This window comes from Cyanistes caeruleus, chromosome 5 (genome assembly GCF_971803275.1).
Source record: "Cyanistes caeruleus chromosome 5, bCyaCae1.hap1.1, whole genome shotgun sequence".
Taxonomy (NCBI): Eukaryota; Metazoa; Chordata; class Aves; order Passeriformes; family Paridae; genus Cyanistes; species Cyanistes caeruleus.
The window spans coordinates 10,860,309-11,104,101 of record NC_141705.1 but is presented as its reverse complement, the minus strand read 5'-3'; the positions used below and the strand labels follow the sequence as shown (position 1 = coordinate 11,104,101).

The window sequence follows — 243,793 nt, the reverse complement described above, 5'->3', positions numbered from 1 at the left end:
ATCTGTGCAACTCAAAGTACTTTCCTGATTGCTTGAAAGTGATTTGGTAACATGGTCTAGGAACTGCTGGTGGTTTCAAGACTGGTATTCCACCAACTTGGTAAAAACTGGCTTATTTCCCCTAATAGACTGTAGGCATAGAATTAATTTCATCCAAGGTTAGATAGCCTGCAATGTGTACTTCTGCAGAGGGATTGCCTTTCTTTATATTCAGTGGACAGGAATATGATAGGGGCAATTTATCTCACATTTGGAACGCTAGGATGTGAATGAAGAGCTTTTTTTTCTCTTCACTGACCATAAAAGGAAGCACAGAATGACAAAGGAATTTGCCAGCAAATATAGAAAGAAGAAGGGGTACAACTCCTCACAGAGTTGGGCACTGTGAGAAGAACTGATGCTTGTCAGCTAGAAAGTCTAGATGGGGTATTTAAAATGAGAGTTGTACCTAATTTAGCTCAGGTAGGACGAGGACCTCCAAGAGACACTTTAAAGGCTTGGCATTATAACAGATGAACTGTCTCAAGACAGTGTAAACAGGTCAAACAGCCCACATGAGCTCACCACCCTCACTTGTCATCAGCCACACTTCTGCTGGTGCACAAAACAGTAGAGCAGCATAGAGCTCTTGAGTGCCTGTGGTGCTCAGTAATGCTCTTTTTCCTTAACAGCATAGGTTGAATCCTACACTGGTACAAAAGCTGTTGTGGTTAAGAAATTTTCAAATTATTTATGAAAATCCATACTGAACCTGATTGGCACTGATACATGGATTTCTTTGATCAACCTGTGATTTCCTTATTCACTGAGAAGATGCCTGTAATCAATGTGATGTCCCAGGAGTGCATGGATGAGAAGAGTGGTCACCACCAACATCAAACTTCCTCATAATAGCTCTCCAGCCAATTGTTCCCCTGGGTTTAGGTTTTTGTAGTTGCAATGGACCCTGCTGGTCACATTTAGGATTGGCACATTTCAATGGGGTGCCAGTTTTCACAAAATAACACAGGAGGTTGTGTTATTTTGTGAAATAACACAAACATGTGACATAACACTACTCTGAGGTTGAAGAGCATTATGGATGTGGTCTACATGTGATCAGGATTCTCATTTGAAACTGCCTAAGGGTTCTCTACACAGGCTGATGGTTCTGTACATCACCCGTGAAGCAACTTTTGTTTGGTGAGATGTGACAGTTGCTCGATGGATTGTTTAAATCACGACCAACTTTACAGTAACTTGACATTCAGAGGTACACTCAATGCTCTCCTCAGTGAGCAAATTTAATGCAAAGGAGATATTATTTACATTATTATCATGGGAAGACTCTATCCAGAGCAGCAATACGGTATAAAAAATTATACACACATTAGCAAAGTCATTGAGTTACGTCTTTGTTTTAATGAATTTTTTTAAACATTTGTATCATCAGACAAAACATTTAGGTCATGAGAAAATATTTATTTCCAACAGCATGGACTTTGAAAGTTAGTTGGAAGAAGGCATGTTCAATGCTATGATTTTTCCAATGCTGGGTCAGTTGAAACAGTGTGTTGTAGTGCATATATTAACCAGTTACCTTAAGGAAATGCAAAAAGACAGTGAAGTAGGAGGTGAGTACAAACATCCAAGGCCGTAAAAATGCAAATACTGACACATGGCTGAAAAATGTACTTTTTGTAATGCTCATTTAGTATCACACAAAACTAGCAACTCACTTTAAAACATTCTTTGTCAGCAACCATACCTCTGACCAAATGAAACTATTAAATTTAATACAGTCTTTCAGCTGGAAGAGATATTAAGGTCTAACACTTAAATGCTTAGATTTTGTTAGCTTTACTTGTTATTTAAGATAGTTTCAAGGTACTGCACCAGTATCACATAGTTTGTTTTTTTTCAAATTGGTTTGTACAGAAACATGCAAATAAAAATGCATGAGGGTTTTATGTATTTGATTCTAATTGTCTGTATTATTGATAAAGCACACCAAGCTTTTTTTGTTACATTTTATGCTGAACTGTTCCATTTCCACATCTACCAAATGCCATCACAGCTCTCATGGCTTACTGTGTAAAGCTGGAAAGTTGAGAAAGTAAGAATGCCTTCACTTCGGACATATATTAATGAAAATAATTCTTTTATAGATAGATGTATCTATCTACATAGTAATTAAGATTACATGGTATTTTATCAGCATGAAATGTAAAAAAACCCATTCTTCAAACACCCCAAACTAGAAGGAAAACACAGTCAACTGGCACAATACACTCTTAAACCAGTTTTGTATAAGGCTTCAGCTTTCCTGATGAATGGGACTAAATCTTAGTAGGTCTGTATACATTTTAGTAATTATAACTGTTTTATGTCACAATATATTCTTAATAAAATAAAAACTCTGATGTTGTAATTAAAGATAGCTAGTTACCTTCTAGACAAATATGATCTTTTAAAGAGTACGCTGTGTTTAAATATAAGAAGTAGAATTAAGGTGCTTCCATATTTCTGCTTTCATTCTTAAAAAGTACCACAGATAAACGATTGCAACAATTGCTTGCGGATATGCTTTTCTTTGGCTTCTACCATATTTTTAGTAGCATCTGATCCCCAGCTGGAAAATTTCTATAACAATTACTTACTTGATTTTGTAAAAATTACGTTATAAAACTGAATGGAGCAAAATGTTGGATGCATTTCCTGTGTACAGCTACACTTTTTTCTCTTCCTATCAGAATTTCCATTTGCATCAAGCAACAAATGCAAGCAACAATAAATTTAAAGCTAGATTTTTTTGCACACTGTAAACTGGGTAGGACCAGGAGTTACTGACAAAACCAGCTGGAAATGCAAGATTAGCAAATTCTCTGTATCCCAACACATTACCATCTAATCTGTCTTGTTTCCCTGACACATACTAACACAATGAAGCTGGACAATGGTTCAACAGCAAGTGCATGTGATAGTTCTGGCAAGACTATTTTTGTTTTGATTAAGCACATATTTTATCCAGGAGGGTTTAGAAAAGCAGGGCCTTTTTCTTCAGGTCATTCCGCTTCCAAAGTGCCAGACGATCAAATTCCTCAATACTCATTTTGAAGACTTCCTGGAACTCTTCAGGGGACAAATGCCTCTTGAAAATGAAAATACAGAAGATATCATTAAGCTTGTCTGTGCACAGGAATATTTCTGCTCTAAGTTTTAAAACACACCACAAAACAATGCATATTAGGGTTTGCACTTAAATTCCAGAATTGTTTCTGGAAAAGGCTGCACTGAAACCAAATGAGCTCAGAGTAGCTGGGAAATGAAATTATTGATGGCAGTAATAACTTGAAAAAAAGTAATCTTTTCTATAAAGTTCTAACTGAGCAGAAACTATGTTTTTTGGGAAAAAGTATGTTTATCCAGGGTGCCTGATGACAGAGCACACTGAGACAAATTTAAGTTATTCCAGAACTTTAAAGAGATTGATAACAATATAATTTTACAGTTGGATTTGTTTTGCCTTGAACTTTAATGAGAGAAGTGGACACCACATGGGTCCACTAATAGTAACAAAGTAGAGAGCCTTGTAACAAAGGAGAGAGCCTACTGCTAAATTCTGAAATCTGAAGTGTGCTTATCCATGGGGAGGGACTCTAGTCAGAGGTTAAGGCTGGATAAAGGGGTTTTTAAATGTCAAGAAATATGCTTCTATTTGATGTTTTCATGCTTTAATATTAAAAAAAAAAAAAAAAAAAAAAAAGATAAAAAGAGAAGAAATCCAACATTAAGAATTGGAAGGAGGTAGGATAACAGTTCCCTAGCAACTATTAGTATCCACACAGAAAAGACAAAAAAAGTAAATATGTGAACGAATTTCGAAGTAAAATTTCACTTTCCATTTACTAACAAAGACTTCATCTTTGTAATGCCATTTACTCAAGAAAACTAAAGAAATTGTTTGTAAGAAGTCATTACATATAATAAGTTTGAAAGATTATCACGGGTCCTTGTTTTTTAAGGACAGCCAGCCTTGGGGTTTTTTCCTCTTGAGATTCCACATATTCAAAACAACAGTGACCAAGATCTTGGAACTGAGCCTTCACTTTTCATTTGACAAATGACAGCAGCCCACCATGAGCGCTGCTCATAGCATGGAACAAACACACCATGCATATTTAGCAAAGGAGATAATTTTTCGCATGAAAATCAGAGCAACATCTGACAACGTATTTTAGAAACAATCTCTCACTGACAGAATTTAATTCTATTGGGTTCAGAAAGAAAAAGTAACTTCTCTCTGCATTGGTTTTTTAAGAATATTTTCCTGGTAATCCAGTGGACAAATGCCAGTAAGTTTAACATTAGCAACTTTCCACAGCAAAGGACATGTCTGTAGGCTGTAGGATTGCAAAAGAAGTCTGGATGAGCAAAGTGTGCAATATTTTATTTTATTTTACTTTCTAGGTTGTGGATAAGACTTGAGACATCTCCTCACTCAGGAGAAAGCAGTGGCAAACTGTAGTTCTTACTCAAAGAGAAAATGAGAAAGCCTAGAAAACTTTACAGGTAAAGCTACCTTGCCAATCTTCCAAAACCATAGAAAATTACATAAAACTTTAAAAGGACTATGTTTTCACTATTTTTCTTTTCCTGAGGCAATTTACACCATGTATTAGAAGCCCATCAGATCTGTTCCAGTACTGAAGGTCAATGGAGGAAAACCCAATGAGCTCTAAATCACCCCTTTCCTCCAGGGTGCCAAACATTTGCTACATCTTCCCCTCCTAATGAAGCTTGCCACCCATCTCAGTACAATCTGGCCAATTCCCCCTTCCCTCTCCAATGCTGTACTTTGCCATTTATCCTTTTGCTTTGCCCTCAGGCTTAGTGAGCTTTTGATCCACATACAGCTATCCAAGCCAGAACGAATTAGTTGTGCACTGTGCTCCTCTGCCTGTGCCCAGATGACACCACCTTCATTCTTTGCATACACTCATTTTCTATTTCTTACGCCTAAGTTTTGTTTTATAACAGCACCATTTTTTTCCTCCTCACAAAAGGTCTCATTTGGTGCTGCCTGGTCAGAAAGCAATTGTTAGTTTCCAGCCCAGGATCAAAGTGACTGAGATGGGGGAAGCATAAGCTCACTTATTTCCACATCCATTCAATTAGAGAGTTTCTTTGCTTTTAATTTTCTTCCACATATGCCATCTCAAGGACTAACAAACTGACTTCCATAATAGCAGTTTCTTACTCCATCAATGCTTTATCCACATGCAAAAATAATTCTGGTAGAAGGGAACATTTTCCCTTTGGTCTGAACTCTTTCTGAGAAGGCCAGTCTGTCCCCAGTGTAACATATTTCCTGCTATTGCCCCTGCATCTTAGAAGCTTTCACCGTATCGTTCTTAAGCACCATGGGATCTAGATTTGGGACTGACCCTAGAAGCAGCAATGACTTCAGTTCTGTCTTCAAATTTGGAATAAAACCTTGGTCCCAGAAAGATGTCATCAAACTGGCTTCAGATAAAAGCAATGGAAGTAATCATGGGTTACAGTTTGATTTATGAGGAAAGACTAAAAGGCCTAAGTATGTCTAAGCTCAGCCAAATGATGACTAAGGTAAAATATGATAATATCTACAAGTATTTGAAGGGTCTAAACACCAGAGGAATACACCAGTGTGACAAGTTTATGGTCACACTTTTCTGTGTATCTGTGATGCTAAATTTGCCCTGCACTATGGTTGGGACTTTGCTAACAGCATTCCTTATAGCTTTAAAACCTAGAGCTGTCCCCAAACCTAAAGGCATAAAAAATGAACCAGTAAGAAATCCTGGACTGATTCATCTTTCTTCTCAGCTATTGGAATATTAATTTGTCTTAACTGAAGTGTTACCTTCTCTCATTAGTCAAATAAAAGAAGGGAAATTGAAAACTAGGAGCAGGGAGTATGAAGATATTCATCTTGAGGTATGAAAGAATATGTGTGAAGCTATGCTATACAAGGCCAAGAACATGAATTCCTTTTTCTTTTTTCAATAATGGGTCAGCTTAAAATATCCAGTTATGTTAATAGTGCATCACTGGGCCATTAAAGGAAGGAATGGCCAAACTTACTAGTAAAAGCAACAGTCATTCCTTTTTTTTTACTAGAGTTGGCCTTGTTTACATAGGAAGTCTGGGTGTTTTACAGTGTGCTAGTAAGTGATTCCTAATTCCCTTTGTGACAGTTTGGCCATATTAAGGCAGCTTAACTCAATCTCCTTCTCTGCTCAGTATCAACAGCAAGGCTGGGCACATTGCAGACACTGAGGAGAGTAGAGTGGACCTCCCAAGGTCCTGTTCTGCCCACACTCTGAACTCACTGTACGTAAGTGAGGTCATTTTGGAAGCTACAGAATGATTTTAACACGATGCTACCTGAAAAACCTTGCTAAAAGATAAGAGAAGCAGTTTAAAGATTATTCTTCACTACAATGACTGCTGTACTGGACCTCACAGCATCAGCATATCAGCATTTGTGATATAGTTAAGTGTGATACTGCTACAATAGAAAGGATGATGGCATCATGTTGTTTTGAAAAGATTGTATTAATCTGAGCCTTTTACTAGGACATACAGAACTAAGCAAGGGCTGAGCTAAACCTCTGCACTGCATTGCAACCACTAGAACAGAAAATCCTCATCCTCTGTGAAATATGAACATGAAAATGAGCAGCACAGACATGACCTCATTTTTTACTCTCTCAGAACAAAACTAATTAATTGCACATTCAAATACTTGCTCCACAGTGTTATCTCAGAAAGAAGTGGTGCTGTTTGCTATAAATTGATGGGGCTTGTCTCTATTTCTGTGGTTTGCTAAAAAGCCAGTAATAATTCTAAATAGAGTAATAATCTTTATTTAATTCAATGATATTTCTTTTCCCCAAGAATAATTTAGTTAAGGAAATTTGGAGATGCTCAAAACTAATACATAGTGTCATGGTTTCACCCCCACTGGCAACCCACACAGCCATTCACTCACTCCCCCACCAGTGGGATCAGGGAAAGAATTGGAAGGGTGAAAGCTGGAAAACTCAAGTATTGAGATAAAGACAGTTTAATAGGGAAAGAAAAAGCCCCACACACAAGCAAAACAAAACAAGGAATTAATTCATTGTTTCCCATGGGCAGGCAGGTGCTCAGCCATCTCCAGTACAGCAGGACCCATCATGCACAGCAGTTACTTAGGAAGAGAAAAACTCCAAACGTTCCCCCTTCCTTCTATCCCTCACTTTATATACTGATCATGATGTCACATGGTTTGGAATATCCCTTTGGTCAGTTTGGGTCACCTGTCCTGGCTGTGTCTCCTCCTAGTCTCCCATTCACCTCCAACTTCTCTGCCAGACTGGGGTGGGGAAAAGCAGAAAAAGCCTTGGATTTGCCTAAGTTCTGCCCAGCAACAACAAAAACATCTCCCTGTTATCAACCCTGTGCTCAGGACAAATCCAAAACACAGCCCCACACATTCCACTGTGAAGAAAATGACCCCAGCCAAAACCAGCACTCAGGAACATGGCATTAGTATGAATAAGTCACAGGAAGATAAAATTGCAGTTCACCTGCAGCCATCCTGCAGGACATGGTGACCAGGGTGTGCTTCACAAGCATCTCTGTTCTTTGTCAGTAACTGGATGGGAGTCCTCATGTTAAAACCTGCTGAGGTAGGAAGCTCAGAGGATATCCTGTTTCCTCATGAGTCAATATTGAAGCAATGAAAGAACTCAGTGGATGGCATGAGTGTGATGAGGTGATGAGTTCAAGACTAGAAAAATCAAGGTCCTAGTTCCTAGAGGAATTTAAAACCTCAGGTTTGTCTCTCTTGCTTCTTTGTTTTTCTAAAGTCATGGGAAATGGCAGCTGAGCCATTGCTGCCTTTGCTTGGATCTGTAGTGACTCTTTCAGCCAGTCTCTCTGAGGCACTACTGTGCACTCTGTTTTATAGAGTGTAATTTTAATTAGCTGTCTAGGTCAATTCATTTTTATTCAAAGTCCTTGCAACACTTCCAAGTTCTGATTCATCAAATCCAGAAATAAAAGCTACATGATCTTCTCCAGAGATTTCAGTATGAGAAATACTCAAAATAAACAGGGATTTATTGAGAAAGGTTTATTCACAGGTAAGCATTCATGTAAATAACCAAGCCTTAGCTCTTCAAGTTGGTGCACAAGGTTGGCTGTTGAGATTACTGTCTTTTCCTATAGTAAGATTCAGGATTGTAGAAGTATCTCAACATGTAGAAAATCATAGCTTCTTCCCCTCTCCAGTTTTTCTCTTCTGAACTGCCCTTCCACTCCCTTCTCTCATGCCTCTCAAGGTTAGCCCAAACAAAATTCTCTGATGGCCAATCAAAATTTGCTGGAAATTTTTTTCTATTAACTTTTGAATCCTCATTTTGCTTTCACAAGGTTTGCACTCTTCACCCCTCTTTCTGTTGCACTGCTGGGGCTCAGCAGGCTTTTCAGAGGTTTCTTCTAAGCCTTCTGCATGGCTAATTACAAAGCTGTAATTAGCCATGTGCCACATTCCCGAGGGAGTATTGAATGTTATGCTCATCTACGGCCTAATTAAGCTTCATCCTCAATAAATATTTTAAACTATTAAGTAATTATGTGATCGGGGAGGGAAAGTTAATAAATGGCATGAATTGCCACCCTAATGAACTTTAAAAGGTATCAAAAGATCACTAGGGCAGCTCTGCTGATCAGTGGATAAGGCAGCAGGCACCTGCAGTTACCCCAGATAAGGGCAATTAGTGGCAACAGGAATAATTAGAGCCCTTGTGCAGCCAAGCTTTGCAGGAGCCCTAGATCCCCCTCCACACAGCAGTGTGGGTCCCCAGAAAGGCTCCCAAGGAAAGCAGTGTAATAGAAGCAGTGAGCAAAGGAGTCTGAGACCCTTCCTCGTGCCCATATCACCCCAAGCACCTCTCCAAGGCTGCTGCATCTGTGCCTGTGCCTCGTTCAGTTTTTTGGGGTACCAAGGAGCCTCACAGAGAAGCTGCATTCCACTCAGCACTACCACTGCAGGGTACTTCCAACCTAACCTCCTGGGAAATACCACAAGGCACACAGAAAACCTTCTGTAGAAGCATTCTATAGTCAGTATTTTTCCCAGCTGAGTCATGCATAAAGTTAGAAAAAGCTGGGACGATGTATTTCTCTCAGGTATATGAATATATTATCTAAATAGCATACACACAGAACATCTCTGATGACAATCTATGCCACCATCCTGTCACTCAAATGAGCTTTTTCATCATTCATCATCAACATAAGTCATTGCCTCCAGTGACAGCTGATAAAGAATTCTGTATAATGAAGAAAATAATTTATAAATAAAAATGAAACTTGGAATCCATAATAAATTATGCAAATATAAAGAAGATAATGAATTTCAAAGATTTCATTTGTTTTAGGCACAAAATACCTTATTCTTAAAGCAGATTTTTCAGTTACCTTTCTTAGACTTTAGTACACCTATAATGTAAATGTTCCACATCTAATCTCTGTTCACTCCTACAGTGTTTCCACTCGTACAGAAATTACTTTTCACATCATATCACATCAGTTCTAATGCGTATTTTCATTTTATAATGGCTCCTTTTGTGAAAGGCTTTGAAATCTGATATAAACATGCATCACTGATCACAACACAAGCACATGCCTAGAATGAGGAACACCACACATGTATTTTTCAACTTAAACAGGGTGAAGTAGTTCTACTGAAGTCAGTGACCCACACTTTTTCACCCCAGGTTACGAGCTTTATTGTGAAGTGAGCCCATAATTCAAACCCAGGCCCAAACTACAAACTGTAACACACACAGCATTCCAGTTTTGCTCTGCTTTTCCCCATCTGAGCTGCAGAGGAGGTAGAACACACAACGCTACTTGTATGAATGACATCCAGGAGCTTGGGCTCTTAAAAATTCAGGCTCAGTTACTGGAAACAAGTCCTAAAATGTTTGGAGCCCAAATGGCTGGAACCCAGGGTGATTGTTGAATGAAAACCAGTGGAAAAAATGTTATCCCTAAAGCAATTCCAGACAGGCAGTTCCAGGACGAAAAGCATGTTTGACTTAAAGTGAGTGCTCTGTTCAAATAAGACCGCACCCATGTTTAAATCTCTCATTTCTGTTTACAAGAGAACTAGGTGGCAAATGAAAGTTTGCTACTTGGCATTCCAGAGTACTTTTTCCTTAGCAATTGTCTGAGTTAAAAAAAAGAATTAACAGGCTCAAACAAAAAGTGGAACAATTTACTTTCGACTACATTTGATAGGCATGAATGCATAATGCTTTTAAGCCTTGACGTTCAAAAGAAACAGCTAAAAAAACTGAGACACATTAAGATAAGGAAATCAAATGAAAACACTAAAACATGGTTTCCAAGTGGGAGATTCTAACTTCATTGGCTTTCAAAACTACCAGCCTGTGACCACAAGAGAAATCTTATACTCTGTGATAAAAGCAACTGCAGAAATAAAAAAAATATAAATCTATGCAGTTGGGCACAAACTATCAATTTGAATGTGCAAATACTGAACCACACTGTTGTGACTGAAGAACAGGCAAACAATATCCAATCTAAGATAAAAGTATCAAGTTCATGCTTTTAGGAGCCCCTGGCTCAAATGATAAAGGTATTCAACTACTTAAAAGAGGTTTCAAAATATTTGAAAGCCCAACTTCCTTTGCGAAGCAGCAGGTAAGGAATGTGCCAATGTGTACCAGCCAAAGGTGATGTCTTAGTCCTGAAAACTCAGGACTTAAGTTGTCCAAAATGGGGAAGTTTGGCAAGTTTGGTCCAGAACACTTATATTTTAACTGTTGCATTACAAAAAACAAGTTTCAAGACATACCAAATTGTCTATATTTTTTAAATGCTATTGCAGCAAACTCACCAAATAATCACATTTTGTAACTATACTGTATCTTCAGAGAATATACCAATCTAAGCAAATTAGAGATTTACAGAGGTCTTCAAAGCAGGGGCAACTTTAAAGGCCATGAAGCCTGAAAAGACAAAACAGACCATGTTCCTCAAGGCCTTGTCCAGCTGTGTTTTGCATGCCTTCAAGGGCAGAGCCTCCACAGCCACTTGGGCAACCTGTTCACTGCACTACTTTTCCATTCCCTTCATATCCAATTGTCAGTCCCAGTGAGGACCATTCCCTTCATATCCAATTGTCATTTCCTTCCCTGCAACTTGTGACTGTTGCCTCTAGGGTTTCCAGTGCCACCTTCTGGGTGGGTTCTGCCCTAGGGGTATTCTAGGGATAGAATATCCCTAGAAAATTCAGGCACTTTTCCTCAGAGCTGTGCTCCCCATTTTGTTCGGATGGATAGTGTTACTTGGTCACAAGTGCAAGAATGTGGATTTATCTTCACTGAATTTCATGAAGTGTCTGTCAACCATTCATTCCTGCAGCCTGGCCAGGTCCCTCTGAACAGAGGCTCTGCTCACCTCAGCACCTGCTGCAGCCCCCTCGGATTCATGTCATCTGCAGACAAGGTGAGGGTGCAATTCCTCTTCTCCACCCAGGCTGTACAGCCCACCCCTGTGTTACTGCTCTGCTATTCTGTAGTGTTATGTGAATTAACTTCTCCTTCACCATTTCCTGTTAGAATAGTTCATGGGAATGCTGCTCTGCTCATCTAACATTACAATAAACAGCACTGTGGAAGAGAGAAACTCCTAAAAAAATTCCTTGGCCAAATCCTTATCTACTGCAAATTCCTTGCATTTCTGATCAGCTTATACAGAAGTGAGCTCCAGGCTTTTTATTCAAAAACCAAAGTGCCAGTAATGTATTTAAAAATCAGCAGGCTGTTCATTATAACCGCTTCTTGGTGCTGCATGTATTAGTTCACTGCTGGCATAAACATCTCCTTGGATGAGCACAAGGAATCAAGGAATTGGCTACTTCTGTCTCACTGCTGCGTTAAGACATGCAAACAAAAACATGCTGAGTGTTTCTACGCTTAGTTACATGTACTTTTGAGGAAAGAATGACTATTATTTGAATACACTTATTACCAGTTGAGCCTTCCTAATCTCTAGATATCTCTTGGGCTTAGAAAAATACGCATTTTTTGCAGGAAAATATTTTTTATAATCCTTAAATAAATTTTTTGCACAAGAGTGTAGTTGTAATCTAGAAAATACTCACAATGGGAGTGAAGTTAGGAAAACACTACCACCCATTAAACCCCCACCCTCCTATGGTCCTTGAACATTAGCCAAGGTTTCATTGTAGCCTCCCTTAATTTGATCCCAGGAGCTAATACCATTGACTTGAGTTCACTTTTCATGATAGGAACACTCAATATAGGAGACTTGCCTTGGAAGAATGACTCATAGACAAACAACAGTGCCCCTTCCATGACATCTATGATGGATCATTCAAAGTTCACAACAAACTGTTTCACAAAGAGGAGGCTGCTTCAAGTCAAATTGTGAGACAGCTGTTAAACAAATCTACTCCATGGAAATTTAGTCAACCTTACTACTCCTAAGTGGACCAGGAAATCAGAAGCATCACATGTGAGAGAGAGAGACCCTGTTGATACCAGACCCAGTAAGACTCTTTTCAGGTTTGACAGCTGATATGAAGCACAGAAGCTCTAGGTCTCCTTTCACTGACAGCTCCTGTACCCAGGCCACAGCCATCACACCCAGGAGCTTGCTCTGATTCACAGCAGCAAGGTGATGCTTCAGCCCACACAAATAATCAGAAAAAAACTGGTGTATTAGAATATGGATCTTTTTCTGACAAGATTTTCCTAGCTGTATCACTCTACAGTATGGACAATACATGGACTTAGCACTGCTACCATTTCTGTAGGCAAAACCCAGCCCTCTCATAAGTGACACTGGATGTGCAAGATGGAAACAGAACATCAGCTGGAAACCAATTCAGATAGGAAAGAGCACTTGCCTCTTAGAGATCCCAAGCATTGAATCACACCTTCTAGAAAGTGTGAAATGGACCTCAAGAAAGAGTGAAATATTACCTTAGTACATGCTTTCAGTGCTCCCAGTGCTGATACCAATGTGCTGATATGTTAAGTGGGCTCTCCACTGACAGACAGTTGCCTGTATCCACATTTCTAAGCCCAGTATGCTTCTGTGCAAACCTATAAAACCATATTATTCCTGGGCTCCCTGAGTCCTGGGTCCTGCCCAAGCCTGAAATCTGCTGAGTGTACAAGTCAATAATTTACTATCTTCTAATTCTGCCACAAAAGGGAAATAACGATAAGCTGCTTTTCTGTGTAAAGCTACTTATTTCCAGCAATTCCTTAATACAGAAGAAAGGGTCAGGAAAAAGGGGAAAAGGCTGACAGGGAAGGCAATGGTTTGTGCCTCTCACTCAACTCTGCATATGGTTTGAATGTGTAGATGAACAACTGCCTCTGTTCCTACAGTAGTTACAGTGCTATTAAAACTCTGCTAATTTGTTTAAAAAACTACCAATCCCTATTAAATGCAAGACAGTCTACAAAGGACTCCTTCCTGCAGACACATGTGTTTAGCATAGTGCAGCAATCAGCAGGATTGGCCTGGTCCCCTCACTGCTTTTCTGGTGCAGGTTTGAAGCAGATCTTGTTTATTGTTCTTTTTTGCAAACCTCTGTGAGATCTTTGAAGTGGTTGGGCTCCTTGAGCCAACAGGCCCTGTGCTGCACCTGGTGTGAGGCAGACTGAACAGCTCCAAAGTTAAACAAACAGCCATCCCAGCCGAGCACGGGGCACGAGTCACAGATAACAGCAGCCAGGGCAGCCATGATCCATCCAAGCCAAACTATATCTTGTCTTGAAAAAGCAATTTAGAGCTGCACTTGCTGTTCAGACCAGTCTGCTGTGTTTAAACAAAAACCCCATTCTTTAACACACACATGAAGAATCCTTCACAGGATATGTCCAGAGGAGCATCCCTCCAACTCCCTGCTCCTTTTTCCAGACTCATCATCCTTTTTAGTATTGTTATCATGCCTTGCTGTAATGCATGCTTTAAACAGCACGTAATTGAGGCTCTCTTTTCCTTACAATCAAATCAACACTACTTGTTGGGAAATCAAATGACAAGAACATTCAATTATTCAAGAGCGTAACACCAATTTCAAAACATCCTACATGTATACACATTTGGTAAATTAATTGTTTTCGAAAACTAGTCTTTAATGAGGAACTTTCTGCTCCTTCAAAGTTTTTCTTTTTTTCTTGTTTTAAAAGTAATTTTTCTTTCTTCTTTTCTTGTCATATAATCAAGTTCAAAATACAGTAAATTTATTAAAATATAAATCTCCCCTAAAAGTCAAAAATTGTTACCACAGATTTTTTTTGGAGCTATCTCTTCTTATTAATAGTAGTTCACAGAAAGATAGATTAGTTAAGGTGAATCTTTATTCAGTCCTGTCATTGAACAGTCAAAAAAATTGAGCTTGGGAATTTTGCTTGAACATCAGCTTCAGGATTTGATCTCTTGAAACTCAGCTTTCTGATATGATAAATTATATCTGCATTTCTCTGTCTTAAGTGAGATGTGGATATTACAGAAAAGCTGTAGTAGAGTGACCACAGATCACACAGCCAAAGGAGAGGCTGAATAAGGCAACAGACCAAACACAGGTTTATGTATTTTCAGGATAAATGGAGCCTTTTTGTGAGATTTTGTTTATTCTATGAGCATGTTTTTTATATGAATTCAAACCGAAACAAACTCTACATTTTCCCACTCCCCACATGAACTTCCAATACCCTGTAAACTCATCCAAAACTGACGAGTTTCATCAGTATTTTTGTAAAACACCACTTGGTCAGACATTTGCCAGGTTTTTGGCAATTTTTTAGTTAAATTGCCTACATACTGACTTTTTCGAAAAAAAAATATAATACTTAATGTTATTCCTCTCTTCTCTCTTCTTTGTTGCTATTACTGAGACACAAGGATATTCAAGGATAGTAAGCAAACAGGAGAAAATGCTTGCAAAACTGTCGAGCAAATATCATTCCTACCTCCAGCCTGGTCCTGTCCACATCCTTAGGCAATTTCACACGAACTCGGTTTGTTACAATAAGTGTTTCATAAGGATAAATCTGTTAAAAAGACAAGAGCACATGACCTCCAGCTGAATCCAGTTCTGAGGCATGGAAATGGCGGTATGGGGAACTTACTAAAAAATGGTACATACTTGCATCCTGATTTGACAAATATTTCACTGGGACAAAAATTAACAAAATAAAATAAAAGAAAGGAACCCATGTAACCTTGCTAGGAAGTGCTGAATCTGATTGTTCTTCCAGTGTTGGGAAAGCCCTTCTTACCTTGTATTCTGCAAAAGAACGAGAACAGGTTCACAGTTTAGAATTTATAGCTGTCTTTTGGTGTCACCACAATGAACATTTAGGTACATCACAAATGTGCTATGCTACTACACTTCTCTCTTCTCAGTAGCTGTTGGATAACTGCATGCATAGTAAGAATCTGACCCCCATGCCCTGAATGCCTGTAACACTGTCTATTACCAAAGCAATCGTCCGGGAAATCAAAGGCTTATTACAGAAAATCCATCTCCCGATGCCATTGGGTTACACGGTGAGTGTGGCTGGCAAAATTGGGCATCTCTTTATACAGGAGCCTTATGTGCAGAGTTAAGTCAGTCTGTCATCCAAAACTCCTGCCTTTATTGTTCTTTACTGAAAATAGTTAAAATATACGGATTATTAAAGGCATGTCAGTTTGGAAACATATATGAAAACCACTGAGATAATACGATATTACAAGATGCCACCACCCTGCACTTGGGCTGACTGCAGTGGGAATAACAATAGGGAAGAAAATATGATTTGTGGATGTGGTAATAATGACTCCTGAATCTACACTAGCACAAGGGAATTCTAGTTAGGTCAGTGTATGACTACATATGATATGACTACCACAATTATCTATTCACAATGGTGATTAAACGTGATCGGGATAGCCAAAATGTTTTCACAGACTTCTTTATGGTCTGAAATTAAACCAGAGATTGAATCTACTTTTCAAAATCTGTACTTTAACCTATTTAAACAGAGACAAAGATTTTTATCAACACAGAGTCATGAAGTGAAGCATTAGAGTAAGATTTTTAAAATGAGTTAAAGTGTCTTGGAAATAAAATTTTTCAGCTCTTTTGAAAATTCCAACCCAAGTTCCATATGGGAACAGCCCACTTAAAACTGCAATGAAAGAAAATACTGCAAATGAATTCTGCTTTTTGAACTCTGTATATTTTAACCACACTGTAGCACAACCAAGAAGCACAATGGACCTTTTCCAACTAGACTTGAAGGAATGATTATCTTAAATTTCCTTCTGTCTTTGATATGAGACCAACACCACAAGGCTGTTGCCACACATGGAGGATCCTGCTATTGACTCAGCCTGGTTGCACCACCCTATGATGCAAGACCTCTGTCAGGCTCAGGTTAAGGTTAAAGTTGGGCTAAGTAAAAAGAAGAGTCTGTGATATTAACGATACTGAGCTATGTCTCTAGCTAGTCGTTATTATGTGAACTACAGGAAGAGCTCAGAATAGTAACCTTTATAGTAGTATGTTAATTAAAATTAAGGGAGTAGAAATGGTATTGCAAAAAAAAAAAAAAAGTACCTTTCATCCCCCAGCTTGCCTCCTGGTCCGTTTCATATTGGCCCATAGTTTCAGGCTGACAGAGAAAGAAAGAAGCAATGTAGCAGCAAAATACACAAAACCCCCACTCTGAACATTGTTGAGAGAAAAAAGACATAGAACCAGAATACAGATCCTTGCGTGAGAGAAAGAGAAGTAAGTCTCATTCTAATTTGACCTAACTGCTCAAGTAAGCAAGCTAACACTGGAACTGTCACTATTCTGTGAGGCTGATGTGTTACTGCCATCATCACAAATCACTTCTGCTGCACTGCAACTTTTCTCCTTCTGCTTCACACTGCTGATGCCTCTGAACAGGGAGAACTCTCCATGTGCCATATATGTGCTGTGTTTGAACCACTGTCATCTTTGCTGACAAACACTATGATGATAAACAGTACAGGAAATCAGAAAAGCACTATTATATGATTTTTTTTTCCCCCCCAAGTCTCATTTTTGCCTGCAAGGGTATCAACGGTGTGCACAGCTATGCTCACAATAACCTGCAAGGCTCCTTGTTTGCTTTTGGGGTTTTATTTATGCAGCACTAGGATGGCTGATTAAAAATAAACCACAAAAGCTGGTACCAACCTACAGTCCAAAGAGAGGACATCCATTCTGAGAGGAATTCTGTCCTCAAGGATTTGACCATGAGCAACCTTTTCAACACTTAAACAGGTTTGGGATTCTTTATATGGGACAGATGCTGCCATCTGCTGCTTTCCCATCACATTGCAAGGCATCCTGAGTGCTTTGGCCTCATCTCTGGGAAGTCTTGGGATGGTTTTGGGGCCTCACCAGCGCAGTGGCTGGGAACAGATCAGTGTCTTGCTTGTTTCAGGTTACTGGCAACACATATTGTGAAAAGAGAGAAAAACCTCTCTTGACTCATAGGTGGGATTAGTTTTCTATGGACCCTCTTAAATTCCTAAATATTATTCACTAAAATTTCAGTGTCATTCCTTACTTCAGAGAAGAATTCAAGAAACCAGGTATTGAAGCAACACAGGCATAATTAGTCTTGTAATATTAACTCAAAGGGATGGACATTTCAGCAGCTACTGAAAAATCCATTTAGCTACTCTCTGATAATTTCCTTCTTGTAGCTCCTTCCAAATGACTCTCAGTTTGACTCTTGTCACTGGGTAAGTTTAATCTTCCTCATGTGCTTTTGCAGGTTTCACATCTTCCTCTGGAGACAGAAAGGCATTTGAACGAGGTCCTCTCCATGCAATTTGGACACCAAAAGGTAGGTGCACATGCATCTATATATTGACAACTCATTACTATAAACCACGGTGTTTTTTCACCTAATAGTATCCATACTATCAGGTATAGTATGGATACTATTAGGAACTGAGAATCCATAATGCTAGATTTCAGAGACAGAGAAGCCACACTACCAAAGCTTCCTTTTTATTAAAGACTAATAAAAGTTGCAAAAAAAAGGATTAAAAAAAGAATTCCTAGTCTGTTCTGGTAATAATTTTGTTAGACAATTTTCTTTCTAGATTGCTGCTTGTCATTCAATCTTCACTGATCCCTCCCTGCCTTAAAAGCACAATGGCTGTGTGTGAATACACACACCACACACTGACACACATTCATACTAGGAAGAACAGAGCAGAGGGTTCAAGGAATGCAATGGATGTGGGCTGTTCCACCTTTGCTTTAAGACCATTACTTGTCTAATTATAGGCCTAACTGTCTCTATCATTAATTCAAGCTATGCTATGATTAATATGTGCAGTCTGTATGTACATTTTAGATTTTTGTTTGTTCTGGGAGGAGAATCAAGATTCCCAATGCTCACAATGCACACAATTAAAAGGAGAAGCCAAAGTCAGTCTTACTCTTGCAGAGAGACAAACTGTAACCCACATAGGGAATGAATCTGCCAGACAGGGATGGAAGCCGAAACACCTTTGAAGTGTTATTACTGTGCAGATTTTTAACTAGTTAATGAGTTGTATATTTACAAGACCTTATTTCCTGGAGAAAATATTTAAGTGTGTACCTACCTGATGTAAGCCATTCTTTCCATAGCCAGGTAGAGAAGCAGACTTAGAATATGGAAATCCTGTAAAAGACATAATATATAGCTATATTTTTGCAAATCTTTTACAGTCTACAAAAACAGGGAATCCAAGAAAACATCCAGAAACAGAAATTACAAGATCAATGCAAATATTCTATCAATGAGATGAAATACAACTGATCTATGCTCATCTTTTCTCCATATTTCATGCACATAAACGTGTGTAACAGCAGCATGCCAGGGGCACAAAGTGGAGGGAGCTGTGGGGCTTACATTTTGAAAGCCTCGTGCATCTATGTGATTTGATTGATTGTAAAATCTCTGCCTTCCAATTTGAAACTGGGATGATTTGAAATTGGGATTAAAGGGTTTTAGATTATCACTTCTGAACGTGCTATATGAGTTCTGGGTTATGGTTTTGTTTCTTAAAAAAGACGGGTTGATACACTACCACTTAAAAAATAAAACTTTCTTGTTTTTCTTTCTGTAAAACTTCTCTTGGAAAAAAGCAAAAATGAAGATGCAGCAGGGGATAAAGTAAATCAGCCAGAGTATACACACCCAAGCGAAAGAAAGTTTTAAGGTGGAATAAAATTGGCCAAGTGGTGTTGCCATGAATAAATGATGTAACACAGTGATGAAACTGTGTGTGGCCATTACAAGACAACTGAAATGCCTTAATTTTAGTATTAAGACTCTAATAAGAAAGTATAAAAGTTAAACAGTAGAAGAACAAACACATGTGTAATAAACATTCCTGATTCCAGTATAGGAAATTATGTAAAACTGACACAAAGTATCACAGAAGTCAGCTCAAAGAACTGAATGTACAATACTTCTTTCTGTCAAAATTGTTAGCAGTCTGTGTCCAAAGAGGAATGCAGGAAGGGAATCCAGACCCCACTGGATTAATAAATACCCTAAGGAGATTATTAGGAATAAGCATACAGAAAGAAAAAACAAAAGATGGATCAGCAGAGAGCTCAAAATGTGCTGAGATAAACTGAAAACTGCCAGAAGTCAAGCTGAGTTAAACATTGAAAATGATATTAAAACAAATAGCAAAAGTTTCTCCAGCTATCCAAATAAAAAGAGAACAAGGAAAAAAGAAATGGGATCACTGGGAGTTGCACTGTGTCAGTACTCAGCACTCAGCAAAGGTGAAAGAAAACCCAGGTAAGGCTTGAGCACTGAAGGAGTATTTCATCCATGGAACAGAAAGTGGAGTACTGAGCAAGCATGAAAAGCTAATGGAATAAGGGTAGGCCAGTGAATCACTGTCACTATGGACAAAAAATTCAAAGCACTTAATGTACTGAAACAATTCAAAGCACACAATGTACTTAAACAGGGAGCAATAAGCTCATATCGGATTGCAAGCCAGATACCTCCTACCATTAAAGAAGGGCAACTACAGTTTTTGTATTTAAGACAGGAAAAAATAATGAAACAAAAAACCTATAATTGCCTGTTGTGTGAATGGTAGTGCCACCAGACAGCCAAGAGTAAAATACCTGTGCGACAGAAAGCCTGGATCTGCAACAAAGCTGTCATCTCTGCTCCTGCCTGGAAAAGCTGCTATGTTGGACATGAGTGTGGAGATCAATCTCTTGGCCTTTTGTTTACAGAGAAGGTGGGCAAGTGTCTTTTGTTCTGTCACTAAATAATACTCAGTGACAAAGGAGCAATGCCCCAGGGTAAACACACAGCTGCAGCAGGATGGATGCTCCAGGGTAAAGACAGGGCTGCAGCAGCCCCGGGCAGGATGGATGCTCCAGGGTAAGGACACGGCTGCAGCAGCCCCGGGCAGGATGGATGCTCCAGGGTAAGGACACGGCTGCAGCAGCCCCGGGCAGGATGGATGCTCCAGGGTAAAGACACGGCTGCAGCAGCCCTGGGCAGGATGGATGCTCCAGGGTAAAGACACGGCTGCAGCAGCCCTGGGCAGGAGGATGCTCCAGGGTAAAGACACGGCTGCAGCAGCCCTGGGCAGGAGGATGCTCCAGGGTAAAGACAGGGCTGCAGCAGCCCCGGGCAGGAGGATGCTCCAGGGTAAAGACAGGGCTGCAGCAGCCCCGGGCAGGAGGATGCTCCAGGGTAAGGACACGGCTGCAGCAGCCCTGGGCAGGATGGATGCTCCAGGGTAAAGACAGGGCTGCAGCAGCCCCGGGCAGGATGGATGCTCCAGGGTAAAGACAGGGCTGCAGCAGCCCCGGGCAGGATGGATGCTCCAGGGTAAAGACACGGCTGCAGCAGCCCCGGGCAGTATGGATGCTCCAGGGTAAAGACAGGGCTGCAGCAGCCCCGGGCAGGAGGATGCTCCAGGGTAAAGACAGGGCTGCAGCAGCCCCGGGCAGGATGGATGCTCCAGGGTAAAGACACGGCTGCAGCAGCCCTGGGCAGGATGGATGCTCCAGGGTAAAGACAGGGCTGCAGCAGCCCTGGGCAGGATGGATGCTCCAGGGTAAAGACACGGCTGCAGCAGCCCCGGGCAGTAGGATGCTCCAGGGTAAGGACACGGCTGCAGCAGCCCCGGGCAGGAGGATGCTCCAGGGTAAAGACAGGGCTGCAGCAGCCCCGGGCAGGAGGATGCTCCAGGGTAAAGACACGGCTGCAGCAGCCCCGGGCAGGAGGATGCTCCAGGGTAAAGACACGGCTGCAGCAGCCCCGGGCAGGATGGATGCTCCAGGGTAAGGACAGGGCTGCAGCAGCCCCGGGCAGGATGGATGCTCCAGGGTAAAGACACGGCTGCAGCAGCCCTGGGCAGGAGGATGCTCCAGGGTAAAGACACGGCTGCAGCAGCCCCGGGCAGGAGCTGCCGGGCTCCGGCGACACCGTGTGGTGAGCTGAGCGCGGAACTGCGCCCGAACGGCCCAAAACAGCACCGAGACCGGCTGATACCAGCAAATTCCCCGTAATTAGACACTATCTGAACACCAGCTCCCCTCTGCAGGGGTGTGGCTCCTGCTTTGTCCAGTACGATGGAGACATTGTCTCCAGTCTGAAGTTGCCTCTCAGCACATCACGGACAGGTGAACTGCAAGGGTTACGTGCCTTCCTAGATGTCTGCTTTCCTAAATACACAACACTTAAAATCACGAATTATGGTAAATAATGAACTATTACACACCTACATACACAGAAGCAAGACGCATTTTCACAGCTAAGGAGATACAAGCTCCACTCTTGCCTGTCGATTGCACAGGTCTCACACTGATGTGCTGTGCTGTTAGTTGTGTTCTTCTGGGCATTTAAGCAATGTAATGTGGTAAGATGTCTTCCAGAGCAAAACAACCCTTCCCTGGTTTGCTCAGAGACTGGACAGAAAAATGCAGGCCTTTTTGCTCAGTATATCTGGAAACATCACTACCAATTCACAGCCTGCTAACTCCCTCCACACTGCATGTTACCACTTGGCACCAAACCTATACCTAACAAGGTTATTTTCTCTGATAGCCACTGACTATGTCACAGGGATGGGGCTGAAAGCCAGAGTTCCCAAGCATAAGTGCAAGAGGCAAAGATGCTACTTTTCTGTGGCCAATGTGGGCCATATGACAGACTATAAATATTCAGAACTAAATAGGGAAACACTGAATAGAGAAGGAATTACTTAGGATGTACACAGGTACTAAAACAGTCAGGTAAGTGAACAAAAACATAAAAATAGGAAATAATAAAATTAATTTTATTAAAAACAAAAAAGGAAATAAAAGCATAAAGGAAAAGTAAGTTTCAGGAAGATAAACTTCCTCAATGTCATTTCTGTGTAGCTGCTAATTGGGTAATGGGGTCAACTTTCATGAGTGACAGAGAAATGCTGACAAAAAGCAATGAAAAATGAACAACAGAACCTATATCAGTAGAAATGTGGTATTGACCCAGACACAGAAGTGTGAATTATCTATTGCTTTTTTTAGTATCAATAGTTTCAAATTGCCAAGATAATAAAATATATTTTATTAGAATGCTAGTATAGCATTCTAAAACAGTATAAAGTATAAAATATAAATATAGTGTGTATATATATATATATACTACATACAGTATAAAGAAATGCTAGTGTAGCAGAGTGACAGGTATAGTAAAATTCTCAGGGGAAAAAATGAACACCATGTGTTGTTCCTGTATGAGAGTTCTTGGCGTGCTATATATGTCTCCCTGCTTAAAATCTGCACTGCAGAACTGGTCTCTCAAAACATGTGTAAAAGAGCAGCAGATCTACTCCCTAAAGCTTCCAGACATACCCCATGTGTGTATGACAATAAAAGGTTTAGGTATTCATTCCTGGGCAAGGATTTAGGTGTGTGAGGTGATGAGATTGTTTTCCCCTGCACAGGAAATCCTGCAATACACCTTGTGCACATGTTTGTGATTTCTTGTGAGGATCAAGTTACCAAATGCCTTACAGCTAGACCAGTGAGACTGATCTAAAATAAGTTTTCTTCTTTATCTTCTTTATCTTATTACAGCCTTTTGACAGCATATGTTTTCCCTCTTCCTTGCATAGCTAAGCCATAATTTCCTTAATGTAAGTTGATGGAGCCAACTATCACATTACCAAAATGCCCACAAGACTGACATCCTAGCCCTGCTGCCAGACATGCCTTGCATTGGGTGCATTCTTTTGGAAAACTGCTTCCCCAACTTGTTTACCCTGGATGACCTGCTACTGCTGCACGGTATAAAGTGGAGGAAGCAGGGAGAGGAATGTCCCAGTTATCTCTTCAAATTCATTAAACTTATCTTTTGTCATGTACGTAACTTAAAAGTAAAATTCAGGCCCAACACTGATGCTTCTGACTTGCTGAAATGTGTCATAAGAAATAGCATGGGCATATGGTCTCCAGGCCATATGTAATTCAGTTACAAAATTATTCCCTTTCCCACCTGGAATATTTCTGTGACCTTATAACTGTGAGTGATAACAGATAAAAAATGCTTAAATTAATCTCTGGAACAATAAAATCTTTATCTGTATCATGATAAGAGAAGAAATGGCTTCATCAATATTCAAAATACATTGTTCGTGTCAAGGACTAATTAGCACAAATGAAAAATCTTCTTGATACTGCTATCCTGTCTACTGAAAATAGGTACCATACAATAAATGGGCACTTTTATGAGGAGTGGGTTTTTGTGGTAAGGCATCTCTGCTCTCCCAAGAGACAACAGCTCATTTACACAGGCAATGCTGCTTCTTTCACTAATATGAAACTATAAATAGTTTAATCAGCATAGTCTGGAGGCACTGAACGCTCACAAGCCACGGCAGAGCCAAGTGAGCAGTGGGGTAATGATGGCAGAGATGAAGTGTGGGTGGGCTGCAGCAGGGCCACCTTCCCAGCACTCACGGGAGTAGCCGGCGGTGGTGCCCTCCTGCGCCCGGTCGCTCCCGGCAGTGAGGGACAGCGACCGCGTCTCCGAATCCGGGGAGTTGGTTCTGGTGTCCGTATCCCCCTTCAGAATCAGCCAACTGGTCTTCAGCTGCAGAGAGGAAAAGCCTGTTACCAGATACAGGATGCAACACCTGAAGGCAGTTCTCCCACCTCAGCTGTCTCAGATGCCTTGTGATCTGCTTGTCTGTTTATGCTCGCTGCAGCTCCAACCATCCTCTATCAAATTATAAAAACTGACTCTTTGATGACTTAAGACATCACAGCTACCAGAAACTCTTAATTTTTAGCTGAGCTGAGGACATTTTCTCCGTTCATGAAGCTGCCCACACCACCCCACTTTAGAAGATGCCCTTTGTCATTTTCTTATAATTAATCTGCTCTTGACATTTTTCTTCTAGGCCAATATGCACGCTAAATCTGCAGGATTAGCTTCATCACCGAGGTAGATATTGAGACCAAGTGAAAATCCATCAGTTTATTGCTCTTAATCTCAATATCCCTCCTTCTCTTTACTGTAGAACATACATTCTAAACCCTCTGGGGTTAGCTTTTCCATGTCTTTACAGGAAGACCTAAAAGTAGTAAATGATTATTTCAATTATTTAAAAGAATATGTGAATGTGTTCTAGAAACAAGTTACTTCAAGAATGATTAATACTTCCTTTTGTCCTTTCTGATCATTACCTTCTTATTGTCCTGATCCAAGCTTCCATCCTCCCCATCTGATCTTCTTGCTGCTGTAAGATTAAATTAATTTTAAAAATTTGAACAGAATGCATCTTATTTTTTGACTTCTGTTTTGACTGTAGTTATGGTCCAAATATTTTTAAGAGGGGGAGAAAATAAATTAAAAAAATAGAGTTTGACAGAAAATTTGATGTGTGGAGCTATGGTTTTACAGAATTACTAAAATGATTTTGAAATTATTACAGTAATACTCATCCTCCATATATACAGTAAATTCAGAGGATCTATTCCTGCTGGATTTTGAACCCACATTTTCAGGAATAAACTACTTTTGGGGAATGACTGATGGGAAGAAGAACTGTACATCATAACTTAGGGACAGATTTCTTTGGCCTCCACTCACAGGGAAGCCATTTCCCCCTTCTGTGTTACAATGACCATGAAAGTGCAAGGAGTCACACAGATGTTCTGCAATCAGCACACCTGGATCTCTTGGGTTCCTAAAGAGGGCAGACAATCATGGTAAAGAAAATGATGAACAAGCTTGGCACTGCCTCTTTATAAAATTCTATATAAATTATAAAATCTGCAAGAGAGATTATGTCAGACTCTAAAATTGAAAATTCTTGACCAACCAATGTTATCACTGTATTTTCCTCTTCTACCCATATTCTCCTCTTGAAGAGTGTTCCCCAAAAACAGTTGCTGATGTTTTACCATTGGGTTATTTCCTTGTAACTTTTCAACTTGCATTTAGAATTTAGAAATTCTAAAATCTTTTCATTAGATAGTTCCCAACCCATAAATGTGTTTTTCCTTCTCTTCTATTTCCCAGGCTATTGTTCCAGACACCAAAATCTTAGAGAAAGCGTTTTGTGCCGAATTTCACACAATTTCAGATAAGTTCTTAAAATGTGAGCTCTACTTGCCTTTGTATCCCTCTGGGTAGTTTGGGGAGAGTTTTAATGGTGCAAAACTGGAATAATGGAAGGACATAGCATAACTTTAAGCCCACGAGAAACTAATGTAACAAGGTGGTTCCCTGCAATGCCTGAGAAAAATGGCCCTGTGCAATGCAATGCAGACAGAAAATGGATTTATTATTAAAGGAAAGAGTATGATAATACAAAAGTTAAGGCTCAGATGAGATTCTTAGAGACAGAGATGGAGAGGAGATTAAATTGCACTGTTACAAGTGCTGCAAAACTCCCAGCAAGTTGGGAAAAACTCTGCCCTCTCCAGTTCTCCAGCCATCATGTCTGCAGAGGATCTGCCCTGCATCAAATAACACAGGCAAAAGGCCACCACCAAAAGCATGTCAGTGTTATTCTGATTCAATTTCTGGTGCCATCACACGGCTCACATCCAGACCTTAACTGGTTTTGCTGAGGAGGTGTAGTTAAAAAATGACAAATTGCCATAAGGAAAATATCTTTAGGCTTAGAGGTGAAAATCTGGAACTGTAGAGGAGTTTGGCTGCTTCCCCCCACTTCAATTTAGTGAGGAAAAAAAAAAAATATAGGTTAGAAAATATGAACAGCATTAGGAAAAAACACAAGGTTTTCACAGTTACAGCATCCTGACAAAGGGTATTTTCCCAAGATGGCAAGCTGCTTCTCTGAGGAATAAATAGGAAGGAATATCCAAACATGACAGATGATGAATAAAGTCCCTACATTGCAAGAAGGACCTAAACCTGGTTCAGAGATATTTTGGGAGCACACCCTAAACTGCGAGTCAACAAGTTATTCCAGGTTATGTGTATGGATCTAGTTCTCATTAAGTCAGAAATCCATATAGAGGATGTGATGCATTTTTGGAAATTTTATTTTTGTTTCAAGACACTGATGTTTTCAAAGGAAAAACAAAAAACAAACATGCTTGATTCAAGGTTTCTATTGAGAAATTTCAAAAGTTCCACAAGATCTTGAGAGCATCTGACTTCAAACAGATGCAGAGGGTTTCCAACTAAAACCAGTAAGGGCCATGAAGGCCAGCCCCTCCCAAGCTCCTGAGAAGGCTTCATTTAACACATTGCTGGCAGAAAATTGCAAGTGCCCTGAACTTCATCAGTACTGAGCATTCTGAGCATACTGCACTTCACCACTGCAAGTGATACTCAGTTCTGCCATGAATCTCAATGTGCTTTCAAAACTTTTTTAGTAACTTTGAATGGTGTTCAAATATTTCTAAAACACAAACACACACACAACCATGCAGGCTCCTACACTCCTCACTTTCCAACCCCAGCTCTGAGCCTGATCTCTTCTTGCATGTCCCATTTTTCCACCACCTTTTTTTCATTCTGAAGTTGGTTGTTTAGAATAGAAACACCGAAGCTGTAGCTTCAGCAAATCTGTTGGGTGCTGATGTAACTAAAACCTTTTAAAGCCAAATGTTTTGGAAGAGCTTCTTGCACTTCTTGTTTTAAAGAACATTTTTGTGCTTGTTTGTTCAAACTTGGTCTCTTCAACAAAGGAATGTTCTCTGGCTCCTTTTCAGCACGGATTAGTTCAGTGTCCCATCAGCTTGAGGAGCTGAATAATCAGCTACTCATGTGTTCATGCTTTAGCTGGGAGTCCTTCCAGAACAAAAGATAAATCTTTTAAAATTTGATTTTAATTTATATTATTTTTATTGGAAGGAAAGTTTATTGATTTGTTTGAGTTGTTGTTTCTGGATTTTATAGTTTTTGGGTTTTTTTGGTTAAAGGAAATTATGCTTTGCTCTCTGGTAAGAAAAAAAAAAGCATTTCCAACACAATCTTTCAGAACATCTATAATCTAGAAAAGAAAGTTTAAAACATATATTCTTGTTAACCTATTGAGATTGCTGACTCGCTAGTTTAATTCTCTGCTCACTTCAGTGGTTAAGAGGATAACTCCATACAGCAATACCAAACTGATATAATCCAGACTTTGACAGACAGCAAACTGATATCAAAATGCCCAGCCTGCAAATATAAAGCTTTTGCTTAGAATCCTCTTTGCAAACCGAAAGTATCTATTAAATTAAATTACACAGCTAGGATACAGGATATTAAGAGTCCTATCATTAGCTTCTGTAAATGAGTGAAACTATGCTGATTTACACTAGATGATTGTTACTTTGCATTTGTTCATGATTTTTTCCAAACACCACTACAATATTCACCTTTTTTGTTGTCTTTTTTTTTTTTTGCTCAGCCTGAGAAGTTGCATTTAATGATTTATATTGATGAGCAGGCACAGAGGGGCAGGAGAGGGCAAACAGGGTGAGAACAGCAGTGTAGCACAGCAGTTTATGTGGCACTTGTGATCAGCTCTAAATCACCATGATATATCAAAATACCAGTATCCTAGTTTTGGAGAACTCACCACATCCTTGGACATCATGTTATACAAAATGCTATTTAATTTTCATGTTACACCTTTTTCTCCTTTCCTATTTGAGGTTATAGGGACATAATGAAACGCACAGACTACAGCAAACAAATTTGAGAGTCAATACACATTTTTGTGCAAAGACACACAGATAAAACTGCAACAGAGAAAAGCACTGTACCATGCTGTTTGTAGATAGGAGGTTTCCTATAGATGTTATCTTTTACGCCAGTGTCTGAGGAAGAGGAAAGAGAAAGGAAAGAATGAAAGAGTAAGCAAGCAGTTCAGACCGCGCTGCTCTTGTCTCCTCTCAGTAACCATAACAATGCAAAAACTTCAGCAAAGACCATGCATTCATTCAGTGGTTATTAAAAGAGAATGGAACTTTACCCATCCTGTGCTGAAAACCTTTATAGCTACCTATGCATCATAATTCCCACTGAGGCCCTCAAAATGCTCTAAAACAACTTGAGTGGCATTCATTTGGTGATATGTACGGGTTTCATCTGCACTACCAGCACATACCTACTTTATAGACAGCAAAAAAGAAACTGGCACACTTACCACTACTTAAAATTAACACAGGAGTACAACTATTATTGTCAGACTTGGAAAAGGATTTTCTCCATTATTTACACAGTGTAGATGTTCAGGTATGAATGATTATACTGGAAATACAAACCATTCTTTTAGGAAATCCTAAAATTTGTCTTTTCATTGAATTGTATAGCTAAGCTGGCCTTCCAGGAGTTTTCTGGAAGCCCTCAGAGCCACAGTCCAGGGTTCCCATTGTACAGACATCAGATTTACTCAGTACTCTGGACCTGAGAAGATACAATTCCTAAAAGTGCTCTGTTTACAGAAACATTAACCACAGAAGCTAAATGTAGATAAACAAACAATTACAATGAGGAGGCAGATGTGTCCAGCAGTCAAAAACTTGAACAGTGTGGATGGGATGTAAGTTTAACGTGCTTGACTGAATTTGAAAACAGTAGAGTACATATACAAAGATAGCCAAAATGAGCGTCCTGCAGTTCTGAAGTCTTCCAGCTTCAAGTTTATATTAATATTACTTAAATTCAGATAACAGACTGATAAGAAAAACAAACAAACAAAAAGAAAAAACCCAACAAAAACCCCTTCAGTCATTCCTCCTGCATACAAATTCAATACATCTATGCAGCTATGGCACATAAATCATAGGCTCTTATAATCATTAGGGCTGAAAATGACCTCTAAGATCATCTATTTCAGCCACTAACCCAGCACTGCTGTAACTTTGTACTCTTGGTAACATTTTTCATTCTCTGCCTTCTGTAAAGCAATTTTTTTAACATATAGGTAATATGAGCACACAGCTCTCTTTTATTTTTGAGATAAAGTTTAACAACAGATATTCACTCAGTAGACATTTTCTCCTTCTGCACTTTGAAATTCACAAATCAATGCCAAAAAAAATAAAATAATACATTCAGGAGAGAATGAACAGGTGCCAGAAATTGAAGATCAAAAGCTAAGCAGTTAATGCCTACCTGGAATATGGAAATGCCTAGGAGCCTGCTGATAGACAGAAGGTGAAGATTTGCTGTCAGAGTACATGGATAAACTTGGAGTGCTCCGACCACTTTCACTGCCTCCAAGGGGAAGAGCAAAGAAAGCAGATAAAAGAAAAATGGAAAGCAAAGTAGAGTATTTCAAGCATAAAAGCTTGTTTAGAATGACTTGTTAATCCAACAGTTTTAAATATATGTTTTTGTAAAACCCATTGTTTTTCAGCATAGTATATTGGCTCAGACTCCAAACACCTCATCAAAAAATACTATCTGATAGATATCAGATTAAGATGTCCTACTTTGAAGTGAAAAATTCTCTTTTAATGACACTTTAAAAAAGAAAATCAAAGGATAAGAACATCCAGAATCTTGCAGTGTGTTTTCCATAGCCTTAACTGAATAACCTATTGATCAAGTGTTTTAAAAGTTTAATGCTATGGCTCGTAGCCTGCCCCTGAAACTAGAAATACATAATTCAGTAGTGTTTAAATTATCTCAAAGCAGGACTAGACCAAAATATAAACATTATGGTCAAGTCAAAAAATCCTGCGTATATCAGTGACAAAAAGAGACGTTGAAATTCGGCTTTCAACTGCAAACTTTTCCCACAGGTAACATGCCACAGCATTTTTATGCAAACGAGGTTGGATTATCAAGTCATGAAGCTATAATGCCATAGTCACTTCACCAAATTTCAAGATATACATAGGATTTTTCCATATTCATTTTTCCACTTTTTTTGTCAAATGCTTATCAGGTGCCATCCATCTCCTCTCGGCTTATCTCCCTGAAGCACACTCTATGGCATTATAGTGCTGCTTGGCAAACAAAAAAGTAAAGCTCTACTTTTTTGGGACTTGTAAAATCCTTTTAGTTTACAGCACTGTTAAGCAACTGGAAGCAAACATGACATTTATTCTTGCATCAAATGGTTGTTAATTTGCTGTTACTGTTTCAGTGTGGATGAAGCACAAATTTAATGGCTAGTAACGATGACGTTGTAGCAAGTTTCTCTGGGGTAAAAAAGTGCAGCAGCCCAGGGCATTAGATGTGCAACTGAGTTCTGCCTTCATGAAGGGGGTTTTTCATAAGCACAGAGCTGTGGGGTCACCAGAGCTGTTGAGGCCATGCCCATGGTCTCTGCTGACAAGCAGTGGGTGCATGGCCATCCCACTGTCACCAAAGCCAGCCTTGCCATGCACCACTGAGGTCAAGGGGACAGGGCCACTGAGCTCAGCAGGAGCAGAGACAGGACAGACAAGGTCAGAGGAGGAGTGTGCTGTGTTATCTCATGACAATACACTAACTAATCCATCCTAAATTTTGTGTATGTAGTGTTCACAGTAGACAAAAAATGAAAACTCAAAAGCTATTAAGCTGCAACTACTCATTAACGGTGATTTCTTGTTGAAAAAGTGTAATCTGGGACACTGACTGAAATCCCAACTACAGGTGCTGATAGCCTATGGCCCTTCCAAAATCTTAAGAAAAAATTATGGAATTACTAAGAATGTGGTGCATCACCATGACTTTGCAGGCAAGCAGTCCTCAGACAAGAAACCAGTTATTCAGTTTCTTGATTCCCACTTTGCTCTTGGAAGGAAAAAAGTGGGGACAGGTTTTCACTCTGCACTTATAATTCCCTTTTTCTTTGCTCCTTGCTGCCCAGATTCCTGCCCATCCCTATTAAACAGGAGAAGCCTCCATGTCACTGGTAGATACTTATGAAAGAAAGGTCCCTTCCACCTCCAAAATTCTTAAAAATTTTGTAATGTCCTTCACTGAAATAAGATCCTGTTATTGGAGTTTTCTAATTTAAACAGAAAATGAAAGTTCTCAAGCAATTTCCACAGTGTATTAATTCCTCATTTATTTAAAAATTAGCATATTATTAAAATGTCTGTTCCTATATGACCTGCATGAATAATCATTGAGCAGTGACCTAAGGTGCTGGTATTGTACACACACAGAAAGTCATTCTTCAGTGATAGAGTAGAATGTCAGCAAGGAATCAGGAGGAAGCATTAATTAGGAGGAATAAACTTGTAGGAACACTAGATATAAGTGCAAGTACCAGGGGATAGGGAATCTAAAATTTCCTCAGTGCAAGGATCATCTGTGTGGAGCAGTTTGCAAAGCCATCACCTCTAACTTGCTCAAAATGGAAGAATTAAGGATGAAATGATGGAAAAGGTTCTTCTTGGACCCACTCATACAAACTGATGCACATTTCAGCTTTAATTCTGCCACTGATTCAGAAAACATCTGAGTAGTTGTATTTCACATTTTGCATACAAAAATAAGTGTTTAAAAATAAAGCAAACTGAGGACCCATGTAGAAAGTTAATGAGTAGGAACTACAGACAGCTGCTTAAGCTAGGCTATAATTTAAATCTCTAAAATGAGACTTTGCCAATAAACTATCTGTTTCAAGGTTTGCCTAGTATAGACTGAAGAAGAACTTCAAATAAATTCTAAGAGAAAAGGCAATTACCAGAGAGAGCAATTTTTCAAACTTTTGGGTTTGCCTTCTGCCATAAGTAGCCACAGGCTGTGATCTTGTCCACTGATCAGTGGAGAGCAAAAAACCATAATCCTGAACTGTTCTCTGGATGCTGTTTAACTTGGAAAGAATCTGGAAAGGCTTTGAATTTGAGTGTAAACCACAAAAACTTCCTTGTGTCTTCTGGTTGCTGACAGGGCAGGCTGTACTTTTAACCCTGTGTGTATAGAGCCAGCTGACCAGGGCTCAGACCATGCTCCATCTTAAAGAGACTGTCAGGAAAAGTGTAATATTGCTTGTATCTCCTACTTAGTCAGCTTCTATCTTATTTGTGAGGATGGGAAATTTTATAATAATTTGCAGTAAGAGCTGTCTAAGTTCAGGACTGAACAAAAAACAGATGCCACCGGTTTAACGAGGGAGCTGTCCAAGCCTACTCACAAAACTGGATCCTTTTAATATCTCTGCCCATGGTGTATTAAATTAGAAAAAGTTTTTTAAAGTCTGATGACTAATTCTATTCCATTTTCAAAGCCAAGAAAAAGGGCTTTGGAAGCTATGCTCCTGCACTAGGAAGGTGAGATAATTTCTACCTGATTTAATTTCTGTTATTATAATAGATAATTTCTATCTGTTTTAAGCAAACATTTTTTCAGCAGGGTTCAGCACACTCAAAGACTACATCACCTCAAGAGGAACTGCTACAACAAGCATGGGTGCTTGGAATCTCACACCTATGACTTGCAAGGGCATGAACTGTGAAGCTTTCTTGAAGTGAAGTTGTCATAGGACTTATTTTGAAGACCAAAATCCTTAGAAGAGCACAACCAAATCATTTGCCTTCATGAAAAATAACAGCTCATCCCATTACACTTCATGGGAGCTAGACTGCAGAAGAACAGGAGCTTAGTAATCATATTTGTCACTGGAAAAAATGATGAACCCTGTCATTCTCAGGAAGAATATGAGGCAACCTCAGTGAAATCAAAAGGAAGATTTTGCTTGTCTTAATTTCCCAAGGGTAGTAATGTATCTGTCTACTGGAAGTGTAATGAAATCTCTTTTATGACATATGTGGAGTGCTGGTTTTAAAAATTCTAGTATAGTAAAGCAGTGCATTATTTTTGGATCTTATAATTTTTTTTTTAATAAGCAGAATTTCACTTTCTTAAAAGTGAAGTGGCAACATTAGGGTTGGTCTGGATACAAACCAACTACTGCTACAATCTCACTCTTCCCACACTAACCACTTTGAAGGGAAAAAAATTAGTTTTTCACTGTGTGGAGCACATCCACACCATCTAAAGGATCCTTAAGATAAGGAAAAAAACACATTCTGGAGCTCTGAATTCAGAGACCTTGAAGAGGATGAAGCAAACCTTCTGACTCATTTTGGACAGATATTATCTCAGTGTAAACCAGTGAATAATCTATTCAGCCCTTGCAGGGCTCAGGATTACCGAGTTAAGAAAATTATGAAAAGGTTCACCTGCCTCACAGGAACACCGTGAGGCACTGTAAGGCACTGTCTGCAAAATATTTTAGCTCCTTGATAAAAAAGTGCTGCAGAATTGCAAGATATTGTAATTTTGATCACACTAATAATTATTTGAGCACAAGGAGCTACCACTTGACAATTCCTTCATCCAAACAGCAGCACTTAATAATTGCTGCTGCTGTGAGAAACAGCAGGTAGCACTGAGCAGAAACCCATTTGCACAGGAGTGCTGCCAAGAAACTGCCAAAGGGACTTTGAGAAAGAGCTTTCCATACACTGAAATCATGTGCTGCAGCACACCAAAGAAGTTTCTCTTACTCAGTCCATCAGGTTGGATAATACCATCCAAAATGAGAGGACAGATAAAAACCAGTTTAAGCAGTGCCTCAGAGAATACCAGGGATTGTGCCAGCCTTTCAAGAAATGTGTGGCAGGCCTACTGCTTCTGGTTGTGGAAAAGAGCTTTGCAGGTAGCCTCTAAAAAAACAACAAATAGTTTAATCTCATCAGCTCTTTCTTCCAAAATTTTCTCCCAAGGACCATATTTGGCTGTCTCAAGCTTGATTCTGTTCCTGTTTATCCTAGTAAAATTCAGCTGAATTTGAGCAGCATCAGGGCCCAAAGGAGATTAGCATTAGCTATTATTCCAAAGGCAATGAGTACCTGCTATTCATTTGAATGTGCAAGTCTGGCTCCTGCAGAGGGTCATTCCCTTTTCTTTGCTGGTTACAACCTCAAGAACAAGAGTTTTACTTCACATCAGGGAGTATATGAGAGTCAAGGAGCAGGCATTGAAAGCGTTTGCCATTCATGTGGCCTCACAGTTCACACTGTCACTAAAGACAGACTCAGGGGAACACAACTCTGGTAGGTGAATGCCTTCTCTCTCAGACATTTAAACTGACTAAAAAAAAGCCTTTGTCTCAAAAGTTCCTGCCATTCCTCAGCACTCTCATCCACAACATGGAGGTTGCTAGAAGTTAATATCCACTGCAAAAAAATTTAATGGCAAGAAGAACATATTCAGTCATTGTTTTATAAGATATGGCACAGATAGCCAGTGCAGCTGCACTGATGCAACCAGCTGTCATAATTTTTGGCAATGCTACAAATAATACAAATAGTATCTAAATGTATGTTGGAAGGTTAGATAACTAACCATCCTATGTTGTATCAAATGTGTAAGCTTACTATACTATTTAGCATCACCAAAAAGGGCAAAGGTATTATAGAACTAACAGATTTTAAATATTTCTCTTCCTTAGTTTCATTATAAAAGCTAATTTCTTCCCTTTATCCCTTTGAAAGACACTGAACACTCACTGAAAAAGCAAAAATAAAACACCCCATACCCACTCAGTTTGTAAAACTTACACAGTACATCAAGGAAGCACAAAATTAAGACAAATTTTATCCAAGTGGAAGCCATGCTTGCACAGACATAAAAGTGAAACACAGCTGAATAAATCTACATTATCACAGCACGGTTTTGCATTCCTGGACCTTACCTTTGAAGAAAGGGATGTAATGATGTCTGAATGTAGATGTAAGGCTTGGGTGTTGGGGCAGGGAGATGCAGCTACTGGTACCAAGACTGTGAGTACCAGCTGGGGGCAACAGAGAGTAAGTGAAAATAAACTATTTAGTTCACTTACTGAAAGCCACAAATTACAATGCCATCCTTTTTTTTTTTCAGGAACATTTTCCTCCTGATGCTTAGAAAACATACAGTTTACATTTAAGTCTTCATCTTTCTCTGGTTATTGCTAAAAACATGCCAGTGGCCACGCTATGGGGTCAGCCAAGGGACAGGGGCTGTCCGCAGACAGAAGGCACAAAATGCTGTAAATGCATCAGAAAATATTCCAGAAAAGGCACCACAAAAAGCATGGCTGCACTCAGGGGAAAACCTGCATATTAAAAGGCTGCAAGAGGGAATGAGAAATGCTTATAATGGACCTAATGAAATGAAATGGGAAGAGCCTTGTCGCTGCAGAGAACTGTGCCACGAGTGGGTCCAGTTCTCACTGTCGGTGCTGCACCCTGGTAGGATTTGGTTCACAATGCACCAGGGCACTCCAGTGCACGGCTAATTTAAATATTTGACAAAACATCCTGAAGTTATTTGAGCTCTGAAAGTTAGACATGCCATTAAGTACCTTGAAAAATATTCTCAAGTCATCTCTGCTTCGCTGCGGTAATTTCCTGATAACATGGTTTGGAGGACTAGTGGCAATTATTAAAAATGGTGATTATGAAGATTATTTTCTAAATTTTAAAGCATTAGAATTTATTTGGCATTCCTTGTCTTTCCTCCTTGCTTTAACATTGTGCTACTAAGATTAGGTGTGACAGCTACCAGACCTTCAGCAGAGATTAATGTCACTAATAGATTTTTTTATACTCCACCTCATTTCCACTTTGTGAAAGACTTTGTGTTGTACAAATATTCAATTCCTGTAAAAACTGTCTGTGTTACCTCTAAAATCTTCATTTCCCTTGGAAAGGTTAAGAACTAGCAAATTTCCAAAGCAGTTTAGAATTACAATGTATCTCCAATGAAATAAAAAGACAACAAAAAAGTAATATAAATGCTCTGTGTTCTTTACCTGAATTATGGAGTAGAGAAAAAATACAATTAATTTTGAAAAATTTCACTGATTATTTCAAAGGATAAAACCCTGTACAGAGCCCAAATATGAATGGGGTTTAGTAAAGCATTCCCATGCAAGCATCAAAAGGAGATGATCCTCCTGTCTATCTGACGAGAACACCAACACAGCTACTGCTACAGTCCAAAGTTGCAAGAAACACTCTGTAAACTTCTCAACTAAAGGAACCTGGCCTTCAAAATCCAGCCATCAGGACTAGTCATTCCTCCAGCTTTTGCACTGTGGACCCTGTGGTACAAGAATGTAACACAAAGTCACTCCATCACCCTCTTGGCTTTGTGTGCATTCAGTGCTACTGTGCACACCTTGGGAGAGCTGTGGATTGAGTGTGTACCTTCAGGCAGGATGAGACCAGGATTCAAACCCTTTAAACCCCCCTATCTTGTATCCACATAAAATAAATTTTTATTAAATGCCTAGTTTTCTTTTCTTTTCTTTTCACAGTAAATAAATCACTGCAATGAACTGCTATTCCACCTTAAACCCTTGTCTTCTGGAGTCAATTCTTCTTACAACACAGCACAAAGTAATGGAAAAATCTGGAGAATAAGTAAGGCTGCTTTTGGATTACCTGGTCTGCTGTAATGCTGAGGAGAATGGGAGGTGGGGGTGTACCGACCATAGCCCAGGGAGCCAGCAGAGCTAGGACTTGATGTCCTGTACTGCTTGAAAGATCTGTCATCTTGGTCACCCTTAGAGGAAGAGAGGAAATACATGTTATTAGGGAAGAGAAGTAACTTCTCCAACAGGCAGAATATGCCATCTCACGTGTTTCTGTGATGTGTAGATGGGAGTCGATGCTGTCCTAAGATTCTGTGCAATCCTAACAAAATGAGGTGGCTTTCAGCACATCCACCTGTGTGTGACTGAAAGAGCTCTGCCAAGTGCCAGAGAACAGCCATGTTGCCAAGAAAGTCAGTTCAGACATAAATTAAAAATTACAATTTAATTTGAAAAGAACTGTAGAAGTGTTGCTTCAGGACAGTGCAATTTCCTGAACAAATAGAAGTGGGTGGAAGACAAGCTCAGGTCAGCATGATAATATTATGGTCACTTTGTACTCATATGAACGGATGCATAACGGTTACAGACAACACAAAAATCAGCATTTGCCGGTTTCACTACATCATGAAAATGACTGTGTATACATTGCCCAGTTTGCCACACTGTAACATGGTCATTACTCTAAGAAACCCAACATTAACACTTGTGTAGCATTAGCATTAACACTGCACCACTGTGCAGAGCCAGCCACACAATCCAATTCCCATTAAACCCTTTAAACCAGTTAAAACCATGTACACACACTCCAAGCCTCTGATTTTCAACAGCTAGTCAAACTGCAACTGCAATCTACAAGTAGGGTCTTCTTAATAGTAAAAGCACTACTGAGTGAAACAGAGGGGGAAGTGATTCCATGTAAACTAGCTATAAAAACAAATTCAAATTTGCCCTTTTTTAAGGCACGTGAGAATTGCCTTGAGTTAACTTCATATCAGAACAAATCAATGTAACCTGCAGATGTTCTTTTATGGAAAATCATACTCAAAAAAATGCTTCCCCTCTTCTAGTCCAGTAGAAAAGCATGAAGATATGCTATACTGCATCAGGTGTTAGTCACTTATCATGAATATGGGGATGCCTTTAGGCATCTGTGTGATTCCCAATGGATCATTCATCATTGAAATGAACCACACATCCTACTTAGCCTTACCATTATCTCCAAAATTCCTATCAGAATAACTTGATTATGTCCATACATGCATCTTTAAAAGAATTTGGCTTCTTTGTGACTATCCTTGATTCTACAGAGATGTACAGTATTCTGACAAGATATGCTCCATCCCTTCAACATCACCCCAGACGTACCAGCTGCCGGTTTCAAAAGTGGAAAATCAGTTTAGTATGGTGGCCAGCAGCATTATTGCTTTATTATCAAGTTCAGAAATAGTTAACAAAAAGCAAAGAAGAACTGATGCCTTCCCAAGAGTGCAGTATTCTGCAGGCATTCTGCCACCTACTCCTCTATGTCCAGCTCGAGGTGTTTCCTTCCCAATGTACCTACATTGTGTAAAAGCCACTCTAACCTTTGTGAAGAGAATTACAAGCAGCACTGCAATGGCTCTACAAACTCTTGTGATGATATTAAATATCATATGAGTGTCAGCTAATGGTCTCTGATGTGTCCAATTGTATGACACAGTGGAACTCTCCTCCAACAAAAAACCCTGCAACAAAACTGGTGACAAGTTTGCAGATGATGACACCCGAACACCTGACCACAGACTCCTTAAAAAGAGACAGCAAGCACAGAGAAGCTGGAGAACATGGGAGTACACACAAATCATGGCACTCCCAACCTCCACACCAGCATCACTTTTGGAAATTAATATTGGCAGTTTGGTAACTGAATTTAAAGGACATTATTATAATCTTCCAAAACACCAAGTTTTCATTTTGGTTTGGACCTTACCTTTGTGTACCTTGTGTCTCTGCAAGGAACAGTCAACCCAGTTCGTGTAGCCCAATACTACATAAAACATGCTTTTATTTTTAAATTATCGAATAAATTACATTTCTACTGGTTAGCTCCTCTGTTAACCAGTTCTTAAAGTGATTTACAGTCCTTAATTCTCCATGATTACCAAAGTTTTGCAGTACATAGAATTGGGATAATGGAGAAATTAGCCAGACCCATTATATGTAATTGAGTTACTATCTGGGAAAATACATGAAATGCTTTCACTGCTTCCAAATTGATTTTTCTTGAAACAATGATTAGCTTAATTAATGCACATCAAAATACACAGAGCTAGAAGTTCAGGTATGTGCAAATGATTTAGAAGTAGGTGTACACAAATAGTATAAGTAGTTTAACTATTTGTGGAATAAAAAATGAGAAAGAAGAGAAATCTATGCTGAGCATTAATTCAAATCAGCTCACACTGGCAGCCTTAAATGTGAACATAAATCATATTTCCCAATATAATTTATTTAGTAGAGGTTGAAGAAGTGACCACCATACAACCTTTATTTTGGAAAGCAAAAACATGGGTGATAGTGGAGACAGATGCAAACAGATGGTAATCCAGAAGCAGAGCACATATTGAACACAAGTAACACTCTGAAAATCATAAATTATAAACCCCATGCACTGCAGAGGCAAGGGGTGAACCCCACATTTCAGACATTGCTGGTTATCAATATGACCAGGTTTATGCATCACAAAATGTGTCAGAATAGGAGAACAAAGGCATTGGGGATTACCTCAGTAGGTGTTGGAGAGAGCAACTGAGGTGACTGCAAACAGCAACACACAACAAATTAGTGATACAAATTCATGCATGATGTTATTTGTGAGAAGAATTACTCTTAAAATATCACTATCCATGTATAACACATGATACAGCTAGGAAAAACACCTGTCAATTAAGTTAGGGCAACTTTTCTTATTATCTTTTTATAATTAAGTACTTATGTACTAATATACAAATAATTTCATATTAGTCTTTGAGTGATTTCTCTACTACAAAATCCTGGGTCTGGTAAGGCCAGTTCTGGGCCACAGAGAAGGGAAATAGGTAACTCCCAGATAAAGCAGTAGTAGTCTGAAACTACATACAAGCCCTAATTAAATCTGCATTGAAGGACCTCCAAAATCAGGACTAGAACTGACCATTTTAAGGGAAAGAAAAATGTCTGTACTAATTATTTTCAATTAAACGTCAGGTAATTTGACAATTTGCTGCTCATTTTCCTTTCTAAATCAAACACTATGTTTGTTTAGTTTAGCAAATTGACTGAAAGTATTGCAGCTGCAGGTAACAAGCCAAGATGCTGAAATTTGGGAGACAGGATTTTTCTTTTTAACCCCTGGTAATATCAAGGATAAGAAATACTTGGAGCATTGGAAAATGTCACAAACACAGTCCATGTTTGGTCTTTGCACTTCTGCCAAGCCTGTCAGATGTCACCAGGCACTTGAGGAAGGCCACAACCATCATCAGCACCAACAAATTTTGACACAGAAAGGAAGTGATTATGCTCCACAGGTTCAGGGTGAGGCAGCAGCTTTTGACTTTGTGAAATCAGAAACCTGAATACCATTTAAACCCATTACCAAATACAATCTAATTATTTTTGAATACCTTATAATGGAACTACAGTGGTTCAGCACTGTGCAGAGAGGGCTTGGGAGAAAGTCTGCAAAACCTGCACTGCACTTCACCTGACAGTGGTACTGAGACCTTAACTGATTGAGTGTTAAAAGGTTCAAGTGATAGCATGACTAGGACTATTATAAATATCATGACTATTAATTATAGCATTTATTTCTGCCCATTCACTTCCACCTGGAGAGAAAAAAGCAGACTTCTGTGCTAGACTGTATGTATCTTGCTCGTATCTAGCATATTGTAAAAATTTAATTTGTAAAAATGTATATAGAATTATAAAAGCAATCAGAAAGTTAAACAGAATGTAGGTATGTTCAGAGAAGAAAAGCTAACTTGCATGACAGGAGTTATATACCAGTATGTTTCACAAAGCCTGGAATTAGCATTAGTTATTAGCATGTTAGTATTATGTTAAATTAGATTTTATTAGCACAAACCGTATCATATTAGCTCTGCATATGAAAAGGCTGAAGTGCATGCATGACATGAGGATGAAGTTAAGTAAGGGACAGTTGAAAGAAATTTGTACACAGGAAAGTGATACCATTGTTGTGTTACCAAAATAACATGGTACTCTTTGATTAAAAAAAAAAAAACCAAACATGAAAAACATTTGGCTTTGCTTCTCATTTTTTCATTATAATTAGCAATGGTTCCTGTTTCCTACCACATGCAGAACTACTCCCATGGAAAAACATTTTAATTACATGTCATCTCTAAAAAATGATCACCAAAAGCAATTTTTGAAGTTCTACAAACTAAAAAATGAAATGAACAGAAATGAACATCTTGGGTTTGGTTGTTCTTTTTTTTTTTTTTTTGGAAGGCATTGTGAATGAATGGATGACATGACTCAATTAATGAGAGCTATAAAAGTCACATTTTTTAAATAAAAGTTATGCACACGTTAACAGTTTTTGGCAACATGTTCAATGATGTTCATAAAACCTGAAACTCATAGTAAAAAAAAAAATACCCATGTTTCAGTACCTCCCCGTAACTATGCCTGTCATCTGAAGAGTAACTGATATATGGAGAATAGGAGATCATATCTGGGCGGTCAATGTTATAGATGGCTTTATTTTTAGGAAGAGCAGCCAAGTCCCTGTAGTCAAGAATTTCATCTCCAAGCTTTGCCTAAGAAAAGGAGGAAAGAAAGCAGTGAGAATAAGAAAGAATATGAGCAGATTGCAATCAGACAAGGAAAGATAAATGCAGGTAGGAAAGTCATAATCATAATAAACCACTTTTTCTGTTTGTGAACAGTTATATCTCTTGTATTTACTACACAATGTATTTACTACATTCTTGCATTTACTACTATAATATTACTGCTGTTTTCTTTTGTATACTGTTGCTTTCTGCCTTGTCACTGGCATCTGGCTAACCGGAGTAGCATGACATCATTCCAATTCCCTGGTTATATCCCACTTGCTCCTGGATGCACAAACAGATATAGGGGACAGATACTGCAGTCTTTTTCAGGCAAAACACACAGAATTTTGAAGTGGTTTTGGTGTGCAGAATTCCCCTGCTGTAAGCAGGAGTGAATAATCAAACATGTATTTCCAGCACATACTCTCCAGATGCCGAAAACCATTAATCAGCTCTTTGATCTTTTCCACTCAGTTGTGTCCCACAGCTTCACCTCCTTTCCTGACTGTGTCTAAACAGCCTTTAATTAGGGGTCACAAACCAGCAGATGATGGATCTGCACCATGGTGGAAGATCACAGAAGCCACTTTACTCAAGTAAAGTTCAAATCTCCTTATAAGACTCATGCAACCAACAGAGGGAAAGAACTGTGCTGGTCCCTGTTCTCCTCCTACTACACATATTCCAAAAGCATAACTTCAATCAAGCTGCCACATTTGCACAGAATATCCTTAGGATAATTGCACCAAAACAGTATCCAGCACATACTGTGTTGTAGATATGATGACAAGTTGGCCACATTGAGAGTGGAGAAATGGGCAGCATAATTGTCTCATTCCCACTTCAAGTTTCACAGAACGATAAAGTCTTTGTTGGCAACAAAATGATGAGTGAATCTTGCTGTGCTCTGAAAATCTCAGTATGATCAGCTATAAAACTGTAATAATGTTTTCCACATGCAAAAGTACAAAACTATCCAGGATTTATGTGTGCAGTAATTCTCTGTTTTTTAGTATGAGCTAAGAAAAGTTCATTAGATTTTCCAGCAGAGTTTTCTATCACTTTAATAATCCAGGAGATTTCAGTCTGACAACTTTCATTATCCCTTTTTCTAAAACAATGCATGAATTTGTGCAAACATAAAGTACACAAGAAGAAGGAAAATGACTCAAACAAGAAAGCAGAACCAAGCTGCCATAACCATCACATATTCCCATCCTCAAAACTAATGAAAAAAGTGTTTTAACCAAGTGTGTGATTCTTCAGCAACCTACAGGTCTTACTTTCTTTGCAGATCCTTTAAGAAGCGACAGAGCAATGAAATAGTCCCTTAATGAAAATAAGTCCCTCCCTACTGAGAAGCCACTGGAGAGCTCTGATGCAGAGACAGTTAATGCAAAGGTAAAGAATCTGTCTGCCTCATCTGTCCCAGAAATACTTTGGGCAGCTTTATACCTACAAAGAAAGCCAAAGAGGCTGTGATTTCAGTTAAGGTATCCAGGCTTTTGGCCATTATTCTAGTGAATCCAAAGTAGTTCAGAATTGGGAATATTTAAATGTGAATTACAGTCATTTTGGCTCTTTTTCTAGATGTGCAACTTCCTGTTAGATTTCAGATCTGTCAGAGGAGTAAAACTTGTCTTGTTATGCAATTTCTTTCAATTTAAATATAACAATGTGGGAAAATTTGGATGAAGAAACACCTTAGGGATACAGTTGCTTTCAGAAAACTCAATTCTCCACACATTGAGTCTATACTGTGTTTTTGTTTTATTTGTTTCACCTACATTCAATTATGTGAATGGAGTCCAAATCTGCTCAGGAAAGCTCAAATTACAGCTGGGAGGCTTCAAGCCATTTCTCCAGTAATTTGGTATGTTGGATGGTAAAACCATGCTCTAAGTATAGAGTATCTATTTCATTTGGAACATGTAATTTTACAATCGTATAATTGTGAATATGGTCTGCATAAAAATATAGTGTGATTTCTATTCCTTGTATGAGAGCACATATAACACAGCTATGTAAACTAAATGTAAGCCTTCCAGCTGGATATATTAGATTGGAGCATCGAATTCTGTCTTAATAAAATTAAGGAAAGTATAAAGCCGGACTTTTATTTAAACCTTATTTAATGGCATATTTACAAATCAACAAATTTTTAATTAGGGACTCTGAGGTTTTGCCAGCACTAGGGCAAATTTCAGTCTGGATATAATGAAATCATCACTACAGGTCACAAAAAGATGCCCATTACCTTGAAAAGGCACTGGCCTGTGCCCTCTCTCAGTGCAAGAAGACATCTAAGTCTGTTATCAGTAGATGAAGAAGTGGTATAGCTTTAATAAACCATCTGTATGATGCACATTCATGTTTATGTAAAAAAACCCAACTTTCCTCACCTTTCCCTCTGTGGCCAGGCCACCACAGCCCAGAAACACACCTGCCCTGCCATGGGGCAGTGCCCACGATGACGTTCAGCCTTGCTCTGACTCGATGGCTTTGGAACTGTCAGCACCATGAACTCACAGTTCCCAAGATTGAACATTTTTCCCTAAACCCTTTTGTCCACGAAATACTTACTTCACAGAGCTCAGCAGCTGGTAAGGTACAGTTTTACTGTGGGTTTTCATGATCTGAACCTATGCTGGTGCTGAAAGCTGCTGCCCTGTGTGCACCATCCCAGCCTGCTCTGCCTTCTACATTAGCATTAGAAGTCATCTCTAGGCTATATTTTTTTTTTTTTTTTTGCCTCTTTGGTTGTCTGGAGGTTTTTTTTCCTGGGTTATTGTTTAGCTCAATCTGGCCTCAAATTTGACTGCATATCTCTGTGTACACACTAGTATCAGCAGCAAAGAGGAGATGGCAAGACATGGCCAGAGAGGGACAGGGCCACGTGTGGGTGGGACCTTCCTTTCAGTGGCAGTGAGAACTTAGGTTTGGCAAAAACCAGCCACAAACGCACACAAGACAAATCTTGAGCATGCCTGTATGTCGTAACATTCCTGTAACAGAAAACACATGTAAAAACATATAGCCAAGGGACCATTCTGATAATAAAGAAGTCAGTAACATGTTTTTAATTCTTTTTACTTTCCTGCTCATGAAAGCTAAAATAGGATTTAATCAATCAATCAAAATCAAGTTTTGACAATTAAGCAGTGAGAGACGGGATAGACAGAACACAAACTTGCACTCCTCTGGGGAATCTTTTTATCTAACTCATATTTGCTAGACAACTTTATTCTTTCCCAGTCCCAGCTGTATATCACAGAAACAAATATCAGAGTTGTGTGCTGATTTAATGATAGCCTTTAAAAACAAACAAAAACAGAAAAGGAGAATGGAGGTTTGTCCTTGACTTTTAACAGCCATTGAAGCATATTTGAAGTTGTTACCAAAAACATCAATAAAAACAGTACCGTCCTGCAGTTAGATAAATGTCTCTAAAAACATATAAATTTTAGGAGAATTCTTATGCTTAAAAACACAATGAGATGGTGCATGCCTGAAAAAAAAGAGCTCACCTGCCCAAAGAAAGTGCTTACATGATAATAGACTCCCAGCACAATGAACTGTCTTCACAATGACGTTTTCTGGCTGGTAATATTCCACTGATATTCACCAGCACTCACAGCCACTGGTGAGCATTTAGAGAAGAGGCACTTGTTCCACCACAAGTTCAGTCTCACTCAGATAAAGCGCATATTATACTCAAAGTAACTTTTATTTGAGGAAAAAAGACAAGTTTGGACCCAAAGCACTCTTTTGCTTGTCTCAGTGCAGGAGATAAAAGCCCTTAATATTTGTATTAATATACAAATAATGAATATGAACCTCTGGAAGTCAACTGCATCTCCAGCAATTTTCTCACTCGATGGTTCTAACTAATGAGGGTGACCTGCAAACCTGAGGGATACTTGGCCAGGAAAAAAAAAAGTCCTGAGAATACTGAAGCCCTGCAAGAGATATCTATATGGATCATACCACATCTGCATTTTTTCATCAGTTGCTGGTAGCCTTGAGAATTTGGCCATGAACACTACACTACAGCAACTTCAACCTTGTATTGGAAAAAAAAAAGCAACAAAAAAAGCAACAAAACACCCTAAGATTTTATTATACTTGTTAATTTAAATTCTCTCAGTGAGCTTTCCAGAGCTGTTCATGAGCCATAAACACATCAAATGTCCTCTGAGCAAGGGACTGGCATTTGGCAATGCAGAGTCCTGCAATGGTACCCATGAGTGTTTTCATAAGCAATCAGATGCAGGCTCAGGAGCTCAATTTAAAAAAGTTGTGTTCAAATCTAAGCTTGTAATCTACCTGTGGGTTGCACTCTTTACTTAAACTTTTCTTTTCAGAAAGAACTGTGGTGCTCTGTATGCTTTGGCATAAGCCAGCTCTATCTGTAGTGTAAATGCTACAAATACTCCCCCCAAAATAGGAGGAAATGCCAAAATTCTGTTATAGCAAATGCAGTATTCAAATATTTTAAACTTGAGAAAATAATTCCACTTTAGAGGAATCACCAACTGCGGAGGTTTGGAGACACTAACTTTCCATAGAACGTGCTAAATTGTAGGAGGAAGCACAAGGTTTTCACCAGCCCACGGAACAAATTTCACTGGGAAATACTCACATAGATCACACGGCTTGGGGAACCTGATGTACTTGAAGCAGGTACAGAAATAATACTCTCAGAGGAAGTCCTAATTTCCTATGGCAGGAGAAATGAAATAGATAGGAAATACAGGAGAGTCAAAGATAATATAACTGTTATTTCAAAAAAAGCATAGAAGACATTTGACTTAATTCCATCTTTACCACTCAAAAATGATATAAAGAGCTCAAAACATGGAGTTAAAAATAAAAGACCACTTGCAGACAATCAATTTAACCTTTTGAAAATGCAAGAATTGTTTTACACATGGCTTTCTTATTCCTGCTCTTCAGAACAAAATGTCCCAGAGCACTTCTGGGGTACCAGGACAACCTTTGGGGACTATCAGAGACAGGTCAAGTCACAAGAGGATACATGTGCAATCAAACCATTCTACATTGTGTCTGAAACATGTCCCACTGCCATGGCATTCACTCACAGCAACACAATATGGAAAAAGACCTGGAGAATGATCATTTAAGGCAGACAATCTAATTAAACACCTCTTCTGCATAATTAAAGTGCTTTTCAGTTTTCCAGAACTTGTGTAAATGACATGAAAACGTCACTGCTACACTGATGTCATGTGCAAACTGTATTTCTCTTTCATGATGTCCCTACAGGACAGTCCATGCAAAAGGGAAAAACAACTTCAGAAAATTGTGCTATTCCAATGTTCTGAAACCTGTTAAAGTCAAATGACAGTTTTGGGTTAAGCCCAGGATTCCCAGATAAAGCTTCAGAGCTTCCTTTGTGTCCTGAGCATGGTCATGGGCATCTGGCCCAAGGCAGCCAAGCTTGTGCAGAAGGGCTGGACAAGATGAGCTCCAGAGGCTCCTTTCAAGCTCTGGGTCTTTCCAAGGGCAGACAAGGGGCGAGTCCTTTCTTCCTGACACCCCTTGGAAGAGCCCAGTCAGGGCACCAAGGTTACTGGAGCTCCCAGCATCTGCCCTGCACATTTCCAGTAAGCTCTGTGAACTGCCCAAGTGGAAACCAGTAACAAGTGGTGCTCCTCAAGGGTCCGTACTGGGAGCAGTAATGCTTGGTATCTTTATCCATGACCCAGACAGTGGGATTGAGCCCATCCTTGGCAAACCTACAGATGACACACAGCCGTGTGGTGAGGACAGCACACTGGAGGGAAGGGATGCCATCCAGAGGCATCCTGACGGGCTTGGGAAGTGGAGCCATGCAAACCTCATGAAATTCAACAAGGCCAAGTGCAAGGTCCTGCACCTGGGTCAGGGAAACCTCCAACACCACCTGCACAAACTGGGTGGTGAAGGGAGAAGAAGGACTTAGAGGCTAGGGGTGGCTGAAGAACTGGGTATGAGTCATTCCACATCTCACACATGTTCTTTATTCTCTTCATGATCCATTACTCCTTTTAGCATCCCCATCCATGCCTGCTCCACATCTTCTCCCAGCTTTTTCAATAAAACCTCACACCTTTGTTGACTCTGTTAGCTCATTTTCTGCACTACACATTTTTCTTCCTCTTCCACCTACATCTTTTTCCTATATGGAAATTTACAAACCTTACTTTCCCTTGCTGCTTTGATTTCTCCTGTCTTTTCCAGCTTCCTCCCTTCTGCTTAAAATCTCACTCTCCCATCATCTTTCTTTATGCTGTCATTCTCTTTCACAACTTCTTTTTCCCCTCCACTCCATCTCCAAAGTTTTGAAGCATGCTGCCACTTTCTCCTTTTGCCTTTGTCACCTACTTTAATTACATGCTGTTCATATATCTATATATAGGAAGATAACTCAAAAACAACAAACTGCAAGGTCAAACAGTAAATTTCTCAAGCAGTAGATCCCATTCCAGACTTTATAAGTGATGTTGAAAAGTTCACTATTACTCTCTTTGAAATGGCATCATTCCTTCTGGTTTTATTTTTTCAATAATGAACATGAAGATCAGAAAATGGGAAAAACTGAAGGATAAAGAAAAACTGCTAGGCTCGGAAAAACTATTGATATTCAGAGTTTGTCATAAAGAACACCAGAGCAATCACTTTCCAAACACATGGGTACAAAAACTACAGCCAAGATCCTTCAGGGTAAAGCCCAAACACTTTTTTTCCCCAAACTGTAACTTAGTCAAAGTTGGACTTTCTAACACACCAGATTTAAAAATCTTTTTATGGATGCTGCCTGCTGCTCTGACTTATCCCATGTGCCTTCCTCCAAGCCTTGAACCAAAGCAGAGCTTTTTTGAACAAGGATACCAAGGGTACCACTTGGAGCATCAGAGAATATCAGAAGTGAAAAACCCACACTTGGCCTCTACATTAAATGAGATAGTTTTAACTCATTTCCACCACTTCAGAAGGATGATTAATTCTTCATGTCCTACAGACAGCTTATTTATCTCATAATTATTCAAGTTGCCAGAATTCCCCCTTGCACACACAGAGGTGCACAATCATCCAATTTAAGGAGGTACTTAAAGCCAGAGATTAAATTAAATTGTGGCTGGCTTGCCAACACTTTAGAAACAAATAATAAAACAGAAACTCCAAGGAGATTTCTTTTTTTGCATAAACAAATAAAGTGAAAGTCTTCTGATCTTTTTAGTTCAGAGCCACAGGAAAAGAGGTCATGAACTGATAATATCACAATCAGACAGAAGTTAAAAATTAACTTTTTCTTTTTCTTATTCATATTTTCACATTTTTCCTTATTCAGCTTATATATATATATAACTCTTAGGTCATCATTCTCCTTATTCTGTAGCTTTAATCACTGATTAAAAGTAGAATATTTATATTACATGATTACATTTCATTAGCCAACTGGAGTCCCATAATTTAAAATTTAACATTACAATAGTGAAAAAATTTCCAAACCCTTCCATCCATGATTGCTGCTGCAAATAAAGGATAGAGAATAATATGTCAATTGAATAACATTGGGTAAAAAATACAGTTTTTTACCTTGTTTTTTTCTTCAGCCTTTGCAGCCTGTCTACAAACTGGATGCCAAATGGATGTTCCTGTAAAGTAGATTTATAGTTCTGCTTAATTCAGTTCCTGTAAGAACCTTAAAAAGTTCAAAATAAAAACCTTATTAAACCCTCCTATAAGGTGTTTTAAGACATAGATTACTGACTACTTCCCCTGCTAGAGCAGGATACTTTCAGAGGTCAAGATGACAACCTCTCAACACCAGTAAGCCTGATCACAGACACTTAAAAGACTTCAGAAAGCGACATGTGCTTCCATATGGCAGATCAACATCAAAATCTGAGTCCTAACAAGTGTGATATGGGATCTCTGGAGCTCCACTAGCCCAACCTCCTGCTCAGGACAGGCCCCAGTACAGCAGGCAGGGCTGTGTCCAGCTGGGCTTCGCCTTTCTCCAAGGATGGAGATTCCAACCACATCTCTGGGCAACCTGTTCCATGGTAATTTTTTTCTTTACATACAGTTATAATTTCCTTAATTATAATTTATAATTTATAATCTTATAATACATATTCTTGTAATAGCTGGGCTTGGGTCACACACAGTAGCATGCTGTGGTGGGATGGAACAGCATTGTGCTATGTAAGCCCAGCTGAAAATCCCGTCTGTCCATCACTATTTATTTATACACTGTTCTCATCTTGCACTTCCCATGTTTGTCTCTACTAAGTCAGTTACTAAGGAACTGCATAAATTCAGGGGAATATCCATCCTGGAGGAAGCAGGAGATTCCAAATGAACCAACTCTCTATTGCTTACAGGTACTGAAATGAGGATCTTGATGAGATATAAGTAAACAATGAGTGTGAGACAGAAACTTGAATAGCTTTGCACTAGTCACAAAGGAAAAAATTGTTTCAAAAAGTCGAACGTGATGTTCAAAACAGTGTTCAGTAGAAGTAGAATGTGTCTAATGATACAAAATAAAAAAAACTATTTGCAAGTTTTAATAGTAAGAAGGAACCTTTATGTTTATGCCAGTCTGAGCTCAGACCCGCCACAGATAAAAGCTCCAGAGTTAAACAAAGTGAGTGCACTGCAACTTCTGCCTGACTAAACTGGAATCTGAGAACCTTTGCATAATGAATATTTAATGTTTATACTGGGTGGAGAGTATCAAGAAGACTTATTGGAAATGCTTTGTTTTCACAGCAGTTTGATAGTTTTCTAACTAGTGGATTTTGGAAACAAGATAGAAACAGAAAATATTTCCCAGAAGACAGATGGAGATCATTAGAATTTATTACACAAAAATAACCCAGATGAACTCAGACTCCTGCAGTAAAGGAATGCCAATAAGTACAGACCAGATAAACTATGTTTACTAAGTTACTGATTTTTTTGTTACTGAGGAACTAAGAAACATTTTTATAGCACCTTTAAATTCAGTGCTAAGTTATCTTCCACTTACAAGCAGATCTGAGCTTGCCCCATTTGTCCCATAAATTGCTCCAAATTATCCCAATGGATTTAAGAAGTATTGAGATCACTTGTTTATTTTGTTGGTTTTTTTTAACTACTCCTGTCTGTAGCCAAGCTACACTGGGAAATGTTTTCACTCTGAAGAAAAAAAGTCCTTTCACCCAAAAGCTGTCTGTTGGATGATCACTGAAGATTTCTGCTAAGGAACAGCAACACCTAAGGTAACTTTACAGTGGTTTATTAAGAGAATAATGAACACATTATAAAACCCTGGGCTCCAACGTTTTTTATTATTTAACAGGTTTGGCAGTCCAAATAACTGATCATAGATCTTTCACATCATTAACACCAGTTTCTAATGGAAACAGCTCTCCATGTGAAGACAAAAGAAGTATGACAGTAGCTGGTGTAAACATTCCATGAATCAGAAAATGAAGTAAGATGGATCCAAATTAATAGAACCTGAGCATACCCTGCTATTATTTGAAATTTTAATCAGAAAAAAACACACCCTTACATCAAATGAAACTTAAAAAGAAGATTGACTTGCAAACAAATTTCAGAAGGTTTGAAATCTAGAAACAAATTTGTAGTTTGATGTACTTTTTAAAAGCATTGATGTCATATGGGATTTTAGTACTGCTAAGATCCTTTTCAACTGGAAGAACTGCAGTATTTTCTGGCTCCTGAGGGAAAATTCATGAGCACAGACAAGTATCACTATGTCCTTAAATGAGCTAGTTCTTGTTGCAAACCAAAGTGACAATAAAATTGTCATTTAAAATAAAGTACTAAACCATAATTAGATCTTACTGAGACCACTGTTGTGTTTTAAATAAGGTCTAACTTTTCCAGCTTAAGGAAAATTTTCCAAGTACACTTCTAGAAAATCATGGACAATTCAAAGCCATAAAGAGATCTGGGCAGGCATGTGATTTTAGGATAATACACCAGTGCTGCAGTTCCCACAGCCTACTGAGTTTCTCTTTTCTGTTTTACTTTAAAAAGATACTGCCAGTCAAAGACATATGCAAAATTTACTTTACTTTCTCTGGTATTTTTCCCTGTATCTACCAGTATAAGCAGTTTGTTTTGATCAGTTTAGTAGAGGTAGAAGTTGCTACATACAAAGGATTGCAGCTCGTATTTATGTTAAATGACATTTTTTCCCATTGCATACTTTATCACACAAACCTTTCTGTAACACTGAATTTCTCCTGTGTAAGGCTGTAGTGTAGGCAAGAGAGCCAAGTGTAACTTTCATTTTTTGTCTGTTTGATTTACCTTGGAGATACATTTCTTCTCCTTCTGCAAACATCTGATTGCACCTGACACATCGTGCGCAGGTTGGGTGATAATGCTTCTCTCCTGCCTGTTCAGAAAGAGGGTACAGATGATTAAATATATTGATCAATTTAGCAGTTTTTCTTTCATCCTCTTGAATATGAATAATTTAATTAGTTAATGATAGTCCAACAGTCTCCTACAACCACAACGCTAATTTTTCATTCTAGACAATTCATGCTTTAAAATGTAATTATTGTCTTGCCTACACAAAGTAAAAAAAAAAAAAAAAAAAAAAAAAAGAAAAAAAAAAGTTTATGTGCAATAGTTAAGTCTCTGAGTTTATGGGATAGAAACAAATTTATGCAACAAACACATTTCCGTAAATCAAGTGCAGGGTAGCTTAGGACTTACCTGCAGGAGGAATTTGGGAGGTCATAAGCTTGAGCATGAATTTGCAGCTCAACCATATGTTCCTCATGCATCAACTGAATACATCATCTTAGTGCCCAGCAAGAACCATACTGTGCAAGGAATGTTTGTAGCTGCTTTGGAAGTGTCTTGCAGGTGATCTCAAGAGTTTCCATGAGGAATGTGTACAAGCCTGCCTACAGGAATGAAAGTCCAGACCAGGCAGTTCTGGGTACTGTGCACTGATACCCTCATATGGACAGGCCAAGAGTTTTGCCATCTGTTCAGAGATTAATCCACATAATTTATTATCGCCTTTTTCATTGACTGAAATGAGAACAGGACTGAGCCTTCAATTTGCTCAGGATTGCTTAGTAACTTACCAATTTTCATATATTTAATTTCTCAATTACCTGCAACGTTGGCTTGAGCCAGTGACAAAAACAGCACCCAGGGAGTTGTGCTCAGCTGAGTGAACAACATGGGCCAGTCCCTCCAAACTGCACTCCAACCCCATCTTTCAGATGGCTCTCACAAAACAGAGTTCAACATCCCAAAGACAGCTCTTGCAAAAGCTCCCAGCACTCCTCACTCTTCAAAACCCCTACAGAACTGAAAGCCAAATCTTGCCATCTCCTTTCTCCTCTTTGACCCTACATTCTTCCACGCTAGACAGAACTGCCCATGGTTTAAATGGTTTAAGGTCAATGCCATTTCCACTAGGAACAAGCCAGGAGATCAAATAATTCTACAGCTTAGAGCTGTAACTAAGTTTAACAAGATGAAGCTAAGGATGACTTCAATAAAAATTCTCCTTAAGTTAAAAACATGCAAATTTGGTCCATATAGAATGTCTCATAACCTGCTTACCTGAAAAACACTGAAAGTGCTACTAGGATTGTGGGTGCCTTTAAGAAACTACTATCAACTATTGCCCCACTGCCTTCAACATGTAAATAGGCTCTCACAGCACTGCACTGCAAATCTAGATTGACTGATTCCATCAATCTAGAAATTTAGCTCTGTTACTACAAAGGTGACTTTTCTAACTCTTTCTTATTCACTAAATTTCAAAGCTTTCATAGGCATTTATATTAAAGAATGTAATCTGTGTATGGGGGCTATTTTGGCATTCACAATACCAATCATAGGAATGCAGTAAACTAGGTTAAAGACTCTCTGGTTTTACTCCATCAGTGTTAACTTGATTCACTCTTAAAAACCTGCAAATCTCAGATTTGCAATAAAGAGCAACACATCACATCAGAATTGCCATTTTGAAAACAGATCTGCTCCAGTTCACTCTTTTCATGTTATCATTTATACAGATTTCAGAGTGATTTTTGCACTTTTAGACATGGAAGATGGTCACTACTATCTGTGATGACACTTTTAAAGTACCAGACCACAAAATATCAGTATTGAGCTTAAACTTCAGGTTTAAAATTGCTTGCCTTAGTGCAGGTGTTTAAGCACAGAAGAATATTTAATTATTACCAGATAAACTTAAGTTTGGCAGATCAAATTGAAAAGGAACATAATTTCCCTTGGAAGCGCACAAGCATTGCTGATGGAATGCACAGCCTCAGTAACTCAGGGAATCCAATTACTTCTTTGCTAAAATAAATTGCCAAGACAGATTCTCAGGCAACCTGGATGCACCACAGAGCAAAGTCTATTTCCCTGAATTTAACAGTACAACCAAATAATATAATTTTAATTCACTTAGTGAATTCATAAGTTCATAATTCATTACTGGCATGAGTAATATTAACTAGGTATAGAATGGCACAGAAAAACCTCTTTTATGACACAGACACAACTGTAACAGAAAAATTAGGGGAGAAAAGTAGAGTGATCCTTTTGCTAATGATCACACCAAGAGAACTCCACTGGATTTTGTCTAATTATCTCTGAATTAAAATGGCACAAACTCAAAAATTTTCACGTAAGTCCAAGTGCTGACAGTGGCTTTTGTTGCACCTTTTTTTTATTTTTTTTGTCCTTATTCTAATCAAAGTACAAAAGACAAGACATAGCAGACACTCCATCACCTGGAAGTACTTAAAAAAGACCACACCATATTTCTAAATCAGAGGTGCTAGCTGAACCTGAGGCTAGGCAGCTGATGCAGGAATTAACTAATACTATTTATTGATATTGATATGCAGTTACCCTGATCAGATACCATAAATTATATTCAAACCTAGGACCTGAGCCTGAATCATAGAGTCCCTTGGGTAAATGCCAAGGAGACTTTTATAGTGCCCCTTTCTCCTGTCCCTTCAATTTCAGGGGCTTGCTCTCATAGATGAACAATTGGTTCCAGCAGAACCCAGCTATTTTATAAGCTTAGGGATCAAATATTGTATTGTTTTGGTTTAGTTGTAATAAAAGCCTCATCATTTTTTCTCTTCTTGCTTATATTGATGTGAGGTAGTTCAAGGCAACAAACAAATTCCTAACCATATGGTTACTACTTCTTTGCACAGTTTGAAAGCTTAGTTTGACAGATTGTTGTCTCAGTGTTTAATAAAATACCAAGATACACAGAGCACAGAATAGTGACATTCATCTCTGAGATATCTGTTATGGTTGAAGTGATAAGTTTTAAAAAACCTCCTCAATATGCTGCATTTGCTTCAAGACTGCACCAGGTCTTTGTGTCCAGGAACCCAGATGTGAAGATAGTATTATTGTGATGTGAAGATAGTATTATTGTGAAGATCAATTTGAAGGCTAATTTTCAGCTGAAATTACCTCAAACCTGAATAGCAAAGTCCTTAGTAATACAGTAAATTACCAACAATTCAGTTTTCCTTCAACTGACCATGAACCAGCTTTCCACAATCACCAAATTGCACTCTTAGTACATAATTTAAATTGAGTCAAAACAGTCCTCAACACTCTGAGATGAAATATTATGAGTTACTTCTTTCCCTCTAGGTTTAAGAGACTTGGTTAAACATGAAGTCTCCTCTGCAGAGAAGGAAGAGCCTTCTGGGCTGATCACCATGAGGAATGTTTAACCAGGGGAGCCTCCTGGACCTCCTGCAGTCCTTGCCCTGAGCACAGGGACCATCACAGTGCTGCAACCTGTCCCACAGCACATCAACAGACAAACCCACACTTCACTTCAAACAGACAAACCACACTTCATTTACTGCAGACAAACCCACACTTCACTTCAAACAGACAAACCCACACTTCACTTAATGCAGAGAGCTCTGCAACAAAGTACATACAAACACCTTTCCTCATTTCTCATCACTTGAGGGCTTGAATTAAGAAAAAGGAGAATAAAGCTGATGTGACAAACGTGAATTGCATCATCCAAAGCACAATTTGAAGACAGTATGGGGTCTTATTCAAAAGGCCTCAGAGCAGATCACCAGGCTTGGAAAACATGCAGTGCTAGCAAAACTAGAGTAAGTCATACCAAAAGGAATAACCTTAATTAGTTAAGTTTGAGTTTTATATTAGCTGTCATCACCCAGGAAAAATGTATTACATTACTGCAGACAGCTCAGCAAAAAACTCTGCTCATTTTCTGGCTATGGCTGCCATAACTGATGAAGTGGTAGAATACAGAAAAGATGATATGCACAATAAGTGTAACTCTACCACAATGACATTGCTTGTCTGGTCTTTCATGCTGTTTCTAGAAGTGTGATATGATTTTTTACTGCACTTGATGAGCGACAATTGCTTATGGATGGACACATGAGAAACTGAGCAGCCTAAAGCTCAGTGTGAGATGAGTCCTGGAATGAAGACTCCAGATTTCTGATGTCTGATTCATCACTGAAGTCTAAGTACATCCTATCTCACTGCATTACTCAGTGAAGAATGAACTAGTTAGTAAAGGGAAGACAGAAAGTCCAAAAAATCATTTAATATACTAGAGAAACTTACGACTACTGATTCTTTTCCTGAGAATTAAAAGCTATTAGTAAACTTTTTCCTGTAAAAATGAAAAATAACAACACTAAAAAGAATCTATCCTGTTATCAAAATGCACAGGAGTAATTGATATCTTTTATTGCTGGGAGTAAAGAGCTTGTGGAAGTGACAAAAGGTTATATTGCTGCAATGATTCAATCATATCAAAGCATATTTTCCATTTTGAGTGCATAATACAATATAGTTGCTGCAATAGTTCCTCATTACCACTAAGTGATGTCTACTGAAGTAGATCCAAATTCTGCCAACCTTGTACTCTAAAATCCCCAAATCAAGTCCTAACTGTACCCTATGCTGAACAGAAACAATGAGAAACAGCCTACAAAACACTGAGCTGGTGGGTATGCCAAGGCATGGGGCAGCTGCCTGACCCAAAAACAAAGCCCACAGAAGACTGGGATAAAGCATTCTTAGTTGAAAGCTTTTCACATGGAACAAATTTGTTGGAGAGTTGTGTCATCACCAGACAGCCACCTGTCCAAGCAGAGGGAAACAGAATAAAGCACAAAACCACTGACAGAATAAGCCCTTCCATCAGGCAGCTTCTCAAGCTGAAATGAAGTGTTAAAGATCTTATAGAAGACATATGACTTGACTACTGTTGCTTTTCATGTTGAGGGAAGTTACCCTTTGTATGGGATGGGAAGGGGGAAAATACTTGGGCAATGTAGGGATGAGTGAAAGTGTAAAACTTTGATTAGACAATAAATTATTCTCTTTTGTATATTTTGTCTCCATTTCCTGAGTAATGTCCATTCACATGGACATTCCCATTTGTTCATTAAAGGGCACTGATATTCCTTCAGGCAAACTTCATAGTACAGGCAACATAATTCAGTTTAAAGTCAGGAAATGTGCAAGTGACCACAGAATGGAAGAATAATTCATCTAACCCAACCTCCTGCTCAAAGCACAGTTGATACTCAAGTCAGATCAGTCTGCCCAGGAATTTTTTTCAGCTGAATACTGAAATCCTTCAAGGATGGAGGCTGCACAACTTCTGAGAAATACTGCTCCAATGTATAGTTATTAGTTATTCTTAGGGATTTTTTTTTTCCTTTTTATCCAGTCAGTGCTTCATTATCAGTCATTTTAAATGCAATATGGACGAGCATGTACTTTCAATGCAAGTATTTTCTTTCAGAGTATATAAATAAAAAAAGGTGGAAAATCACTGAACTCCTTTAGTGGATATTTAATTAATCCTGTTTATACTTCTTCATTCATTCTCCAAATGATTGTTTTTACTGAGAGATTAAGCTATTTTGTGAATGAATTGTGCTTTTTCTTAGGTGCCAGGAGTGTACATGGAACTGATAATGAAGCACAGGTACAAAAAGGAACTCCACATATTTATCTTTATGAAATTTAATAAAGTTTTTTGAATGAGATACATAATTTTGTTATTAAATAGCCCAATCAGTCAGTGCATTGATTTATAAAGGCAAATTCAAAATTTCTGGAAGCAAATGCAGTTCCCTGAATTTAGATAAGGTTCTAATTCCTCCTTCCAGAACTACATTAGATATTATCTAATAACTTTCTGGCCTAACAGCATAGAACAGGCTTAGAAAACTTTCCTATCAAATTATTCCATGACAGACAAACCCAGTCAGGGGTTGTTCTTGCTTATTTCCAAGTGTTAATACAACCCTCCTGCTCTTGGCCAGCACTTCAAACCACATTGTACAATGTGCATTTAATCTAAAAGGCTGTGTAAAACCTAGGACTCAGATGTTTGTGCTGTCTTTACTCAGGAGTACCATGAAGAAGGTGCCCAGCACTGCACCATCAAGTGTTATCAATGGATGCACACACTGATAACTCTGATAACTGATAACTCTGCCACTGGATCCACATTCTGGCATTTTACAAGGCCTATACTGGCTTCCATAAACTGAATTCTAAGGGGTGTATTCAAATTGGAGTGATGCTATTCAGAAAAATAACCTTTGATCTTGGAATAGAACACTGCTCAGTTATCAGCTTTAAGTGGAATCACATAAAATCTCCACTCACATTTCTAGCAAAGCCAGAGTTTTGCATATGCAACAGAAGGACTTGAACAATTACTCAGTAATAGTTGTACACAGTAATGGTGAAGTTAGCAAACAGCTGTCATATCATCTACTGGGTTTGAAGGGACAGGCAACATTGTCAAGGCAGAGGTATTTTGGCAAGATATCTATTGTTTATGTCACACAACAGTGTTGAGGAGAAAAAAGTGTGAGAGCCAGAAGTTAGAGAGAGAATTCTGTGGAGAAAAGCTCTAATTCTCTTAGTCACAGTGGATCCACTGACTCACCACTGACTCACTTCAACAGTGTGCCAGGGCAAATGAACCGTTTTCATCAGGATTTACACCACTGTAAATGCAGTGTAATGTTTTGTATCAATCATCCTCTTAATCTTCTCCTTACTGGATTCATTTATCATCCTACTGGATGCCAAGAAACAGTCACATGAAATGATCACTCTGCACACCTGCAGCATTACCTACGGCTTTAGCAATCTCACGTGTGCAGTTATTTCACGTTGTCTTGGTTCTGGCTCATCCTGCTGTGCTTTGCAAAGCCTTGAGAATTCCCACCCATATTTGAGTCATTTTAATTGCTTCCCACATACTCCTTATTCTTCCAGGTATAAGGTGCAGATCAAATGTACCAACAGGAACACTCATTTCAGGATGGTAACAACTTACTATAACACCGGACTGTCAGAGGAAGAAGTTTCTAATGGTTGTGAGAGAAAATAAGAGTAACTAAAAAACTGTAAGGGCGGATAATTGAGAAAAAATAAATAAAAGAATAAAAATTAGCACTATTACAACTGTAATCTTATTCTGTGACATCTGCAAACAAGTTCTGGCTCAGGAGCAAATTCAGCCCTGTCACAGTCAGGTAAAATCTGGAAAAGGATAACAGTGAATTTTTTCTACAGAATTTGGTAAATGTTCTTGTAAATCAAAACAGTTTGTCATATCTAAAACCACTGATTTTGCACTCAGTTGTTTCTGTTATGGAGTGAATGATCTGCCTCTTTTGTCTTTTTCTTCTCAGCTTTGCAATTTTTCTTGCCACCCACTGAGACTGGAAGAGGCTTCTGTTTTCCATCTGCTCAACAAATCTCCTTTATTTCTTTTCCACTTTCCTTTCCCACTCTTTAAAACCCACCTAGGGGCCAAGACAAACTGCAGCTGGCTCTCACTTATGCCAACTCTTGATAGGAGACAGGGAGTGAAGAAGAAGGATGACTTGCAGACATAATCCCCTTAATTTTCGACTTTGCAGCTGTGTATTTAGCACACCCATTTCAGATTGGAAGAATGCAGCTCAACCAACACTGAGCAGCCCTGGAGAAACAGCCCTATGAGACATTCCCCTTTTCAAGCTGAACATGGTGATCTGGGATGTAAACATTTAAGAACAGAAGTTGTCTCATTCTATGCCTGAACAAGGACTGCTATTCTGGATCACCAGATTTACCTGGGAGTGGAAAATCTGCTGTCACACACAGAACTGACATTAATAATCCTTCCTGAAAGTAGGAAGTTTCTGCTTTCAGACCTAATCCATGCATTTTCAGTTCAATGTACCATTCAGAAGTTCTTACACTTTGGGAGGAAGAAAAGAAATTTGAGAAAGCACAAAAAATGCTGAAGGTTAATGAAAAAGCTTAAAGCTACAAGAAATGAGTCACAGGCTGCTCTCCTGCTATCAGCAGACAGGCTGAACTATTTTCACATGGGCCAGAGCATCCTGGAGATACTTTATTAACAAAGGCAACTGAGTGCACTTAGTGCTGCACCACTGCCATGGTTACAGATGGAGCTGGAGGCAGGGGCTTGTGCTGCTGACTGGGTCAAGGGAGGTCCAGGGCTTTGCAGAGCTGTGCAACAGCAGCAATCCCCTGATGTGGGTCAGAGGAACACCAGGAATGAGAGAATACACAAACTAATTGGATGAGGGACTGAAGACATCCATGAGGTGCAACTTTTCACATTGTAAGGACACCCAAATGCTGGCAAAGAGCACTGGATGTTAATGCATCACCACAGCAACACATGGCTTAGAGAGACTGGCTGGGGAGAGAGACTGTGTGCTGCTGGGGTCTGAGGCTCAGGAGGGATCGGGGGACTACTGGAATCACTCCTTTCATCCTTCAGTCAGTCAATCCAGACAATTTATAATAATATTAATATTAATAGTCAACTGGTACTACATTTTGGGTGAGGAAAGGAATTGGCCACCACAAGTCTGCCAGGCTCAAAAATCAAACTATGCACTAAAACTAACACATACAAACCCACACAAGCACAAATGCACAGCAGCACTGCTGAGGACTTTCCCCATACATGTGGGAGGAATTCTCAACAGAAAAGCAAGTAAGCAGCTGAGAAAAGAAATAAAAAAACCCTCACAAAACCTGCAATAGTCATTCTTTTCTGTTATTCAGAAATAGTTTGCAGAATCCCTTACTTTGGTAAAAATATAAGTTTTAAGCTATCATCAAATGATACTCAGTGCTCTTCAATAAACCTAACAAATTATTTATAGGGTAAAAGCTATGCAAAAAGTTTGGTTTAATGTACAGTTTTCTCCTGACACATTGACAATTTGTGAGTTTTTAGAAGTTCAGATAATAAATACAGATAGGCGTAGCTCTGTATTTCTGGAGAGGAGGCTAAAAAGGGGAAGGCTGAAAATGAGAAAGATGAGGTGAATTCATCTAGACCAATATAACTGGGCTACAGAAAAGACTAAAAGATATGGGAAAAAGGCATTTGCATTGCTATTTATTTGCTTGCTGACAGTATTTTTAATGATGCCTTTCTCAAAGCAGAAGGTCTAGGTCAACTGTCAAAACTTACCCAGATAAATTCAGATATAATGCACTGATGATTAACCTGCCTTTGCAAGCCAGCAGCCCCAGATAAATGCAAGTGGCATCAAACCAGAGACCATTCCCAAGCTGCAAAATGCCCTGTATCTCAGCAAACACTATGCATTGAAAGGGCTAGTTAATGTTTCCTACCTTAGATGGTCTCCTTTTGCTAATGCTGATTTATTTAGATGTGTCTTTCCAACAGTTTTCTTTCTTCTGTGTTGAAGGGAGGAAAGTGGCGTAGAGAGCAGCTTCTGAGGAAGGCAGCACTGACACTTGGATCCTTCTGCTGCTCTGACAGCCTTCCCGAGGCTGCCCATGCACAGGGAGCCCTTCACTCGTACAGACACAGCTGCCTTTATTGCATGTTTCACTATTAATGCCTATATTAATAAGCTGCTCAAGCACCTTTCACACATCAGTAGGTCCTGTTGTTAATGAAACAGCGGGATTACAGACATTGCAGAATGAACCATTCTCCCACACTGCAGGCAGAAATTTGTACTCCCTGCTGTAAAGAATTAGTATCGTCTCTCGGCTGTACTGAGACTCTTGCAAAGGGAAAGGCAATCGATTTACAAAGTAGATATGGCTGCAAACAAAACCAGCTCAACCCTAGGGCAAAGCAAAAAACAATCTACGAAAAATAAGATTCATGCGTTAATTAATAAGTCACTGAGGTATAAGTGACATTTAATTGACATATAAATTACTGACATTTCTAGGCTCATTCCTAGTGCCTACTGCATTTGCTCCCTTACTTCAAAATAACATATGGTTATGATTAATAGATTTTAAAAACATATATTGATTATGTTTTTCTAGACATTTACACATATATGTAAACTAGTAAAATGCTAACCCTTTCTGCCCCCACATAAACTGAGTGCCATGCTGCCCTGTTAAGATGTCACATACTAAAAACATAAAGATGCTTCCAACTGCTGTGATTTTCAACAGCACCTGTAAGGCACATTTACACTAGTCATGTAGCTGTGAATCATGGGACAGTTGTAGATAAAATCAAGTGCTGAAAATATCCCTGAGGGGTATTTTGGCCACTGATGGGATGCAGTTGCCTACCCAAGCAAATGTGACCCCCTCACCACCTATACTGTGTTTGCCATTAAAACATCCCAAGAATGATATCTTTGGCTATGGAGGCTTCCTCTAACAATGTAGGAAACCACCAGCTGAAAGAGCAGATGAAGAGAACCCCTCACCTCAAAGTAACATCTCACTATGGGCTGTCAGTGTTAAATAACTCACAGAAAGAAATCACACCAGTGTAGGGTACACCAGGAAAGTGCTTTCTTTAGAACTGGTGGAAGGGATTACTATCCCTGCACAAGACTGTGGTGAGGCATTGTCTGGAGTACAATGTTCATCCATGCTGGGAGAAGGTGGCTCCAAGTTAGGAACCCACAGTGGGAAAGTCCACCAGCATCACCAGAAAAGCCTGGAGCTGACTTTACAAGCAGAGGAGAATTGGGTTCACTCAGTTTTGCAAAATAAAAGCTGAGAGGGACTAAAACTACTCTCTATAAATCCTCCATAGAGCTCAGCAATTAAAGGGGACAACATTTAATAAAAGCTAAAAATCAATCTTATCCAAAGCATTTTTAACTATTTTAATGCAGACCACTTTAAAATAGAGGCTGGAATTGAGATGATGTTTCTAAGCATCAGATGTTAAGGAAACCCAGACATGCCTCCCAGAAGAGGACAAGGAGGAGTCACTGGCTGTCACACAACTTTGTCAGGCACCTCAACAGCTTTCCAAACCTTTTACACAACCTGCTGTGTGGGAAGGACCAGGAGAGAGACAACACATCTCTGCCTCCTCCAGCAAAACGTAGCTAAAAGACTGATTAAAAATGAGGAAAGAAATGGAAAGTATTTTCTTGAGTGAAAGGGCTTTACAGCAGACTCTGAATTACTGTAAGAAATATAGTATATTTTTTAAAAAAGAGACAATGACATGTTTTTTAGGACATTAACATTAGAACAAGTTGAAATTTTAACTAATAAATTACTGCTTCTAGTAGAAAAGAAAAGTGCTTTTAGTGCTAAGTGCAGAGAAATAGATTGCAACACGACAAAAGGGAAATGGCTGGTCATAAAAATCAATGGCTTGTTATTTTAAAATGTGTGTTATTGCATGATCATAACTATTGCAGGACTGGCAGCAGAAATACAGCATAAGCACTGAAGTAAACCCTTTCTCTCCCTAGAGGTTTTCAGGCACAGTGTATTTTAAGTCAAATTACAAAAGTAAACTCCAGCAACCTCTTGCTCCTCGCTTAAGCTGGCAGGTTTATCAATATATATGGTCAGGGACAATACAACACAACTTCTATGGGAGGACTGACTTGCATTTAAGAGTGTTCTGTATGCATCACAAACAGAGCAAATCTTGCCCATAAATGCAGTGGTGGATTGGGTTTAAATAAAAAAAAAAAAAACAAACCCAAAACCACAAGAAACAGCAAAATCATTGCTTTTAAAAGTAATAAAATTCATCATCTCTATAAATGACCTGCTCAGGCCCTTTTATAGCTTTTCCAGTACAAGTTCCCTGGGAGAGTTGGTGCAAGACAAGGTGGACTGAAGGGGAAGAAAGAAACTAGAAAGGAATTACAAACAAGGATGTCTTATGTTAAAGCCCATTTACTACTGCATGGAATGAATCTGGCCCTCAGAAAATGGGCTGAGAGAATAATTTAGGTAACTAAATCATCACTGTATTTGGCTGACAACCTACAAAAACAGCCACATTTTTTTAACTTATCAGTAATGCACACTAGTTGACTCTCCCTTCCTTTCTGCTGAATAAACACTTACAATGAACAAGTGTTGGAAAGGGAGACAAGATTATAAAATCTGGACACAGAATAGTTGTGGAAGCAGCTGTCCTCCTGACATTATCACAGAAATGAGAGATGGAAAAAAATCCTATTAGGTCATACAGTCCCTCCCTTTGTCATCGCAGGACGTTCCATAACAGATTTTCCAGTGCCTTGTCCAATCTTGTTGTAAGACTTTTTAAGTGATAGTTTCCAGCAGCTCCCTTGGGAGAGTATTCCTCTGCCTAATAAGTATTGCTGTCAAGATTCCCCCCCACTTTAGGAGCAATTTCCCCTATTTCTGTTTCTCCAGACAATATTCAAGATGGTAAAAAGAAATACTGATTTGAAAAATGTGTCAGTATTCCAGACAATTCCACAAATAATATGTCCTACAACAAAAGAACAGGCACTGACTACCCTGCATTTTTTCTGTCCTCCTGACCAGGAGATGCACAAACATCAATTAGCCTGCTACTGACAAACAGACATCGAGCTCGATACCAAAAGCAGAGAGGGAGTGAAGTCAGCCCAGTTCCAAGCCTTTTGAACAAGCCCATCTGCTGCACACAAACAACAAATGCCTTAACCACGTTAGCTGCAGACACGGCCTCTGCATCCTTTCAGATCTGTCTGCTCAGACCACGGCTTTTTGTTTGGCTTCTGACTGAAACGAGGTGTGTGCATTCCCTCCTCACCCAGCTGCTCTCCACGGTCCACACCAAAACTCAGTGGCTGTTTTAAGTGATCCCTTACAGAGTTACAAAGACTGGAAATCCAGGCTGACCACCATGGAAGAAGGCTCACAGTGTGAGTCACCTTTTGTAAGCAGGGAATGTAAAGAAAGCTCCTGAGATATGTCACAGAGAAACAGAGGGGATGAGAGCAGATATCTTGGGAGACGCCGTGAGGAACAGGACCTACTGTGACAGCAGAGGGCTAGGACATGTGACATGCACTCATGTTCAAGCTTCATTAGCTTCATTGCTGCATACAAACCAACAAACTGTTCTGTACAATTCTACAGAAAAAAAGTTTACAGATCATAAAATTTCCAGGTTGTTCCAACAAGTGTCCAGACACTAAATGTCATTGTAACTGTTCAAATCCATTTCCTGCTCCATCCTAACTTCAACTTATGTTTCCTGTTTCACAGTGATGCTATCTGTGCTTTTACAGATGGTGAAAGTCCTGTCTCCTCACCTGTTTTTTTTTAAAAGGTTTCTGAATCTTACATCAGTATTTTTTCCACAGTTAAATGCCACAGGCCGATGGAAGTAGCTCCCAGCCTGAACCAGTACCAAAGCAAGATGAGAATCAGTGCTACAGAGCTGTCCTTAGAGCAGCACTGGGGAATGGAGGGGAGAGGGACACACACTGACCAAAACCATCATATGGAATCTGTCATGGTAGAATTTCTACAATAACTTTCCCCAAATTTGTTACTGGCCCATCAACAATAAAAACAAGGAACTGTCTCCCTATTCAGTACACTCTCACCAAGCAGTCAGAAGAATCAGCTACAGTCACATCTGCTCCCAGGTGCCACAAATCACACTTGGTCCTGTTAGTATGTCTAAATGTTAAATTATGCTACTAAAAATCTTTAAGACTTTTTTTTTTTCCTTTTTATTACCCATAGAGACAGTAAGAACACAGTTCTTAATCACATCACACCACATGCTATTGTTTAACCATACTGCAGGTAAAATATTACCACATAAAAAGAGTATTCTTGCACATATTTCAAGGCAAGCACTTGGACAGGAAAACAAAATCTTGTGAAGCCAAGAGTCAGTACAGAAACTGGAGTTTCTGTTCTTCTTCAGCTCAATATTAATCACTCCTTGTAAACTGCTCTGAGGAAGTGCACTCCCAATTTGCCACATTTAACTCTTCTCTCTGTATTCACCTCTCTTAATCACCTTCACCTTCAAATTTCATCCCCTTTTACTCCCTTTCATTCAGTGTCAATGGCTGACACCTCTGAAAACATATAACAGCTTTCACTGGTCACCTTTTACGTTTTTGAAGGTTTTAAGATATTTTCTTTTGTTTTGCCTCTTCCACTTGAGACAACCGTGTGCAAAAAAGTGAGAAAGTTGTCTTTTTTACTCATTCAAATTCCCTTTTAGAAATCTCTCTTCAGAGAGCTCTGTAAAAACATTTGTTAATGGAAAAGTCTCTCGTGCCTACGTTAACACCATATCATCCTCCAATACAGATTCCCATCTGGTATGGATACTTGCTCATCAGTTCCTAACAAGTTATAATTGTCCACCACTTGGATAGTTAAGTCTTTGTGTAACATCAAGCAGCTCTTTCTCTGGTGGAAGCCCTTTGGGACCTCTCTCCAGGCTTTCTTAGCTAAAGAAAAGAGTGAACTGACAACTCTTCCTACTCCTGTACTGCTTGGACTTCACAGAGAAAAGTAGAAAGAAAATGCAGATAATCGATGACACTGACAGGGTAACAATACACTTAGATCCAAGGATTAATTTTATTCACATCAAAGGGATGTATTCATTTTGTGACACCGGGTCAGTTACATGGAAATTTTTGCATAATGCATAAACATACACCTACACTAAACAACCTCCTTCCTCTTACAGCAAGTACAAAAAAATCTCTGTCACAGTTCATTTCTGGGTGCAAAAACACAGTTCAAATAATTCATTTTACTTTTCAACAGCTTCATCCTCTCTTAGGGGAACATAAAAGAGAATCAAAAAGCAGAAATTAGAAATTAATTTAGTGCAAGTTTTAAAATGTGCCTGATAATACATTCATTTATTACTTCTGCTGCCTGAACATTCCCCAGTACCATAAATACCCATTTAGGGAGTTTGGTGTGCCAAATCATTAATAGAAGAGATAAAAAACCCGATTACAGAAAAAGTTCCTGGTATTTAATAAAAAGTAACAGTAAGCTGTTGCATTAACACTCATTTGTGAGCACAGGACTAAACCCAAAAGAGCTACTCTTTTTGTAGACTTTGAGATGTGCTTGAACAACAGGTTCTCCTTACCTCGAGCACTCTTCCTGTGATGTACTTTTCACAGTTGTCACACCTGATCCCAAACTTGGCGTGATAGTCCGTTTCGCAGTACGGAACCCCATCCCTAGGGAAGAACAACAGGCTGTACAGATGTGGCTTTAAGTAAGCTTGCAGTTTACTGGGAGATTATGCATACTAAATTTGTCACTGTTTCAACACTTCATAGGGTATTTATGGGCCTTCCTGCCTCCCAAGTATCTCGTTTTTATTAATATTGCAAAAAGCTGAATAGCGGTGAACAACTATTTTTGTCCACTTTTCTCCTTTGTTGCTAAACTCAGTTGTCAGCCTTGAAACAACACTCAGTCTCTGAGACCCTCACACCACCTGTCTAATTATGTTACCTACTAACCTCTTTCACATGTTTCCCCCTCTGTGGAAAAGATAGTTATTTCTACATATTACTCTTCCCCTCTTATCTAATTCATCCAGCTGATGTATCCAATATATTTATTACCTAATCCTTTAGCTGAGACTGCAGAGAGTAATTTCTCAAATATCTTGTCTGCAAACCAAGTTTTGATAAACATTAAATCTACTGGCACTCTTGACTGGACTTGCTTAAAGACAGTCATGGACCAAACATCTTGGGAATGTGCTCCACAGAAGCCAGCAGTGACTACAAGAATTCAGCCTGAGCAGCGGTGTGTTCATGCATGATGTGATCAGCCACTCCTCCACCACCAGTGCATTAAGATACAATTTACAGATATGAAGAAAAAAACCCAGAGTCTCAGCTTTTATTTTAATGCATCAAGACCAGAACATTTGGACTATTTCCCTGACAAGAACCTGTTAATTTTGCATTTTACAACTTTATTAAGTTGTACACGTAGACCATTAAACTGATGAATAAAAACAAATTGCTCTAAGAAGAAACGAGAATCTTCCCATGTTTCAAAGTTCAGGTTAAGCAAAGTTGGGTATGTTATATCTTATAATATCTATATGTTATATTATCTTATATATATATTTATTTATCTTATATATATCTTATAATGTTATAAGTTCAAACATAGTTAAATATATTTCATTTGTTATACTAAAACAGCCTGTGATCAGACAGATTTGTTAGCAGAGGCATAATTTTATCAGACATTTCCCTGGAGAAACATAGAAATTAATTTTATAGCATGGAAGTCGGATTTATTAGAGATTAACCTATAAGTTTATCACAATAATTCATTGAATTAAAAACAGGATATTTCTTTTCTTTAGTTATTTTGTTTGGCATTTAGCCTTTTTAAAAAGAAGACTTTGTAATAATTATATCTTTACGATTTATGGGAGGGTTACATTTAATAACAATAAAAAAAAAGGACTGCACTGAAATACAGCAGACTAGAACAACATTGATACAATGTAAAACCTTATTAAAGAACATACTTTTAATGAATATTGTTCTCCAGTGAGAGCCGTGAAATTAAATGTTGTACTTGCATTAATCAAAATCCAAAAAACTGTTGAAAGTCAGTGTGACATGGACTCTGAAACTGCATCATCTCTGGGCACTGGTGAGTGAGTTACTTTGCTGCTTAAGAAAATTTCAATGTAACACACTTCTCTGAAGCAGAAATTAATCCCAGGTGCCTTGGCCAGTGAAAGGCCTGCATGTCACTGGCCTGATGAAAGTGCTGACATGGGACGTGGTCTGTGTGCATACTTTGTGCTGTCACCACATGCAGTCCAAATCTGACACCACAAGGGTCTGGAGCAGCATGAAAACATGGTGTGTACATCCTTAATGAACTGCTGGCTAACATTTCTTCTTATGTAATATATACAGAAAGAACAGTACCTGCTTGTTTATATTACAGCATCACAGAGAGCAAAACCATAGATAACTAAGGGCATACATTTGGGTCTTGGAAACATGTTCCACCTGCTGCCTCTCTGTAGCATAACTGCTTTGTCAAGTCCCATTCCAGGTAAATGGAAAATGTGACTTTAACCTTCCTCCGTTTCATTTATTTTAATACAATTTAGATAATAATTTAGACAATAATCTCTAATATATTATATATCTCTGAACATATATATATAATAAAGGGTATGCAATGATAAATTAATTATTTAGTGTTAAAAGAATACTGAAAAGAAGTGAAAATACTCCTCTACTTACTTGCTGATGTACTCTGCATTCAGTAGCTTGCCACATGTATTGCACTTAAAACACCCCAAATGCCAGTGTTTGTCCAAGGCAACCAAGGACTGACCATTTTTTATTTCTGAACCACAACCCCCACAGTCTGCAAGAGAAAAACCCAAATTAGTGAATCATATTCTTTAGGTGGTCGTGCAGCAGTACCAGGATCCATCAGTGCCCCAGTAACAGCTCAGGAGGGCTCTGAAACTCACTCCACCTCTCACTGATGGATGGCAAATGTTGCAGCCCTTAGAAAGCTCTGACATTGCTACAAGGCATGCATCATTCAAAGAAAAAACCTGATGACTTCAGTTTCCTACTGAAATTTTATTCATTTATACTGTGTTTAAAAAATACGAAGTTTTGCTGATTAATTTTTCAAGCATCAAAATAAGACAAAAGATAATAAAAGAAATAAAAAAGACAAAGAGTAAAATTAATAACTGATTCTTCATATTAGCCTTTGCCTTTGGATCTGCATGCTCTACTTATTTCAAAATTCTTTCTGCAACCATGAAAAAACTCCAAGCTGAAATTCCGGTACGAAATTTCCTGTAACCAGTAAAAACACTCTGATACTTATGAGTTATTAGTGATATTTCAATATGTGAAAGTAATGGCTGTCTATGTATTTATTCTCTATAACAATTCACTTACATAAAGCCCCATGGGTGCTAACAAATAATACATGTAAAACATGCAATAACTGGGTAACAGAGGTTAGTTTGTGCTGGTTAAACAGGCTGTAGGTGAGCTAGCTATACTCCCCAGAAGGAGTAGCTGAGAACAAGACTGGTTGGGGGCTTGGTTGCCTTATTTTTTAACAATGGAAGATTTTGACTCAGCTAGTAAAAGCCAAATCTACACTTGGTTTCCACATGAACAGTGCACCAGAGTGCCCTCTTTGGAGATGTTATGTAGCCATGGGATTTGGATCTGGTTCTCTATATCCCAAATGAGCTCTCCAGTACAATACAAGGTCCACCTCTCACTCTACAGATTTCCTGTCTACGTAGGTTTTCTTACTGAATGTTTTAACAGTCAGAATATTCAGGAAAAAAAGGGATAAGTGCCAGTGATAAAATGATTCTAATGCCAGTATCTCAGTAACCCTTCTAACCCTCCATCAAATATCTTCCATCTCATGTGGAAAAATCAATAGTACTTTTAGGAATTCTTCGGGTATATCAACAATTTTCTAGAGAAAAGACAAAACTTGAAAGACACTTAATCATTCAGAAATGCCAGGAGAGGAAAACCACAAAACAGTGTCTTGCATGGGAGAGAAAGCTATGCAAAAACATTAGAATGATTTATCTAGTTATTAAGAAAGAACTCTCAACCTAGGATCTCATTAAAACATTCAAACAGTCCTTTTAACAACTTTCTGATTTAAGACTGTATTTAGTTGGTTACCTGACCCTAATGAGTGTAAGTGAAATTGTAAATGTTTCACTCCTGAGCACACGATGATAAAGCATAGTTTATATTTTCCTTTAGTGGATTTGGAATGTATTGAGGGAGCAATAATGTGTCTCTTTAATGTTACCCTCCAGAGCACCAATACATGGAAACAAGCCTAGCACAAAAGCATGTGCACTACAGATCAGAACACTTGAGTTTTGCTAATAAAAAAGAACATTTGGGTGTGTGCCTGGTTTTAGTCCCTGCAGTATTCTACAGTATCTATTGTTTAACTGCAATCAGAAATTTGTTTGTGATCTCCCCTGTACTGGGGATTCATCTGGAAATCTAATTTATTCTGACTGCTTGAGGGTTTATTTCACAAACTGAATACAACATCATGTGCTCAGATGTCATTCACCTTTCATCTGGTTTAAGCTTGGGTGGGCAGAAATGCAGCATTTTGTGAGCTTTTTTTTTATTCCCGCTTGCTGTTTTCTCTGCAAAGTGCCAGATAATTACAAACAAATATTTTGGTTGCTATGCCAACAGTGCCTACTGATGCAGTGTCCTTGTCTTCCCATCCTGGATGCAGCATCCTTTGGTGACTCAACTAATTTCAAGCAATAACTCTGCAGAACACATCAATTTGCTGCTACATGTTGATATTCCTCCTTGAGTACTCTCTCAAAATCAACACTGTCACAAGAGGTTTTCAGAGTTATTGTTTTATGAAACAAAACAAAACAGAGAGGTAGGCACTTAAAAAATTCAAGGACTCAGGCAGAAAGCAAGTATTTTACATTCTTCATTTTCTTCCAAATGGAATGCATGAAGGAGGTTAGAAGCAAAAGGGGAGGATGAGAAGAGAAGGACTTGTCAGAGGGGTCAGTGATGTTGGGAGCTCACTGAGTCCCCAGGAGATGTTCTGAAAGCACTGCTGAGGTAAATAGGCTGCTGAACAGCACACCTGGTACACATCAGACAGCTCTGAGACAGGAACAAACCCAGTGTAACAATGGGTCAATGTACTACTCATTCCTTGAAAAAATTTGCCTGAAGTCATATGTTTTTGTGCACTCCTAACAAGAGCTGATTGTTTAAAGCATTAAGGTCTTTCCCAAGAAAGCTGTTAGGAGATACACCATTCACTGCTCTATGTAATTTGGGGAAAAGTTAAAACTTTTATTTTCCAAGGTCAGGTTTTGCCACAAAGATGTGCTCCCAGTGCTGTTTCCCTCTGAGGCAGGCAGTTTGCTGAGGTTTGCAGGTAGCTTTGCTCTGGGGAGGCTCAGTGCAGTGACCCAAGAGAGCTGGGGAAGTGCAATGACAGGAAAAACTCTCCATGGTGTGTGTGTGTGCACAGAGAAAGGGAATGTAAATACATTAAAGGATTCTGTATCACAGATAATCAAATGAACTTGATCTGTCAGTACTCAACCAGGCAAATAACGTCTATTATAGTAAAATGTATTTTCACAAGGAGACAGCAAAGATATCCAAGGAGGATCCATCTGTGGAATAAATGAAAGAGAAAGCACCTAACAGAGAGGGGCAACCTATCCCCAAAAGAGAATGGCATTAGCAAGAAGAATCAGTAGAGCATCTCACAGAGCATTCACACAGCAGCTTTTGATGATGAACTGTAGAAAGGAGATGGTGAAAACTTCTGTGAAGAAATGCAGGGTGAAAAAGAAAACAGAATTAAAAAAAGGAGATACTTCTCCCAGAAGTGGTCCAGATTTCTTAGACAGGAAGATGAGCAATCCTTGGGGCTCTTCCTCAGCCATGCTGAATCCAGCTTGACATAACAGTCATTAAAAATTTTTCTGTCTTTGCTGTTTAATTGAATTGCTGCTGCTGTTTAATTACATAAAGGTAGTGGTGGACTCTTAAAGCATGGCAGCACTTCATGAACAAAACAGCAGTGGGATGGAGTTCAGAGCAACACCACCACTCTATGATCTACAGCAGAAATGTTGGTGTGAAAGGACCACATTTCCTTTCCATAGTGTTTGTATCTTCTGACAGTGTACAATAACCTGAGGTCAAGGTGAATGTCCCCAGTGACATTCCATACATTGAAACCCTTGCTGTGTAGTATTTAGCCATGCAGTCCTGCCACTGATATTTTCTGAAGCAATACAGGAACACTTACAAATCATTAAATCTTGCATTGGATTTTATCTCAGCTGAACTTGGACTAAATCATCAGAAATATTAACATCTATATTATGTTTTTCTCCAAACAATTTGATTTTGTTCATTTTAACCACATTTTTGAGAGGTTCAATGTATTGTTAATCCTATAATGGCACAATCTGTGTTTCTTTTTAATATCAGACTTTCTTGAAAAACCACCCTATACTTTTTCATGTGGCTACCTCATACTTTATGACACCTCTTATACAGCAGAGTAGTATAAGTTCCAGCTGTACATACTGGTATGAAATTCTGTCCTTTAAACCTGTGCAGACTAAGAAGTACTGACTGAAAAGAGCAGAAATCTGTACTTACTTCGCAGGTTCTGTACTGGGAAGGAGCCAGTGCTGCTGGAAGGGGGCAGAGAACATTTCTGGCAGATGCATTCCTTCCCATTAAAAGTTACCCGGTCCCCTGCAGGGAAAGGCAACCTGCAACAGCAGAAAGAAAAGCAAACTGGTTACAGTCTCATGCCTTTATCGAAATGAAATATCTTTCCATAAAGGAACTGATTATACTCTGGCTTCTTTTTCTCTGCTTGTCCAGTTCTCATTCAGTTTTCCAGCCACTTAGAGGCCTAAGTATCAAAGGGACATGTCAACAGACAGCTTCAAATGCAGATGGTTACAGCTTCTTAGGAAAAAAAATAATATCTAAAGATACAAAAACACAGTGAGCACTCAAGTCTGAGTTGTTGTGTATCTAAGAAATGTAAGATCAGCCAGGGTTCATCACTAGCAGGATCAGTTACAGAATGAAAATAAAATTGGCATTACAGGGAGTTAAGTAGAGGCAAATGCAGCTGCTTTTATGTTGTTAAATAGCTGCACAAGAATTATGACTTTTATGCATTAAAAACCAGCAGTTCCCCTCACAACTTTTACCACATCAAAGTCCTTCTCTCAATCTATGTGCTCAGAAGGCAAATGTTCATGAACTCTCAAAGGGAAAAACTTATCCCACTTATAAAAACCCACAGGGTCTACATTACTTGTTTTCCCTACTCAATAACAGCTCTCCTTACACTTCATTAAATAATCTCTTTTTATCAACGTCCTTAAAACAAAAGCTCTCTGCTGTGCATTTCCTTATCTGAACACAGAAACCACTGAGCCTTTTTTCTCTGAGGGAACCAGATGGACAAATCATTTCACGTGCAGTGAAGGATGGTGAGGATTTAGAAACACGCTTCACTCCACCCAAAGCTCGAGTCCAACTAATTCTCTATCCAAGATATCAAAATATGGCTTAAGTGGGGCAAAAACATAACACACACCTTCTGCCTCATGCTGAAGTCCATCTGACCAGATTATTTCATTAACATTTCATTAAAGCTCTACATGGCATTCCCACACAAATGCTATCTAATTCATACCAACTGTCAGGTTGTTGTCACCAAAAAAAGCTACATAGACACCCTGTGCTAAACTTAAAAAATATTTTGCTCCCTTAACTGCCCAAGAGACGCTTAGTCTACATTTGAATCACATTTAAAATAAATTTTTTATTAATTAGAAAAAGAACAAAAGCAACGCTGTCCTTTGTTTCTATATAATGTAACTAAAATATATTTGAAACCAGCTAAATAAGTGTTCAGCACTGCCATTCATTTTGGACCACTGGTGATAATTTAAAAAATCATGAGCACACATGGAATGTAACTATTATGATCTTTTTTGATATCTGATAATGAATTCTGCTTCTCACTTTTTTTTTTTTTTTTCCTCTTTCTCAAGTTTTTATAGTGCAGAAGCTTCCTACCTGGTCTTTTACCTAAAGTTACAATACAAAAAAATAATTCATGGAAATAGCCTTTAATATTGCCTTACTGTCTGACCCAACTAAATGATCTGTGTGTGACTCTGGTACAACGAGGTCCAACACCACGTTAGTACAGATCCAGGAGGCCGAGATGTCCATCTGTGTCAAAGAGGATTTTGTACCATGGATTTTACTCAATAACCTAACCAGGAGACAACACTGTCTTTCTTGTGCCAGACAGGAATGCAGGATGGAGCTGCACTCCAGTGAGCAAACCTGTCCTGTCTTGCAGCAATGCAGCAGCAGCAACCTTCTGTGTTACATATATTCAAAAATCTCACAACGCTATCTTTTTAGGTCATAACTGTTGTCTGCAACAGATTTGGATGCTTTTTAAAGTCAAAGATACTTCTAAGACATGAAATAATAGAATTTTTATGAACTCACAGAAGAGTTGAGGTTGGAGAGGTCATTTGGACCAACCCAAAGTTTATTCAAATGAACACATATTTATTTTAATAAAAATTGGTAAACATGATACATTTCTACATAGATAATATGAATTCATGACTAATTACCAAAAACTGTCTCAAAAATGGAGTGATAGAACTAAAATGCTGTTCTAGTTTTCTACTGCAAATGTGAAAGAAACCATTTAATCATGCCTTCATTTTAACAACGTATTACAAAATCAACTATAACTTAGCCCTACTAATTGACCTGGAAATACACAAGCCAAGGGATTTCAACCATTCCAGAAGTGAGACAAGAACTTGTCTCCTGCATGTTTTCAGGAAGACATCTCATCTTGATTTACAGATGAACACAGACTTATTATAACCACTGGTGATCTGCTCCAAATTAAACCTCCACAAAGCCAGCACCTGCTCCACCGCCACCCTCTCTGCCACACAACTACTCTGGCATCTTTCACTCCAATGCACAGTAGCATGCCCTGGGCAGTACCTTCTGCTGTGTTTTGTCACAGTCTCTATGGGAACCAAGGCTGGGTTCAGCTCATGACCCAGCTGGGCTCTCATGAGATGTCTCAGTAAAACAGCAGGCTTTGCACCATTAATAATCCTGGGAATGGTGATGGGCTGGAGCTCTGAGCAGTTCACTGCTCTAAAGAATGGCTGTGACTACTGAACAAGCTTGTGCAATACATAAGGAGCAGTAGGGAGAGGTAATGTAAATATATCTTCCTGACTCAGGGATCTACCTAATAAAGATCCAGCTGAACTTCCAAATGAACACAGAAGCCCATCTCAAACAGATGCACCAGGCAGCAGCTAAAGTAGAAGCAGTGACCACCCACTTCAAATTGGCTCATCTCATCACTGTCTAAGCAATCAGAAAATCTAAAAGGAAAGAAGTTAAAACTGGAAGAGAAGAATGGGATTATTGACCTGCCATGGCACAAAGACATAACCAGGCAGATGACACCCCCAAACATGCCAAAGCTCACAGGCACCACAGCAAGTCACAGAGCCTCCTCAGAGGGGAAGGCACACAGGGGATTTCCTAGCCTATAAAAATACTGTACCTGGTTTATTTTCTTAAAGTTCAGTAATCACCATGCCTTTCCATTCCAATGGGAGAGATCAACAATTTTGGTTGGTTCCTTATTGTACTCCAAACAACATGCAAGACATTTTGCTCTAAAACAATCCCAGAGAAATATTCCTTGGAGCTGTCCATCCCATGGTACAGACAGACAGACGTCTCCTCCCCTCACAGGTCTTCTAAACCCATAAATAAGTCTCAAAGTTTGTTTCACTGTCTTGTTCACTGGGAACTCATACCAAACACATTTGTCAGCTTTCCTGTACCAGCTGACCTCTCCCTTTCACAAGCAGCTCTGCTCAAGCATTTCAGTGCCAGTATGAGTGAAGGCACAACAGAAGGTGGTAACAGTCAATTAACAAGGTTTCAGTTTCTGAGCTCTGTAAGTTGTGAACAGGACTATAGATAGAATTTTAGGCTAAGAGCAGCATATTTGTCTTCAAATACAATGATATCTCACCACCAGTCACCCACTGAACACTGCTAGGTATTGCAAAAACCAGGACAGGGTTTTAATTAGCTACTTATCCTTTAATAAATATTCAGTGAGATTTTCGCAGTTGGATAATCTATTTTTAAATGAGAATTAAGAGCATTTTTAAAGCAGCTCTCTCAAATGACTTGTAGAATTTTAACACACCTATGATTCATTTCCCAACAAATTTTGTTTTATCCACCTGCCTACAATATTTGCAAACCCAGAAAAAAATCTGGAGGTGACCAACGAAACTACACTGTAAAACATCAAATCACCTGTAACTGTGTGCTGATACCAAAAGGTCAGGTCATGGTCTCATCTTTCTCTGCACCACACCTCAATCTATGCAGCTGTGGGCAAGTCATTCAAGCTTTCTTGGAGGGACAAAAAAAAATATTTTTTTTTTAGAGCAGAGGGATGGCCATCTTTAAATGGCAATTCTCTAAATTGCTGATCTGACTCTGTGGCTGAACAGTCAACTAAATTTGATACATGAAAATTAACAGAAGACTGTGGTCAGGTTGAGGAGAGAGTGAAGCTATTCATTTCAGTAGCTGGCTGCAGTTACACCTGGTCAGGTCTAATGTCACACTGCAACCTAAGGGCCAGCAGGATCAAATTCTGCTCTAACTTGTACCTGGAACAATCACATACCTCGAGGTGCTCCACAGGGATGAATCCCCATGGATTAAAATGGTGATACAAAGTGGACACTGAATGCTATCTACCATCTACACATATTTCAGCAAGGGAAAATGCTAAATCCTGCAAGCAGTGAGGAACAACCCCATGCACCAGTGCAACACAGGGGTTAATCAGCTGGAAAGCAGAAGAAGATGTGGGAGTCCCAGTGGACACCATGCTGGACATGAGTCAGCAGCGTGTCCCCACGACAACTGACCAGCCACATCTTGGTAGGCATTAGTGTTGCCAGCAGATCCAGGGATCTGATCTTCCCTGCCTTCATCATTTAAGAGACTGCAGCAGCACCATCTTGGGGTCCTCAGGACAAGATTTACTGGAGGGAGATGAGGGAAGGTGGCCAGGTCCAGAGCTGCAGTACAGAACACACAGGCAGGCAGGGGCTGCAGGAGATGTACCTGCATCTCCTCAGGGGAGATCCTATTGCTGTCTAGAGCTACCTGATGACAGTACACAAAACTGGAGCCATGCTCTTCTCACATGTAAAGAGTGAAAGGACAAGAAGCCAGACATAAGCTGGAACACGGGAAATGTCAACTCAATATAAGGAAAAAAAAAATACCATGAGCTTGTTCAATGCTGGAACACACTGTTCAGCTTCATCCTTTGAAATATGTTAAAGGAATGCCATCAGCTGTCTACTCAAACTGGACCTGCTTTGAGCCAGGGGCTGGACCACAGGACCACCACAGATCCCTTCCATCTTACATTATTCAAGGGCTATAGGGATAGCCATACAGAATCAAAGAACCCTAGAATCACTAAGGTTGTAAAAGACCTCCAAGACCATCAGTTCCAATCTTTGACCAAACACCACCATGCTCATGTCATCACACAGTGCAACGTCTACTGATTTTGTGAACACTGCCAAGGATGGTGACCCCATCACCTCCCTGGGCACCCTGTTCCAATGCTAAACCCCTTTTTCAGCAAAAAAACTTTTCCTAATTTCCAATCTGAGCCTCCTTTGGCACAGCATAAAGACACTTCCCCTTGTCCTATCGCTGGCTGCCTGGGAGAAGAAACCCCCAAATCACAACAACCTCCTTTCAGGCAGTTGTAGAGAGCAGTAAGTACCCCCTGAGCCTCCTTTTCTCCAGATAAACAACTCCAGTACCCTCAGCTGCTCCTCACAGGACTTGGGCTCCAGATTCTTCTCCTAAAGAGCAGCAGACCTAAATCTGAAGCAGCCCCTTGTTCCCCATCCCTTTGTTCAAGAAGAGCTACATATTGATAAATTCATCTGGTTTAGAATCAAAATGCCAAGAACACTCAGGCTGATTTCAAAATCAGGCTCAACACCCCAGGTTTCTACAATACCTAGCAGTATTCAGTGGGTGACTGGTGGTGAGATGAAGAACACCATTTCATGAGATGCCTTAAGAAGCACCTTAAGTGGGAACCAAACCCTTTCCAAATTTAGCAGGAGTAAAAAAAATTAAGCAAATAAAAAGCTTTAGCATATTCAAGAAGTCTGTCATGATTGCTATGTTTAAGAAGAAACTGAATTTGAATTTCTAATTTTCATTATTAACCTAATTTCATAAGACATACATACACAAAAGATCTCCATTCTTTCTAGAAGCAGCAGTGTTATATATATATGTAGGACTATCTTCTGTTGAAAAAAAGAAAAGGATTTTAGCTTTCTGATATTTTATATTGAATCACCTGGCTAATGTGAATTACCTTCTTGACAGTAGTAAAAGTACAAATGGGTTGAAAGAGGTTTTATAGCTGGGTTTGGCACATGACCCTTTGAAGAATATGTATCTGTCTCTTTCCTCTCCACTCACTATTCAGCTCTACATGGCACATACTCAGCTTTTGTCAAGATTCTGTTTTAAAAGAAAACTTCCTAAGCTCAGAAAAATGAAATATAAAAATTTTGTACAGCAAACACAAACCTGTTTCCTTATTAATCCGGGATATATGTGCTAATCTATCCTCCATCCATGGGTCAAGTTGTCCTCTCTTTATCATTTACACATCAAAATTATTTTCCAACTTTTAAGTACAAGAATACTGAAACTAAAGGGGTAACTATTACATGTACTCCTCCAATTGGGTACATAAACACCAATCCCCCCAACTTTACTAATTACAATAATACCCATAAAGCCAAATCCCAGTTCTGTGATATCTAGAGAACACACAGCCCATCAGTAACAGAAATCATACTCTAGGTACCACATTAGATGGACCACACATCTTACATAAGCTTACTAAATCTGTATGACTTATTAACACACTAAGACATCTCCTGAAAATTCCAATTCAGAGTATTATCAGAGGTATGACAACCCATTTCTTTTTGAAAGACTCAATGTCCTGCCCTCTCCCATCCTACCTAAGATTGTCCTATGACAGCCATGTAAGAAGTGTGTGCACAATTTTAATAAAACTAAGCTTCTATTGCTACAGCCAGTCTCAATTTTCTCCCTCTTTCTATTTCACTTTTACAAACAAATTAAGCTTTTGAAGGAAATGTCTTTGGCAGCCCTCTGGAGGACACAGCTCCTTCCAATTAATGAAGCTGTAAGAAGATTGTTCAGCCACTTCCTGGGAATTCAGAGTAAGCATTTAATCTGGAACAGTTTTCAATCTATGTTGTTATTCTTTCACTCATTCCTAGTTTTAGGCATTATCATCACAAAACACAACAGCAGAAAAAAGGTTTCACTAAGCTATGAACAGCACTAGAAGAAGAAGGGATTAAGCCCTCAATCTTTACTCCAGCAGAGCAAACACACAGTCAAAACCTGATTTTTTTTAAGAGCCACTTGGTTAACATAAGATAGAAACAATCAAATAGGATGGCACAATATATTGTACTTTTACCAGTTTTTTTCTCTAAATACTAATTTTTATTTTTTTTTTTCAGAGTTTAGCTTGTGGCAGCCCTGAGCAGTAGTATCTGACTCCAGAGATGAGCTGGATTTCTCTGACACTCCAGCTTTTTCCCAGAGGAGGGTAGCAGGTTCCAAATGCAGCACAGAGGGTACAGGAATACAGCTCCCTGTAACACTGGGCTGTGTGGCATCAACAGTAGTAATATCAGGAGACAACTGGGCTTGGACTGCTTTTTCCCACTGCTCTCACTAGCTTGATTTTCTCACTGATGCTACCATACACTTCCCACATGTTTCTATTCAAATCTTATATTCTCTGAAAGTAAGGGGGGAAAAAAGTAGTTGCTACTGACACTGGCTTACTACTCAATGTAGAAACAGTTTAGAAGTGTTACTTCAGCAGCTACAGAAACAGGGGGTGCAGAAGTGCTCATTTACAAGAATTCACTGATCCTACAGCATTCTGGAGAAATGTGTCATGAGAGCAAAATGCCTTCTGCTGCCAGTGTTTTCATCCTGGCTTGGTTTCCATGAGAGCAGGATCAGCCCCACTGGCAGGCAGTCACCACCTCTCAAATTCACACCATTCTGGAGGTTAGATTTCTAACACAGCACCCACATTGAAGTCTGGCTCTGAAAGGTAATGCCAAATGCAGTTTGTAGTTTGGCATCCACCAGCTACTACTGACAGTGTGCTTTGGCCCAGTATTTAAGGTTTCCACCCAGCTGTAAAAAATGAGGGCACAAACGGTTCTCCTGACTCTTCCCACCAAGGGAAGTGTCTATGTAGAGAGCTTTACACCTTTCTCCCCCTTTATTATTACTGTTTTTTCAACTCACAGACAAGTTCCTTCTTTTGCTTTAAACACTGTCTTTACAGTCTACCAACCTTATTTTTAGTGAGGATATCAGTCAATAAAATAAATGCTGATGATGTTTAGATAGGACACTCTTCCCCATAAAAAACACAGGTAATGTCTGGCTTGCAATGACAAGGGTAATTGAAGCTGATTTAAAGCATATAAACACATGACAGGATTCTTCTGCTGCTATGCACCACAAATCAGTGTTACAACCCCCCTGGGAGACACTAATTGAATCCTGCCAGTCAGCAGGGCATCAGTTGGCTCTGATGAAGACAATATGAATTTGTGTATCCTCCCAAGAAAAGCAACAGAACTGTCTCTCTCTTTAACAACTAGAAACAGTGAAATAGCATTTAATGCAACTATTTAGTTATACAGAAGGTTAGGGAACATCTCTGATTTTCCTTTTTATATGATATTTTATTTTATCTTATCAGGAACTTCATTTTTAAAAGCTTTATCACATCTTCATCACAATATTTGTATTGTGATATTTGTAGCATGAATAATTTCACAGCGCTGCAATTTAATCCACCTGAAGTTAAATTGTCAGATACTTAATAATAAATATTTTAGTCACAAGGAAAATCATTCCAAATTTCCAGGGGGACAAAACAAACTGCATCAACAAGCTCCAAGCTATCAGCTGAAGGACTGACTAAACACAGCAGGAGCTGGTATATCCAGTGGCCTGAAACCCAAGGTAGGCAGTTGCACAGTTACTGCGACACACAGTTAAATAAATTTCCTCTAAGCTCTAGTGATGTGAGTGAGGACACAAGCATGTTTAGCCAGAAAAACAGATTCAACCAGTTCAGTTTTTTGATTTCTCTTAAATGAAGAAATACCTCTCTTTACAGAAGGTACTAGTGCTGAGAATAAAGGTACCAAAAATTTGCTCTGCTCGTCTCTAGAAGAGCTGTAATACTGCCAGGCCAATAGCATGTGCAGCCAGCAGTTAACTCAGGGGAAACACTTTCTGAGTATTTCTGAGTAATTTTCCTTACTATAAAAAGAAAAAAATAAAATACAGAAAAGATTTTAGAATTTTTTTCTTATCTTTACTCTTCACATTTGTTTTTAAGTAACCAAAAGGACTGCCTACTAAACAGAGGAAAACTTAGAATTTAATATTATAAAGGCTTGTCCATTTCAAAGTTTCCCCACTATCACAGCTATTATTATTATTATTATTATTATTATTATTATTATTATTATTATTATTATTATTTGCACAGTTGCTTTATTTAATTGAGATTCTGTCACAAGGCATGGCTGTTCTGGAATTTGAAGTCCTGCTCCTGCATCAGCACAGGGGGATTTCTGAGCTCAGCAGCTCCATGGGCAGGGCAGGCTGGGCTGGCAGACAGCCACAGCGACATGGACATGCTGGTTTGGGACTGCAGAGTCACCTGCACGAGGCAGCAGCACACAGAGCATCTAAACCAGTGCCTCCTTGGCCTTTGAAACCCTTTCAAAGGGGGTTGCTTTTCTTGTATCCCTAAAAGCTCAAGTTTAGCCAGAGAAACTATGGCAGCATTTCCATTTGCTCCAAACTGCCACAACTGTGTTTTTTCTGAAGGTTCAGTGCACTTCAAGCTTCTTCATGAAGTCTTCAATAGATATGTTTGTGTTATTTCTACACAAGAGAATTAAGATGCTGGCCAAAATGACATCAGTCCCTTGTATTGCTGAGTTTGGGACCCATGTGGGAAATGATCCCACTGAACTACACTGGGCTTTAGCAGCAGCCTGCTGAGGACTCAGCCACTGGCACTGCAATCCTTTGTAACTCCAGGCCAACAAATGACTTAAACAGCAAACACCAGAGAAATGAAGCAACACGTGGGGCAAAACATCTTACAACGAGGACAGTGGCAGTTTCTGGAGTACTTTGAGAACCTCACACAGAAGATAATATAAAAAAGAAAAACACATTTGGAAAAAAGGGAGGTACTCAAAATCACAGATTTTTTTTTTCTCTTCACTTCTACAATTTTTTGAGGAGTAACAGAAAACCTTATCTCTAGGCTAAAGGTTTGAATGTCTGGCATTCAGGGCATTCTGGCATCAGAAACACAATTTCATGTAGAAAACCTACCTGCAGACAGCACACACAAAACAGTCTGGGTGATAGGTTTTGCCCAGTGCTGAGACCACTTCTCCCTCAATGAATTCCTCACAGCTGAAGCATCGTGTGCCATAGAGTCTCTGGTAGTCCAAAGTACAGATGTAGTCTCCCTGTCTCACAAAAAATCCTCCTTGAGCCAGGTCACATCCACAAGCTGCAGAAAGAGAAAAGGCAGACTCAGAAGGCAAGAAACAAACGCTCTAAGATTAGAGTGATTTTGCACCTATGATCTGAAGGGTTCCTAGTGGAGTATTTAAGCACTTCAATGTATGGGCTTACGATCACAGAGCAGATGTGCATCTGAAAGACACTACTCTTACAGTAAATTTCATCACTCATCTATTTTGGACACTAACAGCCTGGACTTATTTGAGGTAAAAATGTCCACCTCAGGGCAGCAGCTGTGAGTACAAAGTTGAAGTCTGTAGGAGTTGAGTTCAGGGTTACCATATACAACATTTACACATTTAACAGGTTAAAAGAAATGCATAAAGGATGTAAACCCTTAAAATCTAAAGCACCAGTGTAACAAAGAAACATCTCTGACAGATGACAAGTGTTTGACATTCCTCCTGGACACAAAAGGGGTTTAAGTACTGCAGTCTCTAAACATGGGGGCTGATGCTCATGGCAACTGCTGAAAGTTTTCACAAGTTAAATCAGTTTAAATCAGCCCTTGTGTTTACCTGATGAACATCACTCACCATGTATGAACTGGAGGCAGCTGCAGATTCATCTGCTGCTGGCAAAAGTAAGGTTTTAGTCCTAAATGTCAATTTCCATTTTTTAAACTAAACCTGTAGGAAAGGGTTAAAGTTGATGCACCAAAGGCTTGTGAGACTGTTCAAGGGTTTTCTTCACCACACCAGGGATGGAACTAGGCTGGAATTTTGAGAACATATAAGATGGGACAGGAGAGATACAACAGTCTGGTGAAGTCATACAGAAATAGCAGATATGTAGAACATAACCATCCATATTGACCAGGATCTTTGAAAACAGACTTGACTTGATTTAAAAGAGAACTGGACTTCAAAGTGGTGATTCTGCTGCTGTGTTGACTACTCCTTTACTCTAAGTCCCAGCACCACACTTGTTACTACGTACTTCTGCTCCTGTAGGAATGTGTTCCTGTCAGCAAATGGTGTTTACAGTCAAACGATGCTGAACCACACAGTGTCACTACTCACAGCCCACAGAAAAGGAGTGGGGAATGCTGCTTATTAAATTTGGGTTACATGTACAAAACATTGCAGAGTTGCTCAGTGCCTTGGTCCCAAAATAGCAGAAGTATCTGCACTTCTAAAATTCAAGATTGAGATATAGGTACCTGAGAGTCCACAGGCACTTTGGTTTCTAAAAGTAAAGCCTGGCAACTCACACCCAAGCCTGCTTACAGTGTGAGAATCAGTCATCTTGCACCTAAACTATAAGAAAAGAGTCCAACAGAGGTGCCCAAGGCACAAAGTAACACATACAGTGCAGAAACCACAAGAAAGCAGAAAATCATTCATTGAAAATTTCATCCAATCACCCCCCCCTCATTTTTTATAGCCTTTGTTAACTGTACCACAGAAGGTCTGTGCTCAAGGTCCTCTTTGAAACCTCAGGCTCATCCCTGTGAGGAATTTCAGTGCTCATCATTCTCCCTGGAGATGGCCCTGACTGTTAAGAGTCAGAAAACAACAACCATGCTAGAACTGTATTAGTGCATGGCCAAGAACAGAAGAACTATGGGTTCTAATCTTTCCTATAATTCAAAACAATTCAGACTATATTGCATGTGTCATGGACAACATGGATTAGATGATTTATATTTCTATACATTGTTCATGTTCTCTATCTCACAGGCTTAACACATTTGAATTCACATTTCTCTTTCTCACCCGTGCTCTCATTTTTACGAAGAACTGGCTTTTTGAACAGACTTTCCAAAAATCTGGCACACTTGCCAGATATCATGAGTTTCTTTCAGCCTGTGTCTTTCAGCTACCTACTGGTGTCACAGAAACAGAGCTCAGCTATGGATTTAAGATGATGTTGAGCAGCATGCTGAGCTGATACTTATGCCCTAGAGCAGTTCTAAACTGCATCATACAGTGTTTGAACTTGCAAAGCAGATCAGAAAAGAAGAAAGCTGAAAGCACATAACTGCATTTCTGAAAAGAGAAGGGAGGGGTTATGTCCCTACATATATTTCTTATGTTTTGCACAAGCAAATCTGTATCTGTTGCATAAACGGAAGTCCAGCAGACTCTGTCTCACTGCAGTTGAGAGCTCTGGTGCAAGGTTTGGGGCTCATGGGGTCAGCAACAGTCCTGCCACTGGCATTTGGCAGCACAACGTCTCACCCTGAGTGTCCTCTCTCTGTTCTGCCACTAAGGTTACAACTCCTATGAAGTTGTGTACAACTCCAAAGCAGTCTGCACTAATGCACTTAATCCTGGCTTCTCAGGAAACCCTGCGGTGACTCAAAACCTGCTCACTCAAAGAAAGAAAGAAAAACAAGTTATTTGAACTTGAAAATAAAAGTGAGTTCAGCATCCTCTCACCAGGCCCCTTTCTTCATCACCATGACTTCAGCCTCCCCATGTGCAAAGAGTGCATGAATGAACATCACTGCACCACCAGCTCTGCCCCACAGGACACAACTTGAGTCACAAACCCTTGCCTGATCCTTCACTCTCCAAACCATCTGATCCAATTTACCTGACACTCAGCTGACCAGAGAAGAACAAAGGGATTCCATTAAATACTGGCTAGGATATTAAAATAGTAATGGTTTAAAGCTGAAAAGAGCAGCTCTGAAAAGAGACCAATTGGCCTTCCAATTGGTGAGATGCTGTGTCCCTTGCTGTCTACTTATGTGGACAGAGACACTGCCCATCTGAAATGCTCCTGCAGAGACAAGAAACCAGGAAAGGAAAGCTGGAGGAAGTCTAGAGAGAATATCTGAAGGCAGTTACCAGATCTTACTCTCCTAGGACAGGAAATCAGCATTATATCACATGCACTCCCACCTAGCATTTGTCTTCCAAAAGGAGTATCTGGAGGAAGGGTTATTTATAACCTAGAAACAGTTTTCAACAGTTTCTGGAGTTCATCTTGGTGATAAAAGCAAAGCACTGCAAACACAGCAATTATATTCACAAAGAGACTAACACAAAGTAACTCATCTTCTTGTCTTGGTATTACCCTGCATATAAGGCAATGCCTTTTCCTGAACAGTTATAAGCTTCAGGAGGAATTTTTAAGTAGTGAATAAATGTTTGTCTCTTATTCTTACGATATTTAGTAGCAAGCCTGTACCTGCATGTGCTCTGGGACTTGAGAGGGAGAATACCAACACCATTTTTAGGGAGGGTATCTCAGATCAGCTTCTCTTACAGTTGGATAATTCCACTCTTCAGTTACCTGACACCAAAATATTTCATATTTAGATGTTAGGGGTTCCTCTACTGGTTTAGAAACAGACTACTTTTTTCCCCTAGCACGGTGTCTGTAACATCAACTGAAGCACTGGAATTTATGCAGTGTGTACTGGTAATGATTTCAAACTAAAATAGGTGCAATTATACAGGATAGATGGAAGTATTTTTATCAAGTGAGGCTGGTGAGACACTGGAATGGGTCATCCAGAGAGTTGGTAGTTGGTCCATCTCTAGAAACATTTAAAGTCAGGTTGGAAAGTGCCATGAGCAAACTGATTTAGTTGAAGATATTGCTACTCATTCCAGGGGAGTTTGGACTAGATGACCTTTAAATGTCCCTTCCATTATACTATGATTTTATAAAAATAAATAGCAGTAAATCAATTAATCAATGCACTTTAAGCATATTGCTATTCCACTACTGTATGCCATCAGTATTCCATTTGCAGCATACAAATATAAAATGCACCTATTTTCTGTGCTGGCAAATGAGCCTACTGAAAGTAGATTCATCTTTTGGCTGTGTGCTAGGCCTAAAAACCAGCTATGTCCTGAGCTGCTTGGGGGATGCTAGGCTTGCTGTGCTGCTGCACATCACAGCAGGCTGCAGCAGCAGCATGCACTGCAGGTCCTGTCATCCCAACAGTGCCCTGCTGCTGCCAACGAGCCAGACAATAAAGTGGTTTGCTTACATGAAACTGCACATATCAAGTCTATATTTTTCCCTCCCATTTTCAGCCTGATGTAAGTTAAATAAAATTTTTCTTCCTCAGCACTGTGGTTTTATGTCCATTTCTGGTGTTTTCCTCCATCCATGAGATGGATGCTGCTGGCTGAATACGATCCCAGGAATGACACATAGTGCACTGCTGATATTATTCTCTCCTGGCAGCTAAATTCTATGTCTTCATACACCATTGATGAAGTCTGGGATCTCATTCTCCAAAAGCCCATAATTATATGTGGAACATTTCTCCTGGCCACTATGCCTGTGAGATGGAATCACAACCACCTGGCAAACTTCCACCGCTACAGCTTTGACTTCAAACTGAACTGCAATTACTCTGAAGCAGTCTAAGCTCATTTCAGGCAGATGGCTGTGGCTGTGATACTCCTTCTTGCATGGTCTGGTGTGGTAAATCCAGATAAGCTTTTCACAAGGCTTTTGGGGAAGTCTTTCCCAACTCCAAGTTTGCTGGCCATGCAAATATAGGCATGGGAATATCTCTTAGTTAATTGACACCTGAACCTTCAGTCTATAGGTGAGACGCAGAAGAGAGAAGGAACATTGCAATGGGGCCTATAAACCATATCATTCCATCACTCATATCATCTGTCTTTCCAAACACATCTGTGAAATCAAGAATACTCAAGCCTGTCAGTCATTGTCAGTGTACTAGCAACAATATCTAAAATAACATCTATAATCTCAAGGATTTGAATGATACCTCATTTTGTTACTATCCAGGGCAAACAAAAGCAGCATGCAGTCCCAGAAAAGCCTTGGACACCTGCTGGAAAAGTCCAGCTTCCAACCAGGAAATGCAGGAAGGCAAATAGGTCTGATGGAAGAAAACCAGCAACTTTCAGGAGCAGAAAAGGAGCAGAGAACTGTGATCATATCCTGCAACACTTCACCAATAGAATATTATATTACATTCTATACAAGCTCCCAGGGTACACTGGCCATGATACCCATAAATTAATTTGTGGAGTAAACACTTCAGTGCAGGAAAACCCTTTGAGATTCAGAGCACCTTTATGAGATTGCCAAAATTAGAGTGCATCAATTGAAATACAGGAGAGTTTGGGAAGTTTGCTGAGCACTATGCACCTTGACTCCTATAATAAATGGGAACTACATATCGAGTAATTTTTTATTAGAAAGTACATTTCCATTTTCCTTCTCCAGAGCATGGTTTCCCAACAGCTTAGAGACAGTGTTACTGCCCTATAAAAGCTCTCCTGTAAAAGCCTATAAAAGCTCTATAAAAGCATAGTCTTAGAGGTGAGCAAGGTCCTCACAGCATCAGGTATGTAGCTGTTTCAAACTACCAAAATAATCCCAAGCAAAACTGGGAAAAAATGTCCAATTTATACTGATTTCTTGTTTTAAGGACTCAATCTGGTTATTTAAAATTTACAAGTATGCTAAAGAAATTTAAGAAAAAGACTAATGTGCTTTAACCCATTTTCAACCTAAGAGCAATAGTGTTTATGATAAAATACTTCTGTCATTTGCCAGACCAATTAAAACAGGTTTTTAAAAATAATGAAAATAAAATAAAACCCACAACCCCAAAAAACCCCAACATGCAAAGCACCAATATCAAATATTTTCAGGTTTTGTTTGGTTTTTTTTTTTACAGTGCTTTGGGTGCCAGTTCCAGGTTTGCAAATTAAGTTCCTGCTCTATTCACAGATCTGGCAGATGGCCTCGTGTTAATGAGTTGCAGAAAGTGGGAGGTGGAATAACACCACTGTGGCACTGATGAATTTTATGCAACAACTCTCTCTGGGTCACAATGTAGGCATCACATCACCTTAGTGCACTGAACTGCCCAGCAGTGCTGCTGTAGCCCTGCTGTGTCCTCAAAGGAAAGAGCATCACGCAGTCTAAAAATCCCCTGCATAAAGTCATCCTTGCACTGACTTTTTTGCACAGGAAAAACCCTACCCAAAAAGAGAACTTGAGTAATTAAAAAGACTTGCAGGCTTTTTTTTTTTTTATTTTTAATAATAATAATTCTGTGGCATTATCTAATGTCAGCTATGAAATTATGTGTGTTCAAAACTTCTTCATATTAATAGTCTGCAAAGCTTACACAGAATTGAAAATCCTATCCTTTAATGAACACTTAGCTTTCTACTGTAACTTCTCATTCTACAGACTAGAAGGCTGCAAATAAAGAGTAAATAAATTGGAAAACAGAAGCAATAGAGATTTGGCTTCCTTTGGTGGGTAGTTAGTTAGCTACCTTATATTGAGTGTTATTAAGAAATTCCTTTACCAGTACTCCTAACCAGGATTCCTCCCTGTTCATTTCACCATGCTATACTAACATTATGTATTTATTAAATTCATGAAAGATATTCTTCAAAACAGGTTGATCAGACTTTGGCTGAAGTATATATGCTATGTTGCTAGAGTGCTGATGTGATGGGTATATGACCAGGACTTGAGGGGCTGCAGAAAGTTCTTAATGAATACAAAGAAAGGTTGAAAGAAAAACATGGATTATAAAAAAAGGAACATTATCCATTACTTTGTGATAGTGTAAGTTAACTAACTGACCAAAATCTGTTCACGCTTTAATTATTGAGTTGTTTTCAGAAAATCACTGATTAAAAATTTTGAAGTTCAGGTTTTAAAACTACAACATAAAACCATTTTCCACTAAATGACTTTTGCGCCGGCAAAACTGGTCATTATTATCACCATCATAATTTCAGTGACATAACAATGACAAAGTAACATGGCATTGGTAAGGCAGCCCCAAACCTACCACACTCTGAAACCCTGGTGAGGGCTTTTCCTGTTATACTGAGTTAATAGGATCTGGGATGGCAAACTCCTGAAGGACCCAGGGAGCGCTGGACATGTTGCTGGGAGGGCCTGATGAGTAAGAGTCCCTACACTAATCCCCAGAGCCCATCACACCATAAATACCAGAAATCACTTCTGCCTGGCAAAAATCTGGGACTCGGAAATCTTACAGATGAGCTTCCCGTAAATGACTCCCATTTTGAAAGGTGAAACCCTGTAGCTATGTTCATATGCGAGTCCCTCAGATCACTCAGCGTAGCTTTGAACATATTTATATCCTAGAAGATGCATTTGATCTAGCAAACAAATAATTCCTATTGCCAAGTTACTCCATATTTTTAATATTTTCACTGAATATTTTGTCTTAGCCCTTCCCATTAATAGGACTTCACAATAAATGATATAACTGGATTCTTTTGAATGTGCTACTGAGAAAATTGTATAGAAGTGATATATCCAGACCTGGGCTTTTTCACAATTCCCAGGACACAGCATGGTCACAGCAACACTAACCCCCCGCAAAGCACATACCCTATTCCAAGCTGAAGATGTGATAAATTCTAGCAGATTAATTTTAAAAACCATGACAATTAATGGGAGGAGAAGTATACTTGCAATAGCTAGCTGTGCCAGCGGGGAAGACTGCATGTGCTGCACCCACAACACCACAGCAAGCAGGAGAATTTGGATTAGGGACAAAATGAGATATGAGATACAATGAAGCAGGTATAACACAGGTCATGTTTTTACCTCTATGGCTCAGACTGGAAGTTTATTTCCTTCCATCAAGACAACCAGGAAAGGACACAGATGTGAGTTATAGCTTTTCTCACGTGCACAAAGAACACTCTTTGGCAAGACCACTTAAACTGGTCACTGCCACTTTGGAAATGTCAGGATACTATCAAAACACAGAAAATTAAATACATGCCAGATACTAATGGAACAGGGTAATTTCTATCCTTATCAAAGATCTAAGAGGCTACCCAAGATAATAAAATAACAGCACCTACATCTCTCCTATCTACAATTCTATGTTAACCTCTCTCTCTACTGGGTCTACTAAATAACCTTGCTGTAAACAAGCTCAAGATAATATTTGTCTAATACCATCCACTCATTAAATGCAGTCCTGACCTGATAGACACACTCAGAATAGTTTATATTGAACACAATTTTTTTAAAATTTGACAGTCTAAGTCATTAATATTTTATCACTTTAGTAATTTTCCTTGCTGCTTTTATTACAGTGGCAACAAATAAAAAGAATAGTTAGCAAACATGGGAACCAAAGCTCTTGAAGTCTAATGAAACTTTGCCTTACTATATCAGATACCTGCAGTCTTTTATAAAACCTGAAAATAAATATTTTCTAAGTAAAAAACCTGAAAATAAAATGAAAATATTTTAAACTAAAAATTAAGAGGTTAGATGGCATGTTCCCTATAGCATTTATTAGCAGATGTGCAGCTAAAGAGGAAATAACACATACAAACAGATATGAGTATAAACCTTATTTATAGTGCCTATTTACTTCCCTAGGTCCTATTTAACTTTGATACTGAGCAAAACTAGCAGATGCTCCCAGTACTGCTGTTAAATTTTTTAATCTGGATGTGTCTCTTAGTCTTGAATAATAAAAGAGTTGTTCACCTTTTAAAAACTTTGAACTGCTTAGAATCATTATCTGGGGAATATGAGAAGAACTGGATGGGAATGAAAGAAGAATTGCATGGGAATTAGTGACTTTATACTAACCTTCCTTGGTTATGTAATTTATTTTTAATACAAAAGGCAGTATATAATTTCTGTTACCATTCTGAAATTCACAGTCCCAATAAAGAAAGTTTGTCCAGAGAAGTTATGGCTGTCCTACCCATGGAAGTGTCCAAGGCTGGATGGGGCTTTGAGCAACCTGGCCTAGTTGAAGGTGTCCTTCCTGATGGCAGGGGGTTGGAATGAGGTGACCTTTGAGGTCCTTTCCAACCCAAACCATTCTATGAATAACCAGACAGCAGTATGGTAATACTACTACTACAAACATAACTACCTTTCTATCCTAAAGAAAAAAGGAAACAATTCAACATATTTGACCCTCTGAAACCTCATAATTTATCCAAAACTATAAAAGAAACTGTTTCAAATTTCCACACATATTTCAAAAGGTGTGACATCTTCCAGTGTAGGTCATTCAAACAGACCTCAAATACCTCTAGACACCACACCATGGTAATTTCTCATTCTTATCTATGGGCTCTTTGTCAGCTTGCATTTTCCATCACTGTACAGCTGTAAATTCTGTGAGAGGAACCAAAATTTTCTGCAGCTTTATAAATATTAAATGTTTTCTGATGCAGGCTGCAAGATGATTTAATACAGAAGCAGTCAACCAAGCAGGCAGGCATCTTAGCAGGGCAATGCAGTCAGCACACACTTGGGATTATCTGTCCTGGACAGTCCTGCAGATGCACTGGATGCTGGATTCACAGCCTCTTTCCATGTGCTATCTTTGGTAGAGACAAGGACAAACTGCATTGCTGAGCAGCATCAAAATAAATGCAGCACAGGGAGGAATCAACAGTAAGATAAATACATTCCCAGAATCATCACCCTGCCCATGCACAGCAGGGGTCATGGCACAAAACTCTCCTCCAAGGCTGAAAGCAGTTGACTGATCAGAACTGAATACCATTTTTTTTGCTAAATCCTAACACATGAACTGTATTCTTCCATCCATTAATTTAAAAATCTAAGTCACATTTGCCTAACCTGATTTTTCTCCTTTTATGTAGCTAGTGAATGTTCAGTGTTCTGTTCCGTTCTAAAGCTCTTCTCTCATAACAACATGGCAAATCTGTATTACAAAGCAACTTAGCTTCTTAAGTAACAAATAAAACCCAGAAACAAACAAAAACAGACACCAGAAGAATGCCAGAAAACTGATGGAAACCTTTGAAAGGTGATAAAAGAAAATATGGCATTTAAATCATTAGAGAAAACCCTCAAACTAACCATGTGTGCAAACTTAACACTTAACAAAACAATTAGTAAGGAGGAGTCCAAGAGCCCTGACACGAAAGAGCAGTTTAACCTCACCTCTCTGACACTCCTGTGCCAGCTGAGAGACTGACAGGTGGCTGACAGATGCTACCCTGCTACCTCGTTAAAATTGTGATTTTTTCCTCATTTTATTCAAGATCTGCCAGAAGGGAACAAACTCCTCATCTCTTACAGACAGATAAGGGAATGCAGCTTCTACACTGCATCTTCCTCTGCATGGGAAAAAACCCTCTGCACTGCCTAAATTTGGGATCAGTGAATTGGTTCAGTGACCACACGCTGCATTTGCTGGTGACCTGGCATCATCTAATTGGAGATTGCCTAAAAAACCAAAAATTGGATGCACTGTTCTGTGTGACTCCCTCTGCAGGATTTGTCTTTTTCTTATAGCAAATCTGTTAAAAATAAAGGGGGCTTGGATTTCATCAAGATAATAATACAGAGCAAATACCAGAATGTTACTGAGGCGTCATGTAGGAGACAAGACTCCAAATAAAAGATCAGCTGCTCTTTTCCTGAGTTAGGTCTGAAAAACTGATTTAATAGTGAAATTTTCCCTAAGAACAGTTGGCTTTAAAATAACTTAAAAGATGCACATATAGGCTGTGTTCTGCTTTAAATACTAATCTCCTCTGAACAGATGAACAAAATATTTTTGCTGTTTAGGAAAGTGCAGTATGTTTATTTTGCTTGCTGTGCAATTTTACAAAGAACACGATTATTGAGCTGAACATTTAGTCCTGTCTAACTCATTAAATATTGCCTCAGTTATTAACAGTATGTACTTAATCCCATGGGATTTTAAAAAATATCAGTATAGCTAATAGATAGTGACAGTTTTCCTTCTAGTATTTCCTCTAAAGAGGAGTAGAAACAGTTACAGTAACACATCTGGAACCAGAGACATGCTCATGGTTCTGGACTGAGCTACAAGGATTAATAAATGTCATCTGAAGCACTGGTTAATAATGGAGTAAGCAGGTTGTTCAGTAAACTTCAGTTAATGTTTACGTACTTGTACATTTAAAACAAAATAGACCCTTGGAGCTTTCTGATAAGTTTTCAAATAAGCAAGTATCTACAGAAGGGGTGTTGTATCAGATAATTCCCTTTTCCTGTGACCATCCTTCTGCTATTCATGTGACAATATTAGAGATCAGCAGGCATCAACCTGGAGTAAACCAAGTCATTCCCTCCAAAAAATGGAAAAGCAAAGAGGGTCACACTGGAATTTAAAGATCACTGTTCAATGTAAGAGGAGAACCTGAACAGATGTGGCCATGGCCCTCCCTACAGCATGCATTAGAGAGCTGGAAGAGAGAGAACCTCTGAGTTTCTTTGAAAATGCTAATTCTCACCCAGTCCTGCATTGTTCTCCCAAACTGCTCTTCTTCCTGACATCCCAACTCTATAGTAAACTCCAGTATGGATATAAATAGGTTTATATCCATTGATTATAACCCTGGATATAAACAGGTTCAATATCCATTGAATATACTCCCACTCTCCAGTTTTGGGACTTAGGATGTTTATAATCTTACAGTAAGTATTCAGAGATTTCACAGTAAATCCTTTCAGGCATGGATTGGATTGTAAAAAACGCTTGTGAACTTTCCATGATCATCAAGTCACACACCACTGCTGATGCCCTACTCACAGAAGTAGCAGTCACACTTACCTTTGCAAACAAAGCATTTAATATGGAAATACTTGTTCTGAACTCTCAAAACTTCTCCTTTGCATGGTTTTCCACAGGTATTGCAGAGAATTGCAGTACTTGATGGCTTCTCCAGTTGGCTATGTACAGCCTGTGGTTGTGAAACTGCAGGGGAAAACAAAAAGTAGAGCATTTTAAAGGCCAGAGATAAGATCTACAAGGAATGACAATTAACACCTAGGACAAATCAGGTCAAGCAGATTAAAATTTTAACTTCTGGGATTGGAAAGCACAGGAGAAAAGATCTGCTCAAAGCAGTTCAGCCAAGCCAACCTTGTTATTTCAGAACTTTGAAAGCTTTTGACTGAACACACTTCAAACATAAATCAGATTCCTTATAGAGGAAAGAATTCACATGATCAAGTCTTGAGAGCTTCTGCTTGAATTTCAAAAAATGCTTTGTCATATTTTCTCTTCAAGAAATCAGACTATAGATAAAAGCTATAGTTTTTATTCAAAATATCTTGAATGGTATGGTAACTCTTACACTCTGAGCTACTGATCCTTAAAGTTCATAGTAAATGCCCTTTTTTTTAGTGATTTTAAGGCAGAAATATAGTTCTGTAGATGTTTTGAATACTTCTGAAACATTGACATCCCTGTAAATAGCACACATTAAACAAAGTTTTCTATCATTTTATAAGGAAACCACGATTTCAAGAGGTTATGTTAATATAGATTAGTGAAAATTAAGTGAATTTAAAATTTGCTGCCATCTTGTGATGTAAATTAGAAATTGCATTTATTGTGCTATTGATAACACGAGGTAAGTTGGCATCTCAATGTGTTAATGGAACAGGTGAGATATGACCTTATTCTTGCAATCCTGCTGCAGCACTTGCATCAATTTTTTATCACAGTGTATTTAAGAGTCAAGAGAGGAAAGATAAAGGCAGCTTATAAAGGAGCTATACTGTAGCTCAACAGATCTGGCTTTTTCCCTGTGTGAAGAACTAATAACAGGAAAGCATATAGAGTATTTTAAGTAAATGACATATTCAATGACATTTTCTCCTGTAATGTGGCATGCTTACTCAAAGGCTGGATTGCTTATTTCAAAGTGATTTTGCTTAAATTTTAGCTACAAAATAAACTCGCCAACCAACCAACCTGCTCAAGATGGAGCAACCTCTCATACACCAATAGGCCTTAGCAAAAAAGGCCTTTCCACAGCCACTGAGTTGAAGGAGTCAGTATTTCAGTAAGATGCTAAACTTCTCCTCCCACACACTCTTCCAGGGGATTTGCTGCAAGTTTTATCCAAAACAGCACTTTCTACTCCTGAAACTACAGTGGTTTGGGTTTTTTTGTTGTTTTTTTTTTACTCAGAAGATACATGGGCTTGAACTTCTCATGGCATTATTCACCACCCACTAGCATTTTGGCTTATCTTCTAAAATAAACGTTCTGTGATGGTCAAAAAAGTCCTGCTCAAGGTACTCATGAACTTTGGAGCAATTACTGAAGGCCTGTAATTAAGTTATAATTAAGGACATCTCCAATATAAACAACATAAGCATGACAGGCGACTGGAAGTTTATAGAAAGGCGGATGCCCAAACTTACACAGATCAAGTAGAACAGATCACCCAGGTTACTAAGAGGGTCTAATTTATTCCTCTAATAAAAACAGAGGAAACTCTGAACTTTGCAATACTTTACTTTTGACACAAGAATCTCTCTGTACTGTAACCTGCCCAAAACAAACGACCCACCCTGAAAAAGAATCAACCCTGTAAGAAACCAAAACAAAGTATTTTCCCGAGTTAGTTACTAGAGTAGCTGCTAAAAGCTTGCAACTATAAAGGTTTACTCTCTCCAGATTTGCTAGCAAGCATCAAATTCATAGCATGTAACTCATGAAAGACTTGAGTTAAAAGGAGCTGACCAGAGCCAGAGCATTTGGGCCTAAACAGTTGCATTTGAAATATAAAATTCGGATTAGAACAATTAAATAATTGCCTTTTCTTCACACTCCACAATTCCCATGTTTTACCTCTCTGGAGGCATCCATGCCTGGCCAGTGCAGAAAGCTGTGTGTGGTGTCCCACAGGCCAGAAGAAGCTGGCTCAGGAATCCCAGCTGCAGGGCCAGAGAGCCCCAGCCCACCCCTCCAAACATCCCCTTCCCCAGAGGGACAGCAGCCTCACATTTCCCGACAAAACACTGCCTTGCTAGCTGCTCTCTTGCCCCTGGGAGTCCAATCCTGCACTTTTTGCAAAGCTGCAGAACACTGAAAATTGTTGCCAAGTTGGGTTTTTTTTTTTTTTTTGGTGTCTGGTAATGGTTGCAAACTGAAAATGTAGGAGAAAACAGACAAATTTGTTTTCCACAATGTATTTGGTGCTCAGTGTCCAGAGCTACAGGGCAGGACTTCACACATTTCCTTCTCTTTGGGTCTCTAAATCAAGGTTCAGAATGAAAAAAAAATCTCAGCAATTCAGGTAAAAAATAAATTAAAAAGGAAAATATTTAGGGTTTTCTTTTTTTTAAAAAAAATGTATTTGAAATGTCTTTTGGAATTTTTATATGAATCTCAAAGTAACACAAAACATATTTAAAATGTACACTGCAGACAAAGAAGTAATTATTTTTCTTTTCTCTCAGTTAAGAAATAAGCTACTAAGTATTTCACACAAAGCCCCACTGGGAATACAGTGCCTCTGAGATCATTACAAAGAGGTCCTTCTGAAGACAGTTTAAAATACTTTTCCCTCTAGCATAACAAAATCATATAATTAATCACATATTAGTTTATATTTTAAAACATTAACACTTAACATGGTTTAGGTTGAAATGTCATCTGCTGACAGTTCTGAGAAACTAATTCTATTAGGGAACTTCACATTTTATCTTACGTTTCAAACAGTATTGAAGGAGATAAGTTTACACAGCAATTTTCAGCATTCTACCTTTATGCCTTTATGCATTAAAATAATTCTTCAAAGCAGGAGAAGAAACAATCAACATATTAAATAAGTGAAATAATGAATTACTGATGGAATGCAATGAACTGAAACTACTCATTGGATCATAATTAACTAAAGAGTTCATTGAAAATGAATGCTTCCATTATATCCTAATTTGTAGAAATTTCCTTCTTAATTTTAAGCTACTTTTTCTAAGCCAAAATACAACTGAATATCTGATTCTCTAAATTTGCCTTTTTCCCAGACTACATTCTGCTCCAGCAGAGGTATCCTCATGAATCCTTAAACCCTAAAAGGATGCACTCACTTTTTGACAAGGACAAAAACTGGCAAGGAATGAACAAGTAGATTCCACAGGACTTCTTTGTGCAAGACTTGTCTGCTGGGGACATTACTGCCAATATTCTTGCCAACTGTCCAGCGCTCACACATCTCTGATGTCAAGACTCAGCCTGTCTCCACCGGGCTACACAGTAGATAATTCTGCTTAGTTCTGGACCAAGTAGGGCACATTAACCAGCAACAGTTTGCAGAAGAATTGTCAAATAAAATAAACTGCTCAGACTCACTTCTGTACTGCTTACTGTAGACGTGCACTTGCTGCATGTACCACAGAGAAGGAGGGACAGTGGCACTGCTTATTATTAAAGCTGCATTAAACATCTTATGGCTGCTGTCAGGTGATGTTCTCAGTGTGCTTACCACTTCTGCAGATTCACAGAATATCCTGAGTTGGAAGGCACTGACAGGTATCATCAAGTCCAGCTCTTGGCCCTACACAGGACTATCCCTAAGAATCACAATATTTGCCTGAGGGCCTTGACAAACTTTAACCATCTACATAAACATTACTAGAATCTGATGATCTCAGACTCATTTCTTCAGGGGAAGTTTCAGATAAAATGTTTAAGCTTTTTATGAAGGTGGAAAAATTTAGTATTTTATATTTTATACTAACCTTTGTTATTAGTTAGCAATAATGAAAACCAATTGGTTTTCAACATTAAAAAGAAAGCAGAACAACTTGCTTTTGGAAGTATTTGGATCAAAGGCTGCAGCCTGACCTAGGTGAACACTGACAGGTACACTGGATCCATTTTACCACAGTTTGTGGTAAAAAGCCCATTCCTTTGACTAAGCCCAGCTCCTTTGGCATCACTAGACTAAGCAGGATTTAACAGCTGTGGGGACTGGGATAAGGTGCCAGAGATAAGGAAAATATTTGGGAATGCTTTGGAAGCAGAACAAGACAAGCTGATGGCAATGACAGAAGGGAGAGAATTCACCAGTCCCTGGTCCTGCTCTGCTCAGGAGCCTGGGATAGAAAATGTCACCTTCTCTCTGCTGTGAGCAAACTGCCCAGGGAAATCAAACTCTTGCCAAAAGATCCAGTCTAGGACTGGTCTGTGCAGAAGATGAAAATCCCCTTTGCTATCAGGCTCTCCAACAGCTAAATGAGCAATCTTCATGGTAGATTACAGACCTGATAAAGAAACACGTCCAGAAACTGCAGAATTTGACACAGCCCTAGCACTTCTTCCAGGTTTTTGTGTTTTGTTTCAACTCTGCACAGGAACCTACAGAAGCCATTTCTGAGCTTGGAAATCAAGTACTGAAAATTAAGAAGTGTCATGCTTAAGAATGCACGTTTAATCTGGAATTAAACCTCAACTAAAAAGTTTAATAATAAAGACTTCCACCTTCTTTGTTTACTATACAGACATAATTAAGGCCACATAACTCATTTGCGTCACATTCTTTAACTCTGCTCTAAAAATCCAGTTTAATAGATTTACTGCTCCTGGTGATTAAAGAAGCCCAAAATGATAAAGGGCCAAATGACACAATTTGATATTATAATCTCAGGATCCTTGAAAGATTTGGGTTGGAAGGGACTTTAAAGGTCACCTAGTTCCAACCCTCCTGCAGTGGCAGGGACACCTCCCATTGCTCAAAGCCCCATCCAACCTGTCCTTCTGTGATACAAACATTTTAAAGAGTACTGTGATCTAAAGAAAGGTGTAATTTGAGTGGAGAGACAAGAGTCACATGAAAAGAAACTTTATTCCTAACATTTGCAATGCCCCCAATTACCTGTCACTGCAGGGAAAGCGGTGATTCCTCACCAAGGTTCCTGGAAGGATTGAGCCTAAAGGCAACAATGAAAGGAAAAACAAAGGGCCTAGGGGGTGGGGGGCACTTTCTCTGTCCTTTTTGTGGGTTGTTCTGGGACTTCTTTTTATTGTGTTATGGAGGTCAGGTTAAAAAAGTGCAGGCCATTCATTTCAGACTCATTAAAATACCATATTGCTGCCCTGCAACAGCAACCTTCCGTCAGCAGAAAAGATACAATAATTTTCTTTACCAACTATCAGCATTACAGGCTCCTCTCTTACTTCACAACCTTTTGCTTCATGAGATGAAAACATATTTTTGAGGGGAAAACATGTTAGACATCAATATTTAAAACTATAATTATCAGCTGTTTTGTTCATAATAATGTTCAGCTTTTTCAACAAAGGCAAAGGCCACATTCCAACTCTGAACCAAAACCACACAGCACTGGTAAGGGATATTATTTTGCATGAAGGAATTACCAGCAAATTATTTTTGAGTTGACACTGAAACTTTTCATCTCTGTAGCTAGAGGTGGTTACTGCAAATCAAAATAAACAAATATGAGACCCAAATGCCATTTACTCACTAAGTATTTGAGAAACAGGACAGAATTATTGATTGCTGACATGCTGTATCAAGTGATTTGGGGAGGGCGAGGTTCACAGTAGCCCAGAGGGAAATTAAATTTGCAATCTTCCTGGAGCAGGATTAAAGGGGACGCACACAAGTACTGCTGGAATTAGAGATTGGAGTTTAAGTTGTTGTTTTAACAAACCCTTCTTGTGTCAACCGAGTCAAAACACTGAATTTAAAAACATGAAAAGATGAAAACAAAGGAAGGAAGCATTTAAGTGCCTCTTAATATCCCAGTGAAGCATTATTCCCACTGTAGAGCTGGCCCCTGCTCTCTCCCTGTCCTGTGTGTCTGTGTTTAAAATCCAGTGATGAGGAGCTGTGCTGATGTGAGGATAAAACAGAAATACATAGTACAGAAACATTTGCAGTGATCAGAGAACTGCATGGGTTTCAGCTGTACATTTCATTTAGATAAGGGGATTGGTTTGGTTTTCTTTTTTTCCTAAGAACCAGTGATTCATCATGGAGCCTTGTGGGGGCCAGAGACCCCATTGCTACTTTCCACAGAAAATATGAGAAAAAGAGTAATTGTGTAATGGGAACTCCACAAGCTCTTCCCACCCATCCTGCCAACCCCACTCAGCAGCAGGGAAGAGGAATTCCCTGGCCCCAGCCCTGCCTCAGGAGTGCACAAGTTAAATGTTCTGGAAAAGAATATTAAATAACTGGGGGTAACCTGGTTTGCCCTGTTTCTCAATCAGCACCTTGTGTTAAATGACTTTACAGATGTGTTTGCCTGCTTTATGGTGCCTTCTCACTCTAATGCCCTGTTCCTCTGTGTGTCTCACGGGAAACCAGATGATCAGGAGGATAAAGGGAAAGAAGTTTTGCTGTTAATGTCCATATAATGTGGTCCCTCGAGCCCTCCAGCTGGCCACACAGAGGGCTGAAGCATCCCCAGGTCAGCACACACAGTCACTCCCTTTCCCAATAGTGCTCTTCTGCACCAAGAGGGTCTGGGCACCCCCCAGAAGTGCTCACTGCTCTTTCCAAGACCTCTGCAGTGGCTCCACTGCAAAGCACTGTTACTTCTCTCTTTAGTTCCTGTATTAAAATAAAATATTCACCAAATTTGATAAATCTCTATGTCAATAGGTCTCAGTTTAATTCTTTCACACTGTCCAAAAACACAAAGTAAAATGCTTCAGGAACTGTGTTCCTTTTTGAAATGCATACCTGCTTCTACTACAGTGCCTTTCCAAGGCATGCCTCTTCCAGCACTTCCTACTCCTCCTCATCAAAACAGAAACCCACAGCTGATACAGGGCACACAGAACAACTGAGGTGACCTCTGCTTTCACCACCAATTACAGTTTATGGGAGCAGAGGCAAAAGAGAGGTGTTATCCAGCAGGATGTGAATAAACCATGTACAAGAGGTGCAACACAGCTCGAGTATTCACACAAGAGCTTCAAATCTCACCGTATGCTCTGTGCTAAATTCACATCGCATAAACAAACCTAGCACAAGCTAACCTCCTGCCCTCGTTATTATAATAAAATATTTACTGAATTCAAACAAAGTTCATAAAAATCTCTGCTGAGTTTGAGTAACTGCTACTGCAGCATTGTAAAGGCTATTTTTGTACAGGTTTGGCTAGATTGCAATGAGATGGGATATAGAAACAACACTCCAAGATATCTGCAAAAAAGAAATAGGGTTTTATTTTCTCCATTATAGTCTAATATGAACTCTGAAGTCAATTTAAATTTTAAAAAAAATGAGCAAAGTTTTCAAACTGAGCTGTCAGCTAACTAACAGAGTCATTATCCTTTCCAAATCATCATTCATATAATTAAAAGAACACAAAGCATAATTTACAAGAAATGTTTAACCATCTTTCCCCACTCTGTTGTGTTGCCACATAAACACAGAGCTGTTATCCATCCCCATGACAGCATCAGTGATTTAGTTACCACAGCCCCAGATGAAAAACAAGTCATTTCAGGTCTAGGCTGACCAAAATGAGGAGTCATCCCAGCGTACCTGTATCCTCGGGCATTCCTGCACTAATTCCCAGGAGCAGGGCTGCGGTGGGCAGGGGGATCCGCAGCGAGGCTGCCACAGCCGACCCCAGCACAGCCAGGGTCAGATGACTCCTGCAGCTCCCACGTACAGGCGGGAGCAGAGCCAACCTCGCCGTCACCGCCAAGTAAAAATAGCGAGCTACAGAAGCCGAAATATTGTCACGTCCATGGGGGTGGCAGCACCGGCAGGGTCCCGGAGCCATCGGATGCGGGACGTGCCAGCAAGGGCTGTCTTTGCATCAGGGGAGAGCACAGCCGCTTCAGGGTGGTGCTGGGCACCTGGGGAGAGAGGCTAAAAGAACTAAAACCTGCAAGCTCCTTGTCATAAATTAGAAGCACACGCTGAGGTAGCAGGGAAACCCCTCTAGATATTCCCCAAACACAGAGGTCCTTTCCCCCTGGTGCAGGAGGGCAGAGCACTGATGTCAGAAGGAGATGATGAGCACTGAGATGCTCTCACTGTGCGATACCTGGCAGCCAAAAATCTCTCCCCTGACTGCTCATATGGAGCTGGAATGTGTACCACTGGAATAACAGTGATGTGTTGAGCTATTTAAAGCACTGCATGGGAACAGAATGAGCATTTCTATAAGGACTCTGCCTTCAGAAATGTATATGATGAGTACACCACTGCCCTGGGCCATGCCAGACATGGTCTATACCTTTAAATAGCCCTCAGCTGGCATGGCCTGAGACCCAGAGCAAAGATCTGAAGATCATAGGTTCTATACACTGAATCAAATCTATGAACTGCTCAATTTAAAATAATCTTCTATATGCATTATCTTGCAGCAACTGCCTTTTGACATGAAACTCTTATGTCAGTTTTTCATCTTGTTCAATATTGTGCTGCCTGCATGAAACCAAATCCATCCGCACACTCTTCTGGATCAGCATCAGCCACCCTGGCTGATTTCTCCAGATATTTGCAGGATTTGGCCTACTTAGTTTTTCCCAGCAGCTACTTCAGCTTGGCAGAAACACAAAAGGCACTTTGCTAAATGGCAACACTCTGAAGGCACGTAAATTAATAGGCAGGAAAAGTGAAAGGGCTTTTACTCTAACACAGCCTTTCCCTCTGCTTGCCAGGCTTCCAAGGCTAAACACTTGGTAACTTGCACTTAAACACTGTATGATCATAATGCAGTCACACAGTGCCCTGATTTGTATTTACGATTTGAGGTGTGATCCCTGAGCCCTCCCTGCAGTCCCAGCACTTGGCTACAGCAAAGGAGAAATCACACTCGAGGAGCTCAGAGGGTTTTCGTGGTGTTTCTGAGAAGCTCCATCACCACTCTTGGTCTTCAGAGGCACAGAGCACGAGGCCATTGCACTTCATTAGCATGGTGGGCTGACTCGAGGGAGTGTGACAAGGGACAGCAGTGGCAGCAGCAGCACAGGTGAGAGATCAGAGAAATGATCCAGAAAACCATGTAGCTTTAACCTGATTTCTCCAATCAACACAGACCAAACTCCTGTAACTCCATTGTTTTAACAGTAATAACAGCACACTGCCCTTGCTACAGAAAAGGACAGGAGGCTTGGCTCCTCTTAAAATCTCCAGTGAAGTCCTGGTAGCCACAGCAGTGGTCTTGCCCAAACCTCTGTTTCAGGTTTGCTTTTCCAAGGTTACATTACTCAGGTCACTGCCGTCACCAACATCTTTGCAAACAGCAGCCAGACAGCAATGAATTCAGGCCACTCTGAAATGGGTTAGTTGGCTGCAAAATCTTTATAACCTGTGGTACTGTGAGTTATAAAGGACATTTTAAAAAGATTCCAGACCCATTCCTAATGAACTCACGCTTCTCTCCTGTACTCACTGCCCTCTTCCCCAGTGTAAGCTACAGGGAATGTCAGTAGTAACTGGACTGGTTATAGTTCAATTTTAGGTAGTTCCTGCAAGGAACAAGGAGTTAGACTTGATGATCCATGTGGGTTCCTTCCAGTTTGAGATATTACAATAGGATTCTATGACTCTGGGAAGGCGAAAGTCCATAGTCTAAACCCATTCCTGTTCTTCACAGCACTTCACTAGGCCCATTTTGAGCTTTTTCCACAGTCTGTCTCTGAAAATGTTTTGGAACAATTATTTTATTAGATGTCGAAGAATGTAGAGATTGTTCTCCACTATAAAATATGTAACTATTTTCTAACTAAGATTTCTTTTTTTAAAAAAAAATCAGAGTTATAATGCTACCCGAGATTCAGGGACTTTGCTTTATACAACAGTTATGTACCTGTTAGCTTGCAGCAACTCTTATGTTGTTTGATTGGCATATTGGTTTACATTTTAGGTTGCCCTGTGTGGAGTCAGGAGTTGGACTCAACAATCCCCATGGAGTCTCTTCCAACACAGAAGCCTTTAAGAGTTTATAAAACTTTGTCCTTGAACTTTAAGTTGCTCATCAGGTTTCTACCCAACCATATATGTGTCTGTTTAATAGCAAATGGGAACTATAGAGTCCAGCCTCAATATAGAATAAGATATTAACTTTTCACAAATAATCTCGAATTAATGAATTTTACTTTGAAAATGCTGGAAAACACAAGAAATCACATTACACAGATTTTCTCAGTACATTTTAAGATGCATTTTCTTCTAAGTTGCTAAAACTGATTGTGTTGCTGCTTCATGTTATTTTTGCTTTTGGTAGTTTTGACCCAGGTTAGTGATAATTTGGATATTCTACTGGGGATAATATGATCACAGACGAAGAGAGGCACTGCTCTCTTCTCGGTGATGATCCTGTCACTACAGGAAGCCAGGGAATGGCCTGAAGCTGTGTCAGGGGAGGTGTAGGCTGGATATCAGGAAAGGTTTTTCACCCAGAGTGGCTGGGCACTGGAACAGGGTCCCCAGGGAAAGGGTCACAGAACCACCCTGACAGAGCTCAAGAAGTGTTTGGACAATGCTCTCAGGCACACGGTGCGACTCTTGGAGATGGTGCTGTGCAGGGCTAAGATTTGGAACTTGGAGGATCCTTGTGTGTCCTTTCAAATTTGAGATATTCTATCATATGAAAAATACAATAAAATTAAATACGCCTCTATATATAATGATATAGATTTCTGTCATATTTTATCACTAAGACAAAAATAAAATTAAGTAATAGATGTTTCCTTCTAATTATCACAATTTATTAATTGAACTGCTGTATTCCTAACAGCTGTGCCCAAAGAACACTGGGACCACTGGGACTTGGAACCACTGCAGAACCCCTTGTCCCCAAGCATTCATGATAGAAACAAGAAAGGACAAACCCATGGCAGAAGTGAAAATGAGCAGGAAAAGGGTAAATGAGTTTGGTAAATGGTGCCTCTACAACTAAACTCATGCCTTCCGACTTTCTGCCCAGCCTCTCTTGCATGAATCCCATTTCTGCTGGGAATGGGCTCGCAAAATCACCCAACTCTGTCCTCAGTGACCTGTTGCATGCCACCAAAACCTGTCCTGCTCAGAAACAGCCTGAGTTTAAACTTCTGGCTCTCAAACACCTCTATCCTCAAGTCCATGCATGAGAGAACACTTCTCATTAACTGCACAGCAATGAGCCATGTGCACGGTCATCTTTAATTGAAACACATACAAGCAGGTCAGAGACAGTGGGCTCTTGTACAAGAAGAAGAAGGAAAAGAAGTAAAGAACCTGCTTCAGCAGGGAGCTTGGACTAGATGAACTCCAGAGGCCCCTTCCAACCTAAACCACTCTGTGGTTCTGTGAATCCTGCATATTTATAAAGCAAGAAAAATCAGGCTGAGGATCCACTCTGAGCTCTGACAGAGAACAGGCAGCTGTATTTGCTCCAGAGGTAACTGGGTCATGAGTCCTGCTCTGCTCCTTGCTATCTCTTGGGAATAAAGAGCTTCCTTCAGCCCTGAAATCCATGATGACAGCCCTTGACTGCTGGCCAGCAAGTTGCATGAGAGAAAGCAGAACTTCTCCCACTCCCAGCTCCATTTTCCAAGTGGGACCTCTCTGTGGCAGACCTAGATCCAGACCAAAGCTGGCATTTGTGCTCCACCAAGCAGAATGAAAGCACCACCTAATATTCTTCAGAAAACTGTGCGCCCAAAATAATGATCAGAAATCAAACATAAACCCTACAAAGCCTTTAGCAGACATTTTACAGTGGGAAACAGTGGCATATCAAACCTAAACATAGGGTGCAAGAAAATACTTAGAGAACTGAAAAAACCAAACATTGCCTCAATGAGGTGAGAGCAGGTCCAGAATGCAAAGTGACCCAGGTCAGAGGATAAAGGGAGAGGGTCTGGTTAGCAGCAGAGAGACAACGAGAGCCACAGCAGGTCACACACCTTGAGGAATGAACCTGCCACACAGGGACTCTGCTGACCTTAGGAAACTCATAGGGATTGCCAGTAAAATGGAGCAGGCATCAGATAAAGCAAGATCTGCTGAGGCAGAGGTCATAGGCTACAATTTAGCTCAGAGAAAACCTGGCATGTAATAAGGATAAGGCAAGCAATTAACAAAAGGTATTAGTTTCTCAAAGGGACTACAAGGGACTTTTCACAGAAAGGACTTCAGAAAGCAAGAGAGAAACTGTATACTCAGTGGTGAGCTAGGATAATGGGATGTATTGTATCAAGGGAAAGCATCCTGGCTGCAACAGAAAAGGTACTGTAACAAGAACTGCCCAGGAATAAACTAGAATCCAAGCCCAGCATTTTATGGGAGGGAAATCAAAGAAGCAGAACGAGGCAATAAACAGTCATTTGGTGTGGCCAAAAATTGCACGTGGTAGGCATGAGAGTTAGAAAAACTCCTTTATACCTTTGAATACAGGAGGATTTAAACTACAACGTGAATTTGGCATTTAGGGGATCATGAGTGGTGCAAGAAAGATGACAGGCACTGCAAAGATGCCAAGATAATTTTTGGGTATTTCTTTTGGGACTAAATGAATGCATGGAGGTTTTTAAGAGAGGATTCTTCTGTGTGGGCTGATGCTATGTGCACACAAAAAGAGAAAAAGATTACTAAATTTTAATTTATCATTGTTTTGTATATAAAATTATTGTTTAAATTGTCTGGATTTTTAATCAATGGAAATTTCAAGCGCTTAAATAGAGAGAAAACAGAAGTATTACCTAAAGAATTAGACAGACTTAAAGAATCTTCACTGCATTGCTCTCTTCTGATAAGTTACACAGACATTGCCATAATTCTGCAATCAACAGCCACCTGTCATACAAAAATTTTAAATGATGATGTGGGTTGGGTGCTATCTAGAAAAAAAAATTCAACCTCTCATGTGTTTTAATTAGAAAAAATAAATTCAACTTTGAAGGCTTTGTACCAAAAAAAAATAAAAAAAAAATTTAAAAAATTGAAACTGCACAAACCCCATCCCCATCATCCCTCCCAAAATGGGACATTTTTAGAGTTGAGAGGTCTGGGTCTATGTCTAAAAGAACTCACGTGCCTGAAATGCCACACATGGAAGTCCAAAGCTGCAAGGCTGGAAACCCCTCCTCAAAACATCCAAAGTAAGCTGATTTTTCACTTCCCATTTCCCAGCTGACCACGGCTGACTGCGGGAAAGCACCTTTGGCTTCCACATGTAGTGGAAACAGTGATGTGTGCTTGTTTGTAGCTTGTGTCCCCCGTGAGTGTGGGTACCGAGAGCTTTACTCCGAGTCACGCCCAGCAGATCTGAGCAGTTTCCATCTGAAGAGTTACCTTCCTTGTTTTCAAAGAAACAACTCTGTGACCACAGAGACCTTTCTGAATCTTTGTCACATTTATTGGATATACTCATCCCACAAGCCTGGGATGCCTTTCCACAAACCCTGCAGCTCAGTCCAGCTACAGTGATGGCATGACCAGGACAGTTTAGAGATGGCCATGCAGAAAACTCCCTGTGCAAAAAAAAAATCTGATTATCATCTTCAGATAGGGGCCATCTGAACAAGTGTCAAGGTGAGTTTTACACCAATAGATCCAGTAGGGCGCCATGGGTACAAATTCCTCTTCCTTAGAGGCTCAAGCAGCTGTAAATCCAACTCTGGTGTTTGCACTGATAGCTCTGCTCGGGTTTGCAAAGGAGAGACACTGAAAATCATATTTAGTAACTGGACTGCAAATCCCAAGTGAAAAGCCCTGAAGAGATCTGTCCCAAAGGGGAGTGGGGATTTCAGACACATCCTCGTCTGCAGCACTCTGTCCTGCACACATATGCACAACTCCCAGCACTTTAATCCTTGCCTTCAGCCCACAGTGACCATGCCAGAGAACATTTTTCTGCCTGCTTTCCAAATCCCATTCTCTGTGAAGGGATGTAGCTGCAAAGCAGCAGGTCAGATCCAAATCCTACTTAAATACATTCATTTTGGTTGATGATCACTGAGGAATTTGTCAACAAAGTGGAGTGCTGTTTTGAAAGTAAAAAAGAAGCCATCATTGGAAATGTGATGCTGTTACACTTAACCCTGTTCCCAGTGAAGTCCACCAGTAAAACCATTATTGATCTGGGTCAAAGACTTTCATCAGCATTCATTTCTGAATTCTGTCAACTTTTGATCTTAGCAGTTGGCTCATCACAACCAGAAAGTTCAGCCTTTTCCCTGCTTGCCTGAGGTTACAATTTCCCATCAGTAACATCTGAAATGCTATTATTTCTCAGAACTTACTTTAATACCAAGAAACAAAGCAGATTTTTTTTTTTTATTGGAGTGTGTCTAAATTAATGGATATTCTTTATTGCTCAGTTCCACCGTAAGCAGCTCCAAAATCTTAAGAAGCAACTTCAAGAAAATCACTGGACTCTACATCTATTACTGTTCTGCATCTCCCTGGCTGCCTGATGGTAACTTCTAGCACCTCCACCAGTTACCCAAACCATATTCCTGCCAGTCCCCTCATCTTCAGGGCATTCTTTTTTAAGAGCCATGACCCAATACCAGAACCTGTCACTGTGGTGCTATTTCCTGCCCCTAGGTCTGTAGCACCTGCTGGGTGCACCCCTGCTCTGCATCACTCTTCACACTGACATCTGCTCCATCTGTACCCTAAATGGGCGAGCAGGACAAGCACATTCCCTGGCTTGGAAATGAGCAAATGTTTGCAACTGGGGAAAAACAGTGTAGAAGGAATTTCCATGGCTCATTTGTCTTTCCATTCTCTGGTACAAACAGAGCAATAAGAACAACAATGATGCCTGTTTCTTACAGCTACACCAAAAAGCAAAAGCAAGATAATATAGAAAGTAAGATTCATTTTGCTAGCCAAGCCATAATACATCACCTCCAATCATTAATTAATATAATTTACTAATTTTCCACTAACACTATATGAAATACGTTTCTAAAAAGATTACAAATAATAATGACCTTTGCAAAGGATCTTTCCCTTTTTATGTTGTAGTCCACAGAACAAAAAATGTCTCAAATAACTACTTTGAAATATAAAACTGAACTCCTGCTTTTATTTACTCTGCTTAATTTGGCATTAGAAAGTGATTACCTCTTGTTTTACCGCAATCATAGAGTTAACTCAAATGTACATAGATATTGATGTTACTGAAGTTCTGGTGCTAAAGTCACACTACCTCATACAATGTAAATTAGTTATCTTTGGTGAATTTGTCACAGTGTAAGAATTTCTTCCTAGATTCAATTACACCCATACAAATCTAATTCTGCTTCATCCCGATCAGACAAACCAGCATGTTGCCTCCCTTTTCACATTCAGGCTACACAATTTCTGCAATCAATTATCTCTCAACACCACATTCATAGCAGAAATGTGTTACATTCACACAAACATGACCTCAGAACCTTCAGCTAGTGATAATTCTTGCACAGTTCTGCCACTAACAGTTCTATTACCAACAGGAACATTTCTGAGGTACCTATACAACATGCCTTTAGACCAAGTTTTGAGTTGCTTAATTTGCAAATCCCCACCTCACTCAGACAGCAAATGAGTTTTAGTTAAAAATGAATATTTTGCTCTGAAGCTTTATATTTGCCTTTTACAGACAGAAGGGGAAGCAGCAGCAGCATCTGATAAAATCATGATAAAATCTTATTTATAAAAAGAAAGATATCGTAAAGCATTTTTGCCAGGTAATGTACAGAAATGCAATTTAGTGAAGGACAGATGAAAATCCAGTGCCAAATTCCACACTAACCTCTCTCCCATGATTTCAACAGGGTTGAAACACGAAGTATCTTTATTGTGTCAAGTGAACAGTAGTGTGGTCAGGAGGTCCTGAAGCACACTATTCCTCATCCAGCCTCATAATCCAGTTAATTCCTCACACTCTACACAAAACATACAATTAATCTAAAATTGTAGCCAAGGCCTGGTGAATACCCAGAACCTTTTATTTCCCTCTGTCTCCAGAGACGCCTTTAGCTCTGTCCCCAACCAAGAAAAGCCTAGCAAGTCACTGCAATGTGGAGCTCGACAGCTCCCTGGGCAGATGTAGGTCACTCCTCCTCCTCACAAGGGCAAGGAAACCAGGAGTTGCATCTGGCTGCAAGCTGCTCCAATTGCCAATAATCCTACCAATTCCAGTCTTTAACAACAGCCTGCTAAGACAGCAGTGACGCAGGATGCTGTCCCTTGACCCACATGCTGCCAAAGCGAGACTTGGGCTGCTGGGCCATCGTGGACACGGCTGTTCAAGGACCCAGCTCGTGCCACAGCACGTTCTAGCACATCCCCTCCTTGCTGACTGCCTGGCTTTTTGCACTCACAGCCCTCCCACCGTAAGCAGCCCAGGCTTCCTCACACCACCCCGCACCCGATGGTCGCTTCCATACAGGTTTGGTCTTCGCTCCGACGGCTGCTCTTCGGGCAGCTGGCTTTATGGAGAAGCGGGACAAATTCTGCACAGACAGATCTGGGGACCACGGGGTGGTGTGTGTCCACACACAGCCAGCAAGGAGCCCAAGAAGCACATGCAGCCCCACCAAACCCACACACAGTTTAAGAACAGAGGACAAGCTGTGGCCGTGAGGTGCTGGGCTCATCCAGAGCACGACAATACCCAAGAGCCAATCTAGTTGGGTCCCTTTATTTATAATTTAGCTCTACTTTCCCAAAAATGCTCCTCCCCTACCGCCCTTAACGTCTCCTATTCGCCAACTTCAATCCTTCCCCTGGACATCTCCCTTCTCTTGGGCACAGTTTCTTCAAACATTCCTCCCACCACATTGCTGGAGGAAGTGAGTCTCCCTTACTGCTTCCCAGAGCTGTGACACCTGGGAGCTCTGTTCACCCCACTGCTGACCGTGTACCAAAGGAGCATCAGAACACACTCTGGCACTGTTCTACTCCCAGAGCATCATAAATAACAGTTTGAATTAAAGAGAAGCCCAACTTTAGTTCAATTCAACACAGAGAAAGAACAAATGATCAAATCAACCACAGCACATTCCCAGATTGTATTTCCAAAACGGAAGATGAACAAAGATAAATCTCCTCCCAGTCCACATACTCCTAAAGTAAATGATGACTCAGATGGTAAATACCCTTTCTATCACATCCCACTTCTCTCTATCATTTGGAGTGACAGCTCTGCTCTCAATGAATTAAAGGACAATTCTGCTTTGTAAGGAATGAAGTCAACATTCTCTCCTGTAGGACTTGTTTTTCTGCTCTGCTAAGAACTATTGATGCCATAAGTTTTAGCTTTCATGTTTTTCATATTCTGTGCTTGCCTAGGTGTGTAGTTTTGAGCTTCAAAAGAGCTTTCTTCAAAGAGAGAAAATAAGGATGGGACTTTATCATCTGAAGCTGTAACTGGACAATGAACCCCAATAGGCAGATGGATCAAAACTTACAAAAATGTGACACCTCGTGACCAGTTGTCCCTTTTGTGACCATTTTTAGGTCCATCTTGGGTGTAGCCCTGGCCAGGCTCTTGTACTGCCCAAGGTGTATCCTTTAAGACCTTTCAATAAATACCTACTTTATTCTTAATTCTGTCTAGCCTGTGTTCTAGGTCAGCCTTCTCAAGGCATCACTATCATTATCTGGACTTTAAAACTTCTTCATTTTTATAATGTTCCTGTAGAAACAGGCCTGAATATCAAAAAGTTATTCTGCTTTTTGAGGTGCTCTCTTAAAATACAGACGTGACTGTAGCACAGAGTGATGTACCTAAGAAAAATATAATCTAATAAAGTTAAAATGATCAAGCTGGATGGATGCAGTGAGTATTAATTTCATATTCAAAACACGATATACAACTCCATGAAAAGACTGATGGGTTCCTCAGAGTATGAAAAATTATATGATGCAACTGAATTATTTCAGCAATACAGTTTCACACATTAGAGCTAAGAAAAGGACAAAGTAAGGGCTAATGTGTTAAATAAGCAGAGAACTAGGAACAACTCCTTAGTGCAATCCAATCCTTACCTCTGTAATAATTTTAGCTATAACTGCCACTGGGGCTGCCAAAAATGTGACATCTTGTGGAAACTCTTCTTTCTACTGACAACCAACTAGTTCACCCAACCAATGGCACCTTAGGTGCTGAAAGCAGAGAACATTGAATTAGTCACCATGACTTGCAGAAATTCTTAATTCGACCTAGCTTCCAGGCTCAGTCATCCTGACAACATTTTTCATACTGTCAATCACAAATCAGTCCCAACTCTTTAAGTGACTCTCTTAGTAACATTTACTGTATCACTACTAAGCATTAGAAATTCTGCTATCTCAATTTTAGTCCCTCTTCCAATGCTGAGCTGAAATGGTGTTGAAAACTGAATTTCAGTCTGTCACAGAGCAATGACTTCCACTTATGTTGTAACCCCATCATGTTACAGGTTCCCTGTCTGACACCCTGCTAGAGCCCAGGGCACACAGGTTTTAATGCCTTGCATTGCACCACTGAGTTGATAAAAACAAGAGTTTTTAGGCACCTTCATATTTCCAGAGCACTATGAGTAAGACTAACATGGCATCTTTTCCAATGGCAGCTGTAATCTTCAAAGGAACAAGTTTTCAGTTCTTCCCTCTATGTAAACATGACCTTTATACAAATAGAGAGATCAGGTAACACTTCAGCCTTCCACTGTTTTGCTAGAGTTTCCTGAAATGCTACTGTCAATAGCAATGCAAATTTTATCAGAGGAGTTAGTAGCTCCCAAACAAAATCACTCAGTGAGAACACAGTATATGAAACAATGTGCAAATGTATTTTACTCAAAGCAAAGATATAATATCTAATGGTTTAAGCATTTCTCTTGGGCAAAAATTAACAATGTGTGGCATTGCATAATAAAAATTAAACATCTTTAATCTCTAGCTTTAAAATTAGGGACTGGAAGAAGAAATTCTGGTTGGTTTCAAAATCTTACTTCCAATGCTGATTATGCAAGTTCAGGATATGATGAAATACTAAATAAAAGTGCAGACTGTATCTTTAATGTAGACTCATATCAAAACTTTATGGACTAAGTGAAAAACAAAGGAAGAAGAAGAAAAACAAAGAAAAAAGAACAAAGCTGCCTCTTTCAGGGGAAGGTTGGTAAAACAATAGAAAATCCCTGCACACAAATCCCTGGGAACTGCTGGCCAATGCAGATGTGGTACTGAGGAAAGAAAAGGACCAGGGAAAAAGCAAAACCCACCAACTACTATTTTCAATACTAGCAGAACAACATGGTCTCTAGAGTGGAAAAATAGCAGGATATCTCTGCCTGATCTTGGGCCCTGCTATTCACACAAAATAGGCCTTTCTTCATATTATTTTCTCGAGAAAATGTAATTTTGCAAGGAATACCTGCAGTCAATTTTTCCTCATAGCCAAAATTATAAAAAGTGCCCCAAACCATATGGAAAAAAAAAGATTAATACTGTGTCATTCTACAGTTGTTGTCTAAAAATATAGGATTTTTTGATAAGTATTCTTTTGTCAAGATAGTGTCATGGAGGTTTTCTATACACACAGCAACAGAATTATCTTGATTTAGAAATACACCACTAACACAAGGATATTCAGTATGGCTCTTGAGAAAGCAGTAGAATCCCTGCACCTCTAGTTCAAGAATATTTTCTGCTGCACTTCACAATTTGCTTCTTTTCAACCTCTATTTAACTTACTTTCAAATTGCAGGTGAAATCTGCCACCTCATTCCTGCCTTCAGTCCCATTACTGACAATCTGCTAGGGTGGTTATATCCACACAGCTGTAATCAACACTTATTTACAAGTTGATTAGCTTAATTTCAGCTGTGAGTTCCATTTAGCATCAGGTAAGGGTAAAGCAAAATTGCTGGAAGTCATCTCTTTGTCCTCCAGACAGGCAGGCTAAGTGTCCAACTCTACAGCACTATAGTCCCCAAAGATGCTCCCAATTTCCCACTTCCATATTTGCTCTGTTAATAATGACCAGAAACTGGAAAAAGACAGAAAATCAACTCATCATTATCACTCTGAAATCTACCGAGATGGAACTTTCCTTTCATTTTGTACATTCTCTTTTCAACCAGTGAGATTACATTTGTACAAAGGTAGAATTATAACAATCACTTTAAAGTTTATTATTCTACTCACATAGTAAGATTTCATTAATTTTTATTTAAAGCACTGATCCAAAACCTTTCAAACACACTCAGACTGACTCAAAAGCCTTAATACTTATATGCCAAACCTCATCTTTGGCACATATCAATCATTTATTGGTTGTATGATTAGATATGGATATAATTAGAAAATGCAATAATAATAATGTAATGAGTTTCCTTTTTTAAACTTGAAATTGCTCTATCTTTAAATAAAAGCTCCTTTTTCTCATTACATTTTGCTATTGTTTTACATACAGTTTTATACTACTGAGATTATACCTCTCCTATCTAGGAATTTCTTGTATTTTTTACATTCACTCAAAAAGAAAATACCAGTCCCAAGATTCAGCTTTAAATCAAGACACTAGCTCAAAACTGGCCTAGCTGTACTAACAACATATTAAATTATAATGAGAAGGTGTATACTCTGCTGTGCTGCAAATCCACAGACTATTAGAAATTTATTCCCAGGTCAGCTGTACAAGAGATTAAATCTTTTAATTATCTGTCACAGAATGGGAGTTGGGAGCCTTGAATCCATTCAGCTGTTCAGTTTGTGACCTGCAGAAATAAATCTGACCTCTTACAAAGCACACATAAGCACCACACACACACTCAGGCATAGCTGTGGTTTTAAAAACACCATGTAATTCTGGTATAACAGTTTGCTTCAGAGTAAGTGAGCTTCCACTGGAAATGGATGTGAACCTGTGTTTTTTCAAAGCACTGCACAGGAGTCTCAGAAGCATTGTCTTGCTGTCCTGCTTTAACTTTAAATGTAATTTTAATCATGCCAAAGTCAAGTTTAGCACTCCCACACGCTATATTTAGAACCAGAATAATTTAGGTTGGAAGGCACCTCTGGAGGTCATTTAGTCCAGCCTCCTCCTCAGCTCTAGATCAGATTGCCCAGGGCCTCATCCCATCCAAATCTCAACCCTCCAAGGATGTAAGGCTGACACCTTCCCTGCTCCAGGGCATTACAATCTTCTTGGGACTTTTGTTTCCTCTTGTATCTGATCAGAACTTGCCATGTTGCAATCTGCCATGGAGTTGAGTCCTGTCCTTTTGCCACGCACCTCTGAGCAGAGCCTGGGTGCAGGCTCTCTCCAGCCCAGCAGTGGGACATGAAGACATGGATGTTCTCCTGCAGAGCCTCCTGGTACCTCCAGCCTCCGCCCATCCAGGCAGCCTGTCCACAGCCCTGCTCCACCTCTCTCTCCCCAGTGCCAGGACCCAGCATGACAGCAAAGCAGGTCTCTCTAAAACCCCTCCCTAACATGAACACCATCACAGGTGAGTGAGAACACAAATTTAAGGCAGGGTGATTAAAATTAGCCTTCCACACCTGTATTTTTTTATCATTTAAAAGCTGACTCATTTCAGGGCTGCTGAACAGCTTTTACTCACAGCATCTCGCCCATCCAGGTTTTCTAGCACAGTCACCATCCATCATAGTATCATGTATCATAATAAATAACTAACCAAAACTCTTTATCTGGATCTTCCATAAAGAAGAATGCCTTGAGGGAGGTGTCAATATTTCTCATCTGAACATGTAGCTTTAGACCACTAGATTCTAAAACACTAGAAACTAATGTTATACTCATATTTAAATGGCTAAATAAATGGCTTTCTTTTAGATATGAATATTGAATAAATGAATTTATTGTCCCACAGCGTTATCAGTCACAACAAATATGCAGATTTGCAGCAGCCTAACCCAAGGACCGACCCTACAAATCAAATATATGATACACAGTGACCTTGGTGATCCCACCACCAAAAATTCACAGCAGAAGTAACAAACAGTTTTTAAATCTATGCACAGACATACAAAGAAATGAAGGCATCTTACAAAGTTACACATTTGACATTGCAACTTGCCTTAGAAGTAGAGATTTTGTTGAGACAAAGAATACCAACCCCATCTAACAATATATCCTCAGGATCACAGGTGTCCAGTTTCCAGCCTCTACACCCTGCCCAGGTTCCTTGCCATGTAAAGAACAGGCAATGTGATTAACACTGCTAATCTGGCTGCACTGTGAATTTTGGCTGACTCTTCCATATGGGAGCTCTGGGAATTTTGACTGCAATATAAGAAGTATTGTTAAGCCTCGAAGTTCTATCACAGCCTTGAAACACTTGTTGTTTTAAATTAAGTACCATCCCTCAGAGATATGTGACTGTGCAGCAATCTGTTCTTTAGTTTTTCATTAGATTAATTTGGCTCTAGTTGTCATAGTTGCAGGAAAAAGTTAAAAGTTTTTAACATTCTAGAAAATCTTCTCATCCCTTTCCAGTATGAACAACATAAACAAAAGGCAAATGGTGAAAAAGAGGCTCCAATTTCCATTCCAACTTATGATCATGGAAGCCACTGCTTGGAATGTTCCCTTAATGTTCTTGTGCATGTACATGTCCTAATTTATAAATCTCCAGGATACACATAAGGTTTTGGTTTCTGCTTATATACTCTCTAGTAAATTGATGATACTACAGTATTTTTTAAAAAATACAAAATACATGTATTTATTTATTTTAAATCCTAGAGATATACTATAACACCTAGCTTTGGAGAAAGAACACAAATCACATGAGTTTTGGTCTGACGTGACTTTCCCAGGGTGTTGGGCAGTTCCACTCACCAGTGTAGCCCCACAGAAAAAATATTCAGGAGAAGAGAAAAAATACTCCCACAGCAAGTGATATTCTTCTTGGAACCAGCAGAAACAGCCTCTTTGTTCCACTCACCGATTCTATGGCTGTGGTGGGGGAAACAGGACAGCAGTGACAGTGTCCACAGCTGAGCATCTTGTACCAAACCAAGGCAGTGGCCAAAAGCATCTCACCAACACAGCTGGTACCAAGGGATCCAGAACTGGCCCCAAGCCCTCCATCACTGGCAGCAAATCCTGAGCTGCTGGATCCATCTGTCTGTCTTTTGGTATAATACTTCATTTTCCAGCCCGTAGGCAACTGACAGCAGATGTCACTGAAATGACTTAATGTATTAAGCTGCTATTTGTTTAATTCTGATGTGGAAAATGTGTCACACTCTAAGTAGTTTAGTATGTTAATGTACCACTGCAGCAACCTACAGCAATCTTTAATCATTTTATTTTTAACATATTTGCTTATTTTACTTTAAATCATAATCAAAACCTGTTTTCTTGCTTCCTTTTAAGTGTACTTACTCTTAACTTCACGTCCAGTTTCCTCAAGCTGAATAAACAGAACTATTATCACAAATAAACATCTAACGTCTGTTTTATCTACAGTTTATTTGCATTAAATTACACAAGACAGATGCAGCTAAAACTTCCAGTATAATATATTCCATTAACAATCTGCAGCACAATAACTCATAAATGAAGGGGCTCTGGGGGTTTAAGTCTAAGGAATAACAGATTAATCTCTGTGTCTGCATAAAAAAGCTGACCAAACTATGTCTATAATGGGTCTCTGAGTAATGGTATTAAAATCTGAAATTTATTATTTGAATCAAACTTTTTCAAAAAATATTCTTCAAAATTTCAATTCTAAGGTAAGAGAAGATTTTAATAACTACAGAATGAAGTTTTTATTTCTTATATACACAGCTCCTTATGCTTCAATGGGATTAGACACGACTGTACAGCTAGTCTTGAAACTGAAGATTATTTATCTCAACAACCTTTAAGGAATCACTTTTAGAAACATTTTTAAAACATTATGATGAGCAGTACAAATGAGGAATTCCAAGCTGTAGAGATGAACACTGCACATTTCAAACTGAAGGAGCAAAATGAAGTCTACTGAACCTTTCTGTGCATTCCCAAGAGATGTTGCAGAGCCTTATTAGCTTGATGAATCCCAAGCATGTATTAGTAAAAATAATCCTCCTGCATGTAGCTGCAGCCCTTTGATAAGTCAGCATTCCTTGCATTAGCACTTCTGGTTTCTTGAGACTCTGGGCACGATTAAGGCACATTTAGTTTGCCAGTGCCTTCCCTTGTTGATCTGGGTTAGGCATGGCACCACGACAAGCCTTTCCTACAGGCACTGCAGGGCTGGCTGCTGCTTCAACAGCGGGGTCACGTCAACAGCTCTGCAAACAGCCCTCATGAACTTCCTAAACTCTAATGTAAAATCAAAATTGCAGAGCGCACTTTTAAAAATACAGCTTTTGAAATGTGCTTCTGTGCTTGCAAACCCAGTTAAAGGATCATGTTGTGTGACATTGAGGAATTCCTGCAAAGAAGCACCTGTCTGTTTTTCTGTACAGCAGGCTCATCTGACCTGATGGTGGGTAAAGAGTCACTCCTCACTGAGACTGCAATGGCCATTGCACAATGGGTACAGGCACAACCCACTGTGAGACACCTCTGGAACCAAATGTGCTGGAAGGATTGTGTTCAGCAACAGTTTTTCATAACCACCCTGTGCTGGTCCCCAGCACGCACCCCCAGTGTGGCCTGTCTGCTCCACCTCTCCTTGGAATGCTCCTCAGTATGCACATGCTTTTCCCCCAACAATTAAATTATACCAGCAGTGGCACTCCTCTGCAATGATGAAATGATCAAAACTTGCTGACAAAGAACACAGAAATCTGATGCTTCCAAACAGAGCAATAGGACACAATCATCATGGTGCACTTTGGTCAGATTTCTTTAAGACGGACTTAGCTGTCCCAATGTCTTTTGAAGAGGAGTGCCATGTGTGGCTTGGAGCAGGCTCCCTTTATCTAGACACATGTATTGAGTAAAGCAGCTTGACTCAGTACCAGCCCTCAGAAATTAAATAGTCTTCACCCCAACAACTCGGCGTTTAGGTCACTGGGGGATACAAAAGCTGACATGTGCTATCAGTGTGACCTGGAACGGATCACAGATATTCTCTAAATTACCTATTGAATCCATGTGATTGTAACTGGTGAAAGCTGCAGAAATTGAAAAATTGGAAAGTTGCCTCAAACCCCAGCTTCCCTACCCAGCTGAGAAAGGGAGTTGGGTGAGCAGAGGGAAACCCAGAGCTTTTCCACTTTGCTGCACTTATCTGTAACAATGGCCTTTGGGGAAATACTAACTTAAGCCTGCCTCCAGAGGAAAAAGCTGCACGTTATCTCTTTGCCACGTTATGCCACCCTTAAAGAGCTTTGAAGAACTGGCAAGTGACAGTGACAGCTGCTGGCAGGGGTCTGCAGGGACAGGCGTCACTGTGGGCTGCACAGATTCCTTGGTGGGGCTGCACGCTCACAGCTTGGGTGCCAGCACATGCTGCCTCTTCCTACCACGGAAAAATAAAAATAAATAAATAAATAAATAAAAATTCCAGGGTTAGGTTCTAGGGATTTTTTAAAAAGTATTCTACATGAGCAGTTCTATCTGATGGGTGACATCTACTGCAATCTTGCTTTCTTTTTGAAATGAAATCTCCTTATGGATATGATCCAGAGAGAAACAGAAAGCAAGGGCTGGAATATTTAGGCTGCCAGGGGCACGGAATTGGCAGCAGGAAACTGGCTTTGTTGCAATTGGTTTTCTCAAGCCCAACACTTCCCTCCCTCCTTGAGCCGCTGGACAGGCTAAGGACCAGATATTATTTTCAAAATTTAGGGAAAGATGGCAAACAAATTAACCTTTAACTTTCCTCTCTTACATCTACAGACAAATGTCAGCCACTCATGCCAATGCCAAAAATAACCCAAAATGCATTAAGTCTTACACATGTAAAGTCAGAGTGACCTAACAAGAAGGAACATTTAATTCAGACTTTGGTATTTCAGACTCTTATTCTCTTGACTAATCCTACCCAATACCAGTCATAAACTCTTCTCAGTTCTGCGTGCACAAGTAAATCCCCTTCTCTTGTGAGAGCTTTGCAAACAGTTGACAAAAAAATACTATTAGAAAGCTAAACATATTTACAAGAATATGAACACAAACATACCATAATGAAACTCTACCAAAAAGAAACCCTGACATCAGAGAACATAAATGTGATACATCCTACCAAAAAAGGAAGGTATTCCTACAAAACATGGCAAAATTTTCCTAAATATGTTATCTTTTAGTTTGGGATTAAAAATAGTACAACTGTTTACCTATGACACAAAGCCAGAGACATCTCCTCTCAAAAGTTTACAAACTATATAAACTACAGTCAAAAAAAATACAGGGAATATTAATACAACAGCAATTATTGCAATAATGACATTATTTGTATTTAAAAGCTTTCTAGTCATTTACTGTGTTTTTGCTTTCTTTAAGCCATACCATTTCAGGATGCTTACAAAGAAATATGTGATAAAAAGTTGAAATAAATTGATAAAAAGAGATTTTAACACTGTCAGTGAGATTCAAGAGCCATGCTGGAAGCAGCCTAGAGACAGAAGGAGTGGAACACATAGTGTGATTTGTTGATGGGTCAGTACAATGGCTCTGTGGACGTGCAGCTCCTACTGCCCACCCAAAGCGCTCCCTCCCCACTGCTCCAGTGCTGCCAAGGTGGAATGCCAGGTAGCCTGTGACCAATCTGGTTCTTTAGTAAGTGTCAATTCTTCATGGTACCATCATATCAATGCAATGGAAATAATGCCCACATAATATTTTTTTTCCACAGCACAGTTACAATGATTTCCCTAGAAAATTCACAGGGGCTATCTGAATTTCAGTCCTTTGTCTTCCAGCACAAGAGACATGATCTGCCTTCCAGATCCACAGCACAGAACCACAAGGCAAGCTAAAGGCAGGAATCTTCCTTTAAAATGTCAAGGTTTGTTGCTTACCCACTGCTAAGGTCTCTCTAAGAAACAATGGATGAGCAACTCCTTAAAATAGATTCATAGGTTCATTTAGGAAAACATGTTCAATTAGGGAAAAAAGAAAACTATTTTATTTATTACAAAACCATAAACCAGTACAGCATTTTCTAAGCACGCACAGGAACTGGCACAGACATAGACTATCAGGAGAGGTGATAGGTTCAATAACTTTTATTATCATGAAAGAACACTCTTCTGCTTCTGCAAGCAACTCAGTATTGGGACATACGAGTGAAAACAACCACTTATACAGAGAAGTAGGAGATGATTAGATGGTTTAGCAACTGGATTTGACCCATAACTTAGGCAGTGTCTCAAAAATAGTTTATGCAAGTAACTAGAATTAAAGATGAAATTCAGAACTGAAATATTTGTGCTTTTTGATGCCCACAGTGCGAACTGCTATACTGAAAGCATCCATCACTCCAAAAAATAAATAAATACTGACCATACAAAGCACATGTAGGATAGCAAAATTACTAGGATGGAAAATGGGGCTGCCTCCAATATACAGGATTTCTATGTATTTCCAAAACCATTATTTACCCTTGAATTTAGAAAGGCTCTGTAAAGCTGCATCTTTCTAATTCTTAGCAGGACAATGTAAAGAGGTAAAGACAGGTAAATCGAGCATCCAACCAACATTGTGGCAGTTTCTGACAGCTTTAGCTTAACAACCAGGCTTCTTCTGCCAACTTAAATTTGCAGCTCATGCTGTTTGCTGCTTTCTAAAATAGGCACGACTATGGCACACTTCTAGATCTATGTAGACCTTATGTGCTTCAGAGACAAGACACAGAAAGCTCAGCTGAGCATTTCCTCAGAGCTGGCAGCACTCCCCTAATGTCAATCTCAAACTTCGCAGGACACAGCCTGAGTTGTTCCCATCAAAAGTCAGCTTTGACCTTGGGAAAAAACTCAGGCATATCACAAAGTTAAAATTATAGATCTATGGAAAGAAATGCAAAACATGCCTATCACTTCAGCAGTTTTTCTGAAAATGTATCGTATGACTTCAGACCAGAAAGATGATTTACCCTGAAGTTTAACAGTAACAGAAGTTAGGGGTTCTCAGCACAACCTAGGCTTTAGTCTTAGGTCAAATCCTATTAATAATATAGACAGCCAAATCTACAGCAGTGTCACTGGGTAGCTCTATTAAGATATAAATAGAACTTCGTTAAGCTGGCTTTCTGCATTCAATGAAATTTAGGCCACACTACCAAAAAGAAGCTAAAATTCATCATCTGAGGTGACAATCTATTAGTACCATCTTGAAAAACATGCAAGCCCAAGATGGACACAGCCACTGTCATCATTAGTTCCCAGGGCAAGCTGGGAACAGCTGGAAACAAGCTGCTGGGCCACACAGGCACTCGATCCCAGCTTGTACAGTCTAATGATCTGAAATAATGACAGTAAATGTCAGCAAATTAAAACACAATCTATTGTGTTTTATCATTACTAAAGGTCTCACGGCTCATACAGACAGAAGCCATAAAGAAGATGCTAGAAATGCTTTGGTTATGCTCTCACTGACAACACATTAAGGCAATCTGTGAGATGCCTGTTACCTTAGTTTGGTACCATGAAAACCTCTGGCTATTAGAACAAAGATGCTGAAATGATTGCACCTAATTCTGTATAAAGGGACATAAATAAATGCCCTGGTTCCAGAGATAAACCACTGCAGTTCACAGTGATCTCACCCATGGGTGACGATATTTAGAACTTCTCAAAGTCTCAGCAGAGGAGAAGCCAGGTTTTCACACCAAACTCCACGTCCCAGTTGAGGAGGTGCTCTACAGCTGCACATACATAACCCCCAGGAGAGGTCTGCATCTTAGGCAATTGTTCAACAGATCTGTGATACATAAACCCTGTTTCTCCATGGGGTCTGACTCAGGAAAGCTTACCACTGTTCATACATGCAGCTGATACTAGTTTTTCTCCAATTTTCCAAGGCAGGAATAAGCTATCAAAACATGTCCAGGAAGACTGGTTGGTAAATGGCCACACAAAACATTCAAGATTCATCTGCCAGTGGATCTCTGTAGCAGCACAACAGATGCTGCAGTCATGGTTAAGTACAGTTTTAAATACCCTCTGAAAACTTTGGACCAGATGCCCAGAGATCCAGCTGACTGCAGGTCCATCTTCAGTTTGGCAAGTGCTGGAGCAACCTGGCCTATTCAATTTTAAAAATCTCAGAGGCTGGAGATTTCACAGCTCCTCTGCTACCCTCTTTGGTTCCCTCCTGGGTTCAAGCACTTTCACTGGGATTTCACTTTTTCTTACAACCAAGCATGAACTTCTCCTGCTACCCCTTCTGACTGCTGCTTCTGGCCCTTTTTCTATGCCTTTGTGAGAGGAGCCTTCACGTCCCCTTCACCCACCCATCAGGGGGTTTAAAAACACACTTCAATTCCCCTCTGTCTTGTCTTCTCCAGGTGGATCAAGGGCAGAGCTCTCCATCCCCTCTCCCTGCCTGCCACACTCTCAAGAGAAGCCCACGGCAGCTTCCCTCACCATGCTCACTGCAGGTCCGCTCTGTTGACCAAGAGGGTGGGAACATCATAGCTGAGTTACACTATTTGTCATGGAAAGGTCAGTGCAAAACAACTCTCCTCCCTCATCACCAGTATTTACCCATCTCCTGCACCCAGGAATGTTTGTGTCACCCCTTGAAGGCAGCAGCAGTGCCCAGGGCTGAGCTCAGTCTGAGCAGGGCAGGAGCTGCCGAGCAAACGGAGGCTCAGAGCAGAATCCTGCAGTTGGCAGGTTAGCAGAGCAGAGAGCATATGTGCGAGTCACAGGGCTGAGGTGCCGAGCCAGCGCCAGACACACGGGACAGACACACAGCCCCAGCTGCTCCCTAGTGCCTTGTGTCCCAGCCAAGGCAATGGCTGCAAACCCTTCTCCATTCCCCTCCTCCTCTCATCAACACATCAACACAGCCATTTCTATGGTTTCCTTTGGTATCAGTACACAACCATATATGTGACCTTAAAAATTAGATCCTCCTTATCCGTGTAGCATCTAAAACTGTAACCGAGCGATTGCCTTCATCCTGCTGGCATTGCAAAGCCAAAGAAAACCCTACAACACCCCACAAAGCCAAACTTCTCAGCTGAACTCAATCAAATATCCTCAGTGAGCTCTTACAAGGTAAAGAACAGAAAAGCCTGTTTGACCTGCAGCTGAGTTTGCAATACTGAGAACACCCACAGGAAAAGAGAGGGGAAGAACTTGTAAACAGAGCAAAGCAAATGAAGGTGACTGAAACAAAAACGAAAGGAAACTGTAAAAGTATTTTTCATGACATCTACAGCATTCCCATTATTTTAAACTGCAAAATGTACAGCAATCTAGGATTTACAAATGTACCTGTGTAAACTCTCTTGACAGAGGTAAAAATAAGCCAAGAAAAAACCAAAGTGGTCTCTGATCAAGAACTCTCTGAATGCACCCCTGCATACAAGGCTGCCCATTCATTCAGTCCCACTCAGAGTTGCTCAGCAGAGAAGATCCCAGTATATATTTAGACATCAACTAGTAAACTGCCTCATGAATCACTTGTGAAATTCCCTTTATCCTAAGTCATATACTCTGTGTCATATAATCTCTAAGTCACATACTTAGGAGGAGAAGGAAGTATATGACCTATTTTTTAAAGTGACAAGAGCTCTTGCCTGACACTTAAGCAGAACAGGTTCTGTGGCTGTTCTTCATATGATATGCAGCGAACTTTAACTCTTGCTTCACCATGAATTTTACCATACAAACAGTACCACAGCAATTCAGTCTTTATCACTGCCTGAAACAGACTCAAAGGAACACAACTACGGAATGCTTAGTGCTCCCCCTTTGTACACCGTACCCAGCTATTTCCCTCCATAAACCAGTACAGGGAAGGGATTTTTTTTCCCACTGAAGCACAAATGAACTTGGCAAAAGGCAAGAGGAACTACATTTCATCCTCTTCTGAAGCACTGTAGTGCCTCATGCTTGAAATGAACTGACAGAAGACGTACTTGAAAACTTCCCAAGGAACTGGATGCTGCATTTGTGAGCAGCTACTATGCAGTAACAACCGAGATTACACACTTGTTCTTCATATCCACCATGAGGAGCAAAGCAATCTGTTACTGTTTTAAAATGACAGCATTACTTAAACCTAAAAATAACAGTTTCTAAATAGGAAAAAACCAACCTGTAATAAAGAATATTTAAGCATTTTCAAAACATCACTAGTGATCTCTTGCAATTCAGGAATGTGCATTTTTCATGGCCAACTGCATTTAGACTTTGTTTTCTTCAGTCTACAGATAAAGAAACATGTCCTGTAAGATCAAGAGATTCTTCAATTTGACTAATGCCAGTAGAAGGATTTGATTTTACAGAGAAAGGGGAAAAAAAAGTCTCCTAAAGCTATAGAAATATTAACTGAATAAAGTTTTTATTAATCTCACATTTCTTGTATGAAATGGAAAAATAAATAACCATGCTTCATGCAAAACAATACTCCATCTAGATTTCAGAGCACGAACATCAACTAATAAGCTGTGAAAAAAAACATTCCAACATTTCAGATGGTAACAGTTATGGACCTTGACATGCTGCTAATGGATCTTGACACAGGGAATAATCTAAATTCAGAAATGTTTGCCTTAAGGTTATATTTAAGGATGCAGAGAGCAAGCCAGCAAATTGTGCAATAATCTCCAAGGCCCATGCACTGCCCTCCATCTGATGCTGGGCTTGTGCAGAGACCCAGCTCTTTCACCCTGGCACTTCCAGAGCTCTGTTTCCAACAGCCCCATGCAGCACAAGCCCTTCTAACACAAGCATGTTTAATTCACTATTGTGAGTGCTGGGTGCTTGGTTGGAGAACCCAAGGCCCAAAGGTGAGTTAATGACACCAGCAAACCCCTACAGGATGCGAAAATACAGCAGTGAGCTTTAATTAACAGTAGTCAGGAGAGAGGAGTTTCCACTGCTAAAGCCTTAATCTGTGTAGTGTAGAGGAATTGCTTGTCAAATTGAGCAAAACTAAAATCAGGATTTTTTCACTTCTCCTTGAATGCTGGCCATCCCATTGCACAAAAGAAGACAGATAAAAGTTACCTCTGTAACCATACTTGCATTTCTCAATTTTCTCTACATTTCTTAGCCCTCTATGTTCTTATGTCAAAGACAATTATTGGTGATTAAGTACATAAACAATAACGTCCCGAGAAGCAAAACTGAAGGCATATTACATGTACATTGTACTGCAGGGGCAGTCAGATGTGAACAGCTGCCAGCCCATACCAGCCCAGAAGGGTGCTCAGTACTGCACTCAAGACAGGCAAGTGGGAAAGAAGGAGACCTCCCTCAGAAAGACAAATATCTAGATTTTGTCAAGCAGAACTAGCCACCTCTCCAGAGATGGACTGCAGCACTCAGGCAGCATGTAAAGGCCACTGAGAGACAGGACATCCTGCAGTCAGGAGTCACCAGCTGATGTGACATCACCTGAGAATCTCTTCTGACCTACTTCACCCTCTCCTAACTCTGCTGTGTGTTTCCACCATCCAAGAACATGCTGCTGTTTAAAAGATACATACACTGAGCTGAAACCATTTTCTTAAGAGCTGGAAAGAATCCCCCAGAACCGTAACAAATCCCAAGATACAGCTTCCTGTTTTTTACAGTCTAAGAAATTAAATAGAGTCTTTGCAATTCCACCTCAGAGGAAGAAAGCACCATCAGGAAATATAAGTCATTGTTTATTTCTTCAGGGAAACTTGGATAAAATATCAACAAAATGAAGTAGCTCTGCTTTTGTTTAATTATGAAACATGCAGGATTGCATCTAATAAGGTGAACATGTTCATTAGCTGGTAAACTCCAAAGCAAGCTGACCTCCTAGTGCTCCTGTCTAGTAACTCAATACTCTTTTACCAGTGCTCAGAACAAAAAGCTGAAAGAAAAATTCTGTATCTAAGTATAAAATAAAGCACAGTCTGAAACAATCATAACTATTGTCTCTAGGGAAGATTCTTATCAGCATAGTTGCATGTGAACTTTGAAAAGGAATTAATCATCTCCAAGCAGAGCTGGACCCTGTGTGACCAACCTGTGTAACCTCTTTTGTAACCAGAGCCACAACACTCCTGCTCCATTTGGGCTGTGACACTCGATTAGCTGTTCTCTGATCCATGCAATCAAATTGGCCCTTTAATATAATACTTTAAAGACTAAATAGCTGGGTGAATTTGTGTCATGACATTTAATTTAATCTAATCTAAGATAACTCACCTAGTATGTAATTAGCTCTGTGATTCTCTTTTTGCACTTAAACAGTAGACATCATGTTACCCTATTTCTGGAAATTGAGGAGAACCTCATTTTCACAATCTCAAATAATTAACCTATTCTGTTCTTCTTGCTATGATTTCAAGATCTTCAAGATTTTCAAGATCAAGATTTTCAAGATGCGAAGAACTGACTTATTAGACTGAAAACCATATTATAAACTCTTGAAAGTACCTTTAGTATCCTAAAAGCCCAACCATTTCAGGCAAATCTCCCAGGTACAAAAAGCAGTGAATACGCTCTTAGAAATAGTTTCAGCCAAGACCAATGGTAAGTATGTAGAAGGCAGCTAAGGAAAATCATGTGTGGAAAAATCTAATTAAAACATATGTAATAATGCATCTGAGCTGTGTTTTATTCTACCAGATGATCATATGCTTTCTAGATTTAAAATTATAGCACGAGTCTGCAGCCCTTTATCAGGATAATGGCTCAATGCATGTACTACTGAACCATTTCTAACTGTATTATCTATATCAATATATTAGAATCTACATCACTGTTTACTAAACAGAAGAATTTCTGTATCTAATGCCAAATCTTATGGTTAAAGTGATAAAGCAGTGCCACAGCACTGCCCAAAACCCTCTTGACAGAGACAGTGAATGATGTGTTGCCTTGGTGCAAGAGGTGACACAGACTGAGCAAAAGTTTCTGGGAGGCAAATCCACAACGATTTGCTCCATCCAAGAGTAAAAGAAATATTGGGGATTTCTCCTAGATTACCAGGCAGAAACTCATTGAATCTTGTGTGGGGCTTATTTTAACACGCCACTGAATCCCATTTTCTTTGCAGAATCAGAAATATCTTTCTGTTACAGTAAACAGCAAACTTGGAATTAAAGCCTTTCCATAGTAATTCTGTGGAAATTTTTTGGGAACAGCAATTTTAGACAAACCGTGGCACTGAATTTGTTGTACAGTACTTGCCCCATCAATGTTAATGGAAAATTTCCATTGATTTTACTGAGTAGATATGGGCTCCTCACATTTAATTTATCATGAGAATTGATTGCAGGTTGTTTACATAGCCTACACAGACACACAAAATCAAAATCTGCAAAGATCAAAGCTAACCTTATACTTAAAACCAAAACTCCTAAAACTGCCAGTTATTTTTTCAAATGAGACCTAAGAACTCTCAGGGTTTTTTTCCACTCTCTTTTTTCCCAGGATGTTATTTTTATCTTGGCACTGCTCATTTTTGCTATTTAATTTACACCACGTTTGGAGCAATTACTAAGATAGAATTGTGTCGAGTCTGCACTAACTTTTCTACTGGGTTTATAACTTTAGAATCTATTTAATTGACATTTTAAATATTTTATAGAGAAAAATTCAGAATCTAATATTTCCTCTATCATGCTCAGTTCTACCACAATAGAATTTAAACATTTCTCAGTATTTAATGTTCTTCAGTTCAAAATTACAGCCAGGCTACCAAGGAAAGGATTCCCTACTGGCGTTTTACCAGTGCCAAAGGAGCTGTTACCATCCCTGTTAACTATCTCGATGCTCTTTAAAGACAGGAAACAGACTTGGGATTTCTATCGCAGTTCAAACACCCTGCAACACATGCTTTGCTCTCACCTGCACACCTGCCTTAGCCTGGGCACCTCCACAGAGAGGACCGGCAGTACCATGTGAGAACGTGGGCAATCAGCACATATGAAAGCACTTAGGCCATCAAGGGACATGAGGAAATGCCAGACTAGGTTCTCAGCTGAAATCTGCAGCAGGTGCCTGACCCCAGGTCGCTCACTATCCTACCCGGGAGCTGCTTCTCCTCGCCGCTTGCACCGGGCTCCCACGGGCTCGGTGCGGGGATGCGGGATGATTAAGCGTGTTGACATACAGAGTCACCACATAATTGCAGCCATTCAGCCTCTCCCTGCTGCTGTGGTAGAGCGTATATTTAGCGCTACAGTTACCCTCAGAAACGAAATACACAACCAGCTCCCACAGTCCCCTCCTCCTCTGTACATAACCCTGCATTTGCCTTAAGGACTGTAATATTTTGCGATCAGCTGTGCTCTGAAGTAACCACCCTTCGCCGACACACAAGGCAGATAAATGCTGAATCGCTAAAAAAACACAGTTCCAAGTCAGTTCTCAAATCCTGCGTGTATCACACGATGAATTACTTTTGTATTGCCCTGAACAACTGGATTCCTCCGGGCGGCAATCCTAGCTTGGGCTCCGTGGCACATCCCCAATATTCACCTTTTCTATCACCACAGTATCTCGGGCAGCAGAAAAGGCCGGGCTTTTAACCCAGTTATCCCCGTCTGAGAAGCTGTGTGCTCCCACCCGGGATGCCGGGCGGGTCGGGGCACCGGCTGATGCCACCCCCAGCGCACCTCGGCTGCGGGGCCGCGGCGAGAGCCCCGAGCCGCCGGGCACCAGCGGGGGAAGGACACGGGGCGGCCCGGCCGCGGCCGCTCCGGCCCGTCCTGCCCGGGGGGCTCCGGCCGGGGCTGCGGGGGATGCCCGGGGCGGGGGCGGCTCGGCCGGAGCCCCGCTCAGGGTTCCGCCGCCCGCACCGCGGAGGATCCGCAGCCCCTCCCGCCCGGCAGCGCCCGAGGCTGCGGCAGCTCCCCCCGCCACGGGCGCGCACACAGATTCTCGTATTTTCGGGCGGTTTTAGGTGAGCAATTTTTACCCGGCTGCCGCCGCCCGCACCCCGCGCGGCAACGAGACGACCCCGAGCTGGGCAGCGGCAAAGGCGCCCCCGCCACCCCGGGGGTCCCGGCCGCCGCTGCGCCTACCTGTGCCGGTGCTCATGGCGCGCAGCAGGGGCCGCTCCCGCTCCCGCCGCCGTCACCGCGGCCCCGCGGGCGGCCCCGGCCCGGCCCCGCCCGCCGCGCAGCGGGGCCCGCGCTCCGCCCCCGCCGCCAGGTGCCGGCACCGCAGCCCCGCCGCGGCTCCGCTCCGCACGGCGGCACCTTGGGAAGTGTAGGCAGCCCCGCTCCGCCGCCCGCGGACTACATCCCCCTCCGTGCCTTGCTGCGGCCGGGGGCGGCTCCGGCCCCGCCGCTCCTGCGGACAGAGCTGCTGCAGCACCCCCGCCCCGCAGGAACTTCTCCCCAGGTCTCGGCCGGAGCCGCAGCCCGCTCCCACCTGCCGGCCGCCACCGCGCAGTCCGGCCTGCCTCGCCCTGCGGCTGAGATCTGCGTTTTCCCGTCCCGCCTGTGCTCGGCTCGTACGATGCCCGAGCAGAGCAATGAGGTGCACAGGTGCTCCGGCTTGTCCCCGGAGCGCAGTGACGATGAGGATGCTTGCGCTGTTCCTCAGCACAGCCCCGACTCCCAGGCAGCGCTGCACCGCACCGAAGGTGTTGGCAGCAAGTCTGGGCGTTTAGCAGGGGAAGCAGGGCTCTCCGGATCAGGTGAACTTGCACTGGTTTGGATTTGAAAGTACGAGGGCACACAGTTACTACTAACGCCATTTGTTTATTAAATACCGATTTATTTAGTATTTCATCAATCTGAAAATCTGATTTATTTCTGTGAGAACTAATGGGATTTTTTAAAGTAGAAACAAACATCTGTTTTAACAAATACAAAAGCAGCCAGCGTGGTTGCATAAGCGTGCTGTACTGCACAGCTGCTCTGATGCTGATTGCACACTGGGCTCAGGGCAGCTTGGGGTTACCGTAACAGCGTGAGGAAACAGGGCTGGGAAGACTCCCTTTGCATTAGTATCAGTCTGCTGATTACTCTCTGTTCCACTGAAAGCTGTCTAAAAGTTAGAATTTAATTAACAGTTGTAAGCATAAAACCTACACAGCTTTCCCAACCTCCATTTGAAATGGAAGACAGATGAGCTCTGTAGCAGTGTTTACGTGTCACACTTTGATAGAGAATCATGGTCCTTGGCCCTGTGTAAGAACAGCAGTAGCTTATGGCTCTTCATGTCGTTTGTATGATGTGCATGGGGAACCCCTGGACATAATCACTGCCTCAGGGAGAATGTGGACCTGCGATCCAAGCAGCCACAGGATCAGACAATCCAAACAAGTAACATCCCATTCCTGACAGCCACCACCAGTGGGTGTCTGCTGAGGGGATTTCCTGAGCCAGATGTGTGTTCTTTGTTTAGAAGCACCTTCTGTGGATTTTCTTCTGTTGTCTTGTCCAGTTGTAGCTTGAACCCATGCATGCTTCAACTACAGCATCCTGTGCAGGGAATTTCACAGCTGAACAGTCTGGTGTGAAGAACTATCCGCTGTTGTTTTGAACCTGCTGTTTGCTGTTTTTACTTGATACCTACTCATTATTGTAGCAGAAGAGAAAGCAAACATATAATTCTCTATTCCCTTTGTCTGTGTCACTTATGAATTTACACTGCTCTGTCAGATTTCACCCTTCACTCCTACTCTAGTTAGTCATTCTTTAAAAAGGGTGACTTGCAACTTCAGTACCATGCTACTATCTGTCACTTTCTGTCATTTGTTCTGGAGTTTTATTGTTTGATTATCAACTTGGGTTTTAATCATGAAGTGTCTTTGCATATAATAATCATCATGAGTTCAAGGCAATCTCCGAGTGATGTTAGTGTGGCTATGCATAAGTGTTGCTTTTAAAGTCAAATTAGACAGAACTCTTGTCTTGAACGTGGTGGGTGTACAATCCATATTGTGGGTAATGAAGAGGAAACTGCCTTGGGCTTGAAGGCTGCTAAAAGACAGTGTGACCCTTCTGCTGGGTCCCAGTGCAAAGGGAGAATGCTTGCTAAACCTTTCATCATTCATTGCAGTGAGAACCACAGGGCCATAAGAAGGTTTTGGAAGTTTTTCCTACAAGTCATAGAGACAACTTAAAGGATGAGGTTACTACACAATTTCTTAAAGTGCCCACAAGTTAGGGCACACTGTGAGAAACAGGCCATGAAATTCAAATTTCTCCTTGTTTAGGGTAATACCACCTGCCACAAGCTTGATTAAGAGCTCATGTGAACCACTGGAAAAATCAGTCTGCTTCTGGTAAGATCCCATTACTGCAACCAATGAACAAGGGAGTAACCAGCACTTAAAAGGTCTGCTTTCTGAAGAAGATCTTCTCCAAGCTTATTCAGGAAAAACCCTGCTTCAATGACTTTTGGAGATAGTTCAGTAACATGGATGACACAGATGACACAAACTTTACTTGGGAAGAGGTCACAGTTCAGTGCATGAGTGGTCTATGGCAAAAATAGAGTTGCCCGAGTTTATTCTGAATTCTGTTGGATTTGATGTTATCCTTGCTCTCCAGAAAGACATTGTCTCTCCCTCAGAGAAGCTGGCCTTGGAAGGGTTGATAGTAAAAGTGGGGTGAAATTGATGGCTTCACAGTCAAAGTGAAAGCTCATCCAGAAAGAGTTGCCAAGAAGGCTTATACTTAACAATTTAAACTGAGTGCCCAGTCTCACAGAAGAAATAGCTCAAATCTTTCAGGACAATGATCTGTCTATAGAATGGGCAGATACACTCTTTGGGACACTGTAATATTCAGCCTCTTGTTACCAGTTCCAGGGTAGTGGGCAGTCATCTCTTGATTTTCATTTTTGAAAGCAATCAACTTGTTCAGCTGCTGTGAAGAAGGCTGAAAAGTCAGCCCTTCACCTGTCAGCACTTTGCAGCACTTCTGTCATTACTGGGAATTCAATTGGCACCGGGCAAACCTGATGATCCTGGATCCTTCCTTCATGTCCTCAGTGTCATCCTGAATTATTCTAAGAGGGTTGATTTCTTTTTTTTTATTATTATTTTTTTAGCTTGAAAAATGCTATGCAAGACAAGTTTACTTATTAGCATAGATGTGCTTTCTAAAGTTTCTCCACTAATATTATTTGGACAACATTATGGAAGAACTTTGCATTTTACTGTCCAGTGCATTTGAATTGTATGTCCTGTTCTATTGTATTAGCTGTATCAGGAAAATAAAATCTTCACTCTCTACTGAATTTGTAATCATCCCAGTTATCAGAAATGCATCTTCCTCACATATGGGAATATATCTTTATGTATCTCCCCTCAAGTAAGGGAATATGTTTTCATGTAAAGGAAAAAAGAGGGAGCACTGTGAATGGAAAGGAAAAGAAATATTCAACATAGTGTGTCTGCAGTTAAAAAAGGTCCAGCTGAAGCAATGAAAAAAATATTGTTTCTGATGTTTCTGGAGTTTCCATCTTCAGGGTGGTCATGGTCTTCCAGGACAATAAAATTATTACTTTCATTTGATTGTTTGTCTGCAAAGTTTTTTAGGTCATTGCCATATGAGAGGGGTCATATTTTAAAAGCACCTCAATCAATGATGGAGGGTCCAGCGAGAGACAGAGAGAGAGGAACTTCTACATTTGGAATGAAGAAGAACCTTTATGTCTTCCAAAAAAACCCAAACCAACAAAACAACCAACCAACCAAAACAACATCAACAAACAAAGCAAAACAAAAAGAAATTGTGAAAAAAGCCGTTATCCACCCAGTTGCCAGAAGTGATTTACATGCTAATCCAGACTACAGAAGACTACAAATCCAAGCAGCTGTTTAACCTGGTGAAGTTTTCCCTTGGCTTCATGTTCAAAGCTCATACAGTATCACAAGACTTTCAGGTCAAATACCAGCTTGGAGTGAAATTTAAAAGAACAATTAGTTTGTGCCAGCGATGCTATTAGTTGTTTAAACCCTCCTGAAGTTGTCAGAAATAGATAACTAATGGGGAGGAGAAAAAAAAACCAACCAAAAATAACTCAGAAAAAAAATCACATAAATTAGACCTGCTTTTGTAAATCTTACTGTGCAGCTCTGTATTTCTTGCCTTTAAGTTTCATTGTATAGTCCTGAAAACTGAATTTAAGCTTCTAAGAATCCAGTAATTTTTACTTTTTAACCTGAAATCTACTTTATAAGCTGATTTTCAATCTAAGCTGCTGTCTTGACTGCTGGTATGTCTTCTGGAAGACAAAAGAAATCTTGCAGTTTACCATAATGTATTTTAAACTGCTTATGTTTTAAATGACAAATTATCCTTCAATCATATTGTATAAATTTACAGAAATATGTAGTTTTCCTATTAATTAAATCATAGAAATTCTTTTGTATCACAGAAGATTAAGAACCTGACATGACGTGCTATCATGACCTCTCTTTAGCTTTTTTCTTATTCTCTTTTGTGTGAAGAAATCTCCCTAGACATCTCTGTGTTAAAAACATTTCTAGTTTTATTTTCCTGGTATCATATACCTCTTAGGAATTCAGGGATGGCCTATTTTGCCTGAGTTACAGTCCTGTAACTAGACTTAAACTTCTCCAACTAATTCCATCTTGAGTTCTGAGGTTTTTGACATTAAAATTACTATAACATAGAATTACTGGTACTGGGGCAGTTGACAAAAATAAGCCACCCTTGTGTTTGCAGCCAGTGCCAGCAGTTACCTCTCCACCACCTCACTCTGTTTGTTGTATTGCAATGACATTGATAGTAAATAAAACATAAGGCAAGTCTGAAGTTCCAGAAGAGTAACAAACTGGGATCTGAAAATGAGATTCTGGGTATGGGAATAAATTGCCAGCTACTCACTGAGCCAGAAGCACACGTGTTGATAAATAATGAATTAGTGTGAAGCAGCCGTAATGAAATAATAACACGGCACTATATTAAGATGTCTGAGCTACACTATAAAGATGTCAATAATAACTTTGATACTCTCACACCGTGGGAAGATAACACTGCATCAGCAGCTATAACTTGGACATCCATTACCCATTACAAACCTAAATGTGTTATGATCAGTAGGTCAAATAAAACTCCCAGGCAAACTTTGAAAACAGAAAGCGTGAAATAACATCAAAGGGAACAAAGGCTGAGGATGAAAGAAATCTTTGTTACAGTGAGACAATCAAGGACTGTTCTCTCATGTCAGCAGTCAGCTTTTGGAAAGTTGGTCAGAACAAATAAATTTTAATGTCTCAGGCTGCCTGCACATGGCAGGAAGTCTAGCAGGTAATGATGAGCATCCATATAGAATTCATACACAAGGATGACAAACTCCAAGGTTACAGCAATGAAATGGGCAGGAATACAAATGCAGAGAAGGGTTTGGGGAAGAGCCAAAACAAAGCATGAATAATATGAAAGTCACTACACTTGTAAAAAACATTGGCAAAAATTTAATTTTAATTTGGGAATGGCAGATGAAGCTTGCAAGGATTTCAGTGCAATGTCACACAGTCTGTGTAACCACTGATATCAATATAACAGTAAACACGTAAATAATGTTGTGGTTTCTGTAGTAAACAAGAAGGATAATAATCCCTTTTGTTGCAGAGAATTTAACGCTTATTAAGCATATTGCAATCCCTTGCAAATGTGACTCCTTGGAAAACCACTTACATGAAGCTACAGCTTCTCCCTTGCAGTACTTGATATTACAATCCATTGGCCTTTAGTCAATTTAACTCTGTTTTTCAGCCCAGCCTGATGTGCTGATTCCCCATTCCTCATCCTACACTGCATATCTAACACTGTTCTTATATTAAAAAACCAACATAAAAAACAGCCTCATGCCAGCAGAATATAAACTCTTCTGAAGTGATAAAATTCTCATGTAGCACTGTCTTTAAGAGAGGTTTTGCCTGGGAAGATGTGTGACAGCTTACAGGAGCTTTCAGCCCACTCTGGCAGTGAACATTCCTGAGACATCAGGCCCTAGAAGAATGCAGCTGTGACTGATACTTCTCTCTGTGTCCTCACTGCAGCAAAGCTGTCCTGTACTATCAGTGTTGCTCTCCAGGCTTCACTAGGGGAAGGTCTCAATCTGTGTGAAATGACCTGGTCCAAGCCTACCTAAAAGAGAACTTGAAGTTTAGATGGTGATTGTGGATAGCATCTGTATGCACAGATGTCAACTAGGAAAAAAAAAAAAAGGAATGGAAAGATATATTTTTTTTCAAATATGGGAAAAAGTAGAAAAAATATCACTGAATATAATTAATGGACTTGAAACATGCTGTGCATTTAATGGAGTGAGTCCAAAATATGTTAATGCTTATTAAAATGTTTGTGTTTAGCTGCATAGCATCAAACTTAGTAGGAATCTTTTATAGCATCCCCCCACACATTCACACCTTAACACCATCATTGTCTGTGGTGCCCAGTGCAAGTAAAGTTGATTTAATCAAAAATCCATAAATGGAATTGAAAGATGGTTCCAAGGCTAAATTTCAGACAGGAAGCATCTAGAGTTTTCATGATTTTCAGATCCATATTGACAAAAGTTCCACTGTCTTAGAATTTCCCTGACAAATAGAAAATCATTCCTCATATTTCTCAAGACTGAGTGTTGCACTATTCCTTTTAAAGGCTTTATTCTTATAAGGAGTACTATCTCAAGCATACAAGGCTGGATACTTAAGCAGAAAATGTTGTGCTTGTTATGTTTATAAACACCTTTTAATACACTTAGTTCTGGTACCTGTGGCCAAATGGTCTAAAAAGATAAATGTGAGAGGAAGGTTTTCACTAGAAATTATATCTTAGATCAACAGCTAAAGCTGCAAAAAATGGACATGCAAACCCTTCTTTGTGTCTCAACTAGAGGGCAGCAGCAATTTGGAAAAATTCCAATTATTTTGCTAGCTTTATGTGAAGCCAGACTTTTATATTTATTTGTTGAAGTCAAAGGTATCACTACAGAAACCAGACTTTTATATTTATTTGTTGAAGTCAAAGGTATCAGTACAGAATTTTCGCTATTGCAGACATTTTGGTGGCTGGAAATCCCAAACTATAGGAAGACAGTATTTTGAGCTACCTTGGGAAAACTTCTGACACTAAACCACATTGCACTTAGTGAATGGAACAGAGCTTATAGGATGATAAATTGAAATTCTGTGATTGTTTCTATCCTAATGGCTATCTATTGGTTTTGGTCTTCCAGATATTCCTTCAGGCATGTTCTTCCTCAGAGCATCAGGAAAGCCAAAAGCAAGCCTTCATTTCTACTGAATCCATATTGAAATATCTTTTCTCCACTTTTTGAATGCCTAAGGAAGTAAAAATTTACTTTCTCAATGCCAAAACTGGCTCAGGAGATATCTGTATTCCACATATATTCAAGCTCCTATAAATAAATTTCCATGGCCCTGCACTTTTAGCACTAAGCAGAATCACCAAACAGATGGGTAAAATTTCAGTTCTGCAAATTAAGTGTTTCAGAGTATGGCTAAGGGTTGTAAGTGCTTCTTTCTTGAAAGTCTTTTTATCCATCCCAGAAGTGCTCTGGCATGCTAGTAAAGAAAAGAATTGAATATGTATATAGAAATATAAAAATACATTTCAAATAGTACACATTTATGCAAATCCTCAGAAGGGAGAAGGAATTGAAGCAGAACTAAATTTTCATTGCTGCTGCTCCTCCCCCTTCTTTTTTAAGATCAAGGAGCTTTGGCTTTCTTATCCCCTCCTCAGAATAAACAGTTTAAGATATACTGACATAGTTTTCTCTACTTTAAAGGGCAGCAGAAGAGCTGTGACAACCTCAGTGAGAAATCTTATTCCAGGAAAAAGCCTTGAGTAGTGCCCTTTTCTAAATGCTTAATGAGGGACTAGATGGTCTTGAAGGTCTATTCCAACCTTGATGGACATGTGACCCTGTGAAAAGAGATACCAAATCCATTTGAACAGCATAACAAATAATCTCTCCTCAATATATAATTATATCATTATTTCCTGGCTACCTGTAAGGTCTACTTAAGAATAAATTCTTGTTTTATTGTTACCTGCAAATGTCAAGCAGCTGAAAACAGTTAACCTTTAATTAAAAATCACTTCACCTAATTATAAAAGGAAGTACCTATTTTTCCTTGTATTTCCCTGTAATGCTGTGAAAGGTGGGGATTTAGCCTGTCAAGGGTAAAAACTAATTCTTTTTTTAAAAATTATGTTCTGTGGGAGTTTAAGTGTAAAGTGCCTGGAATATAGATTTTTTTTTTTCCTCTCCTTTTAGTTGGAGGTTTGTAGATGAACAGAATTTTTGTTTCCATGTCAACATATATTTCCTAACTTCTTGATACTTGGATGTTTTAGGGCTCTATTTGCCAAGTGGTTTGTTAATTCCAGTAGATAAGAGGAATTTATTTCTACTTGTAAGATGAAAGAAAAATAGGGAAAGCTCATTTTCTGTGCTGAAGCTTGTGAATACAAACTCTCTGTGTTTGGTTTGGGCTGATTGAGAAAAAATGTGCTTTCTGTGTTGCATGGAACTCTAAAGTTTGTGCTTGATTGGGGAGCCTGTTATTCCTCTGGGGCAGAGAATAAATCCTGCTCAGCCATTAATTACAGAAATGAATTATTAGTCTAAGTATTAGTGATTAGTGACTCTAAGTGGTAAGTGATAATTGCAATTTTTATTCTGAGCTGATGAGACTCTTCTAGAAGTTTTCTCATTCTCTGCTGTGGGAAGGCCTATGATCCATGCTTGTGGCTGAGATGGAATTGTGAATCCAGTCATGACTGGATCCCCTTTTGCCTGCTGAGATTTGAATATGGGCTTCCTTGGTTAGGAGTGTGTTGGCTTTTTGGTCTGCAGATAGAAGTGTTTTCAAGAGAGTAGCAGTGGCTCTTGGCAGATGCTGGACTTGGGAGGAAGCTGTGTCAGGTGTGTACTGTGGTCCTCGTGCTTGGGAATAACGAGCTCAGTAGCATCTATTATTAGCATTTGGTATTTGTAAGCAAACTCAGCCATCATGTACTGGGCTGTGTAAATAGCTCAGGAACTGAGTAAGTGGTGTAGCAGCTGGATGTTTTACTCAGCATTTTCCTGCAGACTGGAAGGCGACAGCATTTCCGTACATATGGGTGGCAGTACGTTTTTCTTCTTGTGTTTTCTGTTTTTCCTTTCTGAACCTGGCTATGGAGCTGGGATGGGGTTCTTTCAAGACCTAGGGGAAGTGAAGCTATCTGGGTTTCATGCAGGCAGATGCAAAGATGACAGGAGACCAGAAGAAAGCACTTTAGCTTTATGCAGTTGCTGTGGAGAGATAACATGCTAATCAAAAGGAAACATATGGCTAAACCTATTTCTGTGGAAGTTGTGTGTCATCATAGCATGAACACAGCACAACTAATACCTATGCATGCTGATAATCTGGCTAGAATTAATATAATTGGGTAAGTTTGCTAAAATGTTACCACTGTGAGTTAGTACTTCAAGCTGAATGTTTTCACAGATAGGGTCTCCATTGATATTTCTTTTTGAATTTTTTAATACAGATTGCATAATACTGTATTAAAGAGAAATATTATATTTCTTTTTAAGCTAGTGTACCTCAATTACTGGATGAAAGAGGAACTAACAGAGACTTATTTAGCCAAGACAGCAGTCAGTATTTCATGTGATTTCAAATTTGCCATGCTAGATGTAAATAGTGGAGAATGCTTATTTCAGCAAAATATGGAACAAACAGGATCTTTATATGATTGGTTCTAGCAGGGGGCAATAAGCTTGTTAACATATACTGGACTTGGGATGAAAGAAATCAGACAGGAAGTTGTGTAGAAAGACCCCTTCTCACCTAAAGCTGCCACAATTATTTCTGTCACTTTTCCATGAATGATCAAATGAGTTATGCCCCAATATTTTTACAAGTTAGAGTTCCTTTGGCAGTGGACTAATCTTTCATAGGTATTTCCCCAGCTGTGATGGAATAATAGTTATACTGGAAGGTATAAGTTTGCCTTAATATTAAAATGTTTTGTTTTCCCTAAAGCAAACTGCTGAAGTGAAAAATGGTCAGACAAACATACAGTTGCAGAAGGGCAGACAAACAGGATGATGAAAAGCAGTGCCTGAGAGAGACAATTAGAGGAAGTGTTTTGTATCAACACCCAACGTCCTCCCCAGCCTCCTGACAGATTCTTTTAATAATTCTGAAGAGATCAGGGACAATCCAACATAAATGGGACCATCAAGTCTTCATGCAAGTTTACTAGTTAAAGAATTGACTAGAAGAAACCATTCTGAAGCCTTTTTTTTTAGCAAAAGGAAGCCTGAGACAGGTAGCACAATTCATAGTAATTGGAATGCAGTAAGAGGGGTGTGATTACTAATACAGAAACCAATCTGTGCCACCATGGTTATTTTCCTATTTGCTGCAATATATTGGTCTCTGGACTTGCATCATGAGAGCAGCTGTCTGATAAGGTTATTCATCTGGATTTTTGTAATGCAGATTTTTACTGCTCCAATAAGACAATAGGAAGTCCAGGGCCAACTTTTGAAGTCATTGCCTTAAAGCTGATAACTTTGTTTTTCTTGTTTCTGCCTAAACTACATGTCCATGTACACCACCAAGAGCTGGAAGTACTGGCTGTGGTGTGATGAAATACCATGATGTGATTTTACTTCAGAGTAAAATCATAGAGGAAGCTGAAGGTTTCTGATCTAGTTGAAGATTGCAGGGAGTGGTCGGATAAGACAACTTTTAAAGGTCCTTTCCAACCCAAACTATTTTATGACAGTACGGAAAAGGGAGCCAAGGAGCCTGGAGTTCAGTTGGTGCTATTCTGTTATGAGTTTCTTGAAGGGAGTTGTGTCTCTCCTAATTTCTGTACTCTAACATAAAAATTAGTTGTTTTTTTTAAGATTTTAGGGACATAGTAATCAGTGATAGATTCTACAATGATTTGGGCTCAGAAATAGAGACTGAAAGACTATTATCCATTGGGAAAAATACAGGCTTAAATTACTCTGAGTTTTTTTTCAAAACTACTTTAAATCACATAAGAGTAATACCATTGAAGAAGTCATGTAATAAAATGTAACCAAATATTCTCTTTAAATATATATATAAAATAAATGTGATTAAAAGACTTAATTATGAAACTTGTGGAAAATTAGTCAGTAAAGTGATGACAGAAATGTATTTCATGTTATTGGCATAGTTACTACATAAATGAATTACTTCTGAAGTGGTATGCTTTGTGTACTGCATTATAGTGCAATATCAAATTAATTCCCTCTGGGATGATTGGTTGGTTGTGATTTGCACAATCATTTGAGTACCTTCCAGCTTCATAATTTCTGGGAAGATGGAGAGTTCCCAAGCACACTGCAGGAACAGACTGCTCGATCAGTGTGAAGTAGCATTTATAACTCATGTTTACGTGGTGTCATGGGATGAAGGAAGGTAAATGAGAGCATGATTTATAATCAATACCTGATTTCTATTGTTTAAAAACAACTATTTAGTGCATGTTCCTTGAGATGAACTGGCAGGAGTCATAACTAAGGTCTCAAAGGCATCTGAAGGGTCTGGTTTGTTACTCCTGCTGGCAAGAGCTGTAGGAGGGCAGCAGTGCAGTGGGGACAGCCCATCACCTCGAATCCCACTGCTTTTTGGGTCGTTTAGGGTATGGATCAGTCTTGATACACAGAAGATAAACCCTGTGTGCATTCCACAATAGTCTTGCTCAACTCCCCAGACTGATATTTAATACTGCATAGTGCATGATAGATCTGCTAAATAATATTTCTGCAATTTAAACCTAAGCATATTGGTGTAAATTTTTTGTCAAACAATTTGTCATCAGGTTTTTTTATCAGCTTTAATGATAGCAAGAAATCTAATTTTGCAATCAAAAGCAAAGGGGTGACAAAGACCAGTCCTGTATCTGAAGGACAGTTTGTTACTTTTTTCTGAACAATGCTTTTCTAACACAATGGCCTGGATGTGTCCCTTGGAGCCTTTTAGCCACCAATGCAAAATGCCACAATGAATTATTGCTTTGAAAAGCTGGAGTGTGTGAATGAACCTTCCAGCACACTCCATACATTTCTGCTTTGCATAATGAACTTTAGTAGCACAACTCCATCCTCAGGAATGTTTCTTTCTTAAAAAAAAAAAAAAAAGTTTTGAAATTAACAGTATTGGTTAATAGACAACTTTTTGTACTGGCCACATCCAAGCCAGGCTGTGCAATCAACAGGAAAGATAAGAAGGTCAAACAGGAAGAGCTGTGCTGGAGTCAGTTTTGAGCAGAGCTGAGGGAGGCAGGGATCTGCCTGCTCTTTCCCAGCATGTTACAGTGCCTCAGACCTCGAAAAGGTAGGGGAAGTCCTGTGCTCTATGTCTACATCTCCCTCTTTTACTCTATTTTGGGTCCCTGTGGTCTGGTGTTTGCCTGTGGGTTTATTGCGGATGTGTTGGAATTGCAGCCAGTTACACGGGTAATTTTGGTAGTGTTCTGTTCTTTGGTGTGTCCATAATGAAATCACTGGAAAATATGTGTAAATGTGATCTGTCACAGTTATGAGAACCTGCTGGGATTTTCTGTGCTGCTCTGTTTCCCTCTTCTAGGTAGTGTGGTGTCAGCTGAGCTGCGATTCAGTATCAACAGCTCCTACTTTATTCCTCTGCATTATCTGCCACAGGCCAAATTCTGTCACATCGAGCACTCAGAATGAAGCACTGAGATTCACAGATGCCTTTTATAGTTTTCTAACAGTGATCTGATTTTAATTTAAAAGTATCCCTAGAGTTTATGCTTATTTTTAAGCAGTTATGAGATTGCAGAGTTTAGTCTCCAATTTTCCATATCTAAACTTGGAAATTTTGGACATGTGGTGCTTTTAGAATTGTGTTGAGGATGGAAAATATATTTCAGTGATACTGAGATAGAAGGAAAATTAATCTTAGGGAGGGCTAAAGCTTTTAAAGGCATCTATTTCATCTCTGAAGCTTGCTAGGGCTTTTTTGTTTGTAGACCTGCTGGGAACAATACTTCTTGCAACATTGTTTACTGAGAATTGCTAACTAACCTAAAGCTACTTCCTTGATAAAGGAGTCAATCTTCCATATTTGGAAAACACTCAGATTCCTAAATTTGTTTACTCTGATTATAGATTTGCTTACTTTTCTGTGGAATGCATAAAAATTGTTGAGCATACAGAACCTAATATGGATTTTTTTCCTTACATTCATGGCTGTGACTGAATTTCATAGAGCTCGAATCTGTGATTTACTCTCTAAGGAAGAAGTTTGTAATGATCTTGGCTTTAAGATGTTTGTAGCTTAATACAGAAAATGTGAAATGTTAATTGAAACTGGAAGGAAGGAATAAAATAACTACTCTAGAGTCAGTTTGGGAAAATGACCTAGATGAACTTAGTGCAGTAGAGTTGCAAGACAGGTCTTTAAGTCATTAGTACATTGTCCTGAGGCTCCTGGAGGGATGATGGTGAATGAAAAAATATTATTGCATACAGGTTTTGGGCACTATTTACAATAAAGGCCATTTTTGTATACCTGGTCCTAGTCTCAGAAATATCTACTTTTAGAGGGGGAGAGAGAATCTGATTCAGTGAATATTATTTGTTTTCTCCTTCAAAATGCTTTAAATGGGAATGAATTGGTGTTCCTGTCATCCACAATACCTCTTAAAATAGTAGAAAAAAAAAAGGACAGGGGAGAAAAACAACCCTCAGCCTACATGGAAAATCTCAAGCTATGTATTTTTTTTCTGATTAGCTGAGGTTTGAAAACACTCTGCAAAAAAGGAAGCAGCCACACACAAAAAAGCATGATAAAGGAATTATTCAACTTCCAGAAGGAAAATGAGTGTTTCATTTCCACCTGATGTTCAACAGCTGTTGGATGCTGTCCTTTCCTGCCTGCTGTGCCCTGAGAAGGGCCAGGGAAGGAGGAGTGCCCTTCTGAGCCTCAGACAGTGTGTGGGGCAGCACCCAGAGCTGGACACGCTCCTGGTGTCCAGGGAGCTCTGGCTGTGGGCAGGGAGGACACCAGAGCACCCAGCAGCACTCGAGGTGTTGAGCTGTCCAGCGTCTGCTGCCCCAGGAGCAGTGGGGAGTGCCACAGCCTCACCACATGGCTTTTATTTTGAGTAAAGGTTGGCTCTGGGTTCAGAAAAACAGGAAGATCATTAAGTTCTATGGCTAACATCCTGCACCAAATAGGAATATTTTGGTCAAGCCTCAAAGAGCATGAGAAAACCAGTTTTATCTAAATTATAAATAAAATGCTTAGTTGGTACACATAATCTACACATAAATGTAAACTGTAAGAACTAGTTAGAGATGACAAGCTTTAGCTAGATCTTTAATCTTGAAGCGCTTAATCTTGTATTTGTTGCTATCAACAAATGGCTAGTTGCTAACTTACCTTTATACTTACTAGCATTATAGGTTTATGAAAAAATCTCTAATAATGAGAGTGACTCAAGCACAGCAGTTTAATATTCTCTAAAGCTGTTTTATATTGGATGAATGTTTTTCTCTGGTTCTGTGCCATTAAATCTGCTTTCATTTGTGGTGGAACAGTTTAATAATTGAGAAAGCATCGGCATAATAAATAGGATAATTATCTAGCTCTGCTTATGTGTCTTGGGGTACTTACATGATAGTTAAAGGCAAACAATAAAAGCACAAAGATATAATGTAAATTTCTATGAAATCTTTGTCACTTGGGACAAAGTTTGTGTCAGAATACATTTAGATGCTAGATAGACATTCAAAAGGGCCTAGGTAGATGAGGAGCCTAGCTACAGGAAAGTTTACTATTTTTTTCTCAGTACTTACACATAGCCATGTGGGTTGACATTTGGTGGTTAAGGCAAACACTAAAAAAGGGAAAGGAATCTGTAGAGGAGAACACAGCTGCTAAAAATGTTTGAGCTTTGAGCTTTTCTTCTGTGCATCTTGGAGGAACCCAGAGGAAACATACATAAGGACATACCTGTTTTGCTTTTCTTTCACTCATTCTGATTTTTTTCCCTTGGCTTAGGCTCTATGACTGAATCTTCTTAAAGAGATTATATCCATTTTGATTTGTTCAGATGTCCTACTTGTTCTTACAGCACCAAGCTTTCTAAGTTCATTCACAGACCTGTACATATGTTACTCATACCTACAGAAGCTGATGCAAATTTTATCAGTATCTCTTCAATTCAACTTAATTCTAATATTCCAGTCAGAGTATGTTTGTTTTCCAAAATTTTGTGCAGGGTGATATTTTTGTTTGTGGACAGGAGCTTATGGAAAAAAAATAAATAACCTGAATGCTGAATTTCATTTCTGGGATTAAGGGTAATCCTGGTCTAAAAATAACCACTGGGGTTGGATTCATGGAATAATGTAATGTCAACAACCTCACTTGGAACTAAATTATCATTAATACCAAAATATTTATATCTTAATCAACAGGAGATACTATTATTTACAAAACACATGCAGAAAAGTATTTAATTTCTAAATTTGGAAATTGGAATGCATTACGTATAATCCTGGTACAGTAATGAAAAAAATGGTGTTAGCTACTGTCATTTCTTCAAGGAAAAGATCAGCTATATAAATGGAAAAGCAGATTCCTGGTTATGTGAGTTTGGCCTTTGGCAGGCCTGTATTTGTAATCATTTATAACTAGGTCATCAAGTCTGATAGGGAGTTTCTCTGTGTCAAGCAAATATGTTAATGAAACTGTTCCTTTGTGAGAGAAAGAATAAAAATTACTTGTGTTTGAGTTACCACTTGTGTTTCATATGTGTAAAAATTCATATATACACCTAGCTTTATATAGAGAACTGTGATAAAGCACCAAAAGCATCCTTTGAAAGTCAGCCTTAGCACTCTGATAGACACTTTTGAATAAATGGAAAAATGGGACAATGAAAACATTGAAGCAAAATCCAGCCTAGATTTCTTCATACTTCATTAACTTGTGGTAGATATGGTTATGATTTAATTCTCTGACCTGGTCATACAACCTGTAACTATACCTCATTAATTTTCTGTAATTGCATAACTTGCCTTGGTCTATATATAGTTCGCTGTTTTTTCAAGAAGTGTTCATTTGGGTAAAGGTTTCAATGACTGTAAAAGAGTAGGAAAGTTGTACAGATACATCCTGCTGTGTGTCTGCCTACCCTGGCTGCTGTTGTGCTGTTCATGTTGGTACTTGGTTTGCTCAGGTTTACAGATTTATGATGTGAAACTTGGAGGGCAAAAAGTGTTGGAAGGCAGGTTTGTGAAGAAAAAAGCCAGAAGCATGTGCTTTGGGACATCTCATTTCATGGTAAAGGGAGAAGGGAAGCATTTCTTGACCAGACTGAAGGCAGGTCATAAGAAGATACTGGTTGACCAGGCACTAGTCTGAGGCTTTAGCAGAGCAGAAGTGCATCTTTCATCTACAGCTTCAGATTTAACTGGTTTCTGCTGGAAAACAAATGAGATGACATTTTCCAAAGATCATAACCTTGGACACTCATCATGAATGCAGATCATTAATGAGTATGGCTGCAGTAAGCACAGAGGAATTCAAATTAAATCCAAATGACAGAACTAAAGCAAAATCTATCCTGTGGCTTCATGGAATCATTTAGAGACATGTGAAAGCCCACTGAGGAAAAGGGTGCAAATATCATTGGGTATTCTGGTTATGTGAGTCACGTCCTTTGCAGATGCTTTGGCTGGTGGTTTGACTGCATCTTCCTGACCCTGAAGTAACTTGTGCCCAAGAAATGGGATTGCAGGATGCCTCACCTCAGTGGCTGGAGGGAGCAGTGAAACTTTCAGCTACTTGTGCTCTACTTCCATTTCTACTCCCTCTTCCTGATCATGCCAAATGGAGTCTTGCTGCCAGACTCAGCCTCTAGCTTCAGTAGGGCTTCATTTTTCTGCTTTGCTGCAAAGTAATTCTTGGATCCTTGGATGTCTGTCTTCCTGCACAGTGGGTTCCTGCGGAGGATTCATTCTTTAGCTGAATTTATATAAGCCTTCATTGTTGTTTGAATTCAGCATGCAGTACTTGTTCCATTCTTGTCACCTTTAGAAAATGATGTTTTTCCCCTGCAATTCCTCTGTTAATGTGAATGATGTTATCCCTGGGAGGCTCAGCTTTATAGCTGGCCAAGAATGAATAATTAGCAGTGGGCACAAGTACATTTCACTTCAGGCCTTGGATTGTTGCTGTTAGCCAAGTCTATTGCTTTGTTCCTAAACCAGTGATGCCACCTCATTGCAGGAGCTTTTTCTGGGATAAATTTGGGTGTTACACAACAGTTCCTCAGAAAGAAGCCCATAGAAAAATCTTTAACCCATATTATAATTAAAAATAACTCCTGCAGGAGATGGTCAGTTTTTGAATATATTCATCTTTTCTGATGCTTTTTTAAGAGAATGTTATTGATTTTTTTTTTTTTATTTTCCCCTTTCAGGTTGTTGATAATGTTCATTGTGTCACTGTGAGGAATTTTAAATTATGGAGAGTTTGGCAGTGGCTGGTGGCACATCTCTGCTCAGCACTAACACCATTGTCCCTGCTCTGGAGGGAGAGCAAGACAGGAATTTGGAGGGGGAAGAAACAGAGCAGGGAATGTGCAGGTGTGGCCACAAACATGTGGAGAGCAATGCTGCCATCAGCTCTGTCAGCGATGGAGATGGGATGGACACGTCACGAGAACAAACGGGTAAGACCTCAACAATACATCCTGGTGCCTCTGCTCCCGACTCCTCATGCTTGAATTACTGTGGTTTTTGAATGCTGCACAAGCTGAGAACTGTCATGTGTTTTTCACAGAATCACAGAACCCAGATGGGGTTTTTTTAAATATAAGCAGCTATGTTTCTTCCATAGAAACGCTGCATAGATTGGACTATTGAACAATCTACACTGAAATTCACTTGGGGCAGGCAAATGGATTATCTTTTAGTAAGATAAAAGGAGATGAAAATTATCAGAACCCAAGAGCCAAGGTATTGAAATAGAAGTTTTTTTTCTAGCACTTTTTGCTATATCTATAAGATTCAGAAACCAAGTTTCTATTTTAATAGTTTTTTTAAGTTCCTTTTTCATCAGAGGTGTAGTACTACCTTTGTGCAGAAGAAAACCTACTTTGTGGGGTAAAATCCTGCAAGTTGGAAGGACTTTTTGGGTAGTGGAGTAGAGTGACATAGGTAGATGGCAATGGCTAGGCTCTTTGTTTACAGTAGGTTCAAGAGCTTTCTTAATGTGAAAATACTTCAAACAATCATGGAAAAAAACTATTCCATTTAAAAGTATATGTCCTGTGACTTGTGCTATGCCTTTCTGTCCACAATTGCAATGCTTCTGACATCAAAGACATGTACAAGCATCCCAGAATAGTATAAAGTTGCTCTTTAGCTTTCCAAGAAGAATGCAAGACATTCCACCAAGTAGGAGTTCATATTAAGTTTTTGAACCTAATTATAGTACTTTAAACAGTTTAAACATATTCAAACTGTATTTATAGTAACTCTTACCCTTTTACTCGAATTTAACAGCAAACTATTATTTTATATTAAACTGATGAGTAATTCAAATGCTTGCTGATAGCCTTTGCCCTTTTCTAAAAGTCACAGAAATGGACGTTAATGTCTTGATAACTACCTTTCAAGGAACTTTATAGTTTTTAATATCAAAATAATAGTGAAAATAGTTCACATATCAAAAACATATGCTAATTTATTGTCCTTGCCAACTATTAAATTATTATCAAAGTGATTACATGTTGTCAAAGTTTTGACAACTTCTGTGTTTGTAATTGTGACTATAACCAGGAAAAGTAGAACTACAGGTAAGTCTGGTCCCAGAAGCTCTAGGGGACTTAAATTTAAAATGTTTCCTAAACGCAGTCAGCCTGCACTGTGGTGAGCCCACTATCAAATTTCTATTTAAAAACAAGCATCATATAGTCCATATTAAGAAAATAAAACCCCAACCCCAATGCTTCTGTCAAACACCCAACCAAAACTATACAAAGCTAAAGGATTTGGAGATTTAAGTTTTTAGATTATGTGCTAGTAATAGGCCTTAAAGACAATGTTTTCAGTGCTTACTTGCTTTCCTTGTAAGGTGGGAAAACCCTGTTTTATGTATCCTTATTTATTTGCATGACTTGTTTCGTGTAACATTCATAGATACACTTGAGGGAAGATGCAAAAGACTTTGAAATTTCCATGTCCTGCTATATTACAGGGCTTTTTTAAAAAAGCAGAACTTCATAGGATAATGTCTTGGGATACATGAAAATTGCCTCAGAAATTTTCTACTAAAAAATGAGAGATCTATTTCTCTTCTATTCATAGAAATATGATGCTTTGTCTTCACTGATATTTGCCCAGGGAGCCTTGAGAAAATGGAAGTGGTTGCAGTAGGTGTTTTATCGGCATAAAAATATATCATTCCCTGAAGGACAGGAAGAAACATAGGCTAAAGGAAAAAAAGAGATTACTGTTAATACAAAACATACCTTATTTGTGATATTTTTTCTGAAAATTCAAATCACTTGATTTTACAGTAGCCCCATGCATGTATTACATACACATGTAACAGATAAAGAGAAGAGTTATTTTTCTCCATGTGTTAACTGGTACAACAGGCACAGCAATTTATGCCATTGGAGCATCAGTGGGAGCCATTTTTAGTATAGGTGTGAGGGAAGAGAAAATTAGGTCTGACCCTTGCTGCCTCCCAAATGAGAATTCTGTTTCCTAAGGACCTGTTTTTCAACCAATTCTCCATCTTGAAATTTCACATCAAAATGATGCAATAAAGATTTAACTTCCCCCTTTAGCACAGGAGGAAAGCAATATTCTGCAGATACTTTTTGCTGGGTCTGGGAACTATATAGCAGGAAGGGGAGAAAATAGTTATACTCTCTTAGGAATTATCTGATGCATCAAATCCTTAGAAAGCAAGGGGAATTTTGGTGGATTTTTTTCAGTGTGAATTGTAAGACTTAGAAAAGGCACATAACCATTCCTTTCATTTATTGTAATAGAGTGTTCTCCAAGTGAAAAATGCGTGAATGTCAGTTCAAGGACCTTTCCCAGTCAGGCAGAGAATTTTCCAACTGGTAAGGCATTTTTTCCCTCATCCTATCTTTATATTATAATGCTTTTCTCATAGTTTACTTTTTATTTTTGAGACAACTCAACTACATCAACATTTGCAGTCATCACTCCTGTAAGGTTTATAATGTATTTCATGGCACCTGTGAAGTGACCAACTTGTACATAAGATTTGTTGAGAATCTCTCACAAAAAGAGAGAGCAACTGCTATAAAAACCAGAAATAATTTATGTACTATATTTTACTGGTTAGAAAAAAAATGGTAAAGCAAATAAAATGTTCATTGCTTATTTTACATATGCTCTTCAATCCTTCAAATGTCTTAAAGTTTGTGGCTTTTCCAAGTATCTATTTTTATTGTTTTTGATGCTGTATTTTCAGTGAAGTGTCAATTGAGTTTTTCAGTAAGTGAGTTCAGTAGGCTTCACCTCTGGAGAGCTGATGGCAGGCACTGTGAATTGAGGGTCTTGGCACATTTCCCTTCTTGTGCCATCAAAACCAGCACTGAGCTGTTCTCTGCCTTGACCTGACAAATCACATCAGTGGCAGACTTCCCCAGGCATATGGTTATTTCTAGTCAAATTACTTGTACTTTATGTACCTGCTTGTCTTGCTGTGTACAGAATTTGGGTTCTTTGTAACTGGAGGTATGGGTCAGGGATCATAGAAGCAGACAGGAGATTATAATGGGGTTTTAGACCATATGTCATCTCTATAAGGCATTATTATAGGGTTTTTTTTTTGGAAGAAATAGCTGTTATTTTGTTGTTTTAATACAATGTAATAATTTTTTCATTAGCATTAGCTTTCTATAAAAAGATTGTGTCTACCATTACCTCTTTACCTCAAAACCAATTTGATCATGTAAAATGAACATTTACATTTTCCAGTTAGTCTTCCCTTGTGCCAGTATGTTTTATGTTTTCAGGTAAAATGAAAAGGTCAGTAATTCTGCTCTAGCAGTGATCTGAACAACATTCAGGGACTCTAGTTTGTGTCCTATGTGACCACAGCTTAAAGGGAGAGGCCTTGTAATTCAGTAACACAGGTTTGTATTTCCGAGCCGCTCTTCTTGACCTTAAAATAATGAGTAATTTAGGTGCAAGTCATGGTAAAACTCCTGCAGACATGGGTAGGAAGCCCTCTGGGAACAGATCAAGATACAGCATATTAGACTATAGTGTGAAAAACATCTATTTTACTGGATTAAAGCGTGAAACTCAGAGGAGGGGGAATATTTTAGTATGCACAACAGTCCCATATTGCTGGAAATGTGACCTATTTACATACTTTGCAATTGGAATTCCTCCTGACTGGGTATTATTGGCTTATATGTGCCCATCTGGGTGTCTGAAAACTTATGATTTACTGTTATTGAGCTAAATGAATGAATTAATGTGGAATGAAAGCAGCTTTATCCAAGACCCTCTTTATCTGAGAGAAGCTGCCAGGAGCTGTACCCTTAGCTGTGGTAAAAGCTTCTAATAAACAGATGCAGAGAGCTTGGGAATAGGTATCTAGCTGCTTTTAGATGTGCTGGGAAAATCATCTATGTGAGCTTTTAGTTGGACTATTTAACTTGGTTGGTACTGTTCAACTAGCTCAGCTGAGAAACAGCTTTTACAATATTTGATTTACAAAAGACTTCTGTAGTAGTGGGGGTGACATGTCAGATAGCTATGAATTTAAGATTAGTGTGAAGGGTTGTAACATGCTAAACTATCTGTTGTTCAGGGGTTTTTTTTGCTGTGCCAGTATTGGTTTGCTTTGATTTTTGATATGCATGCAATATTTGGAGATCTGGGCATATTTGTAATGCCCATAGCTGTCTAAAATGATAAATTTCCAATCTACTTGCTTTTTTCTTTTTTTTTCCTCCTCCATCCATAAGTATTGTCTCTCAAAATTGTTTCACGTTAGGCTCCTACAGCTATAGGATAATAAAAACGTAAAAGAAATATGCAGTAAATCAGTGTTCTGTGTGCCTGTGTCTGAAGCTGAAAAAATATATCCTAATGTGCTTTCTATGATTTTGAGGCATTTTCTGGCTCTCCAAAGCTAATTCACAAAGCTTGTAGTACTGAAAATGGATATCTTGCTCCAGATATCTCCTTGAAGTTAACAATGGTAAAAAGGAAGAGTGGGTGTCCTGATCCCAGGCTCCAAAGACAGCTCAGAGGGCAGCTCTGTCTTCTGGAAAATGACAGCAAGGAGGTGATGGCTGTCTTCAGTGTAAGTCAATAGCTTGGAAATTGTTTTATTTATTCAGATAAGACCCCCTGTGCTACTGAAATAGTCTGCAAGATATTTGGGTCCTATTTCCATCTACATGCTGGGTGGTTGAATTTGAGTGACCAGTTCCTGTGGCCTGAAAACATTTAGGGGCATTAGAAATATTGAATTATTGGAAAAGACTGGAACATCAAATTGAACATCAAGGAAAATAATGGGGCTTTGATTTATTTTAATTTGTCCTTTTATTGACTCATCACTTCAGTTTCTAGATGCTTGGATTTATTTTATATATAATATATATATTATTTTATAAAATTTAATTTATTAAATTTTTATTTAATTTCCTGGGAAGCTCACTGCTAAGCCAGAGAAGCCTGAAAGAGAATAGCCTAAGCATTGGACTTCCTAGGGCTAAATGGCCATAACTTTAAATAGCATACAATTGTTGGACAAATTTTATTGCTGTCTTTAATTTTTTTTGCATATGGGAAACCTGTCCTCTACAAACAATAAGGTTTACTTTGAATAAAGGCTAGTTTCCTTCTCCATCTTGGAAAAAAAATCAGAATGATAGCATTTAATCTCTGGTATGTCATCTTTTGTGTCATGTGTTCCAGCCTCCTTCACTAGCAAACCAAACTACTGAAATCTTAATTAGTTATGGTTTTGACTTATACAAACACGTTTCTACACCACTTCCTTTCACGTGTTGTGACCACCCCATCACCAAACTGCTGACTTTGTGGCTGTGCAAACAGTCTGTAGTTCTGCTTCTCCACTCTGGATTGGATATAGGAGGAGATGGAGGAAGGAAGATGGGATTGGGATGTAAAGGAAAAGAGCAAACAAATGGACTAGGTTTGTGGCCTTATTAGAAACAGACTGGAAAAGGCTTTGAAGGAAACAAGATTGATAATGTTAAGCTTCGTTAGAATGTTGTTTTGATATTCAGCAGGGCATGAAGCCCCTGAGGCTGACATACTTTAGCATGTGCTGGCAATTTATTAATAGATTTCAGGCTCTCATTAATATGTAAACTAGTGTAGAAAGGTGCATGCAGAAGATCAAAGCAGTGATGAGACATGACTGCTGAAGAAGCCTGGGTTGGACTTTTATACTTTAATGTGTTCAGATTGTGTGAATTGAAAATATGGATGTTAAACAGAATTAATTCAGAGATATTTTAAAATTGTGTGGTAACTGTCATAAAATCAGTAGATCAGTCCCATCATAGCTGAATTCTAGAAAAAATTTGAGAGACAATTTCTTCCCTGCTGCCTACAGTTAAACTCAATTTCTTGATCAGTCCTTCAATTGTTTCAAGCTGCATTTCAGTTTTAATGTGATGGGAGCAAGGATGCAGTGTTATCATACCTGTTAGCTTTACATTTCATTCATTCTCTGTGATTCAGGTACTTGTCCCATAAATTACACGGTTCTTTGTATTTCCCTGAAAGGCAGTAGCCAGCATCACTGAGGAGCCCTGCTTTTAAGCTACAAACTGGAGTGCAACCAGGCTCTATATTACCCCTCTCTGTCTAGAATCCATAAAAATTTGGTTTTATTTCACTTATTTGGAGGTTTATGTAGTTTTTCCTTTTAGCATTTCTGGAATAACTTAAAAATCCATCATTAACACTTAGAATTATCATTGCTTATCTTTGTTAAAAGTGTAATTTAATGCTATTCTAGCAATGTGAACCAGTACAAATGAGGATAAAAATATCTTACTGCAACTTTAAAAAAATAAAAATAATACTTCAGTATATTTTTTTAACCTAAAAAGAGTAAACTTGGAAATAATTATTCAATATCTCTTCCTGATAAAGACTGGAAGCATGTTCAAAGTTGCATCAAAGGAGCTGCATGTTTGTGTGTGCTCAGAGCTCTGAGGGTAATCTAGATTTGGAGATTGTATAACCTAAAAACTTACAGTGATCAAATGAGAAATTTCAAGTTTAAAAAGCCCCAAACTATCTCCTTACTGCTATTTAATAGTAATGCCCACATGTCTGGCAAAGGTAGATCCCAAGCTGTGAACCACCCTGTGTGGAGGATATTCTTGGAAAGAACTACTATGTGCTTACCTATATATATTTATATACATACATATATATGTATATATATATACATTTGATTATGTGGTTATTCATATAACTATACACAGATATTTCTGAATTAGACAAACCTTCAGTCTCAGTGCAGTCTTCATTTCCTCTGTAAATTCGCCTCACTGAAACTGTTGGTACGATTGCTAAGCAAGAGTCAGATTAAAATTTGGCTCCCTGTAGGGTAAAGAACAGGTATCTCATACAGATAAAATCCTGGATTATTTTCTTTTATCCTTCTTAATGAATAGTATTTAGCCTAAGTGTTACCTAGTAAGAAATTGTGCTTAAATCTGGTGTAATCGTAATTAAGGTATTGGTTTTGATTTTTAGGAGCTTTCGGCCAGACTCCTGTCTATTCACAGTGACCAAGATTTAATAGTGGTGACATTTAAAACTTTTGAAGAAATATGGAAGTTTCTAACCTACCACTCACTGGGTAAAGTTGTTTCACCATACAATAGTTCAATATATTAATTTGTATTAAATGGCACACAATTTCTGGGAACTTGTTGATCACAATTTTGTGATTTATACACTGTGCATTAAATAATAATGGAATAGTCTCTAACTCTCTGAAAGTTTGTATTTTTGTGAAATGCTGTAAAATAACAAACAAACTGGATTTTCTTTTTCCTAGGTTTTATAAATCATTGCATGGAGAATTTATTCCTAGGCCAGTCTTTCTGGCTATATTCCCAAGAGGAGGAAGATGCAGGTATTGAAGTCTGTATAAATGAAAAATCATTAAATTTGATGTACAGAAGTCTGCTAGTACAGGAAGGTAAGACTCTACATGCTAAGGCTAGGCTCAGGGAAGCATCTTTATTTAAAATCCTCATATCAGACATTAAGACCTATTCAAATAATTAGTGAAGTTGAAGTTTAAATTTGCTCACTCCAAATGCACATTGTAAAAAGAAAAGAAAGGAACAAATACAGATTAGGTTCAGTGAGATCATGGAGGGATTAAAGAAATTCATGTGCAGCTGGTGCATAAATGGATACCAAAAGGATTAGGAAGGGATGTGCATTCCAACTTGCTTAATATTATTGGAGATTCTGAAGATGTGCAGGAGAAGGATTATAAACAATTGCCAGGCTCATGTGCTTCTCCTAAGCAGCATCACCTGCAGGTACTGCCAGACAGGATGGCAGGACAGGTGGATTATTTGTGCAGCAGGGGAGTATGTGCTTCATTAAGTCATCATCTCTGCATTTTTTTTTTTTTTTTTTTTACTGAAAGACACCCTAGACAGAAATGTATGAATATCTGACAATAAGCAAGAAAATTCTTGACAAAGATCAGATTTTTAATTTCTAAATTAATATTACTGATACTCTTGAAGACCATTTCAGGGCTTATATGACACTAAAACATTACATGAAATGACATCTGCTCAACTGCTTTTGTTCTAGGATCTTTTTTTGTTTTGTATCCTGATAATACCATCCAAAAGATGATGGTTACAGACAATGAAACAACTTATTTTGAGACTGGGGCTTCTACTGAAGATTCAACAGGTGGATCAGTGGATAGTGATGTGCCCATGTGGTCTAATGCTTCTCTGGAGCCTCTGGAGCCTTTCCATCAGTAGGTACCTGACTCTACCTACGTGTTTCATATACATCTGATTGACATAGGCAGGTCTGCTTAGAGATGCCTCTACCTGGGGCAGGAAAAATGGTGTGGATTTCTCAGTTTTCCTGAAGTAGCAGTACTTTTACTACTAATATTAATCAAAACGTCATATCAATCAAATATCAATTAAGTGTGTCTGAAGTGTATGAGCAGTGCTGAAATTGAAAGCTAATTTTGGGAGGTATACATCAGTTTTCATGTGTATTTTAAGTAGGAATGATATTGTCACAACATTTAGTAAAGTGTTCTGTACACTAACTTCAATTTCTTTTTCTGTTTTCAGATGGTTTCTTAAAGGGTATTCTAATCCCATTGATTTTGCATATAAAGATGAACCTAAATCCATCAGAAAAGTTGGTAAGAAACTTGATTCAAACATCAACTTCAGAATAACCCAAACTTACTCTATGCTTTTGCTAAAACAGACTCTAAAATGTTCAATAACTTTTTGTCCATTGTATTAGAGTGGGGAAACACCTTCCAAAATTAGTTTGCAGTAAAGTTAGTGAGAGTATAAATTTGTCTAAGACAGTCACATTCTAAAGCCTTGTCTTTCTCCTTTTGCCTCCTAAATACCACACGAGGCAGTATAGAGTAATTGAGTTGAGGATGCCTCAGAAAATGCACCACTGTAATTGTGGATCTTTCACATGTGTGCTGCTTTATCTTATACTGCCAGAGAAATAAAACTTATACAGATGGTTTGAGGTTAGAGAGCAAATATGGCTTATTTTCTTCTTGGTGTCAGTTTTAATACTGTACTGACTGGTATATACCAATATTTATCCCATAGGGATCATTTTAACTGGTTCAAAATTGGTTCAAGTGCTTTACTCTGGCCCAAGTTCAGAACCCTTTGTAAGAGGAAAAGTAAGGACTTGAAGCATTTCTTTTTGCTGCACCATGATGAAATCTGACAGAATTGTGAGAACATTCTAGGCTTTTCTTTCTAATGGCTGGCAAACGAGGATTTTCATGCTATTTACAGATCTATCAAACAAAACCAATGAGGTTTGGGTGCTTTAAATCTTGTCACAGCAGATATTCAACTCACAGGTTCCAGGAATGTCTTTTGCTAAATATATTCTGCTGAGCTGCTGTTCTATTTAAGTGCATTTCTGTTGTTAAATTACTTTATCTCCAAATATTATTTATCTCCTTATTACACAGCAATGGGATCCTGTCTAGCTGTGATGAATTATGAAAGTATTGTGTCAGAAGAGCTGAGTTTCCAGGAAGGGGACAAAATTGAAGTCCTTGGCTACTTCATTGAGTGCATGGAATGGTTTCTTGGAAGACATGTGTTTACTGGCCAAATAGGTTTTGTAAAGACAGACCATGTTAAGTTGGAATTCTCTAGAAATAAGTGAGTGGTGTATATTTATATCTCATAAACAAAAAGGACCTAGTATACTAGTTTCAGCTTTAAAATGCTGAACATTAAATTCAGGGTCTGGTTTTGGTTTTTTTTTTGTTTTGTTTGTTTTTGAGGTTTTTTGGTGTATTTTGGGCTTTTTTTTGTTTTGGGGTGTTTTTTGTTTGGTTTTGGTATTTTTGTTGTTGTTTTAATGTGAATTGTCATAGCATGTATCAGTCAAAACTAAAAGGAATTGGAATGTGAAGTCTGATAAATGCTGCAAAATAGTATTAGTCTGTAGCTGAGTGTCTTCCTGGGAAAATAGGTTGCTGGACTTATTATATTGGTTCAGTTTCCATTCTTTGTCTCACAAGACCCAAGCAGCTTTACCCTTGCAGAAGGTTCTGTTGCTGGTCTCTCAAGACCTATATTAAACATCTAAGTTCTGTATTTTTTCTAGTACCCTCAGTTATACACCTCAACTTGTTTCCAGTGGGACCTTGGAAAATAGTTGCTAAAAATGCAGACTGAAACCTCTATAAAGAGTGTATTTCATCATGCATTGGCACCATGTAAATAGGCCACTCTTATTACTATGCCTGAACTGTTTGCATGCTGAAAAAAGGAGTTTTAAAGGCTGCTTGCAGGTCCATTTCATATGTAGCTTAAAACTTGTATTTGAAAATCAATACCATGAATTCCTTCAAGATTCATGCTTCTAGTAAATAGTCTCATAAAATGCTGTACAATGACACTGACAAAGCTTACCCTGATATGGCAGAAACTGTTAGCTGTAAGTATGGTTGCTATCAGTTTATATGAATATATTATAAATTGACTGAAACTAATTCTGAGCACAGCACAAGCTATAATTAGATTGTATTAGTTTCTCTAACAAGTTCATATTTGACTGATGCAGTGAGCTCCTTAAGCCAAATCTGTTTTCAGGCATCTTCAAAGTTACTCCTTTCCTTGCTAGACCACAAGACCTGGATTTTCTTGAAGAAGAAGAACTATCTTTTTTTTCAAAAGAAAAAAATTTGGAAGAAATAGTACATTTGTTGAAACAAACCTCCATCACAGATGTTTGCTCCATGTACAGAATAGGTAAGTATGAGTTTTACTCCTTTTTACTGCACAAGATACATGAGTAGTTCCTATACCCCTGTTATAATATTTTTTTCAATGACATCCCAGCATTTGTGCCTATTTTGAAAAACTCTATTCATTTGGATGTTTGATATGTCATGTAAAAATCCTTTACATTATCTTTTCTATTTTTCTGGTATTTAAAGACTTCTCCCAGCAGAGGATTTGTAAATCTTTTGTCTTTTTTTCTTTGTCCTGAGTGAATTTAAACAACAGGCTTTTAAAAACTCTCTTATTGTGCTGCACAGATCTCCAAGCTTTTACATGACTGAATTATAAATTATAATTTTACATGGCTGCATTATAAAAAGCAGTATTTTTACCCAAACTGGCTGGCTTTTTGTCTTGGGAAAGATAGCGCAGCATAATAATTATTGATAGCTAATGCAAACACACGCCTCTTCATACTTGATTTAATTTTCAAAGGTATAGAAAAGTAGCAAAATCTAGTCATAGAAACATCATCTCTGATACAGCTGTTATTTCTCTGTGCTGTGCATAAGCAATTGGGGTAACTTGGGGTTTCACCTTTATAGGCTTTCTGTAAGGCAGGGTGATGTAATAGTCTTGTTGAACTGAAGAGAGGCAGTGATTTCTTATTCCAACACAGGCTGTTGGTGATGCTTGTCCAATTTTTAACAGAACTTTGTCTCCATTAGTGCCACCCTGAAAGACAGGTCCATAGGCTCCAGGTTGAAAGGAGCTGCTGTGTAGGTTGGAATTGGGCGCTTTGGTTTAATTCTGTAAATCAGAGAGTGTGTGTGTGAGTGTGAACAGTTACCAGGGCATGTCAGACCTGCTGTGGCAATGTGCAAAATGCCTCCACATCTCACCTCCTGTGCTCTAATGAAAAGCCTGGGAACAAAAGCTCAAATCTCTAAGCACTGAAAAGCATGTCATGGGCTTAATGGACATACTGCTATTTTTTCTGTTGCACATTTTTCAATAATCTCCCTAATCTTTGTAAGTACCAACTCCTTTTGCACCTTCCCCACCTCATAGTACCATCTTTATCAATTTTCTCTTAAATAGCTCAATTGATTCTCATAACTCAGTTTATCCAGAGTAAGCATTTTAAATATTCACTTGACTCTTTGTTGTGTGATCTGACTAAATGAATTTTCAATTCCTCCGTCTACATGAATCTACTGAGAAGTATTTACTTATGAGCACTTCCTTGATTAGATATTTGGAGCATTAAAGTACAATGTTTACAGAAACATCTGTGCCCTTCATCCACCAAAGTCAGGAAAGCATTTATAAAAATGGTCATTCTCAAAGGCTAGTAAAGTAGCTTTCCAGCAGCTTAAACAGAGCTTTAATCAGTCTGTGTGTCTCTGTTTTTGTATATATCCTTCATACCCTCAGTACCATTTCTATTGCATCAAGTGTAGTAAAGACAGTGAAAATATTCCTGAAATGCAGCATGACAACTGAAATGCCTTGAGAAATATCTGCTACACAACATAGCAATTCTTAAATGTTCTACAGATGTGCTATGTTTAAGTATAAAGCTAGATCTATAGTCATAATGGCTAGAGAATTAAGATACATATTCTATGAGTGATTTTTTCCAGCTACCTGCTATTGGAATGGCTACAGAAGTCTGACACTTATCTACACAAGCAACCCTAAATAACTTCCCACCTCTCTCCCCATTACCCTGGGAGTGACACTAAAAATATTAAGGTCTCCTTGCTATCTCATTTTACGAGTGAGTTGTGGAGAATGTTCATATCTCTGCTGCCCACTTGTATTTTAATGCAGTAGAAATGCCTCCCCCCTGTAGGACAGGCTGGCTCCAATTCTGACCATGACATGCTCCCCACCTTTCTGAGCAGAGGTAGATGCATGATGATAGCCATGTGGAAGCAGTGAATTGTCTCAGCAGGAGGGCAAGTCCCTGCTAGCTTTGGGACAGACTTAGAATATTCATTTTCTTCTAAATTTCCAGGATGTATCAAATTCTTCTGACACAAAGAACTATCAACTAAATATAGCCTTATTTTAGGAGATTTAAAACAGAAAAGTAACCAAGATACTATAGCTAATATAATTTTTTTCTTTCTTACAGATGAATTAGAAGAACCTGAATTTCAGAAAGCTCATGAATGTGGTAATACTTCATACACATATAATTTTTACATAAAATTAATGAGACTGCTGATATTTTTAATGTCTTTGCCAGCTATTCTCCTTCTAATGTCTCTTCACATGCTAATTTTCTTTTCTTATTGTTTGCTTTCTGAAATTTTTGCTTTAACCCTTTCTTACTAGATTTTCTGGAAGACATTGCGAGTTTTCACCAATATCAAATGTCTTTCTCGGGACTTGCTATCCAGCTGCAAATTGTATGACTGACTTTCACTGATGTGACACACATGCACCATCTCCCAGCCCCTCCACATTGTTTATCAAGGCAAAATACTGCTTATGGGGCACCTGGCAACTGCTGAGTTTGAATTCCAGCAGATTTTTTTGTCTGCTAGAAAACTTTGTCCCAGAAATAGATTTCCCGAAGGAGATATTTTGTTGAGGATGCAGAATTATTTCCCTTTGGCATTTTGTTGCTAAGCTGTCACTATCATTACTCATATTGTACTACATTTTCCTAAACAACAATTTTTATATTTATGATTCTGCTGCAGTTTCAGAAATTAGAGTCTAAGGGAATTGAGCTCTAAATCTGTAACTTCAACAAGCTCCTGTTGATCTGCAGCTGTATATTTAGGAATTTACTATGATTGTACACTCCAGCCCTAATCCATGCCCTGTTAACTGGGCTGGAAAACAGCGGGAAGACTAAGAATTGCTGGCATAGGTCTTTATTATATTTATAAGGTATTCAATGATGTTGTCACTAGGAGAATTTAGATCAATGGCCACATCAGTTGCCACAAATTTGTAATTTTGTGAAAGATAATTTGTATCAGCAGAGAATCAGGGCTGATACTTGATTGATAGAAGAAATTCCATGACACAATACACAGGCCTGGCTGGCTAGGACAGGAGAGCAGAACCTTTGCAGGTTCCCCAAGCACACATGTAGGCTTTACCAGCTCAAATAGCACAGTCCCACTCCCTGCCCTGGCAGGTGCCTTAGCAGGCTATCAAGATATAGGCATACCCTTACTCTACTTGAATGACTGAATTCTCATTTCCCTCACACCTTAAATCCAACCAGCATCCATGCCCTGATCCTGTGCCCTTTATCCAGCCTCCACTTCAGACCTTGGATCTTATTAGATTTCCTTCTTCTTACCAGCTAGTCTGAATTGTATTTCTTTGGCAGGTCTCTTGTTCACATACACCTGGAGAGAACAGAGAATATACACTGACTGTACTTTTCAGTATACACAGACACAAGGCAGCTTGAATTAATGCTGGACTTCAGTTGGATGAGTGCTGGATCAGGCCCAGAGCCTGGCTAGACAAGTGTACTGATCACTAACCTGCCTACATGTGGCAAGTTCTGTTTATTCCTACTCCTCCAGTCTCCCACACTTGTTAATCCTCTTTGCTATCTTTTTACACCTTTGGCTTGTCTCCTAGATGAACTGTTAAGAAATCACGGTATGTTTACATAATGTTTTCATAACAGCATCTTCACCAACAAATGTTTTAGTTGGTCTATCAAAGGTCTTTGTGGGAATGCATACAGGAAGTTGTGATCTGTAGTTTATTCTTAAATTTCAGAAATTCCACGCTCACCTTCTAGCCCAGGATCCACTAGCAAAAATGGCAAGATAGAAGAATTGCTGAAGAACTTGAAAACTTTGGAGGCCACTCAAGCTGAAGAGCCAGCTGCTGAAGGGGAGAAATCTGCTGGTTCTTCAAAGACTGAAATGTTTCCTCTGCCTGAAGGGCCTTGTTTCCACATACGTCAAGAAAATATTCAAGCATCTGACATCTTTGAGCCACTGTTACTCTTTTTAAATAGGAAGGAGTATGAGAGCAGCTTCAAAAGCCTGTATGATTTCTATTATTCATTTACCAATAGCATGTTTCATGGGTTTTCAGAAGAAGAAGAACTGGTTAGTTTTTTAAGATCAGCGAGGGAAGCAGCAAAGAAAGCAGGTCTGTCCTGGGCACTGGCAAGGCTGTGCTTTCTCTTAGGCAGGCTGAGTGTCAAAAAGCTGAAGTTTTCCCAAGCTCGAGTGTATTTTGAGGAAGCACTGAGAGCAGTAGCTGGAGGGTTTAGTGATTTGTACTTTGTGATTGCTCTTTATACAAATCTAACAGTCATCTACTTGACCCAGAAAAACAAAGAAAAGTGCACTCATATTTTTGACAAGGCTGCATCACTTCTCATGGGAATTCCCAACTACATTTGCAGTGCTGACCTGGAATCAGACATACTGAAGTATGCTCTGAAGAGGACAGTTTTTAGCCAGAACAAACATGCAGAGGCAAGAGCATGCTTTCTGCTGGCAAAACATTACAGTGCACGCAAACAACACCAAGAGGCACTGCCATTCTTGGAAAGATTTCAGCTGTTGCTCAATGACCTGGGTTTACAAAACAGTTTATCCAACAACTGTTACTTCAAACTGGCAGAGTCCTACCACGAAAAGTGTTTGCCACACATTGTATTAAGTTGTATAAAGGTTACCTCTCCCCAGAGCTCCAGTACCTTAATGGATTCCCTGAAAAGGATTGATTTAGTCATCAAAAATGCTCCCAAACTATATGGACTGAGAAAACTCAGGCAAATATTCCCATCTCAAATTGCACCTTACCTCACACAAGCACTTTCTTCTGTGTTTACTAATGAGGAGGAAGGACTGTGCAGCATTATCTATCTCTGCTTAGCAAAGCTGTACAGCCACCACAAACAGTACACAAAAGCCATTGCTTACATGATGAAAGCACTGGACTCTGCCTCTGCTAAGCCAGAGGAAACTATCAACTATTTGGTTTCACTTGCCTGGCTGTACATTCTTTACAAGCAGTATGATGTGGCTTTAGCCATTTTAAATGCTGTTGTAGACTCTGCATGGAGCAGTCCTCAGCAGCTCGGCATCGCTTACAACATGCTTGCCATTGCTTTGAAAAGGACAAACAACACAAAAGAAGCTGCTGAGAGCTACTACAAAGCACTGCGTCTTTCAGAAGAGACTGAGATGACCCATAACCAAGCCATAGCCCTGGCTAATTTTGGGGCACTCTGTCTGCATGCAGCAGCCAGCAAGCTGGCTGAACATTATTTTATCAGGGCAGTTAAGCTATTCTGCAGGCTTCCAATTATGGAGTGTGGTCAAGACTTTACCCAAGTCCTCCTTCAGCTGGGATGTTATTATGTTGGTGGAACCGAAAGAGAGAAAGGAAGGTTTTACTATGAATGGGCTTTTTTAGTTGCACTGGAGACAAGTCATCTGGAGAGTAAGTATATCTTTTATAAGCCACAAAATGTACCCTGTTTGGGAATGTTAGTTATACATGTATGTTACATCTGTATTTAGAAGAAGCATATATTTGTTATTCTTCCTACCGTGTCTGAGGCAGATTATGCAGGTAAGGTGACTCTGTTACTACTTTATTTGGAAATGAAGTTTGAAGTAGCCTTTAGCCTTTGTTGACTTTGGGGGTGAATGAAATGGCAGTGGGATATTCTTGCTATGATTTCTGTATTTTCATTGTCTGTTCTGTAATTTGTGAAACAGTGAAAATGAATAATTTTAAATTTAATTAACTTTGATTTTAAAACAGAGATTCATGTTTGTATTTCCAATCTATTCTCCTAGGTCAACTACAAGCCATTAAACTGCTGTGTCAGTTCTACAGTACAGTTGTTCCAAATGAGACTCAGTGTGTCATCTACAATGAATATCAACTATCTTTAGCCAGAAAGATGTCCAACAAAGTTCTGGAGGGACAAATTTTGGAAACCATTAGTCAGCTCTATTTGTCTTTAGGAACAGAAAGGTAAGTCATGTTTAATGACTTCTTTCATTCTGATTTTAACTTTTCCATCCTGCAAAGGATCTCAATTTGTGCAAAAAGCTGAATATGACTGATTTGTTTTTTGTTTTTTTCTGACTGCTTTGGTAATATGCTTTATCAGAATTGAAAAGTCCAGTGCTAATGGAGAATTTTCTTGTTTCTTTTTAAGTAACTATAATCTGTCAAGGGAGATAAGATGTTCTGCAGCGATTAGCACCACCTCAAAAACCAATTTATTTTAAAAATCTATGTAAATACATTTTAAACCTATTATGTGTTATGCAGCTCTTGATGACTGCTATATGAGGTGATTTGTTATCAATGATTTTTGCAAGACTTTTTTTTTGTTTAAGACACCAAAGGACATATTCCAGACAGGTCAGGCATTAAATTGCCTCTGTGTAAGTGTTTCTATTCAAGGAAGGGCTTTTATCAAAACTTACGTAAGTACAAAGCCAATGTGCAAATCTGCATAGTTTCTTTTCTGCAATTTCTATATTACTCTTATTTTCCAAAATACCAATTTTTTGCTCTGATCTACTGAAATAACAAACTGCATAAGTTAAATTATAATAGCAAGTGCTGTGGAAACTTGGTTTTCTTGAAGAATGTTTAAAGTGTTTTTTTAAGGCTACTTTGATGATTTTTTTTTTCCTTGCAGTATTTCCAGGAGTTTAGATTCAGATATTTTCAAGCTTGCATCAGTAAGGATGCAAAATATTCTCAGTCATAGAAAGAGAACAAATGCCTATTTTAGCTTTAAGTGGCTGTAGTTTCTAGCATCTAATATGCTTAGTGGGTCACCCAGTTTATTTTGATTTGTTAGGGCTTTTTAATGATTTAGTTGGTGACCATTCTTTGGAGAGACTGAAGACAAAGGAGTTGGTTAAGATTTCAGGCTGCCTGGAATTTGCAGAAAGTCTTCACTTGTTGGAGAAGTTGCTGCTTTGTGTGCTTGTAGTATCTGGAATTTGTATTATCCCAGCAGCCTGGCTCCCAGATGTTGACTGTATAACAGTAGCTTGCTACCAGATAATAGCACAAACTCAATATGGTGTTAGGCCACAGCATCCCAGTATTCTTTGTGTTAGCTGCCCTGAGGAACAACAGAACTCTGCTCTTCTGACACCATGACTGTGCAGGTCATGTTGTATTTTATCATGTTTGTGTCTTGTGCTCAGCAGAAAATGCATTGGGTCAAGGTGATGGGAGTCTAGTACAAGGTGGAGAAAGATTTGAGATGTCTGAGGTTTCTATGTCTGGTATAGACCACTGTAACCTCAATCAATCTGGTCATTTAAGTGCTTCTAGATCATGACATGTCCCATTCTCCTCAGCCCTACCACTCTCCTCAGTTTCTCCTGTTTTTTCAACAACTGCTGATTAGTCTGAATTGCACTTAAGTCAGATGTGTAGATGATTCAAAAGAAATAGATGTGATTTCTTTGACATTTTTAGGAAGAATCCATAAGTGATAGAAGAGTTAAAGATGAGGAAAAACTTTTCTACTTCTCACAAGTTTGAGGTAGAGGAAGGACACAAATAAACCATCTTGAAATAATATAAAATATAACAGGAAAAAAAATATGGATAACCTAATATAATAAAATATATAATATGTCATTATATATACAACATATTTATATAATATATAACAATGTAATAGGCAACAATCTAACAGGAAACATACATGGAACAAAGAAAGAGGGGAAGAGTTCTTTAGTTACAAGTGTAATATAGCTGAGAAATTATAATTGTGCCCTAAATAGGGGAAACAGAATGTCTTTTATAGTAACATTTCTTGCTATGAAGAAAACCATTTGCAATTCTGAAGAACCCTTCCCTAAGTAGCACTTTTCTGTTTCAGGGCCTACAGGTCAGCTCTGGAATATACCAAAAGAAGCCTTGGAATATTTATAGATCTCCAGAAAAAAGAAAAGGAGGCATATGCTTGGCTCCGGGCAGGAAAGATATATTATGTTCTGAGGCAGAATGAGCTTGTGGATCTTTATATTCAGGTGTGTTGCCAACACTTACAGGCATGCACATGGTGTCAGTGTTGTGCGGGTGGCATGGTAAGAGTTAAGTAATTAGATACAAAAATATATATTTTGCCAGTTAGTGTCCTAATCATTCAGTGACACCAATTCATGTAATGCTCAGCAGATGAAGGGAAAGTCTCAGCATTTTCCACTGGTGATCCGTTTTAATCTGTTCCTTGATTCTGGAAGGATTTTGGGCGGTGACCTTTCTTAGTTCTTGTTAATTCTGTGTTTCTTCAGCACCGTTTACCAGCTCTACAGCACCACAGCAATTCCAACACACATGCATGCTACGTTGGTGGGTAACAGGGAATAACACCTGAGCATGCTGATTTGTGGGCCAGATTCCCAGGAAAACAGAGTAACTTCTTTGGAAAACATTTCCAAAGCATCTGAATCTTTCCCTCTGTGGCTATGCCTAATTATCATTATCATGATATTATTATTATCATTATAATGATAATAATGACACAGAGCCAGCTGGGGCTGCTGTTGTCCTCTCACCTGTGAGAGCAGAGACATGTGTCTTGCACACCTCTGTGCTCAGGTAGTAAGGACTTGTATTATTAACTGAATGAAATTTGAAAGCTAAAGAAGACAAAGCCAGAGCTTTGAAGACTCACAGCAAAGATTCTTGCCTTATGCAAAAGGCATTACTATTTTCTCTATCAGTTACTGAGGATCCTGGTATTCTTGCTTTGCATGCTGTCTTATTAAATCCTTTTTACTAACAAGACGTATTTATCCATGAGAGTAGAATAGTAGACCTGCATTTATTTACAGAAATGAGTTCACAGGCTTTTAAATCTGCAGTTAGCAATATCTAACTTGCAATTTGAATTTATTTCTATTATATATTTGATCTAATTCAAATCAAACTCAAACTATGAGGCAGCTATCATATATGCTGTTGTTTTTAGAATGTCATGTGCTGACAAAGATAGCAGGATACTAATGCCAGTAAAAGGAAACCAGGTGTTTGTTTCTTCTTCAGCACCTGCTACTGGCTCATTCAAAGACAGGGTACCAAATAAGAGCATGTTCACATCAAATATAACCTTTCTCATTATTATAATAGGAAAGATAATAAAAAGACTTTTTTAACTGCTAATACTTATGACTTTTCAACCACAGAGTAAACATGATTTAATTTCTTTCTTTTCTTCCCATTCCTTGTTTTCTTTTCAGGTTGCTCAGGATGCTGCCCTTTGCACAGGAGATCCAAATTTAGGAATGGAATTGTTTGAGGCTGCTGGAGACATATTTTTTGATGGTGCTTGGGAAAAGGAGAAAGCAGTGACTTTCTACAGGGTTTGTGCAGTTTTTCTGCTGCATTGATAGTTATGTACCTCCCACCATAGCAGCATTCTACAAATGCTGAATCAAAAGCTGAACCTCTCAGCAAACTGTTTATAACCTATTGCAGCTGTGTGCTTGTTATGGTGTTAGTAGATATCACCTGTTTCAAATCCACTTCTGGCTGCAAGAACTGTTCTAAGTGATCAGCAAAATGGAACCAGAAATGACCTCATTTGATATAAAGGAGAGCAAGTTGGTGCACATTGTTGGTTCAGCCATACCTAAGCTGATGTTGTGTGTTTCAGGACAGGGCTCTCCCACTTGCTCTTCGGACTGGCAACAAAATCACTGAACTCAGATTATGCAATAAGTTGGTGGAATTGCTGATGAATCTAAAGGCTTACGAGGAAAGTCTGGAATATGCAAGAGTAGCTCTTGTCCTCAGTGTAAAGTTAGGTAAGACCAATTTCCATTATAGCTGAGTATGAGTGATACCTCTGAAAATGCAACAGAACTTTAAATTTAAAGTTTTCTTCCCTTGCATTCAGTCATTTCTTGCCAGGTTTTCATAACACTACCATAATTGTCATTTTTTGCCTCTATTCAAGAATGAGCAATTTATTGCTTCCTCTTGTAAATTAGGATCAAATGAAAAACCTTTGGTAGAGCACAGAATTAAACTTGGAATCTTATGTCCAAACTGAATGTGCTTCTAAGAGCTAAGATAAAATACTTATGGATAATACAGTCCTAAGAGGCTTTTGAGTATATATACTTCAGATTTGCCCATAGTCCTGATTGTAAACCACCATAAGATGGAAAAATCCAAAATTATAGGTTTTGTTTCAAAATAACTATTCCTGAAGTTTGGGAGCTGTTCAACTGATTAAGAGCCATCTTAACGCTGTGTACAAGCACAGACAGGTCATTTTGATTGGTCTGAAAATAATCTTTGTCATAAATTTTGGGATGGGCAAGGGAGTCTTTATTCCCATTAACTTTCTTTCATTTCTTTCATAATAATCTATTTGTATTCTTTGTAAGTATGCACTGTGTGTGTAAAAATATTATAATATATACATGAGAGGTGAATGTAGTTATTTCTTAAAATCCCAGACACTGTCAAATTCTATGGGAGGAAATTCAGAAATTACATAGGATTTTTCCTGAAGGGCAGGTTTTGACCATATGTCTCTTAAGCAAATGTGGTTTTATTCAGTAAAAGCTCAGCAAATTCAGTACAGAAATTCTTTAAAGGTAGCATAGATTTGAGTACTTTGTCTCTGTTTATATCCTGACTCATGTTATCTCATTAGGAAATCAGCTAAATGAAAGAATAGCTTACCATCGCCTGGCAGCCATCCATCACCATTTGGGTCACTGTGAACTAGCTGAACACTTCTATTTAAAGGCCTTGTCCCTCTGTTCCTCTCCTCTGGAGTTTGAGGAGGAAGCACTCTATTATGTCAAGGTGTACTTGGTCTTAGGAGATATTATATTCTATGACCTTAAGGTAAGAAGTTTTAGTGATTTGTGTAGCAAATTTTTATACTGAGTTATATTTCACAGAATCAGATTTTGCTATTTGCTAGTTTTGTGTATTTGGAATGTAAACAGTAAAATGGGAAAACCTCGAAAGGTCAAAGTCTGTATTATTCTTGTGAGATACTCACAAACCTGAGCTCTGCAGTCCTCTTGCACTGGTTGTACTATCTTTGAGCCTCTTATTTCAGGACCCCTTTGATGCAGCTGGCTATTACCACCTGGCACTCGCTGCTGCCATGGACCTGGGCAATAAAAAAGCTCAACTGAAGATTTACACCAGACTTGCTGTGATCTACCATAACTTCCTTGTGGATCGGGAAATGTCTCTCTTCTTCTACCAAAAGGCAAGAACCTTTGCAACAGAGCTGAATGTAAGGAGAATAAATTTAGCTCCCGATCAGTGTTACAAGAGTTCATAAGCATTTTTGGAAAATGCAGCCCAACTACTGCGGAGGTACCTAAGGAAGTACTGGCTTTGTAGGAGGATGAAGGCTGCATTCAATGACTCATTATCTGTGTGCTGTAAGGTGGAGCTCCTCATCCCAGACTAAATTACCAGTTTATATGACAGTGAACTACATTTCATTGTCTTTAAGATACAGTCTTGTCCTTGTTGTTTAAGGATCTGTCTGTGATCTAAAACCAAAACCCAACAGTCTCTTTTTTCCAAATTACAATTTTCTTTGCTATATCTTTTTGCCTTGATGGATACTGGAAAATGATTAATGCATAGATTCAATGAAAAATATTTAATAAAGTGTTACAGAAGAAAAACCACTCAATATGAATTGTGGCTTCTTTTGCTTGACCTAGCTTTATTACTTTTTGAGTTCAAGTAAAAGCATCTGCACAAGCATGATAGATGGACTTGAGAATTGGTTTGACCCAGTTCCCCAGATACCACTCCTCTTTTTCTGTCAAATTAATCTACTGCAGTACTTATGGGCACTAGTTAAGCTTTTTCTAATTCAAGAAAACTTACATATGTTATTAGAACTAACTGGTTTGTAGAAGTGGAGGCTCTCATAATATGTGAGTAGTAGTATTGTGGATTTCAGTGGCCATGTGAAGGCTCTCCTTCCACATTTTCAAAGACCATTTAAGTGACCTTTTCAGAACTGTGACTATTGCCTGTAATGACATACAGCTTTTTCTACTTGTTACATAGAACTAAATATTTTCCAGAAAAATGTATTCCTTCACTTTAGTTATTAAAAAATCCAAATTGTTAATTTTGATACTTCTAAATCTTTGTGTCTCAGAACATTTTTGTACTGAAGCTATAGTAGAAATGACAGATCATTCAGATTCATTTTGACATTATGCCTTTTCATTCTCTCAAGAACTCTCTACAGAAACTGCTGATTTATTTTATATTTAAGGGATATTACAAAGAACAGAAGTATGGATGTTTTTGGAAGTTGCACATACAGTTTCAGAAAGCAGATGGGGCTGTTGGCTACATATTATATTTGTCCATTGTCAAGTCTGGGGAAAGGTGAAAAACACTTTTTTTTTTTCCAAAAAAAGATCTACAGCTATGTAATCTCATTGCCTTGATTTTTTTTGCCTAAGAATCTTTCTTTTCCTAAAATTTGTCATTCAGAGCATGCCCTGAATTCTTTCTATATAAACATTCAGGTATTTTGTCATCTTTTTGACCTCTAGAATTCTTTGTCGGTTTTACTTATTTCTTACAAGGTGAGGAAAAAAAGAGGAAAAAAAAAAGATATATGTATATTACATATCTCTCTAGATGGATATGTACAGACATAACTGAGAAACTCTCCAGGGGAAGGTGAAGTGCATCTTGTTCCCATGGTCTATATAACAGATAATTGCCACTATTATGATAACTGTGACCTTTTAATTACCTTGAAGCAGTGTGGTGACTTAAGCAGTCAAGGTAATTTGCTATGGTCCTGCTCTTAGCTCAAGGTCCAGAAATGGCATTTCAGTGCTGTACCTTTGAGATTAAACACTTTGTATTTGCTGTTTCTAGAAGACTCTACACAATAAGCATTTTGTTTGCTTGTGTTCTCTTCTGACACTGTAAATTTGAACGTTTTAGTACAATGGTGTCTTAGGAATGCCTTGGTGACAGATTCACGCTGGTGTCATATTGTCCCATTAAGCATGGGAAATTAATTATCCCACATGCTCTTGACCTGAAAACTCAAAAGTCCTGTATGATCTCTGCAGAGCTGTGAAAATTGTTGATGTTGCTCTCTGTTCATTAACTTGCTTTTCAGTGCTTTACATTCTATTTTCCATTTCATTTGGTTTTCAGACTAGCTAAATTTATAACCTCTTTCTGCTTCTGATTGCTTCAATCATAGGCTGTCTCTGTATTCTGGGAAGGGAAGCTGCACTTTATCTGGAATTCAATTCTGCTGATAAAGTCGATCTTCTTTCTTGCACAGCTATTTCATCTTGTTGCCTTGATTCCACAGAATTTTTGCTTTCATAGCAGTCTAGTTCTACATTATTAATTTACCCTCTAGTGTTAAATTGTGCTTAAGCAGTGGGAAGTACATGGGATTTCTTGACCATTTCCTTGAAGGCAGTTGAACAGTATATAAAAATGTATCCATTTTTTAAAAAGGCAGGATCTGAATTCTTGCTCTGGTGACATGGGAATTCTGCATGTGGTTAAAGTACATCATAGGCAGAGGATTTCAAAGAACTGCATTCCTATTATGTAAATAAATGGCATGTTTAATTTTTAAAAGCTGCTTCAAAACCTGTTAGATCTTTAAATATATCTTTTTCTCCAGGGGGCACAACATCATTTTATGATTGAGATACACAGTACAATCAATGCACCTGAGCAGCAATTCTGGAATTTACAAGTTCTGTGAGGCACTGAATTTGGATAAGGGATTACACTGATAAATCCTGTTCATCCAGCCAGGAGTAGTAGGATTCATCTTCCCTGCAGGAGACACCTATTAGGGGGCCATAGGGAATGGCATCATTTAGCATCAGGGAATGGTCTGCAAAGTAGAATACCACAGGTGCATGAGATGAGTCTTACCTGATGAGCTTCTGGGCGCAAGTCCTTTATTAAATGGAAATCTGATTATTATAAAACTGTTTTCCCACAGCTGTTATGTAAATGATCAGTTTTAGCCAGATAACTGGTAGAACATTCTTCCAGCATAATGAAGCAAAAAGGCTGAACAGCATGGAGTCTTGATACCTCCTAGACAGGGTAAAAAAATCATACCTCTGTGGAGTCTGTCAGAAAAGACAGTGAGAAATGGGATGTTTGAACAATAAATGAAAAACAGACATTGGAAGCACATGAAGATTCAGAGGGTTTCCAAGCAGAACGAGTTATGTAGCTGATCTGCAGTAAAGTTTGATACTCTTAATGAGCCAAAGAGCACAGTTGACCTGTTAAAAGCTCTTCAGGAACTGACACACTTGTAAGTATTTCTGCTTAATTTGAAATAAAAATGTTTTACTTCCTGAACTGGCATGAACCTTGTCAGATATAGAGCCAGATGCTTGTGGTGTTTTCTCATCCAGGAATGACACATTCCCAAATATCAACCCCTCTTTTTTAAAATGGGATTGCAGAGAAGGAAATTGCAGTGATGGTACCATGGTGCAGGATGCTTAATTATGGGAAGGGATGTCCTCCTGTAGAAGCTCATGTTCCTAAAGAGAAAAACACGGAGTACTGTACTCAGACAGTGAGGGGCCTGTCCTCTCTGTCTCCTGGTTCAATAGAAACCTCTCCAAGCTGTGCATGTCTGTGTCTGTGCAAGGAAGGGCAGCCCTCTCCTCTCTCATGGTAAGAAGTTCACTTTGGAGTAATAGATCTCAAGGCTACATGTCCCCATTTTTGCAACTTTGACCTACTGGAAGAAGTTGAGCCCATGTTGGTTTTTCCAGGACCCTGAACCTTTGGTCTGAAGATGTTTTGTGAGCCCAGTCCCAGCGCTGGCCAGCCGAGCGCCTCCGGCCACGGGGTGGCAATGTCTCGCTTCTCATCAGTGCCTTCCCGCACACCAGCTTAACAAGGGACTCCACAAACTTGGAAAAGCATCTCACTTTCTCCATTATCCTTCTTGTCCAGCTAAAGTCTCTTAAACTAAAAAACAACCCTAACACCTTACTCAAATAAACCCTCTAAAAAGGGATAAGTGAAAACTCTTCAAGACCCTGCACCAAGGCAAGCAGAACAGAGCTTTCCCCAGTCAGCATCTATTGCAAAGGAAATACATGCTAAGAAAACAAAAGAGCATTTGTAGGGAGTAAAAAGAATTGAAGATAATCATTCTAAGCTACTTTGAAATGCCTTTAACTCGCTTATCCACAAAAATTTAGAGAAAGTTGTCTGTTCTGAGGTACTATGTAGATTTATTTTCTAACAGGAAAGCTGCTGTGTGACTGTGGTCAAGAAGAAATCTACTGAATGAGGTTGGATGCAGGCACATGCTCAAAACTCACGTTTTTTTAAGTATTTTTAAGTGATCAACTATTTTTTTGGCAAGAGAAATGCTCCATGAATTCTTTGTACAAGCCTGGTGATACAGTTCTCTAGGCAGTGATATTCATAATACTTTAACCTGAGGAACCAAGAACTTTTTCTGAAGCTGTACCAAAGATATTAAAAGTTAGTGGCTGTCTTTGCAGTTATAAATTGCCTGGTTGGTGGTGTGCTCTGCTGAATGCTCAGGAAAAGTTCCTCTAAATATTTTGCTCCTAAAGCTTTGCTGCCTTCATTTGGCCATTTCAGATAATAAAGATAAGAAAAATGTTTAAATTCATTAATGTGTATCTCGCTCTGGAATTTTAATCACTGGGTGGCAGGTTAAGTTGCCTTTGCACTGACATACTAAATGGAGTATATCTTTCCATGAAAAGGCAAATTAAACACAATTACTCTGACTTAAAATATTATGAAACTTGTATGCCATTTAGATGCTGAATTACTCTAGAGAATTATGTGCTGGGAAACTCTCAAGAATTGTCAGCAGGTGTTTTTCCTGATGTAGCAGATGTACAAAATCTGTTCAAAGTAGCCTTCCTTTGCCAAGTCAACAGAAGGGAATTTCACCATTGCATGGAAAAGATCTAATTTTTTGGAAGTTGAAATGAACATAGTAAATGGAGCATTTTTGCTTTTCTGAAAATAACACTGGTTCTTTCTGAGTCATTCCTGGAGTATATTTAATGCTCTGGGCTGGTATTAGATCCTGTTTTCTATCAGTCAGGTTATACACTGAGGGAGAGAGAAACTTCTCGGCATCCATTATCCTCCTGTTTGTATTTTGCTTAAGATGAAGACACGTTTTTGTGTGCCTGCCTTTGCTAATATATACCATGGGTGTATGTTTGTGATGCAACCCAGCTGTTTGTTTCTCTCCCTCAAGAAGTTTTCACCCGGTGCCTGTATAACAGTGTGCTTTTTACAGTATCAAAAAGCAAGAGAGCAAGAGCATGTGGATATTGGGAGGTGCAAGTGAAGACCTAAGAAATTACTGAAGCTGAATGTGACCCCTAATGCTGGCTCCTTTTCTGGAGTTCTTTTACACTTTGACCTTTGGTCATGAATGGGTGGGGGAGAGTATTTTTAGGAGAATTGGAGACTTAGGTCTAGTGATACACCAACCCCCTCAAGTTATTTTCTACGTTTTTCTCTAATTTCTCTTTAGCAATTCTTATCCACATAATAACATACAAAATCTCCCAAATCCAGATACACTGTTTTTCAGTGGAAATGCAGCAAAGCATCTGTATTTCCTAGAAACTGAAGTGTAAATGAATCACTTTTAGTCTACATTCCTTTAAAACATATCTTCAGCCTTGAACAACTTATTGTTTACTGAGGCAATTTCACTCCCAATTCACAGAATCAAGGAATTGGTAGGGTTGGAAGGGCACTCTGGAGATCATCCAGTCCAACCTCCTGCTAAGACAGGGTCACCCTAGAGCAGGTTACACAGGAACACATCTGGAGTTGGAATGTCTCCAGAGAGGGAGATTCCATGACCTCCCTGGGCAGCTGTTCCAGTGCTCTGCCATCCTCAGTGTGAAGAAGTTCTTCCTCATGTTTAGGAGGAACTTGTTTTGTATTTTATGTCCATTGTTCCTTGTCCTGTCACTGGGCACCACTGCAAAGAGTCTGGCACCATCCTTGTGACATCTGCTCTTGAGATATTTGTGTACATTGATCAGATCCCTTCTCAGTCTTCCCTTCTTAATTTAGACTTAAAATTCTGAGTATAAATGTAAAATGTGGTCAGGATTTGTCTTATGTTTTCAGAGCTGATATTCACGTAACCACAGAACGGGTGAGGTTGGACATGGGGCATCTGACCCAACCTCCCTGCATAAACAAACGAGAGCACATTACACAGGATAGTGTCCAGACAGTTCTCGAATATCTCCAGTGAGGAAGACTCCACATCTTCTCTGAGCAGCCTATTCCAGTCGTCTGTCACCTGCACACTAAGGGAGTTCTTCTTCATATTTAGGTGGACCTTCCTGTAAAATTAGTACTGACAATACAGAAACACCCAAACTGTAAAAACACAGGACAGTGAAATAAATGCATCCACACTATTGATGAAGCTATCCCCTAGAAACTATTTCTTCTTGACTTTTTAATTACTGGCATAAATCTGCAGCTATTTCCTTGGTAGAATAAAGTGATATGCACTGCAAATTCCTTTAAATTTTGAATCTTTGTCTCATATTGGTCCGGACTTACATTGTATGAAGGACATGGTTAAAATCATGCATTCTGGTACTGATGGATTGAACTCAAGAGAAAACATTTGTAAATTGCTTACTAAGTAATCTGAAAGCTGTTTTTCTTTTATGCTCTGCTGTAGGTCTATCAATTATACACTGTATAAAAGTTCTTTTTTCTGTTCTTCCTGCATACCAGAGATAACAGCAGTCTTACATACAAACATACAGCTGAGTAAATAAGTTGTTAAGCATGAAATAATTATAATTAGATTGTTTCTTTATTATCCAAGATATCTCATTTATTTTAACTTATTGAAAACTACAGGTTTCTTAAAAGCTTGAAATATTTGCAACTACAGGAAATTCAAGAAAATTGAGGTATGTGTCAAAAAGTATCTTAGCCTAAAAATCTGTCCTTTACTAATGAGTTTTAATTTATGTCTTTGATTCTGACATATTTTTTATTCTTTTACAGTGGAATTTTTGTGTAGAATCTCTTTGCTTTTACATAATTCCTTTTTCTGCCTTCCAGCTGATCAATTTGTATAAAGTTGCATCTGTGACTTTCTGGGTCATTAAAAAGATGACACACTTTCCTACTAAATCAGAGAAAACTTGTCCTTATTGCATCTTTTGCCAATTATGTTTGCTCTATTGCTTTCCTTTTTTAGACATTGTTTTTACTTTTATGTGTGCCAGGCTTTTCATCACTCTTGCTGGTTCCTGGGTGTCTGCCACATACCAGTTAACGCCGGAAAAAAATCAATCCTATTTCTAAGAATGAGTCTAGAGAAAAGTGTACTAATTGGCCAATGTTTATTTTAGACCGAGCAAAGTCTGGTTACCTGTTCACTATTAAGCTTTAGTGACCAGGATCACTGATTTGCCAGGAAAGCGGAGAGGTTTTTTAACAGTGTGCTTTCTCCTAACGAAAATTATTCCTGTCATAAGCTTTTAAAAACATTTTAGCTTGTGTGGGAAAGATGTTTTGAAGCACACTACCAAAATTCTGTGCCTACCCAGCAAACTTCATCTACTTGCATCTCGCCAGGGTGAGCAGGCTCTGCCATGTGCACTGTGCCCTGAAAAGGGTGAAACAAAGAAACCTACAAGACTTCCAAGAGAAAGTAAGAGAAAAGCTGTGAGAGGTATGAACAATCCTCTGCTCAAAATGAGGAAAAATGCCACAGGGGATACTTTTGGAGGTATTGCTTCATAATGTCCAGTCTCCCATACTCACAGCAGTTATATGAATTCAGAATTCTCTGCTGCTTTTTGTTAGACACATCCTTTCTAACTAGCAAGGGGTAAAATTTAAAAGCAGTGCACTGAGCACATTTCTCTATGGTTTTATTATTTGTTAATTCTTTGTTATTCTTCTGCAAATATCTGCAGTTTGCAAGCTGCTTTTTTAGTGCTCATCAACTTTACTTTAAAATCTATACCTGGATTACCCAAATGTATTTGTTGATCTTTTCTGAACTGTGTTCTATTTTTAAATTATTTTTTATAAACTAATACTGTTTTAAGTATGCTGGATATGGTTTATAGCAAGTTAAATCTAATATAAACTTTGAGCATTTAAAAATATTTATATTGCTGCCTTTGGACCTCTGTGTTCACAAGTTAAGGTTTTATTTTACTCAGTTGCTGAGACATGGAATTCTGATTTGGACAATAAGCCACATTCTCAGTTCACATAAATCAGCCAAGCTCCATTAAAATAAAGCCCTAGATCTGGGTCAAATTAAGAATTTGAGATTGGCTAAAGGTCTATATCTAGCACAACATTCCCTTGCCATGAGAGATGAATGCTGAGGTCCTGCAGAAGGGCTCAAGTTGAATGGAATCATGGAAACAGTGAATGTGGGCTGAGACTGAATCTTCCTCCCATCTGGGAGCAGCTCTGGTGTGTGTTTTCCCATGTGAGAGTCTGGAGAAGTGGGTTACGTGGGCAGGGATGAATGGGAGAGATTTTCTCATCGTTGTGTTTGCACTAAACCGTGAGGAGCACTTCTCCACAGGATGTAAAAGTTTTGGCATATTCCTACAGATCCTTCTTGTTTGTCCTTTCAGTGACCTTTCCGTCTCTTTTGCTGCTCTACAAACTATTAAAGGTTCTACTGGAAAGTGGGCTGCAGAGTGAGACACATTTTACAGGATTTGGTTTATAAGACCAGTTAGAGAGGTCTGATTTTGGAAGAAGATCACAAGCACATGCTCTAAAACCAGTCTCTCACTTCCCCTATAGTTCAAGACCTTACGGTATTTTTTCTCTTCTGAAAAAAATCCATTATCCATTATTGGCTGATTCATATTTCTGTAATTAGAGTCTTCTCCCATTCCACAGCTCCTAAGCCAAGATACTGACTGCTTTGTTTACACTTCCATGAAGCTAATATTTGGATGATTTTACTGGAATATGAGTTTGACAATTTCTGCTTGGATTCCTCCTTAATTTGTCATCTTGTGCAGAAAACTTCCACAGTTAGTCTATCAGTTAGACTGCATGAGAGACTATCAATGACAGGATGATTTAATTATCATTATGATATGATATTATGATATGATATTATGATTTAATTTTCAATACTGGGGAGTCAGGAAATTTTAAAATTTCCTTCAGTTTTCCTGAAATACAGGAAAATATAAGGGAAACTATGAATGATTTTTATTTATCAAAAGTTGTATCAAGGCCATATTTTCAGTCATTTTTTTGTAATTTCAGAAATTGAAACTTAAAGGTGAAGCACCTTAACATAAAGGTTTTGATTAGGCAAGCACATTTATTTTCAATATCACTCAGCTAATTTAAAATACTCTGGAAAGAGCTAACTAAATATGCATCTAGGCTTTAATTAAAGTATCAATGCATGTGGGATATTCTTCACTACAGTCCAAGTAATTTGGAAAATTCTAACATAGCAGAACCAGTCTCATGACACTTGTAGATCCTTTTTCTAGCATTATTTATTAATCTAATACAGTGTTACTACACTGCTTTTAATGACTTTATTTCTACTCTGCAAAAAAAAACAACTGTAATCTCTACAATAAAGTACGGAATCAGTTCTTTAAGAGAACTGAACTTTTAATTATCTTCATTGTGTCTTCAAAGGTGTTATTTTTTTTTTTGGTCACAGTATTGATTAGTTATGGCATAGCAACTAAAGATAAATTCATTAAACTCACTCCTGAGCTACCAGTAACACAGTTTAAGCAAAGAGAGTCAAACTGGTAACTGAAGATGTGCACGACAATAAGATTCAAGAATTCATTAGCTACATTCCCATAGGAAGTCCTTGCTAAAAATTACATGTATCAAAAAAAGTAATAAATGTACATGAAAAAGTATCAAAGGAATTATGAAAAAATGGAAGACTGCAGAATTAAAATTTTCAATAATAGACCTATTTTCCATTTCTTAGGTACCTTTATTACTTTACCACAGATCAGAAATTCTTCAAGTTTTTATTTTTTTTTTGCAAACATATAATTAATGTTAGGATTTTAGCCCATTCTTATTTTGCTTAAGGTGACTGAAGAATTTATTTTCATACAATACAAGGAGGATTGGGATACTGTGGACGATACATTAAACAGAGGTAATTACTTGTTATACTTCATGGAATAAAGTACCGAAGTTAAAATCTTTGAGTTCCCCAGATCCATAGGTTCAGTGAGCCAAGCATAAATATCTCAGATATGTTCACAATCTTGGCAAACATCTGAATTCAGGCATTAGAAAGAAGAATCTGTTAATTTTTACTTTTGTGTTTAGTTTCTGTGTCCTGTATTTACAGGGTATGGTGGAATACCAATGTCTGAGATAAACCACATCTTGAGGCACTACTTCTGAGTAAGTGGTGGAAAACAAAATGGGTTAAATTCATCCAACAGAACATCAGAAACCAACCTGAAGCTATTTTCTTCCTTTCAAATTCCAAGGCTACTAAGTTGTAGCTCTTTTCTGGGTGGAGTAAAGTATAATTTTTCATTTGGTCCATACTCTTCTGCACATTAAAACATGTTCATTCTTTAAATTCATCTTTCATGAATGAAAACAAACTAATAAAATCTCTGGAATAAAGCACCCTGCAAATAAATTTTCATTATTATAGAGGCTTAAATCATGACTTAGAACTACGTTTATGTATTTATAATTGAACTTATTAAAAAATCTTGTAACATTTCACACATCCTTTTCCAAAGAACATATAAATTTGGTTCAATCCCAAGAGCCTACTCTTGGATGGAATTCTTTATTATTATAGAGTCCAGCAGAAAAGCACAAAGTCTCTGCAGTTTAGATTTGACAACAATTTTGCAATTCTTGGATTGCCATTGTCTTTATACCTTGAGAAACCTGTGGCAGTCAAGGATCTCAGAAGTGGGATTTAATAAAACAAAGGCATAATATGTGCCACTGGCATAAAATTGGCAGTAGGAAGTACCAAGATGATGGCAAAGTGTCTTTGAGTTCACACGTCAGAGTTTCCCAGGATAAGTGCTTTAATGGGACAGTGGATGAAGGTGAAGTCATAAACAACAAACTTTGTAAAAACAGTGTCACTTCATAGATCCTCTTGTACAGGAATACATGATGTAAATATGGGATTTGCAAAGAATTTGAAAACAAGCAGCTGAGACTTCACACTATCAAAATGGAGAGGATTTCAAACATCAGCCTTCTTTTGAAGAGATCTGGATGTATATAATTTGCTTTTAATGGCAAATTGGAAAGAGATAAATGCAACACTGAAGGCAGAATCAGAATTCAAATCTCTTTGAGGAAGGAAACTTGTGCTAAGGGTCTGTGTTATGGAAAATAGATGTGGAATGGCAAAGAGCGGACTGGGTAACAGAGGTGGATGGGCGATTGTGATGGGTGACAAGTCAGACATTAATAAACATTTTGGCTGTAGTACAAAAATGGCAAGCTTCAAATCAGTAGAACTGTCAAGGACAACAAAGATAAATTTATTCTCTGTCCAGCAAGATCTTGGGACTGTATCCAGTTCAGGCACAACTCAAAGCAAGAAACATGTTGACAAATTAGAGTACAAAAAGGAACAATAAAACCGATAAGTTTAGAAAATATGAAGTTTGTGGAAGGAGCAATGTTTGTTTAGTCTAGAACAGACTGAGGGCAGATATAACAGGCTTGACAATGTAAAAGCCTTTTACAAACAGGATGGCTTCTCTCATCTGCAGGGGAAAGGAAAACAATTTATACTGTATATTTTCATAATAGAAGGAATACTTAATTAAAATACCAAGTTCTATCACATACAGAGGGTCTTGTTCATTGCACTTTAAAAAAACAAATTAGATAAATATTTTTTAAAAATATTTGGTGTCCTGGCTGTAGGTATTTCTGCCTCAGGGCACCAGGGTTGCACTAGATCCCATGGGATCCTTCCGATCCTTTGCATTTACATGCTTTCAGGATTTAATTTGACAAAATACAACAGCTTTAGCTGGAGGGATCAAAGGCCTTCCATCTGTAAATGCCCCAGACTGTAGTGGATAGAAGCCAAAGGAGATGGTGATTCAGACTCTTTCATGTCTAGTTGTCCAATCACTAACTAAAAAGGCATTTCACTTGGTGGTGCTCTGTAGGAATAAACCATGCTTACATCACTAGAGCAAGAGATAGGAGAAACCTGTTTTCTTTCAGATTTTTTAGGCTATAGCCATATCTTTGGCACTGTCAGTGTTAATGTGGTTGTGATCAGTGACAAAGCTGTAAATGTCATGGGATTTAATCAGGTTGAAGAGTTCAGGAGAGAATTTGAATGGTGGTTATACCAAAACACTGGATAGATGCTTAGTAAGGAATGATGTATCCTGCAGTGACTGAATGGGCTTTGGTAAACCCAAGCTAAACAATAAAAAAAATCTTTTTGGAAGATTTAACTTTTTCATTGTATTATTCTTGTGCTCAGACAAGCTTAGTGCTTGTGAATGAAAGTAGATATGACAGCAAAAGAGACAGGCATAATTTCTTCAGCTGTACAGGCACAGCACAAGCACAGCATGAAATACATGATGCTAAAAGGCTTTCTCAGTTTATGGGAGGATAGTTTAGTCTCCAGGCTGATGCAGAAACAATTACTGACCAAGGCTGATGATTCTGCTGTGGGTGCCTGTTCACTGGGAAATGAGATTGAGAGAGGAGTGTAGGTTAATGAACAGCTGTCACTAACATCTTGGACTATAAAGCCATAATTTAGAACAGAAATGTTACATCAACTGCATGTTACTGGTCTGTTCAGAAATTCATTTCCACTACTAAAACATTTTTATAGGCAGAATTGTTTTATATGCACATTTTTATTTCAGCTGAATGTAAGACTCCCTAATGGTAACTGAAAAATGAAGCTACTTTCAAAATTTTACAATATTTATCAAGAAGAATCAGATGTAATAGTGGGTGAAGCATGACACAATCTTTTCCAGTAATTTTTCTTGTTATTTGTTTCTTCTGGCTTATATCAGTTTTCTGTCCACTGCCCTCAGTGAAAATACTTTGAAGTACTATTGTGTGAGTTAGACAGATAAATGCAGATATACAGCACCTGACACCAAAGCTCCAGAACTCCAAACTCATGCTTATCAGCTACTTAAAGCCATCTGAAACCCATAGATACTTATAATTTTGGCCACTAGATTCTCTTGACTGATGTTCTTCCTGTGATATAACCTTAGTTTCTATATCATGAATAGCTCAAACCTCAAATCTAAGTCCTATCACAATCTGCTAACAAGATAATCCTTTGTTTATTTTGATTGACAGCCCAATCCAGAAAGCAGTTTCAAACTTTCTTAACAAAACAGTCTTTTAAAAAGAGGAACAGCAACAGGTTTCCCTCCCTAATCACCAGACACTGTTAATTTTGGGGAAAAGGTAATAGAAAATGGAGAAAGTTGTAACAGAATGTTCCAAACAGGTCAATAAGACTGTGAAATCACACAGGGCATCTCTGGCTCTGTGGTTTCCCACAAACTGATGGATACCATTACTGAACATGTTAGTATTAGTCTGAAGGTCCCAGATAATCAGATGTGGGCTTTGCAGCTCCAAAAGCAGGTCCTGCTTGGAATAAAAGTTTTCTTTTGGAAGTCCCACCTGTACAACAATGGGGTAATTTCCATATACCTACTTTTGCTGGGTCTCAGTTGTTGATGAAGTACAATGACCCCAGTGTTGGAAACTTCCATTACACATCCAATTGACTTTGTTGATTTTCCTATATTGGCCTTTCAGGTGTGGGCACTGTGGTTTGAAGTTGATGAAAACTCAGGCAAGCACCCTGAAGACTAAAAGACAACTGCTTTTTCAGTCAGTACAATATTTCTATAGTAACACTGCAAAAGCTACAAAGGTGCACACAACCATTCCATGGTATCAAATTAGTAATACCTGCAATAAATTATTTGTATCACTCCATAACTCCAAAAATCTAGATTAATGAGAGCCTTCTCATGGTTAATTGGCTGAGTTCATGCTACTGTGCTAATTTTGTCACCTGTGAGATTTGTTGTAACTAAGTTTGGTGTCCTATTTCAGGTATAAACCAAGAAATATACCCTAGAAAGAACACCATTTTTAGCCAGCCGGTTTATCACTTTCATTGCCAAGGATAATATTTTCAAAATTGGAAAACATGCAGGCTTTCTTCTCATACTTACTGAAAAAAATTTCCATTGCTACACAAACACAAACACACCAGTGAGCACAAATCCTCAGTGAGGTAATGGCAAAGCTGCAAGAACTGAGACTTGCTTATGTGAACAAAAAATGTTAAATTTATAGGCTGGGTGCTGACTGCTGTCTTCCACAGGTGCTAGACATAATTCAGAAATATAATTTTTTTTAATGACAGCATACATTTTTTATTTCTGTTTGCTGTTATTTATAGAATATTCCTATCACAAGACTTAGATCCTAATTACTATCTTCTGATTACTCTTGCTGAACTACTTTAATTTTAATGGATATTCATGTTTGTGCTTGAGACTAGTGGACTGAAAAAACAGCACAAAGGCTCTGGTTTTCAACCCTTGTTTGCCCCTATATGCCATAAGGAGAATGTGGTCCTGGTTCTGTTATTAAAAATAACCAGCCCATTACTATAAGCAGTATGGATTGGAAATTATTTTAAAATATTTTTTAAATTAAAAATTACTTTCCTTTTGGAGAAAAAGTAAAGTATATAAAATACTGGGATATTAAAATATTTTGTAAAATTTTCAATTTTAGAAATGTGCAGAATTTTTCCTTTTTCTATAGGACCAGTGACTTAGTCAGGAAAGAAGAGTTGTTTCATTTTAAATTGAAAATTCAATAATTCCAAATGCACCTCAAGGCAAAATGGCTATTACCATGCATATAAAAGATGACTTCAAGAATATTTTGTCTGTGGGTTTCATAAAAACAGATTTCTGAGGTAAATTTATCTCTTACTGATGGAAAATTTCTGTGGATTTATGAGCCATTTTGAGTCATGAAATTATACCAGTGCTGATTGTATTGGTCCATGGAAAATCTTAACCTATGTCATGAAGCCTATGGGAAAGTAAAACAAATCCCGTTTTTCTGTAGGAGAGAACTATGAAGCTGGTTGGGAGCATAACAGCTTGTGTAAACGAGTTTCTAACCTCTCACATAAACACCTTCTGGGATCTCTACCAGTATTAGCCAGACTGTAACAAAGCAGACACCACAGAGAACATATCCTCAAAGCCTGTAAAGAGAACCAAAAATTGCCCCCAGAAGGTCTGAGAAGAAATTCCTTCACACATATGTCTATATACTCTCATGTGTGTAGACAAAGTTATCTTTGTAGAATGAAGACCATAATCCTCTTCCCTAAAATGTCATAGTCTCATAGAAAAGGTGATAGAACTACTTAAAATTAGAAACAATAGCTAATGATAGATGTAGGCCATGATGGAAAGTCACACCACACTGAAGCTTCTAAAAGAGTAAAAACCACATAATTAAAAAAACAAACAAAAGCCCAAAGCCAAATAAACCCCAAAACACAAATCCCACCCCCTCTGAAAAAAAAAACAAAACAAAAAAACAACCAAAAAAAACAAAATAAAAAAACCCAAAATGACCATCATAAGTACCATAGCATGGAACATAGCACTATTTCACAGAAATTTTCTGGCCACAGAAATTCAGAGTTTTGTTCTGTCTTTCCCTTCAACAGTGGATATCTTTGACCCAAGCTATGCACAAATATATTTTTCAGGAGCTCTTTGGGAAGGAAGCCAAAGACTCTTTCCTTGTGAACTTACACAGTGATGTTCTAAAAATGCTTCCTGTGAACAAAGCTGTTACCCTATGACTCTTTGGGAAATGAACTATCCTACATTGTAAGAGTGTGGGGTGTACTGCCATGTAACCGTGTCTGACTGGTTTTCTTTCTGCAGAAAACAAGATACATACTGACTTAGATATGTGGTGAATTAAAGGTAACACTCTCCTAAGCCCAGCTGAGCACTGCTTTATCAGACTCTAAGAAATGAAGAACATGTTGCCAGTGAGTTAAGGAAAATATAGTTAATTTTTTTTAAGATAATCTCTGCCTTCCTATGAAATCCATAGTGATATCACTGGAGTAAGAGATAATGAGACTAATATATAAAAAAAAATAGAAAGTATACTAAAAACCAGTTACTTGAGCTTATTTCAAACTATGTATACAATCAAAACATGGTAACAATTTATCTGTCTATAGCATGTCAGATAATTTCTAGGCCAAAACCAAAATGAAAGACTAGAATTCCTACTACAGCAAAATTTTCCGCTATGCTCCACTGTAGCATGGTAATTTCTTTGAATTATTATTGCATAGAATATTCTCCTATTTATGAGGGTTTCAAACTCATCATTGAAGAGGCCTGACACAATGCCAAATGGAAGCAATGTAAAAACTACAAACTCGAGTGAGTTCTTGAAAAAATAAGTCTTTTGTGAACAAAGTTGCTTCCTTATGGTATGGCTTGCCTTGAATAGAAGCATATTTCCACCATTAGAAGTTTTCATTAACTGTGACGGGCCCTAATGAAGCAGACAAGCTGTAGGCCCTATATTGACTTCTTCGCTATGTGGCAAAAGCATGGTTGCTAAATCTCACGTAATCTGCTGATAACCACTTCCTGAAGGACTTTTAGTAACATTCTTGAAAGAAACAATGAGAAAAGAAACAACAAATATTTAGAATTAAAATATGTATCAATGGATAGCACACCAAGGGTATTAAAGTTGGCAATAATAATGCAAATCTTGCTTGTGTTTTCTACAGGAGAGAGATCAGAGCAGTTCAAGGTCCTTAATTCCATACACATACACTGAAATAATTTTAGGTTCTTCCTTTCTGAAGTTATACTTTCTCCCATCCCACAATCTGATTGGTATCATCAGTTAGGTGCTGGTGCAGTGGAATGGAATTGATGACAGGATCCTTGCCCAGCTTGAATGAGTCTATGTAATCAATTTTTAGCTAACACGTATTTTTCTGCCTCTTTGCTAATCCTTGCTATGCAGGATATGTTCCTTTCTTAAGGGAAGGGATATTCTTTACATTTTAAAAAACACAACCCTTTGAATGCAAATAAAATGACTAATGCTTCTTAAGCTCCCAGTGGTTCCATGCAGTAACTTAAATGAGAGGCTGTTAGTTCATCTGTGACTGAAAACCAAAACCAGACAGATCAGCTTGTTAGAGTTCTCACAACACATAGCTATGAGTTATGATCCTGGTGGGGAACATATTTCTTTTTCAGTTGCCTTCTTTTAAGCTTCTCTTTCAGTTTTTTCATTATTTTGGGATTTTAGAAAATGGTTGCATCTAATCTCTTTCTAAAAAGTCTTATTGAGAAAAATGGAAGGAGCAGATGCTATTTTCAAATGTGAAAATTTAGCTAAAAAGATGAAACACAAGTTTTCTAGTGACAATTCATAAACCCCACACAGTCTTCTACTCTGTGCTGTCTTAGGGAAGCCAAATTTGAAAAACACAACAGGAAAAAGATATATTGGTTTCCTTCTAAAAGCATATTCTTCCAGGTTTTGCATGAATCTAGGTTAAATTAATTAATGTAAGATGCCTGCTGGTCACTGTTTTCTGTGTGTACATGAAATGCCTAGTGAAACAAACTCATCAAAAGAATTTGGCACAAAGGTACCAACAATGTGGATGGTCATAGGCTTTATTAGAGAACAGGCAGCTTGATATCCAGCTTGGTCAGGACAGGATAACTGTATGCAAGCCAAGAGGCAAAGCTTTACATGCATAAGGAAATTTTAACAGGAAAATGACATGTATTGCATTTCAATTCATAAATGCACTGGTTTTTGTTGCAAAGAGCTTCTGCTCTGAGAGTTCTGGCAGCAGAAGTGTGCTTTGAGTTCCTCTCCTCTTAATGCCGGAATCAGTGGGAACACCTGCACTGCTGAGAGAGAGTGGATTTGCTGGATTGTCCAGCATGCTTTAGGAATGCTCCAAACCCCCCTCCAATTTCTTTGAATCTGATAAGCAGTGTGGATGCCCAGTGTCTGACAGAAACTTCTGAAAATGTTTGTCAGGACCTGTCACAGCAATGTCCTTGCACTGTACATTTCTCCACTGTAACTGCTGTGGTGACTGCCCTGCCTCAACCTCCAGCTGTTAGGCATTGCCAGACCTGCTTTGCCTTTGCTGGGACTACTGAGACTACAAAATAACTTCACACTACAGAGCTCTGGAGCTCATTAACTGAATCAAACTTCATCGGCAGTATTATAAAATCTGGGTCTTGGATCTAGTATCAACTAGTTGATCTAGTATCAACTTCACTAGTTTTATCAGGGATGTAGATGTCTATCTACAGGACAGAGATACAAACCGGCCACTAGATGAGCATAAGCTTTGACTCTGACCAGCTTTGCTTTTATTTGAAATTAAATAATGCAGTCTGCATAGTGTCAGTTTGGAGGGCTATTCAGTCTCCCCTGCTGTTACCTTTACTTTATATTGCTTATCTGATTCTCATCTAAACCAAGGGAAAGATGGCTGGTGTCTTCTGTGAAAGATGAACTAAACCCTTTTCAAGTTCTCAAATGAAACAAGACACAATGCATGTGATTCCTCTCCCCCAGCTTCAAGGTCTAAATTCAACTGTCCCAGTGTAGATTGTGATTTTTAGCATATATTATTTTAATATATTCAAGAAGATTGCAAGGCTGCCAGGAAAAATGGGGTATATAAGAGAGCTATGCCCTTCTGCAGTGCCAGTGCCCTTTTGCAGGCCAGATAGAATGCAGCTCAGATGGCAATATGGGTGCAACTGGATTGAACCATAAGTAGTTGTGAAGGACATGTCTACATGCAACCCAAGTATCCAGGCTAATCTTAATGTTAATGGAGTTAATATATCAGTAAAATACACAGAATTAGTTCTCTTAATCTGAAAGCAGACACCCACATTTGATGAAATTAATTGCACATTGAATTCAATGGATGATATTCATGAAGTGAGCTAAGTGTTTTACTTGTCTTGAACTAAACATTCTGCTGTGCTATAACTCAAAGTCCATAAGAATAAAAAAGGCAAAAAGCCTCTCGTGTTTGATAGCCAACACCGAGTCAAAGTTTTAATTTTTCTGCCACTGCCTCCAGGTTGACCCATAAGGATTTTCTCTCCTCAGAGAACTATAATGGCTTTTCAGATCATATAATTTTCCATATCTCCTGCAAATTGTGTAAAACTGTTTCATCGCAACCATAGACTTATGTATCTATGAGGGAGCTTTCAGACTGAGGAGACAGACTTTCTAATATGACATCTAAGTTCCCTATGCAGTTTTACCTTTTCACTAACTCAGTTTGATCTCTCTAGTTGTGTCTTGAAAGCTGTATTTGTATTCTGGAAGTTGTGTATTGTGGAAATTTTAGCCTGCCTGCATAGTAAAGAACCTACTTATCAGCCATTGATTTAAAGGTTTCTGAAATTGTGAGGCGCTTTCAACTCAGACACTGCACAAACTTAGGTTATCATCTCTCCGGATTTTGTAGAGCAATGCAGTATCAGAGTGGGTAAAATCTGGATGGCAGCTGTGATCTCAAAGGACTGCAGGATGCTGCAGTGAAAGGGTGGTAGTGATTCAGAAGACAATAGTTTTCCCTCCAGGTTCCCAATTTGCTTCAGAGGCCCTGTACTGATGAGAAAGATAAACCTGACTCTTGGTGGCCTGTGGTCAATCTAAGATCTTATTGAACATTTCACAGGGGAAAAGACACTGACCTCAGTGTCCTTGACTGCTTATATAACACCAGTAAAACCAAGTCCAGAAGATTTTGGGACAAGTTTTGCATTCCTAACTCAGTGTTAGGTGCCAGGATTTCTCCTGGTGTGCTCTGGATCAAATGAGCCCTTCAAAGCAAAAGCTGCATTGGACTTGGCCCCAAGTTCAGCTCCCTTCTAGATCTGCTGTCAGCTGTGCATTGGGAAATTCACCCACAGCAGATGGACTTTTGTTCCACTTTGGTTTTGATGCTGTCAGGTGAGTGGGAGTTATTTGAACTCCAAAGAGTGCATTTGAAATTAAAAAGTAACCAAAATCCCAAGTGATCCTGTCCATGAGCAGATGTTTTTAGACCACAGCCATCAAAAAGCCTGCACAAGAAAACAATAACTACAATAGAAAAACAGATTGTTGGCACTTTATGCACATCAAGAAAGAGAGTTACAAAAATGGGGAAAAAACATTTTGATGTTGCTAAATCATACTTATTTACTAAGTATTGATACCAGATGACTTCCCATTTCTTGATAAAAACATTTCAACATGATACATGGTTTCATCTAAAAGGTTTTTTTTAAACATTATAAGATGGAGAACACTTAATGGGAGAAAAACAACAGGAAGAGCAGGTTGGTTTATATAAGAACTAGCAAAATGTTGAGCATATATAGGGACAGCAATCATCACAAGTCACTGGATTAGCTATACCCCGTGGATACAACAGACAGACTTGACTGCATTCCCAATCTAAATACAGGTTGGAAGGAGAATGTACTGAGAGCAGCTCTGGGGGAAAAGATTTGGGAGTGCTCATAGATGAAAATGGACCTCTATAACTTGATAAATTATGTGAATCAAGTTATCACATCCAAATCAGACATCTGGTCTAATAGTCATCTCTTCAGATGTGGGGGGGTGAATGAGGCAAGGATGAATGGAAGAAATGAGGAGAGAGATTCTTCAAGAAGCCGGATGAGAGACAAAGGTAATATTAAACAAAATAGTTCTGATGACACAACCTCTCAAGAACTTCAGGAAGTTGCAACTGACAGGTTAGATGGAGACCCAGGAGAAGGTCCTCTCACCCTCTGGGTGAGAATAGCACACACAGTGTCTTTTCCTTGCTTTCAGGATGAGTCTCCAATCCTTATACTGCTATATAAAATGTGACTAAAACTTCATCTCCTTCAGCTCTTCTGAAGAGAAGATTTAGGCCAATGTACAGTCAGGGATTATACCCAGACACCTCAGTGCAGGAGCTGTTTCAGTCCTGGGTTTGTTTCACTGCAGTGACTCCTACCTGGCAGTGTCACACTTGGCCTGCTTCAGGGATTTTCTGCCACCTGGTTGTGAAGAATTCCATCCCCTCTCAGTTGCTCACAACTTTGTAGCATTGTGTAACACCAAACACCTCATCTATTTGGAAAACTGGAGCTCATCCTAATCCTACTAATGGTGCAGTGACTTCTTCCTTCTCTAAGGACAGCAGGAAGGGCTGGGGAGAGTGGAACTGGAACTTTGAGGCTCCTTGACCTGACTGAATAGCAGTCCAGTAGAGAAAAGCGCATTCCATTTGGGACATGAGTGGTTCACTGCTGCTGTTCCTGAATACCAAGAAACTAGCAGAACCGTAAAAGAACAGTGCTTGCAACTCAAACTACCAAAAATGATCAATGTTAAAAGATTTGTCTGTGGAAAAGCTTTATGAGACTTTGCACCAACAGAGAGGGAGTTTTTGAATCCCCGTTCTCCCTTGCAACAATGAACATCACATTACTTGTTCATTTTCAGATTTAATCTCAGCTGCAAATATTGATATATTCATCTTGTTCTCTTCCATATGTAGTCGCTGCTCTTTCCTAACAACTCTGAAATGCAGCTGCTCCATGACAAGTAAAGGATGAGGAAACAGGCATGCATGACTCCTTGAATAGTAAAATTTTCCAAAGACTGGGCCAGGAGCACACAGGAGTCCTGGGGATAGCAGTAAATATACGTTCCCTTGGGTTCTTTGGAGTAGAGAGAAGACAAGCATCTCCTTTTTTTCCCTCTCTTACGTGAAAAAATACACTTAAAACAAGTACATTTTTGAACACATTTCCAATTTCACTGTAGAAATATGATTCAGTAATTTCATTATGCAAATTATACTAATTTAGAGTGCTTATTATTTATTCTTTTTACCCAGTCATTACCAAAAAAAGCCATGATGGTTTTAACTTATTTGGATAAAGCACACTGATAAAAAAATTTGGTGAGAATACTCATTAAACCCATTACTTTTTTTTCAGCATGAAACATTGTGGGAGATTTCCTACACAAGGCAGCTCTTGGCCCCAAATGGAAGAGGAGTATGAAGCAGAAGTGAAAGAGGTACAGCTCCCATCTGTCTCTCAGTAGGGCTTTGATAAGGACACAAAGAACTTCAACAGGCCTCTGTGTGGAGGGGGTTGCAAGCAGAAAGCCTTGTGAGCACTGGTGAGTTTTCACAGATAGTCATCCATGGAGAGAAACCAGAGAAGAGGGATTAATGAGCTGGAATAACATGATCTTGAGGAGTACTACAGTTTGTGCTCCAATGTTTCTTCACACTGCACACATCTGTCACAAACAGGCTCATGAAATCATTTGCTGTTTGCTTTATCTGCAGAAACATTCTTTGTGTGCTGACATCACACGAAACGTGCCAGGGTAAGCAAATGCAACCCTGTGGCAAACAGCTCAGACCAACAGTAACACCTGTCTTCTTAACTTGCCAATTATTTTACAGGGCTGAGCTATTAAAAATGCCAATAGCTTGGGTGAGTAGGTGTAACAACCACCTCTGCAATCTGCCCTTTTGCTCAAAGCTGTTCTGAGTCACATGGTCAGGCTGAGAGCTCCAGTTTAAAACAGTAACAGCAGGCTGTGAGAAAACTGCAGCACCATCTACCATGGGAAGTGTCACTTTCTTTACTTGGACCTGTTTCTTTCCAAGGACCTGTTTTAAGTCACCAAAAATGAGAGGACACTGGCCCTTTGGACTGACCTTATCTTCTCCACACTTGACCCCATGTTCTCCTCTTTATGGCTTCCCTCATCCTACCAACCTCCCTACTCAGGCTTTTGAGTTCTGCTAGCTCCTCCCTTCTGCCATCATTCCATCTTCACAGGGAAAACTGAAGCTGCTTTGTAATTTTCCTCATTGTGCTCATGTTGCTTTTTCTTTAATTCCTCAGAAGTAGCTCTACTTACCTTTAAGTTTTAGGCCTCTTAACCCAAAATTTCCAACTATTATAATTTTATGGCATATCTTGAAATTTGTGGTATTTTTCTTCAAATATTAGCTACTGCAGTAATTTGAGACTTTCCATTCCATAATAAAACAATTTTCCAGTTCCCATTTCACAGATGGAAGCCCAAAAACACAACTCCCAGGCTTATAAAAAGACTATAAACACACACCCCCCAAATATAGGTTATTAATTTTTAAATTCATAACTAGGAAAAAGTTCAGGAGTTTGAAAACTCGAGATTGGCAAGACCTCTAAACCCAGCTTTTTTTAGCAACCTTCCTTTGGACTGATTGCTTAATTAGAAAAAAATTATAAGAAAAGCATCATACAGTCTAGGCAAGCACCATTTTTATGGTAAATCCCCTAACCCTTTCCAAATTAAATTGAACAATTTGTCCTTTCATGAATCAAAGAGAAGAAAGGTTTTTTCATAAATTAAAACTTTTAACTTTGATTTCTAGAATTAATTCTATATTTGTTTCTCTAATTAATTCTAAACTTATGTCTCAGTCCTCCAATCCCCATTCTTCTTGGCACCCACCCTGCAGACCCTCTCACAGAAAGATTGGCTGATATCCAGTGACATCCACACTATCCTTCCACAAAGCCAAGCCACCATAAAAAGATTCATAAAATCTGCAGGCCCATGAACCTTGTTACTCTGCCAACAAGGAAAAAATCAGTCACATAAAATGGGATGGTATCAAGAAAAAAAAACATTAGGGAAGAGATGGAAAACAGAAGAAGTTTGATTTTGGGATGTTTTAGAAAATACATAGTTATATACTGAATATAGTGTGATACCAATAGTACAAAGTTAGCAAGTTGGGTTAATACATGGAATCTGCATTTCTAAAAGAGTAACTCATTTACAAGAAGTCTGTTCTTATTCTTGCTGAATAGAATTTAATATAATACAGTTAGTATAGCTCTATTGACAGCATATCCTCCTCTTGGCAAGATTCTCTAATCTTGCCAACTCTTCCAGGAGATAATACATGCCATCTGGAGGAAATGTTTCTCTATCCCCCACCCTCCCATCTGTTATATATTTCTCTTTGATCCCCCCACCCTCAGCACTTTATCCTCTGATCATCCCTAGACCTCAGACTCTAGCTGTACAACCATTTTCACTTTCAGTCTCACTGTATTTCTCTTTGGGTCTTGCCTTGTGGTTTTACCACACTACTGAAACTCCTAGTCTGCAATAGTCTTAGCAGAATCCTCCTTCATCTCTAATTCATTCTTTCTTTCTTTCTTTCTTTCTTTCTTTCTTTCTTTCTTTCTTTCTTTCTTTCTTTCTTTCTTTCTTTCTTTCTTTCTTTCTTTCTTTCTTTCTTTCTTTCTTTCTTTCTTTCTTTCTTTCTTTCTCTCTCTCTCTCTCTCTCTCTTTCTTTCTTTCTTTCTCTCTCTCTCTTTCTTTCTCTCTTTCTTTCTCTCTCTCTCTCTCTCTCTCTTTCTCTCTCTTTCTCTCTTTCTTTCTTTCTTTCTTTCTTTCTTTCTTTCTTTCTTTCTTTCTTTCTTTCTTTCTTTCTTTCTTTCTTTCTTTCTTTCTTTCTTTCTTTCTTTCTTTCTTTCTTTCTTTCTTTCTTTCTTTCTTTCTTTCTTTCTTTCTTTCTTTCTTTCTTTCTTTCTTTCTTTCTTTCTTTCTTTCTTTCTTTCTTTCTTTCTTCAAAATGTGAGTGGGCTTCCTGTGCTCATTTAAGGACTTATGCTATCCAATCATATACCCTTTAATCAGGCTGATTGTCTGCATTATGGTGACACAAGCAGAAACAAAGTAGGGAGTTCAATATCCTACCTATCCAAGGCAGGATCTGTTCTTTCTAGAGTAATTTCTGAACAATAACTATTTAAGCTTTCTTATTAACAAGGTCTTTAAAAATAGAGATTCCATGTATTGTCCACAAACTCAGTTCCAGTCCTTTGCTATCTCTATATTTAAAAATTTACTTTACACTGAAGACGATCTTTGAAGTAGTAATCCTAAATTTCCGTACCAGAATTTTGTCTTTTTCTTCTTGAGCTACCCCAGTGAACACAAATAACAGATTGCTATTCTCTTTTAGCAACCTTTTACATATTTGAATATTCTTATCATATCTTCTTTTGTCCTAGACTAAATAATTTCAGGTCTTTAAAGCTTAGCTATAAGTCATATTTTTAAAGCTCTAATGATTTTACACTCTTGTAGATTTTCTCCAACTGATTCATTAACTACTTTTTAAGCAGAAAATACAAATCTAGGCACTGAACTCCAACTAAGACCCTACAAGCAGTGAGGAAAATAGGAAACAGAAGAGGTGAGGTGGTGGGGGTCTCACAAGCTTGCAAACTTACGTGGGGAACTTACTGATCCAGGCAGTCTCTGTTTCACTATTGGACTGCTCATTACTTGTGCCAAAACGTAGCACTCTGTGGCTGCTCTTATTGAATTGCATCTTATTCACCAGAAACACTTATCAATTTAAAGAAATAATAGTAAATTTCAGTTTTTCTATTCTTTTGTCTAGCAGTCAGCTGAAGGAACCATAACAACAGTGCCGGGCTCAAGGCATGTTCCTATGGAAACATCCTACATAATTTGAGATGGACTTTGAAGGACTGATGAGTATTTGGACAGCAGAATTCCCAAAAGTTGTGCAATGTGAAGTTATACTCAGATTTTAGTTTCACCGTTTGCTTACAAAAATATTATCAAAGATATTAGTAATATCAGTATGTAATTATGTGTCACCCACAACTTTTACACCATCTGCAATACCTATTCTTCTATTGTAGATTAAATTAGGCTTATGAGACAAGGTATGTTCTCAATCATAGTGTCTATTGTGGTCTTCTGAAGGCTTATAAAGTGATTTTATTTTCACTGTATTGTGAACTGCTCTTCTAGGTTTATTCTAGCAGTTCATTGAGAGCATCCTAAGGTGAAACATATTGGCCCAGACAAGTAGAAAACATCTGAAAGTGACTCCTTTAACTCATTCCTTAGAAATTAAGTCCCCTTTAATACACCCTATCCTTTTTGATGAGCAGGATGTTGCAGGACATGTATATTCACAGGGATACATCAGCTAGGATTAAGTTTGTTGAAGTTCTAGGCAGTTGTTAAACAGCAAAGCAATGCATGGAGCAGAAAGAAGCAAAATCCCATTTACATTTATGTTTTCCTTCAATTCATAGTAACCATTTATAACAAGAAAAAGGAGATTCTATGACTCACAACTGTTTCAATGTGACTGCTGGTTCCACAAATTTGAACCACACACACAAATCTACGAGCTAGATGCAGTGTGGGCCTGGTAAAATGTCCTGTCTGAAGAACCCACAGAAGTTTGACTTGAAGGAGATTCCTCTTTCTTACTGAACTGATAGTAGCTGGTGTTACCACACTCTAGAAGCCAGCAGGAGGTAAGGATCAGTAGATCAGTATTTTTAGAGAACTACAAACTTTGGTATTCTGCTGAGCAGAGACTCTGCCTTAGGTCTGCCGAGCCCCCTCAAGACCCCTCAGCAGCCACCTGAGCTTGCACAGAGCAGCAAGGAGAGGGGGCTGCAAAGCAGGAAACCTGCACTCCTAGGTGGGTTTGATCTTTCCTGTCTTTTTGCTTCTGCTAAAAACCAAAAGTTTCTAAAACTATTTAAGAAAACAGACTTTTCCAGTGTAGAAAGAATATTTACCTGCAACACCAAAACACCAAAGCCAAGTCCCTGTTTTTGACCAGAAAGATCAGAGAATTGAAATTGTCTCCTACAGCTCAGGAAAGAAGTCTGAAATTTTGCTACTTGGATTTCATGGAGAGGAAAAACAAACAGGACTTTTCTTTCCTTCTTTCCTTCTACATTCTTCCCTCATCAAACACATATTTTGACCTACCCGTGTCTCTATAAATACCTTCACACATCAAACAGCTCTTCAAAACACAAGTCATCTTGCTTTGTTCCTCTGGACACCTTTCATTTTTTATGAATCATTATTTTCCAATAAAAAAACAGATTCTTATTTTGTTCCCAAAAACCTGCTCAAAAATACACTTATCTTTTGACTGCAGAATAACTTAACAGGAAAGTTTGAGATACAATTCCCTCTTCCACAGCTACAAAAAGGCCTGTTAAGACTGTGGCAAAATTTATAGATTATGATTTGTAGGCCAGTCCTGTTATAAATAGTCTCAATTTCCTCTCCTTAAACATACTAACACAAACAGTTCTTTTGGCTGAAAAGGGAGTGAAGAACAGAGCAGGCTGTGGCATTTCCTTCAGGTCATCCTGTCTCTGTGCCAAAAGCCTACCTTTTTTCTCCTGCACCAAATGCAATGAGTTCAGAATAGCTGAACACGTTAGAGGAGAAAAAGCTCTGGATTTTTTACTTTACTTTTAATATACTTTCAGAGCATTTCTTGAATTGAAATTAGAAATTTTGGATTCATTAACATTTCCAAAGATTATTTACTGGCATCAGTTTAAGGCAGAACACAAAAAAAGAAAAATTACCTCTGCTTTTCAGTTACTTTTAGGGGATGGAGGAAAGAGAAATAAATTTTCCTTAAAAGTATATTTCTAGGGCACAGCTTGCCTGGCTTATGAAGACAGCTGAAAAAGTTCTCACTTTGCTTGAGCTGATGTGCTTGTGAAAGTCTTATTTCTCCTCCCACCTCTTCTTTTCTTCTTCAGTGTCCAGTCTTGAAAACAAACTGACAGATGTTCTCTTGGATCAGCTTGTGAGACTTGCAATGTCAGGAGTGCAAACAGACTTTTGCTGTTTAGTTCAGGAAATGAGATTCAGACAATCTGATAAATAAACAGTGTTTATTACTCCAGTTTAAAGTACACTTTGGATTTCTTTTCAAAATACTCCTACGAGGAACTGAGGATGAATATTAAACATGTGCTCCTAATTTAGAGACCTCAATGGTCAGAGGGTCTTTAACTTACAGAATTTGTACAGTTAGGTTATAACAGCAGCGAGTGTTTCTGATTTTTAGTCACACTAAAGAAACAAGAAATTTGAATTACATAGAATTTACTCTGAAGAAACTTGTAAGACTTATGAATACACCAAGGTGCATTAGAATAATAGGATTTAGGAATGTGTGTGAATTAGAATGCTTTGTGACTTTAACTAAGAGACACATAGAGATTTAAAGAGATGGCACATAATTACCCAGTATGGACTGGGACAAGACAGAGTGGAAAATATTCTTCTACTCAAGCAGTTAAGTATGCATTTTAATGGTTATAGGCTCATAAATTTAGATTTAGATATCATTCAAATGGTACTTCCAGCATCTAGATCCCCAGAAAAGCACTAAAGCATCATTTAACTTTTAATTCTGTGTAATTTCATGTGCCATCCTATTTCTCTGTCATGGCTGTGTGGCCTACACAGCACAGAAGAGCCCAGCATCCATGGCTCCGACAACAAATATGCTGCCAGTCGAAAGCAGGAAAAGCCAGGGACCTGCCCTGCATGTGTGCCAGGAGATGCAAACAAGCATGCACAAAAGGACAATTAACTCCACAAAAAGGCAACAAGAATTTCGTTCCTATTGAAAGAAAGAAAGAAAAGAGTTCAGAATGCAGTAGGTGAGTTTTGGAGCTAACTTTGATATTCTGTTAAGGACACGGTGCCTGCATGCTCTGCTGTCCTTTGGGACTTGCAAAAACAGAGTTTGGCCCTCAAGAGAGAAAACAGAGACCCACTGAGTCACCGGTAACATTTGCTGCATTGCTTTGGATTTGTCTTGAGGCGCCTCCCCTCCCTTCCAGCTCTGCAGAAAAGCATCATTTCCACCAGACAGAGGTGATTCAGAACCCATGAAACAGTCATTTTTCCAAGCCATGGAGAGCTGTTACTGAACGAATTATCATTTAAACAGCTTTTAGTGCCACATTTGAATTCTGAATGAATTCAAATTCTAGTGAAAGGTGTTCAACAAGTGTCACTGAGCCAAGAAACTTTACTCACTGTTCCCAAAAGGAGCACACCCAGTACTTGTTGTGAGTTTCATTTTTATTCCTAACCTTACTCTCTCCGTCACTCTCTTTTTTTTTTTGGAATAATGAGTTTTGGGGGGAAAAGTATCCCATACCATACCTATGCTTATCTGAGAGAAGTAATTTCATCTGTTATATTTTGGCTATGAGATATCAGTTAACAGAAAATGCCTTTCAGATTTATTTATTTTATTTTATTAAATCCTAAATGAACAAGATGCAGACTGATAAACTAATTATGAAAGATTCTGTGAAACTCCTCACACTAATACTATATGCCAAACTCTCTCCAGTTAAGGTGGCTGTACTTACCTGTTGATATTCACTGTTTTCTTATATTGTGTTTGAAGTCTTCAAGTATGACTACAGAGATAACAATAGGAATCCAAGAGAACTATGAATAAGTCTGTAGTCCAACACTAGTAACAGCAGTACCTCACAGACTGGTTTTGTATTTACTGTTTACTACTTTGTTATTTGAAACATTTTTCCCAACCTCTTCCTTGAAACTGCCGCTGTAAAAAATGCAAATATACACCTTACCTACAAACAGTGCTCACGTTTCCTTCTGATCCACATTTCAGGCCAAACACTTTTCACTTTTATTAGTCTGTTTCCTTAAAGGGCAAGCTTATATCAAAACACTGACAGTTTTCACATTTTAGATACTGCACTGTAAAGTCATTTAGGTAAACTTTACCTTTTCAAAGTGTGGCAAAATGTGTGCTACAGCAAAATCTTATAGTTTTCTTATCACAAGACATGTCATATCTTCAGCTAGGATGTATACCTTTTTTTTTTGTCATAAGTGAGACTGCGGCTGCTTGGAAAATCCAGGCTTGGACCAACTCCACCCCTATAACAGAGGGGAAAAACAAAACACTAACTCACTAACTGTAGTGGAGGATTCTGGTTGCCACCTACTGCATTCAAGAATTAGAACATTAATTCCTTAATTAGAACTCAGCATGGGGATTTTCAACCCTATAGCCTGATGCAGCTCAGTAAATTGTGCCTACTTAGACCTATTTCACAGAAGGCCTGAGGTAGTACCTTGCAGGACTAGGGTTTTTTATCCCTTGTGTGAAAAAGAGGGAAAGGGGAACTGCAGGCAGAAGCTGGTTGGATGTGTCATATACAGCAAGCAAGACCTCCAAGACTTTGGTATAGTCTCTCGGTAAGCTATGCCAGAGGTCCTTTTGCTGAAGTCAGCTTAACATTTTTGAAAACTAGCTCAACTCATACTTGGATTAATTAATTTGAAAGTTATGTCTAGCAAAAGTTGTGATTACCTTAGAAAAAAAGTATTTTCTTGATAAAGATGGCATGCATGGGCAAGATTTACTCTGCATGTTATGAAGACTGTGGAGGTGACTAGTTGACAGAGCTTGATAGATGCTCTCATCCACCTGACACCTGACAGTCTTACTGAACACACTGTGATTAATAATAGATTTTAAAAACTCCAAACCTCAAATATTAGGGCTTTGGCAATACTTCCAACTACTATTATAGAGAAGCTGCCAAATCTTTTGTTGAAGCAAATGACGGTGGGGAGCCCAGTAGATCCCCTTTGGCAGCTGGAAAAGGTCTCGTACAACGTGCCATGATGCCATGCAGACAAGTGGCTACAAGGACAATGTCCAGCTACTTGTGTCCCCGCTCTGACACCTGCAAAGAGGGGTTCGCGTCCAAGAGCGTGTTTAACATTACAACACAGAGCAAACTAAGGCAAATCTTCGATTACCCTTCGGTGGCAGTGGCAACAAATACCCTTATTAACGCTGACATTAAAGACAAGCACGAGGGAAGGCAAAGCGGCTGCCGGCTTTCTGCCCCGGCACCCACAGAGGTCACAAGCGCTCACTCGAAACAGATCCGCGTTTGTTTATGCCACGTCGGGCACCCACAGCCCCCGGTGTCGATGGCCGCAGTCCGCCTCATGCTGGGGCTCGCCCCTCTCGGGGCGGTGATTTCCCAGCACACGGGCGGCTCTGCCCCGCATCGCCCAGATGAGGGGAGCGGACCCTCCCCGCTCTGTCTGTCTGTCTGTCTGTCTGTCCGTCCGTCCCGCCCTGGGTGGAGCCTGCCCGCCCGGGGCTGCCGGTGCTGCTGGAGGCGGCGGGCCCGTCCCACATATAAGCCTGCCGCGCTGCCGCCGCCTTCCCACCGCGTCCCGCTCCGCCTGCCCCCGGCACTCCGTGCCATGGCTCGGCGCCTCAGCCCGGCCAGCTGAGTCCTGGGAGCCGCCGAGTCCTGCAGGGCCCGAGCCGGCCGCAACTCCGCGGCCCTGTGCCCCGGCCTGCTGCCCGCCGCCCCGCTCTGCCCGCAGAAGCGCTGCCCGGGGCAGAAGACGGCTGTCCTGCCCGAGTGTGCATAAAGCTCGCCTTCCCCTTCCCTCGCCGCGATCGCACCTTCCCGCCTCCTGCCCCGGGGCCGGGCGGGCTCGCACCCCGCGCTCCGCCGTCCCCGCCGAGGATGCGGCTGTCGCTGCTGAGCCCGCTGCTCCTGCTGTCCCTCAGCGCCGGCCCGCACGCCGCGGAGCTCCCGCTCGGCCGCGCCAAGTGCCCGGCCCGCTGCGATGTCTCCAAATGCCCCAGCCCCAGCTGCCCCAGCGGGTACGTCCCCGATCGCTGCGGCTGCTGCCTCATCTGCGCCGCGGGCGAGGGGGACTCCTGCGGCCGCAAGGAGGACCCGCCCTGCGGGGACAGCCTCGACTGCCGCTACCCCATGGGCAAGCGCTTCGCCAAGGGCGTCTGCCAGTGCAAGCTCAGCGCCCAGGTGTGCGGCAGCGACGGCCGGACCTACGACAACATCTGCCAGCTGAAGGCCGTGAGCCGCAAGGCGCTGCAGCACGGGCTGCCCGCCGTCGCCCAGGTTCAGAAGGGAGCCTGTGAATCGGGTAGGAGCATGGTGGGACCTGCCGCGGGGCGGGGGGAGGGAGACCTGGCTTAAAGAAAGTCATGATTTTCAGTGGCCTGGGAAGACTGGGTGGCTCTGTGGTCTCTAAAAAATCTCCAAGGACATGGCACCTCACCCAGCTGCTAATGACACCGGCGGTGTGCGGAACGGATGCTCAGGTGCTTTCTGAACAGCGAAACCTGTGCTCGGTGCTCAGTGTGGGCCGGGGTTTGGGAAGGTTTCCGCCGGCAGAGTGGCTCGATGCCTCGGTGAGGTGCAGACCGCGGCCGCAGCGCCCCGGGACAAGGGGCGGACGCTCTTGGCAGATGGCAGCGGGGTGGGTGGAGGTCGCTCGGCTGCCAGGGCAGGACAGCGGCCACGTCCTCAGCCGTGGCCTTTTCTGAAGGCAGGACAAGCCGGCTCCCGTGCTGCCAGTGCCACCTTCGCTCACACATGGGCAGTGACGGCCGCGGTGTCATCACGGGAGCATCAGCCGAGCAGCGCACGCAGCAGCACTGCGGGCCCGGGAGCACCTGAGCTCCGCGACCGGCCCCGGGCGTCTTGGGGGGTTAATCAGATTGACCCGATAGGCGAATCAGGAAACGCTTCTAAAAGCCTATCGGCGCAGAAAAAGCACTGAGTATTAGATAAACCATCTAAAACAGTCTTTTTCCTGTTTTGCTTTCTTCACCGAAGGGTTTTGTGGTCTTGTAGTAGAGCCCTCAGTAGGGACAAAAAGCTGGAGAACCTCCTTTATAGTGCAAAATACTGACACAGACTATCAAATGGTCTTCTGGTTGCAGTAAACTGTTGAGACCTTTGCTCAGATCCTGTGATATGCTATCACAACTTCAGGATGGGTGATTCAACTTTGGAAAGTTTACTAATCTCTTAAACTGGTAATGTCCTTTTAGTATTAAAATGTGTCTCTTTATGGAAGTATTAATGGTGGCAGTATCTTTCCACATACTTACTAATATGTTATTTTAAGAGTTTGCTTCTGCTACCTTTCCCATCGAGTTCCTGGAAAGAGAAATGCTATGCTTAATGGAGTTGTAAATCATGCATTAGTGTTTCCAGTTATATCAGGTAAACCACTAACCATCCTATTTATTCATAACAAACTGGCCAAAATGATTGGGAGGGTTCAGAGGGAAAGTGGGTGCTGTTGTAGCCTTTCTGTGAATAGGGAATCTTTCATGTATATCCTGTACTTGTGAAAGGGTGAACCAGTTCAGAGAGGGAGGATATTCAAATGATATTCCTGGAGTTCCTTTCAGAGTTTCTTTTCAGAGCCAAGAATTGCTCCAGATGCCAGCCTGAAGCTGCAATGATCAATCTCTCCAGTATTTTGTAGTTATAAATTGTTTTTTGCCTATTCCTTTTCACATCAGCATCTGTTAACTTTAGTACTTTAGTAACCTAAAACTTGGTTGAAACTGATCCACATGAAATAATCACGATGTTTAACCAAAATGAGTGAGCTAGCCTGCATCTGAGAGCTTGCTGAGTGCTTGGCATTTGGTATATATGACATTTTCTTTAAGGAATCCTCCTGAATCTAATGGTAATAGGCTTAGGAATTTGGAGCTGTGAGGCAGAGGAAACTTTTTTTCCAAGAAACTATTTTAGTGTTAAAGTATCAACTTTATTTTGGCTTTATTTTTTTTTATCTCAGAAAACCTCAGTTTAGATGAAGCATCTGGTTCTCTGTTAAGATTTAATTTTTTTTAAATTCAGTTCTACAGCTGCACAAACTGAAGCTCAAAGAAACTGAGTGTCTTGCCCAAGGTCAGACTGAGTTAGTGGTTGAGCCAGGAATAGAACTCAATTATGGTGGTTTTTTTGGTGGTTTTTTTTTTGTTGGTTTTTTTGTTTTTTTTTTTTTTTTTTACAGTAACATGCAACTGTAATGAGAAGTTTGGAAGAAAGTTGACAGTTTAAAATTGCTGTCAAATTTCTCTTTCTCCTGTTCTTGCCTGGCCTCAGATGACTCAGAGTTTGAGGGCATAAGCTAGTTATGAATTAAATGCAGTTTTACTTAACCATTCATATATTAAAACAATCTCAGATAACAGAAGCCTCACATAGTATGATTTGGGCCCTGTTTAATACATGCACAGACCCAGAGTGGCTCCTGAAATGTCTGCTCCTCTGTTTTTCCAGTTGCTTATGTTGATGCTGAGTTGGATGGCTGTGATAAACCCAGACAGGCTGAGAACTTAGCCATGGAGCTTAGCCTAGTGACAGCAGTCTGGTGATTAGGAATGCATGAAACATGGGTAGTAAAAGATGCAGGAAGGAAGGGAGGAATGAGCTGGCCAGGGTTACTGAGTGATCATTGAAAAATTAACAAAATTTAAAATGTTTTTTCCTCGTTCAAGTCCTGGATTAGTTCAAAGGGCACCATGCCAGATTGTAGGCTCTACTTACAGTGTACTAGACAGGGGGTGTGCTGCATGGAGGTGCAGGAGCTCCATAACTGATGCTCTACAATATGCTGGTACCCAGGGGCTTCTCAGAGATAACTAGGAGCAGTCTTGCAATGTTAAGCTCCCTGCTACAAATACTGAGTTTTTGAAAACTTTTTTCAACACTAGATACCTTGACATATGGGAATATATTGTGAAACAGCTAGTTTTTTTTTGTCATCTGCTGTGATAATGACAAGCTATTACAAGCTAGTATATAAGTGATGGAAGAAATACTTATGGAGGACAACCTCTGTAATCAAAGATTTGTTCTTACAGAGCCCTGTTTCTCAGGACAGCAAGTGTAAGTTTTAACAATGCCACGTATCAATCTACTGAGATGTCAAACAAATCACTTAAAGGATCACTTGGTCACCTGCCATCTATAGTCAAGCTACTTGTTTCTTGAGCAAAGGACTGGTTTTGATCTCTCAGTACAACTTAGGACATTTAAACTCCCTGCAAGGTTATTTCGCAAATAGCTTCTGTGAAGAGAGTTTAAATGTCAAAAGATTTGTATTTTCTTACCTAAGATATGAACGCAATTTTTTTTTTCTTTAAATACAGGTGCTCTTTTGTCAATGGAACAAGGAAAATTAAAAGCTTAGTAAGAAAACCTTTGAGGCTGGACTTGACTCTTACCATTCACTGTTAACGTGAAGTCTCTCTCAGAAAGGGGTCATGATGTTAAGACTCACCCAAGTCAGTCAGATCTTTGCAAGATATGAACCTAAAAGTTCATTTTCCGAAGAGAATGTTGGAAATGCAGTTAATAAGCAGGGTCATTGCGCACAGTTCTAGTGGGGTGTTTGGAGTGTGCCTGGACATAACCTTGAAGACACAGAGGAACAGCTGAGTGTATGATTACTTGCATTTCTGAGAAGTTGGCCCAGTAAGGCATAGAAGTCTCCTGCTGGTGTTATTGTCATCAAAGGCTTAAAGCTGCTTGCAGCTGTATTTAGGGAAATGTACTGCAAGGTATTAGCTGGAAACACAAACTTTGGTCACATTCCTGTACTGCTTGTTTTCATTATGCCTGAGTTGGTTTGAGTTACTGCAGGTGAGGTTGGATGGTGTACAATATTTGGCATACAATTCAGAGTAGAGCGCTTCACTGTTGTAAAGGATAGGTAAGGGGAATTGTTGCATGTCCTCATGAGGATCACTTGGAAAGGAGGAATATCAAGCCTGTAAATCAGTGTGGTGTCTGTGCTAGAAGGCTTGTGCCAGTCTGTCTCTGTCTGGCCCTTGTGATTGCTGCATTGCACAAGAAAGCCACTTTGGTGTTGGTTCACCAAATTGTTTTCATCTGTGCACGGTAGACATCCATTGTATAAACAAGTTGCCTGAACCATAATGTGGCATTAAACTCACCAAGGCTTTATGGTCAGTGCACAGCTATGCAACTTGATCTTAATGCTGAATTCATCAGAAAAGCTGCCCATGAACCTATGTTTCCAGCAGATGTTTCTGTTTTTTAAGCAGAGACATTATAATCTTTTATTTGTCTTTCATTTCTTTCCATGAAAGCACAGTAGGGACAGTGTTTATCCCTGGTGATCAGATCTGCCAGGTTGCAGTCCTCCCTTAGACATAATAATTTTGCTGAATGCACAGATCTTTTCTGAAGCTTGTTTTAAAAGGGGATGGGGAAACAGCCTTAAAAGAATGAGTTTCCCAGGCTCACAAATTCATAATGAATATAAAATTGTGGATTTTAATACAATGTTTCGTCTTTAAGAAAGCAGTGAATGTGATTTGATTTAATTCTACAGGGACTAAGTTGGCAGATACTCAGAAATGTTCAGTCCTTTGCAAATGTAAATTGGTCTGGTTTTATTGTCTTCAGTGGGATTATAATGATTATTTCTACTGAATTTTTTTCCAGTTCTCTTCATAGTAGTTTAATTCTACAGATTTGTTGGCATTGTTCCTGGTTTACAGCAGTGTTAATGAGATTGGAATGGCTCTATTGTCTCTGCAAAAAAGTAAATAAACCACTATTAAATGAACCCATAGCCTGCAGATAACATCACTATCCAGGAAAAATCTTAAACTGATCATAAAGCTCCTACCTGAAAGGCACTTAGCTTTAGGCATTTAAATTCAGTGTAGCTGGAGCCCATAAAATTGGAAACCTAAGACCACATTTTAGGACACAGGCTGAAAATCTTTAGCTTCAGTTTATGCACTTAGATTGCAATCTGGATTTTGAGTGTTTTGAGGAGCTGGAGACCTGAAGATCTAATCACTTAGTTGAAATAATAGGCTCAAAGTTCAAGGCTGCTGAAAATCTGGTTGATTTGTGGCTATGGAGCAAATTGGGGAAATCTAGTTTTGACTAAGAAATGCATAGAAAGCTAAGGACTCATGCAGCATAAATTTGGTTTTGTTTCAAATACAACCTGGTTGCTGCACCTTTGAAATCTTGGTTATGCAACAGATGGCTAATTGGATTAAATTATGTCTTTTTGCCAAGATAAATTAGATTTTGTTAGTGAGATGATTTTGAACACTCAGTAATAACATGGAAAATAATGCATGTTATTGAGAGACCTTTGAAAAACTCTGTGGCAAATGTCAGTGGGTCAGTGGGTCAAAATCCACAAGGGCGCTGTGAGCTCAGAGCTGTTAAATGCTCAGGGCACCAGAGATCTGAGGGCTGTGTGGGGCTCCTCAAGGCAGCAGCACTGTGGAAGGGGAAAATACATATTTAACTTTCACTTTTAGTAAGGACAGTAGCAGCAGCTAGTGTCTAGCAACTAATGCAGATTAAAGGATAGATTCTACCTCTCCAGTTGTAACACTTGTATTCAGGGTGACATTATACAATATACTCAGTGCTGGATGTTGCTTCCTTCTTTGGTTTCCCAAGCTCCAGTTCCTCAGTTTTGAAGTATATTGAGAACTTCTGATTAAAACCATTAGTTTAATAATTATGCACTAAAATGCTGTTAACCAACATTTCGGTTCCCTTAATTAGTGCTATGTGTGGAGTAAATGTGAGTGTGCAGTTGCATCTTCCACATCTATAGTTTGAGTTCCTGGCACATCATATAATGTGTTTAAAGGTTCTTATCACTGCCAACGTGCAGAAAGTGATTAAAGAATGATCAAGTTCTATGAAGGCATCTCAGCTTTGTAAGTCAGTTTTCACCAGTCTTGTCTCCACCAGACAAGAGAAAAAGCAGCTCATCTCTGATCAGCCCAGATCTTCAGGCATGCCTTTCATACACAGCTTGAGTGTCTGTTATTCTTGATCCTCCTTTGTTTCAGATTTCCCTCTAATATTGGTGCAGATTTGGATTTTCTTTCAGGTTTGAGCGTTCTTGTCTTCTAACCCCAGCGGGGAGGGTCTGGGCTTGTGCTTAGACAGAGAAATGTTTTCACTGTGGTATGAAAAGAAGACAAACTTTGTTTCAGTTTTAGTCTCCTCTCTGTATTGCTGCAGTTTATTTTATTCACCTTTTTTCATGTTTCATCTGCTACTTCTTTCAGATACTTTGTCTCTGCTTTCCCCAAATCCTACCTGGAAAGCCACTGCCACCCATGGTGTTTGCCTGGTGGCTGGTCAGGAGTGGTCCAGACCTGAGGTTTCTGGCAGGCATCTTCCTGTGCTTTTGGCCACGTACAGTTCTGTATCCATTTGGCCTGGGCAGAGCAGCTGAGCACTTAGAAGATGCAAATAGATTTAGTTGCCCTGACTCATACAGAGCTGTGCTGATTTACACCAACTGAAAGGCTGCCTTCATCACAGTTCTGTGCCAGTTTATCAGCTGCCTTTCACTGATGTATGGTCATGTCTATTAAGATAAACGTGATGGCAATGTTATATCCTGTCAGTGAGCACTTGCAGTGTAGGCAAGTGTTCAAAGTCATGCCAGTAGACTTCAAAGGATATACTGCAGAATCAGGCAAGCTGCTTGGGAACTGAAGGTAAGATAAATCTTCAGTGGCCTAGTAAGCAAAATAAATAACAGCATATTGTGCTTACATTTGACTGTCCTCTGTGATTCCTGTTTGCGGTGTCTCTTTTAAACTAAGCACTAAAACAAGCACATGCAATTGGCTGGAGGGATTTTTCAGAGTGCGTGAGAATGTATATAGAAATAATAGACTGAATCTAGTCCTGCCAAGCTATTCCTTTTGTTTATTCAGTATCACATAAATCTAAGCTTGCTAAATTTAAGCAAGGTTTCTTTTCATTCAGAAGTAAATCCCGTGTTCAGTAACAGGATAAAGAACTTAGAGTTCTGTGAAGAAATTCCTCATCTTCTTTGTCTGCTTTCTTCAATTCATTTTCTCCCTTTGGTAGTTCCCATAGTTAATTTCAAAGCTTCAGGCTGTGAACATGAAAGATTGCTGTTTGAGTGTGGTGATACATCCCCTACCATATGCTTTACATGTGTGGTGATATGGCTCCATATATCAGGGACTGCAAAGAATGTAATATTTATCACAAGCAGTGCTATTCCTTTGGGATGTTGTGATGCTAGAATCCAGGATGTTGTGGCATTAGAAGCCAGGAGGGTGTAGGTTTGTCTCTGCCTTCTTTAAGATCTTAATTTCACACTATTATATTCACTCTTAATGAATGCTGTATATAGTGCTGCTTAACCATACTGACTTTAGTAATCTATTGCTAGGTCCAACTGCAGATGACAGCTTAAATGTGATTTTGCAGAAAGTTTTAGGTGCAAAGATTGTAATTTAAAGCAGGTTTCTAATGTGTCTACTTGAAAAATTAGAACTTAAGTTCTAATTGTGGCTCCAAAATTCTGCAGCTGTGTTACTCAGCACTTGTTAGACCACATTGGGAATACTGCATCTAGTTTTGGATCCCTCAGTACAAGAAGGCATTGAAAAACTGGAGTGAGTTCAGAAGGTCATGAGGATGGTTGGGGGGAACTAGTCATATCTCATGTGAGGAGAAGCTGAGGTTGTTGGGGTTGTTCTGCCTCGGGAAGAGAAAGCTTCAGGAGGACCTGAGAGCAGCCTCCCTGTGTGCCAGATCCATACCGAGGTGCATAATGGGAGGATGAGAGACAAGGGGCATGAGCTGGAACATGAGCTCAACAAGTTCAGACTTGAAGTAAGAAAAATCTAATACATCATGGGGGAGAGTGAAGCAGTGGGAGAAGTTTCCTGGGTAGTTTCTGGAATGTCCATACTTGGAGTTTTGAAAGTCCCAGCTCTGTTTCCCTTTTGTGACTGGTGAAGTTTTGAACGGGAGGTAGAACTAGAAACCTCCTAAGGGCCTTTCCAGCCTGACCTATCTTATGACCCTATGTGTCTTGAATAATAACAAGTAGTTGTCCTCAGAGAAATGCTCGAGACAGAGCTTGTAGACTTCCAAAGAAAAGAACTTAGAGCTAAGTGATGCTGATGGTTAATTTTTTTCAGGATCACACAGAAAGATAGGTAAGTTTTGAACTATCTTAATGACTTTGATTCCTTTTCCAGTACTGTTTGGAAACTGTTTTAGTAGGAGAAACAGACCAATTCAAGGCAGGTTCATCTTGCCTACTTGATAAAAAAAAGGTATTGTCTTATTAACATATCCAATTCTTTCTGCTAGTATAGGTCACCTACAGTCCAGCAGCCCAAGATACAAATTCAACTTCATAGCTGATGTGGTGGAAAAGATTGCACCTGCAGTTGTGCACATTGAACTTTTCCTCAGGTAACACTTTCAATTCTTTGTTTTAGTTATATTTTTTATCAAAGGTCTACAGCCTACAAAACTTTCCTTTTGAAAATGTGACCTTTACAAAATATTCTGAAACATTACAGCAGACCTATTTCTCCAGAGAATCACACATGTGTGTGTTTTGTTCAGTAGATCTGTTCTTAATGGGCTTACAGTACTATACAATATATACTGTCTACCCTAAAATAAGTCTTGTCTCATCTTTGGAGAACTCTTCAGCTTGTTGTGCTTGTTGGACTGTATTTGTTATACATACATACATATAAATATATATATATGTTCAGACAGTAAGCTGGAAAAAAATGGCTTGTTGTTACTTTTTCAACTTTGAATGAAAGATGATTTTATTTTGGCAGGAAGAGCATTAAGAGGTGGAATGTTGAGGAGATGTAGCCTATCTAAACACAGAAATTACTTCTGATAGGAAAAAAATGTACTAAATTTCTTGACCAGAGCATTACTGATATTCAGGATGCTGAAGCTGAGATGGCAAGATCCTCACTGAGTATTCAAAACAACCTGAGAGGTTTAAATATGAGTCCTCAGAACAACCTGCTGTCAGAATAAATTACTGCAAATACTGCATGTGCTTCATTATGTGAATACCTTTTTTCCTGGAGGTCTCTCAATTTCCATAGATATAAGAATTTCTTGGAGAATTTTTGTAGGCTTTTTAATATGCAAAATCAAGCTAATTGAGTGTATCAGGAGTCATAGTTTTATGCACAAGGTGATTGGTCCTTTGAGAGGATGCTTAAGATCTTTACATATGTAGTTGAGAATTTTTTCTTTCCCTGTAAGTAAATGTTTGCCCAACAGCTTGCTGGGTGCTAATTTTGATACTATATTTTCCTGGGATTGGCACCAATTGTTTACTGCTAAATAGCCCAGAACTTTCAAATAATATCCTAACCAGGACCATGTCTTGGAGGAAAGACTTTGTGAGCCTTTTCTCATCTTCTGCTACACAGGCACTATATGTTCCCCTAACAATCTAAGATCAAGTTGTTCACAGAAAATTTGTAATGCCTTGAACAGTTTGTAAAGTCTTTTACCTGTCTGTATTGCAGCACGTGTTGTTTCCCACCAAGTTTTACCCGTTGTTAGTGTTTTTCATTTTTTCTTTCACATTCCTAGTCATTCTGGTTTCCAGACATGCTTTTTCCACCTGGTCTGCACTTGGCCTTCGTGGTCCCCTTAGACTTTGTCTCTTCCTTTATGCCTCTGTCCAGCTGCATGGTTCCTTCTTCCTTTTTTCCCATTAGGTGATTGGTTAATTTTTCAGCTTTATTAGTTTTTGTCATTGTTCTCTTCCAGTATAGAATCAGTGGGATCAGATGGGCCCCTTTTCCTTCCTTTTTTGTCACTACCCTCTGTGCAAGGAAGTCTATGAAGACAGAATTGGAAACCAAAGAAAAAGGACCCTGCTGATTGTCTGTAAACCTCAGTTCCTGTCTCCCTGACTGACTAAAACCAGTCACAATTTTCAGGAAGGGATCCTTTCTTTGTAACTTTTTAAAAAATTTAATTCTTAGAGTGAAAGGTGTTAAATAATGTCTGATATAATCTTCTCTTAAGTTGGTGTCCGTTATGACACAGAATTGCTTCCATTTTGTACAGGCACCCCCTCTTTGGTCGAAATGTCCCCCTTTCCAGTGGATCTGGGTTTATTATGTCTGATTCTGGTTTAATTGTGACCAATGCCCACGTGGTGTCAAGCACAAATGCAATATCAGGGAGACAACAACTGAAGGTACAGCTTCAGAATGGAGATACCTATGAAGCAACCATCAAAGACATTGACAAGAAATCTGACATTGCAACAATAAAGATTCACCCTAAGGTGAGTGACATAAGCAGAAGAGTGATTTCATTTGGGATCTCTAATGACTGACTAGAATATATGTTTAAGGAAAAAATGTACTGAAATGCAGATATGGAAATTTTTCATATCTTGGAATTAAATTACTTTGTCTTCTGTGATAGCAACTGTAAAAAGTGAAGAAAAAGAAATTATATTAATTTAATATGTGGCAAAATTCTGCTATCTTTACCTAAGTACTGAGGCTGTTCTTTCTAAGCTTTGTGCCAGTATGCATGGGACTGCAAGGTGGGGCATAATGCAGAGAGTGGCAGTCAACAATTGATCAACAGTTGGTTTGTGTGCTGTTTCTAGGAGGAGGGAACAATCTGTTGGGAAACAGGGAAATTTTGATGCCCTTTTTTTCTCAGTGAAATTGCAAGGAGCTACAGATAGCTGTTTGCTTTTGAAGACAGTTTAAAACAGCAACCCTCCTAGCATAAGTTTTGGGTATAGAGTAGTGAGTGGCTCTTTCGTTAATGTAATGGAAATTGCTTGTTCCTAACTTTTTTCTAGTTTTTGGTCTTTGCAATCAGGTTATTTTCAAGTGTAAACTAATGCTTATTTTTTTCTCTCTGTTTTTACTCAAGAAAAAACTACCAGTATTGTTACTGGGACACTCTGCTGATCTGAGGCCAGGAGAATTTGTGGTGGCAATTGGAAGTCCATTTGCCCTACAGAACACTGTGACAACAGGTATTGTCAGCACTGCTCAGCGAGATGGCAAAGAGCTGGGCCTGCGGGATTCGGACATGGATTACATTCAGACAGATGCTATTATTAATGTAAGCATGAGATATGTCACGAGTTCCACTTCAGTCTGTCCCTGTCCCTGCACCTGTGCAGCATGAAAGTGCCTGCCCTGAGAGATGAATCCACTAAATACAAGCATCTTTGTTTAACATCAGTGAAACTCTTTTTTAAAAGTCTCTGCATTGTCTGTAAGTTGTGTTCAGACAGTGTTGTGAAGGGCATGATAAATAAAAGTTCTTCCTTTGAGGTTGTCTGTGAGGATGCTGCATAGGTTGGACTCTTAATTCTGTAAATCTCGTGCAGTAACATAGTTGTATCAACCAGCAGTAAATCAAAACATTTCTCTCTCTGCTTGCTGAGTTGCTCTGGTCAAGGAAGCTGTAGAATAGGGCCAAATTTTCTTTCATCTCTATTCATTAGAACCAGATGCAGTAGTCAAATTGAGAGTATGTGCTTCAGTTTAATGACAGGATACCTGGGTAGGAATGTAAGGAGAGGGCTGGGTTTTTTTGTGTGTTCCCTTCGCACATCACATAATCAAAACAAGAATCAAGGTGTAAAATAACATAAAGTTTGAGGTATGGTTTGGAGCTAAGTGTCCTAGCATTGCATGTTATGTAGAAGTACATTAAAATAAAATTGCTTCAGAGCAGTTTGGGGTGATCCAAAGAGCATAAGTGAAATCCTTGGGTGTGTGTTTAGCTTGTACTGCGTCTAAAAAGAATACTGCATACATATCTGAGGTGGAAAATGGCCCAAAATTTTATACCTTAAATCTGTTACACATTGAAAGGAAAATATTTTCAGGATTTATTTGTTGGACATTAATGTCAAATTTGACATGTCAAGAAATAAACACTGAGTGTTTTACACACAAAAAGTGCTTCACAAATGGTTATTGTCACAGACTTGTTGAGAGAAATTGCATGGGGAGGAAAAAAGGTAATTATTTTTTGTGCTAAGTTATGACATAAAAGTGACCTTTATCAAAAAGCTTATGTATGACCCAAAGCTGCACCTCTCTAGACATTTAGTTGGAATTACTCTCTTCAGCTGTGCAAGGAGAGTAAGAAAAACTTAGGCAAGATTGGTTAGCTGGGAGCATACACTGAATTGGTAGTGGAGACAGAATTAGAACATGGGATTCTTGACTTCTTTCCTGTACACATTTTTCAAGCTCAGACTCCTTCCTTGTGTATGTACTTAGACATTTGCTGCTCTCCAAAGCTAGTGAGCAAATTTAGACAAGGATAGCAGAGTGTCAGATAAAGCTGGACCAAAGGAAGAGTGATAGCAGATGAGGTGAGGAAAGTGACACTAAGATTGAATTGCTTTGCCATCTGAGACCACAAAATATGAAGATGGTCCCTGGCATAAGAATGCTTTGTGCTTAGCTAATGCACTCATTTTCTCCTGAGAATGGGAGGAGTTTGAGAGTTGGTCTGTGCAGAGCATTCCTGTGGTTCTTCCAAGACTTCCCTGCAGGAATGTGCATGCAGCTGCCTTTTGAGAAATGCTGGGACAGCAGTAGCATGGGGCAAGAGAAAACAGGGCCATAAGGTTCTAAATGCAGCTATATTGCATATGCTGAAGGTCTTTCACATTCTTCAAGCAGAAGACAAGAGAATAAAAGATGGTGTGCTAAGCAAGGCTGAAAAATCATTATCTTGTTTTTTTTGTGCCAGTCAGACATGAAAATCAAGTGTGCAGTTTCAGGTCACTAGAGAGATACAATATAAGGAACTGATCTGTTTGATTAAATTTGAACTTTGAAGCTGTTTTATAAACTTCAATGTCTTTTTTATTCTCCCAAGAATCTGTAAGGTTTGCCCAGTGCTATCTAGATGTAAACAGTTTGTGTCTCACTTCTCTGTCATACATCACTTAGCTTTTGTTTCTTTTGAGTGGTAAGTTGCTGCTCTTGGCTGTTTTGCAAACCTACTCGAAAACTCTGGCCTCACTCAAAAACAAATTTTTGAGCCAGCATGAGGATGGACAAGCAACTTCTCCAACTCTCATTTCCTGTGGTCCTGTTGCATGTTTCCTTTAAAGGCCATTAGGTATTAGGTAATTTTGGGCTGCTCAGAGCTGCTCTATGCCTTCCCTAGAGAGGCGTATGTGTCTGTGGTTACTAAATCAATCCTTATGTAGTTGCTACCTCATAGCAATATGCTGTGATTAAATACGTAAAACACTGTATTCTGCTCCAGTGGAGAACGAGAGACTGACAGTATTACAAAACAAAGTAATGAGTAAAATAAAAACTGTACACCTCACTGAAGTATAACTTTAAATAACAATTTTTTCAAAACCTTGTTCTGACAGGCTTTAGAAAAAACAAAATACTAGTTTTAGCTGTTCAATGTCTTAAACTTAGGGTCTGCCTATTTGGAGTGGCTCCTAACTTAAAGCCTGTTTCTGAAAAGAAAAAAAAAACTATAATCATGAGAGGGGTGAAGGAGTAGGATAAGACATACCTGTAATCTTCTGTAATCAATATTGTGTCTGTCAGTGCTGCCTGCTTCATTTACTTAGAAAATAAGGACTGTTTGTAATGAGAATTGCATTTCCAATAGTGAAGTATTAATTTATTGTTCCCTTATGTCATTTCTACAGTATGGCAACTCTGGAGGACCTCTAGTTAATCTGGTAAGTTCATGTGACTTGGTTTTGTTGGATAGTTGGTTTTGTTTCAAGAACTAGTTTCATGTTGGTGGAGAATGTTCTCTTGGAAAGAGTCATTTGTCATTCCAGCTTCCATTCATTTAGCAAATGGTAGACAGCCTGAAGTTAATGCAGAATATGCAAATTAGGTCTCAATTCACACACCGTAGGAAAACATTTCCCCATTGAGCACAGAAAATTTTGCATAGCAGTGAGGAATGTGGGGTCTAGGAGGAGCAGTTACGCTCATTCACACTGTGAAGCCTGGGATGCACAGCAGACATGGGGCCTGGTTAACCCACACAACTCTTGCTTTAGATCAGCACTGGTTTTGCAGGTCAGTGACTTGTGGCTGTAGTGGTAATAATGACTCCATTGCCCACTTGGCAGATGGAATCTCACTGAGTGGTGGGATGGACCTTGGATGAACACACTGTACTGTGATCACTCTGGCCATCTCAGTTAAATGTGAAATTGATCGTGAATCAAAGCCCAGATCCTCCCTTATATGTAGTGTTTATTTCTTGAGTGATTACAACACTCTAAAATTTCTTAAACCAGCTTTTAACATGAAATGCTAGGCAGGGAGCTGAATCCTGTACTTAGGAACAAATTTAATTGGGTGTTGTCTCTCAACAGGATGGTGAAGTGATTGGGATTAACACCTTGAAGGTCACAGCTGGAATTTCTTTTGCCATTCCTTCAGACCGTATCACTCAGTTTCTCACAGAGTCACATGACAAACAAAGTAAAGGTATGGTATGCAGGAGACAGTGACATCTTCCAGTTATCCTGATCCAGGTGAAGTGCCAAAAGACAGGGGTCTGGGATCCTATTACTGAAAGGAGCAGCATCTTTTTCCATTACAGAGCATCATAGACTGTAATGAAATAGAAAACAATCTCAGAGAAGTGGGAGAGACTTTTTATTACTCATACCCCCAAAGAGCAGACAGTATCTGTATAAATATGGGAAATAGGGCCTCTGAGAATAGTGAGGACACAGATGAACCATCACTGTCTCAAGAGATCTTGAGAACAGATGATCACTTGTTTAAAGGAGTTCTATTCCCTTCTTTTCATTTATTGTCCAAGCAAAAAGATTGAGGTATAATGTAGCAATTAAGGTAAAAACGTTTTTAAGCACCTGTCCACAGATGGGGTGTAGTCCATAGAACCTGGCCTATATTTTATCATGGTCATGTATGTCAGTGCTATATCAATCAGATATACTGTGACAGACTGTCAGGCCCTGGTGGAAGAAAGGCTTTTACTAATTCATGAATAAATACATGGAAAGATGGGAAAGAGACAAAAAGAAAGAAAGGCTCTCTGGACCAGAGAGCATATAAATCTAAGTATTTTGGCAATGACAACTGCAGTACTTCAGACTTTTTTTTACATGCCTGCACCATATCTGTCACCCTGTTCTAGATGTCATACTACAGGCTACACAGCCAAAGCTGATCTAGTAATGCTGCATCCAGGCCAAATCTTCCTTACCCTTTCACTTGCCAATTTATCTGTCCACACCCTACTACTCATCTTTTACCATGAGTATTGGCTGCTGCTTCTTCTTCTCATGAATCTTTTTGTTATTAATCTTGTCTTCTGCTGAGTTCATCCAGTTCCTGATGCCAGGGCTGTTTCCCTACACTGTTGTCCTCTCAGATACTGTTATTTCAGAAACTTCCCTTAGTCAGCGGTTTTAAAGGGGTGCATCTGCTTGTATACATGAGAGCATCACAAACCTGATGGGTCCCCTCATCTGTTTTGCTGAGTGCCACAGATTGTTATTTTCACAACATTGTTGATTTGGGAGGAGAGGGAGGAGTAGATAAAAAAAAAAAGTTAATTATATACTGAGAAGTGCATTTTAAAGTAGCTGACATAATTTTGTTTCAGTCAACGTGTCAAAAAAACCTATTTTTTCACCCTGGTTACTAACTTGTTGGTTTCTGAAACAAACAGGTGTCTCATTAGTGATGTTACTCTTTAGAACCAAACTGCTCATCCCAATCCAGGGAGGAGCAATAGCTCAGCCTGCAGGCTTGGCCTAGAGACATGAACTCAAGCCTTGTGCAGAACTCACCATCTCCTGGTAACGGGCTGGAAACTCAGTGAAGCTTAGAGATGGCACCACTGAAATCAGTCACCTTGCTCCTTCAGGCACCTTTATCTCCACAGGATGATGAGCCCAGCTGAGGGCCCAGAGACAGATTTGCCCATGGAAGAGCCCTAAGAAAAAATTATGGAAGATTCAAATTTATACTGTGTTTATAACATACATATTTTTTTTTCTTATCATAATACCCTAATCAAGAGGATTCACACTTTCCTCTTGGTGTCAGTGTGACTGTCACTGCTTCAAATAAATGGGGGCAATTTTATTATTTATTTTATTTTCCAATTTTTTTTTCCTTTTGCTTCTCTGAAGTATGTTTTATAATTTTGCTGTGGCAGAACAGTCAGTTAAAGCCCTTGGTGCATAGAGAAAATTTCTAGGAGATATTTTCACCACATATTTGAGACTCAGTTTGCATTTTTTAGGCCTTTAGTAATTGTTCTCAGGTTTATTGTATAGCTGCTATTTTTTGGCATAGTGAATTTATAAGCAGAATTTTAGAGATGTTTTTATCATGTTTTCTTCCAGTTAAGTTTCAGTAATTTCAATGGGATCCTCCCTTATGGTACAATTAGGTCATAGAAAGAAGTTTATGGGTATTACCATTTTGTTCTTAGTATAATATTGCCTGAATATGATAACATTCCCTTAGGATACCACTCTTTCCAGATTTATTTTGGCATAGAAGATACTCAATTGTTTAATAAACTGGAGCTTAGTCTTTTGAATCTCAGTTAGTCAGATAACTGTTTCATATAGGAGGCATATTTTTTAAAATCTCATCCATCATATAAAGCTGCAAATACCTGATCTATTACAGAACAGGAGTGGAGAGTGAAGAAAAGGAGAGGATGTCATTTGAATGAAGAATTTGCACTGATTGTTATATATACATTCTGTATTACCTAATGCATTGGTAATATATAATAGCACCTAATATATTTTTGACCAAAGACTTGCCACAGCCTTCATAGAGATGTTGGTCTGTTCAATGGTTTGAAGGCCTTTGCTAATTTTGGGGTTACCAATGATAAGGTTAACATCATTTTATAGTTAGGAAATCTTAAATTGCTGCATTAAGTTAAGTGTCTCCATCTCAGTTTTAACCAGCTGTGGTATTCTATGTTTCTGTCTGGAAATTATCTGCATAATTAAGGATTGATTGATATTATTTTTAAAAAAAATTTTTTTAGGAATTTCTCCATTTTGGGCTTGGCTCTATCTATTCCCAGTTTAGACTTGAGCAGAATAGTAAAACTAGAAAGTCTTTTAGAAATAGATGCTTTAAAGTGGAAATCAGTAAGTCAGCAATTTGAAAAAATATTAAAGAGAAAATCCATCTAAAAGGTCAGCTTGGCATCTAACATACTGTAAGCAGAAAAGTGAATAAACCTTGTTTCAGCTGGGCGTGGGGAAATGGGGGAGTTCTGCATTGGCCACACCCAACAACTCATTTACTTGAATCCCATTTTATATCCCCAGGACCTTGTATTAGTTGCGTTAAAACAATATTCTTACCTTTGTATTTGAATGATTATTACTCATAATAATTACCACAAATCATGAGGGTTGCTTAGGATCCTTGCTGAGTGTAGATTCAGACCTGATTGAATTCAGCTCTGCAGTTTATAAGAAAGGGGCACTGCACAGAGTCCAGCATTATAGGCTTGAGCTGTTTTCATGGTTTCTGTTTGGCAGTAGAATATCTTTCTTAAAAGCTTTCAGGGCTGCTCATGTAATCTTCAAAATGAGCTGGGGGCAAAAGGAATTAGCAGAAAAATAGAAGTCTTGCCTGGCACTTGAATAAGTAGTGCGGGATCCATTTCTTCCTTGGAGATCCTGGCCTCACTGAAATCAACTGCATTGGGTATAATTTTGAGCCAGAGTTACTCAAGCCCATAGGAGTTTGAGTACATGACCCCTTAATTAGGATTTATAAATTCTTTTTGCTACTGTTTTATAAGTCATAAGCATTTCTGCCTTCAATTGGTGTTTATCTGTCTGGTTTGTATCTCTATTATTGCAAACATCAATAAATAAAGTTTAATAGTAAGGCAAGTGCTTTATTTACTGTGGAATAGAAATTTCTGTGACTAGTGAACTGCTTCTAGATACTTGGTGTCAGCTGCTTGTGACTTTTTATTAACACTAAGCAGATTTAAGTTTAAGCTCGTGGTTGAGGCTGGTTTACTTGACTTTGTACCTCTGTACCAGTGTTTAACCTGGCCTGGTGTTTACAAAAATGAGATAAGATTTGAGTCTTTCTCTTCTGTGCTGTGCTCCAGCTTTAGCCACAGTAGTTTCACATTTGCTAAAGCTGATTTTTCTAACATACAAACCTTCTTTTAACTACTTCTGGGACTGCACCCTGGTGATGTGCTCCTTAGATTTATGACATCACTTTACTCCAGGTCTCTGAATTACTTTTTCTTTTGCCTCGTGATTGCACAAATTGCCATAATGACAGGTTTTGAGACTTTCTATTCACAGAGCAGATGTAATATGACAGTGTAGTTCCAGGTGCCACATTCTGTCCTGCCAGTGTGACTCAGCCCCAACATCACCATGCTATGCTTTGGGAGTGTTAAAACACTACTACTGTTTGTCTGTGCCTGTTTAGTCTCTGCTGATACTTCAAAAAAGATGGATGATTATATTCCCACTAATCATTGTTGCTGAAAACTTTGTTTTTTGTTGAAGGTGTCTGACTTGGGTTAATCAGTGGAATGGATTTTTATGAAACTGAAGGACTGAAATTTTTTTACTTGTATTCTGACACACAAAATGTCTGGAGAGGGGAAAGAGAGGAGTGTATACTCTGCTGCTAAAGTAACCTATGGCTCACACTTCTTAGTTTATACAATACCCTGCTACTCTTACAGTAGGAATTGCTATTTGCAGTATGGCAAACTTACTGCAGAGAGAGGACAGAAGGCCTTTTTGAATTTCAGTGCATCAAGGGAGTGAAATAATACTTAGACCTGCCAAAAGATGAAGGTAGAATTAGAATTTTGGTTGGGAATAAGTCTTTAGTTGCAAGATTTATTTTTTTTTCCCTAAATATTTATGTTTAAATATATCATTAGCCACTGGGGAAGTAATTCCCTTTATCTGATTAGTGTAATTTCTCCTGTGATTTTTCATTCTTACTGTTCTGTTTCTTCCAAGTCAATTTCTCTTTTCTCTTCTTTCATTTTAATTTTTCATCCATACAAATATTCCTAGCTCAGGCTCTGGAGTATCTTTGTGTTTCTACAAATTTCTGTGTCATAGGTGATGAGCAGCATCAAATTGTTTAATGCAAAGAGAAAACTATCACCAGAGATGCTGTCACTGATCTTACAAAGGAAATTTCATTATTTAACTGTCCACCTTGCATGGACAAGGGGATTATTTTCAGGTGGGAGAATTATCATGTCTGAATATTTTTAAAAAGTGAAAAATTACATTTCTGCCATGAGGACTGGAGGAGCACCATGAGCTAGTTCTTGGTCATGTCCAAAGCTCTTCACGCTTCAGATTTGAGCAATTGAACATCTTAACACTCTTACTATAGCTGATTTTGATCTTGCTAGTTTTACTTTAAAATAGGGGAGAGCCAAACATTTCAGGGCAAAGTAGGGATGACAGTTATGGATGCAAGATTTTTCAGAGTGTAGTAAATCCAGTGTTTAGTAGTCAACAGTTTGTGACCCCAATCAGAATATTTGGCATGTGTAATATTCAGAGCTAAGTCCTTTACTTGGCAGTATTTTTCTTGGAAAGAATCAGAGCTAGAGAAGACTGTGTACATCTCCTTTTTCCTCATGTGAAAACCTGGAGAAACTCAAAGATCTTGTGAAGTCGTTGTGCTGGAACAAGTAAGGGGAAATATCGTTTCACGCCGGATGTAACTGAGTACTGCAGCGCTCGCTTCAGGAAGTCATCAAACTGCATTTTTTTTTCATAAGACAGCTGTGCAGTATCATGACTTACTAAAAGCCAACTTCAGAAATGTGCTGTTCTTCCTAGAGGAGTGACTTCTCACCATTTAAAATTCCAAAGAGTCCTGGAAAATCGTAGAATTATAGAATAGTTTCTATTGGAAGGGACCTTTTAAAGGCCATCTAGTCTGACCCCTCTGCACTGATCAGAGACACCTTCAGGTTGCTCACAGCCCCATCCAAGCTGACCCTGAGTGTTGACAGCTGGGAGATCTACCACTTCTCAGAGCAGTGCGTTCCAGTGTGTTACCATTCTCATCATAAAAAATTCTTCCTCATACCTGCTGCCAACCTACCTTCTTTTAGTTTGAAATCATTACCCTTCCTGACTTTATAAGACCTCTTTAAATACTGAAATACCTTGTTAAGGTGTCCCTGGAGCTTTCTCTAGGCTGAACAAATCCAATTCCCTCAGCCCATCTTCTTAGCAGAGGCACTCCAACCCTCTGGGTATTTTTGTGATCATTTTGGCAAAGGTCTACATGTTTTGGTTTTTTATTTTAAATTGGTTTTTATTCCTTGGGTTAGAAATAACAAGCCATTATAATCAGTGTGAGTCTTCTGATTGCCTTTTCTCTGAAAAGTGGAAATCTAAATTTTTTTAGAGTCCATTTCTACATTTAAATGAGAATAGTGTATGATAGTCTTGACCAGTTTCAGATTAAATGGTAGTTGGCTATGAAATTTTCCATTTACTGAATTCATGTGATACTAGATCACAGAAGTTTCCTGAATTTCCTGAAGGAAGAACTCCTATGAGCTTTCTCTCTTACCCTTAGTTGCAGTGACAGGGATAGTCATTCTGTACACCAAGGGTAATAAAAAAAAATAACTTTAGTACAGATGTACGTGATTTTGTTTAGTTTTGTTAAAATCTGATACATTCTGTTTTAATTTTCAGGTATTTTGGGTCATCAGAGCAGTTGTTTTTGTCAGGGTTTGCCTAAACTTCTTAAATATCCTCTGTGTTCCTTTCAGATGGGAAGAAACGTTTCATTGGCATCAGAATGCTGACAATAACACCTGCGTAAGTATCTTAGAAAGGAGATTGTGTGTTCATGCACACAAGATGTGGTCAGTAGTGGTTCAGAACTTCATTCATCTTTTGTTACAAATCTCCAGAGATCCAGAAATGGGCATTGGCTTCTAGGAAATATGCAGGCATTTACATCATGCAGGTGAAAACTACATTCTGAGAGCTGGAAATTCTCTAAATACTGATAGTGGTGGATATTCTGCTGATAGCTGAGGGAAAATAGGGAGAGCCTGAACACAGATTTTGGTTCTTGACAAGGATACCTGGAGTTACACCAGGTTTTAGCTGACATTTAAACGAAATGGTTCTTTCAGGTGAGTCTGAGTGCCAAAATCAGCTGATGGAAGGTTTGGTGGTGTTTTCCCAGTGCCAGTGGAGGCCATATGGTGTGAGGTTTGGTGCCTAACCATTAACTAGGAAGAGCTGCTAAAGTGCCAAACTAAAGCTTTGTGTGCCTTCATGTTAGCAAAGCCAGAAATGGACACCTTCCTCTGGCTCTTTAGTGTGTTTTTCCTCTTACATTGCTTTGTCTTGCCATTACCCAGATAAATTATTGGATAATAAATATGGGCTCTTAAGCTGATGTTCTTTCCCAGCAGTAGGCATGTTTCCAATGTGGCAAAATTAAACAAGACAATTTGCAGCTGGGGTTGTAGTAAAGCCATCTTTTTCCTGAGTTGCACTCCTGCAGTCCTCCCTGAAGGGTCAGATCCTCAGCTGGAATGAATCAGTGTAATGGCATTAACATCACTGGTGGAGAGAAACTCAGAATGCTTCTCCTCATAATTGTGAAAACAATGTGAGATTTTACTGCTTTTGGAATGTCTAAGGAAGACATGCAAGATGTCTGCAGGCCTGTTTTCAGAAAAAGACCACTTCCCTTGTTGTGTTTGCTTTAATTATTCAATTGTTAGCTTCCTCAGTACTAAATCAGATGAAGAGAAGCTGTGTAGCCATTTTGGCTTGTTTTCCTTCTGAGGGACCCCAGTTTTTAATGGCAGACAGCCCAGTAATCTGTCCTTGGTTTAAAATCTTTCAAGAAATGGGTTTTAACCCACACTGTATGCAGACCTGAAATGATGTCATCATCTCTGAAATGAGGGGATGTTTGCAGAGGCTCTGTTTTGCAGTGGGTTCCTGTCTTCTTTCTATAGAAAGTAATGTGCAAAAAATTGTTGATGACAACTTGAGGAAACTGAAGTTTCCAGCTCTGATCTGTCTTCTCTCTGGAGTTATCAAAAACTCTATTGTTCTAGATCAAGACAAATTAGGAATGACTTGCAAAATAAAATAGACCAAAAAGTTAGCAAATTTTTGCCTTGTCATTCATTACCCAGCATTAATTCTTTGAGCAGAAAGACCTTTTGTCCCTGAGAGTGCTCCTGTTGTTGTGCTCTTGAACAAGGCCCTCTGTGCTACTGCCACAAAGAGCCAAAGTCAAATTCTTGCTGATGTACAACACCATTAAGTTTAGCATGCTTTGCACAGGTAAGGATCTTAAATCTTAAATCTTAAAATTTATGTAATGTTTTTTAATCCAAGTTTAAATCCCCATATTTTCATCAGAGAACCGGCAAATGATTATTTGTTAAGTCTTTTACTTTTTGTTCCAAAAAGTTTAAATAAATAAGAATGTTTATATGCTTTTGTAGTGCAATAAATTCTGTATAACTTTGTTCTTCTTTTAGCTTGGTGGAGGAGCTGAAGCACAGTAATGCTGATTTTCCTGATGTCAGAAGTGGAATTTATGTACACGAAGTTGTTCCAAACTCACCTTCTCATAGGTAGGTAGATCATGTTATTTTCTTCACCACAAATAAACCATCAAAGAGATACTGGAAGGTAATATTTATTTTATATTCAAGTATTTTCTCATACCAGGCTTGATCTGTATTTAAACAATAAAAATCATGCCTTTAGGTTTAAAATATCTTGCTAAGATTCTGCTCACCTCTACAAAAATTAAGCATTTCAGAACTATTTAAATCATGGAATCATTTAGTTTGGAAATTACTAAGTCATCAAGTCCAACCACGAACTCAGAACCAAGACCACCAGTAAACCCTGTCCCTAAGTGCCACTTCTACCCATTTTTTAAATACCTCCAGGGATGGTGAGACCACCACTTTGCTGGGCAACCTCTTTCAGTGTTTAAAAACCCTTTCTGTGAAGGAATTTTTCATATTATCCCATCTGAATTTCCCCTTGGACAACTTAAGGCCATTTCTTCTTGTCCTGTCACTTACTACTTGGTAAAAGAGACTGCCACCCGCCTCACTACAACCTCTAATGACATTGTGAAACACTAAGAGTGTACAAATAAAAAGAGCACCCCATATACAATGACCAAATTTGAGGAGTTTTGTGAAGGATGTTGAATATTAAAAAACAGGTAAGGTTAAGCAGGAATCAGAATAACATTCACATAAGGCACTGTCAGAGCTGTTATCTGAGACAGTACTGAATCTTAAAGGAAGAGGCTGGTCTTTGGAACAGTTGCAAAATAAAATATTTCTAAAAATGATTTTAGGAAAATCAAAAGCAAAAGTAATAGAAGTAGCTATTCAGGATTACATTTGAACAGCAAGAGAGAAATAATTTCCCAGTACTTTAGCTGGTACACTTTACTTGCCTTGAAATTTTGAGGTTTTAATTTTCACTTCTTGATCTACATATTCATGGAATAAAAGCATGGTCTTGCAAAAGGACTGAGTAAAGTGAATTAATAATAAACAAAAGCCTTTTCTGTTTCTGACTTGCTATAGTTTTGTAGAAATCATGAAAAAATTGTTTTTCTTGTTTAAGAAGAAAATCCTCGATGAAATAACCCGAGCCTTATTTTGCATTTAGCAAGTCCGACCTGTTATTATTTCACAGTCAGAAGGCTGGAATTTCCCTTCAGTGGAGACTAAGACAAATGAAAATTCGTTATATTTGCAAAAGAAGTGGTGAATAGCCTTTGTACTTTACCTCTGCATAGAATGAATCCTTAGTGCCATTTTCTTGTCTTTGCAGAGGAGGGATCCAAGATGGAGATATTATTGTGAAAGTCAATGGGCGTCCTTTGATGACTTCCAGTGACCTGCAAGAGGCTGTGATGAATGAATCACCTCTACTACTTGAAGTTCGAAGAGGAAATGATGATTTGCTATTTAACATTGAGCCTGAAGTTGTCATGTAAATAGAGTTGAGGAAGCTCTCACCATAATTAAACTCACTTATTCTGGAACACTAGATACCTCCTTTACAGCTACAGTAATTATACTTCCTGTTGACTAATGACAAGGTGGACTAACTTAATTGCCTGAGCCATTTCTGTACATAGTAGCTAGAATGACTTCAAAGATGCCATTTGTAGAAGATTTAAATTTCAAAGGAATTTAAGAACTGTGTTCTGGGTAGGAGGAGACAAATTTTGGGTGGCTGGTAGAAATGGGTCCCACTTCCTGTACCTGCAGATGCAGAGCAGATTCAATTCTACACATTGAAAGATCCAAATACTATTTTAAGTAAGGAAGAATATAAAAGGGGGAATTATTCTTAAACTACAGTCATGGCTGCAGCAGACCCAAGCTATTGCAATGCAAAATTGAGCTTTTTTTTTCTTTTCCTTTTTATGTAACTTTTTCAATGTGAACCTATTATTGGCAAAACTTGTATTTGTTCTTAGTGCTTCTGTGCTCCATGTTGATGCAGGTAGATGAAATCTGTAAATATTGAAAGGAGCAAAAATGGTATCAGGCTATAGAGTGTTACACCTAGGTCATGCGATTTTTGGAATATAGTAAATGATTCTTATAGAATTAATGCCTTTATATATAAATCAAAACGATGTGCTGAACAAAGTTAAGTTTGATAAAGTGCACAGTTTTTAAAGAATTTGATACAAACTTGTTAGCATTTTTACTGGTAAGCTTTGCTGTAAAATTGTTACACTACTTTTGGCTTTGACTGTATGTTTCTACTGTAAGGAGATTAAAGTTTACACAAATAATCTGTTGATGCAAACCTCTTTTTAAACAAGTATGTCTTTCCTGCTTCTTCTGTCTGACTGGACTAGGCTTTCCCAAGAGAAAATTTTCTTACAGAAAATTGGGCCCTTATTTAGACTATGTTTAGAAATGCTTTGCACATAAGTAATTTATTTACACTGTGTTTTTCCATATTTATGAATTGTGCTTTGATGTCACTTAGAGAGTATCAAGTTGGGATCCTGTTGTCCTTAGCTCTAGCTCTCCCTGTATGTGATGAGAAGTAGAAAGAAAGCACCATTAACTCTGTTTTATAATTAGAGTGTGTGGGACTCCTGTGTAATAAACCCAGGGGTGAAATTGCTAAGACCTAAATCCAGATCTCTTAGGTACCCCAAACCAAACAGGCATCTTCTCCCTTAGTGAATATTGCTTCATTTCTGAGTCAGAGGAACGTTTCTATCTGGAGCATTTTCCACATCAAGCTGTGCTTTCTAGACCTGTTTCTTGTGTCTTTGTTACACTGGTGCAAAAAGGAATTTATCTTTGGAGCTGTTCCCTTGAGGTTGCCATCATGCCTAGACTTTCTGGTTATAGCAACTCACTTATGTGTGACAAGCCTTGCATCTTCATGTTTGTACAGTGCCAGACATGTGGAAAAGCACAGTCTGTTCCCTCCTTGATGGCTGACTGGGACTACAACTATGAAGTTCAGAGGTAGATGGGGTACCTTCCTCTTAAAAATGAACAGTGTTACTTTCCATCACAGAAACGTGATGTGCCTGTAATGATGAATTCACCCCCTGCTGCTGTCACTAAAAAAAGAGCTGTATTCATGTGAGGGACAAAAGATGCTTAGTGGTACCTGTTGAATATTCCAGTTCCTTTGTGTTAAAAAGCAGCCTTGGCATCCAGACTTGCAGAAAGCCTATTTGTGTCCTGAACTGAGGGTCGCTGTGGCATGCAGAAGGATGATCTCATGGCATAAGTTAAGCCTATTTGTCCATGTGTACCATGTAAAGTACCAACATTTTACAGTTTGTGAGGGGTATCTGTTTGTTACCATTGATTAATACGAAAGAAATTAAAGTATTTCTGAGTTTGTTGTTAATTTTTCAGGTATAGGGCAAGAAATTGTTTGCTAAGAAGACCTAGGGAGTGATTAGCTTCTTTTACTGTAAAGGAAGCTTTTTGTCTTCCAGTTGAAAAAAATCTGATTTTGAAATAAACTGCATAAAAACTCCTAGTACAGCAATATTTGATAGAGACTGGAAGTGACAGCAGTATTAAAAATTGAAAACACTCTTCTTGGTGCTTGCCAAATGCATTGGCCTTTTAATCAAGTCACTGTGTGAGGAGAGGAAGGCTATTTCCTTATTCATCAAAAAATGTTGCATTCTACCAGCAGTTCCTAGGTTTTGTAAACTGTCTCTGGAAGCCTCGATGAACTCGCACATCACATTCAATGGTCTGTGAGTGCTGCTGCACTGTAGCAGATCTCCCCTGAGCTAACAAAGGTCAGCTGTGGTGCTTTAGGAAGAAAGCATTGTCATTCCCTTTGGCTGAAGGAGCTTCTGTGTCATTTCAGCTGTGGTGTAACCCTTGTCTGCTGAGATATGAGTAGACTTTATTAATTTCCACTTGTCCCCCTGACATCGGCCAGAACTGCAAAGGGTAATTACTCAAAGATAGGGTCAGCATCTTCTGATGCCAGCAGTTAGCATTAAGTTTATGACCCAAACTTGATATCTCTGTTCCTTTGATAAAAGGAAGTAAAATGGCAGGTGGTGTCTCTTTAAAACAAAATATTCTGGCAGTCTTTCTGTTGTAAGCAGTTACTGGCTGTGTTTCTCTTAGGGGAAAAGAAAAAATAAATAAAAAAAAAATCTTGATTTCTCAAAAGAGCTGGCAGCTACAGCTTTTTCAAGTCAGAGTGGTCATTGACCTCATTATTTCTGCAAAGCCTAATCAGCAAAACAAGAACAGAGAGATATCACCAGTTACTATAAGAAAGACATGAGTATTTCAGGCCACTTCACTTGCTGCAGCCCAGCAAGGTCATCTGTGGTTGCTGCTCAGCCCTACCCAAGCTGAGCCCTGGGGGGAGATCACTCCACCTGTCCTGCTCGCGTGTGCCCGCTGTGAAGATGAGCAAGGCAATGACAGTGTTCAGGCTCAGTGTTTGGTACAGAACAGGAATGAAAGCACGCCATGCACAATGAAATACCATCCATGGATAGAGATTGTGGCTGTTAGGAAGACAAGGTATGAGCAGAGCAGGAAACAAGAAAACAACACACAACAGAAAGAAAATAACCACATCCTGAGAAAAAAAAAAGGAAAAGAAGGTGTCTGTTTCTTTTATATAACTAGATGGGCATAACACTGGGCCAGACTGCTTTACAGCTGCCAAGTACTTGAAGGCTTCTTTCTGCTGGGATGGCACCTTATGACTCTACCCTTGGAGCAGTATAGGATGGGTAACATCCCAGAACATCAGTGAGTCTCCCCAGGAGGAACCAGGAATGGAGAGAGAACCTTCAGGCTGTAGTTAGTATGCCACACACTTTGTCATCTTCCCTGAGCCCCAGAGAGCTGCTTGGATGGCTGATTATTTGTAGCTCTCTGCTCCCTCACTATATGAGTGCTCCAACACATTTTTACCTCTGATATCAGCTAAAAAACATCCCTGGGAGGAGAGAGAGAGAGGCACTTTGTGTTTGTAAACAAGGGAAAACAAGGGAATCCAGCAGCTGTCAAGGAACTGTGCAGGACTCAAGGTGTGCTTGAGCCTCGGGGTTTGCCCAGCTTTTACACTTGCTAATGTGTAACAGCAAGCTCTGGATTTGTAGCCTGTGGCTGCTGTGTTGTCCAGAGCTTTCATGGTCCAGCAGTTGTATCTGCTGCAACTCCAGGAATTTTGGTCTGTGGAGATCTGAAAAGGCAGCAGAAGGATGAATTACTGGGGAACCCCAGTGTTCACACAGAAAATCAGTGCAAGGCAGATCTTCTGCACAACCTGCTCTCTGTGTGCTGTTGTGTACATTCTGCACAACCACACACCAGCCAACAGTGTCTCCTTTCTGTCCATGTCCTGGGTCTGCCTCTGCATCGTTACTCTGTGCAAAGCTCTTCCCCACAGCCTCTGCCACAGGGGTTTCACACCTCTGCATTTTGCCCTTCTCCAATGGCTTTGCACCAGCTATCCTGTACCTCCATATATCCCAGACAGCAGCTTCACACTCTTTAAAGTTTGTTTTGACTGCTTGTTTCTTGCTTGAGGCTTTGTTGTTTTAGCAGAAATAAGGAAGAAGGAGGAATTTTTATTTCTTTCTTCCCAAACTCTGGAGTCTGGGGTGCCCACATACAGGACTAAAGTCTGAGGATTGCTTTGAAGTAGGAAGAAAACTTAAAAAGGGAAGGAATAGGGTGTCTAGCATATTTTTAAAAATTTTATTCCCTTTATTTACTTGGCTATCTCTAATCTTCATTTAATTGGGTATGCCCAGGGAAAGCCTCCAGGTCTGTGTTTATTCTGATTCTTATTTCAACAGTAGCAGATTATTTTTGTAACTTTGCTGTTTTGTAAACAGTAGATTTGGTCTTTTATCCAGGCTTTCCCACTGCTAGTGTCAGCAGAACAGTTTGCTGGACCTTTGCTGTAGAAGAACTTTGCAGGTGATGCCATGGGCTGTAAAACAAGGCAGAAAGAAGAACCTACTGTCACTTAAGGCAGAGTTGCTTAGGAGACTTTGTTAGTTGGTTGAGTTCTCTATCTTCTGTCAAACATTAGAGAAAATGTTATATTGAATTTTTATACTCAAAAATGCAGATTATATTTACTAGCATTGAACTCATGCTCAGGGAGAACATAACAGAGGAGAGAAACTTCAGCCTGCAACAGTCACAAAAAAAAAAAATGGTTTTTTTCTGCTTTTCATTTTTATCCTCTGGGGAGAAAGGTCAGACAGTGCTCCCCCCATCCCTGCTTCCTTTCCCCCTCCCTCTCCCCCAGAGACTGTAAGAATTGTTAATATTAAAGAGCATTTTCCCTATAAAGATCTCTGGAGGATAACAGAAGCAACTTCTTGCTCTTTCTTTCTTCAACAAACACCAGCCAGGCCTTCACAAACAGCCAACCGAAGCAGAGTCAGGAAAAAACAAGTTCTTGAAGGCAGCAGTCGCCAAGGAAAATAATTGGGCAGCATGAGGGTTTTGGTGACGCAGCTGCACAGCTGCTGAGTTCAATGACTCTCAATTGCCTCCATCTGAAGTTGTGCTCCACTCTTAAAATGATTTTTACCTCCATTACTATAAATAGCAGGGCAGGATGATTTCCTGCTTGCAGCCCCAGAAGCAGCTCGGGAAAAAACAAAACACAACCAAATCCTAACAACTGAACCAATGCACAACAACAAAACAAAAAGCTTTCAAGTGTCTTCTAAGTAAGATCCTAAATGTCAAAGGGAGATCACAAAGTTAGAGAGTGTAGTGCTATTGCTTTTGATGACGATTTTCTGACATTTGATTTTGTTGGTCGAGATGATGTGCAGCACTGCAAGAGCGTGGCCAGCTGCTCTGTTCTCTGTCTGTAGGAAGAAGTTCCTCTCAGGGCTGGTGTCATGCAGACTGCTGGTCATTTCATCTGAGCTACCTTAGCATCAAGGGAAAGAAACAGTAGCTTTCCTCTTCTCAGAAAGCAGAAGTTCAAAACAAATCCAAAAGGTTGTTTCCTAAAAATATTTACTGTAAAACCTCCTTCCTCTGAAGAATAAGCTTCCTCCTTCCTCCTCAGATAACCCAGACTGACATACATGACTGCACTGTACAAATCCCAAGTTAGATGAGATGACTTTCAATGGATATAAATAACCTTATAATTGTAAAACAGATTCAGAATAATGAAGGTTTCACCTTTGATTACTAGCTTAAATTCAATCCTAATTGTGAGAGAAAAAAAAAAAATCTCAATTCTTTCCTTGTCCAGCAGAAGTAAGCCATAAAGTTCTGTGACAAAGGGAGAAATGTACTTTCTGAGTGTAGAAATATGTGATAGTTCATTGTATTATGTAGCTTTATTTACAAGAGCAATGGAGTGGGCTTTTCTACTGAAGGTAGCAAAATGCTGGTTCCTGACCTGCTTGGATGTTGTTCACTGCCTCATGACATGCCCACACAGCCACCTACCTAAAGTTACCTGACCAGTGTTTGAAATGCATTAACCGCACTTGCCTTTCTAGTTGTTTTACCACCAAAGCTCTTTCTTTCCTGTCCATAAATCCAGATGAAAGGAACATAGGAAAATACACCTCAACCAGCAGAAATACTCCAAAAACCCTTTTCTATGTACATGAAAATGATCTTGGAGGTCTGTCATGTTGGTAGTCCTTGTGTTTGGACGCCAGTGCTCTGTTTGCCTCTGCACGCCACCCACTGCCAGGTGTGTGTCCCTCTGGAAAACGAGCTAATGCTCACCTTCAGGGCATAAAGCTGCCAGTGGTGCCTCTGCAGAAAGACTTCAGCATCTGAAACATATTACTCCTCTGGGGTTGAATATTCTGACCCATAAATCTGACAGTGAAATTCCCCTTTTAGGGAAAAGCAGAGAAATTTTTGCAGCAGGTTAAGGGATTTCTGATGTTTTGAAAAGCTCTGCAGTTTCTCAGTGGTTTGGGATGTCAGATGTTATATCAAGAGGAAAATGAGTGGGCAAAATCTGAGAAAGTGATGAGAGGTGCAATGATGAATTTATACCATTGTTTTGCATGTTTTTCCCACAAAATGTCTGTACACATGATCTCTGTTTTTGTTTGGTTTTTTTTTGAAATTTTCTGAATGTTCCTGAGTTTTTTAAAAGAAAATATGAGCTCTTGCTGATCAATGTCTTTAGTCTTATCATTATTATAATGATAATGATATCATATATGATATAATGATTATAATGATAAATATAAACCTTATTATTATAAGGTTAAGCAACCAAAACCAAAGGCTGAATATGGTATGAAGGAACTACAATATTTTTTGGGGGGTTCAGTTGTTTTGTTTTGGGGGGTTTTTTTGTGTGTGCTCTGTTTGTTTGTTTTTTGCTTCACATCTGTAGTATCAGCTGCAGAAAATGGCAAATGAGTAAACTCTGTCAAATTGAAAAAGATCAGCCTCTGAAGGCAGCCTGGCAAACATCTCTGTATCTCCACTGCCTTTTAGAATGAAGCAAGCTTTACTACAGCTTATTTATGCCATTTAAACAATTTAATATTTGTGTGGAAATTAAAAATAATAATCTTTACACGTTTTGCACTGGTTGGCATTACAAAATTTCCTGTAATTGGAACAATATTTGAAAAGCTTTTGAAACTATTTTACTTTGAGACAGTGTAGATAATTAAATAAAATCAGTATTTTCTTAAGAGGGAGGTGAACCTTGTCTAGGATGGCTTTTTAAATGGGCAGTGTTTTCATAACACAGCATTTATTTTACTCATTACTGAGGAAATTTCACCCAACAGAGTGAATTCCTAATGCTGACAACCCTAATGGCATGGAGTCAGATTCTGGAATGGAGAACTAAGACATAAAGACTCTGTAAAAGATACCTGAAAGTTATTTTGTCAGCTAACAAAGGCCTGCCGTGGAATTTGGGTAGGTTTTTTTAATTCTGCTGACTGCTGCAGGCTAGGCATACATTTGCCTCTTAATGTAACTGAGAGTTTGCAGCAATTGCTATTAATTACAACAGCTGGGCAGAAGTTAAATCCCACAGCTTGCTGATACCCATCTCCATCTGCTTGAGAACATAATTCTGCAGGTGATAAATCAGCATGAAGCATAGTTTTCTTTTCTCCTGAAAACTTACTCCTGTTTACATTTACTTCTAATATGCAAAAAATTTGCTACAGTTATCTTGTTTAGGTCCATAAGGTTTGGGGAGGCAAAGACATGCTTAAGCTTCAGGTGGTCAGTGAGTAGAAAGTTATGCTGTTAAAAATCTCGGATTTTGAACAACTCTTGGCACATTTTCATTTGGCATGTGCAGCGTGGGCTTACAGTCACAGATGTACTCTGTAAAATAAATCCTCTTTTTTATTTTTTGAGAAAAACAAGAAAGGGGATGTCAAAGAGTGAAAAATGAGCCCCCCACCATCCTGCTTTCATTATTAGCATGCAGGAAAATGATGGAGGAGAGAAAAGCAATGGTAGCCTGATCTCAGCTTGCTCTTCCTGCAGGTCAGAGTGGTTGGGTGATGCAGAATTTTTATATAACTGTGTGTGTCTTTACAGAGACACATTCCCATGGCATTTCAGGTCCAGATTCTCCAGAAAATGTAGGTGGTATTTTATGAATACCTTATGGATTACATGATTCGCTGTGTGTGGTACTTTATTTCCTAGAGAGAGGCCGTGAAACAAGATTTATATGTGTGTGGCAGCATTTAACACCACAGCACTGGTCTGTGTCCTGATTTTGGGGAGAAAGCATCAGAATGTAAACATCTTTATTGGAGGAAAGACTTCCCTCAGGTTCATCTCGATGCTTCTACTTACAGAGGCAGATTTTGAGATTCATTTATCTCCCTATAAATACATCAGCAGCTCAGTTAGAAAGAAAATGAAATAATTTACATCACAGGGCACATAGAATATCTAGAAGGAGGCAAGAAGAAGGAATTTTTTTTTAATTTTTAATGGCAGCTATATATAACTAATTTTAAAAATTTGGATTTTGCTCTATATTAAGAATCTTTAGCTAAAAATCACACCATTTTGAGAAACTACTTCATGTCCAGCATTTAAATTTATACAAAATAGGAAAGATCTACATGACATTAAGGCTAACTGCTTAGTGATGTGTAGCAGCAGCTCACTCTCACTGATAATTCCCCACCTCTAATCGTGCCAACTTTAACAAATAGAAAGTCAAAATAGAAACAAATAGAAAATTGATTATAATCGATTATAATATTGATTACCATGTACTACACAGGATAGGTTTGGTTTAGATTGAAATTTTCCCCTAAAAGCAGAAAAGAAAAACCGATCCACTGTAGGTGATTTAACTTTCTTTTGTGTCTGTGCAGAGATTAGGAGAATTAGAGAAGGGGGTGTTAGTGGCATAGAGGATGTTCTGGGTTAAACCCAAGACCTAATCCCATGGCTGTAGCAGTAGTATTTTGGAAAATCATTTTTCAGCTGCTATAGTAAATGTTCCTAAAAGCGGAGGAGAAGTTTATAGTCTGTTACAACAATGAATCAAAATAACTCTGCTCATTTTCCATGCTAAGTCTCAATAGCCTTGGTAAGCACCATGTTGGCTTATTTGAAACAGGAGAGTGATTGACAATGTAAGGTAACTAAAATCCTGAAGGAGAAAACAGGTAGATTAATTATCCCTGAAATAAATACTCATCTGCTTCTCAGTTCCAGGCACGGGAGCTGTGTCTGTTCAACAAATAATCTGTCTGTGGGTCCAGCACAAACACACCACAGAGACCCAGGGCCTGATCCTAAAATCTGGGAAAGAGCACATGTGCTTGTGAGCACATGCTTAATATATTGGTGAACACCAAAGTCTGGTCCATGCTGGAATTCTCATGTTTCCAGTATTAAAAAATCCCTCCAAATGAGTGATCACAATTTGCCAGTCAGATATGTTTCATCTGCCATAGGTAGGAAGTTCATAGCTGCCCTGATCTTACGAGAGATGAAGACACAGCACACACTTCTAATGAGTTCCAGGTTATATATACCACAAAATACACATGATGTATTCATGTTGTGTGTGCATATGCAGTCTAAACAAACATAAGATATAAAAAATAGAAATAAATATAAAAGAGAATATAAGAATTGTAGAAAGATTCACCGGGGAAATCACAGGTGAATTTTGTGGCTAGCAGACATTAAGAATCTGACCAGGAATGGGAATCATGTGGCAGGAAATGGGCAAGGGAGGAGGTGGTTGTGCCTGACTTTATAAGATAACAAGTTTTTGAAACTTGCTTGAAAACTAGGAGGGTTGCAGTTTAAATTTGTTCCAGACTGTGATTGATGGTGGACTGGTTGTTTAACTCCTCCTCTGCTTCAGTTCCTGCATCTATGAGATGTAAGAGGTAGCAATGCTAACACAAACAATTCTGAAAATTCAGGAAAATAAGATTATGCTATCAAATTCCAAATTCTGTCTCTATGTGATTTAAAACAAGAATGAGCCTGTGTGGTCTGCAAGAAGACAGATGTCTAAATGGACACTGGCTCCTCTCTGGTATTCAGTCTCTTCACTGAAACCTTAGCTCATGGCTGTGAACATGTGCTTTTATAGATCTCTCAATTCAGTGTCAGCAGGCTAAAGATGCCCAGTTAGTCAGGGTTTTGTCTCTAAGCATCTGAAGGCTTCATTTGGACTGATTTTTCACCTGAGACAGTTTATTTTTTAATAATTTCTTAATACTGATAAGTCACCTTCTATTCTCCAACATATTTTGTTTTTCTGGGTTAAAATCATCTTCTGTTTCCCCTTTATCAGAAAGATAAAGTGCTGGTGGGTTTTGGTTTACTTTGTTTGTTTTTTATTTTTAAATTTTTATGTGTTTTCTTTGTGTGTCAAATCTCAACTAGAAGGCTCTCTTAGGATATTAAGGTTCTTATAAATAAAAGACAAAATAGTAAATACAAAATTAAAGTATCCCTTAGATTATTTCTTCTTTATGCTTCATAAGATAGGACCATACTTCATACCATAGGAAAAACTCAATGTTAATATGTCAAAACAAGATAAATCCTGCCTTGCCAGTGGATCTTCCAGTTTCTTTTACCTTCTGAGAGGAAGTGACTGGTGCTTGTGTTAAATCTCAGAGAATTTAAAGCACAAGGATGCTCTCCAATTTTTATAGGGACTGGAGGAAAAAACCCCAAATGCAAAACCTGTGCCTGTGTTGGCAGATCTCACCTGCACAACCACAGCAAACATTTGTCTGAAAGGGTCAGGTTTTTTTGAAGACAGCCTCCATTATCAGCCACTGACAAATAAACTCAACTCTGCAACAACTAGGAACAAGAAAAAGCCCCATAAACATCTTTGTGCATTAAAAATGTGTTTGGTTCTGGAAGATCTGAAATATTTGGGAGCTGTTGGGGTGTTTGAATATGAAAACCAGCTGAGGGTTTTAAGGTGTGCTAGAAGCAGCTAACTACATGTTACCTGTCAGCCTCCTTGTAAATCTCTTAGAAAGCAAAATATGCTCAGGCTGGCTGATATCCCCTATTTTTAGGCATGGAATAATACAGCAGTAGGTGATTTTAATGTAAGTCAAGTAATCTGTGCACTTTATACAGTATAAACTCACCAGGCAGCTATTTGGATACTGGCAAGGCTTCTGAGAAAGTCAGTTTTGAGGGGGAAAATGGAAGACAAGATTTATTCCATTTTCCTTGATACCTCAAGAAGCAAGAAAGCATCCAGCCTTTCTGCTACTAAAGCCTTCAGAAGACCCTTTAGGGATCATACTAGAGCTGTGTGTTCTGTGCTTCTCCACTAAGGTCAGACTGTCAAATTAAATAAACTCTATCTTTTTTGTCCCTGTCTTTCTACTCCCAGCTTTTGCTTTTTGCCAAACTGATTTTTCCAAATAAAGGCAGTAGACAAGCTTGGGGAAACATCAAGCAAAGAAAAGGAGGATTTATGAACAGAGAAATCTAAGAAATTCTAACTTTTTAACAAGAATAGCTACAATTTATTAAGTATGTGATGATATGTAAATAATGATAATAATGTAAATCCCAGGAAGGAGATGTAGTGAGGCAAGATTTATTCATTAGCTTATCATGAAATGTAGGTAAATAATAAAGCTTCTTTACATGTTGAAAACCAGTATTTGCCTAAAGAAAGAACTTTCATTTTTTTGGGACAAAAGCCCATTAACTGATAAATATTGGTGGACCTGCACTGAGAAGCAGGGTGAAAAAGGCAAGGAGTAAATCTAGACACCTGTCAATCCCTTCCATATTTATTGTAACTACAAACAAGGTACTAATCTTTGTGGTAAGTTACAAGCTGTTGAGATCTGGTCTAAAAGCAACAAAGTCCTTTTGCATGTGTCATGAAATAGCTATAATTTTATGTTAAGGAGTGACCTGGATTGGAGCCAAGTGGCCAGGTGGAAAATATACTGCCAGATTTAGGATCTGTATAAATTAATAAGTTGACTTCTTCTGAAGAAACAAAGCTGGAAGTGTTCAGATCCCTTTGGAACATTGTAAGAATCAAATTACAGGTATATCAAACCAAATGGAAGACAAAGACAAACTAGTTCTGGCCTTGCCTGGCCTGGCTTATCCTGTTCAATGCTATCCTATTCTATTTTATGTTTTTCAATTCTATTCTCACCTGAATTGACCTTACTGTGGTAATAAATAAAAATGTGACTATGCAGCCACTGGGTGTTATTCTCTAATGATCTTCTCAAGGAATGCACACAGTTGGTAAAAATAATAGGATTATGTAATGGTCTGTACTTTTCAGCTAAATAAAACAGAGTAAGTTTAATGTCTAAGAAAATGTCCTCAAAACAGGGTTTTTCACTGGGCAGGATGAATTTCAGAACAGCTTAGGCATATCCTGAATTTTAATCATAGATTCAAAGAATCACTAATGTTGTAAAAGTCCTCCAAGATCATTGAGTCCAACCATTAACCCAGCACTGCCAAGGCCATGAGTGTCACATCTACACTTTTTTAAAGTACCTCCAAGAATGGTGACTCCTTGACTAGCCACTTCCTGTGCTTGATAACTCTTTCCATGACAAAAATTTCCTAATATACATTCTAAATATCCTGTGGCATCACTTAAGGCTGTTTCCTCTTGTCCTGGTATCTGGTTATTTGGGAGAAGGGGCTGCACCCCACTGGCTACAGCCTCCTTTCAGTGGTTTTAGTGAGTGATAGGGTCTCTCCTGAGCCTCCTTTTCTCCAGATAAACTCCCCCAGCTCCTCAGCTGCTCCTCATCAGACCTGTGCTCCAGACCCTTCCCCAGCTCCATCACCCTTCTCTGGCCACTCTCCAGCAGCTCAGAGTCTTTCTTGTTGTGTGTGAGGGGCCCAGAACAGGACACAGAACTTGAGATGTGACATCACCAGTGCTGAGTACAGGGGGAGCAGCATTTACGAAATGGTGAAGGGTTTTAGTCTAATAGAGGGCTAGTGCTGCTCTTGAAGTGAGAAATATAAGGTACACACAAATAACTGTAATTGCTTGAAAGAGAAAACAGGGAACACAGTCCCACAGAAACAGCCTAGATGTCATATTACTTTTTTCTTGGGCTCGTGGAGGGGTATCTCAAGAATCAAAATAGTAACCTTCAATTAGAATAAGGTAGGGTAAGGCAATAGAAAAATCTTGTTGCAGTTTCTAATATTGTGAGAGCTTGTCACTCTACCTATGATGTGGAAATACAGAACTAACAAAATCATATTTTCAGTACTGATGCAGCAGTAGGATAAAACTCAATCAGACCAAAGCCAGCTTCATAACATTTATTTTGGAGCTGGATGTACTGATAGAAACATTTGACTTCACTGTTGCCTCTTGCCTCTTATAGCCTGCAGACACAATTTTTGATACACAATGAAATAATTCTTATGACATCTCTTGCAACACTATCTCATTGTTCAAACAGGAATTGAATATGAAACATATATCTCTTTTTAACTCTACAAATTTTAGCAACTGTTTTGTTACTGCAGATATTTTGTTCCTCTGGGAGAATCTCCCAATTAGTGGTGTCTTTTTGTAAGAATGCTTTTTAAAATCTTTGGCTGAAAACTGAAAAAGTAACCCATAACATCATAGCCTTGAATCTTTAGTCTGTACTTACTCCTGCAATTAGTTTAGATATTTTTCCAGTTACTTTTCTAAATCCATTTATGGTGATACAGAAGGTAGTGTGACCAATAATGGAAGTTTAGAAGACTCCAATAGAATAGCTTTAATCCACTCCTCAATAGCAAGTAATAAAATTCTGTCCGTCAGTGAAGATTTATCAGATCTCACAAAATAACCTATACAACCCTACTTTCCAGTTCCAAATAAAGTAGACATAGTTCTGATAAGACTATTGTTGGGATTTTCCTTTCTGGGGCATAAGTGAATTCAAATTCCCTTTAGAAATCTAAACATTTACTGCTTCATGCACCACAGTGGATTGGGTCTCCTTTCCTACTGCGGGCTGGAACTGCTTCAGAGCAACGACTGACTCCTCTCTCTGTGTGCACAGCCTGTAGCCCAGCCACTGCTGAACTCTAAATAAGTGCATTGACTCACACACTCACTCTGACTTAGCCTGGCTTTGTGGTTTGATAGATTTCCCAAAAGCTTTGAGAATTTAGTCAGAAAAATTTGCCTGCCTGGCATATAGCTTAATGCAAAAGCAAGAATGTTGGAATACCCCTTTTTTTACTGCTGCTCCCTCATCAATAGTAAAAGGTTTCATCTGTGCAATTTACTAACAGGCTGGAGTGCAACAGTGGAGCCACAGAAGAAGGCAGTGAACATGGGTAGTCATGGACTGAGCAATTCTGGGGTCAGTGCTATGGCTTGCATGGAAACCCTCATCTCCACCTCAGCTTCCTCGATCTGTTAAAGGCCTTATCCCAGTCTGGGCTCTGAGCAGTGTCTGTCAGAGCAGCCCATCCTGCAGATGTGCTGCTCTCAGCCATGTGCTTGCTCATTAATAGGAAGAAGGGACAGCATTTTTGTACTTACTGGAACTTGGACACTATGGAAATGTTCAGGTCTTTTTGGTTGGTTTGCTACTCATTTTTTTCCATGTCTTCTATTTCTTCATTTCCACCCAGGGCAAGAATTTATTTCCATTCAGACCAGTTGACCTTTAAGCTCTGAACAGATCCCTCTCATGAATTATAACAAATACATTATCTAAGTGTACTGGAAATAAGAATTGGGAAAACTGGATTTTCTTTCTCAGTGTCCTTTGAGTTCTGTATGATTCCTGCCCCAAGGGAAAAACCCAAAACCAAGATTGGATTATGAGAACTGGGGTCTGAGAAGCTATCTGAAATAAGTCTTAACTGGGATTAGATGCAGGGGTCCAATATTGCAGTATTGAAATGCTTCTCATGTGCCATCAATCCTGAGAAACATCCAAACTTCAACCTACAGCAGCCCCTCTGCATCTATCCAATGTCAGTGAAGCTGTGATAGACTAGGACAAAAGGTTCCAGTGTAATTGTCAGCTTTAGAGCTCTTTACCTTCCTCTTGACTTTCTTTGTATTTGTCCTTAGCTACTGGCCATTTTCAGAGAGCTTTCACTAAGAGCAGTGCAAATGAGCCCTGAGTGGAAGAAAGTCTTAAATCAATGTGAAATGCTTTCAGAAAGAGGTGGTATATACATATCCTTTCTTCTTTGTGGGTGGCTCCAGAGAATAATGAGCCTACTTTTTATACAGAGGCAAAAGGGCAAGACAGGGGAAGAAGTTTGACCCAACTGTAAGCAGCACTGTAAGCAGCTCGGGGGGAGGAGGCTAATGCAAACATAGCTCCATAAGATGGAAGGCACTTTATTGAAAGCAGCTGGCAAGCAGAGAAATAAGATATTTTGGCACCATCAGAAACTTTATCAAGACTTATCCATGTAAGGTTGCACTGATTGTTATTTATAACATCAGCTTAGAGGGGGTATGGAAATTATACCAGGAACCTCATTAGTATCAGCATGAGAGCAGTGTCCAATCTTTCTGCTCTAGTGACTGTATTCATTCCATAGCACAGATAGAGCATGCAGCCAGGGAGAAATCTTCCCAGGGGCTTTCAGCCTTATTATGGAGGGAAAATGTAAAAATTGAGGGCAACTGCAATACTGACCAGGCAGGACCTTTCTTTTCCTGTCTTGTTCTAGAGTCCCAGGCATATACTGCCATCCCTCCTGCCTTCTTCTCCTGTGGAAAGCAGATTTCTGTTTCCTTCACAAAATAAACCATTGGAAAGCAGAAAGTTTCTAGAGATAACGCTTTAAAAATCTGCTCTTATTTTTATCAGAAGAGAGTATATGATCGACTGAAACTGTCAAGGAATGACATGTGCCATTTGCAGATGTGCAAGTTATCTACTGTGTGCCAAAACCTGCCATGAATTGGTTTTAATTGAAATAATAATACCTTATTAATTTGAGAATTTGTCAGTCTTTCAGGAACTTCTTTGCTGTAACTAGGTCACCTGATGGTGAGCCAAGTCAGAGATGGCTGATTGTTTAAACCAAGATGCTGCCAGCTGCTAATACCACCTATATAATACAAAAACCACTATAGGTGTCACATCTCTGATTTATGCCTAATTTTCAGGCAGTCTTTATGTGCTGCAGTCTCATTTAAAATATTTGCTATCCTCATATTTTTTGCTTCAAAAAGCCTTTTTTCAGGTCTGAGCAGCTGGTGTGTCTGTCCCACTAGATCTTGTCAAGCTGAAAGAGGCTTTGCTTTCAAAGGGTTTGAAGGACTGGTATGTATATTTGAGGGCTTTGGTACTTAGCTGTTTGCAGATTGTATCATCAGAGAATTGCAGAAGGGGCAGATGGAACTTGAGGAGTCTCAGTTTATATAAAGAGCAGAGCTGCAAAAATGTTATTGAAAATTAAAATCATGGCTGGAAGTGTAGAATTTTCCCCATGTGCTTACTACTGCTTATTGTCTGCATTTAATAACATATCCAGATTTTTAAAATTCAGACTCCTTTGCAATCTGCCCTTATTCTACTGGTTTTATATCAGGTAGATCAAGTGGAAAAAGACATACAACAGCACTATATTTTGAAATTCTGCGTTCCTGTGGGAGTCTGTTAATTTTCAAACACTGCGGTTCAGGCTATAACCGAACCACTGGGGTAGAAGTTAAGAGTCTGATGTTTTTCAGTATGCAGCCTTAGCTGAATTGGATTTAAAGTTGTTTGGTTTCTTTAATCATGGTTTATTTTGCATTCTGTGCAAATTGTTTGTTAATTCTTAATTGTTTCATTTACTGGTTGATAGCAAAGAGAGTGATAAAGCAGACATGAAACACAGCCATGTCAGTAATTGAAACATCTGATTTAAGTTGTCTCACCAATTTGGTGCAGGTATTCCTAATTGCTTTACCTCTGAATTTTTCTTCTCTGTGAACGAACTACTCAGGAAAATTTACCCTGACAGCCTCACTCATATCTAGAGTTCTATTATGCTCAACTAGTGCATCCATCCAATTTTTTTCTCTCAGATGGAATATTTTAGTACATTTTCTTGTCGTATGCTTTGGAT

At 39.2% G+C, this 243,793-nt stretch overlaps 3 protein-coding genes and 3 long non-coding RNA genes across 30 annotated transcripts; 3 read left to right on the top strand and 3 right to left on the bottom strand.

Moving 5' to 3' along the window:
• Positions 1-1,381: 1,381 nt before the first annotated feature.
• Positions 1,382-131,435, bottom strand: ABLIM2 (actin binding LIM protein family member 2). Of its 13 annotated transcripts, none has more exons than XM_086891144.1 (22): positions 131,319-131,435; positions 95,079-95,222; positions 83,333-83,516; positions 73,322-73,437; positions 69,377-69,503; positions 67,225-67,318; positions 52,092-52,179; positions 49,356-49,414; positions 46,396-46,473; positions 41,589-41,735; positions 39,691-39,723; positions 36,995-37,115; positions 35,260-35,358; positions 29,730-29,831; positions 28,376-28,429; positions 24,830-24,882; positions 24,101-24,233; positions 18,730-18,788; positions 16,691-16,745; positions 15,309-15,373; positions 15,057-15,137; positions 1,382-3,130 (listed from the first exon to the last, which is right to left on the bottom strand). In XM_086891144.1, the coding sequence occupies exons 1-22, from the start codon at positions 131,332-131,334 to the stop codon at positions 3,017-3,019; spliced, it is 2,022 nt and encodes a 673-aa protein (XP_086747270.1). In that variant the 5' UTR covers positions 131,335-131,435; the 3' UTR covers positions 1,382-3,016. The 13 variants fall into 13 exon arrangements, 11 of the variants coding, with proteins under 11 accessions (XP_086747270.1, XP_086747271.1, XP_023781316.2 ...); XM_086891145.1 differs by having other exon boundaries at positions 24,830-24,879; XM_023925548.2 differs by lacking the exon at positions 131,319-131,435 and adding an exon at positions 102,787-102,885.
• Positions 12,471-28,498, top strand: LOC111928220 (uncharacterized). The gene is made up of 3 exons (XR_015287460.1): positions 12,471-12,616; positions 17,886-17,957; positions 25,668-28,498. It is a non-coding gene; the product is annotated as an uncharacterized LOC111928220 (long non-coding RNA).
• Positions 131,436-131,985: 550 nt separating the features above from the next.
• LOC147652927 (uncharacterized) lies at positions 131,986-139,181 on the bottom strand. The gene is made up of 2 exons (XR_015287457.1): positions 139,024-139,181; positions 131,986-137,375 (listed from the first exon to the last, which is right to left on the bottom strand). It is a non-coding gene; the product is annotated as an uncharacterized LOC147652927 (long non-coding RNA).
• Positions 139,182-139,356: 175 nt separating this feature from the next.
• SH3TC1 (SH3 domain and tetratricopeptide repeats 1) lies at positions 139,357-171,511 on the top strand. Of its 13 annotated transcripts, none has more exons than XR_015287456.1 (18): positions 139,357-139,420; positions 148,758-149,009; positions 151,344-151,418; positions 153,519-153,646; positions 156,091-156,196; positions 156,398-156,541; positions 157,177-157,351; positions 157,683-157,756; positions 158,570-158,765; positions 159,736-159,863; positions 161,980-162,021; positions 163,602-165,287; positions 165,650-165,830; positions 167,716-167,866; positions 169,079-169,201; positions 169,500-169,645; positions 170,506-170,702; positions 170,923-171,511. XR_015287456.1 is itself a non-coding variant. In XM_086891140.1 (18 exons), the coding sequence occupies exons 2-18, from the start codon at positions 148,802-148,804 to the stop codon at positions 171,151-171,153; spliced, it is 3,996 nt and encodes a 1,331-aa protein (XP_086747266.1). In that variant the 5' UTR covers positions 139,357-139,420; positions 148,758-148,801; the 3' UTR covers positions 171,154-171,511. The 13 variants fall into 13 exon arrangements, 11 of the variants coding, with proteins under 11 accessions (XP_086747266.1, XP_086747263.1, XP_023781328.2 ...); XM_086891140.1 differs by having other exon boundaries at positions 169,495-169,645; XM_086891137.1 differs by having other exon boundaries at positions 167,716-167,923; positions 169,495-169,645.
• A 27,304-nt stretch (positions 171,512-198,815) lies between these two features.
• Positions 198,816-202,560, bottom strand: LOC111944432 (uncharacterized). Its single transcript, XR_015287454.1, has 4 exons — positions 202,435-202,560; positions 200,721-200,876; positions 200,564-200,637; positions 198,816-199,569 (listed from the first exon to the last, which is right to left on the bottom strand). It is a non-coding gene; the product is annotated as an uncharacterized LOC111944432 (long non-coding RNA).
• Positions 202,189-227,517, top strand: HTRA3 (HtrA serine peptidase 3). The gene is made up of 9 exons (XM_023925812.2): positions 202,189-202,922; positions 210,976-211,075; positions 212,723-212,945; positions 213,554-213,748; positions 216,333-216,365; positions 217,020-217,134; positions 223,466-223,514; positions 225,212-225,307; positions 226,539-227,517. The coding sequence occupies exons 1-9, from the start codon at positions 202,499-202,501 to the stop codon at positions 226,702-226,704; spliced, it is 1,401 nt and encodes a 466-aa protein (XP_023781580.2). The 5' UTR covers positions 202,189-202,498; the 3' UTR covers positions 226,705-227,517.
• Positions 227,518-243,793: the final 16,276 nt, after the last annotated feature.

Bases quoted from the DNA above. Each gene is read 5' to 3' on its own strand.
- ABLIM2 (XM_086891144.1), bottom strand. The intron at 73,438-83,332 runs GTAGGTTTTCTA...CTGCTGTTGCAG, and splicing joins TTTGTGTGTGCTGTCTGCAG to GTTGCCTTTCCCTGCAGGGG. The intron at 29,832-35,259 runs GTAAGGTCCAGG...TTCCCCTTGGAG, and splicing joins TTACATCCCTTTCTTCAAAG to GCAGTGAAAGTGGTCGGAGC.
- SH3TC1 (XM_086891137.1), top strand. From the start codon at position 148,802: ATGGAGAGTTTGGCAGTGGCTGGTGGCACATCTCTGCTCAGCACTAAC. The intron at 156,197-156,397 runs GTAAAGTTGTTT...TCTTTTTCCTAG, and splicing joins TCTAACCTACCACTCACTGG to GTTTTATAAATCATTGCATG. The intron at 156,542-157,176 runs GTAAGACTCTAC...CTTTTGTTCTAG, and splicing joins AAGTCTGCTAGTACAGGAAG to GATCTTTTTTTGTTTTGTAT.
- HTRA3 (XM_023925812.2), top strand. From the start codon at position 202,499: ATGCGGCTGTCGCTGCTGAGCCCGCTGCTCCTGCTGTCCCTCAGCGCC. The intron at 202,923-210,975 runs GTAGGAGCATGG...CTGCTAGTATAG, and splicing joins GAAGGGAGCCTGTGAATCGG to GTCACCTACAGTCCAGCAGC. The intron at 217,135-223,465 runs GTATGGTATGCA...TGTTCCTTTCAG, and splicing joins ACATGACAAACAAAGTAAAG to ATGGGAAGAAACGTTTCATT.